Here is a 224,272-nt window from a genome sequence, read left to right as displayed (position 1 = left end):
GGGCTCCGTTTTACGGGCCTCTAGGGTTTTAGTATTTATTTATGTTTGTTAAAATCCTTCTGGCTACACGTAAAGGGTTCATTGGAGGGGAGCAGGAGGGAAAGCAGGGGACCCCTGAGGGGACTCCGCCCTGAGGGTACGCCACTCGGACCAGGTGTGCAGCGTGGACAAGTTTGCAGTCTGCGTCGGGGTGGACTCGGCGGAGTCTCCTGATGGACGGGGTGTGGAGGGGAGGAGGGAGCGTGTCTGACTACCAGGTTCCTGCTTGACCTACAGGTGTGTGGCTGCGGTAGGCTGAGACGGGAAGATGAGGTCTTGCTGGGAAAAGCGAGACGTTCAGTTAGGGTTTGGTTTCGTTTAGGATGCTTGGGAGACGTCTAAGTGGAGCTGTCAAGTCAGAGTCATCGCTGCTGAAAACATAAGTAATGACGATGAGTAATGACAACGCCATTTAGGGACTGCTTCCCATGCGTTAGTTACCATTCCAAGAGCGCCCTAGGTGTCAGCTCCCTTCACCCTCACAAACAACCCGATGATGTCCAACTGTCCAACGTAACCCCGGGTCATAGAAGGGGCCTGGGGCGAAAGACTCCTCTTAACAGAAGTTTGTATTCAAACGCGGCCGTCAATATGCAAATGTATTTCAATGCAGAGGAGAAGGAGCCACACAGAAGACAGCAAACCATCCAAGCGCTAAGTACCTCCCTTTTCTCTGACCCTTTTCCCTGCCTCCCTGTTTTGTTTTATTTTTAATTTTTTTTTTTTATCCTCACTGGAGGACATTTTTGCATTTATCCTCAGATAGAGCGGGAGGGAGAGAGGGGGGGAAGAGAGAGAGAGAAACATTGATGTGAGAGAGACACATCGAGTGGTCGCCACCCACAATGACCCCAACCGAGGCCGGGGACAAACTGCAACGGAGGCACATGCCCTTAGCGGGAACCAATCCCGGGTCTCTTTTGTCCTCAGGCCGAGGTTCCAACCGCTGAGCCAAACCGGCCAGGGCTGTTTTTAATTTTTATAAGAGTTTATTTGACCACATATGCAGGGAGCAAGATCTCAATTGCTCCTCTGCCCCCCTGTTGGCTACCCTACTCAGGTGTCCCTCCACAGCCGCACCCCAGCTGGACCCGGTGTGGCAGGCTCCAGACCAGCCCTCCCCGACTCGGTCTTCTTTGTCCCATCCCATCAGTGTGTACCGAGGTGTTCACGGATCTGCGTACCCCCAAACAGAGCTGCACTTCCACAAGGGGTATCTGCAGTGAAGCTGTGGGACGCGGAGGAGCTAGGTTGTCACGGCTACTTCATCACGGATTCGGTCAGAAGGACCTCTGCTATTCCTGGGAGCAGTGGATATGTCAGAAAGATGCCCAGAAAAAACCTTTTTCTTTTAAGATTCGAAGGGGAAATAAATGTGAGAAGTGCTGGTTAAGCCCCCAGAAGCAAGTATACTTCGCGGAAGGCCCCTCGGGGACTTGAGCCTGTAACGTGCCCGGCGAGGCAACGAGAGTGGGGTGCGCAGAGCAGCCGTGCCCACGTCTCTGTGACCACCGAGTCCCTCTTCAGGGACGTTTAGCAGCACATCCCTTAGGAACACGCTCTGGAAAATGTTGACCAAGCCGAAGTCTTATTTACAGAGGAGGAAACAGAAACCCGGCCAGGGAGAGACAGGACAAAGTCCCAGAGCTGCCTAGTGATAGGACCCAGGTCTCTCATCCTGCGTTTTAGGTTCCGCGTCCAGACTATGCTCCTCACGTCACCCCGTGGACATGCCCCCGCACACCTGGCACGGTCCTGCCTGCCCACAGAGCCGCCTCGGAATGCGGGGGGCCAGCTCAGAGACGGCTGGCTTTCTTGAGGGGTCGCCAGCTCCCCGGGGACACGAGCTCACGCATTCATTCCTCCTGTGCGACCTGTGATTTGTGGAGAGATCGTCGCCCCCTTTCTCCGCTCACCTCAGAGCAGAGATGATACTCGGGGAGTTGTGGGCAGTCGATGAACCCAGATGGGGTGGAGGGTCGGATGTGAGGGAGCTTAAGGGTTTGCATCAGGAAAGTACCGTGATTAAGGATGTACTACAATTTTGATTATCTATGATACAAGGCAGGGACACTCTGGCTGGGATAGTTTCAGGATGAAGGGCAGACTGCTGCAATGATGTTTACCATAATTAAACATTAGACTTTTATTCTCTGAGTATTTTCTGATCAAGAATGTCTATTAAAAACAATCCACTCTACAGAACTGTATAAAACATATCAACTCCCAGAGACTAACTCCGTTAAGAATCAGTGTAGCCCTGGCCTGTTTGGCTCAGTGGTTAGAGCGCCGACCCCTGGGCCAATGAGTCGCAGGTTCGATTCCGGCCAAGGGCATGTACCTTGGTTGCAGTTGGTCCCCGGCCCTGGTTGGGGTCCTGCAGGAAGAAGCCAGTCAGTGTGGCTCTCTCACATCTGTGTTTCTCTCTCTCTCTCTCTCTCCCCTCCCTCCCACTCTATCTGAAGATAAATAGAAAAATATCCTTGGGTGAGGATTAAAAAAAGAATCAGTGTATACCGTCCCATGTCTTTTTCTATGCATATGTAAACATGGGTATATTTTTATTTTTTTATTTTTTTCTCCAGATAGAGCGGGAGGGAGAGAGGGAGAAAAAGAGAGAGAGAAATATCGATGTGAGAGGGACACATCGAGTGGCTGCCACCCACACGGCCCCAACCGGGGCCGGGAACAAACTGCAACCGAGGTACGTGCCCTTAGTGGGAACCGAACCCAGGTCTCTCTGGTCCGCGGGCCGACACTAACCGCTGAGCCAAACCAGCCAGGGCTATTTTTATTTTTATGAGCACAAACTCATCATATCCATGCCAGTCGGCAGTGGCCTTTTCCCCTCGCGGGGCCCTGCCAGTCTTCGTGCGCTCGTACCTAGAGATACGCACCTTTTGCCACTTGGGAGTCCACTGTGTGGGCGTGTCGGCATTAGCCTGCCCTCTGTTGAATGGCATTCGAGGGGTTTCCACGTTTTCCCAACAACAAATGAGGCTGCAGTGAACATCCTTGTACGTGTCACTATGGCCTTGGGTGAGGATCTCCCAAGTGACATCCTTAGACGTGGCCCTGCTGGGCCCCGAGACGTGCATTTCGAAGGCAGTCTCTCTATTTCCTCCCCGAGCTGAGTGCCAGCGCCTACCCCCCCTGGCTGGACACCCCCAGAGCTTCTCCCCTGCACCTCAGCCTACTCCAAGTCTATCTTTTTTCCTCCAACATCCAGGCAGACACCTCCCCCAGAGCTGGGTCAACTGTTTTGACTTAAGTCTGTGTTTCTTTTTAAAGCTTTCACTCCATAAATCCTGTGGTATTTCCTCCGTGTTCCCTGTGTTTAAAGTCTGCCCGTGTGGATGTGTGAGTGGCGCCTTGCTTCTCGCTGACGGGTCCCAGCTGGCCACGCAGAGCCCGGCTCTCCGACGAGGTTCGAGGGGCACGGTCCCTCCGCCGGGCAGGAGCCCGAGTAGCGGGCACCATGCACATCCAGAGAACGTTTACGTGGGCACCCACTGCCGCTCAGAGCGAGCCTGGGGCGTCGGTGAGCAGGACTCATTCCTGGGTTCCAGCTGGGAGACCTGGAGCTCAGCGAAGTTATGAGACTGTCTGAAATTATACATTAACACGTTCTAGAGACCAGCCTCCAGCCCCAGTCTCCTGGCTTTAAACCCAGGGTTTTTCCACTGAATCTGAAGTCACTGCGTGGTTGAAATACCCGTTTCCCGAGGCAGCCGAAGCTGTGATGCAGTTTGTTCTGGTGTGCGCCCCCTGGGGTGGGATGGTGATAAGAGGGTGGGATGGTGTTAAGAGGGCAGGATGGTGTGTGCCTGGTTTTACCTCCTTGCAGAAGAGGTGAGCGCCCCTTTTGGAAGCCACAAAACCTCTGCTGGCCCCAACTCAGCCCACTCTCCTCGACACCATCTAATATCTTAGGGCCTCTGCCCCGTTTCTGAGAACCTGGGATCTGATCAGGAGGGCTCATCCGCTCCTTCATTCCTTCAGTCAACAAACTCTTGTTGAGAAGTTACTAGGCACCGGGCACCAGGCACAGGATCCCAGTGCGTAAGATCTGGGCCTCACCACCACGGAGCTCAGATTTCAGGAGGGAAGCTGACATGGGAACTCTACGTGCCACCTGTGTTAGGGATGCTGTGACGCAAATACAGGCAGGGCAAGAGGGGACAACAGTAGGAGGAAGGGACTCAGTAAAAGTTTTGAACAGATGGTGTCCTGAGCTGAGACTGCCCAGCAGGTGAGGGGGGACAGATGTGCTGGGGGGGGGGGCACAGCTAACGTGCTGAAGGGCATAGGAAACATGGGGTGAGAGGGGAGGACGGGGAGATGCTCAGAGCCCGGGTCACAAAAGGCGCGCTCTGCCACGCCAAGGAGTGTGCACTGTATTCCAGGATCACTGGGAAGCCAGAGGAGGACCTTAAAGGGAGCAGCAGCTCACCTTTGCTTGTACGAGTACCCTCAGTCAGACTGGCCGGGTGATACCTGAGATGGGTCACCAGCCAGGTGAGATATGATGTCTGAATCAAGCAGCAGACCCAGACACGGGGAAGAGAGGCCTGCGTTTCGAGATGACTCAGAAAGCGGAATCAACGGTGTTCGGTCACTGACGGAGCGTGGGGGTGAAGAGGGGGCGGATAACTCTTCAGTGTCTGGCTCCGACAGATTGAGCCCAGGTGGTGCCACGCCCAACAATTAGGACCTGGGACAAGGAACAAGTGGAGGGAAATTATTGTGGCTTCAGTGGTGACACTGCTGGGCAGGAGGCCCCTGGTGGCCACAGATGTAAAGATGCTCAGGAGACAGCCAGGCCCGGAGAGGTCAGGAGAGAATCTGGAGTTTGAGTTCTGGGAGCCATCCGCACATGGAGGGGTGAAGCCACGAGCATATGACCCCAGAGGACAGGCAGGGTCTGAGAAGTGGGCCACGGAACAGCGTTAAGAAGAGCGGCCTTGCCGGGGAGAAGCGAAGAGGACCCTAGATGGAGGAGGGGTGATCTGAGAGAGCGCAGGAAAACCAGCAGAGGGACGCCACTGAAATGGGGTAGCTTTTTGGCCTCCAAAGAACTGGTTTGAATCCAGCCACTTCAGCTCTCCAGCTGGATGGTCTTGAGACGCTACTGAGGTTCTCCAAGCCTCAGTTTCCCCTCTGTAAAGTGGGGATGGCTGCACATTGTCCCAGGGTGGCTGGAGCACAGCGGGGTGTCTGTGACGTGCTTCGCCAGGCGCTGACACGAAGTGGACACCTGCCCACGTGGTCTGTGGTTTTTTTCGCCAACACCACAGGAGGACAGCAGTAAGAGGCAGGAAATGCCCAAAGGTGGTGGCTGATACACAAAGGCCAAATGAGGTGGTTACCGAAGTGTCTTAGGGTGTGGCAGGTAGGTCACTAAGGTCACCCCCGAGTGGCTTTGGTGAAGTGGTGGGTGTGGAGAGACAGAACTAGAGAAAAGGAGGTTTGGAAAGGACTGATCACCTTCCCCATCCATCTCTTTGGCCCCACAGCAGAGACATGGGAGGAGACACAGATTTGGACCAGCTGGAGGAGGACCTCCAGGTGCCACTAACTGTGGGACCAACGTGAAGGGAGAACATCTCCTGTTCGGAGACCCGCAGGAGACAGCAGCCATCTGTGTGCCCCCCTCCCCTGTGATATTGCAGAATTGTCTCTTCTCTTCAGGGTTGCTATGGAGACATGGATGGGTTTGTAAACAGTTTTAAGGTCTATGTCAAATCTTGATTTTGTATTGGTTGCAAGGGCAGGGAGCATCTTTTACATATCATTGTGCGCCCGCCACCTGTCAGGCTGCTGTCGTACACACTTGCTCGGCTTTAATTAACATCTGCAGGCTGGTCCCTCCCGAGTCATCCTCGGCAGCCCAGCTCTCACTCCGGGTTTCAGACGGACACAGCCGGTGGCCCGCTGGACCTTCTCACAGAGAGTCCACAGATGCTGCAGATGCGAAATGTCTAAAGCTAGACACGTCGCTGCAGCCTCCTTTCTCCATTAACTTCTGTCCTCACCCCATGTTTCCCACCTCAGTCACTGACACCTCTTTCCACTCTGCTCCCCAGCCAGAAGTGGGCTCTTCCTTGACTCCCCCTTCTCTCCCAGCCCCCCACCTCCACATCCAGTTAATCACCAAGCCCCGTTGGTTCTGCCTGCTAAGACTCTCTCATTCTGGCCCCTTCTCCCTTTGTCCATTCAATCTCTCCTTCATTCTCCTTCATTCCACTGACTCCACAGACGTATCGGCCTCCGGTCGCCATCAGATGCCCTTCTAGGTGGTGGGAATACACTGGGGCAATCAACAAGCTAGATTTCCGATGTCCTGGAGCTTGTATCTGAAGAGGGACCCAGCCACCTCGCAGCTCTGTCTCGCTAGGCTGCAGCCGCCTCCTGCCAGCCTCCCTGACTCGCGTCCGTGCATCGACATTGACTCGTTGAGTGTGTGCTGGGTGCCTGGCTTGTGCGGGGTGTGACTGGAGACCGGAGAGAAGACCGGCGTGGCTGGGAGGTAGTGAGCAAGGGGAAATGTAAGACTGCGTGAAGTAGGAGCACAGGGAGGGGTCAGAACCCCTAAGGCCTGGTGGGCCGCGTGAAAAATGTACCATTTCCTCCCGAAAGGAAAGGGAACCCGATGAAGGAAGGGCTTTCGGGGGTGGGGGTCATGATGTGTCCAGGCCAACTCCACCCCACCTGGTTTTACTATTAACGCGGGCATGGAGCGCATGAGATGACAGCCTGGCACCTGCACGGGCACCACCAGGAGCCCGCCCCACGGTGGGCGCTCTGAGCAGCCCTCGCCGTTCAGACCCTGGCTGTGTGCTTCATCAGAAGGCAGGACAGCTTGTCAACAGCAGTCTGTCTGGATGCTGCAAGCAGACACAGCCCGGCCTATTTCCTTCACCGTTCGGCCCCTCTATCAATTTATGTCGCCCATGGTCTCAGCTTGTCAGATGTTAGCACTTTCTAAATTGTCGGCGGCTCTGTCCCGGCACCCCTCGTGGTGGAGTGTGACCACGTGGTGACAACTGGGCGTGGTTCTGCTAGTGAACGTGGGGAGTCAGCAACGGCTCGGCAGCCTGAAGCACGTTTTGGGGCCCCGGGGCCAGCCGGCCCTGGAAGAGCCACGTGTCACCTGCTCGTGGCGGGGGCGGGGAAGGGAGGGTGCAGAGGCAAACCGGGTGGTCTTCCAGGCAAGCCAGCACCCCGCAGTCCCAACTCGGAGTACAGAGGGCGCTGTGACGCAGGCATGGAGCCCCCCCATGGGGAACCCCCAGAGCAGCTGCCTTCCAGGAAATATATAGGGGAGCGGGAAGGAGGGCCCCAGTCCCAGATGGCAATGCGGGAGCAAGGACTGAGTCCCCTGGCAAAGGGTGGAGAGAGTACAGGTTGTAACAAGGAACCCCCATCTCAGGGGCTTGACACTATAGGAGTCTATTTCTCAGTCACCTGACCATCCAAAGGTGGGTGTCCATGGGCAGATTTGGGAGCACAGGCCCCTTCGGTCTTGTGACCCACCATCTACGACCCTCAGGTGCCTCTGCTGGGTCACCTGCAGCCAGCTGGCCGATGGGGGACAAGGTGTAAGAAAAGGGTTTTACGGGTCAGGCCTGGAAGTGGTGTAAATACTTCGTTTCCTTGGCCACACCCACCTGAGAGGGAGCTGGGAAATGGTGAGGCCCCAGGAGGAAAAAGAAACAAGTTTGAGCAGCATGTAGCAATTCCTGCCACAGGTAGGCCCCAGCCTGGTTATGTTCCCCATCCACACAGGAGACAAGCCTCCAGGATAGAGTGGAGGGGGGCCACGGAGGCCCCCAAAACGCCAAAGCCCTGTAGTCAGGTTAGGGATCAGGGATAAAGAGGAGCCCTGGCCAGTTTGGCTCAGCAGTAGAGCATTGGCCTGTGGACCAGTGAGTCATGGGTTCGATTCCAGCTAAGGGCATGTAACTAAGTTGCGGTTCATCTCTGCCCTGGTCCAGGTTGTGCGGGAGGCAACCAGTCAATGTGTCCCTTTTACGTCTATGTTTCTCTCTCTCCCTTTCTCTCCCTCCCACTCTATCTGGAGATAAATAGCAAAATATCCTCGGGTAAGGATTAAAAAAAAAATAGTCAAGGATAAAGAGGAACTAGCCTTTACGATGATGGAGTGCTAACATCTGACCCAGTTTCCCCAACTCTCTCCCCTGGAGGCTGAGCCTACTTCCCATAGCCCCGGCTGCTAGCTTGGGTTCTGCTCCAAGTTCACTGCCAGGAGCCTCCCACAGCTCCATGAAGCCCCTGGAACCACTGGAACCATCCATGTATGATGCTCATCTAGACCCGACTAGACGGGGCTGGTCCACCCAACTACACCCTCGGAGGATGTAGTGCTACTTGAATCAAGCTTCAGTTCTCCACACCCCACTGGACAGGGTGAATCAGGAATATTTGCTCTACCTGAAGAAGTTCACCTATAACTTGAACATTTTAGTGGTCCCAGCTCCCTCCCCTTCTGCACTGGTCTGTATACTAAGGCCCCAGCCTACACTTGTGCCCACCTGAGTTGTGACAGACCCTGTGACAACCTACCCCTCCCCTAGCAGGCCAGACTCCTTCTTGTGCATTTTCAGCACTCAGACTAGCTATCACCTCCAAGGAGGCTTCAGGACCACCCATGATGACTCGTACCTCCATTCCTGCCTGAGCACCCCAAGCTTTCTTTGTGGAAGCTGCCTAATCAATTGTGTGTCTACACTCTAGATGTAAACTTTTTGAGAACAGAAACTGTATCTGGTTCAACAATGTATCCCCAGTGGCTAGGAGAAAGACTGTCTGTCACTCAGTAGCTGTTCGTGGAATGTTTGTTGAATGAATAAATGTAGTTCTGCCTGTGTTTCAGGTAGCAGCCACCAGATGGCAATGGTGCTCTTTGGGTTGTGAAGGGAAGTGTCCCTGCCTTTCTGGGAGAACACCTGGAATAAACCGAGGTTTGTTCCCATAATCCAAGCACGTGGTTAATCTTCTGTGAACTATATCAGTTCATTGAAATAACCACAAAACCTTTCTCGAGCTAGACTTTCTATGAGAAATATAACGAATGAAATACCATAAAGAAAGGAAGAGGTGGCGCGCATCATGGCGTGCTCCAGTCCTTGGTATCATTCTGCGCATGATCTCAGTATGGAACTATTCAACTCAAAGATCTGAGAGCATCCATTCAGATCCCTGAGCATTTGATGTTTCTGAAGCTGTCCCAGCCTGACACCCATGTGGCTGCCTGTACCTGTTCCGGGTTCACTGGCTCTAATTTTACTCGTTTATCTTATCAGGGTTTTGCCAGGAGACCAGTTTGGCTGGAACAGAGGGTTCATAAATAAGGCTGGTGAGAGATAAGGTTGGAGCGGGAGGGAGGGGCCAACAGGAAGAAGCCTCTGGACACCAGGTTGCGTGTGGACTTTACCCCCCACACCGCGGAGTAGCTGAGAAAGATGCTAAGGCATGCACACGTGTCCTGGGTGTGAGCAGGCAGGTGGGCACGCACGTGTGCACAAGGGGCTGTGGACTGGGGAGAGAGGGACATGTGCTAAATAGTGCTGAGAAGGACGGATGCGGGGGGCCTGGGTTGGGGGGATACTGAGGCAAGGGGGAGCTGCTGGGAGAACTCTGCTGTAGCCTAGCAAATAGGGCTGAGGCATGAGACAGTGGAGGACGTGGACGGTGGACATCCGGGTGACTTCAGATGTCCCGTAGGTGAATCAGCTGCCTGGAAGAAGAGGGATAGAAGAGCCTGGAAAAGGCTCAATCCTGGCTTGGTGCAAATTAGAGAAAGATGTGTCTTTCCCAGGGACTTGACTTCTACCTGCCAGAAATGTGTTGGCTACAAAGCTCTCAGGGGAAGCGTCCCTGGAGTGATTCCATGCCCACCCTGCTGCCCTGCAGCCCCGAGAAGATGCCAGGTTAAAGACCTGGATGGGGGAGTAGGGGTGGTAGAAGAGGGGTTCCTGGGGGGGAGGGGAAGATGGTGAGACAGCTGCGCTTGCGAGAGGTGGCTCCCTGCGTCTCAGTGTCTCTAGTGCCATGGTCCTCACTGTAGCAGGCGTCAGACACGTGCGGTGGGGAGCTTATTAAAACAGATTGCCGGGCCTCACCATCAGAGTTTCTGATTTGGTGGGTCTGGGCCGGGACCCGAGAATCTGCATTCCTGCCACATGCCCAGGTGAAGCTGCTGCAGCTGGCTGGGGACCACACGTGAACGGTGCTTCTCTGCCCAGCCATGCATCGGAGGCACCTACGTGCTCAGGTCAGAGCCCTTCCCAACCACCTGGGTCAGAAGGCTTCCCTGCCCCCCAGCACCTCTGGGTGCCTCGGGTCCAAAGGTGCCGCTGTGTGTGAGTTTCACACTCAGCAAATCCTCTGATTTCTGTTCATGAATTTCCACCAGTTCATCCCCGGGGCCCTCCTGTCTCCCCCGCAGGGGCCTCTGCTTCCCCCTTGGCCCTGAGCAGTGTGCCCCAGGGCCGGATCGTCCAGTCCTCCCTCAGAAGCCACGTGACCCGGTTCACGTTGGGTTCTGACACAATCAGCACTTGACACCCTGCTGTTTCTAGCTCTTATTCCAGAAATTTCTATTCTGCATTTCCTGTGGGTAGGTCGTGCTGACTGCAGACCCACCAGCCCTCCCGGCCTCCCTGCTCTGAGGCGACCTCCTCCCCGGAGCCCGGCCACCGACTGTTTGGAGCCACCGTGCCTTATCGCCCTCTGGGATTATTTGCGCTTCTGCAGGAACTAAGCGCAGTGAGTCCCCTCTTGCAATGTGGCAGTAAAAGGATGAGGTAGCATAAGGCGTGTGGGGGAGAGAAGTAAATACGGGTCTGGAATTCCACATAATTACATAATAGAGAGGTGTTGCCAAGGTAAATTAATAAGAAAACAGTTGGGTGATGTTTACCAACAAAATCCGTTTGGGGTGTGTTCTTCCCTGCTTTTCCTTTCTCAGATGAGCCATGAGTTGGAAGAGAGTAGTCCCCCCTTATTCATGATTTTGCTTTCTGCATTTTCTGTTACCTGTGGTCAAAAAAAAAAAAGAAGGAAAATTTCAGGAATAAATGATTCATAAGTTTTAAATTGCACGCTGTTCTGAACAGTGTGATGAAATCTCCTGCCTTCCCGCTCCGTCCCGCCCAGATGTGAATCATCCCTTTGTCGGGCGCCTCGGCGCTATATACTCTCTGCCCGCTGGTGGCCGGTGGCCGCCTCGGTTATCAGCTCGACTTGAAGAACCGCAGTGCCCGTGTACAAGTCACCCTTATTTTACTGAATAATGGCCCCACAGTTCGAACGTGGTGGTCTGGCAGTTTGGATGGGCCAGGGAGAAGCCACAAAGTGCTCCCCCTGAGTGGAAAGGTATGTATGTATAGGAGACAGGCACAGTGTATACAGGGTTCAGTGCTGTCCGCAGTTTCAAGCATCCACTGGGGATCTTGGAACACACGCCCCACGAATAAGGGGGAGACTACTGTAAGACATCTCCAGAGTGGCAGCCTCTTCATGGAAGTGACCAAATTGTTCCATTTGGTCAGGCTATCTAGAAAATAGGATAATCGCCCTGGCCGGTTTGGCTCAGCGGTTAGAGCATTGGCCTGCGGTCCGGAGAGACCCGGGTTCGGTTCCCGCTAAGGGCATGTATCTCGGTTGCAGTTTGTCCCCGGCCCTGGTTGGTCGTGCGGGTGGCAGCCACTCGATGTGTCCCTTTCACATCGATGTTTCTCTCTCTCTCTCTTCCTCTCTCTCCCTCCCACTCTATCTGTGCAAAAAAATGGAAAAATGTCCTCGGGTGAGGATAAAAAAAAGAAAGAAAGAAAATAGGATAATTGCCAAGGTAAGGCCTAGGAGCTACTCAAGGGCTCCTCTGCCCTCTGGCTGCTTTGCAGAGCACCTCCCTGTCTGTCTGTCTCGTCTGTCTGTCTGTCCTGCTCCCTATGCTACTCTTACAGCACTGGGACAGTAAGGTCAGGGGTCCGGTCTCAAACTCCCAGCCTCGACGTCTGCCTTCAAGTTGCATTTTCTTACATCAGAACCCCCGGCAAAATTGAGATTCAAGTCGTATTCCTTGTTGGTATCACGTGGGCACCTCCAACAAGTCTTGTGAACTGGCCACGCCTGTTTGGATCTGAGGCAGAACTTAGGCTCCCAGCTGGGGTGGGAGGGCCCGGCACCATCACCGGTCAGGAAGTCCTCTGGAGCAGGCGTGAGGGGCTCCGGCACCGGGTGGAGCGGAGGATGGATGCGAGCGGTGCGCATGCCCAGGGTGATGGCCGCTCAGTGATGCCAGACTCCGGTCAAGACGACAGGGTGCAGAGTCCTGGGAGGACTCCAGGCCGGTGCCGAGAATCACCAGCTTTGGGGAAAGTCTGGAAAATCACGGTTTTTGGAAAACCAAGCCCAGAGTCCAGGCGCCCAGTCTGGCCTTCTACCTTCATAGTATTCCTGGCACCCTGCCGACTGCTCTCTGCTTGAATCCCTCCGGTTCCGGGAAGCTCACTTCCTCGTGAAGCAGACCATGCCCTGTTGCACGGCCCCAGGACCTGCAGGGTGGGAATGTGGATGGATGATGGATTCCACCCCCGCCCCTTTCATGTCCCTCCTCCTCGTTTTTTTTCCCTCACCCAAGGACATTTATTTTATTTATTTATTTATTTATTTTGCATTTATCTTCAGATAGAGCGAGAGGGGAGAGAGAAGGGGAAAGAGAGAGAGAGAAATATCGATGTAAGAGAGACACATCGAGTGGCTGCTACCCACACGCCCCAACCGGGGCCGGGGACAAACTGCAACTGAGGTACATGCCCTTAACAGGAACCGAACCCAGGACTCTCTGGTCCACAGGTCGACGCTCTAACCTCTGAACCAAACCAGCCAGGGCCCTCCTCCTCATTTTGGAATCAGTCTCTAAACGAAATGGAAGGCGAAAGACGTGTCTTCGCACATACACGTGAAGAAAGCAAAGGAAATTGACTTCCTATATTTGTCTGAACTTCCTAAAATCTAGACTGAACGTGGATCACTTTTGTAACAGGGAAAAACGTCCTGGGAAAACCTTTTTTTTTTCCCTTTTCATTTGAGCTGCCGTCACCCGATAGGAGAATAAACATGTGTGGTGTCTGTTCCCTTGCTCTGTCTCTCCGAGAAGCTCGCCCCAAGGATGTGGGGTCAATATCATCTCCCCAAGCTCGTGCACATTTGCTCAGTAGGAATTCATCCTTGGCCACAACGTGTAGAACATTTCAACCTAATTACCTTTCTGTCGGAAAGAGCTTCCATCCCGCCTCTTAGAGCCAGCTGGGGAGAGAGCTTTGTTAACATTGCCATACGTGGCTCCTTTCAAGGATGGCGATAAGAAATCAACCTAAGATACTGAATTTCCACCTGCGGAAGACTATTCTATGGCATGGATTCCAACTGTGCCAAGGGCAGCCTTTGAGAGCCTTGACTCTGGAAGCTAGAAGCCATTGAGCCCCAGATTTATGGCTGTTCCCATGTCTCAACCACCTGCACCAGGCACGTTCCTGAAATTTATGAAATGCAATTGCTCTAAAGGGTACAGGCCAGGAAGTGCAGGGTTGAAATATTCTACCTGGCCAGAGACGCTGACGTGTGTGGATTAATTTAAGGCTTGACTCATTTTAAGCAGGGTTATTTCTCACCCACAATAGAGTACTCTCCATGCCATCTGAAGAATTATAATGCAGTCAGATCCTGTTTGAAATGCTCAGAAAATATCCCTCACCAAAGGTCATTTGCTATTTCCATCTTTAGGGTTAATTACTCCTGTGGCTCTTGTCGGAGTGAAAAAAGTCCTTCTCCTTTTTTTCTTCTTCCCCGCTTCTTTCCTTTCAACAATTAGTTGTCAAGTCTGTAGACCGTGTCTGGATTTTTCTTCCAGAAAAGTTCCACCGTGTCCCTTTCCAAGAGCCCCAATCCTGCCATCAAATCATCGCTAGGCCAGAATCATCAAGAACAGAGTCGATCCTCCTAAAATGTTCATGTTCAAAGCCAGGCGAAGAGGAGCGTGCTCACGGCCCTGACCTCTCAGCGGGGGTAATTCGACTCTCAGACTAATTATGTTGCACAGCTGTCTTTCGAAACATCCGAGAACAGCCCACAACTCACCCACACCACACCTTTGCTCATGGATCTGAGACTCTTGGGAAACATCTGTTCAGCACAGATGTGACCCATCATCCAATGTGACAAAGAGTAACTAGATGTGCCGAGTGTCTATAGATTTGTCCCCACACAGGCAAGAAATAAGGTTGCCCTCTAAAAGGAGATTTTAAGACATCTCAATGTTTTTCTGGTTGAATCTAGTCAAAAAAATAAGTTCTGTCAAATGCTACTACCTCTCTCTTTTGATTTTGCATTTCAGACCAGTATATGTGTGTAGATAGACTCTTAAAGACACCAAACTTTTCTTTAGGGAGAGAGGAGAATTGACGTAGATTTCAGACTCACACGGTTGCCCTGGGTAATGGACCCCGGCTAACGGGTGCAGTGTGGGTCCGTGCAATAGTGTCGGTCTTCGCTCTGTTATGATTTGTTTTTAAATATTTATTTGTGAAATATAAATCTTGTTAAGGCTGAAGTCTGTGCTGGTGAGGTGACTCCTGCTTTTGCTGGTGTTTAATGGAGCTTCTTGGAAAACAGAGAGATTCAGTTATATAAATACATTATCCTAGGGAAGATAAATAGATTTATCCCGGGGACTTATAAAATAACAATTTTCACCGCCACCCCTTCTCAGTGAGGCTGGAGCTAAGTTCTGCACATGTGTGGCGAGCTAGGTGACTTGAGACAGCAGCCTCTGTGGCTAATTGGCTGCAAAGATATGTCATTGAAATGACAAGCAGTCCGTTGGAAAACTGAAGACATATTATCATCAGTATATTTACAGGTTCCATTTCCATTGATCCCTTCCATGGCTAATACAGCACCTGTTGCGTAATAGATGCTCAAACACTGTTCCGTTCAGTTCCGCTCACACTTCCTGGTGGACTGTCCTGGTTCTCTGTCAGTCAAGATGAAGACAGCAGCAGCTGAGGGTGAGGAACGGGGAAAGCAAGGTGCAGACGGAAAGGAAACTAGGAGGAGGCTTATCCGGAGAATCCGGATGAGAATGAAGCCTAACGCAAGACGAAGAAGAGACGTCAAGAAGCAGGGGCAAGGGAGAGGGAGAGAGATCTAGAAAGAGGGGCAGCACACAGGTAGGTGTTCCATCCCCACTACCAGAAACCACTGAAAGGACCAAATTTTTTTTTTTAAATAAAAATGAGTGGAAGCCCCGCTCTGTGGAAGAGAAGTGCAAACATCCGCCACATAAATGTCAAACAAATTTGCCCTGGCCAGTGGCTCAGTTGGCTGGGCACCTTCCCATGCACCAAAAAGGTCACCGGTTCGATTCTTGGTCAGGACACATGCCCAGGTTTTGGGCTTGCTCCCCCCTAGGGGATGTGCAGGAGGCAGCTCTCTCTGTCACTCTCCTTTCTTCTCTCTCTAAAAATCAATAACAAATCTTTTTTTTTTTTAAATCTGGAGCTACGTTCTAGTTATGAAGGTAAGAAGGAACCAAAATGAGAAGGAAGACCTTCAGTTAGACTCACCAGAAAGTGTGCGTGTCAGGGCATGGAAGTGGACAGACAGACCCTCAGTTTCTGGAGCTGGTGACCGTGGCAAGAGGCCTCAGGAGCAGCAGGCACCTGTCCCTCCCCGTGACCCCCACGCTCAGCAGTGACTGCATCTCAGACCCAGGGAGGAGGCATGGCCACCCCGAAAGGGAAGCCCTTGGGCAACTGGGCTGCACCCAGACATGACAGGGTCTTCTCTAAAACCAGCTGAGACTGCTGACTTGACATTTCCATGGAGGCTGTGGGGGGAGGTCGTCAAGAAGATGTGACCACTGGTTGACCCAAGAGCAGGACCAGAGCAATCAGGGGCTCGTCGCCCCCTCCCTGCCCTTAGAACATCTGTTCCGCGCACCGTTCACCCAGTGGGGATGTTTTCAAGGGCACAGCCTGGAGATCGTAGGTGTTGCTCAGAGCATTGGGACTGAGTATGTGACAACCCTGCTGAGGCCTCTACATAAACTGAACTTCCGGCGGGGGAGGGGGGTGATCGACCAAGACAAGCCTCACGTGTTAGGTTCCTGTCCTCCTACCACTCTGCCTGGGTCTCTCCTGCCCCGTGTGTGGGGGCAGGTTGCAGATGGACAGATGCAGGGAAGAAACAGGCTTACGTGAAGGAAGCTACAGAAGTGAGGCAACAGAAACAGAAGTTAAGAATGTGGGTTCCTGAGCCAGACAGTTGAGTTTGCATCCTGGTTCCGCTAATTATTTGCTTGGATAATTTACTTAACTGGGCCTCAATGTCCTCATCTATAAAATGGAGATAATGATAAAGTAGACCTCATGAAGTGATTGTGAGGATTTTTTTTTTTAATATTTTTTCTTTATTGATTTGAGAGAGAGAGGAAGGGAGAAGGAGATAGAGATAGAAACATTGATGAGAGAGAACATCCATTGGCCGCCTCCTGCATGCCCCCCACTGGGGATCCGACCCACAACCTGGGCATGTGTCCTGACCGGGGATCGAACCGGCGACCTCTTGCTGCATGGGCCGACGCTCAACCACTGAGCCACACAGGCCGGGCTATTGTGAGGATTAAATAAAGAACTACATGTGAAGTGCTCAGAACCAGGCCTGCTCTCCAGTTTGAGCTATTCTGATTCTGATTCTGACTCTCTGCTAGGACATCCCACAGCCCGGCTCCTTTCCACGCCTACCAGGCTGTTGGGCCATTGGCCTGGTCTCAGTTATCCCACCAGTTTAAGACTCTAAAAGAGGTAGTGAGGAGGGTGGTCCATTCATGCTGTGGGCAGAGGGCCTGGGGGAAGGAGGCAGGGAGGAAGCCACGCAGGACCTCGGAGGCGACAGCAAGGCTTTTGGATATTTATCCAAGTGCAATAAGAAGCCCCTGGAGGGGTGGCATGACCCGATTTGCATTGTTAAAGATGACTCCCAGGCCACTGTGCGGAGACTGGATTGGGAGTCAAAGGGGACCAGAGCGGAGAGCGAGGAGGTTGTTGTAGGAGCCTCGACAAGAGGTGGCGCTGGCCTGAACTCGAGCAGTGACCATGGCGACGGAGGGGGAGCTGGGCAAAGACACTGGGGAAGTCTGCAGGACTTGCTGCTGGATGGTCGGAGGAAGAGGGCAGAGGGCAAGGGGATCCACAGGTGTCTGGCTGGGACCTGGTGGGGGGAGCTCCCCGCTGGAGAGGGCGATGTGGTGAGGGGGTGACGGGACATCCGTGGGCGACGCGTCCGGCGGGGCAGGGGAGGCTGGCCGCTGGGGAAACGGAACCTCCTGGGCTCTGAGCCTCATCCAAATGAAAGCGGTGGTGAAGAAGTTCTTCTAGAACGTGTGTGCCGGCTGACCAGGAGGAATGGAGGCGGAGGCCAGCGCATGAGGCCCGGGCGGGATCCGGAGCAGTGAGAACGGGGTTGAGACCCAGAGACGTTGCAGACAAAGTTGGCAGCCCGTGGAGATGAAGAAGAGAATCAGTGGTGAGATGAGAGATGGATGGTGCCGATGTCTGAGAAAAGGGCAGATGGAGGAATGAGGCTATTTCTGAAAATGTTTTAAAATGACAACTGGGGCCCTGGCCAGTTTGGCTCAGCGTTTAGAGCATCAGCCTGAGGTCCAGAGAGACCTGGGTTCGGTTCCGCTAAGGGTACGTACCTCAGTTGCAGTTTGTCCCCGGCCCTGGTTGGGTCGTGTGGGTGGCAACCACTCGATGTGTCCCTTTCACGTCAATGTTTCTCTCTCTCTCTCCCTCCCACTCTATCTGAACAAAATATCAAAAAATGTCCTCGGGTGAAGATTAAAAAAAATTTTTTTTAATTTAAAAAAATAAAATGACAACTGGGCTCCCAGACAGTAAATATAGTTACAGAATTGGTTGCCAGATGGGCCAAACCCCAGGCAACAGAGTCATCCTATCTTTCACACTTGGATCCATAGTCTTTCAAAAATTAGAATATAGCAACGTACACTTAACATTCAAACTGCATTCACTAGTCAAACCCACTCAAACTAAGAATTGTTTTTCCTATTTTCAAGTCCTACATTCTTTTGTTGTGTTGTGGAAAGTATTACAGTTGTCCCTCGCCACTTCACGCTTCGACTTTCGCGGCTTCACTCTATCGTGGTTTTTCCAAATATATTCATTAAAAAGTTGATCGAGACAGTGAAAATGATACAGCGTGCGCTCGGTTGTCTGTAGGCCTATGTATTCAAGCACCCCAGAAATCCTTCAATGCCAGGTGCAACCGCTCAACCACTCCTTGTGTGCGGGCAGTAACTTTTTTCCAAAAAATCGGGTGTGGTAAAACCAAGCCAATCAGAGCGTGCTGTTCACTGATTGGCCATCCTATCCTCTTCCTATCCTGGCCACTGATTGGCTCAGCCTCATGCAAGTTTGTTTCATACACGCTTCTACATTGCTACACATCGGAAGCATCTTTGCTCTTGTAAGTGTTTGCGACTTCTGAGAACTTTTATCTAAGCCCCACGATGGTGCCTAAACGTGCTGCTTCTTCTAAGCCTTCTGACGATGAAACTAAGCGCCAGAGGAAGATGCTTACCATCCAGGAGCAGGTGAAACTCTTGGATATGATCAAGATGGCAAGAAAATTGTGGAGCTTGCCCACCATTACGACTTGAATGAGTCTACCGTTCGCTCCATCAGTAAAGATGAAAAGAACATTCATGCAACAGCTACTGTCTCTCAACAAGGAAGCAAAGCGCATTGTGACAAGTCGTAATGAGTTCATAGTGAAAACGGAGTCTGCCCCAGCTGTTTGGATCAGCGACAGCCGCAAGGAAAACATTCCACTGGATTCGCTGGTCATCCGGGAGAGGGCGAGGCAGCTCTATCAGAGTTTACGGCGATGAACCTCAACCAGGACCCTCTTCTGCAACGTTCAGGGATTTCACAGCGAGCAAGGGTTGGTTTGAGAAGTTCCAGAGGAGGAGGTATCATCTGAAGAGTGTCATTCTCCACGGAGAGGCTGCCTCTGCTGACCAGTCTGTGAGTGAGAAGGAGGAAGAGCAGCCAGAGGTTCCTGGGGGTCAGGAGGAGGAAGGTGGCCTTGCACTTGAGCATCTCTCGCAAGTCGTGAGAACTATTAAGGTGGTACAAGACATGATTGGCGAATGAGACCCACAAATGATGCGTGCATTAAGGTTCCGGAATGCACCTGATGGAGCGATAGAACCCTACAAAAGTCTCATCACCATATGAAAAGACAGTGTCAGCAACTGCCTATCATGATGTTCTTCAGCCACACCCAGACACCCACTGCCTACCCCTAGTGCTCCTTCAGCGGAAGATGATGACGCACCTGCTGAGTATATGCACCACCTGCAGACTCTCCTACTGAGGCCGTGCCCGCAGAGGAGCAGGGACCTTGCCCTTCTCTGCTGTGCAGGGCATCTCCTCATCTTCACCGCTTCATCATCGAACAAGTTGCACTATTTTCATAGGTTAGTGGTTGTGTGTAAGAACTGTGTGTGTGTGTGTGTAATTACATATACAATAATAATATGATATTTGTAATGTCTAATATATCTTATTTTCTCTCATTTTGTCTAATATATTGGGCACTATGAATGCAATGGTGACTAAAGGGTGTTATTTCACATCTAGAGGGCTCTAATAATGTTAAAAACATATTTAGAAGGTGGTAAACAGGTTTTTCTATGCTCTAACTGCAAAAATATTCGATTTATAGATCGAATGGAAACTTCATGGAAATTCATTAATCACAATAGTCTGGAACTGATTAACCGCGATAAACGAGGGCCCACTGTACAGATGTCCCCCTTTTCCCCCACCCACTCAACCTAATCTTTCTTTGGCAATTCAGAAGTTTCTTTCAGGTCCCTATCATGCTTCGTGGTCACCGTTAGGAACATACATTATCACTGGTATGAAACCTCATTTGAATCAGAACGACCAGGGTCGGCAGCCTTGATGTACAAAGACACTGAACTCCTATCTAGGAAGGTTTGTATTCTCACACTTTGGATTGTTTTTGTTTGTTTGTTTGTTTGTTTTAATCCTCACCTGAGAATATTTTTCCATTGATTTTCAGATAGAGTGAGGGGAGGGAGAGAAAGAGAGAGAGACACATCAAATGGTTGCCTCCCTCAGGACCCCGACCAGGGCTGGGGATCCAACCGCAACCAAGGCACGTGCCCTTGACTGGAATCAAACCCCCAACTCTGGTCCGCAGGCCGTCGCTCTAACCACTGAGCAACCGGCCAGGGCTATTCTCAGATTTTGGAAAACTTACAAAGATATTTTTTTCAGTGTTAGCACAACTCGCTAACATGTTCTGCCTTTGCTTTCCCCACATAACTTGGAAGCCATATGGCAGGCAGGTGACAACGTGGTTTGCAGGACAATATACCTGGCTTCCCTGTCCAGGGCAGTGGAAACTTGGCTCCGCCCCCTTGGGCTCCCTGTTCCCTCCCTCCTCTGCCTCTCCTACTGACAGTCTCCTCCCCACTCCGCCAGCTTCCGGTTTTTCTCTTCCTCCCCTTTAACACCATCTCCTCTTCTGGCTTCACTGCCTTCTTTCTTCCCTCTGGCTGTCTCCGGCTGCCTGCTTCATCCGTCTCCCCTACAGAGCTCCTAGATTCAACACAGCACTTGCTTGAATCTGTCTGAGCAATGACTGCCCTTCCTGACTTCTGTCTGTCAAAGAAAACATTCTCGTCATCTAAGCTTCATGACTGACTGCATTGCTGATAAACTAAGATGTATTGTGTGTGCACAGTGGGACCCCCAGGCTGGGCACTTTGAATGCGTACCATGCGTGTTCCGAGGAGATGGGCAGGCAGTCCTTTGTTTTATCTGGAAAACATTATTTTTGTAATGATTGAAGAAGAAAAGACATGGAATCAAATGAAGGTGTCACATGTTCAGCTCAGTGGGTGAGGTCAAAGGAGTCCTGTGAGGGCAGCCTGGCCCCTTGTGTGAGGCCCGGATACTTGAGGGACACAGGGGACCTCAGAGCAACCCTTGTGCTACCTGGGGCCTTGGCTTGCTGAGCTTTTATTTAACTGGACTCTCTTTCCCTCCTTCCCCACCTCCACTCTCAAAACCAAACAGGAAGGTAAAGAGTTGGCGAGTGTTGCCCTCGCTGGTTTGAGTGTCAGCCGGTGGACCAAAGAGTCCCGGGTTCAATTCCGGCCAAGGGCACGCACCTCAGTTGCCGTTCATCCCCAGTCCCGGTTGGGGTCATGTGGGTGGCAACCAGTCGATGTGTCTCTCTCACATTGATGTTTCTCTCTCTCTCTCCCCCTCTCACTCTGTCTGAAGATAAATGTAAAAATATCTTTGGGTGAGGATTTAAAAAAATAATAAAAAAAGAGTTGGTGAGTGTTGGGAGATCTGTTCAGACAGGAAAGGTTAGCAGAGTAGGGAAGGGGACCTTACTTTTCTCCCATCTCAGAATAAAGCGCTTTCCACCCAACCAGCTGAATCACTACATGCTTAATTTATTTGTTTAAATTGACAGAATGATAGGACTTTGGGAGGGTTCATCAATTCCACTTTTTAAATAACCAAACAAGATAATGTTATGCAAGGATCCATGGGAGGCAAAGGGCTAATACTATGGCCAATATACTCACGTGACCTCAGAAGAATTAACTCAAGGCATGACCTTGGGGAGAAGTCATCTGGGTCAATCATCCCAACTGTATTCTTTCAGAGATGAGAACAAGACAATGAATTTGGCCCCATCACTCACTGAACTGATTTTCTGGGGGCCCAAGTATTCATTTTGTTCTAAGTAGACATTGTTTTTTTCTCAAATTTCTGTTAAGCTTATAAAGACCAGCCCGGCTGGTGTGACTCAGTGGATTGAGTGTCATCCCATGGACCGAGAGGTCCTAGTTCAATTCCTGGTCAGGGCACATGCCCAGGTTGCAGGCTCGATCCCCAGTGGGGGGCGTGCAGGAGGCAGCCGATTGATGTTTCTATCTCACATCAATGTTTCTATCTCACATCAATGTTTCTATCTCTCTCCTTTCCTCTCACTCTAAAAAATCAATAATAATAATAAAAAGAATATAAAGACAGATCAAGAAGAAAGAACTGTTTTAAATGACAACAACGTCTTTGTGGGCCTTCTTTCCATTTATGTGTAAGACTCATTAATTATACTCTAATGCAGCAGTTCTCAACCTGTGGGTTGCGACCCCTTTAGGGGTCGAACGACCCTTTCACAGGGGTCGCCTAAGGCATAATAGTAGCAAAATTACGGTTATAAAGTAGCAACGAAAATAATTTTATGGTTGGGGGTCACCACAACATGAGGAACTGTATTACAGGGTCGCGGCATTAGGAAGGTTGAGAACCACTGAGTGGTTTTTTTGCATGTTGAAAGTTGTGTGTTGAATGTTGAGTTCTTGTGGACATTAGGATTGGACTGAATCTGTATCATGAGAATATGTCTTACTGACTCAGTTTACTTCACTTAAAAATTCAGGATATTGTGTGGACATGACGTCAAGCAGCAAGTTAACCGAGTCCAACAGCACTGGACACAACCTTTAGAAAGCTACAATGCATGCATTGCTTTGAGTTCACATCCTTTATCCCAATAGTCATTCAAGTTTCAAAATCTGAAACTCTTCTCTTGTTTTTATTAATAGACATTATAGTCTTGGAATACTTTTAGGTTTACAGAAAAATGAGCAGAAAATACAGAGTTCCTTTATCCCCCTTCCCACCTCTACCCCTCCAGTCGTCTCTGTTATTAACATCTTACATTGCTGCGGTACATTTGTTACCAGTGATGGGCCAATACTGATACATTATTAACTAAAGTCCACAGTTGACACTAGGGTTTACTCTTGGTGGTGTATATTCTGTGGGTTTTGACAAATGTATAATGACATGTGTCCACCATTATACAGAACAGTTTCATTGCCTTAAAGATTCCCTGTGTTCTACCTGTTCAGAACCCCACCCCCCCCAAGATCCCTGGAAATCACTGATGGTTTTTTTTATCCTCACTTGAGGACATTTTTCCACCTTTTGTTCAGATAGAGTGGAAGGGAGAGAGAGGAAGACAGAAAGAGAGAGAAACATCGACGTGCAAAGGACACATTGAGTGGTTGGCACCCACACGACCCATCCAGGGCCGGGGACAAACTGCAACCGCGGTACATTCCCTTAGTGGGAACCGAACACGGGTCTCTCTAAACCGCAGGCTGATGCTCTAACTGCTGAGCCAAACCGACCAGGGTAAGATCACTGATCTTTTTAATGTCTCCATAGTCTTGCCTATTCCAGAATGTTGCATCATTGATATCATACAGCGTGTAGCCTTTTCAGATTGGGTTCTTTCATTTAGTAGTACACATTTAAGCTTCCTCCATGACTTTTTGTGGCTTGATAATTCATTTATTTTTATTGCTAAATGATATTCCATCGTATAGATGTTCCACAGTTTGTTTACCCATTATTTTTTAAAATTAACTACCCCCCTCCCCGTGTGTTCTACATTCTACCCAGTCCTATGAGGGCTACCCAAAAAAATTCCAAAATAGCTTTATTTTCAAGGCTAGCCTAATTATGCAAATAAGACAGATGTTAGACAAAATAATATACAAGTATATTTTAAAGCACTGAAGTATATAGTTTGCAAAAAGAAGTCAATCTAGAAAAGTGATATTTTCAGAGCAACATGAGTCTCTTGAAATCAGACACATATTTGTTGTGTATATGTGTCCAAGGTCCAGGGCATTCATCATATTCTTTTTCTTTTTCTTTTTTAGAGAGAGAGAAAGGGAGAGGGAGAGAGAGAGATAGAAACATCAATGAGAGAGAACATCGATTGGCCGCCTCCTGCATGCCCCCACTGGGAATCATGCACACAACCTGGGTATGTGCCCTGACAAGGAATCGAACCGGTGACCTCTTGTTGCATGGGTTGATGCTCAACCACTGAGCTACACCAGCCGGGCGCTTAAAGGAATATATTATACCTCCCCTCAAAGTTACAAACCACTGCAGTGAGGGGGAGGGGATGCAAACAATCATCAGCTGTATTTGTAGCTGGTATTTGTAGCTGGTGGCCATCGGCCTGGCGGGGGCAGCATGGAGCATGCAGCAGGAGTGGAGGTACGAAAGCTGTAGGCTAGGGAGGAGGAACTGGTTTACCCTGAACTGGGAAAGGGATGAAAAGTGAGGTTGGCTAAGAAAGGGAAGTCCTTCCGAGCCAAGGACATGTTTAATTTGGGATTATAACCTACAAAATACCTTGTTCCCCCCAAATAGAAAGTGTCTCATGCCATCTGTTAATTGGCATGTGCACACATGCGTGTACACACACACACATGCACATATACAGAAATAATACTCTCCTTTGATTTAAGAAATACAGCCTCTTGGGTCTCTTTGCCACTTCTGTGTGGAGAGTCCCCCTGCAAAGGGGCTTTAGATTAGCAAGTCAATATGAAACTGAGAACCTTGATAAGGAGAGAGAAGAAAGGTCAGAAGGGACGGAAGGAGGATCACTTCCTTCTGCTAAGTCAGGTGGAGCTCGGCACTGGGCCGGAAAGCATGTCCCCTTTCACCTTTGCAGCCTGGCTGAGAAAATGCCCTGCAAACGGTAAAGCACTTGGTGAACGTTCCCCTTGTATGCTGTCCCCTCTCGCCTGAAACAGGTTGCCTTTTCTGTGCTGCTTCTCTAAATCAAATTTATCTCTAAATGTCTGGCTCAAAACTAAGCTTTCCTTGCCTGTGTCTGCACACTGTGATCTTTCCATTCCCTACAAGTCGACAGAATTTATAATAAGTGTCTTTCAGCCATGGCTGGTTGCTCAGTGGTTAGAGCACTGGCCTGAGGACCGAAGGGTCAAGGTTTCTATTCCCAGTCACGGGCATGTACACCTGGGTTGCAGGTTCAATCCCTGGCCCCAGTTGGGGTCATGTAGGAGGCTACCAATCAATCTGTCTCCCTCACATCGATGTTTCTCTCTCCCTTTCTCTCTCTCTCTCTCTCTCTCTCTCTCTCTCTCTCTCTCTCTCTCTCCCCTCCCTCCCTTTCACTCTATCTAAAAATCAATGGAGCTCTGGTCAGTTTGGCTCTGGGTTCGGTTCCCGCTAAGGGCACGTACTTTGGTTGCAGTTTGTCTCCGGCCCCGGTTGGGGTCGTGTGGGTGGCAGCCAGTCGATGTGTGTCTCTCACATCGATGTCTCTCTCTCTCTTCCTCCCTCTCACCCTCCTTCTATATCTGAAGATAAAAGAAGAAAAAAAAAGTCCTCGGGTGAGGATTAAAAAAAAAAAAATCGATGGAAAATATCCTCAGGTGAGGATTAACAACAACAACAACAAAAAGTGTCTTTCATTTAGCCAGTAGCACATACCACCCTTATGTTATTTGTTTCTTTTTTCTGAATATCTGTTTTGTCTTTTATTACAAGATTGTGAGACAAAGGTGTTCACTGCTGTATGCCATGCCCTGCGGCGGTGTCTGGCACATAGTAGGTGTTCAATAAAGACCTTTAAAATGTACTCATGACTAATAGGATCCCTGCAGGATGTTTTATGCAATTTTTCTTCTTCACAACATTTTAGAGTATGCCACTCACATAAAAGATAACCACCCAATTACATATCCAGAAACTGGTCATCTGATCTGAACATCTCACCTACTTAGCCATGCATTAGACGGGCTGCAGACAAACAGCCCAATGACCTTCATGTAGGTCACGTAATGCTACACCATGCATGGCTCTTCTCTTACCATTTGCCTTGTTTCCTGTTGATATTTCCTCAAATGAGTCTAAATGATGCTTTCAACTTAAAAAGTGCATCTTCCACGATATCTCTTTTGGAGGATGGGAGCGAAAGCAACCCCTTCTCCCCTCCCTCATTCTTCCCTTGCAGCAGAGGTAACTTAGTAACCAAAGCCCTGGTTAAGAGCACACTTGGGCTCCTATGACAGTCTAAGTAGAAAGGGCATCTGATTCCGCATCCCTGACGACTGAAGACTGGCCAACCCCTCTCCCAATTTTGCTTCATGGAATTCCTAAGGAACACCTCTACGTCTAGCTCTGTTTTGCTTGTTTGTTTGTCTGTCTGTTTTTATGGCCAGTAAACCATAGACTCATGCTGGATCAAGTTCTAAAGTAAATTTGACTTCAAGGTCAGGGTCTTCAACCTCTGGGACCTCCAGAGAGAGTATAGATGAGAGAGTGGGTGATAACACAGGCCTGAAACAAACCACCAAACAGGTCATGGGCCAGGCTGATTGATTTTCCGGCTTATAGGGATTATATCTCTGAAGAATCTTGTGGAGCCGGGGAAGGGGGGGGGGGAGGTAGGAGGGAGGGGGAGGGGGGGTCTAGGTCTCAGCCTTGTCATTTTGGTAACTCTGTTTTCTCCGTTTACCCAAGAGTTTTCAGGATCTGATGAGTTAATCCATTCTAACCAAACTACAGACTAGCTTTGTTTTTTCCACAAACCAGAATACTAATGTATTCATTTAGAGTGAGAGATGTATATTCCTCTAAGGCCCAAATATTTAGGTCCAGAGCACTTACCTTCTGATATACATGAAACTGATAAACTACATTTTAATGAAGAGACAGCTTGCTAAGCGTGAAATCCGAGTCTTTGGCTACACTTTCTATAGATAACAGCATAGCCGATACACGCACAGGCCCTGCTCTGCTTTGGAAAATATCTTCCCAGGGAAAAGAACATTATGTTGGAGACACATAGATGCATTCTTCCTCTTCGCTCCTTTTTTTCTCAATTTCACGAGAACTACCACCCATTTATATGTGTCATTATAAAATGCTTCTTTGTTTCAATACTTTAAAATCATACTTAAAATTCTTCTAATTCCAAAGTATGTGATCATAGCAAGAAATGAAAGAACACTCTAAAGATGTGTAAGAAAAAAAGTTAATTATCTGCCCTGGCCGGTTTGGCTCAGCAGTAGAGCGTCAGCCCACGGACCGATGAGTCTCGGGTTCGATTCTGGTCAAGGGCATGGACCTTGTACCTTGGTTGTGGTTCATCCCGGCTCTGCAGGAGGCAGCCAGTCAGTGTGTCCCTCTCACGTTGATGTTTCTCTCTCTCTCCCTTTCTCTTCTTCTCTCTCCCTCTCACTCTATCTGAAGATAAATAGAAAAATATCCTCAGGTGAGGACTAAAAAGAAAAAAGTTAATGATCTCACATCTCTGCCATGGTCCCCATTCCCAGCCCTGGTAGTACTAGATACGGAGGCCGGGTGTACAGCCTCATGCACTGCAGCACAGCCGGGGATTTTCAAGTTTCTTTGACAAATACGAGATTCTGCAATGCCCCTCACTCTGAACTTACTCTGCTCACTTACTGCATCATGACACTCCCCCTAGGTCAATGGAAAAAATTCAAGCTCATTATTTAATTTTAATTTAATTTAACTTACTTTTTATATTTTATTTTATTTTTAATCCTCACCTGAGGATATTTATCTTTAGATAGAGTGGGAGGGAGGGAGGGAGAGAGAGAGAGAGAGAGAGAGAGAGAGAGAGAGAGAGAGAAGCATTGATGTGAGAGAGACACATTGACTGGTTGCCTCCCACATGACCCCGACCAGGGCCAGGGACCAAACCACAACCGAGGTACATGCCCTCATCCGGAATTGAACCGAGACTCCTTGGTCCGAGGGCCAATGCTCTAACTGCTGAGCCAAACTGGCCAGGGCCAAGCTCATTATTTTTAATAGCTGCATCATATTCCATGGTATGGGTGTATATATCTAACTTCCTACTCGGGTTCATGCTAGTCTTTGGCCACTAAAAAACAATAAAGTAGTAAATGCTCCTGGCCAATATCGCTAGATATTGATACTTCCCCAGAGCGGGTCAATGGTAGTTCCAGTTCTGTAAGCTGTTTTTCATGAATTACAGTCCATTTCATTCCCTATTTTGTAATAACACAAAGACAAGGACCTGTTTTTATCAGAAAAGATATATCTTCCTCTCACATGAAGGGCCTGTTACACCTGTGGGGTGTGGATTCTTCTAAAACCTCAGCCACAATGGGATCAAGTCCCTGATTTAAGTGTGGTGCCCTTTCCTTAGCATCTGCGGGTGTTGGAGCTGGCCTCGCCCAGTGGGCACTTCATAAAGCCTCACAGTGTCCAATACACGAAGGTCATCTGGCTCAACTTTCCCTTTTCACCGATGGGGACGTGGAAACCCAGAGGGTTAAACGAGGCACAGTTCGGGCGAACGGGAGGGAAAGGCCTGTGTGATCCACGCTGCGGACATTTGGATGCGTGGAGCCGGAGGAGGGGAATTGGGAGGTAGACAGCGGCCACGTGTAGGGGATACACAGAGAGAGAGGGAGATGTAAGAACACTCAGAAGTTTGCCTGGGCAGGAAGAAGGTAATTCCTCTTTGAAGCGTTCTTGAGTGACTGCAGCTGGGGTTTCAGTGTAAATTTTTGTAATTCTTTCTTGAGGTTGAACCTATGTGTCTTTGAAGGTGACCCAGGGCAGGAGCTGGGCCAGGGGCAGTTTTATGCAACAGTGGCAGGGATCGGGTGGTATTTTTTAAGACTTGTCCTCTGCCTCTTGGATGCTGAGCTGGACCCATTTCCCAGTCCCCTGGGGTTTAGATGTAGCCATGTGACTGAGTTGTTGCCACTGGAGTGAGGACAGAAGGCAGGAACACTGACCCTCGGATGGGCCCATAAAAACCTCCCACGGGGATCCTCCGGTCTCCCCTCCTGTCTGCCAGCTGGAAGCCAAGGACCCCGAGCCCCCACACGCAGGTGGAGAAGCCTGGGTCCCTGAATCACTGTGTGGAGGCGCCTGCTGAACACCTACTCTGTTGTAAGAATGAGAAAGCAATTTCAATGAGGTATCACCTCACACCTGTCAGAATGGCCGCCATCAACAAATCATCAAACAACAAGTGTTGGCGAGGGTGTGGAGAAAAGGGGACTCTAGTACACTGCTGGTGGGAATGCAGACTGGTGCAGCCACTATGGAAAACAATATGGTGCTACCTCAAAAAATTAAAAATTGAACTTCCATTTGACCCAGTGATCCCACTGCTGGGAATATACCCTAAGAAGCCTGAAACACCAATCAGGAAGAATATATGTACCCCCATGTTCATAGCAGCACTATTTACAATAGCTAAGATCTGGAAACAGCCCAAGTGTCCACCAGTAGACGAATGGATAAAAAAGCTGTGATACATATACACAATGGAGTACTATGCAGCGGTAAGAAAGAAAGATCTCTTATCCTTTGAGACGACATGGAGGGACCTGGAAAGTATTATCCTAAGTGAAAGAAGCCAAGCAGAAAAAGACAAATACCACATGATCTCACTTATATATGGAATATAATGAACATAACAGTCTGAGGAATACAGTAGACCCAGAAACATGGAAGTAGGGCACAGACTGACATCCCTCAGAAGAGGGGTTGGGGGTGGGGGGGTGGGAAGAGATAAACCACAGAACTTATATGCATGTATGCATGACCAATGGACATGGACAACTAAGCCGGGGACAGGGCGGAGGTGGGGTGGGGTGGGGGGTGCCAATGGGGTAAAAAGGTAAAATATCTGTAACAAAAAAATAAATAAATAATTCATAAAAAAAAAAAAAAAAAAAGAAAGCAATTTCCAATGTGTTCGGCCGCAGTTAGCTTTTAGCGCTCACTGCAGCTCATGTTACACCGCGGAGGCCATGACTCCCACTATATTAGTGTTTCTGGGTTGTTTTAATGAATAAGCAGATAGAATATCTGGAACCTTTATCAATGGATAATGCAGCCATCTACACATACTCTGAATATCCACAAATTTATACAAATTTATTATGCCCCGGCCGGTTTGGCTCAGCAGGTAGAGCATCAGCCCGCGGACCAGAGATCCTGGGTTCGGCTCCTGCTAAGGGCATGTACCTCGGTTGCAGTTTGTCCCCGGCCCTGGTTGGGGTCGTGTGGGTGGCAACCAGTTGATGTGTCTCTCTCGCATCGATGTTTCTCTCTCTTCCTCTCTCTCTCCCTCTATGCAGAAATGTCCTCAGGTGAGGATTAAAAAAAATTAGATCAAATTTATTATGAAGTCCTGAACCACCTACCTCATCCATGGGAAAGCGTACGTAGGAGCAAGGAAATCTGACATTAATGTTTTCTCACTACCATGTAACTTCATTTAGTTTGATCGTAGTGCAAACTTGGTTTCTTTTCCCCAGGAGCTTAAGAGATCATTTTTCTTTTTGAGCACTGTCTTTTTATCCTTTGTTCTTGCCTAATCACTCACACCACGTAGCTTTGTTGCCATGACAGAAGTGGACATTTTCTAAATAGTTATTTCCATGTTTCTAGCTCAAAGGTGAGGAGAAAGAATAAACAGAAAGCAGTCGGGGAAAGAAAGGAGGATCGAAGGAAATGAGCAGGACTTGGATTGTTCCGGTTGTCAAAGTTCATCACAAGACTTCGTGGCAGCAGTAATCACGGAGATGTTGGGATGTTTCGTTCAAACATGAAACCCAGAGGATGCTCATGGTCCCCACTTGCCTTTTGAACTAAAGCTACATTGACTTTATAGCTAAGACGAATTGTTCTGTAAGCCTGGGGTCTTGGTGGAGCAGTTTGGGATAGAAGGATTCCCACTTGGTTGCAAGTTTGTGGGATAAAAGGAAATTATTGTAGAGCGATCTGCACCCTTTATGATGAGGGGGAAATAATGGACCATGTAAACACATGACTGGCGTCTCGTCCATGGGCCTACCTCACCTTGGTGCTCGGATTACAGAGCAGCAGTTAGGGCTCAGTGCGTGTTGATGGCGGAGTTGACCTAGAGGTACATGTAGAGACCTAAAAATACTCTAGAAGAAAATACGCTTATGGAATACAGTGAGTTGAGACCGTAGTAAAAAGACCATTAGTTCCTAGCCACTGGGTCAGATATTTCACTAATACGTAAAGAGATTAAGTACACTCAAATTCTAGGTGTTTTTCCCTGGCCGGTTTGGCTCAGCGGTTGGAGCGTCGGCCCGCAGACCAGAGAGTCCCGGGTTCAGTTCCCACTAAGGGCATGTACCTCGGTTGCAGTTTGTCCCCCGCCCCGGTTGGGGTCGTGTAAGTGACAACCACTCAATGCGTTTCTCTCACATTGATGTTTCTCTTTCTTCCTCCCTCTCTCCCTTCCACTCTATCTGAAGATAAATGCAAAAATGTCCTCAGGTGAAGATAAAAAAAAATTCTAGGTGTTCCAACAATTTCTCAAATTATAATAAACAGACAAAAAGGTGACTAGTTGTACTCACAGTTGATTCTTGTACTATTATTTATTCATCATTGTATTCTTTTCCACACGAACAACCGTAGCTTACTTTGGCCCCACCCTGTGTGTATGTCTGGTTGGATGCTGAACCGGGTTGGAATGGCACACTGTCACATCAAGGCGACCCATTCAGCAAATAGTTGGGTGTCACACATACAGAACTGGAGAGAGGGGTTTGCACCCTTTTTCTTATTCTTCTGAGAGGAGCTATTTCTTGCTTTTCAGAACAATTTATAAGGTGGGTACTTACACAGACTCAAAACCTTATAGCTTTTGTTTTCCAACCCTTCCTTCCACTCTCTACCAGCTTGAACTCCTGCTCAAAAACATTCAGTGCTTCTCCATTGCTGATAGAAATAGAGTCACATACCTCTGCTTGCCCCCCCCCCCCAGGCCCATCTAACTGTCTGAATATATTTTGCACCCACGATGACCTGACACCGTCCCCTCTCGGGGCGAGGCAATCTGTGGTCATTGTACCTTGATTGTTCCTTCATTCTCAACTCTAGACCTTCCCTCCTTCCCTCTCCTCTTCCCTCCACGTGTCCAACCCCATGGTTCTCTGGATTTGAAGATCCCCCTAGAGGTCTGGCTCACAGCTCCCAAGGGCAGGATTCAGGGTGCAGGTCACAGGGCTGTCTGTGTGCTTGGTCTGAGGCTCTGTCGTCAATGACTTGAAACTCTTAACAATTTCTGAACAAGGGGCCCCACAGTTTCATTTTGCACTGAGCTCCACGAATTATCGCGCTGGGCCTGCGAGTGGGAACTATTTGTGTGGGCAACTCCGACCCTTGTTTTTATTTAATTAAAATGGAGACAAAGCTTTAGCGTGACTGGAGCGCTTTACGTGCACAGAGCCACACCCCACACATCACCTCGGGACCATGCAGCCGGGGGAGGCGGGGGCCGGATTCCAGCGGAACTTGCGGGTCTTGGGCGTTTCTAAATCAACCTAGAACATTTTCTGCTTTTCCTTTTCGGTTTTGTTCATAGTTTCCAGCTCCTCTTGATCTGTAATGTTTATAATAAAAGTTCAGAGTAGCCTGGCCCTGGCCAGTTTGGCTCAGTGGTTAGAGCGTTGGGCTGCGGACCAAAGAGTCCCGGGTTCAATTCCGGCCAAGGGCACGCACCTCGGTTGCGGTTCATCCCTGGCCCCGGTTGGGGTCGTGCAGGTGGCAACCAACAATGTGTCTCTCTCACAATGATGTTTCTCTCTCTCTCTCTTCCTCTCTCTCCCTCTTGCTCTATCTGAAGACAAATGTAAAAATATCCTCAGGTGAGAATTAAAAAAAAGTTCAGAGTAGCCTAAATGTTCACCACAATGATGAGGCTAAACTCCCATTCCATCCATCTCCTTGAGCTGCTGTAACTCACCAAGTTCCACGAACACCAGCACTGTATTGCCTCAGTCCTGGAGGCTAGAAGCCTGAAATCCAGGTGCCTACAGCGCCACGATCCCTCGGAAATCCGGAGGGAATCCTTTCTTGCCTCCTCCTGGCTTCTGGTGGTTTGCTGGCAGTTTCTGGCTTTCCTTGGCTCGTGGGTGTATTGCCCCAATTCTCGTCTTCACACGACCTTCTTCTTAGAAGAACACTAGTTGTATCGAATGAGGGCCCACCCCACTCTGTAGACTTTATCTTAAGTCAATTGATTATATTTACAATGGTCCAATTTCCAAATAGGGTCACATTCTGAGTTGTGGGGATTAGGACTCCGACATATTTAGGGGGGGGGGCACAATTTAACCCTTAGATGTTCAGTCCTATAGATTTCAACTCCGGAATGTCTCTTGAAACCAGTCACTTCTCTTGTGACCATCACGATGGCCCAGGTCCTCATCCTTGGCCTCCTAACCTTGTGGCTCTCTGATCTAGTCCCACTCTGCGGCCAATAAGGGCTTTTTTAAAATCCTCACCCGAGGATATTTTTCCATTGATTTCCAGATAAAGAAGGAGGGAAGGTGGGAGGAAGGGAGAGAGAAACATTGATGTGAGAAAGATAACATTGACTGGTTGCCTCCTACATAACCCCAACCAGGGCTGGGGATTGAACTGCAACCAAGGTACATGCCCTTGACTGGAATCGAACCCGCAACTATTTGCACTGCGGGCGGACGCTCTAACTGCTGAGCCAAACCAGCTAGGTCCAAGAAGGGCTTTTTAAACCTCTATCTGATCTTGTCACTCACTAACTCCTGTTTATCTCGGGACAATCCCAACTCTTTGATGAGGTTCCTGAGGCCTTGCATGACTTGGCCCCACTCCATTCCACCTTTCTCATCACTCATTCCCTTGTCAGCTTCCTGGTCCTCCCTGTGCTCCAGGGAGGCTGGATTCCCCCAGTTAAGGGCCATGATCTCTGGTTCTCAGACTCCATGCTGCCTTGTTTCCTGACACGTGGTTTGGCTTACACATCACTTCCTTCAGGATGTCCCCCATCCCATGTGCTCTCGTGTCTGAGCAAAATTAGCACCAAGAGGGCATCCACAATCCGTTCTTCTCCACGGTCTACCAAGGAGAACCCTGCAGTCACCAGTCCTGAAAGTTGCGCCCTGCCTCCTTCCTTTAGCCCCAACGGGAAGGCGAGAGTCAGTCAGTCCACACAGGGACATGCTGGGTGCATGGAAGAAGGAAATCCAGTCCAGATGGAATAAAGAGAGATTTAATAATTCTCATCATGCATTATGAACTGGAATTCCCCTTTGTGTTGTTCTGAATGGAATTTATTTGGAATTTATTTGGAGCACATGGGCTGTCCTTGACTTTGGCAGTGCTCTGGGACCGAGTTTCATGGGGCTCGGGATTTCCAGAGTTTCCTTCCTGTAGCACCTGCCCTTTTCCATCAGAACATTTGCCACACCATATTCTTGTGTGTTTACTCATATCTTTCCCCACAGTGGCACAAGTACCTAGCACTGTGCCAGACACGCTGTAAGCCCTCTACTGATTGACTGAATGATGTAAAAGAAACTAAGTCACAGAGACGGAAGAGATTTGCCCATAGGCAGATGGCAAGTACGACAAAGCGGCAGACATGGTCTCTGGCCTGTTTTGTTCAGTGGTTAGAGCGTCAGCCCATGGACTGAAGGGTCGCGGATTTGATTGTGGTCAAGGGCATGTGCCTAGGTTGCAGGTTCTATCCCCAGCCCCGCGTCAGGAGCCTGCAGAAGGCAACCAATCTCTCCCATCGATATTTCTCTCTCTCTCTCTCCTTCTCTTCCACTTTATCTAAAAATCAATGGAAAAGTATTTTTGAGTGAGGATAAAAAAAAAAAGAGGCAGACATTGAACTTGGGTTTGCTTAAGGGCCATGTTCTTAGCCACTGCCCAGCTCTAGGACCCCAGGTCTGGGTCTGTCTTGTCACAGTGCAATACTTGTTGAATGAGAGAGAAATGAAAAACAGGTGATTAAAAAAAAAAAAAAGAAAGGAGAGCGAGACTGTGAAGTAAAAGGAAGAGGGTAGAAGACAGAGAAGGAAGACAGGGGAGAGGGAAATAAGAGAAATCAAGAAAACTCCTTGCCACTCTGCCAGACTCAGCGGCTGGTGCCTTCTGTCCTCATCCGTGTGCCCAGTCGATACAGAGCCTCCAGTAAGTGCCAGGCACTGTTCTCGACACCAGGGCACAGCAGTGACCAGAACAGATGAAGACTCCCAACTTTGTGGAACTGACATTTTAATAGGGAGATCAGACCATAAAAAAAATCAACTTAAAAGATAAATAAAAAAACATCTGATGTTAGAAGACCATAAGTACTACACAAAAATAGCAGAACAGGATAAGAGAAGGGATTCTTACGCCGGAGTCCCATATCTGCAAGGAGTTCATGGATAGGATTCAGGGGAGCTGAATAGGGGGAAAGGAACCTCTTTATTTTCATTAACCTTAAATCTTCAAATCTGACTGTAGGCAACCAGCCACAGGAGTAATTGCAGTGCCTGTGATTTTGTTACCAATGGAAGTCACGTATATTTTGATATCATATTGAGAGTTGTTACGGGTATACCGAAGTATCGTTTATATTCATCGCTACTTTATAGCTATTAGACCTGCAGTTAGATCTTGTTATTTAATGTATCCATAAAGAAACATATAGTTTCTTTTGTAACACTAGACATTTTTTTCATGCATTTAGAAACATCGTTCTGGGGAAGGGGTCCCAAGGTTCCACAAGACTGCCAAAGGAGTTCATGGTACAAAAAAAGGTTAAGAACGCTGGATAAGGGGAAATGGGGTGCCGTGGAGGACAGTGGGGCTGAGGGGACAAGTCGCAATACAGCCTCGTGCTTCATGAGGAGGTTTCAGTCTGGGACAGTGGGCCCAGAAGATGATGATGGAGCTGAAACATTCCCATCACCTCGCGGCGTCGCAGTTGCTATAACACCGCAGCACAGCCCATTACTCACGTGTTTGTAGTCACGCTGGTGTCAACAAACCTCTGCGCTGCCGTCGTATAAAAATGCAGCTCACACAGTGATGTACAGTACATAATACTTGATGATAACAAACGACTCTGTTACCGGTCCGTGTATTTCCTACTCTGTAGCTTTTATCATTATTTCAGAGTGTACCCTTTCTATTTATAAACAAACAAACAAAGTTTGCTGGAAAACAGTATGTCATGTTACACCGGCAGCAGCCTCCTCCCGCTCATGTTTACCGAATCTCTTGATGGCATCATTTTCTCTTGTGCCTGATTTAATCTTGTGTTGATCCGTCCACTGGCATGCTCTCCAGACTTGTAGCCAAGGAGCACTGGGCTGGACCACACGGCCTATGTGTGTGGTCGGCTATACCATCGAGGTCTGTGCAATGCACGCTGTGATCATTGCACAATTACGAAATTCCTGAACGATGTATGTTTTAGAACATTTCCCCAGTGGTACTAAATAGAGTGGGCAGTGTTGGTCTCCTGCCGAATGCCCGGTTGAACCCATTTCTAGCACATGTTCTCCTTGCCCACCCTGCCATGGCCCCAGCTTTGCCCAGAGCTCAGGCTCGGGTGTCCAATGAGGCCATCTTGTTACTGAGCGGCCTACCTCGTTCATGAAAGAACTCTGAACCCTCCCTGTCGCTCACCACCTTCGCCTCTCGTTTGGTGGCTCTTCAACATCAGATTTTACATTCAGACGTTCAGGAGCAACAAACCAATATCCAAAGACCACTCGGAGACGCAAGGCCATTTTTCAAATTGTACTTTCTGTTGTTGTTCTGTCTTCTATTGAAATAGCTAACTCAGCCAGACAGACTAGCTGAAATCTGCCAGGCGGTGTGTCTCTAAAGCAGAGATAAGCCAGTCCGGGATGCTGATTAAGTGTACCACCTAGGGCAAGAGGGGTGGCAGCCGCTGCTCCCGCCGCCGTTCGAAAGAAATCCTTTAAAAATTCAAATTCATCTCACACCTACAGTGGAAATCCTCACAATTCTATGACAAAAGAGCCTTTGTTTTGTGGGGGGAAAAAAAAAAAAGTACCCTTTGAGGCTGTTGACATATTTTTAAAATATGATTTTGCATTGGTTTCAGGTGTACAGCAGAGGCTGTTGAAATATTTGCAGAAGAATCTCCACCTGGGCTGGGATAGAGCCCTATCTGGAAATCACAAAGAAACCTTCCTTGCATTAATAAAGAGGCTGAGAGCTGTAAGTAATGGGATGCCCGGCTAAAGGTGGTTTAATAAAGATCTTGTTCTGCTCAGTTACCAAGAAGCCAGGAAGTCAGTGGTTCCAAGGTTAGCCCATCTCCAAGACAGGAGCTGGCCCCGCTAACCCCAGAGCATCTCACATAGCATTTCAAATGATCGGGTCTCCCCCTTCCCAGGTCCGTCCTGAAACCTCTTAGCTTCTCACACCAGTGGCTGTTTCCATACCACTGGCTGTTGAAAATTCTCTGTTACAACTACCCCCTAGGGAGCACATTTAAAACGCAGATTCCCGGGCACTGCCCCTAGAGAGTCAGTGGGCTTGGGGTTCTGTATCTTTAAAAAGCTCCTATAGGGGTTTGCCACAGGTCACCCAAGGGCCACACGTTGACAAACACCACCAGGTCACTTCTCCCTGTGTGATCTCGTAGCTCCTGTGGATTAACCACCCATTACACACTGATGACAAAATATAAAATTCTGTCTCCTATTAAAAACCCTTAGCTGAACCGTGGGCAGTGTTGCTAAGCGGTTAGAGCGCCGGCTCTCAGACCAAAGAGTCACAGATTTGATTCCGGTCAAGGGCATGTACCTTGGTTGTGGTTCGATCCCTGGCCCTGGTCTGGGTCATGCGGAGGCAACCAATCGATGTGTCTCTTTCTCATCGATGTTTCTCCCTCTCTTTCTCTCTCTTTCCCTCTCTCATTCCCTCCCTCCCACTCTGTCTGAAGATAAATGGAAAAATATCCTCAGATAAGGATTAAAAATAACCACAAAACACTCTTGGCTGAGCTAGGTTGGTGTGGCTCAGTGGTTGAGTGTTGTCCCATGCACCGAGAGGTTGCCAGTTTGGTTCCTAGTCAGGGCACAAGCCCAGGGATTTGGGATTGATCCCCAGTAAAGGGCAGGCGGGAGGCAGCTGATTGATGTTTCTCTCATCAAGGTTTCTATCTTTTTCTCCCTCTCCTTCCTCTCTCTCTAAAATCAATTTTTTAAATATTAAAAAAAAAACATCTCTTGCCTGCACTCTAGCCCCCTGTACCCACTTGGCGACTGAGCATCCCTGTCTCATAGGAACCTTAAATGCAAGAATTTCAAACTTGAACTCATTTTCTCCCCACACCTGATGAATATAGAATCAAGTACAAATCCCTTGGCTCAGCATACAAGACTCTGCTTCTGTCCCCAGCCTCATCCTGACCACTGCCTGGGCCTTGTTCACGGTGCTGCTGTGACTTCTTACAGATCCTGGACACATTGCCATCCCCCTGCCAGAATTCATGCTTCTGGGCACAGACATGCCATCTCCTCCACCCTATCAACATGCTCCTTGTCATCTGACCCTTCGTGCTCGTTTTCGACCACGTGCCCCCCTCGACTGCTGCACTCATCACGCCGTATCGTACTCTTGACCCGGTGGTTTTGATTCCGGCCAAGGGCATGTACTTTTGAACTTGAGCTCCTTGGAAGCAGGGGCTGTCGCTTATTCCCTTTTATACTCTCAGCTCCTGCTGCAGAATCTTGCACACAGTGAGCAGTCACTGAACATTTGATGAGTTGAATTTCTTTCTTTTTTTTTTTTTTTTATCCTCACCTGAGGACATTTTTCTATTTTTTGTTCAGGTAGAGTGGGAGAAAGAGAGAGGAACAGAGAGAGAGAGAGAAACATCGATATGAAAGGAACACACCGAGTGGCTGCCACCCACATGACCGACCAGGGCCGGGGACAAACTGCAACCGAGGTACATGCCCTTAGCGGGAACCGAACCCGGGTCTCTCCGGACCGCAGGCCGACGCTCTAACCGCTGAGCCAAACCGGTCAGGGCTGAATTTCTTGATGAAAAAAAAAAAAAAAGGAGAGAAGGAATGACCAGGAACATAGAAGGGAAATGTTCAAAGAGCATCGTTATGACAAGTCAAGGGAGGGGACTGATTCGAGAAGAATGAAGCGATTAACAGTGTCTAATGGGTGTTTGTTTAGAGATCAAGCAGGGGAGGGCCTGGAAAAGGGCACTGGATTTGGCATCCAAGAGGTCACTGGCCACGTCAGAGCAAAGCGTCAGCCCTGGCAGCCCTCTGCCACTATGGTCCGCACAGGGGCAAGCTCTTTCATGCCAGTGGGGGAAACTTGACAACACTAATTTTTTTATGGCACAGAAATGCACAGGCCCACTGGCTAGTCACTGAGCTGGGCTTAACTTGCCCTAACCTGACCCTTTAGCTTTTAAAAGAGCTCACCTGTGTCTACTCTCCTTTCTGCATCCCCTCTCAAGTTAAAGGCTCCTCTCTCTCTCTCTCTCTCTCTCTCTCTCTCTCTCTCTCTCTCCCTCTTTTCCTCTCTCTGCCATTTCAGCTTGGTCTGTCCAGTTCAGCCTGGACTGCATGCCCGGCAAACCAGGCTATTGCCCTTCCCCCCTCATCACAGACATTTGTCTGCAGGGCTGAAACTCTCCTCTGAACTGCTTCTCCCATGCAAATCCATCCCTCCCCCCCCATTCCCCAAACCTCCCACAAAACCAGCCTATCTTCTGAGCATCTACATTCCAGCTTCTTTTACATTCATAGGCTGACCGTATGTATTTGTTTGTTTGTTTGTTTGCCATAACCCCATTCTGGCCGCTCTTTGCCTTCCCTGTTCAGTCATCTGATCATTTTTCTTCTAGGAGTAGAAGCAGAAAATGAATGATGTTTCCCACCCCCCTGATTTTGCCGGTGTAATTTCTCCAAGTCGGCCGCTTCCCCAATCAGAATCCCTCGGCCCTGCCAAGCTCACTCTATTCTGCCCTCAAAGCCATGGCCCCGTTGTGTCCTAATCTGAATGCACCGTTTTCTCTTCCACATCCTCGCCTGCGTGATACCCCATCCCTAAAGCTTCTACGTAAGAGTTCCCGTAGAAACGGAACAACACGTTATTTTTTTAAATGTATCATTTCAGCCAATCAAAGGGTTAACTCAGAAATTGGAAGTAATTTCTTAGGAAGAACTAAAACAAACAGGTCTGTTTTGTGACTTGTTAAGAAACAGAATTATACAAAGAGGAAAGGAGAGGGAGGAGAAGTAGTGTGTGGAAGAGATAGAGAGATAGAGAGAAAGAGGAAATGATGCAGATACATTGTCAAAAAGAGAGTCTGAGGCCGACACGTAGATGGAGAGACCAAAAGAGAGGTGTGATCTCGAAAGAAAGATTCTGAAAAGTGAACCGCCTCCCCCCAGACACATCCTTCAAAGACAAAGCCACAGGTTCCACCGACACAGAAGTAAGGACCAGGCAGGAACATGAGCGCAACGCACCCCAAGTCCAAATAACAGACACGCCGCACAGACATCGCACCGCGAATGCCCTGAGCGTGTAACAACGTGGACGCCTGAGTACATCCACCCCGGGAGAAGTAGCTCCGTCTTGGGGCATCAGTGAAGAAGAGACCCTCTGTCACTTGTCCTGTAAGCAAAATGGACCTGAAAGGAGGTTAAAACTCCCCATGCTTTCTCTACCAACCCCCGAGAAAGATACCAACCGCCACTTGGCAGAAAGGCAGTCAGAAGAGGGGACCGGCATGGACGGTTACTGCCTCCCTCCCAGCTCTTGCCTCCGCATCGTTTCTCTCCGTGCACCGCAGTTACGTGTTCTTTGGCAACCTAGAGTTATATGTGGTGCAAAATATCAAATTTATTAAGTGAGTTAATATTTGTAAACTTCTCAGGACACTAAGGGCTAATGGGAGTATTAAATAAAATGGAATGCATACTATCCCCAGCCAAACACGATAGCTCCGGGACCCACCTCAGGGTCTCACCCCCGGACTTTGAGTGTGTTCTCTCCACCTGGGGTACTCTCTAGTGCCCTCTTCTGGTGACTCCCTAACCCTCTTCACCCTCCTCCCATCTCCACCTGTCAAACATTGCACATTCTTTTTTTCTGAATATATTTTTATTGATTTTTTTTTTAGAGAGAGAGAGGAGGGGAGAGGGGGAGAGAGAGAAACATCGATGTGAGAGAAAACATTGATTGATTGCCTCCTATAACCTTCAACCTGGGCACGTGCCCTGACCAACCGGTGACCTGTCGGGGCATAGGGCGATGCTCAACCCACTGGGCCACGGCAGCCAGGGCTGCACATTCTCTTCAGGCTGAATTTAAGAATGCTGCCTTTCCCTCGATTCGGTTTCCCCACAGTCACTCACGCAACTCGTGCTGCTCAATGCAGAGGATGCCTCCCCGCTGGCTTTATGTGCTGCAACCTCCGGTTAGCACGCAGCCCTGCTGACCACACCTCCCTTCCCAGGGGCCGTCACCTGCTACGTCCAGTGTCATTCTGTCCAGGTGTCCTCCTCCCTCCCTCCCTGTCCTCCGCAGGAATGCCTCTGTCCTCTCCCCATACTTACGTACGGTGCTCCTCGGGACTCTGCCTCAGACCCCCTCCCTTCCCGCTCGCACGTGCTCCTTGGTGGCATTTCACCGTTAGGTTTCTAGCCTGCTCCCACTTGGTGCAGTCACCATGGGGAAGACAGACAGGCATACGCAGTCTGCCAACTCGTGACCAAAATAATCTAAATTCATGGAAGTAACTTTTCCATTTCTATGATGCCAAGTAAGCTGGCTCGGGTGAATGTCTTCGGCTGAAGTGCCCCGTGCAGGTACGTACAGCTGAGTCACCAGGGTCTCAGAATAGCCGGGGAGCTTCCCTCGCGCCCTCTTGTTCTCCTTTCATGGGATTAATTCCCATGCCTACGAGGGTCCTTTTCCCATGGGAAGGAGGCCACCCTCAAGAGGGTTTCTGTGCACACAAGAAACTTTCCTCACTTTAATTCACCTTCTGTGGGGTGTATCCCAGACTGGCTTTAACAACTGGGATTTATTTTCTCACCATTCTGGAGGCTTCAAGTCTGAGATCAAAGTGTCGGTGGGCTTGGTTTCTTCAGAGGCCTCTCTCCTTGGCTTGCAGGCGGCTGCCTTCACCCCATTTCTTCACGTGGTCTCTCTCCTGTGTCTCTTTGTTCTCATTCTCTTCTTACAAGGACACCAGTTATATTGGATTAGCCCCCCCAACCCCCACAGTGACCTCATTTTATCTTAAAGAACCTACTCCCCCAAACAGTCACCTTTGGAGGTACTAGGGGTTAGGACTTTAACATATGAATTTGGGGAGCACAGAGAGGGTATTCCGGAAAGTGAGACTCATGGATAGACAGCAACTGGACAAAGGTAGAGGCAGCTACCGAACACGAAGCAGTACAGGCCCTGAGCTGGGGGACATCCGAACAAGGATGCCTTGGGCCTTGCCCCAAGATGCTGCCAGCCCAGTTGTGAGCACAGGGCACCTGTACAGAGGAAGAAAGCCTGCCATGTAAGGTGAGGTACACCATGGGAAAACAGAGTGTGTGTGACAGGCACGCACTGCTGTGAGCCTAAAGGAAGAAGAGATAAAAATCAGTTGGATGATCATGGTCATGGGGAGCTCTTAATAATAATAATAATAACCACCTTTTACTGAACCTCTACTATGTACCCTCCATACAAACTCTAATCTAACCCCACCTCAGGGCCTGTGGGGAAGACTATGCCAAATTACTTGAATCAAGTTCTCAGTGTTTGTACTTGGCACACGTGAGCATGTAATAAATGGCAGCCGTCATTCCATCAACAAATATTTGTACCGTACCTACCATGTGCCGGGCAATGTGCTCGCTGCTGGGGACATGATGTGTAGCAAGATCAGTGTGGTTTCTTCCCTGGCTGAGGCTACAGTTTAGGGATGCACTGTCCAGTCACGGTAGCCACTAGCCACACATGGCTCTTCAAGTTAATTAAAATGGAAAACTCAGTTCCTCAGTCACGCTAGCCTCATTCCATGTGCCCGATAGCCATAGCTTGTTACATTTCCATCACCGCAGCAAGTTCTGTTACTGCTCTGGAAAGGGGAAGAGAGCTAATACCTTCTGGAAAAGGCTGTGGACCAAAAGAAGGGGGGTTTCTATGGGAAGTAACCTCAGAGGGTGAGCTGATCATACATTTCTCACTGAGCAGGTCCTGGTGGGTAGGAACGCCCCAGGCCTATAACCTCTTTAGTGGGAGGTTTGAAGCCGGCCCTGCCCATTGTTCCTGTGCATCTAGCTTAGCACACCTTTGAGGTGTGAGAAGTAATACCCCGGGAAGCAGGTATTAACCCTCAAGAGAGCAGTAATCTTGCTAACTGTTAACTATCCTGTAATCCCATCTCCACCTTGCTCTCTCCCACCTCTGTCTAATCTTCCTTATGTTCCCTTCTTAATTTCAAATAAAGAAAAGAAACTACAAAACGATTATTCTCCAGAGTATTTGAGATCTTGCTCCCCAGCATACGTCGTCAGTTTGGCTCAAATAAACTCTTATAAAAGGTTTGGAAGTCTCTTACATTGACAAGGTCATGATAGAGACTTATAGGTACAAGAAAAGAACATTATTATTATTACTACTACTATTCTCATTATGACTGAGATACAGGAACCAAAGTTCTGAGAAGTTAAGCAATTTGACCGAATTCAAGCTATTAAGTAGAAGAGCTGGGATCTGAACCCAAGTTTATTTTAATCTCGGGCACAGGTAGAATCTGGTTAAAGAGAGAAGACAGAAAAGGCACATTGGTGGGAAAGTAGCAGCCTGGGCAAAGACACAGAGGCACAGATGGGCAAGGCTGGCAGAGGACCACGAGTAAACCAGTCTGGCTGGAGAGGCAGAGACTTGTTGAACTCATGTGCGTGGAAAGGTAAGTCAGGGCCTGCCTGCCTTGACTAAAAGCCAAGGAGCGAGGAACCTCAGCCCTGCGTGCAGAGGTTGAGTCCTCGTCAGAAGGGAGCAGGAGCCTGGCATGGGCAGAACTGTGTGTCAGGAAGGTGGCAGTGCTATGTGAATTGGGCTGAGACCAGTCAAGGATGGCAGGGGGCACAGAAAAGAAGGGATGAATGAATGGTATGAAGCAAAGAACACCAGAGTGGCAGCCAAGAAACATGACCCTAAGATTTAATACTGTGTAACATGGGAAATATACTTTATTTTTCTGGGCCTCATTTCTTCCATTTTAAAAGGGCAGGGCTGGCCCCGATGACCTCTGAGTCCTGTTCTAGCAATGAGACCTAGGAATTTGCAAATGTGAATGGCATTAGGCTACGAGAAGCAGTAGGAAGTGTAGCATTGAATATGAGGCCAAGGAAGATGGCAGAGTCGAAGGTCATCCTGACACGAACTGGGAATGACGCACCACTAGCAAAACCAGAAAGATGTATGGAAGGGCTTACCCTTTGTTTCAGAGGTGTGGGGGTGTTCATGAGGTAGTAGTGAGAATATAAAGGGTTTGTTTTTAGGAAAGTTGTACCATCTTAGAGATCCTTATTTTACATCCCCAAACACAGATTTTAAACTTTATTTCATCCATGACTTTCAGTATTAGGAAATACAATTTACATCATAGTCCAGTACATATGTCCAGAATATATAACTGAAACAAAAGGTTTATGAAACCATAATGACCCTAACTAAGGGCATTGGAACCTAATATTTTCTATCCTGTTACTTTTTTTTTTTAAAGCTGATTGCCATCCACTGAATTTCTTTAATGACTAATTATTGTGTCACGACCCACGGTTTTCAAAACACTGCCTAAGAGGAGACTCCAGTCTTAATGGGCGCCAAGGCAGGGCGTCCTGTCACAGAATCCAGGAGGGGCTGCCTCGGTGAAGCTGGGGACGCCCGGGCTGGGGAGTTTGGAGAAGGTTCAGTTGCAGGCTTGATCGGAGAGAGCGTGGAGAAGGGCAGAGGCCTGGAAGGAGTCAGCGGGAACCTCCCGTCCCGGTGATGGAGGAGCCCCTGCGGACCCGGTGGACGTGAGGACGGCGTGGAAACCAGGTTCCCTCGGGAATCCAGCAGCCGCCGCGCTGCGTTTCCGAAGCCTTGCACGGAATGAATGGCTTCTGCAGCTCTGACCTCACGTGGATTCCGAGGTCCTCCGCGCACTGAGCCCCGCTTCGAGGACGGCTGGCTCCCACTCCCCACGCCTTCCTTCCACGTCTGTGTCAGGGAGCGCCAACCAGGTGCGACAGACGGAGTCGCTCTGCCAGCCGGCGCCCCCTTTCCAGGTTGCTCCCCGGCCGCCCGGCACGCGCGCGCACACGCGCAAAGTTCGGGTCGCTGCCCCTGCGCCCCGCTCCCCTCCGCCCACCCGAACTGAACCGCGCACACCTTGCCCTCCGAGCCGCCGCCGCCGCGGGCCATCGCTGCCCCCGCGGCCCCGCCCCCCCGGCCCGGCCCCGCCCCCCGCCCGGCCCGCCTCTCTGCCCTCGGCTCGGCCTTCTCCGCCTCGCATCCGTGCCATCGGCGCTCGATTGCGCGCGGACTCCGCTCCCCGCCGCCCGCTCGCGCCGGCCCGCCGCTCCCGCCCCCCGGCCCCCGCCCCCCGCCCCTCCTCCCGGCTCCTCCCGCTCCTCCTCCGCCTCCCGTGCAACTTTTGCCGAAGCCCCCACACACAGCCATGCTGAGCTGAGCTCCGGCCGGGGACTGGCCGCGCGCTGCCCGCCCCGGCTCCCGCCCCACCGCGGACCCGCTCGGGGGCCGCGGCCGCTCGGCCCCTCGGCCTCCGCCGCTGCGCCCGCCCGGCCGCCCCGGAGCCCCCGCGCAGGGCCCGGGCCGCGGCGGCGGCGGCGCCCGGCCCCCTCCCCCGGCGCCGGCCAAGTGAGGCGGTGATGCGGGCGCTGGCGGCCCCGGCTGCGCCGAGAGCGGAGACACAGGCTCAAGATGGCAGATTCCGACTGAGGCTGGGGGGGCCGAGCTCGCGCGCCGCGTTCCCTTCTCCGTTGCCATGAATCGAGGACACCCCGGCCCCGATGGCCCCCGTGTACGAAGGTAAGGGGCGCCCGGCCCGCAGACCCCGCTCGCCGGCGCCGCCGCGGCCCCCGCAGCTTTGTTCTGCCCGCGGCCCCTCGCCGGGCAGCCCCCGGTCCGCAGCCCCGGCGCCCAGCCTCGGGCGCCCCACCTCCGGGCTCTCCCCGGCTCCCCACCCCTCCCCGCCCCCCTCCCTCGCCCCGAAAACGACCAGGATCCGGAATTTACCAGGATCTTATACCCGTGGTGGGGGGGCGGGGTGCGAGGGTCGGCTACTGCCCGAAGAAAAGAAATTGGGAGGGGGCGCCGGGGAAAAGATCGATTCCCATGACTGTGCTTTTTATTTATTTGTAATAAATGAAGGTGGTGCGGGGTAGCTTCCATCCCCCCATCCCGAAGATTACCTTCAGGATGATCTTTCCACTCCGTCCTCACAGCTCCCTTCCCATTTCACTCCGCTCCCACCCCACGCTCCTTTCTTCTTTGCGAGCCCCTGGTTTTGGGGGGCTGTGGAATCGGGGTGTGCGGGGCCGGGTAAAGAGAAGGGGGTGGCGGGGAAAAGTCCGTGTCAGACCCGGGCGGAACAATGAAATAGACGAAAATCTCCCCGCATTCGTGTCTCGCAGGGAAAATGTAGTTTGGGTTTAAGTCCGGGAGGCGGCCGAGACGTGTTTCTCGGAGGGTCTGGGGAAACCTGCGAGGTGCACCTTCACCTGGCGTCGGGTCGTTTTCTCGGCTTGGACGGACCGGCTCTAAGAAGAAAGAAAACGCAGGGCACAGGCGCTTCGTCTCGCCTGCCCTCCCTGGCTCTCCTCCTTCTCCAGTCTGTTCTGTCAGCTGCCAGGCAGAAACCAGACCAGAACCAACTAAGTTTTTTACACTTCGGTGTGTTTTTGTGTGCTTGTAGTAGGAGGAATTTTAAACCCAAGTGGGCCCGATTTTCCCGTCTTTTCATCCCGAAAATGTTTTTCTCATGAAATCACTGGAATAGCAGCCTTTACATACTTTCAGCGTCAGCCCATCTGGCTTTCTTTCGGTTTTGTTCAGATATTCTGTGGATAAAATAGCAAATGAGAGGGGAAAAGGTTTGTGTGGAGCAGAGAGGAGGGGTGAGGAGAGGAGGTTTTAATCCTTCTATAAATCCGCAGAGCAGTGGTGGCGAGTGAAATGGGGAACGCATTAATAGTTTTATCTCTGTTGTAAGAGGCAGATTAAAAAAAAAAAAAAAAAAAAAGAACTTATCTGAAAAGAAAATCTGTTATTAGTTCCAGGGCTCCAAATGAATTAGGTTTCTGGGTGGAATAAAGTTACCAGTCAGGCCCTGGATAACGAGGCTGTAAATAACCTATGGACTGTAAATATTTTTTTTCAGACTCTCTTGGAAACAAAGGGGCTGTTTAGAAGGCAACAGAGAGATGTTATTCCAGGGGCTTTCCTCTTTGATTCTGAAGAACACAAGGTCCATTTAACCATTCGACAAAACAAAATGAAATTTCTGATCGCTCCACCATGCAGAATAGAAGGAGCCGGTGGCTCTGTGAACATGCTAGGAGAACCCATGTTGGGCATTCATTGTTCGTCTGTGCCTATGGGAGGGGGCTACCGTCAATGCTCCCACTGTCTATGGAGTGTTAAAATGAAACAATTTTCTCTTTATTAAGTACCTCCTTGAGACTCCCTCTGCTGGACACTCTGGGTGAGCATTAGAGAAGGAACTTGGCATTGAATTCAGAACTATAGTAACCGGCTGCTTTCCTTTCCACAGGGGCTGGGTATGTGGGTTGGGATGTATTTTGTCAACTTTGTAGCAAGCCATCTTGAGAACTGGGCTGCTGTTCTCCTCCTGTTCCTTTCATTCTGAATCCACGTGGAATGTAGGCTCGACCTAGAGGCTGAGGACGGGCACTCCTTTCTACAGTCTTCTTTTCCTGCTTCACACCAGATAAGGGCTGTGGGTGTGCAAGGTGTTGTAGTTTAAGACTAATTAGGGATCTCAGCGGTCTGAGGAGCGCACTGTTTTTATTGCAAGCCTTCCCTCCCTGTCCCAGGTGATCTCCCTGGTCCCCTCTTTCAACCCTGGGTTTTCTCCATCTCATTTGTGTTTTCTTAATTATTCCTCTGCTTTAAGTCTGCAGTTTCTCTGTGCAGCTCTGTCATTCTTGTCCTAGTCTTCCTCCTCTCCCCTCCTCAACCAGTTCAGCATCGCTCTGCACGAGTCCAGGCCTGGGTCTTCTTAAAAGAGACTGTTGGTCGGTCTCTAGAATGTGACCTCTGGCATCGAGGATTGTATTGCTGGAACCTCCATTCACTTACTGTGATGAGTGCTTCTGAGACTCCGGTGACCTCCTTTTCCCCTCCTTGGCGATCTCTACTGGATTCCGTGAACCTGATTTTTACCATCTCCCAATCAGAACACGTAGACTCCCTGTGCGTGTCCTGAAGGAGCAGGGCTTTTCCTGTGGAATTCTCCAAGAAGAGTGATTTCTAATCGTTTTTGAGCTACTAAAAAGTCGACCCTGGGGTTCTTCTCAGGAGGTGTATAATGACAGGTGAGGCATTTCAGCTATAATGCAGGAGCGTACTGATTTGTTTAAATGGGGGGCAGTCGCCCAGGTTGGGGTATTGGGTGAAGGCCTCAGTGCATGACCGGAGCATTCTGACCTGCCAGATAGTTGGAGAGAAATGCTATCTTCCAAGTAGGGTATGTTTGATCATGCGAATTACTGGGTGGCAAAGTGTAATCAGTCTTCCAGAATTTGCTGCTAAGGATGGGTTTATAAATAGCACATTCGTTTTCAGTGGCTTGGTGCTGATTAAGTTCAACTTCTTTAAAAAGGTTTATTTTCTTTAGAAGGTTAAACATTTGCCTGGCAATTGTTGGTGACTCCATCAACTCGTTTAGCAAGACTTTCTTCAACATGTAGTGCAAAGGCCGGCCACAGAGGTCTATGTTGCCACAGGTTCTGAAGCGGGATCCAAGGTTCCAAGTTGGTTATGGTCTTCTCCACCTGACATGAACCATGTTGATTACTTACACAATCAGACTTTCCCCAAATGCTGCAGTCTATCATCAGACGGGCCGGAACAGACCTACCAAGCTGCCTACCAAGAAATGGATTCTGAATCATCTTCCATTAAAATAATTTGGTGACCCACATTTTAAAATATTTTTTCTTGTGTTTGTTTTATATTTTTAAAATGAGTAAGTCCACGTGTTGTTCTCATTCTTGCCACATTTGAGTAGTGAATCAAGGCCCACGAATGTCACCCTCAGTTCCGGGCAGAGTGTACGGTACTTGGATCAGAGGGATCCCGCGGTATGGCTTTGGGCACGTTAGTGAGCTGTCCACAGTTGGAGACCAGTAGATGTGAAGTGCTTGGCTGTAGTGGACATTTTCTCAGTGTGTGGTAAATCCCTCTCTTCTCTGAGCTGCTTACAGGCATGATGACTCCAGGGAGAGAGGACCCACAGTTTAGAAAACCAATAGTAGCAACATTTCAATTATTAATCTCCTGCCATTCCCTTTCCAGTTTGGGCACCAGCAACAATAAACCCCCTTTGGCCACAGAAGAAAGAGCCTTTCTTGACCCCCCACCCCCACCCCCCGTGACCTTTCCAGATCCTTGATTCGCACTGAGCTGCCAGGTTTCAGGTGAAGTACTGCTCCTCTGCCGTGACACAGCCCAGGTCACTTTTAAAATGAGGAAACAGAACAGTTTCCGGGGCTGCAGCCGGGCCTCTGGGAGGTATCCCAATGTCTGAAAGATACAACCTTTGCCCTCGATCAGGCTCCAGTCCTACCCCAGGCGGCAGGCCAGGCCCCAGGCCGGAAAGGGAGGGTTGGCTCCCCAGGGGCCTCTTCCCAGGGGACGCCCCCCGCCACCCACCAGACAGCGCCTGGCTCAGGGCAGAGCATCATTTTCCTACAAAAGAGATTCGGCGCTTCATGCAAGTTACAGCTGCTCGTAGCCTTCATATTTGATCTCGTATGTTGTTTTCACTTCTCTCTCCCTTCCTCTCGCAGAGACCAGGCTTGGGGAGCCACCTTTGAGGTTCAGGTGGAACAGCATAGGGATGGTCCAGAGGGGATGCTATGTGAACGTTTTTTATTGTCCTCTGAACACATAATTTGCTGACGCTGTCTGGTAGTCTTATGATGACAATTCAGGCCCTTCAGGTTGCTGTCAAAGGCGGGATTCGGAATAATGCCGACCGATTTGATAGAACCACCAGAGAGTGTGAGCTTGAAAGGCCCAGCTCATAATAGTCCATTTCCGATGTCAATGCCCTGTTGGGGAGAAAGAAAGAGGGAATTGAAAACCTGGGGTATAGGAAGGTCTTTATTTTTTCTTTAAAAGAAGCTGACACGCCTGAGGTTGATAATTGTGACTTAGGCCCCACTTCCTTTGTGCTAAACTCGCTACACACATGAACCCACTTGTCTTCCCAACAGACCCCCCGGGTAGGCCTGTCTCCTTGCTTTACAGACAGGGCACTACTTTTTTTATTTAAAAAAAATTTTTTTTTAATTGATTTTAGAGAGAGAGGAAGGGAGAGGGAGAGAGATAGAAACATGGATAACAGAGAACACTGATTGGCCGCCTCCTGCATGCTCACCACGGGGGATCAGGCCCACGACCTGGGCATGTGCCCTGACCGGGAATTGAACCGGCAACCCTCTTGGTGCATGGGTCGACGCTCAATCAGTGAGCCACACCAGCTGGGCACAGGGCACTACTTTAATGCATTTATTTAACAAACATTTATATAGGGTTCTTGTCCTCGAGGAGTTCAAGGGTATGGGAAGTGGAAGTCAAAACTAAACATGGGCCCTGGCCGGTTTGGCTCAGAGGTAGAGCGTCAGCCCACAAACCAATGAGTCTTGGGCTCAGTTCTGGCCAAGGGCACGTACCTCAGTTGCGGTTCATCCCCAGCCCTGGTCAGGCTCGTGCAGGAGGCAACCAGTCAATGTGTCCCTCCTCTCATGTCAATGTCTCTCCCCCTTCCACTCTATGTGAAGATAAATAGAAAAATATCCTCGAGTGAGGATTCAAAAAACAAAAAACTAAACATGGACTCACCAGCCCATGGTCTGATGCAAGGTGGGATGCTGCGTGTGTGTGTGTGTGTGTACCAGTTCTTAATTCTCACTTGCTAATGTCTCTTACGGTGTAAAGGGAAGACCCCATTTTTCTGTTTTCTCTTGAAATTTTTTCCTTATTTGGAATAAAAAAAAATATCTCTGGATGTAGGAAATACCTGCTACAAATTTCCTTAGACACAACTACCTCTAATTTGCAGATTTTGTCTACCTCTTTCATCACATTTGACATCCTTATACATTCAGATATATTTCTAATGTGCAGATGCTGCTTGGAGGTGTTTTATTTTGGGTCCTTAGCATCACAGGCTGTGTTCGAATGGATCCTTGCGTCATAGGTTAATTCCTGGCTTTGCCGCCTGGCTGAGATCTGGTACTCCAAGTAGTTCTGTGGTCCTTATTGGTGGGATATAGTCTGGGTGGTCACGCAGCAGATCACTCGGGGACATGAGTTAAGAAAGAAGAAAGCCCAGGTCTGCCTCTTGGGAGCATGGACCCAGAACAGGAGAGGACATGGAGAGAACTATCGGTCACCCTCCTGCCTTCAGGAAGGTGAATGTTTGTGACTTTAAATTATCAGTTCATCAGAAAAAGTTTTTTTCCAGGAAAAGGCCACACTAGGAACTCCCTCAGTGACTAATTCCAGTATTCTATAACCTGATTGTCAAGAAATTCCCAGCCTGAAATCTCACCTGCTGTCCTTCAAACCTGTTTTCTCGGACTCAGTCCCTTTCTCTAAAACCTTTCACGTACTTGAGGATGTTAACTGGGTCTCTCTAGCGTCTTCCTCACAGGGCCTCTTCTGTGCCCTCTCCCTCCTTTGAGCTCTCTCTGCTTCCTCCACATTAAAAACAAATGGTGGTGATCAAAACTAACACAGGTCTTTAATACTGGTCTCATTAGTACAGCATATACAAGAAAAACGACTTCAGGGTTCTTGCATCATTGTGAACCCCGGGAGGGCAAGAACCAAATCTGATTCATCTTCGTATCCCTCACCGCAGCTGTGTGGTTCCTTAGACCTAGTAGGTGCTTCATAAGTATTTGTTTAACCGACCCTTCGTTTAATATAGCATCGCCATACTAAGCAGCATCGCAGCAGCCCTGGATTGGTGACTCTCGGTCACCTTGCTCTCACCTCGATCCTGAGTATGTCTCTTGCTCTCAGGTCAAGCATCCCTCACCCCAACAATGCCATCTTCCACTCGCCCTTTGAATCGAGGCTTCGTCGCTTTGAATTACACCCATCTACTGCCAGCTCTTTTGTTTGTGTGTTGGTTCATTGTTCAGCCTCACTAGAGGATATTTTTCCATTGATTTCTGTTTTTTTAGAGAAAATGGGAAGGAGGGAGGGAGAGAGAGAAAAACATCAAAGTGAGAGAGAGACACATCAATTGGTTGCCTCCTGACCAGGGCCAGGGATCAAACCTGCAACCCAGGTACATGCCCTTGACCAGAATGGAACCTGAGACCCTTTGGTGCACGGGCCAATGCTCTAACTGCTGAGCAACCCGCCGGGGCTACCTCCAGCTCTTTTAGAACCTTAGTTTTCTCCTGCAGATCTGACAAACAGGATGCAGAGGACTTAAGTAAAGGAAAGTTGAACTGCTCTTGAAAGAGGAGGACCTTGATGATTCAGTGTAGTATCGGTTCATCCAGAGTTAGGACAATCGGTCAGATTCTGTACAGAGTCCCAGACAGCTCAAGCCATACCTGTTTTACCGGGTTCTCTGCGGCGAGTGAGCTAGGTACCACGAGAGTGCTCACAGGTCAGACCTGCAGTGGGAGTTCCTCCCTCTCTTTGGTCCAAAGCCAATGGAAAAGGCAAAAGACGTGACGAGCAGAGCCACCCAGCTGGTGATTCTCTAGTGGGTGACTTTGCCTTTCGAAACTAAGCTAGTATAAAATACTTGCCAATTTAAAAAAAAAAAAAAAGGAGCAAGACTTTGAAACTGCAAAATAATCTTGTGGTTTTGCAGCCACTTATTTCTAAACCTGGCATGGACCAGATTTGTAGTGTTTTTGAAAGTGGTCTGTTTCAGCAATTCTTGCCTAACTTTTCCTCTAGGACGTTCTGATTAGTTAAATGCCCCTGTGTTTAAGCAGGATTAAGATTGAGTCAGTCTTGCGTGTGCTAATGCTGTGGACTTTTTAAAACCTCTGTTGTCACGATAAGAATGCAGTCTAATGCAGGAGTGGACAAGAGCCCCCACCCACCCCAAAGGTATGCTCACCATCCTCAGAGAAGCATTGCTGTGTAACCTGCCGTAGCGTTGGGCAGAGACAGCACCTCGGGTTCACACAGCCACAGATTGCACCCTGATGAAGTAAGGCTGGTTCCTGTATTTTTACCATTTCCCTCCACATCGATCCATGTTACCTCATTGGTTCAACCTCTGCAGCTGATACTCGCAATGTAAAGTGATCCTTCCCAGGGCTTAGGGTAAGAAAATTGACCCATCATGCCAGTTCTGCCTGGAACCTCTCCTTCCTTCGCATTCAGGAGGCACATTTCAGGGCGCTGTGTCCCTGGACGCCTGTGGAAAGTCACGTGGTAAGGAGATTTGGAAAACTCTGGCACGTTGCTGGTTGTGGACGTGTGTTCTTTATTTCATGTTACTTTTTTCTCTAATAAGGAATTTATAGACTGACAAAAGCCAGCATGTAAATTCTTGAAACTGCAGAAAAGCAGTAAGGTACCCCCTCCTGAGTTCTCTGTAACCGTACCTACTCGTGAGACTCTGGCAGCAGCTTCCGTGGGAAAGGGCCTTTCTGGGGAACCAGAAGAGGTGAGAGGTGGAGACAGCGTGCACACGCACACGTGCATTCGACTGTCCGCCCTGAACCACTTCCATCTCCAGCTCCGCACAGTGCGATTGCTCATACTCATTCAGCATGACCTGCACCATCAGGAAGAGATTAATCGATATTCATTAGGCTCTGTTAACTGGACTGGGAGGTTCTCTAATGTATTAGAGAAATGTGTCCATTAGAAAAATGGCTAAAATAAAGAAACTCTTTCATTTGATTATACCAGGACTTACTCCGAAGAGGATGTAAGGCTGCTTAAAGGGTTACACTTCTGAAAGAAAGGGGATTAATTTATGCAGATCCGTTTTTGTGGAGCAGCTGATTTCCAAGGAGGTCGGATAAATGAGGTGTTCCTGTACGGAGAGACACTGGGAACAATCAGAGCTCTTTTCCTGGCTTAACAAGGTGAATAAGCAGAGTGCACAATGGAATTCATTTGCAGAGTAATTTTTGCTTGGCTGGAGTGGTAGGCACGAACTAGACCAGCAGACGAGAGCCGCGAGCCTTTGGCATCGGCCGTTGAAAGGTTTAAAGGGTTCTAATTCAAGAGACGTTTTATGGTGGGAGAAGGGGACCAATATCAGCAAAATGATACTTGACCAAGGTAATTTTTCCTGGCCCGGATATAATAGAAGGAGCCAGGCAGCCAGAGGGTGAGCCGACGCTGGGCGTGCGGTGTGGCGGAAGGCGTGAGCACGTGGCCACGGACTGGGCGGTGTTGGAGTCACACAGGAGCACACGCGTAGAGCCCTCATCAGCATGCCTGACCCAGGGGCTCAGTAAAGACTTGTTCCTTGTCACCCTCCTCCTGCCTCGTACGGCGGTGAGGCAGGATCAGGACAGCTTGCTGGTGTGAGCAACAGGCGATCTTCATTCTGCAGAGCAGGTGGGCTGGGTCCCCTTGCTGGTCCCAGTGCCTCGCTGAGTCCAGCCGGACAGAGGCTGTCCCCCTTTCCCAGGGACAGCGAGGCCACATGCCCTCAGCACCAGTGTTAGGAAGTTGCTCCTTATGTCTCCCTGAGAAAGTCACGGCTTGTCACCATGGACGACTGTTAACAAGATCACGGAGGAGAAGCCAGTACGATCTCTGAGTTTCACAAAACCTCAGAGCCCTTTCCAGCCACGAAGTGGCTTCCCAGGGTACCTTTTAGAGTCATTTTCTCCCATTGACGTGACTCAAACTGGGGACCCGTCCTGTCTGCAGGCGTGACGTTCTGACCCCAGATCAGATCCTGTTGGTGTGCTCTGTCCAGAAGAGCAACCGAAATTCAGCATTTGAGCGCACAGACTTCCACACTGCGGGGTGGTCCTGGGGCAGCGGTGCAAAACCAGGCTCCTGGGCTGTGATGCCACAGTCCTCTCCCGCTGGTTTGGGTGTCCAGTTTATGACCTGCGGGTGCCACCTGCTCAGGCCCGTGCATGCGCCCACAGGCCCTGGGGAAGACCTGGAAGTGGGCATGAGGCCTTTCGGGCGGGAGTTCCCGGGGACCCGGAGCACGGTCTGCAGTGGGCACACTTCATGACTCTAGGGACTCCTCTCCCCTTGGGGAGGGGTTGGCACCTTGAAACTGGGGTCCACGGTGGGGGCCCCCATTGCTCTGTTCTAAGGGTGGTGCTGACCCTTGGGCAACCGAGGCAACTTGAAATGCTTCCTGTTTGTACAGTCAGGGCTGGTGATTGCTTCACTGGACACTGCTCTCCCTGCCTTCGCTCCTCAGCCTTGATCTTGAGCTTACGGTTGCTCCACAAGCGCCGCTGATGAAACAGGCGTTTCCTGTGCCTAGTCGGGGGCAGCTCGTAGCCATTTGGGTTCTTCTCTCCGTGAAACGCGATCATCGGTCACCTGGAGGGCTTGTTAAAACAGATCTCGGGCCGCCTAGTTTCTGTTTCCTAGGTCTGGGGTGGGGCTTGAGAATTTACATTTCTGATTGGGAACCCCTGTTTTAGAGGAATGCATTCAGAATGAAAAACCAACCGTCGGTATTGAAAATCTGGCTGTAGTTGTTTTGGTTACGACTGTCCTCAGCTGTCCGAGTGGAGACCTGGCGTTCGCATTACTGGCAGCCCGACTGCCTTCTGTGGCCCTGACTTCTTGCAGCCACCGGACACTGTGCAGGTCCAGCCTCCGGCCTGCCTGCCTCTGGCCGGGAGAGTCGAGGCCCCATCGTCTCCGGGGCCTGCTCTAAACGCGGGGTCTACTTTCTCTTCTCCCAGAGCCAGAGTCCATCCATCTTGGCCCTGGGGTCCCAGAATAGGATGGACAGATGTCATACTCACAATAATTATATGTTATTATTAACCAACCTAAAGAGCTGTATGATTTCCTCCGTTTACAGGAGGGGAAATTGAGGCTTAGGATGTTAACGTGCCTGTCCACGGTCTCATTAGCAGTAGGTGGTAGAGCCAGGGCTTGAACCCCACCGATCACAGAGCATGGCCTTGTTCTGCCTGGCAGGCTGCCCTGCTCCTCACAGGTAAGTCCGAGTGGTTGGCGCAGCAAACAGCAAGGGGACCCCCGCTGGGGATCCTTGGAGCTGGGGCAGCCTTGGTGAGGACTGAAGGGGTGGAGTGTTCATGTCGGAAACACAGTTTCCCTGTGGCCCGGCTGTCCCGTCTGCCTCCTCACCGTAAACAGGATCACACAGGTGAGTGCCAAGCACTCAGTCCCGTGGCTGGCACGTGGGAGGGGTTCGGTAAAGGGCAGCCAAGCCACAAACCCCCTTTGCCCAGCAAAGCAGATAAAATGTCTGAGAAGAACCTTACTGAGACCTCTCAGAAAAAAACGTGATAACAGCTAATACTCCTCGAGCCCCGGCTATTGGCAGTTCTGCTCTGAAGTCTCACACACGTTCATGCGTCGAATCCCGCAGCGATGCTGCCAGGGGGGCTCTGCCGCCGCTTGTTCTGCGGGAAGGAGCCGCGGCCCGAAAGCAGCAGGCCGGACCCCGACCACCAGGCTGTTGCTACAAGGTGGAAAGTCTTCCCAGTCTCTTTCTAGATAAGGGAGTGACATTTGTAAATTAGTTCTTTGGTTCTTCTCCAAATGTCATTGTTCTTTGTTTCAATCAAAACCTGAATAAATATTTTAAAATTTGAGAAACTGCCCGGCCGGTGTGGCTCTGGTTGAGCACTGACCCGTGCACCAAGAGGTCACCGGTTCAGTTCCCGGTCAGGGCACGTGCCCAGGTTGTGGGCCAGGTCCCCAGTGGGGGGCATGCAGGAGGCGGCCAATCAGTGTTCTCTCTCATCAGTGTTTCTCTCTCTCCTTCTTCTTCTCTCTCTCAAATCAATAAAGACAAAATATTTTAAAAAAATAAAATTTGAGAAACTGATTTCTGTTGGTCTTGAAAGATAAGGAGGTGGTGATAGAAGAGCCGGGCCTGAAAGATAAAGAGGGGTAAGGGGCTAGCTCCCTACCATGTGTGATCAACACCCATGTTCCAGGTTGGCACACAGTGCACAGACCCATCAGAGGGGCGGAATAGGGGAGCCAGACTTCAGGCCCCGTTGTCTGTGAGGACTTAATGGATGGTGACGGAGGTGTCACGGAGCAGTGGGGAGAGGAAACCTGATTTGACAAATGGGAAGGGGGCCCTTTGATAACAATTTGAAAAACCTCAGTGGGCACTATCACCTCACCTCATCACACCAACATAAATTCCACGCGATTAAAATGTTACATCTAACAAGAGTCTGTGGGTCACATTCGATTTGCCAGGACTGTTCTGATTGCTTGGTGCACAGCATGAACAGCACAGCTGAGAACCCTGGCCTGGAGCAGTGTACGTTTTAGTGGGTGAAATAATCCATTGTTTTAAAAAGCTCAAAATAAATAGAGGTGGATCTTTATTAAATGTCTAGAGGGGTTGGAATTTCCAAGCTGAGAATCTGTTAGAAGAAATGACCGAGGGGAAAAAAACTTTGTGTAACATTTCCCAAATATTAGGGCAATTTCTGGTTTTGCTCTCATGAATTATTTCTCATTGTTATTCCAGTAAAGGGTGTCTGAATTTTAAGATAGGTTCTCCAAAGTATAATTCCTGGGTCAAGGGGTATGGACATGTATTGGGTTCTCTCTCTGTATGACCAGATTACATTCCTCCCCAAGGTATTTTTATATTAAACAAATCAAACCACCTAGAAAGAGATTTAAATTCACCCACCTGTTCACTCAAGAAGGAGCAGATCCCTAGCTGGTTTGGCTCAGCAGTTGGAGTGTCAGCCTGAGGACCAAAGGGTCGTGGGTTCAATTCCAGGTCAAGGGCACATAACTGTGTTGGAGGTTCAATCCCTGGCCCTGATTGGGGTTGTGCGGGAGGTAACCAGTCGATCTGTCTCACATCGATGTTTCTCTCTCTCTCTTGCTCTCTCCTCCCCCCTTCCACTCTATCTAAAAATCGATGGAAAAATATCTTCGAGTGAGGATTAACAACAAAAAGAGAAGGAACAACCCTGGCCGGTTTGTCCCAGTGGTTAGAGCATCGGCCTGTGGACCAGAGAGACCCAGGTTCGGTTCCCGCTAAGGGCATGTACCTCGGTTGCAGTTTGTCCCCGGCCCTGGTTGGTCATGCAGGTGGCAGCCACTCAATGTGTCCCTTTCACATCGAAGTTTCTCTCTCTCTCTCTTCCTCTCTGTCCCTCCCACTCTATCAACAAAAAATGGAAAAATGTCCTCCAGTGAGGATAAAAAAAAGAGAGAGAGGAGGAGCAGAGTTCCTGGTCACTCCCAGGCCTGGGCTTGCTCTCCTTGGAGCACATGTGACTTTAACACCATCTCTATATGACAGTGACTCCCAAAGTTACGTGTTTACCTAGACTTCTCTTGAGTCCAGGCCTAAAGCCAGCAGTCTACCCGACATCTGGATTTGAATAGCTCAGAGGCATCTCCAGCTTAACACACACAGAGGAAAGTCTTGGCCAACCCCCTGAAATGCTCGCCTCTCCCACGACTCCCGCTCCGTACATGGCACGTCCCACCTTGCTGTTCACACCAGAAACCTGAGAGTCATCTCTGAGCGGCTTTACTTTGCCTTTGATCCATCCCCAAATTAATTGATTTTGCCTCCTAAATATAGCAGTTGTTTTTCACCTTGGCCATGCTCCATGAAGTCACCGCGAACCCCGACTTCGCGAAGACCGCACCGTGGCCCCCGGGTTAGCTTCCCACCGGCCTCTGCTGCCGGCCTCATCAGCTGGTCCCCACATGACCTTATTTTATGTGTTTCTGTTGAAAGACACCTTATTTAACTTATAGTTGGTTCATTACTATTGAACTCAGCCTACACCGCCACGGCTCATGCCTGAGCTGCTTACTGGAACGCATTTTCCCATCAGGGGCATCACCGCTCTTTTGTGCTTAGAAACACTAGACAGCCCTTCAGCACTGTGCTTGGGGGTCATTTTTCAGTCCTCAACGAAACCCACAAAAATGTGCAAGCATGGTCCTAACTAGACCGTGGCAAGTATCTTTCGCGTCGGGTGTAAGAGCTAAAAGAAGGCAGAGCATGACCTTGTGTGACCTCAGCTGGGAACGCACGCCCCGGTTCGCACGTGCCCGGGAGTGACTGAAAGCGCCCTCTTTCGTATTGGTTTTGAGGCTACAAATGCATTTCAGCGAATCTGTGAATTCACGGGTGCAGAACCCGTGAATAATGAAGACCAGCTGGACACGGGGAGCCTGTCCCTCTCTCGCCGCCGTCTCCTGGATCACGGTCAGCACGCTTGTGATGTAAAGAGACAGATAGTGGTGACACTAGAATTTGGGGGCCCCGTGGACCCTGGGCTGCGGCTGTGAAAGCAGCTGGAGACGATGCATGAATGAGTAGGTGGGGCTGAGGAGTAAAACTATTTACAGAAACGAGCTTTGGGCTGGATTGGCCCTTGGCTGTAGTCCGGACCCCCTGGCCAGTCTACTCCATAAGGTCTCATCTGACTGCCCTGACCTAGCGCCCACGTCCAATCTTGAGCCTTTAGCCTCTTCCCATGGTGATACTTACTCTACATTAGACTCAATCACTCCAACTTTCGATGTCCAACTCTTTCCCATCATACTTCGAGTGAAACCCCAGATCCTGAATGTCATGTCTCTCACGGTCCCCGCTTACCTCTCCAGTGCCCGTGTAGCCAGCCTCCCTCGGCCCCACGCTGGCCGCCTCCAGGTCTGACCATTCCCAGCAGTCTCCCTCCCTGGCTGGCTGCTCCTCACTGTGCCCACAACCGAGATGTCCCTGCCTCCAGCCTAAATTAGACACCCCCCTTCTGGTCTCAGGGTGGCCTGTTCTTTCCCCTCATAACACTTGGAGTTTTGAGATGCCGTGCATTAGGGCGCAGTTGCTCTCTACCTGCCTCCCCCACCAGACGGCAAACTCCGCGAAGACGGGAATGGGTCCGTGTGCTCCCGTTGACTTCGCACCCTGCAGACACTTCCCAGAGCCTGCTCCGTGAGCAGGTGTTTGTCCAGGGTTTTGTTCATACAGGTTTCTGTATGAGGCTACAGTAGAGAAACCTGGAAAAGTAATAGTGTGTCTTCTAAAACTGGGAGTGATGATTAAAGAGGAAAGTCATCCCGGGAAGTGAGTTTGTAAGTGGTGTGAAGGTGCATCTTTATTGTCCGAGGGTGATTCTGCCAACTGCTCAGGGTTTTCTCCCTGGGGCTTGAACTTTGCCTGAAGTCCTCTTAGTTTCCCTTTTCTCCTACAGGTTTTTTGTGTTTTTGTTTTTAACTTGGCTGATAAGGTTCTTACACAGGGAAGTGAGGTATAGTGTCCTCCAGGAGGCATTTTGGCACCGCTTTTAATCTCTTCTCACAAACTGTCACCCATCCCTCCGAGACCTTAACCAGCACTGTGTTCGCTTTTTCTTACAGCATTGCCACAGTCTAGGGAGAACTCTTCAACTGTCACAATTATTTTAGCAATTAGGTTCCAAATTAGAGATTGTTCCCAAGTTATTCCAAGAATCCTGCATGGACAGACCACGTAACATAGTCTAGAAAGCGAAAACATTGTTTCTTTGGTGGTCTTTTGTAGATTAGCAGTGGTGAAGTTTAAAGCCTTATTTTACTTCTTTTTTTTTATGTAATGTTATAGATACCCCATTTGTGCATTATAAAAAGTCAGAAAATAAAGGCAACCAACACACACATTCTCTTTTCTTTCCCAAAATCACCACTGTTATACCTTACAGGTCTTTTGCTCTGCATATATATGTACACATACTTTTGCTTCCCACGCCCCCCCCCCACACCCCCACGTATGTTACTGTTTTGCAATCTGCTTTTGTTCAATGAACAATTGTATGTCAGTAAAGTTCATCTCATTCCTTGTCCATATTCAGACTTCTGTAATTGGTCCCCAAATGTCCTTTAAGCCAGTTTGGTGAAATTGGTACCTAATCCAGGAGCATGCAGTGCACCTGGCTGTCGCTTCCTTCCAGCCTCTCACCTGGCACAGTCTCTGGCTGCAGAAACGGGCCAGTTGCCTGTAGAAACTCTCACCTCCCAGATGTGTGGCGTTGCTTCCTTAGGGCGGTGCTGAGCTTCATGCTGCACCCTCTGTATTCCCTGCAGCTAAGGGCTTGAGGGTTCTGGTTCCTCATCTTTGGCTCCAGTGTCCCAGAGGTGATTCTGTGCACTCCACTTACCTCCCAGGGACTCACGATTAGTGAAGCTGAAGTCGACCCCTGGCAGCCCGGACTCTGCATTGTTGAGACCAAAAAGTGATCTGCGTGGTGTGACTTTGGCACAGAGGCCTTCGACTGAATGGCGTTAGCACCAAGTGTTCCTTCCTGCCCGGACTCTTATGTTCGTCGGGTTTTGTGAAATGATGCTTTTCTAATTCTTCCATTTCTCAACTGACGTAGAGCTCTCCCCTCATCTCTTGGGGCTGTCTGGTTACCCTGAAATAATCACTCTAACTGGAAAGGCAGGGTCTTTGCTAATGCTCTCCCTTTAATCATTCATTTTCAAAGCAAGGAATTGTGTAATAGCCATTTTAAATAGTGAGAAATGAGTTTTTTCTTTTCTCATTATATAGTCATGGATTTTTTTTTTATATCGATTTGGTATGTTTTAATCATTAATCTTTTTTTTACAAGTTCAGGCAGTGAGACCCCTTCAGCTACTCCTGTGACTTTTTGTTGTTGTTAATCCTCACCTGAGGATATTTTTTCCATGGATTTTTAGAGAGAGTGGAAGGGAGAGAGAGAGAAACATTGATGCGAGAGAGTGACATTGATTGGTTGCCTCCCGCATGCGTCCAGCCTGGGGCCCAGGATCAAACCAGCAACTTAGGTACGTGCCCTATGATGGGGAATTGAACCCCAAACCCTTTGGTGTGCAGGCCGATGTTGTAACCACTGAGCCACACAGACCAGGGCTCCTGTGACCTTTCAACAGGACTTCCCTGTTCCTGAAAACCTTTCTCACTGAATGGCTCCGGTTCCCCACAGTTGTCTTGGACTTTTCGATGGTGTTGGATGATGGTGTTAGAGACCACAATCTCTAAATTGGGGGTGGTTATTGCAGCAGAGGTGACTTGTTTCCAGGGAATTTCAGTGGACAAAGATACATATTGTTTGCAAAAAGATACATATTGTTCCAAATTAAGAGTTCAGATGGACACGTTCAACTTCATTTTCATTTCCCTCTGCTTTTTCTTAGTTTCCTCAGTGTATCATTGTAACTCTGTTCTCTCCTACAGAAAATCTTTATTCCTTCTGTAAGCTGTCAATGTCAGAATAAGTTTCAGTATTTAGCCCTGGCTGGTTTGGCTCAGCAGTTAGAGTATTGGCCCACGGACCAAAGGGTCACAGGTTCGATTCTTGGTCAAGGGCACGTACCTGGGTTGCAGATTTGATCCCCAGCCTCGGTTGGGGTCCGTCAGGAGGCAGCCAATCAATGTCTCTCACATCAGCGTTTCTCTATCTTTCTCTCTCCCCCTCCCTCCCTTCTACTCTATCTAAAAATCAATGGGAAAATATTCTCGGGTGAGGAATAACAAAATACCAATATTAATATTATTATAAATATGAAACTACACAGAAAGTTAAACACATCCTTGTTATCTTTGCCTTGTCCTTAGAGAGCATCGAGCTAAGACTATGTGATTAGAAGCCTTGTTCTAAAGTCCCTAAAAATAAATTCTTTCTCAGAGTCATTGTGTCACCAATTTGACACAAGGTTAGTTCATACCCTTTTGTTTCTTTGAGGACATTTTTGCATTTATCTGAAGATAGAGTGGGAGGGGAAGGGGGAGGAGAGAGAGAGAAACATTGATGTGCGAGAGACACATTGACTGGTTGCCACCCACACAACCCCAACTGGGGCCAGGGACAAACTGCAACTGAGGTTCGTGCCCTTAGCGGGAACCAAACGCGGGACTCTCCAGTCCATGGGCTGATGCTCTAACCACTGAGCCAAACCAGCCAGGGCAAAGAAACTTTTTAATTGAGTTTTTGGAGATAGGTAATGCGTTTACATGACTGAAAGGTCAAAACTATATCGACATTAGATCTAGAGGACAGGTATAAAGGAATTTATTAAGTGATTCTCTCTCCATATATTTATGTTTGGAAGTTAAAATAATTCAATTTAAGCTATATGGAAAGATATCCACCACAAAGTCTTGTTGTTTTTACTTTGTTCCCTCGTAGATAATTATTTTTATTAGTCTTGCTTAACCCTTTGTGTCTTTTCATTTTGCAAATTCAAAGTGTGTGTGCACAGGCGTGCATCTTCCTCTCCTCTGATTATACAGAAGGTAGTACACTGCGTGTGTTTTACATCTTAACTTTTTTCTCTTAATGTTCTGGAGCCCTCTCCATATTAGTTCATAGAGATGATCTTCAGTCTTTTTAAGTTTTTTTTTTCTTTATTGATTTTAGAGAGAGAGGAAGGGAGAGGGAGAGAGACAGAGAGAAACATTGATGAGAGAACATTGATTGGCCACATCCCGCATACCCCCCACTGGAGATCGGGCCCACAACCTGGGCAGTCGAACTGGCAACCTCTTGGTGCATGTGTCGAGGCTCAACCACTGAGCCATATCAGCCGGGCTCTTCAGTCTTTTTTATGGCTATAAAGTACTCCATTTTGTTGACATGCCATGGTGGTAACACTTGAACAGGTTCTTGAATTGTATCCAGTTCTCTGCTCTTTGCAAACCATCTGTACTGGATAACTCTATATGCCAGTCACTTCATACTGAACATTGGGACATGCCTGGGATAGTCCAAGTAAGTGGAATTGTGTGGTCAAAGGGTAAGCATGTCTGTAATTTTTTACAGACGTTGACAAATTCCTCCCGTCAGGATTTGTGCCATAGTTCCTCATGCAAGCAATATATGCCTTTTTCCCAGAGCACCGCTCACAGAATGGTTGTCATACTTTGGATTCTTGCTGATGAGTGAGAAATGGGCTTTTGATGCAGTTTTAATTTGTATTTCTTTTATTATAAGTGAGACTGAGCATCTTTGTCATTTGCTCCAATGCCATTTTATATTTGTTTTTGTGTGAGCTGTGTTTTGAACTTGATACATTTTCCTACTATGTTGTTGGTCTTTTTCTTCTTTATTTCTAAGAGCTCTTTCTATGTTGTCTGTGACATGAGTTGCAACTATTTGTTTCCCAGTTGGTCCTGTATGTTTTGATTCACTTATGGTGGTGTCTTTTGCCCTTTGAAAGTCTATTTAGTTTAGTTGGATGTATTCCACTTTACTTTTGGGGTTATATGGCTTCTTTGTGTTGAGTCAGAGTTAGAAAGACATTTCCCATTTCAAGGTTTTTAAGTTCCTTCTGGTACTTTGTAATTTTATTTTTTCCATTTATATCCTGGTTCGTTTGGTGTTTGTACTAGGGTATGTCCTGAGGTTTGCAGCCAAATTTATATATTTCCAGTACTCAATTTCCCAACACCATCGATGAAAAAGTTCATTCTTTTCCCACAAGAATTTACATTAAATTCCTGTAGGCTTGTTAATTATTGGGGTTTATATCTGAAAGGACTAGTTCTCCCTCGTTGCTCTTCCCTTTCAGAGTTTTCTGGGCTACTCTCTCTGTTTGTTTTTCCATACGAACTTTAGAATCTTGATTTCAGAGAAAAACCTGTTGATATTTCCATTGGGACCACATTAAACGTATAAATGACTTAGAGGGAAGTAAAGTCTTTACAAGGTTGAATCTTCTTATCTAAGATCATGTTTTCTTTCCATGTGTTCTTTTTTGGTGCACTTTAATGTTTAAAGTTTTCTGTATATAGTTTACATATCTCTTAAGTTTATGCCTATAAAGTCTTTCGTTGTCTTCTTTTGGTGGTGGTTCGCATAATGAAGACTGTTGATTTCCATATGTATTTTTAACAGCTTTACTGAGATATAATTCACATAATTCACTCATTTAAAGTGTACAGTTCAGTGGTTTATAGAATATCCACAGAATTATGCAGTCATCACCACTATCTAATTTTATAACAGTTCATCACCCCAAAAAGAAACCCTGCACCCATTAGGAGTCATCACCCAGCCCCACTCTCCCCTCCCTCACTAGAAACCACTAGCTCCTGTCTGTTCTGGAACTCATAGAAATGGACTCAGGCGAGGCATGGCCTTTTGTACATGGCTCTTGCGCTCAGCACAGTGTTTTCGAGGTTCGTCCTTGAGCATGGGTCTCTTTAATCCCAGCCTCCCTGTGGGTGTGAGGTGGCATCTCACTGTGGTTTCCATTCACTGACCTCTGTCTGTGTTTAGTTTCCTCTCGCTACCCGCTCTGGTAAGATGTGACTATGGGCAGGACTGGGCTTTTGATTCTAAATCCCCAGCGCCTAGCACAGTGCCTGGCAAGTGTTTGGTATTCAGTAAATGCTTAGTGAATGGGTGGCTAGATCTATTCCAGCTCTAGGTCACCGCCACTTTTCAGAGTTAAAACGTGGTTTATAAATTGATTTTTATTTTTATTTTATAAATTGATTTTTTTTTTTTTATCCTCACCCGAGGACATTTTTCCATTTTTTGTTCAGGTAGAGTGGGAGGGAGAGAGAGGAACAGAGAGAGAGAGAAACATCGACGTGAAAGGGACACATCGAGTGGCTGCCACCCGCACGACCAACCAGGGCCGGGGACAAACTGCAACCAAGGTACGTGCCCTTAGCGGAAACCGAACCCGGGTCTCTCCGGACCGCAGGCCGATGCTCTAACCGCTGAGCCAAACCGGCCAGGGCTATAAATTGATTTTTATTTCACCCTAGGCAAAGCCTAATTAGAGGGTGGCTCCCCCCCCCCTCCCCGCCCCAGAAATCATGTGTGGATCCAGCAGCACCTTAAAAACAGTGTCATAGGATGCACGGTTGGTGATGGTCAGCATTACTTTTCTCACATTAAAATGAATGACAGAATTGCTGGTACATATGTCTAGGAGACTCATGATCTTTTTAGGAGGACGATTTTTAAAAACCCTAGATTTTATTGTTATTGAGACTACTTGGTCACAGACATAAGAGAACTTAGAGAATAGGGAGTTTTGAATGAGATTACTCAGCTTATGTGTACATGTAAGAAGTCCTGAGTTTAGCAAGGGCTGCGTTCTAAAATGTATTTTGTAAGGTGGTTGTGTGAACACAGATCACATTTAACAGTAGAGAAAGGGTATCAGTTAAGATGGAAGGTCTCAGGCTAGCCTCAGAGTGTTCGAGAGCATCGGTGATGCGGACGTGGGCGAGGGGTCCAGGGACGACTGCCATGTCTGCTGCTCGGTGTCGCTGGGCACCTAGAACTGAAGAACACGGTCAGGGGAGATGGGCTTTGCTTTCAGAAGATGACTTTGGAGACTCATGGACCCAATAGCTAAAGAAGCCTAAAAAGAAGTCTAATATTTTTTTTGTTTTTAAAGAGAGAGCATATCTGAAATACATGTATTTTATGGGAAGAGGGAAGTAATTATGTCAGAAAAATAATATTAAGTAAGAAATGACTATTTCTCTTTCGTTTTTTTTTTCCCTCACCCGAGGACATTTTTCCATTTTTTGTTCAGGTAGAGTGGGAGGGAGAGAGAGGAACAGAGAGAGAGAGAGAGAAACATCGACGTGAAAGGAACACATCGAGTGGCTGCCACCCGCACGACCAACCAGGGCCGGGGACAAACTGCAACCGAGGTACATGCCCTTAGCAGGAACCGAACCCGGGTCTCTCCGGACCGCAGGCCGACGCTCTAACCACTGAGCCAAACCGGCCAGGGCTCTTTAGTTTTTTTTTTTTAATTTTTATTTATTTTTTGACTGTTTCTCTTTAAAGTTAGTATATGAAGAAAGCTATTTTAATTATAGAAATACGTGAGATTGTGTGTGTGTGTGTAGAAGACATGGTCACTGGTCTCTGTCCAAGGACTTAGAGGCTGACAATACTGGATTTTTATATTGCCACCATTTTGTTCAAAGCATGTGACTTTACCGTGATTATCACCCTTATGAGGCATGACTGGGTTCGGGGTGAGAGTGATTGATCCACTCACTGATTCATCCCTTCACTTGCTGATGGAGTCAGATTGATTTCCCTGAAGTGTCTGGGCCTGGGAGATGGGGAAGGGAGGGCATGGTTCAGAGAATATGCATTTGCTGTGAGGAAACATTTGTCGGAAAGGAATTAATTAAGAATTGAACTGAATGAAATAGAAGCAATATCTGAAGGGCAGATGGATTTTTAAAAAGGTAGCTGTGGATTCAACTCGAACGAATGATTTGAAAGCCACTGGGAGCGGATCTAATCAAACTGTAAGGAAGGACATGATAATGCGGAGATTTCTCCTGGAATGAGCCGTCCCGGGGGACAGCGACTCCCTGGGCCCTGAGGTAGTCAAGGTGAGCACCTTCCGATGGGCCACTGGAGGGGAGCACCCAGCATACGTGGGGTCGGACAAGATGACCTTTACAGTTTCTTCTGGGAGAGCATGGAGTGGTCGTGATGACAGAATGTGTCTGGGGTACGTGGGTCCAGCTCTGCTCCGCGTCACCCCACAAAAAGACGGACCCAGCCCTAGATGACAACCATCCTTGAGCACCTACCGTCTGTGCTTCTGTTGCGGGAGACGTAGAATCGCTACTGTTCTTAGCCGGGTCCTGCAATGCAAGGACAGGGGCACGATGTGCCGCGTGACCTCTTCCCAGCCCTTCCATTCCGGCCTGGATTAGCAGAGTCCCCTGCTTCCCAGGCGTCTCCCGGGGAGAAGGCCACCGGAGGAGCAGGGCCCGGAGCCTGGGCCCGGGGCGTCTCCCTCTGCCCTCGGTTTCCACCTCTGGCTCCGGTGTGGCGCCTGTCCTTGAAGTCACGTTGAAGCCCAGCCTGCAGGGCCACTGCCTTCCTGTTTCTTGGTCATTTGGTGCAACCTTTAGTCTAGGAAAGGTGCCAGTCTTCATTTACAAGAACCGTATCTCCCTGAATGGGCCAATCTGCTTTAAATGCCTCCTCAGCTGGCGCCTTCCCCACCTCAGGTTGGCGTAATTAAAGGAGCAGGTTCACCTTTTTAACTGCTTTTGCTGTGCTAGCTGGGGGTGGGTGGCTGGGGGCTGTGCCGGGTGTGTGCATGTGTGTGCATGTGTGTGGGCAGTACACGTGCACGGCTGTGCCGTCCTGCGGCCTGCAACGTGGGGGTTTTCAGAAGTGCTAGGAGTCGTAGGTATGCATAAGCGTTACCGTTGCCTCTTCCCTGTTGTGCTCGACCTAAAAGGAAATTTTTTAAAGCAGTCTGGTTACTGTGATGCACAAGGCTTTTTGGATCTTGCTGGAAAAAACGGCATGCTGAGCCAAGAGATATTTTCCTCTCTGCATGGTCCGCAGACAGAATTGACATTATCGCCCATGACATTGGTGTCTTTCTCCTCGCTCTCCCCCGTCCCCCTCCTGCACGCCCATTTCAGGTGAGTGTGATGTTCGTCCCGGAGTGGGGCCGGTCGGTGAGCACTAGGACATGTGGGCGGTCTCCCGTGCTGGCTCGTCCTCTCTGACTTCCAGGCCAGCTGACAAGCCAGCCCCTTCGATTGAGCTCCTTCGGAACCTGGATTTTTATTCCCACCTGCCACTCAGAGGTCATCCCAGAGGTCCTCTAAGGGCACGCCTGTGGCTCGGCCACCGTCTGTTCCATCAGGGCAGCTCCTGTTTCTGAGGTCTGGGCTCTCAGGAGTTGGTCTTTCACAAACATTGGAGGCCTTGGGCTAGGCAGTGAGCTGAGAAGAGAACAGAAAATATGCTGATGCCTTCTGGGGCATTTAAATAGGGGCGGGAGAGCCTTGGACGGGTGCCCACCTGTGCCCTCCCAAGCATGGATAGAGACACCCTCTTGTAGGATGTGAACTTGAAGTTGATTTCCTGGTGCCAAGGATAGACCTGTGCTCGTATCTACCTAGTTTGTCATCCAGGTCCCCTTTGCGATTTATCCCCGGCCTGCAGAAGTTCAGCCTGTGGAGTTGGCATCGGGCTCATGTTGGAAGTTTGGGCATTCACCTGGGGAGTTGGAGGAGAGCCCCTCGTAGTTCAGCAGAGCAGGTGCAGCTAGTTCTCCATGTGCTTAGCAGTCTGTTGTTTTTGTTTTTATTCTGCCATGAGGAAATATGGCTCAGTGAGAAATAGGATTTGCTTTGCAGAAGATGCTTTTGGAGAGTCATGTCCTCAAAAGCAAAAGAAACCTAAAGATACGAGTCCTGAGGAAATATGAGTGGAGTAGTCCTAACCCCGATGGGTTAGCTTTGGGTGCTTTCAGCAACATCCTGGTTTTTTAGCAGCTCAGCAAGGGGGATGTGCCTGGGTGCAGAAGGGGAGAGGGGAGAGTGGAAGTTGGAAAACCACCTGCAGACACCCCGAGGAAGGAGGAGGTAGACAGACGTCACACACAGGAGAGGCCATGCAGAATCTGGCAGCTGGGGCAGGGTGGGGGTTGGGGGGTGCTAGAATATAAAAGAACATACTTTTATTTTGCTCTGTGCAAGATTGATTGGAGAGTAAAGAGCCCTGTGACATATTACATTCCAGGTGTCTCCAGGACATCTGTGCAGGTGTCCTTGAGATGCAGGAGCCGCAGACTCAGAGGGAAATGACTCACATTGGGGGCAGTGCAGGCAGAGAGGAAGGAGGCGCAGTTGCAGCTTGGACTTCAGTCCCTGTTCAGCCAAAGGAAGGTGTGTCTGTGTGGGCGGGGCTGGTGAGTGGAGGGCTGGAGAACATTTAAAGTTTCTGAGTGTGTGCCTGTGTGCCAATGGGCGTCTGCTGTCTAAGAGAAAAGGCAACATTGTTAGAAAAGGCAACCTCGTTGTTTATCTGAGAACAGTTGCAATTGAAGATGGAAACAATTTTACCTGCTCAGAGAATATACAAAGTATACTTTCGAATTGGAGTAGTAAACTTTCCTCCCTTCCTCCCTCCCTTTCTTATGTGTTCTTTTGTGGAAGAACAAGAACCATAGTATATAGTGATGGGAAATTCAGTACTTATGTAGTTTCTAATAGCATTTATCAGAGGCTAACCTTCTATCCCTCCTGTAGTTCAGGAGAGAATCTGGACAGCTGCATTTTTAAAGAGTGTTTGCGTTCTTATGGTATTTACCGTCTCCAGCCCTTGGTCATTTCTCATTAATCCTTATATCTCTCCAAGTGTGCAGTTCAGTGCCTAGTACTTAATAGTGGTAAAAATTAGTATGCACCATTGAGCTGGCAGAAATCCATGTTCATCCATCCACCCATCCCTCCATCCTCCCTCCTTCCCTCTCTCCCTCCCTCCCTCCCTCCCTCCTTCCCTCCAGATAATCCATTCATCAAACAAGACCTTCACCAGAGACCCCTGCTGTTCTCTCCCTCCTTGTAGGTAGAACTGGTGACATGCCCAGCTCAGATCATTTATTCTCAGGCACAGGAAGTGATTAGCTTAGACTGATCAGGACTCAGGAGAGTCACGAAGAGGAAGTTGGGAGGTGGTTGGAGGTGATGTTGGAGGTGACATCCAAACCAAATCAGGGATCTGCCAGAGAAGGTGGGAATGGCTGTTGGAAGGCAATTTATTGTCTGCTTCAACATGTTGATTTTTTTTTTTTTTTATGTTTTACTGTGTCTCATTTTTTAAACTGGGGCATATTGACTATGTTTACAATGGTAATTATTTTAATTGAGTTCTAGTCAATTAATTATTTATACCTCACCTTGTTCTATAAATTATGATTTGTTTTACAGTGTAAACACATATACTATAATAACCAATACAATACAAAAGGTTTTAAGGACAAGACCAGGAAAAATTCAAATAAGTATGAAAGTTCAAAGCCAGGAGAGAAGGAATCACAGATATGCAGACAGCACGGTCCCCACATTTCGTTAGCGGGGGCTCCCTGCCCCTGGAGCTTCACAGGATGGAAGAGAAGAGCGAAATGTGGTCACTTCAGCCATTCTTGCTCCAGAGGAGGAAGGCATACCCAGCCCTCAGGAGAAGCGGATTGTTTAGTTCTTTAGACTAAATTTGTGTGTGGATTTGTGTCTAGGAAGAGCCGAGTGGCGCTGCCAACAGGGCACCCCGCATCCCCAGAGCCAAAGGCCACGTTCTTAAAGCTCTCGCTCACAGCAGCCTTCATCGGAACGTGAAGGCAGAACATCGGGATGCAGTTCAGAGAAGGGAATTCTCCAGAAGGCAAAATAACAGGTCGGAGTACTTAGCTTTCTGCTGGTGTGGTTGATGCAGGGCTGGAACCCTAACACCACCATTGCTGATCTACACGTGCATCAGACGGTCTTTACAACCGCTACTTCTTTACCTGGTGCATGTGTGTATGGGTAGGGGTGTGTGTGCACACCCTCACACACACACGTAGTCCTGTAGATCTAGGAGGAGACAGTTGGCGGTTCTGTCCCCTTGCCCGCCTGGTGTATTGCACTCTAGCTCACAGACTGAGGCATTAGGAATTGACCTGGTAGGTCGTCACCATCTGGAGAAATGAAGGGATCTATTTGAAACGCTCACAGAGGAGAGTTCTATTTTTGTAAATAGGATAATTGGGTGGAAAACTGTGCTAATATCTGTCTTTATTTAACCACTCCCAGGGATAAAGCCTTTGTTAAGACTGCAAGGCCATAACCAAGAACACAGCACTTACCCACCGACAGTGTCATCTACACGCGGGCTAAGCAGTTAGAAAGAGTGAGGAGTCCAAAGCCAGCCCACTCAGGTCCGTTAACTGGATGTGCGTGGACGTGAGCGTGAGCAGTGGACAGCCAGGGCAGTGGCCACTGACGTTAGCACCAGGCACCAGGAGTGTTAGGTGGTTGCAGAAGAGGATTCGGGGACATGTCAGAGAAGACTGTCCTGACGGAGGTGGTGTTTATGCTAAGTGGCTTTGCTGGCTTCCATCCTTGTGAGATCAGGCGCGGGCGGCAGCAGCACGGCATGGAGTGACGGCTGTGCACAGTCCCAGAGGAGGGGTCGGGATGGGAAGCGGAGGGAACACACATTCATAGAGCTCCCACCGTGTACCGGGCGTATCGTGAAATGGTGAGGAGCGTGGCTGTGCTACCAGAGAGACCTGGCCGTAGGGTCCACACGCAAGCCTGGGGGTCCGGGTGGCAGCTGACGCCACATGCGCTGGGAGGCGTCAGCGCTCAGTGGATATTAGTTACGAGAATGGTGGCCAGCAGTAGGTCTGTCTTAACTTATGTGAGGTGGATCTCATGCTCCCCATTGTACACATAGGGAAACTGAGGCTTAAAGAGGTTCGCTACCTTGTCCAGGATCTTCCGTCTGCTTAGTGTCAGAGCTGGGATTCCAGCCAGGTTTGTAGCGCTGCAGCCTGTTGGCATTTTCGGTCCCGAGCTGCCTGGGCTTACCCACAGCTGTGTGTCTTCTGGCTCAGATGCTGGGCCGCGGCACCTTTCTCGGTGCACCGCGCTGGTGGACAAGGAGCTCGGGCAGGGGCTGGCGTGTGGCGGCAGCGCCCAGCCCTGAAGGGAAGGTGTCCGGGGCAGGGGCGAGTTCTCCCATTTGGCCAGCCACCCTGCCCGGGGAGCACACCTGTACGACGCGGCGGTCCCACGGGGCGAACGTGGGGAATCTCGCCAGCACTGTCCTGTGTGACCCTGTCTGTTGTGACAGTTTTCCTTTTACACCTCCTTCAGAGGCAAGGGTTGGGGTTTGGGTTTGGGGCCTTGATAAATCTAGTACGGTGGGCTGGCAGTGACCGGCTGTATGATGGAAATGGCCTTTTGTGGTAGCAGCTTCTGCCTGGGGTCACCACTGGCTCCCACAAAGCTGAGTAGCCAGTGGCTTCTTGCAGGTCTTTTCATGTTAATGGACTAATGGGGGACAGATGGCATGCCAGGGGAACGCTCCTTCTTGGAGGCTTCGAGGGCCTCTTGTGGGTTGAATTGTGCGCCCCCCCCCCCACAAAATTTACATGTCGATGTCCTCACCTCCAGCACCTCGGAAGGTGCAGCACCTCGGAAGGTGCAGCACCTCGGATGTGACCTCGTTTGGACACAGGGTCCTTGCACATATAATTACATGGTTAAAAGGAGTTCATACTGGCATGGGGGACCCTGATCCTCTCTGACCGGTGTCCTTATAGAAGGGGACATTAGGACGGGGGGGGGCGCCAGGTGAAGATGAAGGCAGAGATTGGGGTAAAGCACCTACAATCAGAGGAACAGCAAAGATTACCAGCAGCGAGGAAAGACTCACGGACAGGTTCTCCCTCACAGCCTCCGAAGGAACCGACCCTGAAGACACCTTGTCCCGGAACTTCTAGCCCCCAGTACTGTGAGGTGGCACATTTCTGTCGTGGAAGCTGAGGCACTCGTGGGCTTTGGTCAGGGTGCCCTGGGACCGCAGGAGTCGGACATCAGCTGAGGGTCAGCGAGCAGGAGAAGTAGCGCAGCCGTGCGCCCGCCCCGGAGAACCCAGGGTCCTGAAAGACACGTTGCCCTGAGGTGACCTTTCACCCCATAGGGTTTCTTAGGGAACACGGTTTTGTCCATTAGGGTTGGAAATCTGTTTTGTGCAAGACCACACACTGACTTTTTTTAAAAAAACATTAGCCATTGGCTGGTGTGGCTCAGTGGTTGAGCGTCGACCCATGAACCAAGAGGTCGCCAGTTGGATTCCCGGTCAGGGCACGTGCCCAGGTTGTGGGCCTGATCCCCAGTGTGGGGCATGCGGGAGGAGGCCAGTCAATGTTCTCTCTCATCGATGTTTCTATCTCTCTCTCTCTCTCTCTCTCCCTTCCTAAGATCAATAAAGTAAAAAAAAATCTATAAAAAAAAAACAAAACAGCCACCTACAAGTTTAAATTCCACCATTGAGAACAGCTTTGTCGACTTGAACCTTCTGTACTGATGATCATTTTCTAGAGCCTCAGTTTCCAAAATGAGCCACTCACTGAACGTGGTCATGAGGTCCTTGAAATATGGCTAGTGTGGCTGAAGAACTGAATCCTTCATTTTCTTCTTATAATTTAAACTGCCACTTGTGGCCACCGTGTTGGACCCTGTGGGTCTGGAATGCAGGGACAGCGGCGGGCTAGGCCCCTGGGTTTCGAGGGAGCGTGGGTGGGGTGGGCTGACGGTCACCCTGGGTTTGCTGGCGCACATGGGGAAAAAGCGAAGCAACACAAACAGGATTTTCTGCACCTTTTACTAAGAACATGCTTCGGACAGGCTTCGTGTGCCATCCCTTTTCAGAGCCTGGATTGTCTTGTGTTCAGCGGTCAGTGGAGAGATGGGGCAGGTTAACGAACGTGAAAGGCGGTGGGGAAGCTGTGTCCGTGGGTCCAGGAGGGCTGAGACGTGGATGTCGAGGGCTGTGTGCTGGCACAGGGTACCCTGAGGGGCCTGTGGTCCGAATGTCGGGAAGGTGGATGCCCAGATTAGAAGGCCTTCTTTGAAGGCCAGAGGGCCACCTGGGGAGTGTTTTGTACCCGATTTTGTTGTAGGGATGCCTGGTAAATGCTCGGCCTCCTGTCCCAATCCCCCCCCCCCCCCGCCCCCTCCCCCCCATCGGCAGTGTGGCCAGAGGAAGCTGTTTTGGAGAGAGCACATGGGGAATGTTTCCTGATCTGAAATGGAGCCCCATCTGGGCGTTATTAGCTCTAGTTTCACACTGGAGAAGATCAAGTCCCTGTGACTGTTCTGACCAGCCTGGGACAAATGACCCTTGTCGCTGTATCCCCACTGGCTTTGGCTCAGTGCCCAGTATAATTTAGAATTTGTTTCTTTTTCCAGCTCTCCTTAGTTATCATGTTGATTTCACAGAGAAGTAAATGGTTCAGCCAGTCTTAGGCTTTTTCTAAACCCCGAAGCAAACGCGGGGTGTGGCGCAGAGACCATTGATGCCGTGGCGTTGCCTCTCCAGGCCCCCTCACTCTGGCAGACTGTAGGGGTGTCGTGGAAGGAAGGGGCGCATCCACCACACTGAGCCGTGAGTGGATGGGAGGGTGTTCAGCCGGAATGCCTGGGTCTTTGAGGGCAGGGGTTTTAGTTTGGGAAGAGGTCAGGGTGAGACGAGAGGTCGAGGGAAGCCTGCTCGTCACCCTTCAGGAAATTTCGTGGCTTGTGCTGTGCACACAGCCCACCTCATGCTCGGGGACCTGGGGACGTCAGTAAGCAGTGACAGCTAGTAGTAGCTAATCCCGTACAGGTCATGTTGCTGTGGATTAGCCCACTGAAGCCAGGCTCCTCTTCTCCAAGAACTGAGAAACCCACTGCAGACGAGGTGAAGCAAGCACCGTGACAGCCAGCGATACGAGGTAACACGTGACAACTGGGCGTGCTATTCGCCCCGGCCTCGGAGGAGGGCTTTGGCTTGGGCGGACAGCCGGGGAGCCGAGATTGCTCCGAGATTGCTCCGGGAGCGGTGCAGGAGGCGTGGCTGGGGGACAGTGGGTGTCTGACTTTGAGCGACTGGAGCACGTTACAGGTGTCAGGTTTTTCCATTTGAATGTGATTATGTGACTGTAGTGGCCCTCAGCAGATGGAGAGTTCAGAGGAACTTCACTGAAATAATTAATAATTTGCAGATGCCGCCAGGAGCCCGGTGTCAGCGCCTCCTCGTTCCAGCAGGGCACGCGCGGCCCATCTGCTCCGCGCGCCCTGGCTCTGGCTCTTAGCTGACAACCTCTCGGTGACCTGTTCTTGTGGCCGTTCATCCATCCAGCTCCTCTTTTCCCCTTTTCCGTGCGTGAGTAGTCTCGGCTGCTCCGTGCTGGGAAGGGTTGAACTGGTAGGGGTGGAACTGGCCTTGGCCCCGCGAGCCCGTCCCGAGTCCAGGGCCGTGCTGGAAGTGTGCGCGCTGGCGGGGTGGATCCCGGCCCTCAGCGGATGGGACTGAGACTGTGGGCCCCCCACTATGGCAGGGGGAGAGGGAGGGGGCGTGGAAGGTCAGCAGGGCATTTCGCTCCCACCACGAGGAGAAGGGTGACGGTAGTGTGGTCGTGGGGAAAGAGGAAACAGGAGGAGTAGGTCTGCGGGATGGAGAGCAGCAGGTCAGTGACCTCCCTGGGAACATTCCTGTAGAAACATCAAGCAGGCATTAAAAAGATCTCCAGCCCCTGGACAGTTTTGCTCAGTGGTTAGAGCATCGACCCGTGGACCAAAGAGTGGCGGGTTCGATTCCGGTCAAGGGCACGTACCTTGGTTGCGGTCCAGTCCCCAGCCCTGGTCTGGGCCGTGCGGCAGGTGGCCAGTCGGTGTGTCTCTCTCACGTCAATGTTTCTCTCTCTCTCTTTCCCCCTCTCACTCTTTCTGAAGATAAAAGGACAAAGTATCCTCAGGTGAGGAGTAAAAATAATAAAAAAATAGAGACCTGTAAGGACTCAAGACCCCACACGGTGGGAGCTCATGTAGCGTCAGCTTCCTTCCCTTCCCTGCTCAAGTGGTTCCCGTCCAGTCCCTTCCAACGAGGAGAGAGGAGAGTCTTTCTGTCTCCTGAGCCTTAGTGATCACACTTGAACGCGAAGTCCAGAACCCCCGTTTCTGCTAAGCAGTCCAGAAGCTCAGCGGGGCCCCCGGAACAGCTGCACCCCGATGGGCCTTTTCACAGCGCTCCCGGGGTCGGCAGAGAAATGTCAGGGTGACTGCGGAATAGTGGAAGCTGTCACCGGCTTGCAGATCAGCTGGCTGGGAGGCTGGCATGCCTGAAGGTGGATGAACACCCACCTGTTGACCTGAATGCCCCACCTGGGTGAACTCGACCCACCGTGTGATTCCTTACTAATTGCAGTGAGCAATGCACCACCGTGCCTTCTGTGTCAAGGTGGGGGTGCCTGTTCCCACCAGCCTGCTGCCGTGGTTGGACAGGTCAGAGGACCACCTGGAAGCTCTACTTATTCATCTGTAAATGACAAGGACTTGTGAGATGCCCTTTAGCACGACCTCTAACACGAGCGTTTTATGTCAGTCAGCGATTCTTCATTCAGAGTGTTATTTTTTTCCCATAGAAACCATTCTTCAGTTGCTAGTTAGCGGATCATCTGTGCAAGAAGAGGGTGCTGCCGGGGCAGGATGTGGCCTTCGGAGGCTGCGCCCCAGTTTAAACCCTCCCTCCATGACCAGGTTAGCTCTGCGGCTCTCGGCAATTAGCTGTTCCTCCCCAGTCCTCGTTTTCTTGCCTGTGCAAGGGGGTGATAATACGCATTTCATGGGTTCCTTGGGTGATAATATGTATCAAGCATCTACCATTGTGCCTTTATTAAAGACAACTTTTTTGAGAGATAATTCATATACCATAAAGTGTACCTTTTTGAAGGGTACAAAACTCAGTGGGTTTTTGTATATTCACAAAGTTGTACCTTGATTACTACTATCTAATTCCAGAACACACCCCAAATTCCATACTCATTAGCAGTCACTCCCCATCACCCTGTCACTACCCCCCTTCCCCCCCCCGTCATTCTCTAATGACTTGATGATGAGCATTTTTCTTCTGTTCATTGGCCATTTGTATCTTCTTTGGAGAAATGTGTGTTCAGAGTCTTTGCTCATTTTAAAACTCGGGCTGTTTGTCTCTTTATCGTTGAGTTGTGAGAATTCTCGTACGTTCCGGGTACTGTGTGGCCTTCACCGGGCACGCCGCCCCTGCCAGCCGGTCCTCGGGTTCCCCGCAGAGTCCGGGCCAGCCTTTGGGTGACCCCGAGAACTACCTGCCCAGACACTGGCTCCCCAGCGTCCTGAGTTTAAACCCTCATGTCTTGTCCAGAGCTCTTCTTAGCACAGATGAGCCTTCCGACCCTGCAGCCGAATCTGGACCCTCGCGCAGCAGGGGGTCGCTAGGGTTGGAAATGAGCCCGAGGCAGTGGTGGCTTCTCGGTGGTGGTTTTGGGGGGCAGTTGTACAGCTTCCCCCTTTTCTTTGCTGCTGCTGCACCAGGATATCCTCCATCCTGCTCTGCAGGCATCTGGACGCGGGGGCCAGGACGCTGGCGTCTTTCTACAGCGCCGCTGCCAAGATGAGTAATACATTTTCCAAGAGTGATCTGGCACTTTCAAGTCATATGTAAAAATGTCCCAAGGAAAATCATGGGTCTACGTTAAAGGGAGGGAAGTTTTATAGGAAACCCTCAAAACTACTTAGAAGACCTGGAAATTCTTCTGTTCTGAGAACTAGACTCCGTGTCCCCGAGACTTGATCTTTACTTTGCTGCCCCTCTGCCCTTGCATCCCTCCTCCTCTGCCTCCATCCCTCCCGCCGGGGGTGTGCACCCTCCCTCGGGGCTCAGCAGGGCCTCCTGCCCCTCCCAGGAGCCTGTCAGGGTCTCTGTAGGGGGCCTCTTCCTGCACTAGGGCCTGGGGGTGCCCAGCGGAGTGGAGGTCTGGGCAGTCCAGAGAGCCACAGGCCTGCCCTACAGACTTGGCCTTGCCCTCCATGTGGCTGGAAGGGTCACGGACAGATGTGTTGATTCCTCCGCTTTAATCAGTTTAAAATCTCTTCAGTGCCCAGGGAGATTGTTTGGAGGACAGGGCCAGCCCAGTGGTCTTTGGGTGGAGCTTGCTTGTTGTTACAGGGTAGGAGCGACCTCCGCATGGTGTCTGTGGGGGTGACTGTCCACAGCGGGACCGTCGGGCTCTGCGGCTCCCCCGAGCACTGGGACCTGCCTCTGCGGCTGCCTTCGGCCTGCGACGGCCGAGTTCCCCCAGCACCTTGAAGGGTGTTGAACACAAAGCCAGTCATCACAGGGTTTCTGTGTTCTCCGCAGACACCTCCTTGCCTCGCCGGTCCGTCGCCCGTCCTGAAACGTGCTTGTGTAGCTTTGCCGTTTGTCCTGCCCGGGGATGTAGTCCAGCGCCCGACGCAAAGCGCAGCATTTGTTCCCGTCAGCTCGGCGGGGCACAGTCACCTGTTGCATGGGTGGTGGGCCTGGCCGCCTTCCTGGGCGTCGTGCCCACGTGTCTCAGCCCTCACTCTGCAGTGTCAGGACTGACGGGCGCAGCCCCACAGGACCAGTCTCTGATGTCCTCCCCGTCTGATCGCTCCCCAATGGCTCATGGCCCTCGCCCGCCCTCTGCCAGTCTCTCGGCGGGCGTGTTCGGGAGCAGTCTGTGGGCGGTCGTAAATAACTGTGCCCGGGGCTCTGCCCAGCAGCACAGACAGCTTTGCCATGGTGAGGGGGGCGGGGGCTCGCACCCGCTGCAGCTGCGCCGCGCACAGAGAGCCTCTTCATCGGGCACCAGCGCGCTGCCAGGCCTCGGCTGCCATGCCAGGTGCCGGCTCGTTCTCTGGGACAGTCCAGGGCTGAGCGTGCGGCTGGCACCAAGCGAGTCACAGCTTCTCTCATTTATTTACCTCGAGTCAAACAAACCCTGACTCTGCTTTGAATGTAGACTGTGGCATTTCACAGCATGACAGCAGGGCAGCCGTTCCCACGGGACCTCTCTGTTGGCGCTGACCGGGACCCTGTGTGGTAGGGCTCTGGGGGACTCGGAGAGGCCACATTAGACAGCAGCGTGGCAGCCTGGCCAGTGTGGCTCAGCGGTTAGAGTGTCGGCCTGCAGTCCAGAGAGACCCGGGTTCGGTTCCCGCTAAGGGCACGTACCTCGGTTGCAGTTTGTCCCCGGCCCTGGTTGGTCGTGCGGGTGGCAACCACTCGATGTGTCCCTTTCACGTCGATGTTTCTCTCTCTCTCCCTTCCTCCCTCCCTCCCACTCTATCTGAAGATGTGTGCAAAAATGTCCTTGGTTGAGGGTAAAAAAACAAAACAAAACAGAAAACGACGTGGCAGTTCCTCAAAAGGTGAACCTGGCATCGCCGCGTGACCCAGCAGCTCCTCTCTGAGGTCTTCACTTGACAGAACGCAGACGTTTGCCCACACAGACGCTGGTACCTGAGTTCATCATGGCATCGCTCGCGACGGCCAGCGAGGAGAAGCCACCGTGTCCACCAGCTAATGAAAGGGCAGACTCGGGTTAAGTCCATCCAATGGGTTATGATTTGGCAATAAAAAGGGACCAGGTGCTGGCACCTGCTGCAACATGGGTGAACCTTGGAAAAACCACGTTAAGTGAAGGCAGTCAGACGCAAAAGGCCACATGTTCTATGACCCCTGTCCAGACTAGGCCAGTCCATAGAGACAGGAAGTAGATTGGGCGGGGGGAGTGAGTGGGGAGTGACGGCTAAGGGTGTGGGGTCTCTCTTCAGAGTGATGAAAACGTTTCGGAATTAGGTGGTGCAGGTGGTCACAGCACTCTGAGTATACCCAAAACCACTGAACTGTGTGTTTTTAAAGGGCGACCTTTATGGTATGTGAATTATATGTCAATAAAGCTGTTGTTGGAAAAGCTGCCCTGAACTTGCCATCGAAGCCAAGTCCTTTGTGGACACGTGTCGGCTCTCGGTCCAGTGGAAGGCCCAGGTGGGAAGGCCCAGGTGGGAAGGCCCAGGTGGGAAGCCCAGGTGGGAGATGCCCTGCCCCTGCTGCTGGAAAGAAGCACCATGTGGTGGGTTTGGATGAGCAGCGCTTTGGGGACACACAGAGTGTTCCATGGGGTCAAAGGTGTTTGTTCACATTTTTGGAACGCCTCGAACTTTTAGTTCCAACCCCCTACCTACAAATAAGTTCTAGGAGGACCTGTTAGATTTTATTGATTAGCAAATAAATGCCAACCCACATGCAAACCTTTAATCTGGAAATAATTTGCATGAATACAAAGAATAGCCCCATACCTTTTTTTTTTTTCCTCACCCAAGGACATTTTTCCATTTTTTGTACAGGTAGAGTGGGAGGGAGAGAGAGGAAGAGAGAGAGAGAGAAACATCGACGTGAAGGGACACATTGAGTGGCTGCCACCCGCACGACCAACCAGGGACAGAGACAAACTGCAACCGAGGTACGTGCCCTTAGCGGGAACCGAACCCGGGTCTCTCTGGACCGCAGGCCGACGCTCTAACCGCTGAGCCAAACCGGCCAGGGCTAGCCCTATACCTTTTACCCAGATTCACCGGTTAGCATTTGACCCTGTTTGCGTTTTCATTTGCTTGCACATTCCCTCACTTGCACCCTCCTTATGTTGCCACAGGTATGTGCACATACATACACCTGGACATATATAAACGCTGCTTTTTCTGAGTGACTTGAGGGTCAGTTACCAGTGTCACGACCTGTAACTTCTGCACCAGCCTATGCAGTAGCCACTAGCCTCCAGGGGCTATTGAAATGAAAATTAAATAAGTGTGACAGTCAGTTCCTTGGTCACACCAGCCACATTACCAAGTGCTCAGTAGCCGCCGGTGGCTCCTGTGTTAGAAGAGGTTACAGAGTGTTTCCGGGGCCCACAGAGCTCTGGGCGGCAGCCCTGCCTGACCTCTACGGACTTTACTGTGTTTCTTCCTAAAAATACGGTTCGCTCCCACATAACAGCACAGTGCCCAACCTGAGAGAGTCTCACACCGATCCGGTGCTTCTACCTGACCACAGTTCCCACGCCCGCGCTGTCCGTTGGCCTGGTAATGTTCTCTGGAACGAGGTCCGTCCTCGGTCCTGTCTGTGGCCAAGTCCGCTTGGCTTGTGCTCCGGGGAGCGTCTGCGCTGCGCACTGTTCAGCCGTGAGGCTGTCCCCAGTGTGCCCGGCTCCGCACAGACTCGGGTCCTTTCTCCAGCTCGCTCGGGATTGTTTGGGGGCTCTGTCACTGGTTGAGTAGCTCGGGGTCCGGCTTCCCCTCCCGCACTGCCGTTCATTTGGTCTCGGGGCAGGTGTGGCCGCTGTGAAGTCAGCAGGAAAGATTTCCTGCGAAGAACCAGAGACCGGCCTCCCCAGCAACAGCGCTTCTCTTGGTTGTGGTAACTTTCCCCAGATTGTAGCCTGCAGCTGAGAAAGGCTGGTCTTGTTCCTCACTGGTGTCTGTTTTAGGGCTGAGCTGTGGCCCCAGACCAGAGGAGCCCCCTACCCTGGACTCCTGTCACGGGGGCCAGGCCCGCCCGTCCCCCGCGTTCTCCGGTGCTAGGACCCTGGCCATCGCCAGCTCGCTCCTCCGCCCCAGGGGACAGGCCGACCCCCGGCGATGTTCAGCCAGGCTTCCTGGACGGAGGGCGGGGAGACGTGAGCACCTTGCAGCAGCTTCCACTAGCGAGTCCCTGGGTGGAGCTGTGCCCGGGTCCCCGGGGACAGATCCTTTTGCGGGAGTGAAAGCTGGGACCCAAGAAATCAGCAGGCGTATCGTTTTCTTTTTCACCTTTCTTATATTCCCATTTGCCCCGTAGAGTGTATTCCTATGCCCTCTCCCCCCTTTCATTTGGATGCGCCGCCCCTCAGGAGAACCGACTTCAGCAAGGCAAGGGCCTGCGAAGACCTTGGTGGGATCCTCCGTGGGCCGTGGAGTTGGAGCCCGGAAAGAAGGGAGAGTGGACTCACACGGGGAAAGGAAATGAGCTGATAGCTGCATTTTCTGCCTGACTGCAAAGCAGTGGGAAGGGCTGGCTGTCGGGGTCGCGGCCGCAGCCCGTGCGCAGGAGCAGGGTGGGCGGCCACGGGTCTGCCGTCCAGGGCCGTCCGTCCGCTCCGGAGCGTATCCGATCCTGGGAAAGGACAGCGCCGAGCGCTCACGGCCTCCCGCTGAGAAGGACGTGGATTCCGTTGTTCCCGTGAACACGGTGTGTGTGACAACAGGCACCCTCGGGCTAAATCGAGAGTGGCCCTGTGCCTTGTAAGGGTTGCCGTGTGTTTTCGCTCAAGGGTTGTAGGTCCCTGTCCCTCCTGGACCCCTCGAGGATAAAGGTTTTCTGTCCCAGCTCCGGCTGGGGGACATTGTCACGAATCGGGAATTCCTAGAACCAGCCTGAGAGCTGGTGGAGCTTCAGATGAACTCGGGCCTGGAAGACGCACTCACTGAGACCTGGGCGGGCGAGTGGGGCTCTGTCCTCTGCCATGTGCTGTCTGAGTTCCCTCGAGGAAGCACTGTGGCCACCTGGTCACTGGTGTGTCCCAGCTCTTTCCGGCAGCAGAGTCCCCGCCCCCGTGAGCACTGAGTGGGCCTGGCTGTGAACACCTGGGTGTGCCTTCCTCTTCCTCTGCCACGCCAAGTCAGCGAGGCCACCAAAAGGACCAGCCCTCTCACCTGTCCCGTCACCGTGACTTCCACGTTATCCTGGATTCATGTCCTGCCCTCTCCTTCCCCCCATCAGGTGCCTAGGTCTTCAGATCCCTCCTTCAGTCTCCTGTCTCTTACTTTCCCACCCTGCTCTCATCATCTCGCAGAGGGTCCTCCAGGTGGGCTGGTAGCCTGAGGCCCTTGGAGGGCTAATCCTCTCCTTCCTCCTCAACCCCACCTGAGGAAACCAGTAGAAGCGGCGAAATGGAACCGGCCCTCCAGGCCCTTCCTTCACTCCTGACTCTAGGTCTTTCCAGATTCCTGTCCCCTCCCCGTGGGAGCCCTGGCTGCAGTCGGGTGTCTTTATTCTTCCTCGCGGTCCATTCCCCTTCCGCCGGGTTCTGTCCCGTTTTATCTCAGGTTGTTATATTTTCATGTTGTCTGCAAACTGCTTCAGGTCCCGTGAGAAGCGATGTCTTAGCAATCTAAGTAAGATGGATCTGTCCCCTGACCCTGGTGTGTGTCCTCCGGGCTCCGCTTCAGCTCGCCCCCCCTTCCTCCTGGGGTGCTCCCTGCTGTGCCCCAGCCTCCCTCTGACCCTGCAGCTTCCCATCGCTCATGGTCACGGCGGCCGTACGTGGTCAGTGCTCCCCTCTCCTCTCACCTCCTGTGCGCGCGCGCCTCTTGGAAAGCAGGCGGTGTCTGACTCCTCCTGCCACGCTCGGCGGGGCTCGAACACAGGAGGCCCCGCACGTGTCGGGACGCTCGCCCTGGCCTCTAGAACCCTCAGTTTGGCAGCTCTGGACATTGGACTTCATCAATTCATCAAAGATGATTAGGTTCCCAAGGATGGATTCATAGCCACTCGTCTTACAGAAGACTGATCCATCTGAATCGTTAAAGCGAAATCAGCCAGCATCCCAGGAGGCTAGGCCTGCACACACAAAGTCCTTTCCGGAATCCCAGCAAGAGATCCGAGATTGCTCGTTGAGCGCAGAATTTGAATAACAGACATTAGGTGCTTTTAAGGATACCTCTAAATTATTAAAACATTCTCTGCTCTAGGGGTCATTCTCTCTAAAGAATCAGGCGTCTAGAATGAAATGCCCTCTTCGTAATGAAACATCCCAGGCTCTTATTTATAGACTCCACTGAGACAGCTGTCACTCTTCGTCGTAACATCATCCCTCTTTGTTTTGGTACGTTCAGCACCGGAGTGCCCAGCTTTATGTACATTCTTGTCAATTGCATTCCAGACTGATCATCTTCGAGTCACAAAGACGATGGCATCTAAAATCCTGGTTGTGTAATTTCTGAGGATTCCCTCTCAGGACCTGCCGGTCTCTAGTCACAGATCAATGCAACTTAGCATCCTGCTCGGGAAACGCCGGAGCTGTGCTGGGAGGCTGGGCCCAGAACCTCCTGTAAGGAGGGAGATCAGCATGGCGTTTGTTCAGCCATCAGTATTAGCGGTACCCTGGGTGTGTGAGCCGTGCTATTTTTAAACCCATTGCTGACCTCAGTGATAAAGAGGGGACAGAATGTGCCCCACCAGGCTTGTGAGCTGACCGTGCATAATGCCATGGTGGTTATGATGTCAGAACACGAATATTCTTCACCAAGAACATAGCCATTGCGTCAGGCACCTGGGGGCAGGGTGTGCACGGTCCATTTCTCCCAGAGAAAACAGCCACACGGGGCCTGTGCTGGTTCTCCCGGCCAGGGCCCTGAATCCCGAAGCCAGCAGTGCCAACCACGTGGTCACTCGAAGAGCAGCTTCCCATTTTAGTCGCCAGGAAGTCATCTGTCTCCCAAGTGTCAGAACCCATCAGGACACATCTGTGACGGACGGGCCCATACCTTCCACTGGTTCAAGGGAGTTCTTGGGGTGACTAGTGTGGGCACCCCTGAGATCACCAGGAGGGTGAGGGTCCAGCACTGGACACATTGATCGGATGAAGCATGTTCACAGGGCACAGAGGTGACCCTTAACTGTGGACGCTAGGAACTGAACTGTTTAGATTTTTAAAGTCTGAAGATGGGTGCTCTGGCTCCGACAGGGGAGCATGCTGAGCATCATCACGTCCAGCCTCATTCATTCAGACTCATTAAGGACAGCGGCTCGAAGGGACCTGGCAGTGCTAGCGAGGATGGGCTCCATCACAGAGCAGCAGCAAACAGCCCACGGCCCAGGGGCTTGAAACAACCAAGGTTTGTTTCACGTCCCTGCTGCCTGTCCACCTGGGACCACTGGGGTCTCTGCCCCTTCAGTTCCCGGGCAAAGGAAAGAGAATCCGATAGGCAAGCAAAGCTGCACTGGCCCCGAAGTTTCTGCTCGGAAACCCTTCCCCCTCACTTCTGACCGCGCGGCCGAGCCTAACCCTGAGTGACTTGGTTTGGGTCACTTGCACCATAGAAGGATTTCCAAAGTGAAGGGCTCAGGACAATTGGTTGGGAGACAGAAGAAAATAGTAGAATATGTTATCTCATCCTTTTAAATGTTCTATCTTTGTGGTTTTAGCAGACGCACTGTAGTAAAGTGGAACATAAATAATTTATTAAACATAAAATATCACACGTATTAGGAGTGTTCAGTTTGTAGTTCGTTTGTTTTTTAACTGATTAAGTGCATGATCAGAAAAGACGAGGTCATAGTTCGTGCATAGACAGGAGTCGGCGGTGAGCCTGCTGTACCTAGAAGCCGGGTCCCAGTGGTGGCCAGGAGCAGTGCTTTGGGTTAAAATGGCACAGGGAAGAGAAACGCGTATGTTGTTGATTTTTTATCCTCACCCAAGGATCTGTTTATCGATCTTAGGAAGGGAGGGAGGGAGAAGGGAGGAACATCAGAGTGAGAGAGAAACATCTGCAGGACATTCCAACCAACTGGGCTGCCCGGCCGGGGAAATGCCAATGTTTTTCTGGTTGAGTGAGTGAGAGAGTGTCTGAGCGTCTCCTGTGCCTTCGCGTTTCCCAGGCTCCCCTCAGAACCCTGGAAGGGGCTCTTCCGGACCAAACTGCCTTTCTTTGAAGGAATAGCATTGAGATAAGTAACCAATGAGCACTTGTCCATTTCTCTGTTTTCCTGTTTCCTTTGTCCGGTTGTTCACACACAATCCGTGGAGCGCTTGTGTGTGCCGTTCTTCACACTGTGGCCAAGCCGGTGTCACCACGTCACCCTGAGCCAGGCCCGCTAGCCAGCCCGTCTCCTCACCCTTCAGTGGGCACTCACGCAGGGCCAACTCTGAGCCAGGCGCTGTGTTTTTATTTTTGTTTTTTTTGAAGTGGAAAAGTGCCTTTATTTATTTATTTTTTCCTTTATTGATTTTAGAGAGAGAGGAAGAGAGAGGAGGAGAGAGAGATAGAAACATCGATGAGAGAGAACATCAGTTGGCAGCCCCCTGCATGTCCCCCTCTGGGGATCATGCCCACCACCTGGGCATGTGCCCTGACCGGGAATCACACTGGCGACCTCTTGGTGCCTGGGTCCACGCTCAACCACTGAGCCACCCGGCCGGACCAGACGCTGTTTCAAGTGCTTTATACACACTAACTCATTCCATCCTCACCAGGCCCCTGAGAGGTACTGTTGCCACCTCCATTTTACAGATGAGGAAACTGAGGCACGGTGAGGCTGTGTGACTTGCTGAGACCGACCAGGCCGCCAGCCGGGGACAGAGCCTGCGTCTCCAGCACAGGCTGAGGTGACAGCTCTCTGAACACAGACCCCTGCTAAGTCAGTGTCACCAAAGGCCTCCCCGCCTGTCAGGAACCAGGATACACGAGAGCCCTCTGCCGTCTGTGTCCGTGCCCAGAGGATGGCGCTACGCGAGCACCCGTGTCGTCAGAGTGGGCACCTCCCCTCCGCTCTGTGGGAGGGGCCCACAGCGGAGTTGTTGGGAAACCCCACCAGGACCGGTGTGATGACAGAGACTCACGGCACGAAAGTGTCCTCACAGCAAACCGAGCCCACTTTGGGCTGCCGGTCGCCCTGCCAAGGGGTCCGGTCTGTGCCAGCTGGTTTGCACAGCCACAGTATGCACCCCCCACAGATAGCGTCCGTGAGGCCGCCGCGGCATCTTCACGGCGCTCTCTCGTTTACCAGGCACATCGCAGCGTCGCTTGGTCATTCTGAGCGTGCTCCCGGCACGGCTGCACCTGCTGTCTGTTTTCTCACTTGCCTCCGGTCTCCTTTTTCCTTTACGCTCTCCCCTCCCCTCCCCTCCCCTCCCCTCCCCTCCCCTCCCCTCCCCTCCCCTCCCCTCCCCTCCCCTCCTCCTCCCAGCACCCCTGCCTGCCTCCCCCTTCCTTCTCTCCCAACCCCGGGGAGGGGGCTCCCTGTACCTTTCCCAAGGTGATCTCTAGTTGAGTTGCATCCAGCGTCACTTGAAGGCACCTAAGAGTAATGAAAAAATCCTCCAGGGAACAAGGAGCTCTGATGTAGAGTAACTGTCGTAAACAGCAGGCGCCATGTAGATCGAGAAAGGATATATGCCACTTTCAGGGAGCACGGCATGAGTGGACTGGAGAGCCCAGGGGACAGGCGTCCAGGGCCTCGCTGGGTCTGAGCGACGCCCGCACCCAGCTTCTCCGCAGGCGGGGAGCATCTACAGAGACGCGCATGGACGTGGGGACAGGAGGCAGCGTGCAGTGGGGGTCCTTCGTCCTGCTTCCTTTTTTTTATCCTCACCCGAGGACATTTTTGCATTTGTCTTCAGATAGAGCGGGAGGGGGAGAGAGAGGGAGAGAGAGAGAAAGAGAGAAACATTGATGTGAGAGAGACACATCGACTGGTTGCCACCCACACAATCCCAACGGGGGCCGGGGACGAACTGCAACCGAGGTACGTGCCCTTAGCGGGAACCGAACCTGGGACTCCCTGGTCCATGGGCCACCGCTCTAACTGCTGAGCCAGACTGCCCAGGGCTGTCCCGCTTTCTGGGAATCACACAGTGAGCAGTTGCCATCTACAAAGGGCAGGGCTGGGGAATGCCATCTCGGACTCCTTCACTGCGGCTGTGGCTGTGGCTGTGGCTGTGGCTGTGGCTGTGGCTGTGGCTGTGGCTGGTGAGGACAGACTAAGCTGTCCTAGGCCTGCCTGCCTTGATCAGGATGAACAAAGCCATTTGCGTAAAGAGGGGGAGGTGGTTAGCAGCCTGGCAGGAATTGGAACCAAGACACGGGAACGAGGCTGAGGATGCTTCTATGGCTTTGCCACCAAAGGGCAATCTGCCATTTGGCCGGCGTGACCCCACGAGGGTTATAAATACTTTATCACAGCTTGAGTACAGACATGTCTTTTCAGTGAAATACATCCTGAATTATATTAGAGTGTCTTCGCTTCCGAGGGCTATGGTAACAAAGTACCACCGGCTGGATGGCTTAAGGCAGAATGTATTCGCTCCCGTTCTGGGCTCCAGAAGTTCACGGGGTGGCCGCGTTCCCACTCATGCTCTGGGTAGAATCCTCTCTCGCTTCTCCTTAGCTTCCGGTGGTTCCCAGCACCCCTTGGCTTGCGGCTACGTCCCTGTCGCCCTCTGTGTTACCTGGAGTTCGTGTGTGTGGGTCTTTTCTCTTCCTCTACGGACGTCCGTCATATTGGATTAAGACCCACTGAATGGCTTCACCTTAACTTGATTACATCTGCAAAGACCCTATTTCCAAGTAAAGTCACATGCTCTGGCCGGTTTTGCTCAGTGGTTAGAGCGTCGGCCCACGGACCAGAGACCCAGATTCGGTTTCCGCTAAGGGCACGTACCTCGGTTGCAGTTTGTCCCTGGCGGTCGTGTGGGTGGCAGCCAGTCGAGGTGTCTCTCTCACATCGATGTTTCTCTCTCTCTCCCTCCCTCTCCCCCTTTGGCTCTATCTGAAGATAAACGCAAAAATGTCCTCAGGTGAGGATAAAATAAATAAATGAAAGTCACGTTCGCAGGTACTGGGTTAGAACTCCAGCCTGTCTCGAGGAGACGCAGTAGTGAATTTACGTTGTTTTTGGTATACAGGAGGGTTGACAGGGACAGAGTAATCGGAGCACCAGAACGGGAGGGTAAAGGCGGTTTGCAGCCCTGGTTGCGAGCCGGGACATTGCCGAGGGAGAACGTTGTGTACGCTCCAGACACAAGTCAGTAGTGGCCGGGCACGGGGTGGGAAGGGGTGTGCAAAACATCATTCACTTCACCCATACCGAATAGCTCATTCCTTTTGGCATAAAAAAGACTACTAGAGCCCTGGCCAGTTTGGCTCAGCAGTTAAAGCGTCGGCTTGCGGTACAGAGAGACCCGGGTTCGGTTCCCGCTAAGGGCACGTACTTCGGTTGCAGTTTGTCCCCGGCCCTGGTTGGTCGTGCGGGTGGCAGCCACTCGATGTGTCCCTTCACGTCGATGTTTCTCTCTCTCTCTCCCTTCCTCTCTCTCCCTCCCATTCTATCTGTACAAAAAATGGAAAAATATCCTCGGGTGAGGATAAAAAAAAAAAGACTATTAAATTTTTTTTTTTTTTTTTTTTTTTTTAGCAACAAAGGGCCGGGGGTGTGGTGTGAGAGAGAAACTGATCAGTTGCCTCCCACACATGCTCCAACCTGGGGATCGAGCCCACAACGTAGGTATGTGCCCCGACTGGAAATCGAACCCGCCACCTTTTGGTGCATGAGACAACGCTCCAGCCAACTGAGCCACCGCGCCAGGGCTTGATCGGAACTTTATAAACGGACAGGAAATTTCAGTCTGAGGCTTACCTGGCATCGCCAGACACCTGCCTCCTCAGTGTCAGCTCCAGAGTACCACCTTTGCAGGTTGTCAGTAATGGTTTTGAGACAGTCGTGAGTGGAGGGGGATTGGTATGCCAATGACAGGGAGTGGCCGAAAGATTCGGGGACAGTGCTTTTGTCAAGATTTCTGACTCGGACACCTGAAAAGTAATACTGTTGAAACTTGAACCGCCTTCTTTAGACCATCACAGGGACAAAGCGAGCGGCCTCCTAGATCTTTGAAAAACGTGGGTTTCAGCGGCATCCCTGAGGGCAGACACCAGGAGTTAGCTGGGCTTGCTTTTCCAGCGAGGGTTCGCCGTTTTATCCCACCACGTTTGTTTATAAGGTTATTTCCTTGAGATCTTCACTTGGAAAGAAAATGCCACATTGGAAAATGTAACAGCCTCTCCAGCCTTTGGACCAAAAGACAATAAAGAAGAGAATTGGGGTGCACAGGAGAAAAGGGGGATCTGAGCCTCTTTATTTAACACCGAGTGGGCCTGAGGGAGGAACCTCCTAACCCTTCCCCATCCCACAGCAGCCCCGGCCACGTGCTCCTTGAGAAGTGTCGGCCCCGCTCAGAAGCAGCTCCAGAAACTCGCTGCGCGCTCTCCCGCTCGGGTGTCACGGACACGTCCTCCCGTGCACATGCAGCACCCCGCACGGCCTTGCCGGAGCTGCGAAGTAACCGTGTGCAGCACTGAACTTAAAGCAATCATTTTGCTTTTGCTTGTTTCCATACTTGACTCACGGAAATGCCCTCCTAGGTCCTTGAGGCAAGGTAGAGGGGACCACAGAACGAAACGTCTGATCTCCACCGAGGGAAAACCGAAGGCAGTTCTTGTTCGGAATATTGTGAACTGAGCATCCTGAGAAAATTATGCTTTGGTGAAATGCTTTGAGTTGCCTTAAACCTGTTGTCATGAGTTGAACTGTGTGCCTCCCCCCCACCCCCAAAAAACTCATATGTTGAAGTCCTAATACCCAGTACCTCGGAACGTGGCCTTATTTGGAGACAGGGTCTTTACAGAGGTCATCGAGTTACAGTGAGGTGGTGAGGGGGCCCTAGTTCAGTAAGCCGGGTCCTCACAGCAGGGGAGACTGGGCGCAGACACAGGCCCTGAGGGAAGACAGTGCGCAGAGAGACGCAGGAGGAATGGCTGCCTGCGGACCCTGGAGAGGCCAGAACAGACCCTCCTTCTAGTCCTGGAAAGCACCAGCCCACACCTCCATTCTGCGCTTCCAGCTCCAGAGCCTCGAGACCGCAGACCGCTGTCGTCCAAGCCAGTCCGTGGCTCCGCACCCACTCGGAAACGAAGACACCTACGTGTGGAAGGGCTTTTTTGTTTTTTTTTTTTTTTTTTTTTTTTTTTTTTTTTTTATACAAAAACGAGGATATTTTTCCATATTTTGTACAGATAGAATGGGAGGGAAAGAGAGGAAGGGAGAGAGAGTGAGAAACATCGACGTGAAGGGACACATCGAGTGGCTGCCACCCGCACGACCAACCAGGGCCGGGGACAAACTGCAACCGAAGTACGTGCCCTTAGCGGGAACCGAACCCGGGTCTCTCCGGACCGCAGGCCGATGCTCTAACCGCTGAGCCAAACTGGCCAGGGCGGCTTTTTTGTTTTTAATAATTAAGGTTCTTAGTTAATGCAGCTATTGTTAAAAAGGAGTTTCTGAGTTTCTGTGGTTTTCATTGATTGCACCAATTTCCTGGGGGAGAAAAAGGAAAATCCAGTGCGTCGGATTGGCATCACCGTCTACCCCACCAGAGATTCAGTGGGGTCATTTTCACGGTGCTTACAAACACTTGGTAACGTGGTCCTAGATACTTAATTTACGGGCTCCATATCCTCACGCACTTCAATGAAAGGCCGGCTCCCCCACGGAGAGAGGCCTGAAGCTGTTCTGGGTGAGGTCAGCAACCCTCAGGAAGAGGGGCGACTCTGAGCATGGAGAGGGGCTCATCTGGACAAATCACGAGCCAGTCGGCAGAGAATGTGCGGAGAATTTGCAGACGGTAAGACAAGGATGTTTTCTCGGTTGAAGAAATACAGCTTATGGTAGTGTTTACAGATTCAAGAAAGATGACGTAAAAGATTTTGAAAGATCTTAAGAGAATTACATTTCTTGGAAAAGTAAGGGGCATAATGTGGTGCATTGGTTTCTCTTCCCAGGAGCACACCCCTTCTCTCTCTCCTCCCCACCTGTGGGAAAGGGGGGCTATTGGCTTATTCGCAGCCAGGCCCAGGAGTTCCCCCCTGTTGTCATCCTCTGGATCCATTCCTTAATGTGTTTATCACCATTGTATCCCTGACCTTTCCCTGTGACTCAGACTGTCCTCCTTATACTGTTTGACGTCCGTGTCCCCAAGGATGACTGTGGTTGCCATCTGGTCTGCTTTCTACACCACTTCTCCTGGGAAACGGCTGAGCCACACGGACTGCCTTTCCATCGAGGTGTTGCTGACCGCCGCAGGGCAGCATCTCGCGTGACCTCTCTCCCACTCCTGTCCTGGCCGATGGAGCACTTCCTGTCTGTTCCTGGTGCCTGGGGTGCAGTCTGTCCTGGCCGGAGCGCTTCGCGCGGACGCGGGGCTCTGCTCTCACCGTCTCTGGAAGGGGAACCTTTGATTTGAGAGTTCTTTTTTTCTTTCCTTAATTATTATTATTATTATCATCTCTCTGTCCTGCTTGTCTTTGGTTAGCAATGATTTGGGCTCCACCCTCTGTCTTTGGCAATATGCACGGGCTGGTTCAGGGTCACCTTGCCCTCTTCCCCTCCGATGAATCCCGTGTGGGCGTAGCCGATCCTATCGATTTTCATTCTCTGTTCAGAATGGTCTGTCTTCGTTCAGGGTTCAGCGCAGCAAGTGGGAGCTAGATGCTGGCTGTCGGTGGCCAGCGGCTGCTGACGCTTTTGCTTTGGCAGATAAAGCAACCCCCTGCCTCGGTTGCAGTATAAATAGTTGGACACCAATTATTTCAAGCTGGAGATCCTGCCAGTGCTTGGAATTCAACTTGTTGAAACCTGCCTTGTTATCCTTCCCCCCCGAGATCAGCAGTATTTCATACCACTCCCCGTCGTCCCTAGCGCCGTCCGGGGAAGCCCGCACCTTTCGGTCCCCAGACGCATTCGATTCCTGTCTCTCCTTTCCCTTGCGTCCCATCTGTCAGTCTGTCTTGCCTTTTCTCCTCTGCAAAGTCTTATGTTTCTGCTGCTTCCTTTCTATTTCCTCAGGCAGTTCCCTAGTCCAGATCCTCCCTACCTCCTCCCTGGACTGCTGTCACAGCCCCGATCATCTTACCCAGGACCAGTCCCCGTGCACCGTGCCACTATGCCGCAGATAAGGGCAGTGTACCTCTTTAAGGAGGTAATTTACTTTCTTTAATAACTTTGAATGGTTATATTTCTCAAATGTCAGCATAACCAGAGGATACGGAAATGATAGATGGCTCAGAGTCCTCGTTGTGGGTGCCCATTATTTGACCAGGTGGTGTACGGTCGGGGTGCCCCACCCGCGAGATCTGCCTCTTCTCACATGTCCGCTTTCATTTTCCCGTGGCCATCAGCGTACCCGACGTGATGCTTCTCGTCTGAGGACCTAAAGAGTAAAGAAGAAGAAGGGTGAACAGCACAGACTGGGGAGTCAGGCAGACCTCAGTGCAAAGCGCAGCAAAGTGACCTTGGACAAACAGTCACCTCCTCCAACTCCATTCCCTGATCTGTAAGACAGGGGAAGCCCTGCAGCCCTCAGGGAGAGCAGCAACTTGTTCGTTGTGTGTTAGGTGACAGACAGAGACCAGTGAAGGCTTTAGGGGTGGGGCTGCTCACCAGCTCTTCTGAGTATTTAATAATTTCTTCTGGAAGAGTGACATCATCCAAAGACAGTAATTCTGGGTAAGTAGGCTGTCGGTGCACAGTGTGGACTGGTGGTTGTTTATTAGCTTAGTATCCGTGGTTGTATTACTACTGTGGGAATGTTGCGAGCAGAGCCGAAGCGTCCTGAGGACAGAGGCCGGTGGGGTGGCGCCCCCCACCCCCGCGCCCTCACACCCAGTCAGCAGGATCTGAAATACTCCCCTGCCTTTCAGAATATACCCCATCTTTCTAATCACAGCTCCAGCCTAGTTCCTCTGTAAAGCCTTGCCTAACCACAACCCATAGTGATCCCTGCCTTTGACTCCTCTCCTGTTTGTCTTGGCAACTTGTTTGTGTTGCCTAGAATGGCCGGTTGTCCTTTTTAATTTGCAATGAACTTGGCAACTCCCCGAGACCTACGGCTCTTTAAGGGCAGTGCCGATGTCTTCAATGTGTTTCCTTTTGTGCCCAACCCCAGTCTTTTTTTTTTTTTTTTTTTAGAGGACCCTTGGTGCAGTCAGGAGTGTTGTTATTGTGATTAGTGACAAAAGAATTCTGTAGAGCTTGTGGTTGATCCTGCACTGTGCCCTGGTGGAATATACAGTCTAGTTAACATGACGCAACTTAGTGGGTAAACAGACTTGGATTGAAAATGATATAAAAGCCCTGTACACATATTTTCCAGACACTATTTTGGGAATGTATCATTTAGAAATGGGCTAATCTGAAATGATCTTTGCACTACTTACGGAATATAAATTTGATAAAATGATAATAATTATTACTAAAATTTTATGAATATTGTTTTGTATGCCAATGGAGAAAATTTTTTTTAGTATCTTTTAACCCCCAGGGACCTCAAATGATCATATTTTACAGGTTAATCAGGGGTTACACCGATTAACCCTTTTCTAGGTGTTTAAAAATTTCCAGTCAGATGCATATTTCTACTGTTCACCTATTTTTGACATTTCTTTGGCCATATTCTGTAATTTTATTATGTCTCGTGCGTAATGTGACATGCAAACAGATACGGCATTCCGCCAGGTATGGAAATTCCTTCTCCCTCTGAGTTCTTGATTGCAAAAAGAAATCTGTAGCTTCCATCAGATACTCATTTTCCGGCAGACGTGTGTGTCCAAAGGATTTCAGGAAGTGGGGAAGTTGGAATCTCTTAAACGAAGGTGTTCATGGTTGTGTTCCCTTTAATAATGCACCTGGAGTGATCATCTGCTTCACAGCCGCCGAACCAAAATTAACCTTTACACCGATCAAAATGGTGCTACTGTTTTACTTATAATTCCTTCCCTCGAGCTTTGAGAGAATCCAGTGAAATTGAATCCAGTTTAATTATTTTTTAAAATCTTGGTTGAACCCTCGCTCACCCCTCTGGCTCCCGCAGAGCCCGACCGTCCAGGAGATGGTTTTGGACCATGAAACGGAAGGGAGGTGCACTCAGACGAAGCAACGTCTCAGTTCAACTCGTTGTGAGACATGAAATTATCAAGAAACAAAGCAACATAACTGAATGAGCCAAACCTTTAATAAATGACGTTTTAAAAAATGTCGTGAGTCAAGACCTCAGGAAAATCATGAAGCTTTTCAGCTATTCTTTTTTGTGTTTTGGGGTTTTTTTAAAGGTGGAGAAAAGTATTCTCAACCCTAGAAAAATGAATTTCTCGTTAAACCATTAAGACAGAGAGGCGCACAGAATGACCCGGGTTTGAACTTCTGGGTCAGGATCTGTTTTTTCCACTTACCCTAGGAGCCTGAACCCACCACCGACTGCCCAGCTTTTAGACCAGGACCCTCGAGAGAAGGAAGTGGACAGGGTGCTCCCACTGCGTGAATCGGCACAGCCGGGGTGATTCCAGACGGTTTCAGACAAAGCCGGATGTGTGCTTACCCCGTCCATAAAGCATCCAGCACCCTGGCCAGTGTAGCCCAGTTTGGTTGGGCATCTTCTGTGCACTGAAAGGTTTCTAGTTCAGTTCCTGGTCAGGGCACATGCCCAGGTTATGGGCCAGATCCCCAGTAGGGGGTGTGCTGGAGGCGGCCAGTCCATGTTCTGCTCTCACATCGATATTTCTCTCTTTTCTCTTCCTCTCTCTAGAAATAAATAAACTATTCTTTCAAAAAAAAAAAATCTGGGCCCAGAGCCTGGTACATACTAGATGCTCAAGATTTTTAAATCTGGGGAATCAGTGCGAATCTTGGGAAATTGGGCTTGAACCCAAGTATGATAGTATTTTATGGACATAAATGGCCTCTGTGATCAAGGCTAGAAGGCAAGTGTTTTAAAATTAGTACTTTGAAAGGCAAACTCGCATGCACGTTTTTTAAAAAACGCAAATGAGCATTTGAATAAAGTAGCCAAAAGAAGGTCAGTTGCCTTCATTGCTTTTAGCATGCAGGCTATTAAAATGCACCCTAAGTAACTGTGGAAACTGGATTTCTTTGGGGCACAAAAGAGACAGTCTGTTGTCTTTGTGGTAATAAGAAAGAACTTACTTCAAGCCCAAATTACAATGGGCTTGAATTCTGCTAACTAAAGGATATGTTTTAATGTCAATTTTATAGGAGCTGGTTTTCATTTGCCATATGCAAGGAGGAATATATTGCATACGGTTGTATAAGTTGTCTTAATTTTTTATTTTTTATTCTCACCCAAGAACATTTTTGCATTTATCCTCAGAGCAGGAGGGAGAGAGTGAGGAAGAGAGAGAGAGAAACATTGATGTGAGAGAGACACATCAGGTGGCTGCCACCCACAAGACCCCAACCTGGGCTGGGGACAAACTGCAACCGAGGTACGTGCCCTTAGTAGGAACCGAACCCAGGTCTCTAACCACTGAGCCAAACCGGCCAGGGCAGTTGTCTTCAATTTTAATAAATTTCTTTTTAAATGCTTTTTACTGGTCATTTTTATAACATTGGCATAAACTTGTATCAGTAACATTAAAAAGCGTGGAAGGCCCCAATGTGTATCTGATATTTGGGGTTATGATTCGGACCTGCGTCAAACATGGGGAGCAATATGTAGCCTTTTAGAAGCTTTGGTTCTAGACAGCGGTGACTTGCTGAGTGAAAATGGGGACATCTTGTCAGGTGTTACCCTGGGAGGTTACTTAAGCTTTTGTGGCCAGGTCTGGGTCCGGTGACCCCCATAGGGAACAGGGGTGATGACCACAGGTTTATCCTGCAGTGATTCCCCGGGTCCCACCTACCGATCCCGCCCCACGGTTGGATTGTAAGAGCCTCCCAGTCTTCCAGCAAAACCCACTGTCTTCCAAGAGCCCAACAGGAAGGCAGAGATGGTTTCCATAGGACCAAACTGAAAATGTGCATTAAGCCCCTGCCTGTTCTGAAAAGAAAATGGTCAGGTAAGGAGGGAAGCGGGCCTTGGAGAGTTCAGAGGTCAATCAGAAATGGGAGTGGAAACGAGAAAGGTGCTCGCTTCTTCCTCCCCAGCCACTGGGATCTGGAGAGACAGAAAGTAAAAGGCGTGGGCTTGACTCACCGAGAGCTAAACTGATGGGGGGTGGGGGGGTGGGGGGGGGTCCAGAAAAATACTCCCAGGGAGCAAAGTTTGGAAATAAGTTTGGCTGTTGCCAAAAGATTATTTTAGGATTAAGCTACGCAACCACCAGCAGCGTGTTATTTCTTATAAGGTAATTTAGAGATTTAACAATAATAATAATGGTAATAATAATAATTTGCTTCCCAGACCAGAAGGGCCTCTGCTACAGAATAATGATAATGAGACTGTGTTACCAAACTTCCAGTTCTTAGAGAAGTAAGTTCTGGGATTGATATACAGCATGGGACTCTAGTGAACAGCACTGTACTAATACTTGAAAGTTGCTAAGAGAGTAGATCTTAAATGTTCTCACCAAAAAAAAAGGTAATTATGTGAGGTAATGGACATGGTCACTAACCTTATTGTGGTCATCATTTCACAATTGTGTGTGTGTGTGTGTGTGTACACACAAATCATCACACTGTAACGCCTCAAACTTACAGTGTCATATGTCAATTAGATCTCAATCAAGCTGAAAAAAAATAAGGCTGTATCAGAATTGCGTCTGGTTCTTGGATTGGTAGCAGTTGACCTTATACAAGGAGCAGCAGTGGCCACACCAGGCCACGGCAGAGTTCAAGGCAACTGGCGTGGGGAAGGGCCTGTCCAGCCAAGCAGGTCTCTTCTCTCACCCTGGGCCCTGGGCATCTGTCTCCGGAAGTAGTCAGTGACGATTTCCACAATTTTATGACCCTTGGCTGTCATCCCAATAAGTCACAAGCCATCTTCTTCCAGTCTGTAAAATTCCACTTCTACACCCTGGCCTTTCCACCCAAATCTTTTCGAAACAGTGAGAATACAGCCACATCTCCTTTAGTAACTGCAGCGTCCTTCTTCCACTGCCAGCCCTGCGGGCGCCTCCCCTCTCCCCGCTGAAGTGCTTGCGGACTGAGGAGTGAGGGACAAGCCAGACACCACAGGCTAAAGAAAATGCTTATTTGCTTTGCCAGTGGATAAAGTTGCTAAAAGCTAAGGGCCTGGTCATTTCTATATTGTATACATCATCCAGAGCCACATAGATATTTAATACTGGTGGAGAAAAATGATTTTCTGTGTTTTTGTAGAATTACGGGGAGGTTGGCTTGAACAAAAAGAGCAGTGGGAAGAAACAGGTCAAGTGCAAATTCTGAGTAAGCAAACCAAACCGGTCTGTGAGCAGAAGGTTGTGCAGAGACGTGTAGTCATCTCACATACATCGGCGTTCAGGATCCAAACAAGAAAGGAAGCCTCTGTCAGATCTAGGGGATCAGGCTCAAAGTGGGGTACAGAGCAGGTGTTGAGGAGTCAGAGCATGTCCAGGCTGAAGTACAGACAGATCCTGAATGGCGAGCCCAGGACAGGAGCCGCCTAGCCTCTGCTTTGGTTTTTTAAAAAGTCTTGGTTAGGATGAAAGAGTATTGGCAGGTGTTTCTTTACTTCCCGGAGGGAGGCCAGGTTCAGTCCCTCGGAGGCCAGGCCAGTCAGAGGACTTAATTCCATCAACTGAGTGCCTGCCATGTATAATAAAGTCAGCCTAACACTGGGGAAACACAAAGACGTACGAGATATAAAATGTCATTCTTGCCCCCAGACGATAGCCCTCTTATGAAAACATGACCTCAATGTGTAGAAAGCTACATAGCACAAAAGATGTGATTCAGTAAGACAAGAGATTTTGGAAGGCAGAAATGCATTTGGTGACCAAACGGGTGGTACATATATTAAGTACCATAGAACAGAGAGTTGGGAGTAATCGCTGTGGGTTGGGGAGGTCTGGGAAGGGGAGGGATCCGAATCGTCTTGTCTTTGGATAAGTTGAGAGAGATGGTGAAGGTTTGCCAGACGGAGGAATGGTGTAAGAGTGTGGAGGTAGAAAGTTTAAGAGATATTCTAGAAACAGTAAAACGGCTTAATTAGACTTGAAGGTTGAGGCATGTTAATAGTTGGAGATAAAGCCAACAAGGTAGTTGCAATGAAAATGTGATGGTGTTGAGTTAAAGAGTCCTCAACTTTATCTTCGAGACACTCAGAAGTCATTGAAAGTTTTTGGGCCGAGGAGTGACACGCTTAGAAACATTGTAGGAAAGTTACTCTGGTGGCTGAATATGGCAAATTCAAGGAAGAAAGATTGCCCAGGTAGACCAGACGTCTGTGTTTGTTTTAGTCCTACTAGAAAGTGATAGATGTCTTAATGAAGTGGCCGCAAGGACAGAAATAAAGCGATGGATACAACAGACATTTGAAGCCGAGAAATAAGATTTAGCGCCTTCTTGTCTTTGGAGGCAAAGAAGAATCATCAAAGGTAAATGCATAGTTTTGGAACCAAGTGACTAGAGGAATATTTTATGAACAGAAATGGGGGTGTTACGTTGGAGGGTGAGATGGCTAAATTTTTAGGAAAAGATAATGAGTTGACCTTTGGATGATAGTCTTTGATGTTGCAGGAGGCAGAAATATATTACTGGAAGGTACAAGGGCAGGCCTAGCCTGTGATAAACACATGGGAGTCACCCGCATAGAGATGACAGTCTGACCTGTTTGAAGGGACGGTATCTTCCAGAGAGAGAAGAGTCAGAATGTTGGAAATGTCAACATTTTAAAGGAGGAAGTGGAAGAGAAACCACCCAGCACACGGTGTACAGACGGGAGGAGGTTGCACATTCACGTGGACACAGATAAGAGCATCAAGGAGGAAGTTGTGGTCAGCAGTATCAGATGTTGCAGAGAGGTCTCGGAGAAAGACTAGGGGCTGACAAGGGTCACTGGGTTAGGCAGGAAGTCATTTACTTTTTTTCATATTTATTTATTTTTTCTTTATTGATTTTAGAAAGAGGAAGAGAGAGCGATAGAAACATCAATGAGAGAGAACATCGATTGGCCGCCTCCTGCATGCCCCCCACTGGGGATCGGGCCTACAACTTGGGCATGTGCCCTGACCGGGGATCAAACCGGTGACCTCTTGGTGCATGAGTCGACACTCAACCTCTGAGCCACACCAGCTGGGTGGAAGTCATTTACCTCTAAGAATAGTTTCCTGCCCTGGCCGGTTTGGCTCAGCGGTTAGAGTGTCGACCTGCGGTCCAGAGAGACCCGGGTTCGGTTCCCGCTAAGGGCATGTACCTCGGTTGCAGTTTGTCCCCGGCCCTGGTTGGTCGTGCGGGTGGCAGCCACTCGATGTGTCCCTTCACATCGATGTTTCTCTCTCTCTCTCTCCCTCCCACTCTATCTGTACAAAAAATGGAAAAATGTCCTCTGGTGAGGATAAAAAAAAAAGAACAGTTTCCTGGTGTGTGTATGTTGGGGTGAGGGGATGGATTAAAGCATTAGGCCCGAAGAACAGGGAACATAAACCATCAATTACAGGTGAGAAGAAGGAACGAAGTGAAGGGAGAAAGTGGCTATTAGCTCCTCTTGCCTTCCAAGTTGGGAATGTGTGTGTAAAACACTCGTGAAGACAGAAGACAAAGTCATTGATTCGTTTGGCAAAATGTTATTAAATACCACCTGAGGGCTTGACAGGGAGAAACGGGAAGCTGTAGGAGAGAGGACAGTGGAGGGAACAGGGTGCACGAGAAAATGGAAAGGATGAGTCATGAGACTGGGGCACCTCAGTGCTGGAAAGGAGGTACCTTCTGAGACAGGAGGAGCGCTGGAGGCTGGATGTAGTCAGGGATGTTTTGAACTGAAGAGAATAAAGGTGGAAAGCAAGACTGACCTTGGGCTTCTGGACCAAGTGGAAGGTGGGTGGCCGGCGCGGGGAGAGGGTAGACCAGGGTGATGGGCGATGGGGTTAAAAGGAAAATGTTAATGCGGGGGGTCAGAGAGACACAGACTTGAGGATGGCTAAACACCAGTGGTGCTTGAGAGAAACCCCCTTGCCTTGTGCTCTGTAAGAGGTGTTTATGAACTGTCGCTGAGGTGGGCAGTGTTTATTTCTACTTTCACCTTTAAGAACGTATTCTTCCTCATTGTCTTACTTTTTCCTAACACATTTTCTACAACTTCTTTTTTTTATTCCTAGTATCACCATAAATATAAATTGCACAACGATTCCAGAGTTATGCTCTTACAGATTCCTGAGGGTATCGGAATTGTGGGGGAGATGGTGGCATGAAATAACGCCTTCCAGATGAACTAATTGATTGATACGTGCATTTAGCAGAAAACGTTAGTGCACCAAATCCATGAATTGTACTACTCACATCCCCCTAAAGGCTGATACGATGTTTTAGACGATCTACATGAAAACATGAGACCAACTGCTTATCTGCTCAACCTTGCAGAATTCACTGAAGAGTAATTTAAGACTAAGATCCAAGGGGTAGCTATGGGTATCCAGGGGCTAGCAGATCATGCGTGGCTCTGTGATTGGACTTTTGTGGGAAAATGTTTCTCCCCGCCACTGAACCAGGCGGTCAAGGTCTGTGACGAGGAGTGGCGGACCACGTGAGACAACATAACACTCACATGACAGTTAGCCGGGCCACCTGATACAGTCTTCGGTTTTAGTGGGATTGCAGCCCAGTGAGAATTGAGGAGGAACTTGTTTCTATCACAAACAATATTTTTTAAAAGAAAAAGAAATGAACCAAGTCCTGACATTCCAATTCTCTGTCTCTGGGTCTGCAACTCACCACCCACCTCATGGTGATGGTGGGACAACGAACTGTGCGGCCCCACAGACAGGGGGACCAGGCTGTGCTTCTGGGTGGAACAGACTCACTTTCCCGACCTTGTTCCAGTGGGAGGCAAATATTCTGTGGGCGCCCCCAGCCACCGGCCAGACCTGGCCGATTCCGGCAGCAGTGACTGAAACCCTTTTCTTCCCTCTCCCCTCCTCGTAGGTATGGCCTCACATGTGCAAGTCTTCTCCCCTCACACCCTCCAATCAAGTGCCTTCTGTAGTGTGAAGAAGTTGAAAGTGGAGCCGAGTTCCAGCTGGGACATGACTGGGTACGGCTCCCACAGCAAAGTGTGCAGCCAGAGCAAGAACGTGCCGCCTTCTCAGCCAGCCACCACAACCGTCAGCACCTCCTTGCCGGTCCCGAACCCCAGCCTACCTTACGAGCAGACCATCATCTTCCCCGGGAGCACCGGGCACATCGTGGTCACGTCAGCAAGCAGCACTTCCGTCACTGGGCAAGTCCTCGGTGGACCGCATAACCTGATGCGTCGCAGCACTGTGAGCCTTCTCGACACCTACCAAAAATGCGGACTCAAGCGTAAGAGCGAGGAGATAGAGAACACGAGCAGCGTGCAGATCATCGAGGAGCATCCACCCATGATTCAGAACAATGCCAGCGGGGCCACGGTAGCCACTGCCACCACATCGACTGCCACCTCCAAAAACAGTGGCTCCAACAGTGAAGGCGATTACCAGCTAGTCCAGCATGAGGTGCTGTGCTCCATGACCAACACGTATGAGGTTTTAGAGTTCCTGGGCCGAGGGACTTTTGGGCAAGTGGTCAAGTGCTGGAAAAGGGGCACCAACGAAATCGTGGCCATCAAGATCCTGAAGAACCACCCGTCCTACGCCCGGCAGGGTCAGATTGAGGTGAGCATCCTGGCCCGCCTCAGCACCGAGAGTGCGGATGACTACAACTTCGTCCGGGCCTATGAGTGCTTCCAGCACAAGAACCACACGTGCTTGGTCTTCGAGATGCTGGAGCAGAACCTCTATGACTTTCTGAAGCAGAACAAGTTTAGCCCCTTGCCCCTCAAGTACATCCGCCCGGTCCTCCAGCAGGTAGCCACGGCCCTGATGAAACTGAAGAGCCTGGGTCTTATCCACGCGGACCTCAAGCCAGAAAACATCATGCTGGTGGATCCGTCTCGACAGCCGTACAGAGTGAAGGTCATCGACTTTGGCTCGGCCAGTCACGTGTCCAAGGCTGTGTGTTCCACCTACTTGCAGTCCCGATACTACAGGTAAGACCGTCCGCACGGAGGCGGAGGCACCGACCGCCCCGTGGCATCCACAGACGACGCACCGTGTCAGTCACGGTGGGGAGGGAACATTCCGTGTGCAGGGTGCGCCCCAGGGATCGGACTGTAGGCAGGAAATTAGGGCCTGTGCACGTGGAAATGGGATTAGAAGCCACGTAAGAAGGGAGCCAGGTGAGGTTCTCGGCACACGTGTCCAGAGTCCGAAGGGACTCGTGGAGGCTGGGGTGGAGCAGAGGCAGAGCAGGGAGTTCGGTCCTCACGGATCCAGACATGGGTGGAGGAGAGAAGGGGTGTACATCATGGAAGTCACTGTGGCAAGAATGCACACGACCCACATAGGAGACCAGGAGGACACCTGCCTCCCCAGAACAGAGGGTCTGTGGGTGGTGGGAGCTGTGATCGAAGGGATCTGTTGGGACAGGGTTGTTGGGGTCTAAATACCAGCCTGGGAGGTTGCAGCCGCATCCGTGAACGGGGAGCGAGCACTGGGCGCCGCAACAGCGGAGGGTAAGAGGACGGACGCGATGCTCTGCGAACACCGCGTTTATGTGTCCGTGTTTGGGGGCTCGAAGGAGGGACAGACTAGCCTGTGGCCCCTCGGCTTGCTCCCGGTGAGAAGGTCCGGTCTGGGGTCAGGATGGTGGGAAGATGACGGGAGGACCGTCGGGAAGTGCGGAGCTTTCGTTCCTCACTCTCTCCACAAGGAGGTGGCACATCTCGCCTGCGCCAGGCACGGTGCTGGTCCCGGAACACAGGGTCCCTAGCATGCGGGCGCCCGTCCCTGGCTACACGGTCAAATCCGCTGGGGTTTGTAAAGTAACCTGAGTCCCAGTCCCCACACACCGAGTCAACATCTCTAGGGGGCTGTGTTCAACGGCGTTTCTGGGGATCCCACTGCCCAGCCAGGGCCGAGAAGGGTGCTCGGGCGGGCGGGGAGTGGGCAGGGGGGGCGCTGACTTTGCCGTGAGAATGGGGTCGGCTCGCTGCCTCATTCCCCTCCACCTCCTCACCCAGACACCGGAAATGGGTCCCCAGCCTGGGGTTGCTGGGACGGTGGCATGTGGTCCGCTCCGTGTCTGGCACGTGGCGGGCGCACGGGAAGGAGTGGACAGAGCGGGAAGCAGGGCGCCTGTTCTGTGGAGATGGTGACGGGCTGTTTGGAAAGCTGTCGACCAGTCCGGTGAAGGCGGAAGGTAGCAAAAAGCACAGCCAAACTCCGGGAGAGGACAGGGCTGATGACACGTGTGGGCAGGAAACCCGGATCCCAGGACGCATCTGTCTGACACTCCACACTCCTTCCAGGCCACAGAGCGAAGCCAGAAAGCAAGCTGGAGCCGGCCAGGTGGGCACAGCTGGCCCATCCCCGTTCACTGACGCTCTTACCTTCGGGCCAGTCCCTGCACCCATTCCTGATCCCGCAGACAAGGTCCCCGAGTTCCTCACCGGCTCCTGGCTCACAGATTTCTAGGCCCCTCCACCTGTGCTGTCTGTCTGCCCACCTTGGCCCACCCTCCCTCTAGGAGGCCTTTCCTGAGCTGCTGCAGCTCCTTCCTGGGTCCCTGCACGCGTCCTCCGCAGCGATCCGCAGTCCTTTCCCCGTGCGGTCGGGTGGGGCCGCCGGGCGGGGAGGAGCCTCCTGCTCACCCTCCTGCTCACTCACCCCCTTCTCCCCACTCACTGGCCGCTTAAGCCTTGGCCGCTCTCTGTCCCCCTGCTCTGGAGCCGGCTCTCTGTCCCCCTGCTCTGGAGCCGGGCTTTCCTCGTCACAGCTGCGTGGAGACGCAAGATGTGCGCCGGGACCCCGAGTTGGGGGTGGGGTGACAGGATGGGCCTGGGCCAGCACGGGTTCTCTGAAGGGAGCTCCGGGTGGCTCTGCGGGTCACTGTACCGCCCTGCTGCTGCGGTCACTGTACCTTTAGGTCGCATGTCACAGGCTGTCCCGGGCCTCGGCCTGGCTGAGGGTGTGCTGCCGCAGGGGTGGGCTGCTCGGGCTTTTAAGACTCCGTTCTCCCGAACTGTTTACTGAACAGACGTTTGCTTTATTCGAGTTACTGAAAATCGAGCACGGCAGCCCATAAAAAGACGTTTACACTCCATTTAAAAGGCAGTGCACACAGAGCGAAGCCGGCTGGACCGCTGCTGACTTTGGGGTCCTTCGCACGCTGTCTCCTCACCTGGTGCCCCTTCCCAAAAGATGGACGCTCAGCTTTACTTTGCTTCTATGTCTGCCCCTGGTGCCTGGGACCCCCACTCAGGAAGGGGGTGGGGGCAGGAGGAACATGTCCGGTTGCGGGGTGAAGGCTGGTTTGCTGACCCCTCCAGGGCTCTCATTAGCTCTCTGCCTCCTGCTCCCCACCACTACCCCACTTCCCTTCCAAGGCCCTCCCTCTGGGTGCCCCATTCCCCCGCCTTCAATCCTTACTTGCCTGCGGCCTAACATTCTGAGTGTTGTAACCTCCTCTTCTTGGTTGCTTTGGCCAAAAAAGCAGTGGTCTGTCCTTCAGGTGCCCCACCCCCATCCCACCCAGCTCTGGTTCCAAGGGCACAGTCACCCTGAAAGCCAGCCCAGCCTTTCTGCTTGAAATGATGCTTCGTCTCTGAATTGGTCACCACGTCCTGTCCCTCCCCAGGCCTCGTCTGAAGCCCGGATGGAGTAGCTCGCGGCCATCCAGAGCGATCCAAGTGCTTACAGACAGTCTCCAGCTGTAGTGTGTCTCCTTCCGTCCTGGTTGTGGGACAGCCAAGTCCAGGCCACACGTGTCAAGCTGATTTTCCTGATTGCCTGGCTGCCTGTGGAGAAGGGGCGGGGCGGGGCGCAGTGTGGCGGCGGGGCGCTCTGACTGTCCATCGGTAGTCTGAGGAGGACGAGGTTTCGGTGGCATCCTAAGAGAGCAGGCCTGTGTTTGAGCTGCCTGGGGCAGAGGGGCTCATGCTGTGGATCCAAGCAGATGCAGGGCGTGGTCTCCCGGGGTCCCCCGGATCTGCGCTGGGTGCATTTTTCCCCGGGACCTCTCACTTTCAAAGGGGAGGACACGTACATGTCCCTTCCTGTTTTAGATGGGACCTGGAAACTGATGCAAAGAGATGTTCCTGTCCGCAGCCTGGGGAAGCTGGACACGTAGGTGGGGGCGGGGGAGTGAATTGTTTTCTTACCTTTGGGCATTTGCTTGGCCAGGTTGGGGGCATCTTGCAGTAGGTGTCCTGTCAGGCAGGCCCGACTGTGTGTTTTTCAGGAAACAACAGCTGCATTTTTTAGTTTTTAAGTCTGACGCCTGGGTGTCCCCTTCCAACTCGAAGGTCAGAGTGAAGTGCCATCGCCGGGGCTCCCAAGCCGGTTATGCATAAGCATCACCTAGAGAGCTTGTTAAGAACAGTTCCGCCAAGCCCCTGCCCCAGACCTGCGGCCCCAGAGTCCCCAGAGGAGTGTCCCCTGGGAAAGTCTCCACGTGCATGCGCACACGCAGCCCACACACAGCCCACACACAGCCCACATGCGTGCGTGGCGTTGGAGGTGAGGCGGTCTCTTACCTACGGTTTGAGAAACTGCTCCGGGGAGAAGGATTTTCTTACTGGTGTCGCCTTTCGGGCCTTCTCACCGCAAGGAGTGGCAGGGTAGGTGACCCCGTTTGTACTTCACCATGAGAGTCCTGGCCATCCCCCTACCTGATTCGCACTGACGCTGGCGATGTTTTCAGAGCAGGCAGTACACTGACGCGGGGGTATCTCCACTGTCAGTGTGACCAGCACACGAAAAACTAAACCAAATGTTCAGCTCCACTCTCAAGAAAAACAAACAGAAAGGCCGTTCAGGCAAAAGATAGCAATTAAATATGTACTTTTTTTGGTTTCTGCTCAGGGCTATTCAAAATACTCTTGTCTGTTAGACTTGATTTGAAATACTTAAGATCATTGCTAAGACCAAAAAAAAAGCATCAAAATTTAGGACATAAAAAAATGGCCAGTAATCAACTTTTTCATCATAATCTAACCTTCTTGTCTGATTCTTTTGCGTGCAGAGACTGTCTTCAGGTTGATTGCATGGTTGTTTTCGGTAGGGGTGGAGATATATTTTAATTCCATTCAGTTCATCAGACGTCCACTGGGTACTTACTGTGTCCTGTGCAGACCTACCGAAGGCTAGGAGATCAGGTCGTGAGGCGTGTACCGTCTCTCTGAGGAGGTGAGAGACAAAGACAGAGTGCCCAGAGTGTGATTTGGATGCTTTGATATCACAGATGTCTGATCAGTCAGCAGATATGCATCGAGACTCTAGGAAACCGATGATGAGAAAGCCTGTTACAGAAATTCAAAGTCAAGGAAAGATTTTGCGAGATGGGTTAACAGGGAGGGTTTATAGAGCAAGAACTCTATTCAGGTAAGTCTTACAGGCGATAAGAGATGGGGGTGGCCTGGGAGCCATGGAGTTTGGCATAAATCAGGGACACCTGGAAGGAGTTGAAGGCCTGGGTTGGAAAATAAGGGGTTTGGAGAGTGACGTCTGATGATGGCGATGTTGATGAGCTTGAGGAGCTGGGATCTAACGAGAAGTAATTTAATGATGTTGAGGATGTGAATGAGGTTAACCTATAGGAATGGCAAAAAAAAAACTGGGAGAATCTAGAAGCTAGGAGACAAATAGTAGTTATTCAGGAATAAATGGAAGAGGCCCTAGATTATAATGGGGGACCCCCCTCAAGTATAAATATGAACACTCAGTGCTTTTGACATTTCTGGTACTGTGATTACAGCATTGGCTCAGAGGAAATGGTGGTTTGTTTGTTTTGCTGTCTTTTGTTTATTGACAAGTTCTGGAGCTCTGATCTCGGGACCTGGTTTCAAACCCCACCACAGCTATTGAGCAATAGGCTCTGGAAGGACTTTAGTTGCAGTCCTGGCCCTGTCTGTCCCCAGCTTACTGTTCCACTGAGTCATTATCGGTAGGACGTCAACTGTAAGCCGTCCACACGCCTGCATCTGGATCCCATTATGACCTGGGTCTGTGTTTAGGAGACAGTTGGCCAGAGTTCAGTCTGTGGCCAGAGGATGGTTTTTTTCCTCCTGTGGCTTGACCTTGGCCTCATTAGTCCAAACGGGGAACCCTCCGCGATGTCTTCCCCATCAGCAGGGAACACGGCACAGTCCAGAACGCCTTGCGGGCAGACCTCAGGGTTTTATCTCGCTCCGCTGCATCGCTCTGCGCAGCTGTGGCGGTTTTCACACACGAAGGCAGGAGCCTCCACCAGCAGAGAGATGGCCACTCTCCTGTTGCTTCACTCGCTTCATTGCAGTGGTCTGGAACCCAATCTGCAATAGTATCTCCAATGGGTAGCTCTATTCTAAGTCACTTCAAAAGAGGGGACAGTTTTGTAAAGCCATAACCACGAGTAGTTTCAAAAATGTCCTAGCTCACGCAGATATAGAGTGTAATGGGGACTGACTGGTTCGGTTTGGCTGGAAGGAGTTGCAAGTGAATGCATTGCAGGAGTTAACTTCTTACATGCGCCTTTTATTGCTAATGCCAACCATAGAAACAGTCGCTGGTTTACACCTGAGGATGTTACGCGAACTCTGACCCGTGGGCAGTGCCATTCATCAGGGAGACGGTTCTAAATACGTGAGAGCTTTGCGAGCTGCAGCACTTTCCCGAGGAGAGGGGATCAATAAGTCATCCTGGTGGTTAGGTTAGCCTCAATTTTCCCTTACTCATCTCTTCGACCTTGGGCTGTGCAGTGAAATCATTTGAAATTAAAATTTTCTTAATCGTGAAATAATTGCTGTTGGGAGCTCTGTGTATTTGTGTGTATGTGAGTGAATCTCTGCCCAGAGGCTCCAGTCCCCCCCCCCCCCCCAACACACACACACACACACTCTCAGATAACACAGCACAAACCCGCATGTGACATGCACAGGCACAGGTGTACTTGTGAGCACCTTGGTGACAGCAGCTGATGCTAAGCTCTAATAGAGATGCTGACGTGCATAGAAGCTGACCGCGTGGAGGGAGGCACACAGACATATACCACAAGCACACGCATACATGCAAGGACACACATGCGTACCTCCAAAGGCATTGAAATACGTCATACCTTCACAGGTCATCTGAGCCAACCTGAGCTCCCCAGAGACCAAGGGCCCAGGTACAGAAGTGTTGTTAATGCCCCAGAAACTTAGCCCAGTTTTTTGCCTTGCTACAGAGACGCCGGCTACACGTCCCCAAACCTGAGGACAGTAGGGCTGGAACCACTCTTGGGTTCAAAGTATAAACCAGTCATTTCCAAGACATGATCCAGAGGCCCTCTTGCCCCGGGGTCATCTGGGTCCTTGTTAAAAACGGAGATTATTGGGTTGCAAAACAAATCTAAGGAACAGGTTCTCTGGGGGTGGGGACAGGGGACATATATTTAAATAAGCTCTGCAGCTAATTCTTTCTCTTTCCCCCCCACTTTATTGAGGTACAGAAAGCTGTACCTATGTAATGTGAACAGCGGGATGAGTTTGGAGATAGGTGTATATACATGAAACCACAGTCTGTACCTTAAATAGATCCATCACCTCCAGAAGCTCCCTCCTACCCTATTTATCATCATCATCATCATCATTCTTCTTCTAACCTTTGAGCACTGTTGCTCCAAATGGCTCGGATTCGAGAGTGCATCACCCACAGGGGTGAGCCGAATGCCAAGGCAGGTGAAGTGTGGCCGCTGCTGGCATCCTGGCTTTGAGCCGTTGGTCTTTCGCCTGAGTGGTTGACAGCCCCTCTGTGGGGTCAGGCGTTACATTACTTGTGGTCAGACCCCTTATGCCCCATTGATGGTGACAGTGAAGATCAAAAGTAGCTGGTGAGTGCAACAGGAGAGGTCCTGTGGGTTGGCGAACTGGCGAGTGGGTGGTCCAGGAAGGATCGGAGTTGGCAGGGCAGAGGGACAGCAGTCCACACTCCCGTCGGCATAGTGCACAGTCGATGTGGCACTTACCGCGAAGTAGTTACTGAACTCGCCCTGTAGCCACAGCTGGGTGTGGAGCTATAATCCTCCTCTGTGCATCAAACGAGTCATTTTTTGGATTCCAAGGATATGCCAGACACTGTGCTTTGTGCTGAGGTTTCAGGAATGAGTAGGAGTGTGCCCTCGGCCGTGCAGTTCTGCCCCCACCGCCGTGATGCAGTGAGCAGCCCTGGGGAGCCGGCGGCCGGGTGTGTCAACCTCCGCTGTCCTCCGTCTGCTGGGGACAACTCTCCTTACGCTGAGATGGCGGAGCATGTCACCCTGGGATCGCTTTGGGCCACTGGTCTAAGTCCTGAGTGCTCTCTTGCCCTTGGCCTACCCATGACAGCGGGTCTCTGCACCATGGCTGGCACATGCCAACTGCGTGTCCAGACCTGTTTGGCCATCCTTTCCTCCTCCCTCACCAGGCCCCCAGAGAAGAAGGGGTGAGCTCCCAGCCACCGCCTTGCTGAGCTGGTGACGTTTCCTTCCTTGGCCCCCCTTGCCTGCTGCCTCACCGGGTCTTAACGCCGATGGAGGGTTAACACCGTTGGTATCAGTATCAGGGTGCGGCCCTGGTTCCTGGGCAGAGATGGAGGTGGTGACATAGTGGAAGCGATGGTCTGAGTGTGGGTATCCCCAAAAGCAGGGCCTGAGACAGGGCTTGGGTGCAGGTGGTCCATTGGAGAGAAGAGCTCAGGAAGCAGGAGGAAGGGAGGAGGGGCTCTGGGTCCCACCCCAAGCCTCAGGCCCTCTTGTGAGCGTTAGCTGTCCTGTGCCTTTGTGTGGGCCGGGCTGGGCAGACTCCGGGAGCCTGGGGCACGGAAAGCAAAGCGAGGTGTGGTGCACAGAGCAGACCCTGAAACCAGAGACGGGCATGCGTTCCAGAAGGCCCCCGAGTGTGAGCCTGCACCATGCCCAGGCATCCGTCTTTGTCCTCCCCACCAACTCAGAATTCCGAGCTGAACTTTGGTTTTGGGGAAGTTGGGGGTCTGACAATAATAAATCTTGCCTCCACCCCACCCTCATTTTTAATCTGGCGAGCCTGCCAGCGAGAGGTGGGAGGTGGGCTGGGCTCTGAGAGAATACCCGAGAGGGGCGGTGCCCAGGGGCCCGAAATATGAGTTTGTCAGAAACGGTGGAGGCAGGTGGAGGTGAATGTTTTCTCTGTTTGTGCTCAATAGATGCTGTAGATGCCATTCCCCAAGGCTCCTCTGTGGAATAAGTGAATGCCTGGCTGGCTGGGTGGGTGGGTGGCTGGCTGGCTGGCTGGCTGGCTGAGTGGGTGGGTGGGTGGAGGGATGGATGAGTGGGTGGGTGGGTGGGTAGATGGATGAGTGGATGGATGGGTGAGTGAATGGATGAATGAATGAATGAATGAATGAATGAACGAACGAACGAACAAACGGTACCAGTTGCCTCATATGTTTATAGCTCAACTCCCACGATCACACAGCAGAACCCCTCGCATGTTCAGATTCCTGTAGTGTTGCAGACAAGTCCTTTCTCTGTTCACCACAGCCTGGGGCACATGGCATCTGGCATCTCAGAACTCTGGGCCCTACAGGCCCCTACCATCGGCCTCGTGGGGAGCACACACATCTCACCAAAAATGTTCCTTCCCATCTTGCCACCTGTGAGATTTCAATTTAAAACCTGAAGACAGCTGAGTCGGCATTTAACAGATTAGTTCCCCCAAATCGGCCAACACCTGTCACGGCCCATTCCCCCCTCACAGAAGATTAGAAGTGACTTCCCCAGCACCGAGCAGGGGCTGAGCACAGGGAGCCCCAAGCAGGAACCTTGAGGATGTGAAGCCAGTGCTGTCCTCGGGGCCCCTGACCCCTCACCTGCTTCCCTGTTTTTGAGGCTGCGTCGACATGCTAGACACGTGCCCTGTAACTTTGTCTTTGTACTTAGGAGCTGAATGAACAAAGATCTCCTGCCTGGCACATGGGAAGCGCTCAGTAAATGTTAGCTGCCATTATTATTTTTACTACTACTGTTATCATTGCCACGGGTCTGTTTTTATTTATTTATTTACTTCTCGTTTTATTTATTTATTTGGTGAATCCTCACCCAGGGATATTTTTTCATTGATTTTTTTAGACAGAGTTGAAGGGGGGAGGGAGAAACATCGATGTGGGAGACACACATCGATTGGTTGCCTCCTCACGACCCCAACTGGGACCCGGGATCGAGCCTGCAACCCAGGTACGTGCCCTTGACCAGGAATCAAATCCAAGACCCTTCAGTCCATGGCCGACACTCTAATCGCTGAGCCAAACTGGCCAGGGCTCATTGTCACTGTCCTTATCATCATCAGCTGTCTGTGTGACAGGGAGCTGGGTTTGAATTCCAGATCTGTTGCTTTATAGCTGTGTGACTTTAGGCCAACTCACAAACCTCTCTGGGGCTCTTTGTTCTCTTCTCTTATAAGAGAAGTATCACCGCAGTCCCTGGAGTTGTTGCAGGGACTCGGTGAGCGAGGCACATGTGCGCTTTGCCTGGCACACAGCCTGTGTAGCGTCAGCAGCCATGGCGCTTGCCCTGGGCTCCCTTCACGGTTCGTGTGCCTCTGGCGCAGCATCTCTTCTACTTGGCCTGGTGTCATCATTAGCTGCCGACACCCAGCGTTCCCAAGCTTCTTGGGAGCCTGCTTCACTTCCTTTCATCTGTAGACACACGGAGGCCCAGCCCTGGTCTTCACATTCACGAGGGCCCGCGCGTGTGGGTGTGTTCAGTGGGTTTCTTTCAGTATCAGGAAGGGACCGCGTCCGGCCCAACAATGAAGGGTTAACATCTGAGGAGGAGAGTGACATGCCTTCCCTGCGTCAGGAGAGCAATGTGCGGAGAAAGGCAGATGCATCGTTTTTGACCGGAGGGCATGGCCATCACTCCCTGCTGTGGCCGGCCGTGAAGGGAAGCCGTGAAGTCTGTACTCTGGGCTGGCACAGAGGTCTCAGGAGAGGGGCTGTCCCCGCAAGCCTCCTGGAGCTACATGGCACTGGCACTGGCCATGACTTCCACCCCCCATTTCTGCCACCTCTGAAGGGTCAAGGAGCCAGGACTGGAGCGATACTGAGGTTCTCTGCATCCCTGAAGGCAGCACACACATGTGTGTTGGGTGTGTTGTGTTTGTGTGTGTGTTGTATTTGTGTGTGTGTTAGGTGTGTGTGGGAGGGTTGTATTTGTGTGTTGGTGTGTGTGTGTGTTGTATATGTGCTGTGTGTGTTGGTGTGCATGTGTTGGGTATGCATGTGTGTTGGGTGTGTTGTATTTGTGTGTGTGTGTTGTATATGTGCTGTGTGTGTTGGTGTGCATGTGTTGGGTATGCATGTGTGTTGTTTGTGGGTTGGTGTGGGTGTGTTGGGTATGTATGTTGAGAGTGTTGTATATGTGATATGTGTGTTGGGTGTGTTGTATATGTGTTGGGTGTGTTGTATATGTGTTGGGTGTGTTGTATATGTGATGTGTGTTGGGTGTGTTGTGTATGTGATGGGTGTGTTGTGTGTGTGATGGGTATGTGGGGTGTGTCGGGTGTGTTGTGTATGTGATGGGTGTGTTTGGTGTGTTGTGTATGTGTTGGGTGTGTTGGGTATGTGTTGGGTGTGTTGGGTATGTGTTGGGTGTTGATGTGTGTGTTGTATATCTGATGTGTGTATTGGGTGTGTTGTGTATGTGCCGGGTGTGTTGTGTATGTGATGGGTGTGTCGGGTGTTGGGTGTGTTGTATGTGTTGTGTGTGTGGTGGGTGTGCCGGGTGTGTTGTGGGTGTGTCAGGTGTGTGGTGGGTATGTCGGGTGTGTTGTGTATGGGATGGGTGTGTCGGGTGTGTTGTGTATGGGATGGGTGTGTCGGGTGTGTTGTGTATGTGTTGGGTGTGTTGTGTATGTGTCGGGTGTGTTGTGTATGGGATGGGTGTGTCGGGTGTGTTGTGTATGGGATGGGTGTGTCGGGTGTGTTGTGTATGGGATGGGTGTGTCGGGTGTGTTGTGTATGGGATGGGTGTGTCGGGTGTGCCTGTTCGGTTGCTGCAGGTAGACTGGTCCATAAGCTCCATATTTGGAGCCCCTTCTGGTCCTGATTCACGTGGCTGGGGAAGTGTACTCTCTGGGTCACAACATTATTTATGTAAATGTTGACCATGAAAAAAAGGATGTTTTTGGCCAGAACACGAGGTACAAACTGTTGGTGCCATTTTTTTCTTTGTCATCCAGTGACCTCCAGCAAAGGAGTTCTCTTTGTAAATTAGCACTGATATTGGCAAATACAGTGCAGAATGTGACCCCAGAATGTAAATGCGTCTGGCCCCGAGAGGCAGGTGTGCTCACTTACGAAAGTTGACTGTCCACCCTGAACGGCAGCCAGGTGACCTTGGGGTGAGGGGGCTGCTCCGTGGCCTGGTTGTGGCTGTGCACCACAAATTGTACGTCACCTGAAACTTATAAAACTTACATCAAAAAAATTAAATTTAAAATATTTTTATATTTGAAATCTGTTTACCCCTAAAGACCTCTAAGGGAATTGATCATATTAAACCCTTAAACCTTATCTTGCCTGGTTGTTCTTCCTGTTTTTGTTTTGTTGTGTTGTGTTTGGGTAAAAGAGAGATCTTTGTTCATCCTGTAACCGTGACGATCATTTCTGGAAACAGCCAGCAGGGGACCCAGTGAAAACAAGTCTGGGGAGTAAACAGCTGCTGATTACGGAAGCATCGCTCTCGGGCAGTTTCTTTATCTTAGTGCTGTTTCACTGCGTGGGTCACGACTTGTCCTTTAGAAGTTAGGGGCAGCAGCCATTAGAAACAGATAGGACGAACTGTTGCCTCTGATATGCCGAGAGTTTGGACATCCAGAAAGGAGATTAAATCTTTGTAGAATCTGGTCATCCAGCCTGTGTGTGCCCTTGGCTCTTAACGTTATCATGGCCGTGGCCAACTCACTCATGTGTGAAACAAGGTAGTTTTCCCTAAAATAGTTTTTCCGAAACCGGCCTTTTCCTACAGCAAGCCTCCCATCTGCGGGGATGTTCGTGGTTATTGCAGAGAAGTAGCTGGTTTTGCAGGAGCGGGTTATTTTGCACAATGGGTCATCTTGTCTGTGTTCCAATTGACAGCCCGTGGAGACAGGCCTCAGGAGCAATCCCAGCTTGACGAGCCTGGTTCCCAGCAGAATAGCCTGGGCCATGCACCCAATAAGGGGCCGCAGCCCAAGGCCACATGCTGGGCACAGAGCCACCCTCCTCCTCCCTCCCCACTGACAGCAGCATTTTACTTGTTTCCTTGGAAGAAGCAAGAGGGTCCACAGCAGGCGGATGTCATTTCACCGTGTCCTCGCTCAGAGCAGCCAGTGTAAGAGGGGGCTTCTGGGACTCTGTCTGCAGATCTGAGCTCAAGGCCACAGCACCCGTTTGCCTTGCCGCTGACCCCGCCCCTCGTGCCGCTCAGGCTGCACTGTGTCCGTTCCAAGGAGTGTGGAAACTGCCGGTCCTTGCTCCTAAACGGTCCCTCTTTCTCCGGAGACACTCCCCGAAGCCCCTCCCTCCACTCTGCGCCTCCCTCTGTGCCTGCTCTGGCTCCCACATCCCAGTTCCTCACCTGCTCTGCGGGCCCCAGCCTTCCCCTCACCCCGAGTGGCCTCAGCGCCCAGCCTGCATGCGCTTGCTCTGCGCCTTGGCTCAGCATGTCACCTTCCCCCTCCTCCCCACCAGACCCCCAAATCCAGCCCTGCCCCACTCAAGTGCCCAGAAGTGATTTCTTCTTTGAAATATTTGGACTTCATGCCATCTGCCTTGTTAGTCATTCATTCATCCATTTGATCTGCACGGAAATTCTGCATTTCCGGGGCCAGGGTCTGGCTCTTAGACCCTGTGATGTCATCAGCCAGTTCTACAGTGAACAGAAGTGATTAGCCGCCACCAGCTTAGTCTAGGGGAGGGACACGGAGACAGAGACCTGGTTCTCCACATCCGCCAGCTCTGTGACTTGGGAGGAGTCTCCGAACCTCCCAGGGGGGCCGTTTCCTCGGCTCACCAGGTCAGGTGACCTTCCACACTGGGACCTTGGGGACCCGAGGTCTGTGTACGTGTGGAGCACATGTTCAGCTTCACACAGCCCCCGGGTCTTGCGCATCGTGGGGACTCTGAATATGTCACTGCTTCTCACTGTGACCTGCCAGCCCCCTCTTTTCTGTCTGGCTTTGTCTTTTTCTTCTCTTCCCTATACCTGTTGGTATTCCCAAGGTGCACCCAAGCTAATCCGGGTGGACACCTCCGCATAGAGGAGACGTCTCCAGACATCGCCACACTTGCACACCAGGGCGACCCCGTTGAGCGAAATCCCAGCTTTCAGAACGATGACAGTTAATTGCTTGACTGTCACATGTCAGAGCTGCCCCTACAACAAATGCATTCATGTGTGACTCGCAATTTGGGGCCACGCAGATTCAAATGAAGTTTCTGCAGGCGCCGGCAGAAACAGTAAGGTGGAAGACAGATTTTTCTCTGAGAAATGTGCCATTAAATTTATTCCAACTTTTTTTTTTTTTTTTAATCCTCACCCGAGGACATTTTTCCATTTTTTGTTCAGATAGAGTGGGAGGGAGAGAGAGGAAGAGAGAGAGAGAAACATCGATGTGAAAGGGACACATTGAGTGGCTGCCTCCCACACGACCCAACCAGGGCCGGGGACAAACTGCAACCAAGGTACGTGCCCTTAGCGGGAACCGAACCCAGGTCTCTCTGGACCACAGGCCGATGCTCTAACTGCCGAGCCAAACCGGCCAGGGCTTTTCCAACTTTTTATGTTTACCCTCTGTGTCATAGTTTGTATGAAAAGCCCCATGTTCACCTCATTGCTTTGTTTTATACATTGTATTCAGCAAGTGATGTCACACACCTGCCGCGTGTGTGACGCGGCAGACGCACCGGGCACCGCCCCTGGTTTGGGGGAGTCCGTGGCAGCTGCTTTGGAGAGAGCAGCTGTGTGGGCGCACCCATCCGGGAGAAAGCCGCAGGAACCCGAAGGCCCCTAAGGAATTAGTGGAGGTGTCAAGGCCACCCCCTCCTGAGAGGGGGAGTCATGTCGAGAAAACCTCACGTGAAAACTGAATTCAGAAGATCATTTCTAGGCTGACATGGATGGGAGGTTTAACTGTGGAAATACAGATTTCAGAAAATAAAGCGCATAGCTCCCTATGTGAACCAAACAGAAGTTTGTATTTGCTGGGGCCTTCGGTTACTATGCGGACACCTTCGGAGTGTTCCAGGAACGTGGCTCTGTGTGACCATCAGTATGACTCTGAGGCTAGACCCTGCAGCATCGCGCCGTGTGGTCAGTGTCTTGCCTGGAGTCACCCACGTGCTAGTGATCAAGCCATGAGTGCAGCCTGTGTGTCCCGCTCTGTCCAGGTGAATTCTGTGCAGCCCCCTCCCCACCTCCCCGTGGCAGCTGGGGACATTGAAGACCCTGGGCTCAGATGAAATCCCAAGGATGCAGAGGGACAGCCTCTAGCTCCTCTGGACAGGCCCGGAAACGTGTCTGCCCCCCTGCCTCCCACCCTCATGCAGGGCGTCCTGTCCTCTGGAGAGTGCACCCAGGATGACTATTTGCCCTCGTGGTGGGAGTCCCGTGCTGAGTTCTGCATGGACACTGGGTTTGCATGCCGCTCCCTCCCCGTCCCAGCAGAAGTGAAGCATGAGTCCTTGACATGCTGGACAGCACTGTGTCTGCACCACCGCTGCGGTGAAGCAGGCTGTGACGGAGACCCCGTGGCGTGGGTGCACAGCCTCGGCGCCCTGTGTGGGTGGGGTGTGCCGCACCTGCACCCAGCGCCCTGCCGGCGGGGGCGGGTGAAACAAGGCACCGGTTAGCCTTGGCCCCAAGAGCTTACCCTAAGAACGTAAACAGGATGGATGCAGATAACTGCCATGCCAGGTGGAGAGCAATTGGTTCATAAGCTCGCTGGAGATCAGGTGCTGCCGGCTTCAGTGCGGGGAAGGACCACCTGCTGTGTGGTGCAGAGGGTCCCATGTTGGGGGCACCCTGCCCCAGTCCAGGCCCTGCCCTGCCCTCTGACCGCAGGGTGTGCCCGAGCAGCCTTGGATAAAACCTCGACTGCGCAGCCTGACGTCTGGCCGAGGAAGGACCGCACCCTCAGCCTAAGCCGGCCGCTCTCCGGGTGCTGAGGAGGAAGCGGGAGGGACCTGTGCAGTCATGTCAGCCTCTCTCCATCCGGCAGGGCTCGCCACACTTAAATACTCTCCATTTCGCCAGCACAGCATGAGAATTGCGGGATGTGTTTTGCCACAGAAATTGAACATTTCTAAGGAAACATGACAACTTTGCCTTTCATAGCAGGAAGGAGGGGAGTTGTTCCCCAGGAGATGTGCGCCCCGCAGCCCTCGGGAAATGAGACGGGAAATGAGACGGTGCCCTGGCTGCCCAGAGAGGTGGAGGGCTGCAGCTTTCCACGTCTCCCTGTCAGGGTGCTTGCTGCCCAAGTGTCCCCCTGCATGCACAGAGCCGGGGCACCCACATCCGCGAGGGAGGACAGTGGGTGTGATCAAGGTGGGCTGTGGTTCTCAGTGGTCCACGCCTTGTTACACCCACCCTTCAGGGTCCCACTCAGGTTTCGTTTCTCTGTTCATCAGGGTTTGGCCCCTCTGCTGCCTGTGCACCCCTCCCTCTCCCTTGTCTGCTCTAAATCCTGCTGCATTTGAAATCTGCATTGTATCTTCCTCGCAGCGGACGGACTTTGGCACTTACATTCGCTTTGTCCTGGGTTTTAGTCCTGAGCAACCAGCTAGATTGCCAGTGTCCTCCGTGTTGCTCTGGTGGTTAATACAGTCTCCATTCTTGAGGGTGGGGTTTGAGGATTAGAGATTTCACAAGGCCTGTGAAAGGAAAGCGATTATTTAAATTCCCTAAGCTTTTTATGAGCCACAAAGGTCAGCATTAATGAAAATCATTTCAGGAGTTTTTTTTTAAATAAATGAGTGTGTGTTTAAAAGAACTTTTTCAGGAACCTTTATACATCGCTGGTGGGAATGTAAAATGGTACAACCACCTATGTCAGACACTATGGTTGTTCCTCAAAAAACATAAATTTACTGTATGATCCCTGCAATTCCACTCCCGGGTATATACCCCAAAGAAATGAAAACAGGGACTCAAACAAATACTTGTGCATTTATAGCAGCAGTATTCACAACAGTCAAAAGATGGAGACAACTCAAATGCCCACCAGTGGATGACTACTTAACAAATTGTGGTATGTCCATACAGTGGAATATTAGTCAGCCCTAAAGAGGAATGGAGCTCTGATACTGCTACCATGTGGGTGTACATTCAAAACATCGTGCTGCGTGAAAGACGCCAGACACAGAAGGTCACATATTGTGATTCTCTTTGTATGGAATATCCAGAACAGAGGAATCCATAAAGACAAAATGCAGATCGGTGGTGATGGGCAGTGAGGAGGGAGGAAAGGGGTCGAATTGCTGCATGGGGAAGGAGTTGTATTCAGAATGAGGGCAGTGCTTTGCAACTAGATAGAGGTGGTGGCTGTGTAACAATGAGAATGCAACAAAGGACACAGAACAGTTCACTTTAAAACGGTTAATTTTACGCTATGTGAATTCCACCCCGATAAATTACATCTTAAAAAGAAAAAAGGACTTCTTCGGGCTGAGAAGTTGGCATGGGCTGAGATTTCACTGGGCACTGAGATTTGGGCCCTTTCTGCTTTACTCGTGATGGGACCTCGGGGTGTTTGAAGTGCCCACTAGAACACGGGCAGCTCCAAGGGCTGTATTTTTGTAGTCGCTACAAAAGCAAAATTTTTAGGATGATTTGTATGTTTCTGGTGCTAGGCTGAAACACTGAAGTAAGGTTTCCCCCTGGTTTGGGGAGAAAAGGAGTGGCTTTATCGTACTTTCTTTGAGGCCCCGGTGTGTGAAAGCGAAGGCTGCCGTCGCTCTGACAAGCACGCTAACACCTGAAGAACAGGTGGCAACGAGCCGGAAGCCCCAGCCCCCGCCTCTGTCCCGTAAGGGAGACTGATCTTTGGGGGTGGGGTGGGAAGCTTTGTGTATGGTATTTTAGTATTCCTGAAGTATATGGTATAGTTGATTTCAGAGTTGGCAAAGCTGAAATAAAATTCAGTGCCTTACTGACTGTGTGTCCTTGGGCAAGTTTCTTAACCTTTCTGACCCCTACCTCAGGGATAATCACACTGTCTTATAAAATCGTGAGGCCGACGTGAAATTCACACAGGTGGACATGCACAGAAACCGTAATGTCTCTGAAGAGGAAAACTGTGGAAGTGTGTCCCCTGTAGAGTGTCCCCTCCTAGGGGACACCAAGTGTTCCTTTCATCCTCGTGTTCGACCCCTGCCCTCGCCCATCCCCCTTCCGCACACTGTCCCCCCGTGTCCCCCGTTCTCTGCACACCGTCGGGGGAAGTGCGGTGCACCGGGTTCGTACTTCATGGGCCATCTTCCCTAATCAAGAAAGACGGCGATTCCCTCCCCACCCCTGGATTGCCACAGAGACCATTGCACTTGGTTCCCATGGGCTTTAGATGAGAAAAATTTGCATATTGCCCCATGTGTATTTACATATTGGTTGGGGTTTTCTCCCTGCGATCAACAAAAGCAACCAAAGTTCAACACATGGTACAGGACCGTGGCGTGGGGCGCCCTGTCCTCGCCTTGGGGCCTGCCGGTGTGGCCCCCTTCCCCTCCCGCCGGTTCCCCCAGGCCTTCGACACGCACAGTGTGGCTGCTCTCCCCCCTCTGGGTTTGTTAGTGCTTTTCTCTCCCGCTGCCTTCAGAAAACTTGTATCGGACACCTGTTGTAAGCAGGGCCGTGTGCCGCGATGAATCCAAACTCGGCCCTGCCCTCGGGGAGGGCCCGGTGAGGAAAAGCAGCAATCACTGTGATCAGAGTGCAGCTCTGGTAAATGGGACAAGATTTCATTAAGCTGTTTTACAGCCGTTTTATTTCCCAGTCATGATTTGGGATAATTTGTCCAAAACATTTCTTGCAGGGTGTGTAATTCCTAACCACTTGTGACCTCTCTGTCCCGTATTTTTCTGCTGAGGGGGTGGGGTTCGGCCTCCCGGAAGCCTGGGAGCCACTGTGTGCCCCGTACGTCGTTTGGTAGAACAGCCCTCGTTCTGGTTCCTCGCTTGCCCCCGCCCCTTGGAAGACGTCCTCCCACCCTCGGGCTCGGCCGTGTCCCTTTCCATATCACGGACACAGAAGTCCCTCTCCCTGAGCACTGAGTCGGGTCATTGGGTTGGCATTGTGGCCTCATTTCTGTTTGGGGTGGCCCCAGGAGGAGGTGGTGTGGTGAATCCCCAAAGCCACCCAGCCGGCCGGGGTGCATGGTGGCTCCGGACCTCCCGATGGCCGTGCAGCTCGGCCTCAGCCTGTGCTCCGGAGCCGCCCGCTGTGGTGTCACTTTGACGACGGGGACTGCTGCTCCCTCGGGACCAGCTGCACGCAGCCTCCTCCGCTGATGATGGAGCACACCTGGCCGCAGCCAGTGGGAGCCAGTGTGACTGTTACTACACTGCATTTCACCTTCCCCACTTGTTTACCAGGTTTTCATGGAGATGGTGCTTGCGAGTGACGCCCGTGCACTGAGCTATGGACAGGCCTTCTGTTTCCTTGACAAACGGCCAGCCTCGCAGCCTGGGGCAGGGGGCGCTCGGGCGCAGCGAGCTAGGAGACATCCGGCCACGTGGCGGGCTGAATAAAATGGGGTGAACCTCTGAATGTTTGTGTTGCCACTGTCACCCGAAGCAGATGAATGCCACCATTCAGCAGTTGTGCAGGGAGTTCCTCCTGTGCCTGTGGCTGGCCCACGAGGGGCGCCCAGTCCTGGGATGGCGGGGGCATCGCCTCTTCCCCACTCCTGCGCCTCTGGGCCCCCACCCCCCACCTTTGCTCATTCAACATCTTTCCACCAAACCAAAGCGGATACGACCTCCCCCGTTCCGCTCTTTACCATCTGTCTCCGATCGTGACCGTGGGCGGCCTGGAAGGTGCAGGAATGAGCAGGCCAGCAGTAACGGTGGACGTGTCCAGACCCCTGAACCCTGGCCTGTGGCCCTTCAGGCCCAGGTAGAGCAGAATGAGGTCTCACGTGGCTCCAGGGACCAGAGCAGGTGGTGTTGCCTTGGGGGGACACCCTGGCTCTGAGGTGAGTGGAATGGATGTGTCCCAGCATGGCGTCTCTGCGGCGGAGATGGGGGTGTCTCACGGGCTGGGCGACAGAGCCTCCTCTCGTCACATAGCTGGTGTCTTGTGGAACGTGTGAGCACATTTGTCCCTGGGATAGTGGAGCGTGGTTGTGTGAGGGTTGTAGGGGGGCAGATGTATTTGTTTCGTGAGTCAGAAAGATCAGATGAATTTCTGCTAACTCGAAATTAAATAGTCGATTTCAGCCAGGTCAAAAGAGGAAGCTGAGAAACCCAAAGTACTGGACAATGCTGGGCTTGGACTTAACCACTCTGGGTCATTTATTGAATGGGGGGGGATGTATGTTCCTGCTTTTTCAAGTCCAGGTTTTTCCTCAGTTTAGAAATAATTCAAGGGAAGACCGCACTCTTCACGCAGCTGGAAGTTGCTCGTCTTTAGAGTTGGGTGATCGCTCCTTTCACGAGCTCGGGCGGCAGCAGCGGCTGAGGACCTGCTGTGTGATGGACACAGGGCTCAGTGCTCTGACGGACTGGTGTCTTTATTAATGTTTGTTTGTGTCCCACGGTATTGGAGGATAAAGAGTACCCGGTGTGTATACGTTTTCCAAGTGATGAAATGTATCCATTTCAACACTGTACTTTAAATGTTTTCATTTTTCTGGACGGAAATCTAGCAAGAAGTCACCCTCGCGCCTACTGCCTTCTGACACAGAGTAGAGGACAAAGGGAGATGGCCCTGACATTTCCTCAGCACCTGCTAATGGCCACGGGCCTGCATTGAATCCTCGAGACAACCGTCATTGTCCCCACTTAGTAGATGAGAACATTGAGTCTCAGGAAACTAGTTGCTAAGCGACACAAGGCTGGGACGTAATGCAGCTGGGGTTCGAGCCACGTGCCTGACCCCAGACACACACTCCTTCCACCAAAGGGCACTCCCTCTGCAACCGAGCCTTTTCTTCCTCCCTCGGGGTTACCATCATGAGTGTGATGACATGTGACCAACGACAGAGATGCACTTGTGTGTTCTATTTAGATGTTTAATTCTCTTTGCTCCAAAGTTAGAAGGCTCCTGTTATCTCTGTTCATTGAGTTCTTAAAATAATAACTAGAGTTTCCATTTATTCAGTGCCTACTGTGTGCTAGGAACATTACATACATGATCTCTGTTCTGCAGATCTCTGGCAGCTAGATATATCCCCATTTTATAGCTGAGGAGACGGTCAAAGAGGTTAAGGAAACTGCCAGGGATCGTGGACCACTAAGCAGTACAGCCAGGACTGTCTCCCTCCAAAGTTTTCTCATACCAGTTGGCCTCTGGGCCTCTCGGGGTTCAGCCACCTCTGCCGACTGCTGTCTGTGTGCCAGCCCTATCCCCTTCCCTGCACTGTTCTAATCATGACTGCGGAGTCAGGTAACCAGACTCGTTAGAGGTAATGAAAAAATATTGGCGCAGGAGCCAAAGGGCCTGGATTATAGCCTCAGGTTGGACATGTGACCTTGAACAAGTCATTAACTCACCTTGAACAAATCATTAACTCCTGGATTGTAGAACGGTGAGCCCCTAATCATGCTCCCCTGCCTGCGCTGGGCACGCATCACAAATGTAGGAGAATCCGTGTGCTCCATCCACGTCATGTGTGCAGACTGAATTACGTTCTGTACATATGGACACAACTTGTATTTTTTTTGAGGTATACAGATGTTCTTGTAATTAATATATTCAAACCATTACTTGGCCGCTAGAGCTTGTTGGCATTTTGTATTTTCTCAGTTGGAAGATAATTATAAAAGTACAATTACTATGGTGGTGCTGACCACCCCACCTCCACCCCCAGCTTTGCAGAGAGGACGGACTTGCACTTAATGTTCGGGCCACAGTCCCCAGCACAGGGAGAGCGCCCACACTGCACACCCTGATAGGATTGCTGTGCATGTCCAGGATGTGGGAACACACCAGGCAGGGCACAGAGCCAGCCCCACGCCGGTGTTTGTGTGACCCGGGCTCTGGAGAGGGCCTGGCGCTGTGTCTGTGGCCAGCGCTCGTGAACTCGGAGCCTGGGATCCGGGCCGTCTGCTTGTGGTGTGCACAGGGCTCCGGCGGCTGCCTCCAGGTGTTCCGAACCGTATTCCAGGTCGTCGGTGCCAAAGGAATGAGCTCCAAACGTTATTAAATTTATAAATCTCTTCTGAGAAGACTATACTGTTTCAGGTACTTGGTAATTAGAAATTGCACTGGAATTGGTCATTTCACTGAGCCCTGGCCTACTTAACATTTTTAAAAGTTGTCTGTAGCTATGCTTGTTTAGTACTTTAAAAGCCTTTCACTTTCCTTAAATGTGATATTTTAATATAAGAGTTTTTTTTTTTTTTTAATTTCTCTTTTTTTTGCCCGGCCGGTGTGGCTCAGTGGTTCAGTATCCACCCATGTACCAAGAGGTCACCGGTTCAATTCCCAGTCAGGGCACATGCCCAGGTTGTGGGCCAGATCCCCAGTGGGGGGCATGCAGGAGGCGGCCAATTGTTCTCTCTCATTGATGTTTCTATCTCTCTCTCAAATGAATAAAGAAAAAATATTTTAAAAATGAAAAAACTTATCTTTTTTGCCCCTGCCAATTTGGCTTAGTGGTTAGAGTGGTGGCCCGCGGACCAAAGACCACATGTTCGATTCCAGCCAAGGGCATGTGCCTCCGTTGTGGTTCGGTCCCTAGCCCTGGTCGGGGTCGTGTGGAGACAACCAGTCGATGTGTCTCTCTCACATCAATGTTTCTCTCTATCTATATTTCTCTCCCCTTCCTACTCTATCTGAAGATAAATGGAAAATATCCTCGAGTGAGGATTAAAAAATAATAACTAAATAAAAATAAATAAAAATCAAAACTTCTCTTTTTAAACAACCTGGCTACGACAGATTGAGTATCTTCCCTGAAAGAAAAAGAAAGTGTACCATGTCGTAAATTTCTGTTTCTAAGACCATCTGGAACACAGTTAATTCATTACTTGTTTTTAATATGTGAATACAATGTAATACTTTGCGGGTCACAGTCATGTCTACTGTTTCGTTTATTCATGAGAACAGCTCTGTTTCAGCCCCTTACACGTGTGAAAACTGAGAACCTGCCTTGCCAGGGACACAGAGCCAGGACGGAGCCCCGCCAGCCGGTCCCCAGCCTCACCAGCTCTCCCGACTCTCGGGTTTTCATTTCAGTCCTGTTTCTCATACCTAAATTGCGTTCCACTCGGCAATGCCAGGTCAGAGCTTAAATAATTCCAAGCAACGTATTACTGCTAGAGAAAACATCACGAACCCAGAGCGAGCCTCGATCCGTGTGCTCTGGGGCATAGTGTTGTCTTGCTGTATAAACAGACGCCCTTAGTCCGCTGACAGTCCCTCCACAGACAGGAGCGCGAACTGTATTCATTGCAGCGGCCAGGGGCTCATCTGAGTGCTCAATCACCAGCAACTGCAGGGTCATCGGATGCTCCGTTTTATCAGCAACAGCGCCAGATGTTTGCACAATAGAAACTATAGAACTACGGGGACATGTCAACTGGGCTCTGAGCTCACCACACATATCGCCAGTGCCGGCCTAAGATGGGACCCGTTCCCACGGAATCCTAGCAGTGTGGCGCCAAAGCGATCTCAGTGATGATCTAATCCCACCGCCTTCGGCACAGAGCCTGTTCAACACATTCTGTCCAATGCACGTTAGGTTCAGGCCCTCGGCCAGGTGCTGGAGGAACTGCTTGAAGGCCCGAGTGGCCAGGATTGGCCAGGTTTAGACACCTGGTTGGTGGAGGTCGGGCATTCACAGAGGCCTGCTGGGTATCCCTGCTCTCGCCCCTGTCCAGGGAGCGGGACCAGATCCAGGACTTCGACCGATTCCCCTGACTCTATGTCCAGTGGTCATGACACTAACCATAGGCAGACGTGTTCTAGCAAGTGGATCTTGGGCTGATGGGGTCTCTGTTCCTTTATTTTTAATTAATTTTTAGAGAGAGAGGAAGGGAGAAGGAGCAACAGCGAAACATCAATGTGAGAGAGAAACATCGACCAGCTGCCTCCTACACACCCCCTACCAGAGATCGAGCCCACAACCCAGGGATGTGCCCTGACCAGGAATCGAACTGGTAACCTTCCGGTGCATGAGATCACGCTCAACCATTAAGCCACAGTGGCTGGGGCATCTCTGTTCCTTCAAACAGGACAGACCAACAAGTGCTGTCCAGTCTCTGGAGGTCCTCTGGGCATAGCTCCTTCCCAAGCACTCGCCCTGCTGGCCCTTTAAAACCTGTCATTTCTGCTGCTCCATTTCTCGGATACCAGGCATTGGCCCCCATGCTGCCTCTGTCCCTGTCCCTGTCCCTGTCCCTGTCCCGGCAGCTCTCTCTCTCAGGGTTCCATACTCATTTCTCCCAACTCTTTCCTCCTCCTCTTTCTGATTTCAGAGTTAGACATCTCTAGATCCCAATTAGTCCTGACTCTTCTCTAGCAACGTTGCAGCCATCACTTTGACTTTCTGGGATGTATTACTAGTTGTCAGACCAGACCTCACCCTCGGACCAGCTGGGAGCTGGTGACGGGCAGTGACAGGCAGGTTCATGCAGGTCCATCAGGTGAGAAACACTTCTGAACAGCTCCCCCGCCAGACTTGGGCACCTTCATCAATTCAGCCAATGTTTATAAATGGTGTTGAGCGAAAATAATCCTGGGCTGTTTCACAGGAAATATTTCTTTCCGTTCCAAATCAGACAGCAAGCCGATTCTTTCTCATCAGAGACACGGTAACGTAAATTAAAACCTTAAGGCGATGCGAGAACATCAGGGTTCCGTTCTGTGTGTGAACTTCATTGTGGTGATTGAATTAGGGAGCCTCGTGAACACCAACAAAATGCAATTTCTTCTCTCTGATAGCACGTGCCCGACTCAGTAAGTTTCCCCCCGGAGCAGAGCAGCCCTCCCTGGCAGAAGGCCACTGTCTCCCCAACTTGTGGCGGGGAGGCCACAGGGTCCACGGCCGCACTTGCGCCCCGGACCGCGGCAGGACTGGTCCTCGCTGTGCTCTGGGTCGCCAGGGACAGTTCCACTCTGTGGATTACTCTCCACTGGCCTTGCGAATATTGAGGTGTGATTTGCAGGGACACTGTGAGACACGAACTCCTAATAAAACTGCAAGTAAAACTGCGGTATATTTTAATATACAATGCTCCTGAAGTTCCCCAGGAGTCTTACGAGCTGATGGTCCTTTACACTACATTTTCTCCAGGCTCTGTACTGGTGATGTTAAATATGCACATAGGCAGAATGCTCCTTGTGGTGAACATTACTATTTTTAAGTTTGCCGTCTGGGTGTCGGTTAGGTGGGAGGAGGGAAAGAGACTCTGCATGGCCATTCATCTCTGATGTTTAAAATAGCCGATGGAGCCCTGGCCAGCGTGGCTCGGGTTAGAGGGTCTCAGGTTTGATTCCCGGTCGAGGGCATATACCTGGGTTGCAGGTTCGATCCCCACCCCCCAAATTGGAGTCGTGCAGGAAGTAACCAATCGATGTTTCTCTCTTTCTCTTTCTCTTCCCTTCCACTCTCGCTAAAAATAAAAGTCAATGGAAAAAATATCCGTGGGTGAGGATTAATAAAATAGTAGTCAGTGGAGACATACTATTGATACACAGGAACTACCCCATTCCACGTTATCCAGGGAAGCATCTGATGCTAAAATCGTAGGCTATCATGAAAAATAAATACACCAGCTCTGAGACAGTTACCTATAGCTGGTGTCAGGCACAAGCCCCCGTGTGGCCCTTGGAAGAGAACCAGGCAGCAAGACCCCAGCTCCCACCTTCTGGCCCTGGAGTAAGACACCAGCTCTTCCAGACCTGCCTGTGTCTTCCAGTCTGTGGCTGCCCTTAACTGCTTCTGACCCTCTAAGGTGAAGTTATCCTTTACCTGACAATCACCACCAGGTAGCAGAGCCATACAGGAGCTGCAAAGGGTCAGTCTAGAGAAGCCGAGGAGCCTGCAGAGCCAAGAGATGGGGGGCAGTCCCCAAGATGAGAGAGTCGTCAGCACCAGACTCACATGGTCAAGAAGGAGCAGGACCTCACCCAGGCTCGATCTGGCCAGGCTCTGGGACAGCAAGAGAGGTGGAGCATTGTGCATGTCCGTGTGTGTGTGTCCGTGTGTGTGTGCGCGCGTGTGCAGACATGTGCATGTCCGTGTGTGTGTGTGTGTGCAGACATGTGCATGTCCGTGTGTGTGCGCGCACATGTGCAGACATGTGCATGTCCGTGTGTGCGCGCGCACATGTGCAGACATGTGCATGTCCGTGTGTGTGTGCGCGCGTGCAGACATGTGCATGTCCGTGTGTGTGTGCGTGCGTGTTCATATGGTGGCCCACTGGACTTTGCTTCCCTGCCCAGCGGCCATCTGTGTTTGCTGACCTTGGTAGCACCACACAGTGGGTTGGGATGACAAGAACCACTCTTGCTCTAGAACAGGGCCGACCGAGGCCTGGATGTGCTCAAACTCAGCGTTCAGAGCTTGTCTAGAAAGGACCCTCATTCTGGTTCTGCCCAGAGACCTTTGCCCTCCCTGCAGGAAATGTTTCGCCTCAGATCTAGATGTTCTCCCATCCGCCCGCCAGCCCCCAAAACTGCGTCAGAACGTTACTGAGCACGAAGCTGAGCTTCTGGACCAGAATTTTGTTTTGTGTAGGAGCAGAAGGGGCTAATTATGAGACCTGCCCTGTACTGCTTGAGGTTTGCAAGTTTAGGAACCCGGAGGACAGGTCTTTCCTCCTGGGTGCTGGCACACTGTTCTCGATGAGGCTGCTGGTGGACGTCACACGTGGGCAGGATGGACTCAACCACCCATACACCCTTTGTTAACATTGAAACCAGAATCTAACATGAAATGCTCTGTGTTTAGAACATTTGTCCATCTTTTTTAGCAATGGATCCCATATCCCACGCACCTCACAGTACCCAGCATCTCATGAATAATAAATATGTCGTTGAATGTTGCAAATGAATTGTAAAAAGTGGTAGGCATTTAGAGTTTGGACAAATATATTAAAAATGTCATCATTAGTCATTTACCTTTAATCCTTATTGTCGACAGCCTGGCTAAACCAAGATGGGCGGAATACTTCCTTTTCTTCCTACGCTCCCTCCATCTTCCGCGGAATTGGCGCCAGGCCTTCGGGTGGTTTGGCTCTTTCGGGCAGCGAGGCCTTCACCTCGCATTTGCATATCCCCTGTTGCAGCTCCCAATGGCACCTGTCGCCTCCTGGAAGAACAGTGTCATAGGCCCGATGGTCTTACTGAGCCCTCCTGCTAGAGAGAAGGGAAGAACCTTTATCTTTATATTGATTGATGGATTTTTTATTTTAAACCACCTATCCCCAGCTGTTTAGGAGCATTACCATGTTCTAAGAGCCGGTGTTTGGTTATCATCATCTCCGCAGCAGCTGTAACTCAGGATCTGTTCACTCGTCTCTCTAGAGCTGCTGGCTTGGATTTTGAAAGGATGTGTGTTTTACTGTAGAAGGTTAGAAAGTTATTTATTTATTTTTTTTATCCTCACCCGAGGACATTTTTTCCATTTTTTTTGTTCAGGTGGAGTGGGAGGGAGAGAGAGAGAGAGAGAGAGAGAGAGAGAGAGAAACTTCTATGTGAAAGGGACACATCGAGTGGCTGCCACCCGCACGACCAACCAGGGCCAGGGACAAACTGCAACCAAGGTACACACCCTTAGCAGGAACCGAACCCGGGTCTCTCGGGACCGCAGGCCGATGCTCTAACTGCTGAGCCAAACCGGCCAGGGCTAGAACGTTATTTTTTAAGGAGTTAACCAAAATGTAACTTTTTAAAGTACAGTTAAATCTGAGTTTCTTTACAATCATTCTTGACACTCAGCAGGTTGCCAGGCCCCGACCTGAACCTTAAGGTTTGGAGAACACCTACCCTCCCCTAAACTTTCCCAACCCTGGCATTAATTCAAAAGCAAGAATATTGCCTGCTACCGTTTTGAAATTATGCTTTATCAGTGACATGAATTGTGGAAATGTTTAAAATATTAATATACCTAACATGTTTTAAAATAATATGTGTACATCCATGTTCCTAACAGCCAAACGGTAGAAGCAACTCAAGTATCCATCAGTGGATGAATGGATAAACAAAATGTGGTATATGCAGACAGTGGAGCATTATTCAGCCTTGAAAAGGAAGGAAATTCTGACACATACTATGACATGGATGACCCTTGAATACATTTTACTGAGTGTAATAAGCCAGTTCCAAAGGATAAGTATTGTGTCATTCCCCTTCTGTGAAGTATTTAGAGTAGTTAAATTCATTAAGACAGAAAGATGGTGGTTGCAGGGGCTGGGGGGAGGGGAGAATGAGGAGTTATCGTTTACTGTGACCTACCACCAAAAGGACCCAGAGGTGGGCAGGTGCACAGCTAGGGTGATTAGGGAAGGCTTCCCTTTGGAGGTGGCATTCAAACTGGGCCCCGAAGGAAGTAGAATTGGCATCGCCCTTCTTGGTGCCCCAACAGAACCCTTGTTCTGACACGTACTTGTACATGTGTGTTTATAGGCCTGGTGAGTGTGAGTTTCTTCAGGAAACTCATCTAGAGATGGGGGTTAGTAATGTCTCTGGTGCCAAGCACAGTGCTCGGCTCACTGCAGGTCTTCGGGGGTTACTTGATGAGTGAACGAACGAACAGATGCAGTGATTGATGGGACTGGAGAGGTGACCTGGACTGAACCAAAAGGGGCTGGAGTGCCCTGAGCACTGAGCTAATTGTCAGTAGAGGGTGATTTCCTTTCAGGGTGGACGCTGGGGCAGGAGCCACCTCAGTTAGCACCTTACCACACACCTCAGCATTGCCAGGATCTGTACCTAAAGTGGCGTAAACTGTGAGCCACACAGATGCGGCACATCGAGGAAAGGAACCGGACCTGAAGGATATAGTTATGATTCTTGGGCTAGAAAGAGCAGAACCCACTCAGGCCAAACCACTGTGGTCTGGGGCAGCTCCAGGTCCAGAGAGAGCCGGTCCTGGATGCGGGGCCCTGGGTCACTGGGCGATTGTGGCTCAAAGAAGTGAGTCCAGGACTTCCGCTCCCAGGGGCAGTGGTCGCTGCATGGACCTGGCTGGACACTGGCCAGTCCAGGCTGCGTGCCGAGGCTATCCTTGGACAGGACCTTCTCTCCCTGGAGCACCAGGACTTGTCACGTGAAGGTCTTTAAGTGTGCTCCCTCGTGGTAGCTGCAGCGCCCTTAATTTTCATGTAAAACAAACTTAATTTGTATTCACAGAATATGAGACTCTAACGTTATCTTTAGCAACCCTGGGGGGTCCTTGCTCCTAGTCACCTCTCGACTGTCCACTCGAGTAGGGAGGAGGGCGGGCACTCAGGATGTAAGCGGCAGGGAATCCAGAAAGCTTTTGGCTGTGGAAGTGGGTTTGTACTTCTGTTCGCAGGGAGAGGTGCCTGCTGTCCTGAAAATGAACCACACGATTTCAAAATCAGCTTTTAATGACAACAACTGGATTGCATCCCCCCCTCCTCCATCCTGCCCCAGTCCTCACTGGGGATGGCAGCTAAAAGCTAAGCCAGAGGGAACTTGGCAAGTTGGGGTTCAAGTTGGTTGTATGATGTGTCAGTCAAGACATCGACCCGATTAGAACTTCTAGGCTCTCTCCGAGAGCTATCTTTAAAGGCCTTTCCTGAACATTTATAGTAGGAAAGGTGGGTTACCAGCTCCCCCAAAGTGTAAAGTCTGCCCAAAATAGAGACTGAAGAGGAGCTTTGTCATATAGTGACTCAGTGTGGCTTTATCATATCTAGTGAGTCAACGGCAGCCGAGGGTGGGGGGGGTGACATCATGGTCCTCTCCACGGGGAAGTCATGGGCAGGCACCCGGGGTGGGGGTGCTGGGTCAGTCGGTGGCCCTGAGGAGATGGGCTTAAAAGCACACGTACCACCCCCGCTGTCGGCGCCCTGTTCCCAGATGGAGGCTGTGCCCGTCCCATCCTGGTCGGGAAGTTCAGGAGGCGTGAGACGAGTCTGCCTCCTGAGGACCCTTGGTCCATCTCCACGTGAAGTTAGAAGCGATTGGCCACGAGGGAGGTGTGTCTTACAGCCAGTTTGGGGTGCATTCGGGGTTGATCTGTTCCTGAGGACATTCAGTGCCCATGTCTGGCACCGTCTATTCCTTACGACACATCCCTGACCCCCCACAAAAGCCCTCATAAAGCCGCATCCCCTCAACGCCCAGGGCACCTTGTGGGGCAGGTTTCCAGTCCCATCATCTGTTTCGTCTTAGGAACGTGAGCCCGTGTTGGTGAGACTTCTGCAGAGTGCCCCGCCCGGGACAGGGCTGGCTCACAGCACCCAGCTTCAGAGCTGTTCGGGCAGCAGCTAAACGGGGGTGCAAATTGGGACTCTGGTGGGGGGGCCTTCTGGAGGCGGGTCCTTGGGAAGAGGAAGAGGGGAGCCCGCCGGAACCCAGCACACAGTCCTGGGGCAAGGGGTCCTCCTTTGTCCAGAGTGGTTTGAAAATGCTAAACTTGGCCAAGTTCTGCTTAAAAACCAGGGGCTTTCTTTTTTTTTTTTTGTTCAGATGGAGCGGGAGGGAGAGAGAGGAAGAGAGAGAGAGAGAAACATCGATGTGAAGGGACACATCGAGTGGCTGCCACCCGCACGACCAACCAGGGCCGGGGACAAACTGCAACAAGGTACATGCCCTTAGCGGGAACCGAACCCGGGTCTCTCCGTACCGCAGGCCGATGCTCTAACCGCTGAGCCAAACCGGCCAGGGCAACCAGGGGCTTTCTTCAGAGATCCTGTTACCCTCAGAAAAGGCTCTACTCCCCGGGGTTCTGGCTCTGGGGATGGAGAAAAGCTAATGCCCACGTCAAAATGATTCTTGATGAAGGCATGCTCGGTGTTAAATATTTATCTTCAGCTAAATGTTCTACTTCCGAGAGGTTCCGAAACAAATGTGTTTTCACGCACAGCCCTTTTCTTTGTCGGCGTGGGGGGCTCTCCGAGCCTTTTGGTTTGGCTCTGCCGCAGCCAACTAACAAAAGACATTCCTGAGATGAGCTGACAAGGATGCAGAAATGAAGAAATAAACAAAAAGCCATGTTCATTTCAAGCCTCAGTAGGAAAACAAAGAGAAAAGTGTTAACATGCGGTGAACGACAGAGAAGGCGATGGCGAGTTTTTCATGCTTCTAACAAGTGTTGCAAGCGCCGGTGGAATTTCCACCCAGCAGGTACTGCGCATTGGGAACTGGCAGGGCCCCGTGAAGGTCGTTTGATAGGTGGTTTAATTTAAAGATCAGTGCCTCCGAGCACACGGTGTTCCTAAGCCGATTCGATGGCCCCATTTATACTTCTCTAATCTAGTCGGAGTCGCCCGGTCTCCTTAGCGTAGGCTCTTGCTTGCTTGTGCACCAGGTGAAAGTCACTTCGCCTGGCGAGAAGGGTGGCCACCCAGCTGTGTTGTGGCTGCTGCTGTTGAATATGTGTGTGAACACTGGGTCTGTACACCCGCCTCCAGCGCACGCTCTTTTCCTGTTTCTTTCACCATCGTGTCCTTCAGCCGTCTCTTCTCCCTCCTCGACGTCGTGGTTTACACATCGAGGAAGCCGAAGGTTCTCACGTTTGCATGCGTGTGTCAGGCAGACGGAAGGCACTGTTCATTGACATTTACTTTCGTCGCATTTAGGACGTATTTTTGGAGTGCTCGCTGCGTACCGGGAACGGCGTACGATGTAAACACTGAAGGGTGCGAGTTTCGTTGTAGAGAAAGCCACCGTGCGAGTCAGAAAGGGGGCCTGCATCGGGCTCCTTCGTCCTCCTGAATTTGTCCTCCTGCTTGCCCCCCCTGCTGGATAGGAATGCTCACACCCCGGAGCCTGCCTTCCGCCTCGTGCACCCAGCACTCGGCAGGTGCGTGGCCCAGAGTGGGGACAGAGCCTGCTGCAGGGGGAAAGTGCAGGACTCTGACAGTGAGTGTGAGGAGGCTGGCCTTTGGCTGGAAGGCCTGGCGTGGGACAGCCAAGGGCTCACCTCGGGACTCCTGTGAAGGGGTCCGCACACCATGGCCCAAGGGCCCGCCACATCCACTCATTCACCAGGTGTCAGTGGCCACTTTCGTGCTGTGTCAACAGAGATGAGTGGTTGCAACATATAGCCTGCTAAGCCAAAAATATGTATTATCTGTCCTTTCATTTAACAAAAGACTTTGCTGACCTCCGCTCTAGAGGAATAAACAAGGATGAGTGCAGTTACCGTAAGACCATATTGTGAAGTGAAGGTCCGTACTTGGTCCTCCTGGTCAGGGGACTGGCCCTATTGGAGGTGTGGTGTCAGAAAGTTCACGTGAAGTGATGCATCTTGGAGCTTAATGTGTGTAACCATCTGTCTGGGCTTCCCTGGGGAAGGAACATCACTTTGAGTCTTATCTGAGGGCTGGCTTGGCACACCTTGTCCCAAACCCTCGCCATCTCCTAGTTCATATCATGAGCTTGGGGGTCCACCTCAAAGTTCCTTCCAGGAAAGTCAGCCCCACCCATTGGTCACGCCGGCCGATCTCAGTACCCTGAGGCTGGGGACTTCAGCCACACATCTCTCGGTGGTTAGGGTAATATCTTGAACGTAACAAGTCTCTTTCGAAATGTTTGGTGATGATGCAGTCACTGAGCAAGATGTGCAGTTGGAGAAAACACGTCCCCTATCTCGTTCCATAAATTAGTCAGAATACACCAGGCTAATAATTGTCAGAACGAGCATCTGTCAGTCTGATGCACCAACATGCATCAGATAAAGCAGTTAAACCCACGTCAGTCATTTCAGTACAATGAAACTAAAATTAGCCACAGCACAAACACAGTCACGGCGCGAGCGTTCACCCCAGTGTTCACTTTAAGACTGATAGAGGCAGATGCCGGAGCATCTGGACGTTAAGGACGGTTCGGTTAGATGGCTCTGGCGGAGGGAGGTCGTGGCTACGCTGGAGCCTCAAGGTCACATCTAGCACCTCTTTCTCATCTTGACCCTAAGCCCTGCCAGGGGTACGAAGTGCCGCCGTTTTGGAAATACGGATGTGGTTTCACTTAGTAGTATTCATGAATGCCCTAAATAAAGGGAGCGTCTCCTACTTAGTGAAGTAATTCATTTGCTCTGGGAATTGATGTTGAAAACAGAAGATGAACTGATGGATCTGGTCACTGTCTTCCTCGAAAGGAGCCGCTCGTTGGGCTATGCCGGGTCTGACGCTTGGCCTGGGCGAGGTCGTGTGCCTGGGTCGGTGTTTACTCTTCTCCACGCAGCTCCGGAGTCCCATCCTGCTCCTCCTCTGTCCACAAACAAAGGCCCTCTGTCCAGCACTTTCTCGGCTGCGTCCCACCCTCTAGATGGGCCCGGGCTGTCTCTGCCCTCATGGGTGTCTCCTTGCTTTAGTCATCATTTTACCTAATTGATACCATATCATTCAGCGTTTAATTTTTCTTATTGCTTTATGTGTGGGATCATGGAAAAGGATTAAAAGATCAGAAATGAAAACGTCCCCTCATTTTGCAGTGTGAACTCTGACCTCGCCGAGCTGGTCTTCCGGCCCCGCCCTGAGATCCACTGAGGCCGCGGAGGGGACCCTCCTGAACGGGGGTGTGCCCTTACCCTCTGGGTCACCGGGTCACTGCTGTCGTTGCTCTGTAGTTTAGCTTCTCTGTGACACTTACAGTTAGCACTAAACCAAAAGTCAACACGTGTTTGCACGTCCTGTGCTAACGGGCTTTTACCCTGTGCCAGACAATTGGCTGGAAATGGAAAATTTCAAAACAGAACCCTTCAGGTCACCTGCTGCCATTGTATGTGGAAGGGTAGAGGAGACCCACTCAGAACAGTGTGAGAATTGAAATGGTAAACCCTGACCCAGCTTAGCCCGTATCTCCCCGTCCCCCAGAGGCTGAGAAGGGGCCTCCCCAGCCCCCGGAGCCCCCACACCGATGGCCTGACAGGCCTCTGACTCCAGAGACCCCCCCAACTCTCATCTTCCAGCATTTAGTCTTAGAAGCACAAGGTGTCGGGGCTGCTGCCCAGAGGGGGGGCCGGGCAGTGTGCAGAGGCACCGGCGGTGGCTTTGCCTCCTCGTGGGAGAGAGAACTGAGTGTGCGCATGCGGACGAGACCGCGTCGCCGGCAAGGTCAGGGGCCTGCCACTACCAAGTCCATCTGCCGCTAGCCAGCGAGCTTCTGCCGGCTGTGCCCAACCCACGCCCGTCTGCATCCGCCCGTCCCCTGCCCAGAGCGGCGGGCACCGGGAGGTCTTTAACGAGCTTTAGTGGCCATCCTCTTCCCACCCACTCCCCCTTTTGTATTTTTTTCTCATTTAAAAAAAAAAAATTTCTAACCACTGCTTTTCTCATAAACCACTGTCCCAACCACTGGGACTTTCTGCTCTAGGCAGATTTATTGCTATTAAAATATTTGTCTTTATTGTTGCAGGTGATAAATTTTGCCTCATGGGCTTTGTTCCAACTTGCATTATTTTTTGCAAGGATACTGAGTAAGTTTTAAACTATTAAATCATACCATGACTGAGAAGAGTCCAAGGGTACATTCCTTATAAATGTAGTAGGAGTTACAAGTTGAGGTAGCCCACAGTGATGAAATAAATTGTGACTCTGTTTTAATGAGCTTAATTAGTCTCCAGGATTAATAAAAATGTTACTTTTAATTGTTTTGAAATCCTCATGTTCTGAAGTCAGGACTTGAATGGACCTTCCTATAGTAGTTAATGGTTAGTAGATGCGACAGATTTAGAACTGGCCCAGTTGTTCCTATAAACTTGACTGGTCTTCCCTATCAGAGACATTTTATAACTTTATGCCAACTTAAATAAATGCAGCATTTCATTTTCAGATCACTAAGTCAGAAGCTAATCAATTCTGTTAACATTCAAGGGTTATGAGATAGAATAGAAACTTCATGAAGGCAGAGATATTTGGAGGGGATGCGTCTATATTATCCATTGTATTATCTCTAGCATCTAAAACAATGCCCAGCGGGGGATCACTTTGTGGATTATATAATTTTCTAACCACTCTGCTGTACACCTGAAACTAATATAAAGTAATATTGAATGTCAACTACAATTGAGAAAAAAGACAGTGATCCCTAAGACATGTGAAATGTGTTAGCTGCCTTTTGCTCCTTAAGACAAAAAATAAAATAATGCCTAGCATACATTGTGGTCACTAGGTAAATATTGAATGAATGAGTTAGTGAGTGAGTGAATGAATGAATGAGTGAATGAGCTCTAGATAAACTAAAAGAACTCAATAAAAATCTTTCTCTAAAAATCCATAACAGTGTATTTTACTGTTAACATTCAAATGTGCCATTGTAAGCTAGAACTATAAATAGTGAACAAATGGGAGTAATTAAAATTTTTGCTTTGCCCGTCTGAACTACAGCTTCAATGCCTAGGAGTTTGGCAATGCCCACGTCTAATAAAAGCATTAAAGTCAGGCGACTTCATTAAAACTTAACTCTCAACTAAAAGAACTTTAAGAGAGTGTAATCCATTTTGGCACACAGATCATATAAATAGTTCTAAATCGGCTTTAATTTTCTGATTCGCATTCAGCAGCGTTTGCATAGCGACTGGCATAACGAGAGGTGCCAACCAATCACAATATTACAGAAAATGTCACGTTAGCAGTTCTTTTCATGTAAGTCTTTAAATACAAAGTTCACCAGTGTTGTTTTCTGTAAACCTGTCTTTGGTATAATTACTATTTCTTTTAATTATTGTACCTTTTACTTTTATAATCTGCTATTATTGTTTGACGGGCCAATTTTCACGTCACTGAATTCCAGATGTAATACTTTGTTTTCAAGTATTATAAGACTATGTTAATGTTCTTTCTGTTGCAAATTACTCTTTTGGTTCACTGTTTCAAATTGTGGGTTTTAAGAGTGTTATTCCTCAACTTGGAATCAAAACTAGAAGATATTCGAACTTGGCTGAGAAAAATCCATATGAATATGGGTGTCTGGCCATTGTGGCTCAGTGGTTGAGCATTGACCCATGCACCAAGAGGTCACCGGTTCGATTCCCGGTCAGGGCACATGCCCAGGTTGTGGGCCCGATCCCCAGTGGGGGGCATGCAGGAGGCGGCCAATCAGTGTTCTGTCTCATCGATGTTTCTGTCTCTCTCTCTCCCTCTCCCTTCCTCTTTCTCCGAAATCAATAAAGAAAAGAAAAAAAGATGTATGTATATATGCATGAGAGGTACAGCCAGAGACCCTCTCTTCCTTGGCTGCCATCAGTACGAATGACTGATAATCACATGATGTTGCTCTTGCCACATAGAACCAGGCAGAGGGCATCCAGACTCTTAATTCAGGGCACAGACCCAGGGCAGGGGGGGCCCAGCCATGTGGTGAAAGGTGCCCCCTCGTGGAAAAACAGCTGCCTTGTATGACTTTGAACCTTCTCGGGCCAGCCCCTCAGCCCAGTAACGAGAGTTGGAAATGTTCAGCTTTTATTGTATTCCTTCTCACTTGCCAAGTGTCTGAAAGCAATTGGAGAGTAATTTAAACCAAATTTTTTAGGAGAGCTAGTGAAAAATATATTTAACTTGTTGGTTGTGCTACGATGTGCTCTGTCTGGCCTCTCGGGACACGAAAGGTTGAAATGGTGAGTGTAACTGAAGTGAAAAAGCTTAATTATCCCAGTTTGAAATTCAGCTCCGGGGACGCCTGTGCCTGGCTGCGGCGGTGACCTCACTGCCATGTGACTGCCATCAATAGCTCTTTGTGCTGAGTCCATTTCCTCGGAAATGAAATGTTCATTTATGTTTGTGGTCTTTTCCCCCATCTTAATTAATGTAGTTTAAGCATTATCGAAGTTTTTTGTGAGATATAATCTGCTTGATTATTCTAGGTTTCATCACTTTTTTTTTTTTTTTTTTGGTGACTCAGTATTGTTTGATGCTCATGAAACAACCTAGTGAGACCTAGATATTTCCCATTTCATTTATGTGGTCTCAGGGTCATCTCTCCGTTTGCCACATTCCACCCGGGTAAGACCCAGATTCAACCGAGAGTTTTTGGAGAACCTGTTACAGTTTTGTTTTCTTTTTCACCAGTAAGTCTTGCAAGGCTGGATTTAAGAAGACAGTGTTTAAGCCTGGCCGGTGTGACTCAGTGTGACTCAGTGGATTAAGCATTGTCCCATGGACTGAGAGGTCCCTGTTCAATTCCCAGTCAGGGCACATGCCCGGGTTTTGGGCTCAGTACCCAGTGGAGGTGTGCAGGAGGCAGCCAATCGATGTTTCTCTCTCACATCGATGTTTCTTTTTTTTTTTTTTACCTTTTTTTTTAACTCCTTTTTAAGGAGAGGGAGAGAGCGATAGAAATATGGATGAGAGAGAACATCAATTGGCCGCCTCCTGCATCCCCCACTGGGGATTGGGCCCACAACCTGGGCATGTGCCCTGACCGGGAATCGAACCGGTGACCTCTTAGTGCATGGGTTGATGCTCAACCACTGAGCCACACCAGCCGGGCTCACATCGATGTTTCTATCTCTCTCTCCCTTCCTCTCTCTCTAAAACATTAATGAAAACATTATTTTTAAAAAAGACCGTTTTTAAGATCTCTCTCAGTCTAGAAAAGAGAAACCGGCTTGTGGATGTTGCCTCTGTCTTGAATTAGGCGGAGTCACAGTACAGCTCTCTCCCTTCTTGGGTTTTATCTTCCCTGCCAGAGCACCAACTTCTCAAAGGGAAAGACCGTGGCTTCTGTTTATGGCTCATCCTTTTAAACGTCTCAAAAGTAGGTTGAGTGCACAGGGACCCCCTGGTCGAGAGGGTGGATTGTGACTGTGGCCTCCTGGGTGGGGGAAGGCTCTGGGACTCCTGAAAAGGTCACTCCCTACCCAGGGCGATAAGCCCCCCATTTTTTAGCGTAGTTGTTAGCTAAAGGGATTAACCCAAAGGAAAGGATTTTAAGGCCCGTCCTTGGTTTTGTTGTTTTTGATAAGAAAATTGAATTGGCCCTTCTGGAAATTCACCGCCTTACAGAAGAAGACACAGGTTAAAGTGACCCTGCCACTTGAATTCTTTATGGTTATTTGATGATTTTAAAAACATCTTGACATTTGAAAGGCATATACACAAAAACCGATCAATGTCAATAGTTACATTTAGAGGAATAAAAAGACTGTCGTCAGCCCCTTTGCACTTTACTGTTTTTAACCACTTGAATTCAAAGCTGGATTTTGTCTCAGCTCAATAGAACGGCAAATACCCAGTCCAGTGTGCAATTTTAACGTTAACCAGACAGTCCCAGAAACCTGAACAGCACGTGTAACTTGAATCACAAAATTAATGCCATTAAGCTCTAATTTGTTCATTTCTTCCAGTCAATCTAGAAGATCATGAATGTGATGGAACACATTTATCAGGGCTTCCGGCGAGAGGCTTTACCAGACACCCAGATAAACACAAAGTAAATCCTGTCTGTTTCCCACAACATTGAACACTAATCAGACGTATTTGGTTAATATTGAGGTTACCTGACTATTGTTGCATAAGCTATTGTTGATGTTTATTGATGTGTATTACATGAAATAAATGCTCCCTTCCCTCTTACCTAAAAGGTAACCAAAGTGAAATTGAATGTTTTGACTACTTATTACAGATGAAACCAGACCATTCTGTTGTGTAAAAGGAAATTAACCAGTATGTTTCGTACACATTTTTTTCTGGGACTATGGCAGTTTTTTTTTGTTTTTGTTTTTTAAAGAACTCATTCTTTGTTATTGTTGTGTTTATTATAAAAGCCAACAAGTCGATGCCGTTTCTGAAACGCCAGCTACTATTGTAGGGTCCTGCAGCAGTCACTCGGCACAGAGGTGGATCAAAAATGATAAAATTAAATTTAATCCTATATGCTTGTGCAATTCTTCTGAAAGGTCAATTTAGCAAACCGTACCAGCAGCCATAAATATTCTTATGTTCTTTGACTTGCTAATTTCATTCCTTTAAATGACAAGTGATTTATCTTTTAAAAGTTGTATGTTTACCCATGGTTATCCAACTACTACTTCTAAATATTGAATATTAGACACAACCAAAACCAGCAATGAGCAATGAAGAATAAAGATTTGAAAAACAGAATATTAATAGTTGGTGGACTTCAGATTATAAGTATAAAGACCAAAAGTAGCCCTAGCCAGGTAGCTCAGTTGGTTAGAGCATTGTCCACATACGCCAAGGTTTCGGGTTCGATCCCCAGTCAGGGCACGTACAAGAAGCAACCAGTGAATGCATAAATAAGTGGAACCATAAATCGCTATTTCTCTCTCTCCTTTCCTCTTTAAAGTCAATAAATGTTTTAAAAAGAACAAAAGTATATAAGAGAATAAACTGCAAAGTGACGACGGACACAAATTGTATGTGTCCTAAGAGTATAACTATACATAAAAATGTAAATGAGCCCTGGCCCGTGTGGCTCAGTTGGTTGGAGTTTTGCCTGATACACCAAAGGGTGGTGGGTTCGATTCCTGGTTAGGGCACATCTCTGGGTTTTGGGTTTGATGCCTGATCGAGGAGCATTTGGGAGACAACCGATCAGTGTTTTTGTCTCTCTCTCTCTCACCCTTCCTCTCTCTGAAAATCATTGGAAACATGCCCTTGGGTGAGGATTTAAGAAAGAAAAGAAAATGAAAAATTATTGTGTTAGATTAGGAATTTGGATTTTTTGTTTAGTTTGTTTATATTGTTGCAGAGTTGTCTGCTGTATTTTTGGTTATATAGCACTGGCAGGAGGAATGGGAGGGACCCATCAACAGTGGCATGTCACAGTGCCCAAAGTGTGGTGGCTCGTGGTGCCGCGGTGAACAGCATCCGTGGGCGACACCCTGAAGAAGGACTGTTTTCTGAGTCCCTCACCAACTCCCAGAAAGCCATTTCCCCAGCTCCTTCTGTGGTGTCTTATCTGTCTAGTTAAAACCTCAGGGAAGAAGATGACATTTGCCAGGACACAAACTGACATTTGGCCTCCTGACCTTTGACTTTTAGAAGTGCCAGAGGGTCCTTACTGGTTCCAGCCAGTCTTGGGTTTTCTGTGTTATCATAGCGACTGCCTCCCTTCAAGGGTGCTTTCTCCTGTCTCGGAAGGCCTGAGCCCGTGGTCGCTCGGGGGCGGGTTCGAGAAGACCTTGGCATTCCCACCCATTCAAAACTCTGATTTAAGGAGCACTCTTCTTGACTTTTGTATTGGGGCGGGGAGGGGGCGCGAACAGGTAAAATATTTGCTCTTCATGTATGCTAGTAAATTATGTTGAAAAACCACAGTCTTCAGAAACGGGCTTGCCACGTCCTCTCGATCCTTTTCTGATGTGTTTTCCGTTGGGCGTTATTGCTGGTTCTTCCAGAAACTGGCTCCTGGTTACTAACGTCAGTGCCCGTCAGCACAGCCTCTGAGCAGCTGTAATCCTGAAAGAGCCATCTGGGCATCTCTGTGTTAAAAAAAGATCCGCTTACTGATTTTAAAGAGCTTACAGCCTAGTTGGAAACACAACTGAAGGACGTTCTCCAAGCTTAGGAAGAACAGGTCACACAAGCATTTGCGCTGAACTGAGTGCAGGGTGATCTTGAACAGATGAGTGACAGGGTCAGATTGGCGAAGCAGACGGCACTGGGAGTCCCAGGTGGAGTGACTGCGTGTAAGAGAGTCAAGTACCAGCTGCTAATTTAAAGGGATGAGTTTGAGCCCTGGCTGGTGTGGCTCCGTTGTCCCGTGCACCAAAAGGTGGCAGAGTCAACTCCCGGTCAGGGCACATACCTAGGTTGCGGGTTCAGTCCCAGGTCAGGGCGTGTGCAGGAGGCAACTGATAGATGTTTCTCTTTCTCTCTCTCCCTTCCTGTCTCTAAAATCAATTTAAACACTTTTTAAATAAAAATAAAGGGGATGAGTTTGATAAGGTGAGGAGAATGAAGAGCAGTTGTAGATTTTGGTACGTGGTTGATGGAATAAAAATTATGACCAAGTGGTGGGTTGATGGCTTAATGAGGCTAAAGATGGGGGTTCAGCCAGGAGAACTGGGTCAGCGCCTGAGTAGCGGGGGCATCTGCTGAGAAAATGGGGAAGGCACAGCGAGGTCAGATCTATAGAAGAGGAATCTGCTGGGTTTTATGAAGTATTGGATGTGAGATAAGGACGAAGAGCAAGTGGGGGAAAGAGCCGAAAGGAATTTTAAGCCTTTGGAAATCGCTGTTATGGTGGTGTTGATGATAAGCTGGGGACAGGGTCTCTATAATAAGATCAGAGGAGGTTCGGAGCGGCCTGTGTTGTAAATATCAGTAGGTTGTTCCTGCAGACAATTAAGGGATAGAATTTGGGAGCAGTTAGGACCAGAGATGAGATGTGTCTGTGTTTTGTGCTTTGGATGAGTTAATAAGCAAAAGGAAAGCAGTTGCAAGTCCAGGGGAGGATTAAGTTAGTGGTCGAGAGGGGAGAAGGGATCGCAGAGAAATCTAGGGCCGCAGTGTGGTGGCTCAGACCCTCTTCCCAACCAGCAGGGGAGGCTCAGCATCCTCCATAGGGGAGGTTCTAGCCCAGCAGTGAGGACAGCAGCCACCTGTAGGAATGAAGGGTCCAGTTTGCAGGGAATGGGGTCCCTGGAGGAGCTGAGAAAGGAGGACAGGGAGCACATGGGAGAAGACAACAGGACGTTGAGGTGCGGGTTCTTTTCCGTTCAGAAGTTGGGGCGGTTGGGCACGAAGGAGGGCGGCGCTGAAGCAAATGACCGCTTGCGACGAGAGGGGGTCCCCACAGGAACGAGGCTTCTTGGGGTCCCAGGCATCGCCCTCGGCTGCCTATGACGTTTCCTTGACACAGTGCTCCTGAAATGACGGGCAAGCGGCCCGAGTGGACTGGGGAATCCAGGAGGCGTCGAGGCTTGTGGCCTTCTTACCGGTTCCTCCGTCCCCAGGCTTCCTGGAGCAGCGTGGGAAGTGCTAACTCCCATGCTTACATTTCGCCCACATGTAACTGGAGTGAACTTGTACATGCTGTTTGTGTGTTTCTTTGTTCCTGATGTCTCAGGAACACGGTTTTACCTGAAGCTGTTATTTCAAGTTTGTGTGGTTCCTATTACTTATAAATAGCATTAAGATCAGCCCTGCCTGAAGCCCCTTCACCCATCAGGTAGTTCATGGTTTATATACCCGTCAGCTAAAGAACTTTCCGTACAGCCTCGTATCTGAACCTCGGGCAGTAGAAGCAGCCGTGATGTCCTCCACCTCCTACGTGGCCGACTGTCCTTCAGACCCAGGTCCTGCGGCCCTGCGGCTCTGCGTCACGTCCGCTGTGAGTGTGGACTCCGCCAGCGCTCAGCAGTGCTGATCCCCAGTCCAGTCTCCCAGGCCGTACAGGTCATGCTCTGTGAGTCCACAGCTGGGAACATTTCGGTGAATTCTCTGTCAAGAAGGCAGAGGTCATTAGGGACCAGAGTTGGGAGCAAAGGTTCGTGGAGGAGGGGGCTGGAGCTGCACCTTGAAGACCAGGTAGGAGTTAGCAAGGCAGACAGCAGGGACAGTGTGTGGGCCGAGGGAGGTGTTAGCGGGAATCAGCACAGCTGGTCGCGGACAGCAGGGGGGAGGCTGCCGGCACAGAGCCAAAGGGTGTGGTGGCCAGGAGGGTGGCGGGACGGATGACCGAGGACCCTGTAATCGAGAAGACTTGCAGCAGCGCACAGGAGAGAGCTGGGGAAAGGTGCGGGAACCCTGCGCGGGACCTGGCGGTAAACCTGGCGTTAATTTCCAGGGAGGTTCTAGACGGGAGTGTTTGGCAAGTGGTTTATAAGAAGCTAAGTTTCGCTCAGTGGTTAGAGCGTCAGCCCGAGGACTGAAGAAGGGTCTTGGGTTTGATTCCCTGGGTAGCAGGTTCTATCCCCAGCCCCGGTTGGGGTTGTACAGGAGACACCAATTGATGTGTCTCTCTCACATCGATGTCTGTTCTCTCCCTCCCTTCTACTCTATCTAAAAAAAAAAAAAAAAAAAAAAAATCAATGGAAAAACATCCTGGGATAAGGATTAACCAGAAAAAAGAAATAGAAAAAGTATAGAACGATCACAAGGAACCCGTGTGACTTGACTGGGAAAAGCATGCCAAAGGTCCCATTTCTTTCCTTCACAGCAGTCTGGAGGGGTGGATCTGCAGGCAAGTCCTGACCTTTAGATGGTGCTTTTCTGCTGAAAGTACAGTCTAAGTTTCAGAATTTGATGACATGTTTGAAATGCTCGGAGCGAGATGGAGAAATGCAGACTGGACCGTGGCAGTCGGGTGGCTTTTAGCTGGTGGGAAGACCCGTCTCAAAGAGCGTGGATTAAAGAATGGGTCCACCCGGAGGGACGTCTCTTCCAGCGTGTCTCAGGATGCTATGCGAGTGAATGCAGTGAAGACGTAAAAGGCTTGTTGGCCAGCTTTGTGGGTAACACAAACTTTGGAAGAAGAACTAAGTTCCTGGATGATAGAGTCAACATTGACAAAGATCACAACAGGACAAGCCAAGCCCGTGCATGTATAAAATGTAGTACTAATAGAGTCTTAGCGTGACTTTTTAAAAAATCAGTTAATGGGAGAAACAAGAATTAATTGTAGAGCCTATTAAGAGACTTTAGGATGGGTGGAAAGGTTTGGAGGAGATAGTTGTGGGTGAGTGGTCAGTATCAGATGACTATCAAAAGAGTTCATGCAATCTTAGGACAGAGTCAGAAAAGCATTGCATTTAGAACAGGGAGGTAATGGTCTCATGTTATATTTTAGTCATGTTACATCTGGAACATTCTGCGTTGACTTTATTGAGGGGGTGCAGTTTTACTTTTGATGTGAAGGGTGGTGGTTGAAGAACCTGGGGATGTTTATTTAGCATGAAGAAACACCTCGAGGTTCACGATAACTGTCTTCAACTATGTTGAGGGTTGCCGAGTTGAAGACGCCACAGGCAGGTGCATCTATCCCGCACCCTTCCAGGGGGCACACTTAGGAAGTTCTAGGGTAAGTAGATTTTGACTGGCGAGCAGCCCCTCAGCAGAGGATGAAGCAGAGGTTCAGTGGACAGTTGTCAGGGACTCTGTTGAAGAGCCTCTTACGTTGGTCTAGGCTTGTACGTCATGGTGTCTAAGCGTGGGTTGGCCAGTAGTGTACTGAGGCTGGCTTGCACCAGCTCTCGGGAGCTGATGGTTAAATAATCAAGAATCTTGCAAGCTAGTAGTTAAACTGTTGCTGGCTTGAAGTTGGCCATGGGCAGTATTTATACCACAGAAGTCCACAAGTGTTCTGGGACCAGCCCAGCCCCGCCCCCAGCACCAGCACACCACCGGCCTTGTCCAGAATAAAGAGTGTCTGTCAGAAGCCGTGATCCTCTGGAATGTGAAAGAGCAGATTGGGGAAGGGAACGTCCATGTTTGTCTCCTGCATTGTACGCCGCTCCCCTTAGCGCTCAACCCCCTTTCTATCTCCTGCCAAGATCTGGGGCCTGTCAGTCTCTCTGTCACCGGATCTGCCAGGGAAACTCGGCTGTCTTCTGTTTCTTAGAATAATTCTTTCCTTGTTATGTACCTAGACTGGCTAGCTCTATGCAGGAGGTGGCTCTCGGTCTATTCTCAGCACGGGCCGAAAGGGCTGTGAACCACAAATGAATTCAGCCATTGAAATAGGACTTAGAAATACCTGGGCTGTTGAGAACACGTGATTACAGGTACAAGGTCCAACTCATGAGTATAGCAAAGCGCTGCAGGCCACCTGGCAGTAACAGCCCAAAGTATGGGCCGTGTGTGTGAACGTCGGATCAGCCTCTGTGGCAGGGCCCGATGGACACAGAGCAAACAGTGACGTTAATTCTGTTTGTCGCTCATCTTATTTTTAAAGACAGGATCTGACTGATGTCTGAATCATGGTGTGTAGGGGGAAAGCCAGTGTCCTGTGGTAGACATGACAGGCAGATTTAGCTGGGGTCATGCAAATTCTCTCTGAGTTTGTTCTGAGGCTCTGAGTCAAAACACTTATTGTTTTGACTTACCTGATACATCTACTATGTCCCATTTAAAACCCCAAAGGCTTGTGGATGTTCCCCAATGCTGCCTTGTCCGCACTCCCTCCCCGTACGGGTTTCCCAGGAGACAGACAATAACACCCATGAATGGTTCTGCTGTACCCAGATAGGAGCTTCAGTAACTGTGGGAAGCTCGTCCAGTAAGGGTTGCACTGCCAGCGAGCAAACGGTTTGCATTATAATAAAAAGTTTTCTTATTAGCCCTGGCCGGTTTGGCTCAGCAGTTAGAGCATCCGCCTGTGGTCCGGAGGGACCCAGGTTCGGTTCCCGCTAAGGGCATGTACCTCGGTTGCAGTTTGTCCCCGGCCCTGGTTGGTCGTGCGGGTGGCGGCCACTCGATGTGTCCCTTTCACATCGATGTTTCTCTCTCTCTTCCTCTCTCTCCCTCCCATTCTATCTGTACAAAAAGTGGAAAAATGCCCTCGGGTGAGGATAAAAAAAAAAAAAAAAAAAGTTTTCTTATCAAAAGAACCCATCCAAAGATGCTTTCTGAACTCGGAGTCGCAATATTCAAATTATGAATAGGGGAGTTGAAATATAGGCGTCGGCTTGAACATGCGGTAATGTATCGTGAAGCTGTAAACGTCTATTTTAGAGGAGGCTAAACTAAGTAAAGACGAGCTATATCCCTGTATGATGATGGCGGATGAAGAGGGGTCAGAAAGGATCAAATGGAAGGAAGAAAGGTGAGACAGGGAGGGCAGAAAAGAGACAGAATACAGCTCTCGCCAACCCCAAGTTCACAGGCTAGAGAGACACCTTTGCAGGAAGGCCTACGGCATAAGCCAAGGACAGGGACTCAGAGAAAATGGGAATCCTGCTGCAGAAGCTGTAAGGTACCGTGCGGTGACAGGCTGGCCTGGCTTGGGACATGAGGAGCCCAGGGAGAATCTCACTGTAGGCTTCCAGGAGCTACAGCTGCAGCCCAGAGTCAGAGCTGGGTGTACCGGCCGGAGCTTGGACCCCGGGCTCAGGGCCTGAAGAAACGAAACAAAAGGAAGGCCTTGGTAGAGATTGCTTGTGACCTGAACAGTACAAAAGGAATTGACAGCCGGTCAGCTGTGCCTGTTAAGTCTCAGCTGCACGAAACGCAGACCTGAGTGTGCTTATTGAATCGTTTGGTGTGAATGGCCTGATTGTGATGCAAGGCAGGGAGAATGTCTAGGAAAAGGGATACTCCCCGGAAAGAAGTGGGGCAGCGAGGGGAACGTGGACACAGGGGCAGAGCAAAGTGACTGAGCTCATTAAGGTAGTGCTCTTCAGTAAAGTCCACCCTGGCCCCCTGACCCTCGGTGGCAGCAAAGAAACAGGGGCCCAATTGTTTTGCTCAGCCACATGCTGTTGGCCTTAATGAGAACCGTGTCCACCGTCAACATCTAGCCTTCCCCAGCCAGGGTTCCCGGGGACTGTTAGCCCTCCTGCTCTAGGCCGTCCACTGTGTGTAAAGAATCAGTTTCTCTCCTGGACGCCGGGGTGCTGCTACATGGCTAGATGATTTTCTGTGTTCTTGTTCAGAGGAAGAGCCCTCCTTGAGAAAGACTGGCAGTGCCATAGCAAGTCAGCAAGCCTCTGCCAACCTGCTGGGTCCTGCCTGGAACCACAGACACACGGAGTGAGCGGTGGGCAAAGCAAGGTCTTAAGTTGGGAGGTGCTGCCTCCCAACTTTGTGCGTCAGAACTCCGCGCCTCTCCTTCATCAATCACCTCATCTGTGCTTCCGAAGCCCCTCCCCTGTCAGAGCTCCCGGTTTGGGGTTTATAAACTAGATATGTTCCAGAAGTGTTAGCATGAAGTTAGTTTCTGTGAAGAAAATTTGTTTTCACTTTTCCATGTCTTCTGGAAGCTCACCCATGAAAGTAATTCCGTGGAATTGGAAACTCTTGGTTCATCATCGCTGAACGGCCTGGTCATTTGTAGTGTTCGTACACTGAATGACTGAGCGAGTGGATTGAGTTAGTAACTAACGGTCTTCCACGTAGGTTGACACTCAGTTGATCGTTAGCCCAATATATAAGGTGATCGGGTAGGAATGGTTCTTACCCATCTTATGGTGGGATAAACTTGGGCACGTAACACTAAGTGACTCAACTAGAAACACAAAGTGGTTAAATGGCAAACTCAGGTGTAGAACCCAAGTCTCTTGGGTCACTAATCCAGAACTCTTAAAGAGCATCTGGAAGAAGGGTGGCCTGTCACATGGCGTGAGACAAAATAAGTACCCCAGCGGTGTTTTCGTGAGCACCTATTATATAATGACACCGTGTTCAGTGATGTGGGTGTCCTCAAAAAGAAGACTCCATAGTGTTTCATCAAGAAGCTTACAGCTTAGCCCTGGCCAGTTTTCTCAGTGGTTAGAGCATTGGCCCGCGGACCAGAGAGCCCCAGGTTCAATTCCCGCTAAGGGCACGTACCTCGGTCACAGTTTGTCCCCAGCCCTGGTTGGTGTTGTGTGGGTGGCAGCCAGTCGATGTGTCTCTCTCACATCGATGTTTATCTCTTTCCCTCTTTCCCCTGCTCTACCTCCTGCTCTATCTGAAGATAAATGCAAAAATGGCCTCGGATAAGGATAAAAAATTTTTTAAAAAAGCTTACAGCTTAACTGGGGAGCTCAGACCACTCCGAGTTGAATGGAAGGTGTGTGCAGGCAAAGAAGCGCATTCTATAACGCACTGAAGAAGTTCCTTGGGGGAAGAATTGAAACAATCTTGGTCAGAGACAGGGCGGTGTAACCAGAGGCCAACAAGAACCAGAGTCTGGCAAACAGGACGATGGCCAGGGATCGGTTGATTGAAGGCAGGGCGCTCAGGTCCTGTCTGTATCTAGAGGTGATGAAGCTAAAGGTGAGTCTGAAAGCTCAGCAGAGCTAAGGCCTGTGGATTTGGGCCAGTCAAGTGAAAAATCAGACAGGATCTGGAGGGACATTTGGGTCAAGCTGAGCATGATCACGCCCTGCGATGCCCTGTGACGCAAAGGCATTGTCTAGCAGCAGCCCCTCTGTGGAATGGCAGCGGGCGAGGTGGGCAGCGCGCAGCCTGGGGCTCAGCCCTGAGCAGAGAGGCCTGGGGGAGCGTGGAAGGACTGCTAATGGGGGTGACGGGGGGGCGAGTAGAATTGAACTCGGAGGATGTTTGGAATTCGAACACAAAAGAGGAAGAGGGCGTTTCAGATGAAGAAAGCTACACACACAGAAGCGTGGAGAGAGAAGTGAGGACTCTGGACGGAAGAAGAGGAAGTTACAGAACTGAAGTGGGATAAGGGAGGGGAGCCGGCTGCTCTGGGGCCTGGGAAGCAATTAGAGTTCGGATTCAATGTGATAAGCAAATTGCTTCTGCAGAAAGGAAGTGGTGTGATGAAGGCAGCTTTAGAAACCGAGTCTGGCAGCAGTTTGTAGCTGGGATGGGACAGGGGGAGAGGGGCGAGGCAGAGGCACCAGCTCCACCTCCGCGAGTCAGTAACCGAGTCAGTAACCGGGGCGAGGCCGCGGGAGGAGTGACCTTGAGAACACAGAGGGAACAGAGACTCGGGGTACATTCCAAAACGAAAGCAGAGGTCAGGGAAGCTGTGATGGGCGAAGGGGGCTGTAGGGGTCCTCATTTTGGAAATGAAAACATAATGGTTCTGCCCGGCGGCTGTGGCTCAGCGGATTGAGTCTCATCCCGTGGACTGAGCGGTCCAGGTTCGATTCCCGGGCAGGACACATGCCCGGGTTGTGGGTTCGATCCCCAGTAGGAGGCGTGCAGGAGGCAGCTGATCAATGTTTTCCTTTCATGGATGTTTCTATCTCTCTCCCTTCCTTTCTCTCTAAAAAAATAAATAAATAAAAACATAGTAATATATTTTTTTAAAAGAAAAAATAACGGTTCTGCTGGGATAACCAGGGTGGTTTAGAAAGGAACCCCATTTTGGGGGGGCATGGTCAATTCGAAGCATTGAAATAGAGATCAGCCTTGATAATACGGACCTAGAACCCAAGGGAGGTTGGGGTGGGGGTGCAGCTGGCTGCCTGTGGTACCCGGCAGTCAGTGAGTCCCACAGGAGGGGAGGGGGCGTCCAGAGTACGGGAGCCAGCGAAGGAAAAGGAGCCAGCAAAACACATTATAGACCCAAGGGGATGTTCGCCGAGAGTTGGACATCAGCAGGGTCGGTTATCAAAGGGAGAGGGAGCGGGGGATGGGAACCGAGGAGCAGGCCAGTGGTCTCCAGAGGCGGCGGCATCACGGGTGCTTCTGTAAGGGCTGTGCTCCAGTTTCTTTGGTGAGCTCCTCGCCCAGCCCAGCACTAAATGACCGCGTGCTCCGGCCTGCACAGCACCCGGGTTCCCCAGGGGCCTGCTGGGAGCGCGCCTCCCTTCAACGTGATAATCAATGGAGAGTTAGGTTTCTCAAGTACAAATCTGGTTGTACGTTTAAATTGGATCTGTGGATTACTTTGGAAATGAAGGCAGGCTGTGCAGACTCTACCCCGGAGTGACCTGTCAGTGGGGAAGAGAGAGAGCAGTAACGAAGGGAGGGCCAGGACAAGCCCCGCGCAAGGAAGGAGAACGGGGCCAGAGAAAAGAAAAGGGAAGTGAGCGGGTTTGGAGCAAAGCAAAGAAGACCTTGCACTGTGGGGTGACATGGAGCCACTGCGGGGAGACAGACCTCTGGGCAGGCGCCGCCTCCTCCAGAGAAAGCCCCTCCCCAGCCCGTGAACTCGCCACTGACCTCCGTTACACTGTATCCTGCAGCTTAATTCATGATAAATCTTGCCCTCTTTCCAAAGGGGAGATCAGTACTTGCTTATTTATCGTACGGTGCTTCATTTGCTCTTGATTTGTTTGCCTTCTCAGTACTTCCCTTCGCTGTTTCCCTGCTTTGCATGGATTGTGACTGGTCCCTTCACTGCGTGTGGTCATTGCCATTAACTCCTCACCTTCTGGGCACTTCGAATCAGGGGACTTAGACATCCCTCTGTGAGCTCCAGGCTCAGGACCCTCACGCGTAGATGTGCTTTCTCGTCTCCGCGGTCTGGGCGCCCGTCCTGCAGGTGGAACCCCCGCCGCTCTGCCTGCTGCCCGTGAAGCCGGCATTGCCCGTGATCAGAGGGAAGCGTCAACCGAATCCTAGAATCACGGCGTTGGCAAGAACGCTACACATCACCCCACTCAGCCTCCCACTCGCAGGGAATCCCTTCAGCAGCTTTTGTTTAATTTATTTTGATAGCTTTTCTCTTGACTTAAAACTGTTCCCAAAATAAATATCGGGTGGGTGATCCAGGGAGCAGTTTGAGAGTTGATATGAGCAGGAATATCGAGACAAGCAAGCTTTTTAAAAATATCAGAATTTTGTTCAGCTTATTAGAAGCCGCATCGCACTTGCCCTCCCTGCCGAGGGTCCACTCCCTTACTAATCGCTGCCCCCACTCCGTGGAGACTTCACTGGGTACCTTTGCAGGGGGGGCCCATGAGACCAGGCACAGACGGCTCAGCCATGACTGAGCCACTGCAAGGGCTCCACCCCTTCCTCAATGCACTCAGCAGTCCCCGAGATGTGTTTCCAATGATGTCTAGCTTACAGAGCCTCATCCGTGGATCCCGTGCCACTAAACCTGCGGACCCACGTGGGCCCATCAGGTCTGTGCCACTGGGACCTGGTGCAGCGTCTCTGGTCACTTATACAGGTACATAAACTGTCGCTGCATTCTCAAAGACACCGTCTTCGGGGGCAGGGGAGCATGGTCCGCTGTCCCCCCACCTTTGGGAAGCAACATACCGTGCAGGTGGGAGAGCGTTGCTGATGCGACGTGAGACTTGGAGACACCCGGCCATGCACTTAAGGCTGGTAACTCGTTTCCTTTACTCGGTCTCACCTCTCGGTGGCTCTCTCCTGTAGTAGGACCCATACAGCATGTGGTGGCGGCGTGAGGGGCGTGATTTGTCCCATAAACTCTCCAAACCCGCTGTCCCTTTCACAACGTCTAACAACCCCCGGTACCGTCTTTTCCAGCTACTCAGGCTCAGAGACAAATGCCCTTGTGTCGGCACTTTCCGAGTGAAGGGACCCAAGACCAGCTTATTGTGTCATCTCGGGCCGGGCACAGGGAGCAGACTGCGTTTGCTGCCCTGGTCTCATCGCCCAGACTGCCCGGTCCCGCGTGCCCCTTGCAGGTCTCCTGAGCGGCCCTTGGGTCCCGTCGCTGCGCCTTCACTTACACGGTTTTCCGACCCGCCGGCCCTGTTCCTCCCCTGGCCTCCCTAAAATGTGCCCGTCCCTCAGGGTCGTATTACATCCCACCTGTTTGCATTCTCCCCATCCTTCCCAGCCTGCAGTGAGTCCGCTAGAGTTTCAGCTCCCCGAGGGCAGAGACCATCTTTTCTGCTCTGGGCATGTCCTCCGTGCCCGGGCAGCAAGGTGCTCAAAGACATTCGCTGGCCGAGACAGCGAGTGCTCTCTGTACACCTGCCCGGCATCTGACGCGGATCGCTCCTGTCTGTTCACCTTTCTGTACATGCACTCCAGATGCGAAGCTTCTTGAGAACAGAAACTGTGACTGCGTCACCATCTAGCAGAGGCTTGAGGGCCCATGGTGATTGAGTTGACTACCCAGCCACTCAGTAATGCTCCCTGCGCGTGGGGTGGGTGGGGAGGCGGGACCGTGTCTTTCTCCTGCTCTCTCAACATACAACCACCTTGGTAGCACTGTAAGCATCCCCAGAGCCCCTCCTCCAGCACTTGACTGTTTAGAAAGACTGTTTTTAAGAGCACACGGCCACTAACAGGACATTTCTCTTCCAAAATTGTGCCAAGGTCTGCGTAGAATTGCCCAAGAATCTGTTATCCAGTGGTCGGCTAGTTAATTCCTGAGTAAGCCACTCTGAAAACTGATTATAATCCTGTTTCAAATGGAGAGTTGGGAGAAGGCCAAAAAAGAGCATATTATTGTATCTCGTAGGAGGGAAGAACCCAGCAGATAATCGCTGAGTTATGGCGCCAGCGCCTTCCTTTCTGGTGTTATTGTGAATTACTGCTGGGAGAGCCGGGTCACCAGAGTGGCTCCAGCGTCGCGCTTCCTGTCCACGAGGTCTCGTACCCTGAAGACCTCCGTCCACAGGCCCTGCGTGAACTTCAGCCGGCATCTCTCCGATTCAAGTTCATGCTGTTTAATGTAAAGTGGAATCATTATTTTAGCTCCCTTATTAGTTCTAAGGTGTTCCTTGCTCGTGGGGTAGCTGTTGACTAAACCTTTTTTTGTTTGTTTGTTTAATAAGGAGGCAATTAGTTTTATACCCCTCGAAAGTCCCCAACACACAGCCAAAACCAGTAATTTTGCTTAGCTACTCCACTTGTCTTTCTGCCTCTGGCCTCTCTCCTAGGGGTCACAAACTCAAATGCTGTCGGGAGGTCAAGCCGGTGACCTGGTAAGGACAGGGCAGGAGGCACACAGGTACCCCATTTAAGGGGACAGGGACTCAGCCCAAGTTCATTGTTGCCAAGAACAAAGGTGTAGTTGCAAGAGCTTTAGAGTTTCGAGAGCAGCTGGAAATTCACACTTTTAGGAAAATAATGCCTAATTTCTAAATGTTAATAAGTGATTTTAAAAAATGTTTAATCCTCTGCAGGCCAAACAGTGTATGTCTCTGTGTTGATGCTTCCTGTGGGATGCAGTTTGCAACTCCTGTTCCATCCCTTCAGGCCTTCCTGCCTTTGGATGCTTGAAAGTCCTCCTCAGGCATCGTTTTCATTGTGACACCTACCTATTCAAGGGGGTATTTAATTGATTCCCATCCAGAGCTATGTCCCTGCAGGGAAGGTATCAGATGGAGTGTCCAGTGCAGCCTAAGGTACCAGGCAGAGGCTCAACTAAGGCTTGTTGAAAGAACAAGTCTTCAATTTCTTTTACACAATCCCTCCTCTCTCAGAGATATGTCTGCACAGGGGTATTAGTTCGCTGTCACTGCTCAATAAAGGACCTCAAAGCTCCATGGCTTGAAACACAACAAGCATGTATCACCTCAGTTTCTATGGACCAGGAACCTGGGTGCAACTTGGCTGGACAGTTCTGCTTGCGTTCTCTCCTGAGGTTGCAGTCATCCAAGGACTCAACTGGGCTGGAGGGTCCTCCACGGTGGCTCGCTGTCGTGGCCGGCGAGCTGGTGTTGGTGCATAGCAGTTGTCCTCAGTTCCTCGTCACATGGGCCACTTGATGGGACTGCTTGAGTGTCCTTACAAGTGTCCTCCATTGGCTTCTCCCAGAGCGAGGGATCCGAGAGAGCGGGACATGGCCGCAGCCTCTTTTATGACCTATTCTCAGAAGCCGTGCATCATCATTTCTGTAATATCCTCTTGGTTACACAGGGTTGCCCCATTCCGTGTGGGAGGGGCCATTTGGAGGCTGCTGTCACAGCAGTGCTCACGGTAGACCGACTCTCGGTGAGTCCTATCGAAACAAATGATCCAACACTGAGGAGTTTTTCAAAAAAGCCTAAGGTAATAACATTTATGTCATAGTGATTCGTACTTAATAGTCATGCCTTTTACTATTGTGTTCTTGAGCTCAATTCAGAAATTAAATATCCTATTTTTATAGCCCATCTCACAACTGTCTTCCCTAAATGGGTCTAAATCATTTTTTAAAAATAAATTTAAGCCCTGGCCAGTTTGGCTTAGCGGTTAGAGTATTGGCCCACGGACCCGAGAGTCCCGGGTTCGGCTCCCGCTAAGGGCACGTACCTCGGTTGCATTTTGTCCCCGGCCCTGGTTGGGGTTGTGTGGGTGGCAACCACTCGATGTGTCTCTCTTACATCAATGTTTCTCTCTCTCTCTCTTCCTCCCTCTCTCCCTCCTGTTCTATCTGAAGATAAATGCAAAAATGTCCTTGAGTGAGGACATTAATTAATTTAACAATTTTACTTGTATTATCTCTTAGAGTGTACCATATGTTTTTCAAGGACTCTTTCTATCATTGCTTAACTTATGTCTGCTTCATGGGTATTCCTTGTTCTTATAAGATGACACTTCTCTACTGAACCTAATGTTTTTTAAAGATTTGAAAGGAAAATCTCAAAGAAGTAGCATCATGAACAAAGAGGAGTGTCCCGATAGATAGATAGATAGATAGATAGATAGATAGATAGATAAACTGATTTGAGAGAGAGACATCGATTTGTTGTTCAACTTATTTATGCATTCATTGGTTGATTCTTGTATGTGCCCTGACCAGGGATCAAACCCAAAACCTTGGTGTATTGGGACAATGCTCCAACCAACTAAGCTACGATAGATAGATAGATAGATAGATAGATAGATAGATAGATAGATAGATAGATGTTTTTTTTTAATCCTCACCCAAGGACATTTTTGCATTTATCTTTAGATAGAGTGGGAGGGATTGAGGGAGGAAGAGAGAGAGAGAGAAACATCGATGTGAGAGAGACACATCGAATGGTTGCCACCCACACGACCCCAACCGGGGCCGGGGACAAACTGCAACTGAGGTACATGCCCTTAGTGGGAACCGAATCCGGGACTCTCCAGTCCGAGGGCCAACACTCTAACCGCTGAGCCAAACTGGCCAGGGCTCCCTTTGATCATTAATAGCACTTGTGAAGACAGCCCCAGAGATTCCCTGGGGCCCTCTGGCCTGGTGGGAGAGGGGTGGGTGTCAGTGAATCTGGATCAGGGAGAGGGGTTGCTCCAGTTCCTGCCACAGTATCCATCTGGTACCCCCTTTCCAGCCTCCCCACCCCAACTCAAACAGCAAGACGGAGTGGGCATTGTTGATGCTTCTAAACACACGCACGCGCGCGCGCACACACACACACACACACACCCCTCCCCTCCCCCTCGAGCCGCATGCTAGTGCCTTTGCTGCCTTCAAGACCACTCTTAATATCATTTTAACCAGATTTCACCTGAATAAAAATGTTAAGGGGAAGGAAGGGTGCCCCATTGTGATTTCCCTTAGGGAAATTTCCACTGGTAGCTGGTTCTTATTTGTTCGATAAACAAAACCTTAGACTGGGAATTGAAGGTCAAACAAGCAGAGCCCACGTGGAACATTTGCCTGTGCACCTGGGGGAGAGGGCCGGCATCACCCCCACCCCCACACACTCCGCCTTGGCGGTGGTCACCGAGTCGGGGTGTTGGTAAATGGAAATGAAATGTATAATTCATAAGGCTGAGGTGGCGTGCGGTCTGTGGAAGGGGGGTAGTGATTACAGAATTGAGAAATGAGGCTACAGCATGTAAGTAACCTTTCTAGGTTAGAGGCTGCTATGATCGACGGCCCGCATTGTTCTCTTTCTGACCTTTCTCTGAACTTCCCCTTAGAAGAACAGAGGAAATACAGTTCTGCCTTTTCCCATATTGTTTTTGAATAATACCTTTAGATGCCAGCTTTTAACATTTCTGTTCTTCCGTTTGGGGTTTTGCTTCCCCACCCCCCCCCAATCCCCAGAGCTTTGCTGCTTCCCCTAGAAAAATCTACTTGCTAATTACTGTATCCCAGTATTAATGGGAAATACAGAGGCTGCACAAATATTTGTGCACGTTGAACACAGGATGCACGGGGAAGGAAAATGCTCCTGCAGCATCCTTCTCCTCCCTCTCCCTCCCCTCCCGTGGCCAGCAAGGCAGCCCTGAGTGGTCCTTGATAGTGATGCAGGCGGCCCATGAGAAACGTGTGGGCCGTGGCTGCCAGGAGGAGGGATGACAGAACCAGTGATGGGCCCTGAGCTCTGGCTTGCAGAACGGTCATTGCAGCCAGAAGCTAGGATGCTCACTCTCACCGAAGCTATTGCTACAATCGCGGTGGGGATAACAAGGCGGGGGAAGGTGTGCCGTGTCCGTCTTCCACTTTTCCTCTGTGCGACCCGGAAGAGTCTCGTACCCTCCGTATGTCCCTCCACCGCACTGATGTCCTGGTCTGAACTTCAGTCCTGGCAATGGCTTGTAACTTGGGGCTCTGTGATCAGCTGAGGTGTGTCAGCCCCTGGAAAGCCAGGGAACCCGCAAAGAGGGAAGAGCAGAGACTTCCCTTTGATCTCCACACAGGTGAGCACCCCTGAAGAGGCAGGCAGAATTGTTTCGGGGAGCCTCACCACTGCACCCGGAGTTGACTCTCTAGGTTATTTAGGGTCGTTTTGTTTCTTGGAAAACAAACCCTTTTTGAGGCGAAGTGAAAGGGAACCAGACAGCTGGGTGTCAGAGCCTTGCGAACTGGGGACAGTCTGGGTCAGCTCCACTTAGCTGGATGCTGGTGGGGCACGTGGGGAGCCACCAGGGGCCACACACAGGCGGCCGAGCACTTCCTTAGGAAAGCAGATGTCGCTTCTTTCTCCTCACGGAACTCTTGATCCCCCGGGGAGCCCAGGGCAGTGGCAGAACACACATCCAGAGGCCGAATCACGGAGCCGGCGCTCTGTAGAGAGGCAAGCACGACACGCAGCCACTCAGTTACTGTCTTTTTTTCTTTATTGATTTTAGAGAGAGGAAGGGAGAGGGAGAGAAATAGAAACATCGATGAGAGAGAACATCAACTGGCCGCCTCCTGCACGCCCCCCACTGGGGATCGGGCCCACAGCCTGGGCATGTGCCCTGACCGGGAATCGAACTGGTGACTTCTTGGTGCATGGGACAACACTCAACCCCCGAGCCACACCGGCCGGGCTCCACTCGGTTACTTTAAACGACATTTCAAAACTTTCGTCCTTTGGCAGAAAAGAGGCTGAGCTTCCGCACGGCCCTCGCTGCCATTCGTTCAGACACCCAGCTCGCTGCTTGGGGGCTTTTCAGTGGAATTTTTCACAAATCTCCCTCACTGCCTCCTCTCTTCCACACTCCACTTGAATCTCTTTCTTCGTCTCCAGATAGTTTCTTCTCTTTCCCCCACCACTCCTCAGCTTATCTATGTTTTAAAGAGACAAACTTCCTATGTCAAGCTTCTCCCATTAAAAATAAATAGAGCTTCATCGGTTTCTATTCCGATGTCTCCATGGAAATCCCCCTTATCAGAGAAGAACTGGGCAGAGCTTGCCTGCCCCTGCCCCTTCTCTTTCTTTAAAAATACGTATTTGCATTCAGAAATAAATAAGCAAATAGTAAGAAACCCTGCTCTCACTTCTTCCTCAGATAATCACTTCAGTTCAGTGAACTCGGGGCGTTGAGCCCTTTGGGTTCTGCGGTGCTTTGGCAGGAGAAACGAGGGGCTCCACGGCCCCTCCGCTCCGGGGGGTCAGGTCTGCCGGGCGCCGCGAGGTGTGCAGAGAACCCCGCGGGGTCCGCCGCCTCGAGATGCTTCCCGTTCGGGGAGAGGCTGATTATAGGTTATTCTCATTTTTAAAAATAATAACTACCAGCCCAAGGATGAACGAAAGAGCTGAGTCGACCAAAAATACGTGGCGGGGACGCAGAATAACAGAGCCGGAGTCGGGGAGCCTTCAGAGAGGCACTTCCCACAGAGGCCAACTGGTGGAGGACCGGGGGGGGACACCTGGGGGGTCCAGGGGCCTCGTCCTGACCATTCAGCCCTCTCTCTGCTTCCGTTCTTACTCCCACCAAGTAAGTTCTTCCTTTCTTCCTTGCTTTTTTCTTTGCCTCTTGCGTTCCAGCTGACACGTGGCAACTCCTGGGTTCCCTCGCTGGTTAGCTCGTTTGGCCAGAGTAGTGTTCGGTGCACAAGAGAACAGAATGAACCGCTCATCTCTTTTGCGGAAGGGTGCTGCAATCCACAGGCGTGTGCGACAGTCCCAGCTCCCGGATCGTGAAGAGGGGGCTCGTCTGGGAAAAACTGACTCACCTTCCACTGACAGAAACATCCCCCGGGCCGTGCTCCAGCAGCTGTCCCCGGTGGGGTCCAGCCCTGAGGTTCAGCAGCTGTCCCCGGTGGGGTCCAGCCCTCTGTCCCAGGGAAGCAAAGGTTCATCTGCCTTTCAGAGCCGCGTTGGCTGCACTTCAGCACCCCCTAGTGGGAGCTGTAAAGAGCCAGCTGAGTTTTTCCTCGACCCAAATACAAGACGGCAGGCCTGGGTTTTGTTGTTGTTTCCCAGCTCCTTTAGGAAAAGGTGAATGTTGGAAGGTTTTCCCTAAGTGAGGTGCCTTTGGCTGGAATGCATGCCCATTGGGTTAGGCAAAACTCCCTGGTTCCTAACTCGTGCTGGAGCAGCCAGCCACCATGGGGCTCCCTCCTTGTCCTGACCACGGCAGGTCCTACCAGGCCGTGGTTAAGTCCACTCTGCAGTGTTTCCTGCTGTGGAATTGGCTGAAGGATGGGTCCTCGGTCCTCTTCTGCAGGTGTGGTCTCCTGGGAAAGGCAGGACCGTGTTCACTTCCAAGAGAGCAAGGCCGGCCTCACCCACCCGCGCGTCTCCCACTCACACCTGCCTGTCCTTCCTGGGCCAGAGCCGATGCCATCAGCCAGGATGGCTCCGCTTTTCTTGAAAACTTGCTTAGGTAGCATATTAGTGGGCTTCAGACCTTCTTTCTCAGTAATTCTCTATCAGCAGTGCAGTACAGGGAGGGAGACCTCTGGGGGCCCGGGAACATCTCTGTGGCTGCCGTGGAAATTCACCCTCCAACCTGTGTTTGGTGTCTTTACGGACTGGGTTCTTTCTCATAGCTCAGGTTTCTGGCTTCTGTTTGCTCAGTTGTATGTCTTCGGTCGGTGACACCGAACCATCCTCCTTTCTAAGAATGAGCAGCTTCCCATCGTCAGCTCCGGCCTCTGGCCATGAAGAGCCTCCTGAGTTAACCCCCAAGCCCAGGAGGAGGTGGGGCTGTCAGGAAAGGAGTCACCTTGTTTCTGGTGCAGGTCACTTGCCAGGAGCTGGGAATTCCGGGGCCTCCCCAGTGCAGGCACGGGGACCCCTGGCAGGGAAGCGGCAGGATTCTTCAGCCTCGCGTTGGTTCATTCATTCATCCAATAAACACTCTTGAGAATTCACTGTGAACCAGTCAAAGCTAAATGTTCACCGGTGAAAAATTTTACATTTAAATCGATCGGGTTGCATATAAGTAAGTGATTACCTTCCGAGTACGCTTTTGTCTGGGGTAGAGGGGGTGAGTGCTGAATTAATTGATCAGCGTGAAGAAGGCCAGCCCCCCCCCCCCCCCACGTCTCATGTTCGCTCCGCGGATGGTGATGGATCGCAGCTCTGAATAAAGTGAAGGGGCCGCTTCTCCAGTTGATCCACAGGCACTGAAATTCCAAACTCCCTCCCCGTGCAGAGAAGAGAGGAGTGGACTCGGGAAGCTGAAAGGGGACAGCAGGGGACAGTGCGACTTGGGTCAGGCCTTCCTGGGATCTGCAGGCTCCCTGGGAAGCTCTAAATGCAGTTTCAACCCTCTGCTTCCGTCAGCAGCAAAGCAGAAGGAAAACAGTCAACAGGGGGAACCGAGAAGCATGGCTGAGGTTTGCCTCCTGTCACACAGCTGGGTCACCTTCCCAGCTCCAGGCTGAAGGTGCCAAGCCTTTGTGTCAGCTAGAGGTCCTGACGCCTGGGTGCTCGGGTGCCTACACCAGGCAGCGGCAGGGCCCAGGGGGGCTCAGGGTCCCCATCACGGAGGTGCACACTGGTGCAGGCGGCGTGTCCCCCCCGCATGCTGGTGGGAGGGGATCGAGTATGGCGGGAGCACGAGGGGGGGCTCTGTGATGTGACCCTGTTCTGTGCCTCCACCCGGCTGGTAGTGCCACTGCCATTGTTTGCTGATGCGGTTGGAGTGTGAGGTGTTTCTGCTTTGCGCACTTCTTTGTGTGTGCGTGATCTTTCACAATAAAAAATGAAAAAAAATTTTACAAAGAACTGGGAGCAGGACGTGCGCACAAAGAATCGCTGTGTGTAGATTCGTGCAGACACCGCGACCCCGGCTCCCCGGCTGACGGGTGCTTTTAGAGTCGTTGACTGAGCAGGTACTTTGGCAGAAAGGAGGAGCACAAACCTGGTGATACCACAGCCCTGTGGGGTGTTGGGAAGCAAGACTAAGCTTTGTCCAGGGACCAGACTGAGCGATACAGGGCCACTGGGCTGAGGACAGGCACAGTAGGCATAGTAACGTGAAGAGCAAGAGGAATTACAGGACAGTGTGAGTATCTCTGAAATGACCCATTGTGGGGTCCAGGCTCGTTCTTCCTAGAACTTTTCTCCTTAAAGTTTACTAAGACTTCATTGGCTAACATCAGAATATGCCCCAGACATACACCAACATCATCAGAAGCCTTTGGAGATTATGGGCAGGTGTATTCTAGATCCAACCTTTTTCTCTGGTATATAAATAAGAAAGATTTTGACGCTACACTTTGCAGAGTTGAAGCAATGCTGGAAACCAAGGATCAGCATGGGGTGGCGAAATAAAACTATATATATATATATATATTTTTTTTTTTTATCATCCTCACCCGAGGACATTTTTCCATTCTTTGTTCAGGTAGAGTGGGAGGGAGAGAGAGGAACAGAGAGAGAGAGAGACATCGACGTGAAAGGGACACATCGAGTGGTTGCCACCCACACAACCCAACCAGGGCCGGGGACAAACTGCAACTGAGGTACGTGCCCTTAGCGGGAACCGAACCCGGGTCTCTCCGGACCGCAGGCCGATGCTCTAACCGCTGAGCCAAACCGGCCAGGGCTAAAACTATATTTATATATATTCATATATATTCACACCAGGAAAGCCTTACTCAGAGCCAAGACGTTCGTTGCCAACACAAATCAGAAAGAACCTGCCATTCCGATTCCCACATCGCACTGCAGATGGCCCGTTGACTCAAGGAAGCCAGCTTCCGTTGGGAGACGGTCCACGCGTGGCTGGAGAATGACGTCGACCTCTAGGCCAAAGCGAGATCATACGTGATCAACCTTCCGTACGGATGTGAAGATCTGTTCCGGTGTTTTGGGCATTTCTGTTGGGGATAGCTGGGGACACCGGATGGCGACAGAATTGCCGGTGACCACCCTGAACGATCCTCGTCCGCACACGGTTTCATGGTCGTCGGCAATGGCCCTGAGGTAGAGCTTCTAGAACCTCTGCAGCAATTCTCTGCGTGTGTAACATCGAGCCGGAGCCACCCCAGGCCCCAGTGGGGTGCCCTTCCTAGCTCTCCTTTGATGTCAGAGGCTGCTTCTCCGCCCCAGCCCTCTGTCCAGCACGAGGCCATCTTCCGTTTATGATGAGGCAGAAATACTTTCCTGGGGAGTGTGTCTAGAGACCTTGGGGTCCGCAGCGTGTGGTTAGGCCACTACAAGGACAGTCTCCTTGTCTCCTTGGTTCAGTGTAAACTGACAGTAACGGGCGCCTGCCCAGCCTCACGCTGTATTTCACTCCGGGAGCTCCCGCCCGATCCCTCGGTCCTTCTCATCTACCCAGCACCCCGTCGAAGACAAACCCGTTTCTCCTCTGTCTCCTATTCAGCGAGGAATTCGTGTCTTTCAAAATCACATCTCGGGCTGGCCTTGGATTATCCAGGTGTCAGTCAATATTTAGATCTCCACTTAGACCTTCCAGGGTCCCCAGACATGGTATGAATCCAGGTCTGGGGGAGGCTGCTCCCCACTTTCCTGGCAGCCCGCCGGTGGTCACAGGGTGTGTTCTCGCGCCATGTGGCTGCCCCGAGGCGCTCTCCTCCGGCACTGCCCCTTCAGGCTGTCTTCTGTCCAGAGCCTTCGGGCTTTGGGTCCAGTGTCTCTGACATAGCCTCTTCCGAGTCCTCAGATCTCTGCTGTTTCTCGGGTCCCATGTGGCTTTGATGTAATCCCCTGCCTCCCACACCAGGTCACCAGCTCAAATCGTGGCGCCGAGCTCATGTCAGCATTTCCAAATCTGCTATTTTTGCAGTGGAACCAACCATAAGATTTAACAGCCCATCTGAAACACAATTTACATTTCGATTGCTTCTGCCCCAGCCATACCGAGGTTACTTTCAATCTACATATATTTGTGGGAACGGGCTTTTCCCCCCGCCGTTCAATTCGAGCACACCTTATAGTATCAGTGATTATAAAATACCATGGGCTAATAGAGTGTCTTGCTTCCGAGGAGTTCCAACTGCTTTATAATTCTGCCAACCATAATTTATCTTCATAAGCTGCTGTAGAGACAAGAAAGGGGGTGGGGGGCAAGATTAATAATCACATTTCATAGATGGTGAAATAAAAACTCGGAGACATTGAGTAACATTTTTTCCAGAAATGCACAGCCCTTCCTGGGCTCTCTGATTAGCGCTGCAGATTTATTGCCCAAGTCGGGAGGGGCTGTGAGCCTTGCGCCTGTTTTATGAGCTCGCCCTGCAGGTGGAGATAGCGACTCTGGGCCTGCGCTTGGCCCGGAGCCTGGCTGAGCACAAGAAGGCTCCGCGAAAGGGGGTGCGGAGTTAGGGCCGCACTTCCCTGTGCAAGGAGGGCGTGGGGGCTGCGGACAGGCAGCTTCCTCTCCAGCTGGGTGGTAGGTACTTGGTGCTTTGTTGTTGGTTCTTAATCTTTGTACCTTTTTCATATAAATAAATGAAACAAAAAGTGTTTCATATGTATGCTTTAATAGGTTATTTTATTTATTTATTATCCTCACCCAAGGACACTTGTGCATTTATCTTTAGACAGAGCGGGAGGGAGAGAGAGAGAAAGAGAGAGGAGAGAGAGAGAGGGAGAAACAACGAAGCGAGAGAGACACATCAGCTGGTTGCCACCCACAGGACCCCAGCTGGGGCCAGGGACAAACAAACCTCAACCGAGGTACATGCCCTTAGCGGGAACTGAACGCGGGACTCTCCAGTCCGCTGGCCGACGCTCTAACAGCTGAGCCAAACTGGCCAGGACTGCTTCAATAGATTTAAACAGAGTTATCCTAATGTTTCAACATATAAGGAGGAAAACGGGCTTTCAAAACGATGCTCTTGCCCCGGCCGGTGTGGCTCGGTGGATAGAGCATCAGTCGGACCCACCAAAGGGTCTCGGGTTCGACTCCAGGTCAAGGGCACTTACCTGGGTTGCAGGTTCCATCCCTGGGAGGCAGCCAGTCATTGTTTCTTTCTCATATCAATGTTTCTGTCTCTCTGCCTCTCCCTTCCACGCTCTCTAAAAATCAGTGGAAAAAATATCCTCGGGAGGATTAACAAAAAAAGTATGCCCTTGATGTAATCGTGACATGGACTCAGACGTGTTATAGGAAGTGGGCGGGATTTGTTGAGCGGGGCTCCATGCCAGGCCCGGGCTCGGTGCTCCCTGCAGCGCTCTGCTGCGAGCCACCCTCTGACCAGCGTCGGGAAGCAGGTGGACAGCTCGGCCCTGGCAGCGCCAGAGTCTCCCCGTGAGCACGGGGCTCCGAGCGTGTGTGTTTCCGCTCAGCTGGTGTGGGCTCCCCTCCTCTGGGGGGGCCGCTGCCCCCAGGGTCACGTGGCTGGGCCACGATCCGGCAGTGCCCTATCCGCTACTTGCACCATCCGGCGAGCTAGTGGAGCGAAATATCAAAGCTTCAATAATTGATGTGTGGGAAATAGCCACTGTTTATTCTCCTACAGAAAACTGGAATTTTCCATCTTGCTACAGGAATGTTGGAAAGAAACAGTCCCTCTCTCTCTCAGGTGCAAATTTTGTCTGACACTTCACGTATGGTTAGTATGTTTGATGCCCCAGAATAGCCAGGAGGAAACTTGAAGATGATTCCGTGGGGTGGCCAGTGAGGGGTGAGTCATTAACAGAACCTGGGTGATTCCTTGCCCACTGGCAAAGGCTTTTTCTCAGCCCACCCAGCCTACCCGCTGCGGAACCGGAGCAGAAACAGCCCCCATGGAAGAAACCAGAATGTGATTTTTTTTTTAAAGCAGGTGAACTTTGAAACAGAAAGGCCAAGTAGTCTGCCTCTTGTCATAGGCGGCGTTGCCAAGGAGATGGTACCAGCTTCAGGGTTGAAACAGAAAAGTTCATTTCTTCTACAAATGTGTAGGGAGCACCTGCCATGCCCCAGGAACTGTGCTAGGCGCTGGCGATGACACGGGAGAGGGCGGACATGCGCTCACCCTGCCCTGTGCCTGGAGGCCACCCCCATCTGTCCGCTCAGAACCTCCCCCGGGAAGCCCTCCCTGCTTTGTCTCTCCTCCCCGGTTAGTCCCTCCTTCGTACTGGGCACACATACAGCCGTTGGCACGCCGTTGCCTCCCACCGGATGGGAACTCCTGGAGATGCCACAGGGTCTGGTTTAGTTTTCAGTCTTCAGCACCCAACCCAGTGCCTGGCACATAGTAGACGCTCAGGAAACGGAAGCTGAGCGTTCGAGTGTGTGATCACACGAGTGGCGCGTGAACGGTCCTTTGGCGCTGCAGTCGATCAGCCTCCGCGACCACGCTGCTTCACAGGCGCTGAACAAAAAGCAGCAGTTGTAGATTTGACTTTGAACTTCCAGGAGCCCAGAGCCTTATGGACTAGCAGAGCAGGGGACCCAGCACCTGCCAGATCACAGCAAAATGGTCTTCAGTCCCCCAAGGATTACTGGGGGCCAGATAGGGAAGTGCCTGCCTTTCCTGCAGGCTCCTGGCCTGGGTGTTGAGCATTTATCGAGCATCTGCGGTGGCCAGACTGAGGATGGAAGGTCCGTGAGGCCCAGACCCTGCCCTTCAGAAGGCCTAGCAGGGGGCAGATATGCGGATGTGTGTTTAGAATAGTAGCTGTCCAGGTAATGCGTATTGGACGGATCTGGCCATGCAGGTTTGTGCCTCCCTCGCCCTGTGTACCAGCACAGGAGGCGGCAGCTAAGTCTGAGTCAGAGGGGAGGGGGGAGAGTGGGACGAGCTGTATCAGAAACATGATCCGTGTCTCATGGGTGTGGAGCAAGGGACACCTCCTTGTGGATGAGGGAGTTTCAGGGCAGATCGGAAGAGGTTGAAACCAGAGGCAAGAGGCCCGTAGGGGTTCCGAGAGGGCTGGGTCCAGCGTGCACAGTGGGAGCCACTGGAGTCTGGCTTCACGAGAACGTTGAGAGGGAGCCTCCAGCGGAGGAGCTCGGAGACCTTTTGAGCCCTTCTGTCTGGCGCTCCAGGATCCTGGGATCTCTGCACCCCTATTGCTCTCTTTGGCTTTTTTGCTCTAATTCTTTTGGGGTCCCCTCCAGGTCGGGTGCTCTGACCCGCAGTAGCCCTGCTGCAGGGCCCGCACTCCTGTGGCTGCCCCGCCCTCGTGCCCAAGCTGCTGTTCCCTCATGAACACTTACCCCTCCTACCCGCCTTGGTTCGCGCTCCTCCTGAGAACTTTCCATCTGAATCCCGTATTTTAGCACTTTCTTATATTTAATAAAGACTTATTCAATCAAGTCCTCATTGATTGAGTGGCCGCTAAATGCCAGGCGCTGTGCGGCCCTCGCGGGCTCAGCACAGGAGAGACAGTCAGCAGGTTATCGGGAAAGTGCTGCAAAGTGACGTTGATGGCACTGGAGATGGAGGCCTGTCTGTGGGGTGACAGCTGAGCTGCGGCTTGAAGGGGGGGAGGGGCGGCCATGCAAGAGCCAGCAGAGAGGGCGTTAGAGGCAGAAGCAGCAACATCGCCTGAAGGCTCCAGGTCCAGGAGTAGCTTAGGTTCCAGAAACTGAACGGAAACTGACTGGGCGGGAGCTCTCTGGGCTGGGAGAGTGGATGGCGATGGCAGTGGAGAGCTGGGCAGGGTCCCGGTGGAGGTCCCTGTGGGCCACGGGAGGGGTTAGAGTTCATTCCGAGAGGGGACCCTTTGAAGGGCTTCCAGCCAAGGGAGGCGTGACCTGTTCACTTCATGGAGAGTGGGCTGGAAGAAGGAAACACAGGTAGAAGGTCCAGGCAAGGCAAGGCGGCCAGGGCCAGAGCGGTGATCGGGGGCCAGTGTGCGGTACTTCGGAGCTGGTCTTGCTGATGGATGGGCGGTGGGGTGAAAGGGGAGAGGGGAGTCGGAGATCACTCCCAGGAGGAGCAGGGGTGGTGACGGTGGTGGTTTCATTTCATGAGACAGGAGGGCAGAGGCAGGGATATGTTGAGGGGGTGCGGGGGGTGAGTTCCTTCTTAAACATACCAAGTCTCCGCCAACTGGGAGACATTCCAGTGGAGATGTCAGGCCGTCGGAACGTAGATCTGGAGCAGAGAAAGGTTCAAGGTGGAGAGAGACTCTTGGAAATACACATGGAATCTAAACCTATGGGTGCGGCTGGGTTACTGTATCTGTTTCCCAGGGCAATGGAAACATGTTCCACAAGATGCATGACTTAGAGCAACACCAGATATTTATGTTCTGGAGGCCAGAAGTCAAAATCAAGGTGTCGGCTGGGACATGCTCCCGCGGAGCCTCCAGGGGAGGGTCTGTCCTGCTGTCCCCAGCTCCTGGTGGCTGCCACGTTCCGTGGCTTGTGACAGCATGACCCTCTCCACGGCCATCTTCACACGGCCCTCTTCCCTCTGCCAGTGTCCAGATTTCCTTCTCTTGTAAGGACACCAGTTCCATTGGACTAAGGGCCCACTCTACTCCAGTGTGGCATCGTCTTACATAATTACACCTTCAGCAACCCCATTCCCAAACAAGGTCCCATTCTGAGATGCCAGGGGTTAGGACTTCAACCTGTCTTTTGTGGGGGACACAATTTAACCCATGACAATGACCTAGAACAAGGATGAAAAGAGAAAAGAAGGGTCCTAGGACTTCGCCATCATGTTGGGTAGAGGAGAAGCCAGCAAAGAATATGGACAAGCCAGAGAGAGACGCAGGGCGGGTGTGGGTGTGGGTGGTGGTCTGTTGCCCAACGTGACGGGGCTGAGAGGCTGACTGGTGGAAGGGACAGTGTGGTCACCGCTGAACTTGACCAGGGCGGCCAGCGGTGGGGCAGAGGGCAGAGCCCAGTTAGAGGGGGTGACAGGGTGATGGGACGCAAGGCTGTGGAAAGAGCGGATGATCACTCTCTAGACTCTAAACCTGTGGGTCGCGGCCCCTTTGGGGATTGAACGACCCTTTTGCGGGGGTCACCTAAGACGTAACAGTAGCAAAATTATGGTTATGAAGTAGCAACAAAAATCATTTCATGGCTGGGGGCCACCACAACAGGAGGAGCTGTATTAAAGGGCGGCGGCATCAGGAGGGTTGAGAACCGCTGCTCTAGAGGTTTGGCTTTGGAGGGAGACAGAGAAACAGGGCAGCAGGTGCCAGGAGAAGAAGGGATTAAGGAAGGTTTGGTTTGGTTTGGGGTTTGTTTTGTTCGTGTGTTTTGCCTTTTTTTTTTTTTTTTATCCTCACCTGAGGACATTTTTCTATTTTTTATTCAGATAGAGCAGGAGGGAGAGAGAGAGAGAGAAACATCGATGTGAAAGGGACACATTGAGTGGCCACCACCCGCACGACCCAGCCAGGGCCGGGGACAAACTGCAGCCGAGGTACATGCCCTTAGCGGGAACCGAACCCGGGTCTCTGTGAACCGCAGGCCGACGCTCTAACTGCTGAGCCAAACCGGCCAGGGCCGCTTTCCGTCATGGACGCAGCCAGAAGACTGTCTTGCTGTACCTACCATGGGTCCACCAATGGCTGTCACTTCACTTTCTGATGGAAAAGGACCGGCAGTGACTTTCCCAGGCCCTGCTCTTGGAACCTCAGCTGACGAAACCGTCTGGTGGTCGCTGAGGTGCCCTTCGCGTGACAGCCTCATCTGTTGGGGTCCGCCTGGAACACCGTTAGGGAACAGAAACTGGGCGGTGGGTTCCAGAGGTCCCAGCAGCCTGCTGAGGGGCATGGGAACCATGAGGACACTTGACTAACCTCATGGGAAGAGCAGCCCATGGTCACGCCAGAGAGGCCCCCTCGGAGCCAGACCAGCCTGTTCCGGAGACCCACCCGGAGACTGGACTGTCCAGGCCGCCAAGGGCACAGGTGCAGGTGACAGGAACAGGGGTCAGCAGCCCGCAAAGGAGGGCTCCTCGGAACCAGCACCAGGACAGCGAGGACAGACGTGTGGCGTAAACACGTTGTCTTCTCGATCACGTTCTTTGCAGATATTGCTTCTTTTCGGAGGGATGTGGGTGTTGTTGTTTTTCAATCCTCACCTGAGGGAGAGAGGGAGGGAAGGAGAGAGACATCGACATGAGAGAGACACATCGATTGGTTGCCTCCCGCACGATTCCGACCAGGGCTGGGGACCGAACCCAGTGACCGAGGCTGGTTGTGAGATCGCAGGTCCCATGACACAGGACAGTCCGGCAGTGACATAAAACCTCCGAGGACAAGAGCAGCCTCCCGTGTTCACACGAATGGTCAGCAATCAGGCCCGGAGGAGACCAGGACTGGAGAGGGGCCGCGTGCCGAGCAACACTGGCAAGCCGAAGCCGCCGGGCAGTCAGGGGACAGGGACCGGACGGGCCCCATAACCCGAGACACTTGCCCCACCCTCCACTGTCTCTGCCCAGAACGAGGACGGTGGCCCTCTGTAGGCACCCAGCACGGTGCTGGGTCCCCAGCTCGAAGGAAGCCAAGAAACTCCTTTTTACATACAAAACAGCAAGACTTTGTAACAGGACACTTGGTTTTTTTTTCGTTTGTTCAATACTGTTACATAGAGGAAAAAGATTAGCGATGAGAGCGAGTGTATAGGAGCAGGTGGGGAGGTGTTCTGGAAGTGGGGAAGCTGGGCTCCGGGGCCAACGCAGGTGGAAGTGGTTTTGATCCAACTCCCTCGGGCCCCCGCCCCCGCTCCAGGGCAGGAGGGGGGCACCTCCTTCGTTCTTCATGGGCAGGTTCTAGACGAAGCAGAATAATGCCTGTCATGGTCAGCGGTGGGGGCCACGTGTTGAAAAACACAGCCTGTGTTCACATCTCACACTTCGAACTTGGTCTTCTCGGGAATGGACCCCACCTCCTTGTGGCCAATTCTTAGAAAAGAAGACGCACCCTGTGGTCTGTCTGGTTTTGATGACTAGCTGCGTGTGAAATGTTCTGAGTGGAGGTGACTTTCTTCAGAAGCGCAGCAAATGACTGCCTGTCACAGGAAGGGCCACCACTCCTACAGTCGGGAACAGGCCTAGGGTGGGATTCTTGCTGACATCCAGGCTGTCGTTCACGAACATGGTTCCGTAACTGTAATATGAGAGAGCGTTTTAGGAGATTAACCTTTTAGAAGCTAATGGGAAAAAAATAGTATTTCCTTGGGAAAATGGGATACAAACCCCTAAGAAAGGGATTGTTGGCACGGACGGGTATGGGATTTCATCCCATTATTCTGGGTGGAGGCAACTTGTTTTATACAGTATATTGTTGAAAATAGAACCCCTGTATTTCAGAATTCCTTTGTAAAACCTGGGCGTTCTCTAAACATCGGTTTCCCCCGTTTTCCGCGGCAAAGGAGAAGTCCCGGGCATCTCCACGGTGGTTCTTAGCTCCTCTGGTCGGAGTGTAGCGGTGATGAAGTCAGTGGATGGGTTCCCTCTGGGTCTGTTCCAGCCATCTGCCGGGCTCCCTGCTCACGGGGAGGACCACGCCAGAGATTGGGGGGTCACTGTAACACAGTGTGGGAACCACAGGCCCTTTTGAGGGGTCAGTAAGGGCACCTTGGGTTTGACAGATAGGACTGTATGTGGAATTCATAACAGCTGCCTGCATTTCTGAACTGCTAACGCTTTCTTCCACTCTTCCTGTCCAGGGCCCCCGAGATCATCCTGGGTCTGCCATTCTGCGAGGCTATCGACATGTGGTCCCTGGGCTGCGTCATCGCCGAGCTGTTCCTGGGCTGGCCGCTGTACCCAGGCGCGTCCGAGTATGACCAGGTGGGTCCCGGCCACCCAGGGATTCCCGACAGGAGCGCCCGTGTCATTCAGGACGTGACACGTGGGTGACGTTGTGGGTGTGATGTCGTCTCTCAAACCTTGCTTCCCTCAACCTTGCTTTTCTCTCTTTATTCCTCTTTCTTTTCCCTTTTTCACGTCTCACTTCTTTCTTTCTCTGTAAGGCTGTCGTCTTCGCGGAGGTGCTGAGCCGCGCCTGTCGCATGCACGGCGACAGGAAACGCCCCGACCTCACTCTCTCTTCTCTTGCAGATTCGGTATATTTCACAGACACAGGGTTTGCCAGCTGAATATTTATTAAGCGCAGGGACAAAGACAACTCGGTTTTTCAACCGTGACACGGACTCGCCGTATCCTCTGTGGAGGCTGAAGGTAGGAAGCGCGTCCCCTGGTCCCTCACCAGCGCCCAGCACCGGGGAAGGAGGGCGGGGGCTGATCCGCGGGGAGCTCTGGGTGGCACCCGCCTGGTGGGGGAGGGGCCGCTGTGAGCCGAGGTGTGGGTGAATTTGAAGGCTCAAAGGCTCCACTTTGCCTGGCCTGCTGCTGTCTGCAAAGCTCAAGTCCCAACTCCGATGGCTGAACTCCCAGAATCAGGTGACCCTTGGTGACCTGAGTGGTCTGTGTAGAGAGAGAGATGAAGCACCCCCTGCCTTCAAGGGGCTCCCAGTCCAGAGAGAGACTGAACACAAGGCCCCCGTAATGCGGACCCTGTTCCTGGGGGCGCAGAGGGTGGGAACCTGTATGACCGCCTGCGGCAGAGGGGCCAGAGGAGCCTCTGAGCCAGGCCCTGAGGGAGGAGGGGGTCTTCGGGGCTGGAAACAGCCCAGGCGGAGGGTCCCCTCCCCGGCCGCGGGCCCCACAGCGCGCTGTCCCACGGCAGGGGCTGGCGTTCAACTTCAACACAAACATGTTTTGCTTTCACTTTTTTTTATCTACGCCTAGTGATTAAAATTGATACATTTTCCTGTGAGGAGAAAAGAATGCTGTCTTAAGTATGTTTTATGTTTATTTGAGGTGCTTCTCTCTTTCTATGAGAGAGTGGGCGGGTGTTTTGTTTTTGTGTGTGTGTTGTTTTTTTTGACAGAAACCACAGCCAAATTCTAATATGATTTAAAGATAATGTGTGGAATCTAATGAACAAAATAAATAAACAAAATAGAAACAGACTCATAGATACAGAAACCAGACTGACAGCCGTTGGGGCCAGGGGAGGGGGTGATTGGGAAGCTGGATGGGGAAAAAAAGCAAAGGGATTAAGCAAATAAAAAAACCCTCCTAGAAACAGACAACAGTATGGCGATTACCAGAGGGGCGGGGGGAGGGGAGAGACTTGACCTTGGGAGGTGAGCACACAGAACAGTGGACAGATGATGTATTAAAGAACTTGTACACTTGAAACCTGTGTAATTTTATTAACCAGTGTCACCCTGACAAATTCAATAAAAATAAATAAAATAAAGATAATGTGTGGCCAAGAGTCACAGAAGATTTAGAAGAGAGATTTGGGAGCTAAGCGAGCACTCGGGCTGTTGGCGGGAGGGCTGGTGGCCCGCAGCTGCGCAGCTGCGAGGTGAGTGGCTCAAGGTCAGGTGCAGGCGAAAGAGCCCTGGGGTGAGGAGGGGCAGCCAGGCAGGAGCAGGGCTCACGTCTCAGTGAGAGCCTCAGTTTTTCTTGTCCAGCCCTTCCCGGCATCGAAGCCTAGATCTTAGCAGCTCCATGTGTGTTGTCCTTGAATGAGATTTTGAGGAAAATCACCTGTGATCCATGACTGAGTCTAAAAACCTGTAGTAACTGGAAAGAGCAGCTTCCCAGACCAAGGCCGCGGGGAAGCGGACGGGTGTGCCCCAGCCCCAGGCAGAGACGCAGCACAGAGCAGACTCAGAGCCGGCTGCCCCGGCTGGCCCTGTGACCTTGCAGGCTCCTTACGCTTTCTGTCCCCGTTTGTCCCTCTGGAAACGGGTTGGTGGTCGGCCTACCTGAGATGGTTGTAAAGACTCTTAAATATGCTCTAGAAGACTGCCTGGCACGCAGTGAGAGCTATATGAATGTGTCTGATAAAAAATGAAATTACAATTGTGAAATGTGTGGGAGAGGGCTTCTGCTTTCCACATACGGAATCTTACCTTATCCCTTAAATTAGGGGGAATGTAGGGTTATCACGGATACCGCATACCTTGTTTACCTTGGAATCCTCCGGACCTGCCTCAGCCACACCCCCTGGCTGGTGTTTGTGGGAAGGAAGAGGGGTGGGTTAGTGTGGAGGATGAAGAGAAAAAGTAATTAGTGTGCAGGTCACTTTAAAAGGAATCAAAGTCCCTGGCTGGTGTGGCTCAGTGGTTGAGCATCGATCAACCCATGCACCAAGAGGTCACCAGTTCGATTCCCCGCCAGGGCACGTGCCCAGGTTGTGGGCCCGATCCCCAGTGGGAGGCATGCAGGAGGCGGCCAGTTGATGTTCTTTCTCATCGATGTTTCTGTCTATCTCCCTCTCCCTTCCTCTCTCTCTAAAATCAGTAAAGAAAAAAAATTAATAAGAGGAATCAAAGTTTCCTTCTCTGAAAGGTAGGAGAAAAGACCCTCTGTGAGAAGCAGAAGCTCAAGGTTTTAGGTCCCAGAGCCCAGGAAGTAATTCACATTACCAATCGGCTTTTGCCTCTCTTGACCAGACACCCGATGACCATGAAGCAGAGACGGGGATTAAGTCAAAAGAAGCAAGGAAGTACATTTTCAACTGTTTAGATGACATGGCCCAGGTAAGCTCCGTGGGTGAGTATGCAGTGCCAGCCCTTTGAAAACCAAGCACGGCACGACTTCTGCAGAAGCAACCTGGGTGGCGGCTAGGAATCCGCGACACTCAACTGCGGTGGTCAGCCTTGACCTTAGACATGCCCGCCTAAGTAAGAAGACCACTGGGTTTGCGGAACATTTTTAAAACCTTACACCAGCTCTTTAAAAATAGCTTCAGTGTATTGGCTCCCATTTGTGAAACAGCACTAGCCAATCTAACTGACGTGCTCATGGGAAGAAGCCCATTGGTACATTGGAGTTGAATGCCCTTGACTCGGTGTTAGTGCTCAGGGCCGAGTGGCTTCAGACAACAGGCATTTGTTCTCCCACGGTTCTGAGGGCTAGAAGTTTGGGATCAAAGTGCCAGCAGGGCCAGGCTCTAGGAAGAAACTGTCCCGTGCCTGTCTCCTAGCTCCTGGTGGCCCCCTGGCTGTGCTCAGTGTCCCTGCATCCCCCAGTCTCTGCCTCCTTCATGTGGCCTCATCTTGTGGTTCCCCCTGGCCTCTACATTAAATCTCTCTCTTCTTTATCTTAAAAAAGAGTAGTTCTCAACCTTCCTGATGCCGCGACCCTTTAATACAGGTCCTCATGTTGTGGTGACCCCCAACCATACAATTATTTTTGTTGCTACTTCATAACTGTAATTTTGCTACTGTTATGTCTTAGGCGACCCCTGTGAAAGGGTCATTCGACCCCCAGAGGGGTCGCGACCCACAGGTTGACAACCACTGTTATAAAGGCACCATCATTGGACGTAAGGCCCACCCTATTCCAGTCTGACCTTATTGTAACGTCATCACATCAGCAAAGACCCGATTTCCAAATAAGGTCCCATTCCCAGGAGCCGGGGTCTAGGGCTGCAGCACAGGTTCTGCGACAATTCCATGCCTCATGCTCAGTCTCTGTCCGCTCGCTGGAGGGACCACAGGCTCCCACCTTTGTGCTCAGAGAAAGTGCTAGAACTTCAGCTACTTTTAATGTAAAGACTGGTCTGAAATCAGGGCAACCTAAAGTGACTTTTTCTTAAAGGCAATGAGAAATAAAGCCAGAGACCAATAAATACTTCATACCCCTCTTACTGACGACGAGTGAGCAGAAATCCTGTGCCGAGGAAAGTATCCTTGTCGGTTGAGTAGAAGCTTAGATTGTCTTAGAAAACGGAGATCGCTTTCCAGAGCATGTCTTGGGAAACAGAAAGTACCCCAAAACAAGTCTCTTAAAGGCTATCCTAGTGTAGACGTGATCTGGGGAGGAAAACCCTGCGTCCAGATGTCCTGCTGGTCATGGCAGAGTCCCGGTGAGCACGGCGGCTGCGGTCGCTCTGGCCCGAACTCGGAGCTGGAGCTGAAACACCGTGGACGAGGGGAGGGCACTCAGGCCCTGACAGTTCCCTCCGAGGGTTAAAGCAGTAAACCGTGTGCATGTTATTTTGTGCTGCTTGGTTGCAGTTATTGTTTTTCATTGTGGTAAAATACACATAGCACCGAGTGTATCATTCCACCACTTACAGCTATACAATTCAGTTGTCTCGAGTACCTTCACACTGTTCTGCAGCCAACCTCCAGAACCCTTCATCTTGTGGGGTTTTTTCCATGAGGTGTGATGTGAGGTGCATTTCGATTGAACTGATTAAAGCGACAGGGTGTACATCCTGCCACTTGCATGTATGGCAGGTGCCGGCAGCAGCCTCCCCCGTCCCTGCAGAGAGCACCGCCACATCCTGTGGGCAACGGTGACATGCGGCAGCGCCTCGGCAGGGCACACACTGCCTCGCACGGGGACGGGGTGACCGAGAGTTTGGGAAGTCGAGGAGGCACAGCGGGGTCCTGGTTACCTGTCCCTGCTTGCTTCCAGGTGAACATGACCACAGATTTGGAAGGGAGTGACATGTTGGTGGAAAAGGCAGACCGGCGGGAGTTCATCGACCTGTTAAAGAAGATGCTGACCATCGATGCTGATAAGAGAATCACTCCGATCGAAACTCTGAACCACCCATTTGTCACCATGACACACTTACTCGACTTTCCTCATAGCACACAGTAGGTGTCCTGCTCCGTGCTTTCCACCCAGGTTCAGCGACGTTTTCTTTAAAGCCCCAGGGAGGGCCCTGGCTGCTTTGGCTCAGTGGTTAGAGCATCGGCCTGCGGACCACAGAGTCCCAGGTTCGGTTCTTGCTAAGGGCAGTACCTGGGTTCCAGTTTGTCCCTGGCCCCAATTGGGGTCGTGTGGGTGGCAGCCACTTGATGTGTCTCTCTCACATCAATGTTTCTCTCTCTTTTGTCCTCCCTCTTTCCCTCCTGCTCTATCTGAAGATAAATGCAGGAACGTCCTCGGGTGAGGATAGGTAAATAAAGCCCCAGAGAGGGAACGTTCTGGGCTCCGCGGCCATACGGCCTCTGCCACAGTCACCAGCTCCTCCACTGTATCCGAAAGCAGCCGCAGACCAGACGTAAGGCGATGAGCTCGGCTGCGTCCCAGGGACATTATTTACACACACAAGTGGCACCCCGATCGGGAGCCTGGGCCGCAGTCACCAGGAAGGAGGGCTCGGTGGAGCACAGGAAAGCTCTGGGTGGACGCACTCGGGGTCTGTGTAGGAAGGAAAATGCTCGGAACGGCAGGGTCCGTAAGCAAAGCCAAAGGTCACGCCCAGAACCCTTCCGGAGAGGACTCTGTCCGGATTTGGGCTCATTCATGCAGCATGCTGTGTGCTGTGCCAGGTGCTGGGGTACGTGGGGGGCAGAGCAGATGGGCCCATGCGCGCTGGAGCTTACAGCCTAGAGGAGAGAAAGGTACGAAACTAGTGATGCCCAAATAACCAGGCCGTTACCAGGGCAAGTGTAGGGTGTGGCGAGAGCATGTGACGAGGGAGCCTCACCTGGGACAGGGCGGGAGGTGACTGCGAAGGGTGAGTGAGGGAACTGACGGAAGGCCGGCGAGAGCCCAGAGGACAAGGCCTGCGCGGGGCACGCGGACAGACCGAGCGCGAGCGGGGGACGGGCCGGGACGGGACGGGGCGGGCCGGGACGGGGCAGGCCTCCGCGTGCAGGGCCTGGTCTTGATTCCGAGAGCGGTGGGGAGTCCGCTGAAGGGCTTGTGAGCAGGACCGCGCGGGTTAGTGTTTAACAAAGGTCTCTCCGCTGCCGCCCCGTCGAGTCAAGAAGCCAGGGAGAGATGGCCATCCATTTGGCCACCTAGAAGCTATTGGTGACGCAGAGCTGTTTCCGTGGGTGACAGAGGCAGAAACCAGCTTAGCAGGTTGAAACCTGAGTGAGAGGTGAAGAAACAGGCGGGACCCTTGCGAGAAGGGAGGCTTTGAGAGAAGCGGGCAGAACTGGAGGGGTGGCTGGGGAGGGCCCGAGGGCGGTTTCTTTTTAATACGGAAGAGATTAGAGAATTGAAAATACTGATGGGAAGTGTCTGGTAGCAAGTGAGAAAGATTAAAGATACTCAGAAGAGAAGTTCCTGAGATGGGGGAGGGGCTGGGAGTCAGCACAGGTGGAGGGCTAGGCCAGTGTCCCGTGCACGACGGAGGGGCGCAGGCGTAGGCGGGTGTGCTGGGTTCGCAGCGGACAGTCGAGGGCTCTGCAGACAGCTGTCTCCTCTGGCTGAGAGCAAGGTGTTTAGGTAACTGACAAGGTGGCAGAGAAAACTGAACAGAAATACAGTGGAATTGGGATTGTTGAGCTGGAGGTTGGACATGAAGAGTCGGGTGTGGCTGAACTCCCCAGGTGCAGGCAAGGAGAAAAAGAGAGATTGACAGGCTCAGGACGTTGGCAGTAAAGCGTTGTCATCCAAATTGATGGCTACTGGGGGCTTAGCTGAAAAGGAAAGGAAGTAAAGGTGGGGAGGGCCCAGAGACACTGGTCTAATCAATTCCGAGGTTGCTTATTTCAGTAATTGTCAAACGAGCCAGATGGGTGACAGCGTGGCGGGGGATGGGGTGCTTGAATTTGTGGTTGGGGGAGTGGAGCAGTTTCAGGTCTGACACACAGAGAATCCGTGGCTGGCGTTGCCAGCAGGTCCTGGGGATGAGGAGTGACTGAGAAGCCAGGGGTCTGGCAGGTGATCAGTGTGACCTCTGCCGTCTCCCGGGGTGGCAGGGCGCGAGTCAGAGTGGAAAACGGAGCCAGTGGCGCAGCCCCGTGAAGGACAGGAGGGAACGGGCCACAGTGGGAGAAAGTGGGAGAGCATGTTGGTTTGCAGAGGCTGAAGCAAGTACCCCTGAGGGGCCGAGGGGCTTAAACAGCAGAAATGCGTTTTCTTACAGTTCCAGAAGTCCAAGGTCAAGGTGTTTGGTAGAGCTGGTCTCTCCTAAGGCCTCTCTCCTTGGCTTGTAGATGGCCATCTCCTTGTCCTCACGTGGTCGTCTACACATACCTGTCCAGATTCCCTCCTCAATAAGAATTGGATGAGAGTCCACCCTCATGACCCCATTTTACTTATTTAAAGATCTCATCTCCAAATTTAGTCACATTCTGAAGTATGGGGGTTGGAACCTTAACATGAATGCAGGGGGTGGGCGCGGTTCAACGAGGGCTCTCACTTCAGCCTCTCAACCCCGAGGTGCTGGGGATGAGAGGCTCGTCCCGGGACACCTGCAGAGAGACGCAGGGTGCTCATGGGCACCCAGAGTAGCTGGGATCAGGAGGAGAAGGAGACTATGTGAGAAGAGGCTGGAGGAGAGAGACATTTGCAGGTCATGGCCAACCCTGCCATGACCAGACCAACTGGGCTCAGTTTCAGGGCTGGGCTTGATCTTAACCAGCCTCTAAGAAATGAGCGGGTGACACCCACCAAAGTTGGCGCTTCCTCTCATTTATCAATTGTTAAGCAAGTCCAATCACACGGCGACAGTGAGTCTTTCATTTAGAACCATGTTCGAAATAAGCAAACTCCAATACAAGGAAGGAACTTGGACCCATCTCTTGCAAACTCTCGTTATGGGATTTTTCCTGTTTCTGGGTGTAGTGGGGGTGCTTCCATGGGGTGTCAGTTGGTACCACAGAAGGGAGGAGGACGTGGTGATTTACTGGATAGGACCCCCAAAAGATCAGTCTTTTTATATTCCAGGGTGAAGTGGGATGGTTGAGAAAGAGCTATGGACAGGAGAGGGAGGGGTGCGCTCCAGAGGGTTCCCACTAGCCATCTGCACTAAGGCAGTGAGACAGTCACCCACATGAAGTCAAGGTCATGGCTGAGCGACCTTGGAGTCTCGTCCATCTCGGGGTTCTGAGGGGAAGCAGTAGCAGAATGCTTCACTGTACTTGGTGAAAACTGAGCAGGGAAATCAGGAGCATCAGCTTCAAATTCAGAACGTGGTGTGGGTCCCAAGAGGACCACTGACAATTCAGAACTCAGAAAATGGGCCTCAGAAGGACAAATGGGCCTTTGAGCACACCGAGGCTTACCTGAGAGTAGGCCTAATCCCTACAAATCTCTAGAACTTTCTGAGAAGGCCAGGAGAACTCGGGGGTGCGAAGAAACCTCCAGGCCCACCTGTTGTAGACCCCCACCCTTGGGACTAGGCCAGAGCTGCGCCAGCATCTGGGCTGAGAGGTGAAAGGGGCCCACCCATTCCTCCACGCCAGGATTCTAGAGCACGGATTCCCTAAAACCCACCCCCACAGAACTAACCCAAAGTGCACGTGCCAGACCATTTCATTTAGAAAACCTTGAGTCTAAGAGCTTTTGGTTGAATTGTCACAAAATCATTGGATGCTTTCAGTGCATTCCGAAGGGAACCTAAAATCGATCTTTTATTCCTCCAGCCCCCACGGGAAAGCACTTAGCAGTGTGCTTGGTACTTCGTAGATTCTCAAAACATGTTGGCCTCACCAGCACTGGTATTTGTGTTTTTTAGCTGTTGGTTACTGTAGGAAACATTTCCCTTTCTCTCCAGGGTCCACAGTCAGTAAACACTGGTTTCGTGTGCATTGTGGGCTAATGTACGCAGTCCTTAACTCCGAAAGAAAGAGGCGTCTCTGCGCATGTCAGAGTCCATTTGGAGCATCTTTTATGGAAAGGATGTTTGGGGATGGCAAAATGTAGCTTACTTACAGTATGCAGAAACAGTATACATTTGTAATCTTAAAATAGTAGCCAATTATTTTATTTATATTCAGTTATTACATTGTAATTAAAATAAGTATTGAAAATTGAACTGTATTGCTGGTTTATTTTGAATATTAGCATTTGAGGAAAAGTTATGTTTAGTTAGAAGGAGACACAGAAGTGTATGCGAAGCCATGTATAAATCCTGAAGAGCACCTTGTGGTGACTTTTTCAGAACTTGGTCAGGGGCACTTAGGACTTTCCTTTGCCTTGATGTTGGTGTCAGCTACACTTTTATATTTACTTTCATAATTAGGGTTTTGTTTTGATTCACAAAGGGAATGAAGGAAGAAGAAGAGGGAGAGAGTCTTCATTTTAGATTTTATTAAAATAAAAAGGAAGGATGAAAGAGGTTAAAGAGGATGTATATGTATATGTATATGTATATGTATATGTATATGTATATGTATATGTATATATGAAGATTGCCAGTAATTAGCTCTTGGCTTTGGCAGATTACCTGTCTTCTCTAAACTTCATCTTTACTCCTACTACAGGGGCATCACTCATCTCTCCCTCTTGGGATTGTTGTAAGACTGAGTGCAAGAATCTTGCACACAACTACCACAGCTCTCAATCACTGTTAGACCCTATTATTAATTATTAATATTATTACAGTTCTCCTTTCATGCACAATTCCTATGGGGAGAAAGTGGCCAATAGGGTCATGATACTAGGTTGGCTAGTTCCTTGGCTGTCCCCTAGATGGCGCCAGTGACCCAGAGTCGCCTGGGAAGGATTTGCACAAGGTGTTGTCTTTGGGGAAGTTGGTGGCAGGTGGTGAGCTGCTGTTTAATGTTCCCAGAGAACGTATACATTTGTTAGGGGCCGAAAGCCATACTGACAGCTAGAATGAGCCGTGAAGCTGGAGACAGATCAGCACGATGAGGAAAATGCAGTGAGAGCCAGCAAGTGTTGGGTGCTGAGACCCTTGACCTGTCCAGGGTAGGGAGAAAGGCAGTAAGGCAGTGGGTGAAACGTCTCAAAATAACATCGACTGTTGCAAATGTAGACTGTACATGAGAAATCCAGGAAATTGAGACCTAAAGTTTTCCCTGTTGTCTTATTTACTAAATTAACTATTCTCTCCTTTTTTCTCGCCTTTTTCTCCCTGTTATTCCATCCCACGTGACCCTCTTCTCGTTCCCTTATGCCTGTCTCTGCCTTTCCCATGAACAGCGTCAAATCATGTTTCCAGAACATGGAGATTTGCAAGCGTCGGGTGAATATGTACGACACCGTGAACCAGAGCAAAACTCCTTTCATCACACACGTGGCCCCCAGCACGTCCACCAACCTGACCATGACCTTCAACAACCAGCTCAACACTGTCCACAACCAGGTGAGGGGGGAGCAGAGAAGGCCGGCGGGGCTGACAGCGAGCATCGGGAACTGCATTTCCCCGGGAAACCCCATCAGAAGACAACATTCCCCCACTGTCATAGTCTACTCTGTAGGGAGGCGTTTGCGTCAAGGTCACTTCCTCCGAGAGCCCCAAGCAGTCTATCGACCGGTGGCCCCATTGAACAAGTCATGGGCCGCTCACTAAAGGGGTTGTTTCTGAGGTGGTACCTCTTCCGACTTCTTTCTGTCCTGATGTGGGAAGGAGGTAAGAGATGCTGTGATCCTAGTGTGTCCAGCTTCGGCCTGGTGAGAATTCTGGAACTGGGACACTAGTGATCATCTGGTTCAGCCCTCTCCCTTGTCCTCAGACTGCTGGGTCTACGTGTTCTCCTCTCTCTTCCTCTCCCTTGCTCTCTAAAAATCACTAAAGAAAAAAATATATATTTTTAAAAAGAAAGGGACCAGGAAACTAAGGTTTTCCTCCCACAGATTTCTAACCTTTTGCAGAAAATTAGCAGAATCTAGCATCTAACATGCTGCAGAAAATATCGATGACACCCAGCAAATATTTATTCACTGAATAAGCTCCAGGCCCTGCCTCAGGCCATCTCTGGTGTCTGAGAGACTTTTACTTCCTTCTTCCAGTCTTAACCAGTTCCCTCAAAGATGTCTCCCTAGATTTTTCCAGTCTTAATATCAGTCTGCAGTGACAGCACTCCTGTGTGTACACACACGCGCGTGCGTGCGAGGCTCCATAAGAGAGGAGTGTATGTGCTCTAATCCTGAGGTCTGAATGAAGACCTCCACCTGGCCATCCACTCTTTATACAAGCCCCCTACTGTCACTGAAGAGCCACTGACCCTGTCTTCATGGGCCATTCCTGGAGCACACTGGGTTGCCGAGTCCTAGCTTACTTCCCAGCCTACCCTCTGTCCCCTGCCTAAACTCTGGGAAAGGCCACCCAGCATCCGCTGCCCCCTGGGGGGCATTGGTGTTCTGAAAGCTCCCCTGAGGGGAAGACCTGATGCGCTCTAAGGCCTAGCATGCAAGGAAGCAGACACCCCCGCAGCCCCTTGCCCAGCCCTCGGGCTGAGGCCTCCCAGCCAGACAGGGAGGGTCCCTGACAGTCTCGCCATGGTTTAGTTCTCCATCACCAGAACCCACCACAGTGAGCAGACTGATCTGGCCGCTGCCAGGAGCAGGCAGAGCAGTGGGAGATCAATTGAGAAGGGAAGGTTGGCCCTGGCCGGTTTGGCTCAGTGGTAGAGTGTCGGCCCGCGGACCAATGAGTCACGGGTTCGATTCCGGCCAGAGTCACGTACCTTGGTTACAGTTCATCCCGGCCCTGGTTGAGGTCATGCGGGAGGCAACCAGTCGATGTGTCCCTCTCACATCAACGTTTCTCTCCTTCTCTCTCTCCCTCCCGCTCTGTCTCAAGATAAACAGAAAAATATCCTCGGGTAAGGATTAAAAATAAATAAATAGGGAAGGTTGGCCAGCTGTGGGAAACACAGTGCCAGACCAGAGTACAGAGGATGCCCATGAAGCAGTAATGGGAGACTTTTGAGCAGGGTGGTGACATGCACGAAGTAGTTGTTTGGAAAGAACGTCTGCCCTCTGTGCCCAGTGAGAACCAAAGAGGAAAAGTGGAGGCCAGAGCGTCTCCAGCCAGAGCCCCCAGGTCCCAGAGGAGAGGGCCTCCCCTGGGGAGACAGCGATTGACAGGAGTCAGTGGGTTCCAGGGACAGTTCAGAGGAAGCAGCAGCAGGCCCGGTGGCTGCCCGGAGGGTGGGACAGTCGAGGATTCTGGTGCCCCCAAGAGGGAAGCCCAAGGCTCCAGGACCTGCAGAGAGTCTGCACTTGGGCGTGTGGAGTCTGAGCAGATCGTGGGAAACGTGTAAATGGGGAGGCCTGCGGGAGAGATGGGCATGCGCGGAGAACCCAGAGGAAGTGCAAGGCTGTCATCAGTGACATCACAGACAGTGGCCCACACGTGCTGCACACACGTCCCCCTCACTGCTGGAAGCCAACCATGTGACGCTGCGTGACACCGTGTTACAACATGCGTCTCACAGTGCAGACAGGGCCACATCATGGAGCAGTTCCCCTCAAACAGTTTGCTTTGCACTGCAATGCAGCATAAAATCTAAGTATAAAAAACCATGTAAAATGAAACTTCATCCTTGTTATCAAAGTCGACACAAATACACACCCTTCTTGTAATTCTGATTTTGTACGTGTGCACGATGTCCTCGTGGATCGTTTCTCCTTATTCGTGAGTCCTTGTAACCTCTGGCGGCCAAGCCTCTGGGAAGCCGCCGGTAACCTCCACCTGCCATGCTGAAGAAAGCTAAGAGGGGGTGAAACTGCACGGTCCCCACTTTAGGAGTGATTTCCCCTCTGCCACCTTGCTTCACGTGGGAGCTCATTCTCAAGCGATGTTGCTTTCCGAGAGAAAGGCGGGGACATCTTTCCGTGTCTGTCTAACCATCTCCATTGCCGCTCCCTTGGCCCGCCAGCACCTTTGCTGTCTGCCGCCCAGCCTCAGGGGAAGGCCGGGGAAGGGTTCACACGCTCGAAGAAGAGACCCCAGGCTCCACGTGTCCCTCTCCCTGTTTCCGTAGCACGTTTCTCCGCAGAAACTGCTGCGCAGCCGCTGAGGGTATCTGCCCTTAGGCCCGAACAGGAGGCCCCCTTCTAGCCTCCATGCGTGCATCTGGGTACCCGGGGCTCTGGGCCTGCAGCGCCTCTTCCTCGATCCAGCCTCCCAAATATGGACCGCACCCTCAGGTCCATATGTGTGCGCCCCAAACCCCTCAAGTGTGGGACGGGGCTGGGGCAGGGAGAGAAGGGAGGCAGGGGTTCAGCTTGCCCCCCTCACCGTTCTCCAGGGCAGAACCCAAGGAATCCAAGAATCCTGACCTCAAACCTGCCTTCCACGTTGTTACGAAGGTGTGCTTGTCAGAGTGGAGGCGCAGAGCAAAAGTTGTTCCTGGCCTAATTTTTAACGTTGCAGTATTTAGACCTATGGTCCGGCATCCAACTGCGCTCCTGTCTGGGCCCCACACGTCAGGGACAGGCCTGAACACAAGCGCCAAGGGTGACTGTCATGTGGCCGCAGGCGCCTGCTGCTCCTTGAGACTTGACCGTATTTCCACTCCCCTCTGTTTTTGCTTCTTTGCCCATGGTTTTTTTGTTTGTTTGTTCTTCTGTGAGTTCATTTATTTGAATTAGATTCGTGTCTCCCAACCTGCCACCGCCCTCATTTTTTATTTTTATGTTTGTTTAATCCCCATCATTCCTTTAGGCTCCCACCTCCACCAGTGCCACTATTTCCTTAGCCAATCCCGAAGTCTCCATACTAAACTACCAATCTGCACTCTGCCAGCCCTCAGCGGCGTCCATGGCTGCGGTGGCCCAGCGGAGCATGCCCCTGCAGACCGGAGCAGCCCAGATTTGTGCCCGGCCCGACCCCTTCCAGCAAGCTCTCATCGTGTGTCCGCCCGGCTTCCAAGGTAAGGATGAGCAGAGAACCCGGGGCTCCGACCGCCCTGGCGGACAGTGCTGGCATCCCTGAACCTGGGGCCCCTGTCCTGCTGTGGCCAGCCTCGGGACAGTGCGCTTTGTCATGCTCTCCGTGGGCAGCAGTTTTGGCCCTGGTTGCGGAGTGTAAGGAAGCACATTGGGCTCCTCGGTGAAATGCCCTCTGTGTGGCTTATCTATAGAAAAGTGCCCATCCCTACGGCCAGCAGAGCCCGTTCTCACGAGGAACATAAATCTGTAGGCAAAGTTCCTCCCGGGCCACCCCCAGCGGTTCTTCAGCCATGCACCCCAACATTCTCCTCTGGAAGCCTCCAGGAAGCTAGAGTTGACCACGTACTTGGTTACAGTTTGCACAGAAAGCTCGAGAATTTGTTTTTGCAAGCCCCTGGGTAAGCACGCGTGTGGTTGCCCAGTTTTAGTCAGTGCCAGTCCCAGTGGACTTTTTTTTTTTTTTTTAATCCTCAGCCGAGGATATTTTTCTGTTTATCTTCAGATAGAGTGGGAGGGGGAGAAGGGGAGTGAAAGGGAGAGACAGAGAAACATCAACGTGAGAGGGACACATCGAATGGTTGCTTCCCACACAACCCCAACCAGGGCCAGGGACAAACTGCAACCAAGGTACGTGCCCTTGGTCAGAATCGAACCCGTGACTTGTTGGTCCTCAGGCCGACGCTCTAGCACTGAGCCAAACCGGCCAGGGCCCAGTGGACTTCTATGTTCTCCCCATACCCTGGCTGTCACCTAGTGACATACATGGACGTGTCTTCCTTTTGTTTTGGTTTTTTTTGGTATGTGCCCTTAGCGGGAACTGAACCCAGGACTCCCAGGCCCATGCTCCAACTGCTGAGCCAAACCGGCCAGGGCAGAAGCACGTGTCTTCCTATCGTGATCTGTCAGCTAACTGTTCCACTTGGTTTTACGGGCTCAATTTCACCTTCTAATCTTTGAACACATTCAAGGTTGCAGGGGGCGGGGGTTGCTTTTTGTTTTCTAAGTTAGAAACTAACTGGCCTTCCAAAGGGCCAGGCAACACCTGGAGGGGACCGGTGCGGAGTGGGGGGCTGTCTCCATCCAGCTCGTTCCATCACTCAGCCCCTGTCCCTTGCCTTGTTGTCTGGAGCAGGGTTGCAGGCCTCGCCCTCGAAGCATGCTGGCTACTCCGTGCGAATGGAAAATGCTGTTCCCATCGTCACTCAAGCCCCAGGAGCTCAACCTCTTCAGATCCAACCAGGTCTGCTTGCCCAGGTAATTCTTTGTTATTCCTGGTATCGCCATTATCCACCTTAATGTTTTTCACAAAAGAGATGTATCTCCGCTAATTCCCTCCCTGGCGGTGAGTGAGGTGCTTCGAGTCATTAGAATACCTCGGTAATATTCTGGATGGTGCCCAAGTGAATTACCTTCCTAAGTGCCTAGCTTACAATTCCAAGAAGAAATTCAGACACAGGGAGAATCTGGAGAGACTATTATCACTGTATCTTTGTAATGTAAATTAATATAGGAGACCTAGGTTTCGATCCTAACTCAACTAATAACTCTCTGTGACCTAAGGCAAGTCAGTTAACATTTCTTTGCCCTACATTTCTTTCTTGTAAAATAGAAATGATTTTTTAGAACCAAAAAAAGAAAAAGAAAAAAAAGCCTGGGAGTTGATTCTTTTCTAGTAGAAGAAACAGGGGTAGCGGAGCTGCGAGCTGCAACCTCCCGGTCTGTTCACGTAGGCACTCTGGTAGTAGAATGACACTGTGGAGGTGAAAGTGGTAAAAATAAAAATAAAATTAGGAAGTGTTGTGGAAATTTAAGGTAACACAGTGATACAACAATAATAGTAATGACACAAACTTTTTTTTTAAATGTTTTTATTGATATTTTTAGGGAGAGATAGAAACATTGATGTGAGAGAGAAACAGTGATCGGCTGCCTCCTGCACGCCCCCTACTGGGGATCGAGCCCACAACCCGGGCATGTGCCCTGACCACTGAGCCACACTGGCTGGGCATGACGTGGACTTTAATAACAGATACATCACCATTACGCCAGGTACTTTGCAGTCATGTTTGATTTAATCCCCACAACACAGGAAGGTGTTTGTCACCTTTTGACAGAAAGGGAAGATGAGGCACAATCACTGGCACAAAGTCACACAGCGATTAGGTGACAGAAGCAGGACACAAACCCAAGAAGTGTGACACCAGCATCGATCTGTGTTTTAACCCCTTGCTGTGCTGCTTCCGTATAACCACTTCTGTAGGTGGTAAGGACAGCTTGACCTCTCTGTTGTCAGTTTAGAAGCACCTTTATTTTTAAGTAAGGTGGGTTCCCAAAGGCTTTTCTCAAAGTGTGTCCAAAGGCACTGTATTTATGCTGTCTTCTGTTGAATATAAGTTTGGGTTTTTCATTTTAATGTGGTCAAATTGCATAGTTCTGTTTTGGGCTCTCTATTCCATTGGCCTCTCGAATATCCTATTGTCTTAACTATTATAATTTTAATATGTCTTGGTGTCTGGTAGGGATAGCATTCTCCAAAATGTCCTGTTTTTCTTGTCCCTTCACTTTTCCATGTGAATTTAAACATTATTCTTACATAGGAATTTCAGTTCCAAAAAAATATTGCTGGCTTATATTTATTGAATTTGCCTAAAATTTATATTTATGTTAGGGATAGCTGACATCGTAATAATAAGTCATTTCATCCCTGAACATGGTTCCACTGTACATGTTACCTTTTATTCCTTTAAGTTTTCTTTTGTTGGACTACTCCGTAAATAATTTAGTTTTTGTGGTTATTAATATTTTTGTTAACTATATCTTTTAATTATTTGTCCTTGGTTTATAGGAATGTACTGATTGGGGTCTATTGAGCTTATCTAGTAGTTCTTCTAAACTCCTTAGTTCTGGCTGTTTCTGTGAATCCCTTTGGATTTTCTACATGGCCTTTTATTTGCATATAATACAGTTTTGTTTCTTCTTTTCCAATCCTTATACCTTTTATTTTTTCTTCTTCTATCACTGTGCTGACAGACCCTCCAAAACAGCATTTAATAACAGTGTTGACATTGGGCACCCTTAACTTGTACCTAACTTTAAAAGAAATTCTTCTAGCTGTTGTCATTTGGTGTTTTGTTTAGGATAAATATTTGATAAAGACACTATCAAGTTTGCTAATTTTTAATGAATTGATATTAAATTGTATCAAATGTTCTTCCTGCATCTATTGAAATACTCACGTTTTTGTTCCTTAATCTGTTAATGTAGCAAGTTACTTAATAGATTTGCAATATTAAAACCTCCTTGTGTTTCCAAGATAAACTTTATTTGATCATGTTGTGTTTGATATGTTTGTATGCTTGTCAATATTGGATTGTTTGTAAATACTATAGTTAATAATTTTGCATCTGTGTTCATAAGTAAGAAATGGCATGTAATTTCTCTCTCTTCAGACTCCTTATCTGATTTGGGCATCAGGTTTATATCAGTCTCATAAAATATGTTGAATATTATCACTTCTTCTATTTTCTGGAACAGCTTTGTTAAGATTGACATTAACCATTCTTCGTCTCCTTGTTCTTCCAAATTCACACCACAAGTGACCACTTACACCAGCTTCCTGTGGTACACACAATTTTGTCTTTCTGGATGATTGTAAAGAGAACCTCCTGTATTTAAGGCAGGCCTTCTACTCTTGCCTCTCACCCTAGTCCTCATAGCTTCCTCTTTGCACAGTTTGGTCGAAGGGTGTTCAGAAAAGGCCAAGGTAGGTCAAGAGAAAGAACTACAGCTTGTTGCAGGGCAAAGTAGTTTGTTCATACTTTATTCGGGTGGCAGAAATTCAGTCAGTCTCCCAGTCCTCCTCTGTGAGCCAGAATCTTAGATTCACCTGCACTTTGAAGGGTACTTTTTTGCATTTGTACATTTAACCCTAGTAAGCCCAGAACTATCTCTGAAAGAAATGATAATTAACATCTCTTATTAGCCAAAATAGGCATTCTTCATTGTTCAGTTTGGTGAAAACCAATAGTCTCAGCATTTCTGAATTTGTACCAGTCCTTTAATCATCGCAGAGAAGAGCTTCACCTTTTGCTCACTTGGAAAAGAGTCCCTAGAGTACTGTAAATCTCCAAGTTTATTTAAGCTAAAGCTATAATTGGGAAAGTAAACAAGCAAACTAACACACACACACACACACATTTTTTAATTGCTTCAGTGTTTATAACTTCCTGGAAGCAAGTTGAATGTTCATCAGTGGGAGATTTGTTAAATAAATTATTGTGTGCGTAAAATGGAACACCATGCAACAGTTAAAAATGACATGGTAGCCCTAGCTGGTTTGGGTCAGCAGTAGAGCATCAGCCCACAGACCAAAGAGTCACAGGTTTGATTCCGGTCAAGGGCACGTACCCCAGTTGCAGTTCAGTCCCCGGCCCTGGTCGGGGTTGTGCAGAAGACAACCAGTCAATGTGTTCCTCTCACATTGATGTTTCTCTCTCTCCCTCCCCCCCCCCTCACTCTGAGGAAAAATAAAATAAAAAAATTTTTTTCTTAAATAACATGGTAGACCAGTGTGTCTTCACATGCAAAGATTTCTAAGATCTACTAAGTAAAACATTCCTACCCTATCATGTTGGGTCTTTTGTTAGTTGCTTTTTCTTTTTCTCTCTGCTTATCACTAATCCATGTCAATATGTTAATTGTTACAATTGAGCTCTCCCCTAGATATTTGCAAATGGTCCCTTCAAAGGACAAAAATAAACTAACATAAAAATGAGTATGATAAAAAGCGATAATTAAACATTTAAACTGGTGCCTTCATTTTTCTCTGGGTAAATTTCTAGGTTTCAGGCAGAAGCACTCCAAATACTATTAGTTACTTTAAATATATCCAGAAAACTGGCATACAAATTGATGGTGATTAACAAACATGGTGATTGCAAACATCCTTCGCTCTACAGCAGGCCTGGCCAAGTGGGACCCAGCAGATCCTGCTCCCCCCGGCGTGGCAGCAGCTGACCGGAGTGGCCACCCACACGTCAGTGCAGCATGCAACGGTGATTCCCGAGACCATGGCGGGCACCCAGCAGCTGGCCGACTGGAGGTAAGAGGAGAGCTGGCCTGTGCCCGAATTGCTGGTTTACAGAAAACTTTTTAAATTCAAAAGAATATTATGTGAGATATGACTACAGTGTAAGGAGATGTAATTTTTAAATAAGTGTACCAGGAAACAAGAAAATCGGCTTCATTACTTTATGGTCAGTTGTCACTTTTGACCCCAAATTCAGTGACATCATTTAATCACCAGTGTAATTCACCAGACTTGGCTCCAGATGATTTTTTATTGTTTCTCAAAATTCAGTTCCACTCCCAAAAAACAAAGATTTGTCACCAGGGAAAAGGTGCAGTCCCCAAGGCTCCTCAGCAATTCTAGAAAGTGTTGTCAAGGTATTTTGAGACATGGACACATTGGAGTCTTCCCAGCTCTCCCCGGGAAGGCTTGGCAGAACAGGATGTATTTCAGATGGTAGGTGCCGCTGAGCGTGGCTCTTCAGTTGTGGTGAAAGATCAAAGTCCACTTCCCACAGATCCCTGAAGCACGCAGCTCCCAGCCACGAGCACGCGTACCCCCTGCATCTGTTTCCGTAAACTACCCCATCCCACTCGCTGACTTCCTCACCCACACGTTGCTCTGTTCTTTTTATGGCCACTATCCACTTCTTGTAGCTCTCAACCCTCCCATCCCAGCACCGCCACAGTGCCATTTTCACCAGTGCAGAGCCAAATGGCCACCCCCTCCCCAGTTGTCCCCAGCATCCCAGTCCCCATGAGGGAGAGTCTGGGCTGTTTCTCCTTCAGCCCAAACATGAGGACAGGTCATGCCCCTCACCCTCTGACAGGCTCCATACCAGCCATGCGGCCTCCCCCACGGTTCCTTTTCTGACCTAAAAGACTATTAAGTGAATGAAGGGCTCTTGGTGAAACGGAGAGAAGTAGAGATAGAAGCCCCCATTCAAGCCTCAACTGCAGCTTCCTCTGTTCCTCCATTTAATTTTCTGACCAGTGAAAAGAGTACACAGGCTCTTTCCCGTAGCCCCACTCACTGACTACACTGCCCACCCCACCCCTAGAGCACCCCCACTCATTGGAAGCACTTTCAAACCAGGTAAAACTGGGTTCGATTCTGGCTCTGCCTAACTTGGGCAACTTAACCTCTATAAGCCTCAGTTTCTTCTTCAGTGGAGTGAGGATAACAGTCCTCATAGGATTGTTGAAAGGCTAAAATTAAGATAAAATACAAAGCACTTTGACCTGTATTTTAACAGGTGCCATAGCAGCACCTGGTACATGAGAGGCAGTAAACAAATCTCTCACCCTTCCCCCACTGGCATCGGTGCATGCTCAGCAACACCACCTTCCCTCTCCAGCTCGTTAGGAACCACAACCAGATGGAAAGCTGTTTGACCAGTTGTTTTCCTCACCCCCTTTTCTCCTTAAAGACCACACATAGGTTGTACTCCCTTTTGTTCCTTTTTTCTATCAGCATTTATAGCTCGTTTCACTTCAACAATATTCACATACTCATTCATGCCTATTATTCCTCATCCCTCTTACGTGGTCACTGCAGAAAACACTTAAAGCCTACACGCTTTCTTTCTCCATTTCACGCATAGACCAAAGAACATCCATAATCACGGCTAATGAACAAAAGACAAGTACCAGTGCTTGACCTGTATCAGAGGAAAAAGAGCCACGTCTGTAGAACAGCGACAACAAAATAAAGCAGCTCTAGCAGCAGCTTCTCAAATCCACGTAAATGTCCAGAAGACACTATCACATCTCTACAAGTGTCCCCTCCTGTTTTTTTCCTACTCCTTTCCCCCAAGTTGCAAAGATACATTTTACAACATTTTCAAAATTCAAATGAATTCTCCTATAGCTTTTAATTTGTTTGTGCATGAAGTGGGCTTTTATGGGCAGGTCTCTGAATTAATCACCACTTTTAATATTTCTATGGGAAAACAAGCCTTTAAGCTCCATGCAACCCAGATCATAAGAGCTTTTGAAACATAACCCATTTTCAGGATAATGGCTACCGGTGTTTCTATCAACGTGTCTGTTACTAATCTTGATTTCATACCAAACTCCATGCATGTCTAGGCAACCTTCAGCTAAACTAATTGTTTATTCAGCGAGCTCGTAATTAATCGATCAGCGGCCACATGCCCGAGCACCGAGCTAGCCCCGAAAGAGTTCAACAGAAGGTTAACACTCCTAACATCAACACCCTGTGGCTCCCAGTCTGCAGCGGTCGTTTGTCTCGTAAACGACAGTGTCCTCGTTTACGAAATGGCATCCCCACTGTATCCTGCCACCCCGCAGAGCGGGGCAGCCCGGTGAGGGCACTTTGTAAATCCTATCGGAGGTGGAGGGCCTGCTGTCTGCCCTCCCCGGAACCCAGGCGGAGCTGCGTCCTTGGCATTTCCCAGCTGGGTCGCCGCCTCTCCTACACCACGTGGCGCTCCTGCCGCTCACCGCACCTGGGGGGCTTCCCTGAGGCGCTCGCCCGGCTAGGCTCACCCCTCCAATACCCCCCAAGCGAGTAACAACCGGTTTGGGGGTTCAATCTGGCTCTCAACTGGGGAGGAACCTTTACCTCAAAAAATAAGCTCTGTATGCATAACCAATGGACATAGACAACAATGCTAGGGGAGTGGGGGGCGGGATGGGGAGGAGGGGGGGGGCAACATCTGTATCAAAAATAAATTAATTGATGGAAAAAAAAGCAGCAGCAGCTCTGTTTATGAAACCAACAAACAGCCTTGTCCTCCCGCCTCCCTTTCAGGAACACGCACGCTCACGGCAGCCATTACAATCCCATCATGCAGCAGCCTGCGCTCTTGACTGGTCATGTGACCCTCCCAGCCGCCCAGCCCTTAAATGTAGGCGTGGCCCACGTGATGCGGCAGCAGCCAACCAGCACCTCCTCCTCGCGGAAGAGCAAGCAGCACCAGTCCTCTGCGCGGTAGGTGGTGGGGGTCGGCCTGCAGGAAGGAGCCTGTTAGCGTTGGGCGGGGTCCGCGTGTGCTCGGTCCCTGGTGGGGCAGGGAGTGTCCCGTGGAACGCAGTGCCCGCGTACGGGGCGAGGGTTTGAGGGCGGCGCTCCGCTCTGCAGGTGTGGGCCCTGCCAGCACCCCACGTGGGGGCCTGGGGTCAGGGTCACTGCAGGGCCTCGAGTGATTCGGTCCCCTTGCACTGCTCTAGAAAACACTCGGACTCACCTCCGGAGTTGCACTGGAAACCATAATAACTTTTCTTTAAAATGTGCTGTTTTTTTGAAATCTGAGGTTAGAAATTTAAATTATTTAGCTGCTTAAGTATGAGCAATAACTTAGTTAATCCTGGACATTAACCAGCAGAACAGTGCTCTTGCCTGTTCCCTTTAAATCCAGTCTCATCTCAGTGAGCTCTTTAAAGTCAAGGTCACACAGAAGGCCCACGCCCTGTGGCATTTGGAAAAAGCAAAACTAAGGAGACAGATACCAGCTCGGAGTTCCGAGGACTGGGTAGGAGAGGAGGGGATTGACGGGGAAGGATAATGAGGGAACTTTTCAGGGGCATGAAAAGTTCTACATCTGTTCTGTGGTGGGGTTACCTGACCATACATTTGTCAAAACTCTGAATCAAACACTTCATTCAAAAGGGCAACTTTTACTGTACGTATACTTCAGTAAACCTGACTTTTAAAAAAAAATAGATTTCCAAACAAAAAAAATCTAAATCAAGACGGTGCAGCTGGCCCTGGCTGGTTTGGCTCAGTGGTTAGAGTGTCTACCTGCAGACCAAAGGTGAGGGTTCGATTCCCGTCAAGGGCACATACCTCAGTTGCAGGTTTGATCTTCCGCCCAGTTGGGGGCATGTGGGAGGCAACCAATCAATGTGTCTCTTTCACATCGAGATCTCTCTCCCCCCTCCCTCCCCCTCTCTCTCCCTCTCCCCCTTCCTCCCTTCCTCCCTCCAACTCCATCTAAAAATCAATGGAGAAAATCAGGTGAGGATTAAAAAAAAAAAGATTTTGCAGCTACAGAATTACCCTGCAGTTCTCTCTGGTGCACCAACGTGGAAGTACCCAATTGCCCAATTGCTTATTTGAGCTAGGTTAATCAAGAGAAGTCCAATATATAAAATATAAAATGCCTAGAAAGTTTGGTTTTCTACTTCCTCATATAGACAGGCTCCAGAAATTAGGCCTGCTTTTTTACATTCTCATTCAGAAATCAGTCCAAGAGTTAACTCCCTCACGTTGTCATCTTTCAAGATTTCTTTTCTGGATGTTGCTGACAGCTCAGGGAAATCCATCTCAGATCAGTGGCAGCCATCCAGCATGCGTTTGTTTGGCAGCCCTGTGACAACACTCCCGCGTCCTTATTAGATTAGGCTGCAGACACAGCCACCACCTCAATCCTCACACACTGTCATGCCCAGCCAGTGGGCAATCACACAGAATTCTGGTCTGACCCAGAGCTGACCTTAGCATCATTGTCACAAGGATACTTTGCCTTCCAACTTGACAAGTCCTTCCTTGTTGCCTGCTTACCACGTGACCAGTGTTGTGAGACTCATTGCTAGTACATTTCAAGATCAATATAATTATAGTGCATTTATTTGCCTATTTTTAAGACCAGTGCTTTGGCAAAACAGCCTGAGAGACCAGGATGCTCTCCCTCATTGGGTGGTACAGCGAGGCATACTTTTCTTTAATAATGTCAAGTAGAGGTACTTTAGCTACAGAAGTAGTGAAAACATAATCTCAAAATTATAATATATTACCAATAATAAATATTATGGTTAGTACAAGCAATGGAACCATCTTATCAGTAAAAGCATGTTATTACCAGGCCCCCAAAAGGAGCAAGCATCATATCTGACACAACTAAATAGAAAATTAAATAGATCCACCTTTACGGAATGTTCATCTTACAGCCACCACTTTAACTAGAAGGTGCTAGAATCTCTAAAGACATATCAAAGTATAAATTTTCTCTTTTTTTAATATGTTTGTATTGATTTTAGAGAGATTGATTGAAACATTGATGTGAGAGAAACATCAATCAAGTGCCTCCTGCACGCCCCTTGCTGGGGATGGAGCCTGCAACCTGGGCATGTGCCCTGATCTGGAATCGAACTGGGACCTCCCAGTCCATGGGATGACCCTCAATCCACTGAGCCACACCAGCCGGGCTCAGAGTCTTCATTTTCATTATAGGTTGGCTTTGGTCTCAAGAGTTGTTGGGGAGAGGGGAAAAGTAAGATATTTTCTCCCCTAGAGTTACCAGAAAGTATATGGGCTAATTTGATAAGGAATTTCAAGTAAATCAAAATCATGATTAAAAGGTCCCTTTTCAAGCGCACCTTTTCCTCTTGTATTTTCCCAGTTTTTTATTACAGTTGAAACAGACTGGTGAGCTTTCTATAAGGCTCAGTGTCTAAATCCAGAAGAATCTTTTCTCTAAAATAAGAATTATAGCCCCTGGCTGGGTAGCTCAGTTGGTTAGAGCGTCATCCTGATACACCAAGGTTGTGGGTTTGATCCCCTGTCAGTGCATATACAAGAATCAACCAATGAATTTATAAATAAGTGAAACAACAGATCATTGTTTTCTCTCTCTTGCTCTTGCTCTCTTTGCCCCCCTCCTCCCTCTCCCTTCCTCTATCTCTCTAAAAAGTTAGTTTTAATTTTTTTTTTTAATTATAAACAGATATTTTCATGGTTATGTCCCTTTCCCAGAGAAGGAAGGAGGGAGAGCTAACTACCAACACTAGATCCTTTAGATCCAGAAACTCCTAAGAAATTAGTGCTTTAGCTTATTAAATGGTAAACCACCTATTAGCAAGGAAACCAAAGCTTTACGTGTCAAATACCATTTCTTCTACCTCCCCCCATACAAGACCTAAGAACGTTTGGGAGGAGGACAAAACGGAGCTCAGGAAGTCAGGCCTTGACCCTGAAGACACCCCTTCAGTGCTGGGCATTACATGTGACTCCACAGGACCAGCCCAGTCCTTGGGCATAACCCCTCCTGTGCTCAGAGCCCTGAGGCCAGGCTGCTGTCCCGTCTGTGTCACGATGACCTGAAGGAAGCGCTCCAGAGGCGGCCGCTTCTGCAGTTACAGATGAAGTCTGGGTGCCCTGGCCCCTAGCTTTCCTATGGAGATTTGGCAAGGCTGGGGTTTCGGGGCAATTTGCTCCTTGGGCGATGCCGCTGGGCTGACCTTCCTCTATGAGTGTGTGTGGCTTTGTCGTTACAGAAATGTCTCCACCTGTGAGGTGTCCTCCTCTCAGGCCATCAGCTCCCCTCAGCGGTCCAAGCGAGTCAAGGAGAACACACCACCCCGCTGCGCCCTGGTGCACAGCAGCCCGGCCTGCAGCTCGTCTGTCACGTGCGGCTGGGGCGACGGGGCCTCCAGCACCACCAGGGAGAGGCAACGGCAGACCATCGTCATTCCCGACACCCCCAGCCCCACGGTCAGCGTCATCACCATCAGTAGTGACACGGATGAGGAGGAGGAACAGAAGCACGCTCCCACCAGGTGAGACCTGTCACCCTCAGGCTCCCAGAAGGGACCAGGACAGGTATGCTACGTGCTGCTGGCATACAGAAACACCATCTGTGGATCTGGGCCACGTTCCATCATTGAACACGAAGGTCCCTCTCGCCTGGCCACCAAATTGTGGTTTCTCCACATCCTAGAGTCCCAATATGATTTCAAGGGACTGTCAGACAGACTTTCCATAACTGTTTTATGCCAAAATAATTTTTAATCACTTGGGTCTTAGAAACTAGTTATAGGCCCTATACATTTGGGAGACATGAGACCATAAAAATCAAGCACACCATGCCAGTGTATTTCAACTCCTGTAAGCTTAAAAGGCTCTGCTTCAGGCTATTGAATTTATTCCCCATTGGTCAGAATATTTCTCTAATATCGCCTTGGCTCTCTCAGAATTCGAAATAATTGTCCAATTAATCAGAAATTTCCCTGTGTCTGATTAACTCAATCTTTCAAGCTGCCAGTCGGCTCCTTGCCCAGAGAGCATTACTGTTTGTTCCAAAGTAGTGAGAACTCATTTCACTCTCCGTGCGCTTCCCAGGAAGAAGGAAGAAATATTTAATGTGGTATTTACAAGGCTATTAACCCAGAGCCTCTTTTCCTGCCCTTTCCAGCCAGGCGAGCAGGGTGTGGTTTGCGCTCTGGCTGCCTGCTGAGCCCTGGAACTTGCCCCTACTGAGCAGTCGGTCCCCTGGCCATCTGCACCCCAGTGGCCTCCGGACCTTGTTGATCCAAGACCTCATGAGCCCAGCCTGCTGGCTCCTCGCATGGGGACTGAGGGCCAGGGAAGGGCAGCCGCCACCCAGCCCAGCGCTGCCTGTCAGCACGCTTCCCGCTGTTGGATGCGAAGCTGAGCATCCGAACATGGGCCTGAATTATTAACTCCGATTGGCCACAGTGCCGGTAATTAATCATCACAAATCCTTTTGATTAATCGTGAATTCCCACGCTTGAGCTCACTGTGGAGTGGAGCTGCACGCAGCCCCTCCCCATCTCCACAGTGAACTGGGCGCTGATTTTTCATGGTAGGGCCGTGTACGTCCCATCCAGGTGTCCTCTTCTTCCGTTCGATGGCTCAGCGTGGTGGTCAGTGTTCTCAGGGGACGTGATGGGGCACTTCTGGTCCCAGCAGCGCGCCTGGGGCCCATGGGGCCAGGGTCAGGGGTGCGGACACAGGGCTTCACTCCCCTCCTGCTGTTCCAGGACTGTGCCTCGTGCCCCCCGGCCCAGGGAAATATAACGGGCTCGGGCGGTCCCCAGACTGGCCCCCAGTGGGGAGCAGCCTGTCCACACATTTCTAGCATTGGGCACAAGATGGGCCCAACAGCCTCACCCAGCCCTTTGCCAGAACTGGAAAAAAGCAGAAGCAACTTAAAAATCTGAGAGTTGACGAGATTGGAATGTCATTTCTGAAGTATGAGATTTGAGTTGACACAGGCTCTGGACTCATGTGCCAGAGATGCCCTGGCTGGTGTGACTCATTTGGTTGAGTATCATCCTGTGCACCAAAAAACTGCCGGTTTGATTCCCAGTCAGGGCACATGCCTGGGTTGCAGGCTCGATCCCTAGTAGGGGGCATGCAGGAGGCGGCCAGTCAGTGTTTCTCACTCAGTGTTTCTTCCTCTTCCTTGATGTTTCTCTTCCTCTCTTTCTAAAATCAATCAAAATGTATTTAAAAAAAAAAAAAGAAAAAGAAATGTAACAGAGACGTACACAAATGGGGGAAGCTGCAGAGTGAGGCCAGAGAATCGTCATGAAGGGGCCGGCGTCCAGAGTGGTGGCAGGAGGCTCACAGAATGGAGTAACAGTGTTTTCTGGAAAGATCAAATGACTGTTACCTTGAAAAAGGGTTACAGGACCCAAGAAGACAGGAAAGTGTGTTTGAGTCTGAGTAGGATAAAACAGAAACCAGTATCTACCTGCTTTATTTATAGAGAAGTGACTGTGTAATGTGAGCACGTTATGGTGACTACATTCTGGAATAAGAGAAAATGGCGGGGGGCGGGGGGTGTGATTCTTCGTTCTCAGACGTCAGGGAATACTCGCCCCACCAGTGTGAGGCACTATGCCAGGAATGCAGGTGTCACAGAAACAACGTGGACAGTCTGCCCTCAGGAGGTTTGCAGGGTGATAAGCAAGATAAGACCCGTACAAATCATTATGACACAAAACAGACTCTCAGTTCCATAAAGACTAGCTGAGGACTGTGGGGATGCAAAGGAGAAATTACTTGAGGAGATAGCAAGGGAGGGGGGGCTTTTAAGGCCGAAAGTCTGGGATAAGAACAAGAGTGCACGGGGCAGCTGATCGCAGAGAAAGCGGGAGGCCAGGAAGAAGGATTTCAGAACAGAAAGGGGAGCTCGAGGGTCTGTCCTTGGACAGGGTGGCCAGCTTCGTCGGGAGAGTCTGAGCAGCTGCCAGGAAGGCAGCAGTCTGGTACCCCGAGTGCGGCCCAATGGCAAGCTGCCGGCCACTCTCCGCCGGAAGCTTCTCTAGCCCATCAGCATTCAGCTTGAACCGGAGACACTTGCCTCCTCGCTCTGACCACCCTTGATCTCACCCTGATTTCTCCTGTGCCCTGAGCACCTGCATTCTGATCCACCGAGTTTCCTATTTGCCACTCACCCAAGTCTAGCATGTTTGGCCCTTAACTCTGTCCGAAATGCCGACCACGCCCCATGTGTCTCCGCCTCAGCACAGCTGGAGAGCCGGGCCCACGATGCTCACAGCCATCAGATGGCCTCCGCCACCAAAGTGTCTTTTAGAGCCAAAATGGGACACGTAGTGGCAAACCCACATTTTTAGACCTAATTACAGGTGTCACTAAATCTCCAGGCCCACGTTGCCTAGAATTTTTAGAGGAATGCCAAGTCATAGTTCTTATCCCTGACCCCCAGTCTGTGGCACTCAGTCGCCAGAGAGAAATGGTCAGCAGCTCCTCCTGTAAGGAGGACCCCGGAGCATGGAGGCAGGCTGGGAGCGAGGGAGTTGTCATTCTGTGGTCATAACTGTCATTCACCAGGTGTTTCCACCTGCACCACCTAATGCATCATTTGATGGGGTGCACAAGACCTGTGGTTCTAATCCCATTTCATAGATGAGGAAGCTGAGGCCTAGGAGCGATATGTGACTTGCCCAAATCGATAAAAGTTCTAAGTAGCAGAATTCGCAGTCTTAATTACTGGCAAAAATAACTGATTTCTCCTCAGTCATTAACTCAACAAATATAAATTCTCTCCAGCCCCCTCCTCCGACCACCAGCAGGGCAGCTCACATTTGCACCCACTGTGCAGTGGCCGGGCCAGGGCTTTGGGGAGGCCGGCGTGTCGTTCACTGAGCCCCAGCTGGGCGCCAGGCACCTGGCAGGCTGAGCTTCTACCAGCGATAAGGGCAGAAGTCAGTGCTTCTGATTCTTTGAGAACATTAAAAAGTGAGGAGGCCAGAAAACTCACGAGAAAAGGCAAGACCCCGCGGCCTCCTTTTTCTAACCGAGTTGCTATTGGACTTGGGGACCCCATGGTCATGGCTAGAGCATTGGCCTAAAAGCAGAACACAAACTAAACAGATCTTTTCCTGGGTCCCCGGGGTTGTGTCGTGGAAGCAGTCGTGTCTTAAGTTTTTATGAATGATTTTGACTAGAGGAGCGTTAGACCATCTCACAAGCCGGATGAGCCGTCCTTTCTCCCTTGAAATCCCTCCGGACAAAGTTTTTAGGTGCCCGTCTTATTTTTCAGAACCTTCTTCTGACTTTGCCTTGTCCTGAAACTGTCTTTGAGTCCATGAGGTCATACCATAGAAGCTTTGGTCATGAGAGTAATTTTTAAAGCGTGTGACCAAAGTGGCTCATTGCAGCCGATCAGCTAGAGATCACACTGTGCCGTCTCTGCTATTTATCATCCTGTGGCCTGGGTGTTCCCGGTGGCGGGTCTGCTTTACACAGGACACCAGGGCACCGCTGTACTCGGCGTCACTTCAAGTGTGTCCCAGCCAATGCTACCCACTTCCCGAAAATGGGTTTGTAAATATCACCCGAGCCTTTAGATAAGAAAGCAGTTACCTGGATCACTCTAAAAATGTTTATATAAAAAATGTTTGACCCAACATGTTTCTTACGCTAAAATGACAAGCTAGAGAAATTATTATAGGAAAGACACAGTCAGGAAACTGATAAACTTTAGCCTAAAAAAAACTCAGCATCCACTTAACCGAGGGAAATAAACACACACTCGTTTATCGTTACACGGGCAAAAGGAACCCAAGGGGAATTCCTTGCCATTGCCGCCTTCCGCCGCATCGCTCGTCATTGCTGCTGCTGGTTCGTGGGCTGCGGACAGCGTGTGTGCCCTGGAGGCGGCAGGTTCAAGCTCGAGGGAGGGAGCAGAGAACCCGGATGCAGTATCACTGGAAGGGGCTTCTTGTTTTGTGGTTTGAACACACCCCACAGTTGAACGATACTTAAGTCATCACTGATCTCAGGAGATGGAAGGATGTTTTGCCAACCTCACTTTATAGGGCTTTGTTTGAAACTCCCAGGGGGTTGGTTGAGTGGCGTGGCTAAGGGGCTGTATTTCTCACAAGGGCTGCATTTTGAAGACACTGCACCAAACTGTCCCCAGCAGCGTGTCCTAACACTACAGCTCATCACAGAGCCATCACTGAGATGCTCCGTGTTCTTCATTGCCATCCACAGGGCAGAGGGGCAGGAGGGAGGACAGGGTTAGATACCACCGGACAGAACGGTGCTCGGTGGCTGAGCCTTTGCAGAAGGTGGAAGAACACGTGCTTCTGCTGAGTGTGAGGGTTGAGGACTCACGGTTCCTTCTAGACCCTTAGAAGGTAGTCGTGTAAAAAACAATGACTTGAATGATGTGTGTGTGTGTGTGTGTGTGTGTGTGTGTATGCATACACACACTCACATAGACATAAATGTGTGGATCATATCATCTGAATGGAATGTGTGTGTCAAATTTAGAATGAGATTTTTGGTTGTCACTAATGACTTTAAGTTGGGAGCTAATACATCTGAAGGAACACATTGACCTGGGGGCATCAGCTCCTGGGTCCCTTCCCTTGAATGAAGGGCTGGTTAAAAGCTTCAGTGTGGCCCTGGCTGGTTTGAGTTAGCGGTTAGAGCATCAGCCCACCAGAGAGTCCCGGGTTCGGTTCCCACTAAGGGCACGTACCTCGGTTGCAGTTTGTCCCCGGCCCTGGTTGGGTCATGCAGGTGGCAGCCACTCGATGTGTCCCTTTCACATCAATGTTTCTCTCTCTTTCTCTTCCTCTCTCTCCCTCCTACTCTATCTGAACAAAAAATGAAAAAATGTCCTTGAGTGAGGATTTTAAAAAAAAGAGAGAGAGTGAGGACAGACTCTGGACATCTCAGTCGCAAAAAATCTAATCACCTGATTTAAAACTGGGCTAAGGACTTGAATAGACATTGTTTTTTTTCAGTAGTTGCCAGGAGTTGGGGTGGGGGAATGGATGAATGAATAGACATTTCTTAGATGGAGATATATAAGTGGCCAACAGACAACTACATGAAAAAATGTTCAGTGTCGCTAATGAAAGTCAGGGCGTCAGAGAGACAGCACCCCGCGCTCACTGCAGCATTGTGCACAGCAGTCGAGGGTGGGAGCACCCTGATGTCCGTCAGAGGAACTGATGAAGAAGTGAGGCCTGTGTATGCAACAGAATAGCGCTCGGCCTGAGAAAGGAGAAAATGGCACAATATGCAAAAATTCTCCTCCGTGAGCTATCTAAAATAGTGAAATTCATGGAATCGAGGAGCAGGGTCTCGGTGGCCAGAGGCTGTGGGTAGGGGAAGTGGGGAGCCACTACCCAGTGGGCATACATTTCAGTTGAACAAGATGAGTCCGTTCAAAATAAATAAAGCTAAGACCATACTCAGTCACCAAAAAAAGCGAGGGAATGCTAGTTCTTGGTTCAAACCCTGCTCTGCCCCTGACTGGCCGAGTGACCTTGAGCAAGCAAGTGACCTGAGCTCTTCACGTCTGAAGGTTTTTTGTTTTTCATTTAACTTTTTTTCTTCTATCCTCACCCGAGGACATTTTTCCACTTTTTGTTCAGGTAGAGTGGGAGGGGGAGAGAGAGAGAGACATCGATGTGAAAGGGACACATCGAGTGGTTCCACCCACACGACCCAACCAGGGCTGGGGACAGACTGCAAACCGCAGGGGGGCCGCCGCTTTAACCGCTGAGCCAAACCGGCCAGGGCTCTCCACGTCTGAAGTTAACTGCTCTTAAAACCTGCGTTGTAATGTTCTCTCCCGCGTAGTCTTGCTGGCGCATTAGAGGAGATAACTCAGATAAGGCACTTTGAATGGTAGTTGTACATCCAGTGAGCGTTGCCTGTACTTCGTGATCAGTGTCGTGGTGACAGAAGAGGAGTGTTCACACATGCCATTGACTCGGGAATCAGAGCAGCAAAGTAAGTCATGGAAGGGTCATTGGTGGAGGTGAGTTTCGACCCTGGTCTTGAAGGATGGACTGACCGAGACTGGCAAATAGAATGAGGAACACATGCAGATAGAGCCTGGCAGGGAGGGGTCACGGGTTTGTATCTGATCCTGCGGCAGCGTTTTCTTCACTGGGGCCGATTTCTTTACTTCTTATCTGCTTATTTCTTTCTGAAATGATGAAAATCATCTATTGCCATGACAACACAATGCAGTGGTGAACTCTGGAGGCTTTGTTCTTTATTCAGAAGTGATGTTCTGTCGAGGCCATTAAGCAAAATATTTCTCATTCTACTCCTGTGTCTCTCTCTCTCATTTCCATTAACTAATTCATAATGGGATTGATTAGCAATCAATAATAATTAGACAGTTTAGTGGAATGAATCTCAGTAGAATCAATACTTATGAGCATAAAGAATCCATAGTAATAATGTCAAATGTGTACTCATTTTTAAAATGACTCATTTAGCAGCTTCCCATTTGTTCTCTCATCGGCATAGTATAATCAGGTAGAGCACAGGGGTTTCTAACAACATAAAAGATTAAAAACATAGCTATCAAATTAATTCACCTTTCCAAACCTGTCTCATATATATCCTGAAAGGTAAGTAAATCAGCATAAGACTATGCTGTACCTATTTGCTCATTAGGCGGAGGGTCCTCCCAGCTCCCACAGAAGGGATGGGACCCATGGAGTTTACAGAGGTGTATCCCACGCACCTTGATAGCTATCAAGACACAGACAGCCAGGGTTCCTCATCGGTGGGAAGGTTCCGTACCTGTTGGGTGTCCAGAGGAGATGGCCCTCAGTTCTCACGGGGCCTCTAGACCCAGCCGTCGGCTGCTGTGAGATTTGCCAGGAAGCCATCCCAAGGACGGGAGGCTGGCTGGCTCGTGAGATGGCCCATGGCATGTTCAGAGGGTCCAGTTGTCGGGAGATCCTTGCTCGTGTTGGGCTGAGGCTCCTCCACAATTTCCAAACTTGAGTGAAGAATTTGAAATATGTCCAATTTGAATTTTATTGCAGCTTGGCAAAATTCGTGTTATGTGTGCATGCGGTGTTTTGATTTGCTCATTTTCTAAACTACTCAGAACTGGAGGAAGGTATGGGCAGCAGGAATTGGCTGGGCCTGGGTCTACATGTGAGGGATTTAGTTCCACTCCAAGTTAGGGGTAAACTGAGTTCTACGTCAAATATCTTTGGTAATAACTCTTTAAGTCAGGAGCAGGATCCCCTCAGTGGATCCTTTAACACCACTCTCCCCAATGGATTTCACAGCAGGTGGGAGCTGGAGTCATGTCCAGGGCCACACCAACACCCAGGCCACTGTCCAGGGCCACAGCAGTGAGTGGACAGTGGAGCCAGAACTGGACCCCACTCTCGGGACCCAGTTGGGAGCCAGCCTCTGTTCTGTTCTGCATGTGGGGCCCACCACCCCAGACACACTTTCACCAGAACACGTCTGTGTTTTGTGAGCTGCCCAGACGAGCCCCCGTGTGTTGGAGTTAACACACAGAACTGGCCGTGGCGGAGCTGAGCGAAGGGCAGGGCGGCGCCCCTTCCCGGCTTGTCCCCGGGCACTGGGGCGGCCGCGCACAGCCTCCCGCCATCTCCCCTGGTCTGGGCACTGTGTTCAGCATGTTGTGAGGGTGGGTCCCCTGATGGCATCTGTCAGCACAACAGACGATGCACAGACCCGTGGGTTTCCCTTTGTCCAGCCCCACCCACCCCAGAAAACAGCTGCAGGTCTCCTTGGTCTCGGTCCCCGGGAGACAGCTCAGCCTCCTCCCAGAGCTCCCTCCTCTGATTCCACAGCCCCCGCCGTGTCCGCGGCTGTTGGATTCCTTCTCCCCACTTCAGATCTCAGGGATCTCTTTCCGGTGCCCTATTTCCAGTTCTTAGGCCAGATCCCAACGTCACACCCACCCCTGCTAACCCATTTGCTTTCTGTTTCTGAATAAGCATATGGACTTTTTAAAACTTGAGATACAATTCACATGCCATACAAATCACTCGTTTAAAGTATATAATTCAGCCCTGGCCGGTTTGACTCAGTGGTTAGAGTGTCGGCCCGCGGACTAGAGAGTCCTGGGTTCGGTTCCCGCTAAGGGCACGTACCTCGGTTGCAGTTTGTCCCCGGCCCCGGTTGGGTCATGTAGGTGGCAACCAGTCGATGTGTCTCTCTCACATTGATCTTTCTCTCTCTCTTCCTCCCTCTCTCCCTCCCGCTCTGTCTGAAGATAAATGCAGGAATGTCCTCGGGTGAGGATAAAAAAATAATAATAAATAAATAAAGCATATAATTCAGTGATATGGGTATTTTACATTAATTTTTAAATTGTGGTAAAAAATACTCTGCACAAAATTTGCCACTTAACTATTTTTAAACATACATTTCCATGACATTAAATACATTCACAATGGGTACAACCATCACCATGATCTATTTCCAGAACTTTCCATTACCCTAAGCAGGCTCTGTACCCATTAAGCAATAACTACTCGTTCCTTCCTCCCCCGACCCCTGGTCACCTCGATCCTACACTTGGTCTACGAATTTGCTTATTCTGGGTACACCATTGTAAGTGGAATAATACAGCAATTGTCCCTTTATGTCTGGCTTATCACACTTAGCACAGAATTTCAAGGTTAGTCCGTACTGTAGTGGGTATCAGAACTTGATTCGCTTTCATGGCTGACTAGTATTCCATTGTGTACCACATTCTGTATATTCATCTGTAGATGCACACGTAGGCTGTTCCATGTTTAGGTTGTATATTTTCGCCTCTTGGCCATTGGGAATAATGCTGCTGTGAGCATTGACGCACAGGTGTCTGCCTGAGTCTCTGCTTTCGATTCCTTCGTGCGCACCGGAGAGTGGGCTTGCTGGGTCACGTGGTAACTCGCTTTTTGAGGAATAAGCATATGGATATTTTTGCATTTAAACTGTCATAAGTGGAAGGGGTTGGTCTTACTAATTAAAACGTGTCTGTTTCATCAGAGCTACTGTGAAGAGCTGTACGGGCAAGCTCATTCCTCACCTCCTTCCGAGTCCTTAACAATGGCCCCTGTGCAGCCCGGGGGCAGTTCATCACGGGGCTTTGTGACATCCATTACTCTCTGTAACTGATTATTTTTAAGCTTTACTATTTAGCTTGTCATGTTTTTATACAGTCCCCCACTGAGATTTTCATTTCCTCTCGGGCACAGACACACATTGTATTTTTCTGTACAGGAATTCCTTGTAGCACCTAGCATAGACCTTCCAGAAACCTAACTGATGAGCTTTAATTTCTTTCACATCAATCTTCTGATTTATTCAGAGACTAGAAACTTCTCTAGCAAGTCTGTACCTTGGTAGAATTTATTTTGCCAAGATACGTTTTCTGCAAACCTGTTTCACGCGATAAGTAAGGTAACACGACTAGTAATAACGGCTGCTAACTCTTATAGAACACTTGTTTTGTGTCGCCCAGTATTCGAAGCACTTTTCTTGTATTTCCTCACTTAATTCGCAAAAAAAGCTTACGGTATAGATACTGTTATTGGCCACATTTACTGATAAGGAGACTGAATCCTTCAGAAGCTAAAAGGCCCCACCCCCCCAGCCAGTGCTGATGTTGGACGTCTGGCTGCGGGGCCCTGTTCTTACCCGCAGACCGTCGGGGAGGGGTCCTTCTTCCTGCACTCGGGGGCAGAAGGTGCGGCCACTGGAGGAATTCTTCAGCCTGGATGTCTGGTGTCAGGAGCAGGGGCCACACTCGGTCACAGGGCAGTCACTGCCCAGCTGCCTGGGGCTCCTGAGTTTGCTCCTCTTCTGCTGCCCTTCAGAGGCAGAGATCGACCTTGGGAAGGGTCTGGCCTGTGACCAGCCTTGTGACCTTGGCCAAGACACCACGGTGATTGTCATGTCCCTATTAGGTGTCTATAAATACCAGCTTCTTTTAGCAAATTAGTTGGAAACTGACCATCTTACTTAGGCAGCTGATAGTTCTTAAAAATAGACAATCAATATACAAAAATAGTTGAAAATCCATTTTTAAAACCTTCACAATAACAACAAATTTTATATCCATCATTCCACCAGCCTCTCACTGAATTTGGAGGCAGGCAGAATTGGTTCCCAAAGTAACCACAAAAGCGCAAATATCTTAGGGGGAAAGTGGGCTGGCCTAGAGCCATCCAAAGCCAGTTCCTCCTGCTGGTGGCTGGAGTTTCGGGGTGAAGAGCAGGGGTCCGGAGCAGCTCCCCAATAGGCATCTTCCTGGCGGGAGCCCCTCTGACCTCATCTGGACACAGCGCTGTCCCCTCCCTGATCCGAGGGCCGGGCCTCCCGAGGGGGCACTCAGGTGGCCTGCACCACAGCCTCCCACACCCTCACAGCAGAGACAGGATGGCGTGACGTCCTGCTCCGAGTGCTCCTTCTGAGCCGTGTGTAGGACTGCCTCCCGGAACCTCCTTCTCTCCTCCAGCGCCTGCGTCCTGGTTCCTCCTGGCTGTCCCGGGCCTCCAGGCCCCGAGCCTCGCTGTGCTCTTCCTTCCCAGCAGTGGGTGTTCTGGGCTCTGTTTGCTCGGGTGTCCCCTTTTGGTGGCTCAGGGAGCATTACCACACTTGGGGAGAGCCCAGGCCCACTCAAAGCTTCTGACCTCCCAGTTTCCAGAAGCACCTGGGGGCCCAGCTCCAGCCCTTTCTCACATTTTCATATGTCCCCCTCTACCAGTTAGGTGACACTTGTGTGCCCTGCCTCCCCGTTGGGGTCACGGAGAGCAGAAGTCACATTCCTGCCCTCTCTCCCGCTCGGCTTCCGTCCCCTGCCCGGGACACAGAGGGGCTCTCCACACAGCGTGCTCTGGCCTGCCGGTGTGGTGTCCCGCGTCTCCCAGTTCTGATTGTCCCTGTACCTTTTCAGCACTGTCTCCAAGCAGAGGAAGAACGTCATCAGCTGTGTCACAGTCCACGACTCGCCGTACTCCGACTCCTCCAGCAACACCAGCCCCTACTCCGTGCAGCACCGCACCGGGCACAACGCCAGCACCTTCGACACCAAGGGGAGCCTGGAGAACCGCTGCACTGGGAACCCCCGCACCATCATCGTGCCGCCCCTGAAAACCCAGGCCAGCGACGTGTTGGTGGAATGTGACAGCTTGGTGCCAGGTAACTCGGGGACCGGCAGGCCGGGATCTCCGGAGATGAGTCGTTTTCTGCTGCTAACAGTTTTGTATGTGAGAGCTGACAAGTCCGGGTTATTGCAGATTTTGTTCATGTAGCCGAGGGAGGATTCCTCTTAACATCACGTTGCAAAAGCAGTGATTTCATTTTTTAATCCTACAGTTAATACCTCGCTGCCTTTTCAGAGGCTCTGCCTCTGATTTGGTTGATTAATAAAAAATAAGAGCCACCCAGTTCCTTACACGCCGCCTGGATTGATGCCTGGTGGGGGGCCTGGCTGAGTTCGGCATCGGTCGCTCCAGGGAGCCCAGGTTGGGGCGGCCTGTGTGGGCGGAACCTTCTCTGCGTCTTGCTCGGTGAGGGTGACACACGTTCTTCCCTCGTCTCCTTAAAAGTCACTGTTGGGGTGAGAGGTCATGGCAGGCGCATGTATCCCTCAACATTGCTTGATTGAAAGGTGTTACCTCAAAAAATTAAAAATGGAACTGCCATTTGACCCAGTGATTCCACTTCTAGCAATATACCCAAAGAAGCCTGAAACACCAATCAGAAAGAACATGTGTACCCCCATGTTCATAGCAGCACTATTTACAGTAGCTAAGATCTGGAAACAGCCCAAATGTCCATCAGTAGACGAATGGATAAAAAAGCTGTGGTACATACACACAATGGAGTACTATTCAGCTGTAAGAAAGAAAGCTCTCTCATCCTTTGAGACGACATGGAGGGACCTGGAGAGTATTATGCTAAGTGAAACAAGCCAAGCAGAGCAAGACAAATATTACATGATCTCACTTATTTGTGGACTATAATGAACTAAACAAACTGATGAACAAAATAGACCCAGAGAGAAGTAGGGTACAGACTGACAAAGCTCAGAAGTGGGGGCAAGAGATAAACCACAGAACTTAGATGCATGTATGCGTAACCAATGGACGTAGACAACAAATTAGGGATGGGGAGGAGGGTGTCAATGGGGGGAAAAGGAAACATCTGTAATAAAAATAAATTAATAAATTAATAAAAATAATTTTAAAAAAATAATCACAAGCCCTGGCCAGTTTGGCTCAGGGGTTAGAGCGTCGGCCTGCGGTCCTGAGAGACCCGGGTTCGGTTCCCACTAAGGGCGCGTACCTCGGTTGCAGTTTGTCCCCGGCCCTGGTTGGTCGTGCGGGTGGCAGCCACTCGATGTGTCCCTTTCACGCCGATGTTCTCTTTCTCTCTCTCCCTCCCACTCTACCTGAACAAAAAAAAAATGGAAAATGTCCTCAGGTGAGGATAAAAATAATAATCATCATCATCATCACAGAAGAAAAAAAAGAAAGTATTCCTTCTGTCCCAGGAAGAGAGGCTGAAAACTGAACCTTCCAGGTACATTTAGCGCCTCGCCCCAGATCCGGCAGCCTCTGCTCAGGGTCCCCTGGCTCAGGCTCGCCGGGGGAGACTTGGGGGTAAACCAGAAGAACCGTGCAGTTCGCTCCTCTGTCACCAGCCGTCCGGGCCCGGCAGCGCCCCACGGTCGCACCCTGTAGAAGGAAAGGGTCACGAACTGCCAGGAAGGTTTGTTTAGGTGAGAGAAGCCGCTGTTCATCCGCTGTCGTCGTGCATCCTGTCCGTGTCGCCGTGGCACCTCCTCGGGGTGCTGCCCTGACGGTGGCGAGTAGAATTCAGGGGGGGTCTGGGGGCTTGTCCTGCCCAGGGCCACAGGTCATTTTGCGTCATGTGGGACGAGAGGACTTTGCTCTCCCCAGACCCTCTTCCTCCACCCAGGCAGGGGTGTCCGTGGGGAGCTCAGCCGGAAGCAGCTCTCCGGTCGTGGCCAAGGGAACCTGTGGGCCAGCAGTTCGCCCAGGCGACAGGCTTCCTCGGAGCGGTGGCACTCGTACCTGCCCACTCGTGTCTCCATCAGATACCTGTTTAAAACTGTATCCCTCACACACGACCCAGCTCAAGTATTTACAGTGGGGGTCGTTTCTGTCGTGTTGTACATTGTGTCGTTACGTAAGCACTTTACATACCTCTGCAAACCTGGAGGCTGCAGGTGGACTCATTTAATACGGTGGCCAAAGCCGACTCCTGTGCCAGGAGAAGCCTTCCCTGTGACAGTCACCTCACTGCTGGAGAGAGAAGAGGGCTGGCAGAGACCTTGCGGCCTGAGTCCGCGAGTCCGCAGCCTCCCGCGTTTGTTACTGAGAAGGCGGCTCCGCGTGGCTCCGAGGGGGCTGCCCCCCCAGAGCTCTGCATTCCGGGACCGTCCACCGGGCGCCCCTGAGGCTTCACACCGAGGTCTGGCCCGTGCTGTCCAGGAGGGAGCAGGGAGCCTTTTCTGTAAACCAGGAGCAAGCACGTGGGGAAGGGAGCCCGGTGCCGGCAAGTCGCGGAGGAAGAGAAACCTCTAGAAGTCCTCAGGTCGCCCTGCACATCCCCGGCTCTGCGTGAGGGCTCGCTGCTTAATTAGCACAAGTTCTTGAGACTGCTGTTGAAATCCTGAAGGAAAATTGGCCCTTTCATTGAGCCGGTAGAGAAGGAAACATTCCTCCCTCGTCTGCAATCCAAAATCCAAAAAAGCTCTGAAAACCGATTTTAAGTTCGCCGCAAACTCGGTAGTGAAAACCGAGGTGTCGTTTCTCTGTGGAGACTCCCTTCCCCTGTGAGCACCTGCTGCTCAGTGTTCCTGGCGACAGTGAGAGGCAGGACGAAGCGCGTGCGGGTGCCAGCTGGGCTGTCTCAGCACTGACCCCGCTGGCTGCAGTCACCCAGGCTGGGGCGGCAGGGAGGCAGCCTTCCTCGGCTCCGGGCCCAGTGGCCCACACAAGCCGAGGTGCGCGCCGGCTGGAGCGCCCGGCGGGGGCAGTCCGGTTTCCCAGTCCCTCGTCCCTCCTGTGGTCCTCAGCCCAGGAGGGTCCCTGGGGATTTCTCACGTAGCCTCTCAGCTCTCTCCAGTTAGTTAGGGTCCCTTTGGAAGGCAGCAAATGAACTCTGCAGGAATTTATCGGAAGGATGCAGGGCTCAGGGAGAATTCGGCGACCAGGTTCGAACTCCTGGGACCCGGGTCGTCTTCCCGGGCCTGGGGAGACGAGGCTGGTCCGTGACTGGCCCGGCTCAGAAGCGGGTCCCTCCCGGAAGGCCACCGTTGGCCCCTCGTGGGGTGGCATCTTCTGGGCCGCCGAGGACCGTGACTGATCTGTAACCTGTTTTTCCTCCCGACACAGTCAACACCAGTCACCACTCGTCCTCCTACAAGTCCAAGTCCTCCAGCACCGTGACCTCCACCAGCGGCCACTCTTCAGGGAGCTCGTCGGGAGCCATCGCCTACCGGCAGCCGCGGCCGGGACCACATTTCCAGCAGCAGCAGCCGCTCAACCTCAGCCAGGTAAGCGTGCCCGCCGCGCCCCTCCCGGCGGCAGCCCCTCTGGTGGCAGGAAGTGCCCTGAGCGACCTCTGGGTTTTCTTTCCTCTGAGGGTAAGTGGGTATCAGTGGTTCACAGAGAGCTGGCCTGAAGCAGAATGACTTCTTTAATGTTATGTAGCACCGAGTGGCTTGTGCCAGCACTTAAATTAGGGTGGCCTGCGTCCTGCCAGCTCAACCCAGCCGAGGCAGAGCACCGCATCCTCTAGCCAGGCCGGACACCAGGGACAGACCTGCAGCTCCACAGTCGGCTGGCCGATTCCTTCCGGCGAAGAGGCCACATGCGCGAAGCCCCAGACAGGCGGGGAGGTTTGGGAGAAGGTGGCGTGTAAACAGCAGTCTCTGGGGCAGAGCTGGCCTGTGTGTACAGGTGGGCCCAGGGCCTGTTTCCTGGGAAGCCCTGGAGGTGAGCTACGTGGGGGTTGAGCTCAGACACCGCGGGTGGAGTGCTGCGTCCGGGTGCGAGCCAAGGCTGCGCCTGTCACCGGGACTCGGCTCCCAGGTGGAGCGGTGCTTGGTCCGATGCCACCGCCAGCAGCCAGGTGTCTGAGGGCCCAGCTTCAGAGAACAGATTTCACAGTGAGAGAACCGAGGTCACTCAGAGGGGCTGCTTTGCCGCTTCACAGCTGCACTGTGTCCTGTTAATGCAGCAGCCTCATCTGTGTCCCCAGCCCAGGGCACACTGAGCCGGCTTCCCTCCTCAGTCCAGGCCAGTCGTCTCCTTCCAGCACCGGGGCGCAGCTCCTGTCACTCCCACCCCTGGCCTCCCCCCTGCTCCACCCACTTCTCTTCTCTCCTTCCTCCTCCCGCCCCTCCACTTCCCTCCTCCCTCCTTTCCCTCCTTCCTCCTCCCCGCCCCCCCACTTTCCTCCTCCCTCCTTTCTCTTCTTCCTCCTCCCTCCTTTCCCTCCTTCCTCCTCCTTCCTTTCCCTCCTTCCTCCTCCCTCCTTCCTCCTCCTTCCTTTCCCTCCTTCCTCCTCCCTCCTTTCCCTCCTTCCTCCTCCCTCCTTTCCCTCCTTCCTCCTCCCTCCTTTCCCTCCTTCCTCCTTCCTCCTTCCTCCTCCCTCCTTCCTCCTCCCTCCTTTCCCTCCTTCCTCCTCCCGCCCCTCCACTTCCCTCCTCCCTCCTTTCCCTCTTTCCTCCTCCTCGCCCCTCTACTTTCCTCCTCCTCCTCCTCTCCCTCCTCCCCCTCCTCCCTCCTCCCCTCCTCTCCCTCCCTCCATTCCCCATCCTCATTTCCCTCGCTTCTCCCTCTCTCCTCTCCATCCTCATTTCCCCCTCCTATCCCTCCTCTCCCTTCTCTCCCTCTCTCCTCTCCATCATTTCCCCCTCCCCTTCTCCCCCTCTGCCCCATCCTCACTTCCTCCTCCCCTCCCTGTGTGTCCAGCCCCCAGTGCAGCCCTCTCCTGGTACTTCTCCTTGTCCAGGCTCAGCAGCACATCACCGCGGACCGCACCGGGAGCCACCGACGGCAGCAGGCCTACATCACTCCCACGATGGCCCAGGCTCCGTACTCCTTCCCGCACAACAGCCCCAGCCACGGCACTGTGCACCCCCACCTGGCTGCCGCCGCCGCCGCCCACCTTCCCACCCAGCCCCACCTCTACACCTACACGGCGCCCGCGGCCCTGGGCTCCACCGGGACCGTGGCCCACCTGGTGGCCTCCCAAGGCTCGGCGCGTCACACCGTGCAGCACACTGCCTACCCGGCCAGCATCGTCCACCAGGTCCCCGTGAGCATGGGCCCCCGGGTCCTGCCCTCACCCACCATCCACCCGAGTCAGTATCCAGCCCAGTTTGCCCACCAGACCTACATCAGCGCCTCTCCAGCCTCCACCGTCTACACTGGATACCCACTGAGCCCCGCCAAGGTCAACCAGTACCCTTACATATAGACACTGGGGGGGGGGGCGCGGGCAGGAGGGCGCGAGGCGGGACCTCGGTGGGCGCGGCGGGTCTACTGACCCGCACAGCGGCTGTGCACACGGGGCGGGGCGCCGCGCACGGACTCGAAACTTGAACTGGGAAGTGGGGGACTCGGAGCAGAGAAGAGAACATTTTTAAAGGAGGGGATTCAGGAGGGAGGAGTCTGTGCTGTTTATTTTTTAAAAAAAAGAAAAGAAAGAAAACGTCAGTAACAAACGCAGCTCTCGAACCCATTCTGCACCAAACTGGAAAGGAGAAGAGGAGTGATGGAAGATTCCGGAAGTGGGGCCCCAGTTTCTGAAGAACTTTGTCTATGAACTTTTCAAAGATTATTTTCATATGGCAGCAAGTGACATTTAAGAAATTGCTGTCAGGAGACACCTGATATGGAAATCCAATAGATTTTTAATTATTGAACATGAGAATTAGGGATTTTTCCAGAACTCTGAAGGGTCAACAGCCCTCTAGAAGTTCAGGCCGGCCGAGGAGGCTGGTATTCGGGGGTTGGTCTGGCTCCTGGGCCAGGACTGAGGGGGTGGCCTGGCTGAAGGAAGCCCGCCCCCAGAGGGCGCACTTTCTCTCTCCGAGCGCTCTGGATAAATCCCTAAGCAGTGTTCCTCCTCAAACGTCATTAATAATGTGTGTTGCAAACTTTAGTTCTTTTTTTTCCCCGGAGATTTCTTTTCTCTGAATCAGTCCCTAGTCACGTAGGTAGGGCTAGCGGGTCGCCGACACCGTAGTGGAATGTAGATCTCTGCACCCGTTTTCTGCTTTGTGTTCAACTCCAACGATACCAATAGACTCTTCCTCAGTGTACTTGCACAAAAAGGTGGTATGACCTAGGCGTGTGACCAGTGCGGTGGTCCCGGCGTGTGAGCTGCGCGGGTGTGAGTGCGGCGCACCTCCCCGCGTGCCCCGCGCGCCGCGGTCACGGCTCCGCTGTCTCGACTTGACACCATCCCCTCCTAGTGCCTTACCGACAGACGCGAGGGTTTGCTTCCGCGGTACTCCGAGAAGGGACGGAGGCGAGTCCGGCCATCTCCGCTCCTCTTTTGTGCTGTTGAAACGTTTTACTCTGGTCTTTCCTTATTCTTTTAATTTAAGTTTAATTTAATTTTAATACCTGTTGTCTCTCTAGGGCTGCTTGCTGGCAGAGGGGTGTCAGGGAGCTGGCAGGGGCTAGGAGAGCCCACAGGTGTGGAGAGAGGTGGGGGAGGGGCGTGGGGAGGGAGGCTGATGTCAGTGATGGTTGTAGGTGACCTTTATCTGGACACAGAGCAAGAGAGACTCCCCGCCCCTCAGCCTCACCCTGCGCTGCCCCGGTTCTGCGCGTGTGGCCGGCTCTGCTGTCTGTGGGACCAGGGGGCCCCTCTGTGTTGTAGGAAGGCTGGCTTGCAGGCGGCTGCCTCCTTCCTGGTGTGCAAAGGACGGAGGACAGGAGGCCGCCTGCAGGCCCGGCACACGTCCCGTCACCGTCTGCGGGCGGGGGGGGGGGGGGGAGGCCTGTGCCCAACCGCTGTCCTCAGCCTCACCCCAGACTGCACTGCTGGCGCCGCCCCTGTCCTCTGGCTCCCGGGCTGCATTTCTCTCGTCTCAGCAGCCTTCGCCCGCACTGCCTGGGCACCCCAAGGCACAGCTTCGTTTTGGTGTTGGAGAGGCTGCTGGGCAGAAGGCGGGAGGGACGTGTATGAGGGTAGCCAGGAGGTTTTCCCTGCACCTTGGAAAACACTCCGGCTGCCAGTTAGGTTTCCAAAGAAATGTGCCCTTCGCCCCCTCTGCACCTTCGATGCATCCTGGATGTTTTCTCAGGCTTTGCACCTGCTGGGGGTGGTCTCCGTTCACAGCAATGTACCCGCATGAAGGTTGGGAGACTGGGGGGCTTTAAAGGGTGGTCCTAATCCTCTGGTTCTCCATGCTGAGCCCTTAACTAACCCCAAAGCCAAGTTTCCAAGGTGCAAAGAGGTGGCTCCCCCTGCCGGCCGTCAGTCCTTGTCCCCCCCATCCCCCTCACTCCAGTCTCCCTTAATGATCTACTGTGAAAGGTGTCTTTTATAGTGATATCCAGCCTAATTCAGTGAGGAAGCCAAACCGTTACCTTAGCTCTTAGCTGTGAAATGTGAACTAACTCTGGAAATTTCCCCGCCCCAACCAGAAATCCTGCGCATCTCACAAAGAAATCGGTACCCACTGGAACCAGTTCAGTCTGGGCCTGAGGCTGGAAGGGAGGGTGCCATGGCCTCTCAAGGCAGGACAGCCCCCAGAGACCCGACAGGGCAAGATGCTCCTTCAGTCGTTCTGTGCAGACCTGGGGGAGCGCGTCCTTCCGAGACAATAGGAAGATGGCCAGTCCGGAGAGGGTGGGGGTTCTGGAGGACGTGTGAGCCAGCGCCCTCTGAGGGCCATGCCAGCCTGGAGGACCCAACTCAGCAGCCAGATGGCAGCGCTGCCCCCACCAGACCCCGAGCCCAGTTACTCTAGTCCTGGCTGCAGATGAGCCTCCATTTGCCTTACTGTACCTCCTGGACCGCCTCCCTGCACAGGCCACGCCCAGCCCCTTCCCTCCTTCCGTGGCAAAGACAGCTGGCCTCCCCTTTGAAGCAGAGGGTTTTGTCTACTAAGTTGACTCTTCCCCCTGACATTTCTTTCCTTTTCTTCCAGATCAGGAATGAAAGTTCCATGCTGCTCATAAAGATATTATTATTATACTAATTATTTTGATTGTTATCGTAATTATTATCACTATCGTCATCATATTGATATTTTAGTTGGGGTTTGAAATGCACATGTATTCCGTGTATCTTTGTGTTTTCTCTTTAATATTTAAACTTATTTTATTATATCTGTGAGTATATGAGTAGACAGGAGGGACATACGGATGTCCATTTTTGTCAGACAAAAAGAAAAAGAAAGACCCAGGAGTTAGGGAAATGTTTCTGTCATCTCTGTCCCACAAAGAGCGATCAGGAAAGGTCACCGCAGAACAAGAGTTTGCACAGGCCCATTGGGCTCTCGACAGCGTAGTCACCCTCGAGGCTGTGCTGGCCTGGGAGAGAGCGGAGGGGGCGTCTCCCGGCCGGACCCTGAGCCTAGTTCTCGGCCACATTCCCTGTGCTTCTGAAATCTGCCACCTAGCGCCTTGGCCTGCCTCGTGTCTGTTATTTACCCGCCCAGCAAAAAGAGCCCCTCCGCCCGGAGCTGATGCAGCCTCTCTCCTGGTGTCCTCCCTTTCCCCTCTGTGTGGCTCGTAGCCGTCAGCGCAGAGACCGTTGTCCCCTCCTAGAAGCTGAAGTAAGGCTACGAGGCAGGTAGCACCTTCCGCTGGGGAAGCCCAACCTCACTTCGCCGCCTCCCACTCACTAACCACACTGCCTGCTTCTTCCTCTACCCCTTGCCCCCAGGACATTTCTCAGTCGCAGTCCTGGGGACAAACTAGTGGGCCCAAAAAAGGTGGCGGGATGCTAGGAGGCCAAAGGACACTGACCCAGTCCAGTGACAGCTCCAACACCGTGGGCCACAGTGAAATCACTCTGCACCCCTCAGTGCCCTGCTTTTTAAACCAGCTTGAGGTATACACACGCTGCCCACCAAACCCCAAAACTGCAGCCCCAGGTGAAGAAAAGATTGAAATGGCCAGCTTCCCTGAAGGGGGCGCCGCCGGGAGATGTCAGGCAGGACCGTCCCACAGACACTCAGCAAACATGAGCGCACCCCTAGTCCCACCTGCCTTCCTCCCGTCCCGCACAGAGCCGTGGGGTCGGAAGCCCAGTGGGAGCCGACCTCTGCACACGCTCGTTCCCGCATGCCCCACCTCCCACCCCATCCTCCGACTCTGAGTCGCCCTAGCAAATAGGATGAACAAAAGGCTGCCCATTCCTAGGACCAAGCTCTCAAGTAGGTGCCAGCTTAGCCCTGTTAGACCTCAAGTAACCTAGAGCATCGTCTGTTGTATAATTGGCTTCATCCTTCTCTGCTGAAGAAGCATCGTTAAAGGGAAATTCCAAAGGACAGGCCAAGGAGAACCATGCAGCGGGAGCTGCTCTGTGGGTCCTCGCCGGCCCGCCTGGGGGCTCGCACCCCTGTCTCTGCGCTTAGGGCCTCTTTCATGACGATCTGGTTGTTTCCAAGGGAAGGGGTGAGCAGGCCGATGGGTGGTAGAGTCTGAGGCTTGATGCCAGTTACTTCTGTGAAAGAGCATGTGGTTGATCGAGTTCAGAGGGAAAAGAAGGGTTGGGGCAAACCGGCGTTCGTCTCCCAGATGGACTTGCATCCTGGCCTTCCGGCAGCCAGCGGCTGGCAGCTGTGGGCGCGGCTGGCCTGGCCTGTTCACCCGGGGACTCCGCCCGCCGACAGCAGGCCGGGTGTGAGAAGGGAAGGCGAGGTCAGCACAGCTGCTGACAGGCTGGTCTCCCTTGACCAGACCTTGAGAATCGCAAACACTCGTTTTTGAACAAGCGTGTGGTGGAGGATTTGGGGTGTGTGAGTGTGAGTGAGTGAGTGGAGCAGACTTTCTTGGAAACTGGAGGAAGATGAGGCTGAAGGAGCTATTACTGACGGGCTGTGGTGGGTGAAACGCGGTGTGGCCACGGGCTGACCCCAGCCGTCACCCAGATTCTCTGGCTGGTGCCGGGGGCAGGGAGGGGTGTAGGGCCCTTGCTGGCCTCCCAGCGACTGACTGCTGGGGCAGAAAACAAGAGCATAACCAGGTGCTCTGAGGAGCAGAGAAAACTCAGCGGGGAGGCCTGGTTTCCTCCGCAGGCTGGCCTGGACCTCAGCACCAGCATGAGTGTGCCAGGGAGCATCTGAGCCCTGGGGACTTGGCGTGCTTCCCACCGGGCTGTCTTGCCGACTTCAGATGGGGAATCCTCAGAATTGAGCGGGCCGGAGATGTCCTTACCAAATTGGAAAGGAAGGTGAAACTGTTCCTTTCTTTAGCCAAAGAACCCTTCTCAAAGACACCTCCGAACACGGACAACATGACATTCCTCTTTCCTTTCTGGGCAATAATGACGCCGTCGGTGATGCAATCCCACCTTTGTCTTTCCTCTTTATCCTGACTTCTTTTGTACTCGTGTTTTCAGAGTAGAGATTAGTAACCCTAACGTTGCTGCTATAGGGGGACAGGATACACCGCACGGATCTCGTCACCGCGGCTGTGACCGGGCAGACCCGCCAGGAAGTTCGGCTGCGTCTGGGGTTTCAGTGCACGCTGGAGCTGGGCTCGGGGACTCGGTACCTCTCCGCTTTGATGCTTTTGGACGCTCACTTCCAATGTCCACAGACTAGCTGTGAAATCTCAGTCGGGCTACTAGCAAACCGAAGATGGTGGACTGATATTTAAACACAATAGAAACCTTTCAAAGGCTATTGGTGTCACTATTCACTAGTGTAACCCAACCTAGCAGAGGCTTCTCACATCATTGTGGCTTCCAGAAGCTCAAGAGAGCCAGCTCCAAGCCAGCTAGCAGGGCACACTTTCTCAGAATACCTGTTCCAGAAGGCTCTTCCTGAGTCCCCCCAACTCAACTCCCACAAGCCTCTGAGAGCCCCTAACCTCAGACCCGCCATTAGAACATTATGTTGACTCTCTCATTTCTTAAAACTTGCAATGTCCCTCAAGTAAGTAATGGCCAACATTTGTTGAATGCTTTCAATACTCCAGACCCCAGGCCAAGCCATGTGTGAGGGTAACTTCATGGAGCCCCCATAGGCACCCCATGTATGACACCCCCCATTTACTGTTGAGCAGGTTGATGAGGAAGCTGATGTTCTAAGGGGGGAAAAAAGCATGTGCTAAAGGAAAGAATAGGTTGGTCTGAAATCTCTACATTTCTAGTGAAATTTTTGTTAAGGCGGTCTTGACGGAGAGAGGATTTTGTTTTGCTTTTTTAATTAACAACAATGAGTGGCCTCATATTTCGGACCAACCATTTAGTGATACTCCCGTTGATTGTGTGCCAAACACTGTGCTAGGCGTTGCTCATTGGTGAGCTTGTTTAACTTAGTCTCCAAACTAACTTAGGAAATCAGCAATATCAGCCCCTTTACAGACGAGGCAGCTGGCTTGGGGAGCTGGTAAGCTGCCCAGGGCCACCCAGCTAATAGGGAGCCCGGCCTGGAACCTGGCTCTGCCCAGCTCCAGCACCGAGCTCATAGCCTCTAGGCTCGGTGTCTCCTGTGTACGTGCAAAGAAAGGCCCTGGAACGTCCCGCACGCCGTCCCTGCCGTGCGTGGGACTCGACACAGGTCTGCGTGGAGAGGGAGCCCCAGACTGGGCGCAGGCAGAGGGGCGGAATGAGTCTGACTTTCGGAGAAAATCGTAGGGGTGTTTGTTTTGACTCATAATAGAACTCGTTTCCGGTTCCTTTCCAGTGTACCCACTAGTTGTAGTACCGCTGCCACCACAAACTCTTACGAGAGTGAAGAGAAAAAAGTGTTCTTTCCTTCGTTTTTAAAAAATAATAATTTTTTTCTTGCTTATAGTTCATTCTAGAAAGGCAATACTAAAGGTATATATATATTTTTTTCAAAATGTTATTTTTGACTGCACTGATAAACATCATGACAACTCTGGTCCCTGTCATTGATCCACTCTTCAGCTCTGGGTAGAACCAGAGGCGGGGTTCCCACCAAATTTGTAAATACCACCTGTGGGTCTGGTGTCCAGGAATTTTTTTCTCTGTTTATTAAAAAAAAAGAAGAAGAAGGAAGACAAGATGATTTTTAGAAAGAGGAACAAGACTGCGTGTTCTTTGGAGATAGCTTCTCCCGGAATCAGAGAGCAGTGGGGTGTGGACTGAGGAACCCAAAAGGAAGGAGAGAGGGTTTCTTGCCAAAGTCTGAGGTTGGTGGTGATCGGAGCATTTTCGTTTTGGTTGAAAGGTGACAAGAATTTAGAAGTGCTTTAGGACCAGATTTTTGATTTTTTTAGAAAACTCTCATCATTTGTTATGAAACATCTCCTCGGTTGTTTTGGGTGGGGTTTCTGGGTTTCCTTTTTACTTTAAAAACATCTTTATTGACTGGCTCCAGGTTTGTCTGCCTAAATTCTTAGGTAGTTTACACAAGTTCTAGAGTCTTCTAGAACTTGAACTTCATCGGAAGCAAACCCAACTCATCAGAATTTGAGATCCTGGTTGGTTTCAAGAGGTGTTCTGGAATTCTGACCGAACCCCTGAAGATTTTTCTAAAGAAGGTTTTAGATACCTTATCTTACACAAACTGTGACCTAATGGCAATAATTACCTCAAATGTGGGCATTCATCCTGGTCTTAGCCTTCTTTGAAATCATGTAGCCAGTTTGATCTTGGGATTTAGAAGACTATGAACTCTGTGTGGGCTGAAGATAATGATTAATGCACACCGGTCGTTGTTGCTTAAGTCAATTCTGAAAATAGCTAATCTTGACAACGAAAGATGAAACCAAGGAAGAGCTGATTCTTTGTGTGTTGTAATCACGCGTGATATTCAGATGCACGTTAAGTCTGTATGTTTTTAGCTACTGTAAAGTTTTTAGCCTTCGAAGATATCAAGAGTGTCACCTCTTCGATGCGTACACTAACCGCAGATACTTAAGCATACTTCTGGCTACATTTTGTAGTTAAAAGTGTTTTATAGTTTACATATGAACTGGTACTTTTTAGATGACATTTCTGTTTGTGGCCGACATCTTCAGCCCCCCGCGACTGCCTCTTTGGTCGGAAGCCGCACCCCCGAGGCAGGGGTGTTCTACCCACACTGTTGTGTCGTGCGTGCCCGCCCTCCGTGTTGCCGGTTGCCATGGGAACGCAAGAGCCTGTGAAAGGATTTCCAGGTTCAGTCCCCGGCCTGGGCCGGATGCGAAGACCCCGGGCCTTGCTGTAGCAACATGTCACGGCCCTCTCTCTCTTTGACATCTTGGAAGAGGCAGAGAGGACAGACACCTGCCTGGTTCGGTGACTTTGTCTTGATTTGAATGTTTAACTTATTGATGATCCACTGACTTCGAGTCACTAGGCAGTAGGAGACACTGGGATTCGGGTGGCCCCGAAGGTACAGCTGCTATTCCTGGGCCCTCTGGCGTCATCCTGATGGATGTTTTTCAGGGGGAGTCATCCATCCCTACGCCCATACTCACTGGCTGGGTTTACCGTATCTGCTGTCATTGAATCCTTTTCTCCTTTGAAACAAACTCAATGCGGAAGGATGTGCGTACTTTCTACTCTGTCAAACAGATTTGAAGCCGAGGTCGGTGGGAGGGGGACCTGCATGCCTTCCTGGAGTCTAAGTGCTGCTGAGCAAGAGGGGGGCTGGGGAACTGAGGGCCAGCTGGGGGCCACTGAGACCCACGGAAGGAAAGCTCATCAGTGAAAAGGCAGGAGGCACTTCAGAGCGAGCCCGTGGCCTGCAGGAACAGACTGGGAACTGTGGGTTCTCCTAAGAGTTTCCGTTGTGTTGTTTTGTGAGGAGGACCTGCTGTGAACTAAAGGGCATTCCTTTAGCAGATAAGACCTTGAAAACCGCAAACACCTGGGACCAGGGAATTGTGTGTGTTGTTTGAAAATGCATTTGCTTTTTCCCGTGAACTCTGTTGACAGTGTGTCCTTACGACAGTTTTTTCTTAGAAATGTTATTGTAAAATATTTTTCATCTCGCCCCTTCTAGTTATACTCCTCTGATTGGTTTTCTCCTTCACTTTAATTAACCAAATGAATTGTGTATCACTGTCTTTGGGGTTTAACCATATTTTTTAAAACTAGAGGTGTAGAAATTGGCTTTTAAAACAGAGTAACTATACCGCATCTGAAAAAGGGCTCGGCCATTGCTCACTGGTTTCCTTTCAGCCAGTCCCCACACGAATCTGTCCCCACGCTTACTCCCCCTTGTGCTGCGTCATCGCCCCGGTGGCCACCCCGCCTCCGCCCTGCTGCCGCCACAGCGCCCCCACCTGGGCCCCCAGGCCCCCAGGAAGCTCTCAAGAGCCAGGGAAAAGGGCCCACTTAGCTTCGCGAGGGGTGGTCTTGCCACCCTGTTAGTCGCCTGCTTGGTTGGACGGGCAGTGGACTTATTACTATTATTGTTATTATTATTGTTATTATTATTATTATTTTAATAGTTTGGCTCAGGTTATAAGGGAGAACTTGGGAAGTGAACAGTGACTTGACCATGCCCATTCTTTGTAGCTTTCTGTGACTTCTGAATGGAACGTAGTGTCCCCTGCTCCACCTGCCCCGCTCCCAGCGGGGTGCCTGTTGCGATGCCCCCACGGCCACATGGTTCCTCCCCTCCCCCTCACTCTCACTGCTCATTTCAGCTTTCTTCGTGGCTTTCC

The 224,272-nt window shown here is 50.8% G+C and overlaps 1 protein-coding gene across 4 annotated transcripts; it reads left to right on the top strand.

Moving 5' to 3' along the window:
- The first annotated feature begins 45,818 nt into the window (after nt 1-45,818).
- On the top strand, nt 45,819-214,980 carry HIPK2 (homeodomain interacting protein kinase 2). 4 transcript variants are annotated; one of them, XM_036246623.1, is made up of 15 exons: nt 45,819-45,989; nt 102,416-103,499; nt 172,453-172,576; nt 172,847-172,966; nt 175,261-175,347; nt 177,236-177,420; nt 182,675-182,837; nt 186,228-186,354; nt 187,506-187,627; nt 191,335-191,474; nt 194,217-194,396; nt 197,681-197,962; nt 209,371-209,615; nt 212,843-213,003; nt 214,467-214,980. In XM_036246623.1, the coding sequence occupies exons 1-15, from the start codon at nt 45,971-45,973 to the stop codon at nt 214,932-214,934; spliced, it is 3,507 nt and encodes a 1,168-aa protein (XP_036102516.1). In that variant the 5' UTR covers nt 45,819-45,970; the 3' UTR covers nt 214,935-214,980. The 4 variants fall into 4 exon arrangements, with proteins under 4 accessions (XP_036102516.1, XP_036102514.1, XP_036102513.1 ...); XM_036246621.1 differs by having other exon boundaries at nt 186,147-186,354; XM_036246620.1 differs by having other exon boundaries at nt 186,147-186,354; nt 191,332-191,474.
- Nucleotides 214,981-224,272: the final 9,292 nt, after the last annotated feature.

Source organism: Molossus molossus, unplaced genomic scaffold (genome assembly GCF_014108415.1).
Source record: "Molossus molossus isolate mMolMol1 unplaced genomic scaffold, mMolMol1.p scaffold_m16_p_7, whole genome shotgun sequence".
NCBI classification, from domain to species: Eukaryota; Metazoa; Chordata; class Mammalia; order Chiroptera; family Molossidae; genus Molossus; species Molossus molossus.
Note: the sequence above shows the minus strand (reverse complement) of the source record. Positions and strands in the feature narration are given on the sequence as shown.

Excerpts from the sequence above, each read along its gene's own strand:
- HIPK2 (XM_036246620.1), top strand. Across the intron at positions 175,348-177,235 it reads GTTTAGATGACATGGCCCAG|GTGAACATGACCACAGATTT; the intron begins GTAAGCTCCGTG and ends GCTTGCTTCCAG. Across the intron at positions 186,355-187,505 it reads GTGTCCGCCCGGCTTCCAAG|GGTTGCAGGCCTCGCCCTCG; the intron begins GTAAGGATGAGC and ends TGTCTGGAGCAG.